The sequence below is a fragment of the Phyllostomus hastatus genome, unplaced genomic scaffold, assembly GCF_019186645.2.
Source record: "Phyllostomus hastatus isolate PE091 unplaced genomic scaffold, TTU_PhHast_1.1 phas_scaffold_501, whole genome shotgun sequence".
Classification (NCBI taxonomy): Eukaryota; Metazoa; Chordata; class Mammalia; order Chiroptera; family Phyllostomidae; genus Phyllostomus; species Phyllostomus hastatus.
This window is the reverse complement of record NW_025334033.1, coordinates 34,363,155-34,578,857: the sequence shown is the minus strand read 5'-3', so window position 1 is coordinate 34,578,857 and position 215,703 is coordinate 34,363,155. Positions and strand designations below refer to the sequence as shown.

At 35.9% G+C, this 215,703-nt stretch overlaps 3 protein-coding genes across 4 annotated transcripts; 2 read left to right on the top strand and 1 right to left on the bottom strand.

The window, feature by feature from the left end:
• Positions 1-9,141: 9,141 nt before the first annotated feature.
• Positions 9,142-51,496, top strand: ERO1A (endoplasmic reticulum oxidoreductase 1 alpha). The gene is made up of 16 exons (XM_045822883.1): positions 9,142-9,619; positions 19,482-19,601; positions 20,619-20,702; positions 24,224-24,262; positions 28,629-28,705; positions 28,796-28,869; positions 32,794-32,914; positions 35,010-35,056; positions 37,355-37,366; positions 40,824-40,850; positions 40,969-41,061; positions 42,095-42,341; positions 42,803-42,872; positions 47,065-47,151; positions 47,238-47,371; positions 48,528-51,496. The coding sequence occupies exons 1-16, from the start codon at positions 9,506-9,508 to the stop codon at positions 48,586-48,588; spliced, it is 1,407 nt and encodes a 468-aa protein (XP_045678839.1). The 5' UTR covers positions 9,142-9,505; the 3' UTR covers positions 48,589-51,496.
• Positions 51,497-52,082: 586 nt separating this feature from the next.
• Positions 52,083-98,024, bottom strand: GPR137C (G protein-coupled receptor 137C). Of its 2 annotated transcripts, XM_045823083.1 has the most exons (9): positions 97,587-98,024; positions 76,840-76,883; positions 74,524-74,752; positions 70,937-70,942; positions 68,682-68,792; positions 57,427-57,576; positions 56,190-56,315; positions 55,724-55,842; positions 52,083-54,831 (listed from the first exon to the last, which is right to left on the bottom strand). In XM_045823083.1, exons 1-9 carry the CDS (start codon positions 98,022-98,024, stop codon positions 54,654-54,656), a joined length of 1,401 nt encoding a protein of 466 aa, XP_045679039.1. In that variant the 3' UTR covers positions 52,083-54,653. The 2 variants fall into 2 exon arrangements, with proteins under 2 accessions (XP_045679039.1, XP_045679037.1); XM_045823081.1 differs by lacking the exons at positions 68,682-68,792; positions 70,937-70,942.
• Positions 98,025-98,672: 648 nt separating this feature from the next.
• Positions 98,673-174,025, top strand: TXNDC16 (thioredoxin domain containing 16). Its single transcript, XM_045823680.1, has 20 exons — positions 98,673-98,824; positions 104,487-104,722; positions 105,706-105,788; positions 110,929-111,002; positions 111,842-111,916; positions 124,073-124,194; positions 126,822-126,912; positions 132,046-132,196; positions 135,191-135,357; positions 135,824-135,881; positions 137,375-137,498; positions 140,852-140,995; positions 141,516-141,575; positions 145,633-145,801; positions 146,144-146,280; positions 153,817-153,901; positions 155,826-155,964; positions 164,665-164,825; positions 167,414-167,604; positions 172,227-174,025. Exons 2-20 carry the CDS (start codon positions 104,560-104,562, stop codon positions 172,487-172,489), a joined length of 2,457 nt encoding a protein of 818 aa, XP_045679636.1. The 5' UTR covers positions 98,673-98,824; positions 104,487-104,559; the 3' UTR covers positions 172,490-174,025.
• Positions 174,026-215,703: the final 41,678 nt, after the last annotated feature.

The window sequence follows — 215,703 nt, the reverse complement described above, 5'->3', positions numbered from 1 at the left end:
AGAGAGGCCTTGCTATTCTTGAGTCACCACTGTCCTGGAACCACAAAATACTTTGTATTAAGCTAAGATGAGAGTGAAGTAGGAAATGTGCAATCTGTCTATATATAGAGCTTTGATGGCATATCGGTATAACACAATACTACTATCCAGGACCTCCAGGTGCAGACAGATTAGGATATCTCATTCACTCACTCATTCAGTTATAGAGATACAATCTAGTGGGGAGATTAAAAAAATAATTTCAGAGTGTAGTAAGTACTATATTTTAATGGAAATAAAATATGGTAATGTTATAGAGCAAGGTTAGGAGAACTAATTTAGAACAGATATCTGAAATAAGGACCCAGTTGAGCAACAAACTGGAGAAGAATCTTCCAGAGGAAACAGCAAGTGCAAACAAACATCGTGAGGTGCAGAAGAGCTTGGCTCACTTCCAGGACCAGAAAGGAGGCCAATGACAGCAGAAAGCCAGGGGTTGTGGAGATGTGGGCACAAGATAAAGAAGCTGAAATAGGCTGAGTCAGGAATTTGAAGTCTGATAGAACTGTCTTTCAGATTTCTGTACTTGTGGACAAATTACCTAATCTCTCAATATTCTGTAAAATGAGCATACGAATTGCACCTATCTCATAGGGATGTTATGAGTATGAAATAAGATAGTGTGCCTCTAGCTATTAATATAACGTGTGACACATAGTAAGCATTCAATAGCGTTATTTTAAATTTTTATTTTGAAAATAGTCATGACCTCAGTTTTTGCAATACAGGTCCCTAATGCTGTACCATTTTCCAGGATTGTTCCTGGGGAGAATTTATGGTTGTTCTAATAGAATCAGACAAATTCCCTAAATAGAGTCCATTTGATTTCATCTTATCCACTGGGCCTGAATGTTTGAGTTCAAATAGGTAAATCCTATCTATACATATAAAATGTAAATTTACGTGAATTAAGTTATCAAACTCACATAAATGATGTCTTCAAATTTATTAGGAAAAAAATCTTACGTGTGTTTGTGTGAATGTTCTGTTCTGTTTTTCTAAATATAACTGAGAATTGTAGCTGACAATAAACAAGGAGAATGGGTTGAGCAGAAATAGTCCCTTTCCCACTCAGCTGCAACTAGTCTGGTCAAACGAGTCCATCTATACCAAAATATAGCACCTCTGACAACAAGAAATAACAAAGGGTGGATGAGGCAGAGAGAAAAAAGGACAGCTCAATTTGGCTCAATTCAATAAGTATGTATAAGCACATACTAATGTGTTATTTCAACATAACATACCAATATTTTAAACTCCCTTGACTCATGTGTTTTTTTTCCTCACTCATCTGGCAAAATTCCAACTACAGATGAACCTATCTATTTTTCCCAATGCTGCATCAGAACAACCCTATTTCTTCTTTATATGTACCTGTAAGACTGGATTCCTCATCAGAAAATGTAATTCAACCTTTAATTATATAGTCATAAATGTGATTAAATAGTTAGTGTCTTTTTCCTGGTGGACTATAAGTTCCAGGAAAACAAGGACTGTGATTATTTCTTGCTCACTATTGTATTCACCAGAAGATGGTTTATATATATATATGTATATATATATATATATACATATATATATATAATTGAATGAATAAATATGTATGTCAGACACCATGAGAGGTGAGCAGAGATTTTTTAAAAAAGACTAAGAAATGTCATTAGTACTTAAAAAAGTTACACTATCACAGAATAAAAGAGATGTGAGAAAGTAGGGCTAACTTATTTGGGGGGCCATTAAAAGGCATATTATAACAATGATGACACAGATTTAAATCTTCGAAAAATTATTTAAGGATAGTCTCCTAATCTACTTAACTGTAATGTAACATTGATGGATGCCGTGGTTTTAAAATATGTACACAATTTTTTTTAATATATGTCCAACTTCAAGAAGTGGAGCTTAATTCCCACCCCTTCTCCCCTCCACCCCACCCCGTCCCAGGTCTGGTGACTTGCTCTAGACAAATAGAATAAATCGGAAGTGATAGTATACAACTAGAGACTAGATAATAAAAGGGCATTGGGGTCCCCTCCTCACTCTCCTTTGGATCACTCCCTCTGGGGAAAGCCAGCTGTTATGTGATGAGGTCACACCAGTAGATCTATGGAGAAGCTCACATGGCAAGGGACAGCCAGCAAGAAACTGAGGCCTCCTGCCAGCAGCCATGTGAGTGAGCCTTCTTGGAAGCAGAGCCTTCAGCTTTAGGCAAGCCTTTAGGTGACTGAAGCCCTAGTCTTGATTGAAACATCATTAGAAACTGAGTCACATAACCCAGTTCAGCTGCTTCTGAATTCCTGGCCAACAAAAACTGTGAGACAATATGTTTGTTGTTTTCAGCCATTAAGTTCTGTGGTAATTTGCTGTACAGTGATAGAGAACTAATCAGACAGGAACTGATATTTTTCCAGATAGAAACTCGGAAATAGTAGCAGATAGACAAGTAGCAACTACTTTTGCTCACACATCAGGCACAACACTTAAGTCTTCAGAAATTTATCATCCCAAGTACATATCCCCAAGTATTTACCAGAATATACTTAATTAAATGTTTCTCTAGCTAAGCAGTAAGAAGATGCTGAGGTAGGAATAGAAGTTAGAATTTCTAGGCTTTTTGAATAACTCTTCTTTAATCAAAATAATGCACATAGATAGTTTCTTTAAAAAAAAAAAAGCAGTCCTACAAGGCCTAGGTTAAAAAAGGGGAGTCTGCTACCCCACCCTATCTACACAAATCCCATTCCCCAATTCTTGAACATGTTTTTTTGTATATTTATTTCCCTATTTCGACATAATATGCTTATACTGCTATTTCTTGATAGGTCAATTTTAGGATTTATCTTTTGACTTCCTCACAAGGTAGATAAAGATTTAACATCCCTGTATCACTCCAGGTACCCACTTTCCCCACCTTCACCCTCCATATATACAACATATACAAGTGTTGGTTAAATCACTATCCAATATTTGTTTTACTGTGGGGTGATATAAATCAAGTAATACACTATGTAGTTAGATCTGCTTTATTATAAAATTGTTTTGTACTTTCTGGAATGAAACCTGCCTCATTTTAAAAATGGGCTCATTTTTTTTTAAACTCACTTTTTCTTCCCAACTTTACAATACAACTGTCAATTCCCTCTGAATAATGTTTTTCAGAACGCCAGACCATCAGGTATCCCTCCAGTCCCATGCTTGACCCAGGGACACTCCTCTGGGAGGCCTCAGTCCTCTTGCTCTAGTCCAGACTCTCTAGGGCTGTTGCATAGCTTTCTTCTAGGTCTTTAATTCTTCTCTTGTGTGTTATCTTCACTTTTCTGATGCCCACATCTCCTCATTTTTGTTTACTCCTTTGTTTGGATCATATCCTCTCAGTAATTTTTTGAGAAAGGATTTAAAGATATACATTATTCTTCATAGCTAACAATATCCTAATTCTATTCTCATATTTTGCTAATAATTTGGCTGGCTATAGAATTCTCTCAGAGTTTTGAAGACCCTGCTCCATTGTCCTGTAGCTTTTGGTGCTTTTGTAGTTGGTTTTCTGAGATTGAATTCTTTGTAGGGACATTTTTTGTTTTTCTTCCTGAAAGTTTTTATGTCTGTTACGGGCATTTTCCCACCCTAGAATGGCACTCTGTGTGCCCTACCACCTAGATAGCCATCCTTCAATCTTGGCTATTTTCTTGAATTCTAAGATTCTCCTCTCTTTTGTTCTTTCTAAGTGGTACTCTTATTAGTCAGACCCTGTTCTCCTTGAATTAATCGTCTATTTGTTCCATCTCTTCTCATCTATTTCTATCTCTGTCTTTTTATTCTAGTATCTACAAGATTTCCTCAGGATTTCTTCTAAAGTTTCTGTTGAAACTTTTTTTTGTTTTGGCTATCATATATTTAGTTCTAAGAAATCTTTTTTGTTCTCTCATTGTTCCTTTTTATAAAATGTTTGTGTTTTGTTGATATGTTTTTGATGTTATGTTTTTGATGATATTGATTACAGCTTTTTGTTTGTCTTCTTTTCTTCCCTTTTTGTTTCTCAAAGTTCCTTTTTTCTTATTGCTTTTGGTCTCTCTGTTTCATATTGAAGGCTTTCTCTAAAATCTGGCCAGCCTTGGTTTTCTGGTCATAGAGGCACTACAATAAAAACACAGTAGAATTCTGAGTATGCGAGTAGGAAGAGTCAGCTGTTTTGTTGTTTTTGATGCCACTGTTTATTCCTAGAAGAATTCTTTACCCCTTTTCAAGTAGGAGAGAAGGGGTCAGGCCCAATGGGGTAAGAGGAAAGCAGATGTGTGCAGTACAAGATCTGCAGTTTTGGAGCTGAGCCTTACAGGTGGTCTGCTGGAGGGTGGGGAGGAGTTTTAACATTCAGCATGGAAGGACTTTGCTTAATCCACTTTTATTTTATTTATTTCAGAACTCTCTTTTGCCCTTCTCCTTGGGATTGCGCTAAACAGAGTCCCTGTATTTGTAACCACTCTTGTTTCTGGACTGAATAATCCTGATCTTAAAATGCTTTCTAAATGAATTTTAGATAACTTTTATTTGTTTTAGTGAATCATCTGGCAGTTGTGCCCCCAATTTGTCATAGTTTTTCCACATTCATACTTTTTGTGAATTTTCTCCTGTTGATTCCAATCCTATTGTGTTCTCTCCCCAATCCACAATTACTTCTGCCCAAAATGATGGCTTTGCCTCTAAGCTGACAGAATTTGTTTGAATCATAATCACACACTGCCTTGTGACATCTCATGCTGTTATTATCTTTTCAAGTTTGTCAGTTAGCTAATTTATTTGTACACTCATTAATTCATTCAGAAGTCATCCTGTCAAGCACATGCACAATGCTAAGTACTGGGGAACCTGAAACTACCAAGGCAAGTTCCCTACCCATCTGTTGAATGGGGAAAACCAATATATAAACATAATATTTCATTCCATGTGGTAAGCACAATTATGTGGCCTTATAGGAATCTAATCCAACTACAGAGGAGAGGTTAGGGAGGGAGCCAAGTGAAGTGAAGGTGATGGGTGTGGGACAGGGTCAAAAACATTTCAGGCAACAGGTTGAGCAAAGATGTGGAGGCTGGAAACAAGGTGCATACAGGAAATTGATAACGTTCACTGACTTGCAGTGAGAGGCGTTGGAGGTGAAGCTGGGAGTAGGTGGGGCCAGATCATGTGGACCTTGAATGTCACACTGAAAATCTTAAATTTTATTCCTCAAACAATCAGGAGCATTGAATTTCCAATAGAGGTGTGATATGGTCAGATTTACAGTTTTGATAAAACAGACTAGCATGGAGGCTGTTTTTTGAGGGGTACTAGCCCAGAGCCTGGGTGATCAGTTAAGGAAATGTGGCAGTAAATCAGGTGAGTGACAACAAAGGCTGAAACTAAGTCCTTGGTTGTAAAGATGGAAAGGAAAGGATAAATAGAAGACAGAACCAGTAGAACTTGGTGCACCGGTAGGTCATGGGAGGTGAGAGGGAGGAAACTGAAGATGGCTTCCTGCTTTCTAGGTGTCTAGATACGGATGGCGTCGTGACCGAACATTTCTGAGAAAACTAGATGGATGTGTCCAATAGGTTGTTGGAATTTGAAGCTCAAGGGAGCTATCGGAACTGGAAAAATGACTTGGGAGTCATCAGTATAGAAAAGTTTCTTCAGGGGCAAATATAAATGGAGGAGAGCACTAAACAAAGGATGGAATCTGGGGGAACACTCCCAGTCTCAGAGGTGGGCTGGGCAAAAGCTTGGGAAAGAGAGAATGAAATAATACTAGCGAGAAATACAAGGAGAATCTGGAGTGTTAGGTACATAGGAAATTTAATTGAAGGAGGAAGGAATCAGCATTGTCAAAATGCAGCAGACATTTCATGATGTCATGGAAAATGGTCATTAGACTTGGCAATGTGGTCAGTTTCAGGAGGGTGGAGTTGGAAACCAGATTGCCTAGTGGATTAAGGTGTGAATGGGAGTTATGACGTGAAGTCATTTACTGTACATAGCTTGCTCTTTCAGAAACATCCCCTAAATAATGAAGGTAAAGATAGAGCTTAGGTGGCATGTCTCCCCAAATCAGATGATCTCAAGCATCTTCAGAAAAAGTAGAGCAATGTACTATGTGTGTATTTATATTTAATAACTGATAATTAAATAAATAGATCTAATCAAATATCAGCACCAAACTTTCAGGTTTTTATTTAGCCTTTCTTCCTCTTTTGTGCCATAATATTCCTTTTCCTTCACCACCTTTTTTTCCTTTAAATTATTTCTGCCCAGTCCATTAAATGCCAGAAAATGATTAGGTACTAGAAAACTTCCCACAGAAATCTTTATGTCTCATTTCAAGCTATTTCCGGCTTTGGTCATTAAAAAAAAAAAGCTGTTATTTGCACAGTAATCAGAATTCCATCAAGAATGCTGTGTACATTGCATCTAAGTCATGCCATTGTTATAATGACTAGTATTAGAATAACAAAGTTGTAGCCTTGTTTGTCTCTGAAAGATTTAATGTTGTTTGGCAAAATTATAATGGAAGGGAGGCTGGACTTGAAGAAATAAAAGATTGAACTATGTACCCTGTGGGTGCTCCTTGAAGAGTTATTGAATGACTAATCATTTGTTTCATAGGCTCTAACATGAACAAGATGAGATGGTTGCCACAGGAGACACAGTTGAAGAAGTAAACTCATAAAAAGGTCTGACTTGAAGGATTCTCTGGGAAATGTCAGTGCTAGTTACAGAATTTGTATAAACTGTTTTATACATTCTAAAATTTTTTATAAATCTGGAAGGAAAAAATATAATTATCAAGAAAATAAAGTCAGATCCAGCAACCTCACTTCTGGGTATATATCCAAGGAAAACAAAACCATGTTCCTGAACAGATATCTGCACTCCCCTGTTCATTGCAACATTATTCACAATTGCCAAAGTACGTAAACAGCCTAAGTGTCTGGCAATAAATGGGTAAAGAAGCTGTGGTGTACACACATACAATGGACTATTATTCACACATGAGAAAGAAGAAAATTCTGCCATTTGCTACAACAATGGGTGGAACTTGAGGGCCACAGGTTAAGAGAAATAAGCCAAACAGAGAAAAACAAAAAAATATTACATGGTATCACTTATATGTGGAATAATCACTTTAAAAAGTAGAAGTCATAGAAACAGAGTAGAAAAGTGGTTTCTCAAAGCTAGAGGATGGGGGAAGTAGGGAGGGGTTGGTAAAGGGTACAAACTTTCCATTATAAGATGAGTAAGGTATGAAGATCTAATGTATACCATGTGACTATAGTTGATAGCACTGTATTGTACAACTGAAATTTGCTAACAGAGTTGAACTTAAATGTTCTCACCAAGGCGGAAACATGTTAAATATGTCAGATGATGGATGTGTTGATTAACTCTATAGGGGGAATTATTTCACTATATATATATATATATATAGTGAAATATATATATATTTATATATATATATATATACACACACACGTATATTAAAATCACCACCATGTACACTTTAAATAACTTATAAATTTATTTGTCAATCAGATCTCAATAAGGCTAAAAAGGATAATAAAGTAAAAATGTTCTCTTAAATGGTGATTGTTTCTGATTACAAGTTTGCTACAGATTTGTTTTGGGAAAGAGTTTGAGTCTTATGGAATAGAGCTTTCATTCTGGGGACACTGATACTGTAAAACTCTTCCAAATTACAGCCTATTGCATCAGGGTGAAATCCAGAGCTGATTCATGTTTGGACTGTTTCCTTCTGCAATTTTAGGCTTTATTCATTTAATTTCTTTTTTCATATTGTGTCTCATTTTGATGGCCTAATCTTCAGGCATTGATACTGTGGCTACATGAAGAACATTCATTCATTTTATAAGCATGTGCAGAGAATCTCCATGTGAAGATCTCTGGATGTCACCAGGCATGTTTGAGGCATAATCCCTGTTTAAGGAATTTAAAGAGATTACATTTAAGCGGTAGAAACATAAAGTAGAAAATTTCATGAATCATTACATATTAAGTTACAAACTGGTGGAGGAGAAAACCAGGGAGACCATGTAGAAGAGGGGGTTTGAGCTGGGTATAGCCCAAGAAAGGTAAGTAGGATCTGTACGCATTTATAATGAAAAAGAACTTTCTAGGTAAAGGAGATTGTACTTATATGTATCTACAGTGGCATGTAGATATTAGAATCACAGCTTCTCAAGCCCACCAGACTTACAGATGGTGACTTTTTAAATACATGTCAGTCTGCATGGCAGTGGTGGACAGAGTAAAGGCTAGGGGGTTTAAGAAAGGAATATGTAAGTTTCTATGCCTGTTTCTCTCAACTAGAAAAATAGAAGCAATGTCTACTTTGGGCCTACCATATCCTAAGCTACTCCATTAAATGATGGGTTTAAAAAAAAAAAGGCTTACCAAAAACAGATAATCTGAAATACTGAACTTTTCATGTGTAAGATGTTGGGAAGCCTTCCAGTTTCACCTTAAAATTTTCTCCTTAAAAACAACAACAAAAAGCTAATAGACTAGTCTCATGACCGGGAAACAGAGGACCTGGTTCTACCCACTACCCAGCTCTCAGTCCTGGCTCACAGAATCTCACCTCCCTGGGCCTGCTTCCTCCTCTAAAGTGAGAGGGAGCAGTCTCCACCTTTGCTGCCCCAAAAGAGCCACGTTTGACTATGAAATGTGACTGGTTCGTGTAAAATACACGCCAGATTTCACAGATAAAAAGAAAAAGAACCTATTTTATGGGTAATTTAATATTAAGTATATTTTGAAATGGTTTGTGCATATTGGGTAAATCATTAAGATTAACTTCATCCGTTTCGTTTTGCTCTTTTGATGTGACGAGAAAAATCTAAATTACACAGCTCTGGGTCTAGATGATCCCTAATATCCCTTTCAGCCTCATGACTCGGCCAGGGACACTAGGGACACGGTTCGATTTCCTTGCATTAAGATACCGAAGGACTGTCCCGGCGAGCGCCCGGTGGGGCGGGGCCCTGCGGGAAGACCCTGATCCCTCTGGGTCTCGCTCTCGCGCTAGGCGGGAAGGACCCGACCACTGCGAGGGGGTCTTGGGGCGGGCCAGTCGGGCCTTGTCTCCTGGATTAGAACAGAAGGCGCGCGGGGGCGCGCGCGGCGGCCGGGCGGGCGGATCCGGGAAGCGGGTTCATTCGTCAGCCTCACGCGCGAGAAAGGAAACTGGTCAGAGGCCTCGGCAGGCCGGCGCGGGTGCCTAGGCACGTCCGTAGTCTCGACGGCTAGGTGGCCGCCGCTGAGAGGCGGTAGAGCCGAGGGCGGGCCAGGGAGGTGGCCGGGAGGTGGGGCGCGGGCGGGGGCCGGCCCGCGCGGGCTTCATCTGAGGACGCCCGGCCTGCTCCGGAATCCTGGGTTCTCTTCTCCAAGGTGCGCGGCAACGACGGCTAGAGCGGCTATGGGCCGCCGCTGGGGCTTCCTGATCGGCCTCCTGGGCTCAGTGTGTCTGCTCCGCTCAGGCCACGGCGGGCAGCAGCCCCCGGAGACAGCGGCGCAAAGGTGCTTCTGCCAGGTGAGGGGTAAGCGTGTTGCTGTTCCTTGAGTTTCCCGGCCCGGTCCAGCGCTGTATCCCGCGCGCCCGGGCAGGTGAGTCGCTGGGGTGCATCTTTGCATCTCCATCTCCCCAGAATGAACCCCCTATGCTCCTGCTCCCTGGCTTGGTCTGGGTCGTCTGCAGTTCTCCTGGATAGGTGTGGACGGGTCCCCTCAAGCAGCCTGGACCTCTCTCTGTGTGGTCTCCCACTCTTCGGATCAGACTTGGGGCGAGGGGTGTGGGTGCACGCTGTTATGTTTTTACTGAGTTGATTTATGCACCTTTGTTGGTTTTCCCTACCCAGAGAGGGCATGCACAGTGTGCACGCACACTCAGTATTTTTTTTGTTTCCGCAGAACCTGGGTCTCACTTCTAATTTGACTTGAAACTATGTACCCTGTGCCTGTGCTGGGTGCTTTCGGCCAGGACAGGCTTTTGTAAGGGGAGGGGTGGGGGTCGGGATGCTACTGTCAAATCTCATTGTATGTCAGGCAGGGGAATAGCTTCCTGTGACTTTTCTGTGTCTAAGCCCAGTGGCTCGTGTCTTTGGAGTTGCCGCACTTCTGTGGCTCCTTGTCCTGTGTGTTTTTTTCATTTTCCTTAAAGTCATGAGCTTCTCTTACCGTGACACTAATGCAACTGGTCTAAATCGGGCGGATAACAAATTTGATATCAGGCATATTATGATCATTTCCTTATGTTAGTTAGAGATGAGCAAAAAATTCAAAGAAACTTCGAAGTTTCTGGATCTACAATTTCTCGTATTTTAATGTCATTATTCTTTAAAAATTTAATAAATATGTTTATCGATTTTAAAGAGAGAGGAGGGGGGAGAGAAAGAGAGACATCAACATGAGAGATGAAACATCAATGAGTTGCCTCCCATATATGCCCCAACCAGGAAATCAAACCTGCAGCCTAGGTATGTGCCCTGACCAGAATCAAATCCCCAATCTTTTGGTCTATGATGGGATGACCGCTCCAACCAAATGAGCCACACAGGGCTTAATATCATCACTTTTATTTTTTAAAAATATTTTATTTACTTATTTTTACGAGAGGGGGAAGAGAAGGAGGGAAACAGCGGTTGCCCTGGCAACCCAGGCATGTGTCCTGACTGGGAATGAAACTGGCCACCCTTTGGTTCTCAGGCCCCAGCTCAGTGCACCCAGGGCTAATGTCATTACTCTTAAAGTCAGCATTTGATTGGCTTCCACTGATAAAAATTATATTTTACACAAAATTGAGGGTAGGCTTTCGTTCTTTTAAAGTGGATTTTACTATTAATTTGTTGTCAGAAATAGCATTTTATGTGTGTAGAGGCAATGATAGTATTTCACAGAGGATACAAACACTTTAAGGATTATGAGAAGGAGAGATGCCTTTTTACTGGTTTATATTCTTAGATTCTTTGTTGTTTTACTGGGTGATTTGAATGTTGAGGTGTTATCTGGAACCGTGTAAGAGAAGTTGTGAAGAAGTTACTGCTTTATACACAGCACACAGTACTTAAAAGGAAAAAGGGTCATTTTCTTTCCGATTACAGACATACAATAATAGAAAGTTTAAACATTTAAAAAATAAGTAACATAGAAGTAAGTGTCTTTAAAATAAGGCATTTGGTGTTGAAAGAAGATACCCAATATAACATTTTCAGCTGCAGTCTAGAATTGGATAATGCAATGAAAGTACATGTTGAGCTTTTCACCTTTCACTTTTCCTCTGAATGACCTGTTCAGGTATCTGACTAAAGTTGAGGGGCTTTTACATTAAAAAAATTATTTTCTTTTTTCTGATTTGTGTTTATGCTTGTTCTCTCCTTTCATGATATTTTCAAGATTTAAATTCTGCCCCAACACAAAAATCTGTCAGGCCTGTTTCTTTTTCTTTTAGAACAGAGAGACTATCTGTTTTTCCTCCTAGAGTCAACTTTAAAAAATGATAAATTGAGAGTCACATACTAAAAGACAATTTTTAGAAAGATTTCAAATGGTCTACTTAAATGAACTTAAGAATAGAGACCATCAGTTCCAATCCAATTAATGCAACAAAAGTATACTTTAGTTATGTGACGGTTGGTACTAAAGGGATTCTGGTAAAGAGAGAACAAGGGGGAGAGGATGGCGATGAAGAGACATGAACAGAAAGATGGAAACTACCATATAAACATGCACACACACAAACAGAGCAAGAGAGAGAGAAAGAAAAATAGAGAAAGGAACGATAAGGTGAGATGAATGGTGAAAATATTCACCCAACAAACAGTTATAAACATTGGGCATTCATCTGAGTGTTTGGAATACAGAAATAACCACAACATGATCCCTGCCCTGAATAACTTAGAGTTTAGGGAGTAACGTTCTTTGGGGCTTAGGGAGAGGCAGGGATCCTAAGTGTTGGGAAAAAAAAACAAGTTAGTAAATATTGGTAGACACAAAATTAAAAACTAAATTTTCACCTAATGTTTGGAAATACCAGCTAAAATCTTTTCTGGCTCTATTTGCATTACCCAATTAGCTGCAAAGTCCTGCTGATTCTGTTTTGTTAATGCATAGTCACATCCCTTTTGTCCCTTCCTGTTTACAGTTCCTTTTACCACTTCTTTGAGTTACCACATCATCACCCCTTACATCACTGTTGCATGGGTACCTGGCTTGTAGTAGGGGGTCAGCTGACAGAATATCAGCTTTTATTTGAGCCACAGCAGCCTGTAATTAGTTATTTGACCTTAGAAAGTCATTGGTGTAAAACGTACAAAAATCTACAATCAGTTTAAATTCAACAGGCACTTATTGAGGCCTACTGTGAACAAGCTTTGAGAGTCAAACAATGAATTAAAAAATTAAAAATTTAGTACCAATTCTTGAATCTCCACAGTTCTGAGCCTGCTACATACTTGGTGCTGGGTAAGTATTAGGGAAATTTCAATTCAAGATGGGAACACCATGCTAGCAGAAGTACATTCTTCTGATTCTTCTGCCTAGCAAGCTATTTACATGTTATTCTGCAATTGATCTCTCAGATGGTTGATGGCTCCAAATGAATCTTTAAACGTAATTACTACAGCTCTGATCATTGTGGCTCAGTTGGTTGGGCATTTTTCTGCAAAGCAAAAGGCTATAGGTTCGATTCTTGGTCAGAAGACTTGACTGACTGGGTTGTGGGTTTGGTCCCTGGTTGGGCACAAAGGAGAGGCAACTCGTCCAAGTGTCCCCTATCTTTTTCTTTCTCTCTTACTTCCCCTATCTCTATCAATCAATCAATCAATCAATCAATCTTTAAACTTACTACCTGTTAGTTGATATACCTGTTAGTTGACATCAAATCCTACTAAAACCATTTTCACTGTAGGTTGGAAGTTCTTTTGATAACAGTACTTTACTGTTAGTTGCTGGAAATATGTGATCAATTTTCTGGGACGTGAATTTTCCTTATACACAAACTCTCACTTGTTTTTAATCATTCTAGGTAAAAAATTTTTTACACAGAAAATTGGCCTTTTTTCTCCTTTTGGTGTATAAATCTATGTATAGTTTGTGTAAACAACCCCGTAATTAAGACCTGCTTTTTAAAAAATTAATTTATTTTTTTAAATGTTTTATTTATTTTAGAGAGGGAAAGGGAGGAGGGGAAAGAGGGAGAGAAACATCAATGTGCAGTTCCCTTTCATGTGCCCCTTGTTGGGGACCTGGTCTGCAACCCAGGCATGTGCCCTGACTGGGAATCCAACTAGTAACACTTTGGTTTGCAGGCCTGTGCTCAGTCCACTGAGCCACACCAGCCAGGGCAGGGCCCACTCTTTTAAAACAAAATAATATTTGTGGTATTTGTTGTAATTAGGTGTGAGCTTGAAGTAAATGAAGACTCTTCAGAGTTTCTTATTTCTTTTTGGCAATTATTGCCCCATTATGTTTAATGAATGAAAGAGAATGAATGTAACAGAGCTTTAGTCCCAATTTATGGAATCCCAGTATGCATTTAATTTTTTTAAAGATTTTATTTATTTTTTTTTTTTTAAGAGAGGGGAAGGGAGGGAGAAAGAGAGAGAGAGTAACATCAATATGTGGTTGCTTCTCATGTGGCCCCCACTGGGGACCTGGCCTGCAACCCAGGAATGTGCCCTGACTGAGAATCGAACCTGCGATGCTTTGGTTCACAGCCCGCGCTCAATCCACTGAGCTATGCCAGCCAGGGCCCAGGATGCATTTTAAAGGAATAATCTCAGAAGAAATATTGAAGCTCAGATATGGAGGCAGTATGGACACCTTTATTTAAATTAATTACAAATGAGTTTGATAAAGCATTTTGACTACATAGGAGTTTGCAGTCTTAATATGACTAGTGATAATAACACTCAGATCCACTTATTTGAGTGCAGTAAATCTCTATCAGGCTAATGAATGGGAAGTAGCTCAAGTAATCCAAAATGGCTACTTTGAAAATGGACTGTTTTGCCCTGGCTGGTATGGCTCAGTGGATTGAGTGCTGGCCTGCAAACCAAAGGGTTGCTGGTTTGATTCCCAGTCAGGGCACATGCTGGGTTGCAGGCCAGGTCCCCAGTAGGGGGTGTGGGAAAGGCAACCACACATTAATGTTTCTCTCCCTCTCTTTCTCCCTCTCTTTCCCTCTGTCTAAAAATAAATAAATAAAATATTGTAAAAAAAAAAAGAAAATGGATTATTTTTTGTTTGGAGTACATTGTAGATATACCCTGCATACTTGAATTTCAGCAGATTTACTTGTCTAGTGTCTTGTTTATGTCAATTTTAAAAATAGTTTTTAATTTGTTAGAGTGGCTGGGCCTTGGAAGAGGCACCTGATAATATGTTGGGTGGTGGGTGGATATAAGCCCAGGATTAAAATTTTTAGGCGGAGGGATCTTTGAAACAGGTTATACTAGAGAGCTGTCCACTGACTCTCAGTACTTGCTGTATTCCAGGCTTTTCTGAACACGGTGTGTGAAACAAACCCCATTTCACATTGGTTGATACACTTTGGGTCATTTAACAATTTAAAGTTCTAGCAAGAGCAGGACTTTAATGTAGAAGTCGCTCTTAGCATTCATTCCATGTCTTTATAATGGTACCAACTACCAAGTATAGGATCTTTGGGATTTTCATGATTCCATTACCAAGAGTTGTTCCAATCTACTCTGTCAAAGAATGAATACTTACGTTCTTTTTTATGGTCACAAAACAATGAAATTAAATACAGCTAAAGTTCTTTGCCAAATAAAGTGCACTTTGAGAACTTTAAAAAGGTATTTCATATTTATATGAGTTCGAGGAGTATATTCTTACAGTGCTTTGGGGAAAAAAGTGATAATCTGTGATAGGGCTAGAAGTAGTTGGTACACAAGGAAACTGTTTAGAAAGTATGTTCTGTTTTGTCTTTTGTTGCGTACTAACGGACACCTCTCACCAGAGAACAGTGAGCGAGAAGGCCCGTGTTATTTTCTTTTCTCTTGCCTTTTATACAGTATTGTGGTATTTTGTCCAAACCAGTCAGAATCAGTGGAGAAAGCATCTGAATCTCCTTCTACAGCTGATATTTGTTTATCTTGTTTTGTGTTCCATTGGGGCTATAGAAGTAAGATTTTGGGGAAATTTTTAGCTACAAACTTGGCTTTCTTTTTTTCATTCAACACATATTGTAGGTTGCTTTGGGGAATAGTAAAACCCATTTTCCTAGAATCATTTAAGCATTGGCAAGGTAATAATAATTATTAATATTTACTGGACATTTTACTTGTCATTTTAATTTGATATCAACACTTTGAGATGGGAACTATTATTGTTTCTATTTTGTATTTAGGTAGGAAATAGAGGCCTGGAGGGGTTAAAAAATGTAGCCAAGGCCAACAGTGAAGAAGTAGTAGAGATGGGATTCAACGCTGACTGTGTGCTAACCATTGGTGCACACTGCCTCGTCCTGGAAGGTGTGTAGGAGGAAACTGCTATGTTGCTTGAGAGGGTGCAAAAGAGGCCTTCAAAGGCTTTCTAATTCTTAAGGGATTAGAACTTTGAACTGGGTGATGTTATGTCAGGCCTATACTGGTCCTCATATCTACCATTCCTCAACAAGGGCCTTTTAATCACTACCTATTAATTTGGGCCCCTACTCGTGGCTGAGTATCTCCTGAAGCCTAGAGCAGTAAGCTTTCAGGTTGTTTAAAAGATTCTTATTTATTCATTTTTAGAGAGAGGGAAGAGAAGAAGAAAGAGAGGGAGATAAATATCATTGTGTGCTTGCGTCTTGCACATCCCGTACTGGGGACCTGGCTCATAACCCAGACATGTGCCCTGACTGGGAATTGAACTGGTGACCTTTGGTTTATAGCCCTCGCTCAATCCACTGAGCTACACCAGTCAGGTCAGATTTTAACATGCATCAATCACTGTGTGTGTGTGTGTGTGTGTGTGTGTGTGTGTGTGTGTGGCGGGGGGCTGTACAGTGTTAAAAAATTCAGATTTCTATGGTATGACCAGATTTCTGTTTTCCTTTGGGAGACAGGAGTAGTAGTTATTTACGTAGCTTTAGTACATTCTGAAATACAGCCTCAAGTCATCCTTGTTATCTGTTGGCACCTGCATTTTGGTTTTAGTTTAGGTAATAGAACTTTACTTCCTTTCCAAGATTCCGCCCTGGGTGTATTAACTGGATTTCCACCTTAGTCTTTTCCTGAGACCCTATTCTGGTAACATGCCTGGTTCTCTAGTTGCCAGAACTAGGCCTGGTGTTATACCGCCAGATCTCCTGCCAGTTTCAGGTTCTGCTGCCTGTTGTCAGGCTTTCCCAAAGGGTCAGATGACTTGGATTTCCAGATACCTTCCTGTCTCTTCTTTGCTGGGCTCTCTCCATCTATTGAAATTCCTGCCACCCTCATTCTGCCTCCTTAGCTGTCCTACCTGTTTTTGTAGTGGGGGATACCTCCTGCTCAATTTCTAAGTTAAGGACAGAAGATTTTAAACTCTACCATTGTCTTGCCTCATTTCCTTTTGAGGTCTCTAGGCTATAAGCCACCTTCGCTCTGGATACATCTTACATTCTTTTCTGGTTTGGGGCTTCTTATAGCTTCTTGTAATTAGGATGTGTACCGATAGAATGTTATGTGCAAAGTGTTATTATCTTTGCTGGTTGCTTTCCTTGCTCTGTGAGTGCATTCCTGCCACTTGAGCTGGTGTGGTCTGGGGCACCACAAGTGACATAGAAGTATATAAGTATAGATAGTGCAGTACTGGTCTCCAATGAGAGTGAGAATGGACAGCATTCATTCATTTACCTACCCATTTCACAAACAGTTATTGGTCATCTACTGTGTGCTTTCTAGAAGCGCAGTTGTACTAAGTTCATACAAAGAACAAACATGATTTTTCCCTCAAGGATTTTAAACTGGGTAGGAGTGACATAGATGAATTCAATACAGTGAGGTGATTGCCATGTAGGAGTATGTGGACTGTCACAGGAGAATGTAGGAGAGGCAGTTAACCCAGCAGGGGGTGTGTGGTACCTTAGGGACAGCTTCTCAAAAGAGGCCATGCCTGAGCTTGAGTGTTGAAGATAGATGTTTGCTTTAAGACAGAATTCATCAGGAGGAAAAATGGATTGCTTCAAACCCTTTCTCTCAAGTCTGTGTGTATGTATATTTGTAACTTAGTATCTCTGTCTGGCATGTGGCCTTTGGGCTTTGCAGTCTTTGTACCACTTATTCTTGCATAATACAGGGTCCAGCAGAAGTGACATCTGCTTGAGTGTGGTTGGTAGGGTATGTGAATGTCTCGTGTGAGATGGACAGCAATTTGAACATTTAACCAAAAATGTCATACAGTGTGCTTGAGTGTGATATTGTTATGTTACAGAATTACATGCTTATGATTTTGTAATAAAAGATTTTGTAATAAAAAAGAGGCATTATTTGTACTGGACCCTGTATTTTGTATCCAGTGGGAGAAACAGTACCTATTTCATGTCTTTAGAAGTTCTGCTTTTAAGACTCAAAAATGGTGTAAAAAAATCAAGTCATCTAGGCTAGCAGCACTTCTGTTTTCTTGGTACCCAGAATTAGGACTCTGAGGTTACTGTGTACTCAGAGAACTTTTAACAGGAAACAAAGAGATATTTGCATATGAAATGAAAATAGTTAGTACAGTGGCAAATAGGTAGATCAGATTTCTAGAAACTGAATTAGTTACTCTAAAACAAATACAACTAGGCAAATTGTTAAAAAAATTAGTTCTTAAATATTGCTGTCATAATCCAAAGTATTCTTATCTGTTAGGTGAAAGATTTTCATTACTGTTTTGTCATGCTCTATAATTAAAAGGTAGTATAGGATTTTATATATTCCAAAAGGAAATCATCTAAATTTCAATTAAGTATTTCAATAAAGTGTTTATTTGCTTCCTTAACATTAGATTAAAATTTTTTTTTCTGTCGGCAATGTTTCCCTAAAATATAAACAAAAGTGGTTTATAATGCAAATATTCAGGCCAAAGTATAACAAGGATCTCTTTTCTGCAGCATACTTTATATTAAAAATATTTCTAGATACTTTTTAAAAATCATGGTGTATTTGTTACTTCCTTGTAGCAGTGTTTAATTAATTATTAGGTGTTTGTCTAGCCCCAAATAAACATCTAAGAATTTTATTATTTTAAAAATAATTTTTATTTATTGATTTGAGAGAGAGAGAGAGAGACAGGCAGACAGACAGACAGACAGACAGACAGACAGACAGACATTGATTTGTGGTTCCATTTATTTATGCATGCATTGGTTGATTCTTGTAAATGCCCTGACTGGGGTATTGAACCTGCAACCTTGGTGTGTCCTGACAATGCTCTAACCAACTGGCCAGGGCAACATCTAAGAATTTTAGTTTCATATCTAATAATGCTGTCTGACCACAACATGACCTCCCACTATATCCTATTATAGGTACATTTAGTAGTTTGATTTAGTAACTATAGTTAAGACATCATTTTTCAGTGTTTGAACATCAGGATTGGCTTTGTGGGCACTTTGCTATCTCAGTGTTGCTAATGATAACTAATCTCTAGGCACCATTTCAAACCTACAAAAATTATTATGTCCTAGTGTTTAAGGGTTGTTAGATCCTTATAATAAATTATTGTTTGTCTCACAAATTCATTATCACTTCACCCATCTTGTCTTGGACCTACATATCCTGTGGGAAACTAAAATAAAGGAAACAGAGCCAGTTGAATTATAAGGCTATAGAGTCTCAGGAAAGCCAAGAACAGGAATGCAAGTGGGCTTGGGGAAAGATGGGTGGAAGTCAGGAAAAACCCATGGAGTCCAGGTAGTGTATGCTTTCTATCTCCTATCTCTGCTTCTTTGCATATCTCTTAAAATCTTCCCTTTCTCTGTTAACTGGTGATGTGCTCCTCAGTTCACATGATGGAATATAGTCTGAGTTTATTTGTTTACTGGTCTAGCCACAGTCAGAGACATCTCTCCCTCTTAATCTCCATGCCAGATTCCCGGAGAAGGGAGTGTGACCTGGTTTAGGTCAGATGCCCACCCCTGGTCAGTCCTGGTGGGCAGGGTTAGAAAGTGGCTGCAGGGGACCAAATCTCTGAGTGTGTACATGTCTTTAATGAGCTCAGTACACCCTGCAAAACGTATCCACTGCATTTCTCTGGGTCTGTAGTAAGAGCAATAGCATTACTAGATTATTGTCCTAATTTATCTCAGAAAATTATGGGGAGGAGGGTAGATAAAATGTGGCTGAATAGAGTGCTTTCATTGTAACCATATAAGGGAAAAGAACTCTTGCGTCTAAGAATTTTGATTTAATATTTCATTTTCTTTGTAACAGGTTAGTGGTTACTTGGATGACTGTACCTGTGATGTTGAAACCATTGATAAATTTAATAACTACAGGCTTTTTCCAAGACTACAAAAACTTCTTGAAAGCGACTACTTTAGATATTACAAGGTATTTTTATTTTTAATTTTTTGTATAAGAATACTTAAAGTTTAAATGGACAATTACGTTTTATAAGGCATTGCTAAGCTTCAGAATTGTGGCTATTGCTTGAAATTGATCAAGGCTATTAGGAAAATTCTGTTCATAAAAGTGAACCATGTGATTTTGAGACTACCCATTGTATACTTTTAATTTTAATAACTGAGTTTTGCACTCAAGAGTAAGAAACTGGTTGGTTAAACTGAAGTCAGAACAGAAACTATTATGTGTATTGTTATCCAAATTGTGAGTTGATCATAATTTTCTGTCAGATTTTTTCCAGTTAATCAATATTAACTTAAATATTTTTAAGCAGCATAACTTTATTTTGACCTGTATTATTTTAACCAGTCACTTGTCATTTTTTTTATAATTTTAAGAAATATTTTATTATTTTTTGAGAGGAGAAGGGAGAGAGAGAGAAAGAGAGGGAAACATCAATGTGTGGTAGCCCCTTGCACTCCCCCTACTGCGAACCCAGCCTACAACTCAGGCATGTGCCCTAGACTGGGAATCGAACTGGTGACCCTTTGGTTTGTAGGCCAGCATTCAATCCACTGAGCCACACCAGCCAGGGCTCATATTTTATCTTGAGATATCTACTGAAAGAGTATAGAAAACCTGATCATTAGATTATGTAGTTACAGTCTGAGTTGACAATTGTCTAAGTATTCTACCATGCTAACTGTTACTTGCTTTAAAAGAATATGACTTGAGCAGTGGTGATCTGAGTTACTTTGGCTCCTAGTTGCTGTCTGTTCAGTGTTTAGTGGCATCTGTGTCTTTCTAGCCAAGTCCACCAATTTACTTACACCAGCCACACATTTATGTCATCACTGGAACTTGACAACTGGTAAGTGAAGGAAATAGAAAAATTGCAGCCAGTAACATGATCAGGTGATAGCATCACAATTCAACACCTGTCAGTTATAAACTTTTTTTATTTTTATAGATCATTTTGAAACTTTTTCTATTATTATTTTACAGGTAAACCTGAAGAGGCCGTGTCCTTTCTGGAATGATATCAGCCAGTGTGGAAGAAGAGACTGTGCTGTCAGGCCCTGTCAATCTGTAAGAGCCATGTATATATTTGAGAACTGTTACATTTTTAAAAATAGTTACAACTTTTTATAAGGGGCCGATATAACTAAAATGATATTTTAATCCTGAGGCTAAATATGATGAGTAATATTTACATATTAAAAACCTAAACTTACAATGAACAACAATAAAATTTAAAAGTATTTTTTAAAAAACCTAAACTTACAAATATAAAACATTTTGAATTGTACTGCCTTCATAATAATAGAATTAAAATTTTGTGGTTAATGTAATCATTTTACTTATTAGTGAGATTAATATAAATGGTCCCCAATTTAATGGATGGTTGAATTTATGGCTTTTTGATGTTATGATGGTATGAAAGCTCTGTGTGTGAGGTAGAAAGTGTAATTTGAATTTTGAATTTTGATTTTTTTTCTGGGCTAGTGATATGTGGCATGATACTCTCTCGTGATGCTGGGCAGTGGCAGTGAGATGATTTCACTCAACTGTAGGCAAATGTAAGTGATCTGAGCACACTCCAGGCAGACAGGCTAAGTTATGATGTTTGGTAGGTTAGGTATATTAAATTTTTATTTCATTTTGACCTACTATACTCTCATCTTATGATGGGTGTATTGGGATATAATCCCATCATAAATCAGGGAGCATCTGTAGTTCTTTTGGCTTGATATTTGTTTTTCTTCTTATATCTTACCTGAACAAAGTTATGTTTATAGTATAGTAAATGAAATTAATCAAGGTATAAACAAAACCCCTCTCCTTTTTTTGTGGGTGCATTATTTTCCTTGCATTTCCTTGGGTGGGGAGGGGTTGGACAAAATACCTGGTTTTATGTAGGATTTCTCAGAGCATTACAATTTGAAGTATTCTAATCAGAAAGCAGAGAATTTCACACTTTGCAATGAAGCCTTTTTTTCTTTAAAAGTATATATTTTAATTTTAATTTTTTTATTGTGGTAAAATATAAATAACATACATTTATAATTTTAATCATTTTTAAGTGTATAGTTCATTTGGCATTAAGAGCCATAATTAGACCCAAGATTTTGGAAAGATAATTGGCAATATTGTGGAGAGTGGGGAGGAGGATGAGGGGATGGAGAAGAAACTGGTAATGGAATATCAATTAGCAGTCAAATGTCATTTGGTTCTGTAGTGAGTACTTTTGGAGGGCCACTTACTGTGCTACAATCTGGCTATGTAAGGTGAGCTTTTATTTTGAGGAGCTATGGTTTAGTAGGGGAGATAAACACTGACAATTTAAGTACAGATGTGATAGCCTGATAATCGATGTACTAAATATGTACACACTGTGGGAGTGGAGGGGAAGGCAGAGCAGAGGAAGGAGACAGGAGAAACTCGTCTAAGTGACAGTGAGGGAATGAGCCATGTACCCTCCTCTTAGGACAAGCCTGGGCTCAGTTCCAAGTTCCCAAATAGGGCAGTCTGTCAGAACTAAAGAGTGATTAGACATCATTTCAAATACTTTGAAATACTTGCTTCAGCCTAAATAATCACCTTTTGTAGCTAGTATTTATATTGTACATTGCTAATATTTTGACATTCATTACACTTGTCTGCATCTTTAAAAAAAAGGACATTACATTATGACACACTGCAATTATCACACCTAAAACACTTAATAATTGTTCCTTAATCTAATGCACAAGGTTAAATACAGTTAACTCACAACTTTGCATGGTCTGTGCTGTTTTGTTAGGACCTTTTTGGGCTCAACAAGGAACCAGCACCAGTTGCCTTTTTGTCAACACTGATTTCCTTTTTTTGGTTCATTTTTAGACTTGGTTCAGGTTATACTCTGGGACTCAGAAGGAGATAGAAAAATAATAAAAATTGAAATTCTCTTCTTCAACCTTGGTCTTTAAAATCCATATCCTTTTGTTTGCACCCCTGATTCCAGAGAATACTTCAGTGTGGCTGGTGGTCTGCCCACAGAGGCTGGATTCTCTCTATAAGCTGAAACATCAGTTATTCCTTTTACAATGAATCAAAACAACGTTCTTTCACCTCCATTATTAATTGGCCAATGTGAAAAAGATTAACAATAGCCAGTGTTAGTCTGGCATTAAGAAATGAGCACTCTAGCTCTGGCCAGGTAGCTTAGTTGGTTAGAGCATCAACCCAAAACATCAAGGCTGCGGGTTCGATCCCAGTCAGGGCATACCAGAATCAACCAATGAATGCATAAATAAGTGGGACGACAAATTGTTGTTTCTCTCTCTCTCTTCCTCTTTCTCTCTCTCAAAAAATCAATAAAGTTCCAAAAAAAGAGCACTATGGTGGTGAAATCTTTTCCAAGATCAATTTGGCAAATGTATCAAAAAAATTAAAAAGGTACATATTCTTGGACCTAGCAATTCTACTAGGAGTTTTACTTACTAAAATAATTCAACAAATGTTTTATTTTTATTTTTTTTGAGATTGACTTTTTGCTCAGTAAACGGATTTTACCTCCAACAAATCAAAATGAAGAAAGATGATTTTTCTGGAACATTTAAAAGACTAAGTACCCACAGCGTAAAGTTAAAACCAGCAAAGTGGAGAATGGCTAATATGATTTATGACACATATCCTAAACCACAGAAGACTTGTGATATAAAAATAGAGTGAACACAAATCTAAGAATAAAAAGTCTCTAACCAATAGCTAACTTGCATCCACAAATGTTTAAAGATGACTGTAAAGCAGTCATCTGGACTTTGTAAATATGTCAGTGCTGCTGAAATTAGTTTATAAATTTGACATGGTTTGTTATATGAAAAAATTAGAAACTCTCTAACATATTGGGCCATAGAAAAAGAATATAAGAATATATGTTGACCTGGTTCAAAGCCTGGAAGGGTACACCATAAAGTGGATATCTCTGTGTGGCCCTTCCCTTTGAGCAGGCATAATCTAATTCACTAGCATTAGGCCCTGCAATTTACAGAGTTCCCCCACATCCACCAGTATCTGTACTCACAACATCACTTTGGCGATAGGCAGATAGGTCCTGTGGGTAGCAAGAGGCTCTGTTGAAAACTGGTACCATTTTCCTCTGAAAAGAACTAAGGCTTCTTAAAAAATGATTTATTCCAAGACTGGAACAAGAAATATACAAGATGAGCTTGGAGTATCTGGTCATAACAGAAAACAAAAAATGCTGTTGAAGATTGTTAGGGCCAAGGGACACAGGAGCAAAAATCAGGTAAGCATTAGTGGGTCCCCTAGTGGCCAAATGTGGACAATTTGAGCATCAAAAGGAATAATAGCTAAGTGAGTATTTTTACATTTCCATACCTTAGTATATATCAGCAATCCATGGAATAATTTGCTTTTGAATTTTTTTGTTTACTTGTAGGGAATAATATAAAAACTGCCTAACTATTCTCATAAAATAGTTCTATTCTGCCTAAGAAATGTTAACTTTAATAATTTGTTTCATGAATTTTTCTCATAAATCAGAAATTTAAAATACTTTTTCAGTAGAATACATGCCATGTAAAAGCATTCTTTTTTTTTTTCAGGATGAAGTTCCTGATGGGATTAAATCTGCAAGCTACAAGGTGTGTGTGTGTGTGCGCGTGCGTGTGTACACGTGTGTGTACAGATATATATATATATGTGTGTGTGTGTCCAGTATATTAACAAACTCAGAATACTCATTTTCCTGGCCAGCTACTACCCCACTTCTCTGTCTACTTTACAGTGAAATTCCTTGAGAGTTGTTTGTACTCAGTGGCTCCAGTTTTTTTGTTCAATCCTTTTATGCATAGCATGAAAGAAAAATTAGAGGGGGAACCCCCCACAACATGTACCTATTACATAGCTTCAGCAGTTATCAGTGTATGGTTGGTCTTGTTTCATGCCTGTGTGCCACTTTATTCTCTCAAGCACTTTAAAGCCAATCTCAGATAAATCGTTTTGTTTATAAATACTTTTATATGCATCTCTAAGATAAGATGATACTTTAAAAAATATAACCCCAGCCAGGCTTCAGATATCTCCTGTTGTTTCATAAGTGCCTTAATAGTCTGTTTGAAACAGGATTCAAATATATTCCATACATTGCATTTGGTTAATGTGTCTCTTAGGTCTCTTTTTCTCTTTTTAAATAAATTTTTAATTTTATAATACTTTTGGATTTACAGAAAAATCATGAAGATAGTACAGTTTCTATATACTCCACACCTTGTTTCCTCAATGATTAACATCTTACATTAGTGTGATACATTTATTACAATTAATGAACTGATATTGACGCATTATCACTAACTAAAGTTCATACTTCAGACTTCCTTGCTTTTCTATCTGATGTCCATTTGTGTTTCTGGATCCCATGCAGGATAGCAAGTTACATTTAGGAGTCATGTCTCTTTAGGTTCCTGTTGGCTGTGACAGTTTCTTAGAATTTCCTTGTTTTTGATAAGTTGTTTTTGAGGAGCACTAGGCAGACATTGTAGAATATCCCTCAGTCGGGATTTGTCTGTTTCTCTCATGCTCAGAGTAGGGTTATGTGTTTTGGGGAAGAAAACCACAGTCGTGCATGCCATTTTTGTCACATCACATCACATTATACACTATCAACATGATTTATCACTGTTAATGTTAACCTTGATCACCTGGTTAAAGTAGTTTTAAATAAATCCACCTTTCTCACCCCTTCAATACTATATTCTTTGGAAGGAAGTCACTATGCACAGCCCACACTTAAGGAGTGCTTCATCTCCTTGAGGATATTAATTGCTTGGAATCCTTCAGTACGGGAGATTTGTATCTTTTCCTTCTACTTACCTATTTACTATGGATTGTAATTTTGCTCATTTTTGATTCCATGTTTTCTTGTTTACCTACAAAGAGTGAAGTCATAGGCAATGTCTTGGCTCCAATGGCAGAACTTTGTACATAAATGATGCTATCGTTAGCTGTTTTATTTAGTGTGTTTTTGTTGTTGTTGTTGTTGTTGTTTTAGAGAGAGAGCAGGGAAGGGAGGGGGAAAGAGAGGAAGAGAAATATCATTGTGTTAGCTGCCTCTCATGTGCCCCTTAATGGGGACCTGGCCTGCAATCCAGGCATGTGCCCTGATTGGGAATCAAACCAGTGACCCTTTGGTTTGCAGGCCTGCATTCAATCCACTGAGCCACACCAGCCAGGGTTTATTAGCTGTTTTAAATAGAAAATCTTTAAATCCAGAATTGTTTGATTTTTTTTTTCATTTAATTGGTGGACTCAAAGTAAACTTTTAGAAGCTTATTTTGCTGAAGGAAAACATTTGTCACTACTGTGAATGCTAGTATAAAATCATTTGAAGTTCAGAATTGAAGACAAAATATTTATTTTGTGGTGATAATTCATATATGAATTTTGATAAAAAACAATGTTGTGGTAAAAACAGTGTCCTTGCAAATCAAGAAATCTGTGGAGCAGAAATGAATTTGCAAGTGGTTAAAATACACATATAATTCATAATTGTGTCCAAACACACTGTGATAGTTATTCAATTAAGATAGAAGTGGTAATTGTGAAAATATATAGGTTTTTGCATTTATATATACACACTAGTAATGACCATAAAATTTTTGAGATGAAGCTAATGCTGGGGAAAAAAAAGAAATGTTACTTTGGCATGGCAAGAGTACTTTATTTATTGTCCATCATCAGTTAGACTTTATCGGTGTTTGAGCCCATGAAGAACTACTTTGTAAAACACCCAAGTGTTCTGCTGTGGCACTGAAAAAGTTTTAATAAATGAGCCCTCTAAATGTTGATTGCAATTCATTTAAATTCAGTGGAAAATCGTTATTCACACTATCACTAATTAGAATCCTTAAAGGAAAAAACAAAAGAAATTTCAGCTTTTGAAAGTTTAGCAAATTGCAATTATTATAACAAAACTTGTAAACAAAGACCTTGAAATTTATTTTTACAAAAATGAGGGAGAAATTGAACAAATTTCAAATAATGTACTAGGTTTAATTCTGAAATTTTATAATTATCCTTACTTGTGGGAAGAGTCTCCTCCTGATGAAACTCTTGCTTTTAATTGGATAAATTTATATTTTGACCTGAAATGAAATGAAATGAATTTCAGAAGGGTTACAATTTTATAGTATCTATATTTGGCAAAACATTTAAAATAATACAAAAAATAAAGACAACTTTTTTGATGAGTTTTGTCTTAAAATGTTTATTGAATAAATGTCATCTGCAAAAGAATGGAACTTGTGAAAATAATTGGGCTAAAATATTTTATTTTCCCATCTTTACCTGTAGAGAGAATATTTTCTCAATTAAAACTTATATCTTCAGACAAGAGTCAACTGAAGGTATTAGTTTCAAACTGAATAACCAAAAAAATTAACTTTCAAGAAGGTCATGGGAAATTTCATGAAAATTTAATAATAACAACAAGCTGTAAAAAGATTTTTCTTCAGAAAAATGCTAGTAACATAGTACAAGACAGATGTGACTTAATGAAGCTGATTAAATTATTAAATAGGGACTAAGGGTAGTTATTTTAACATTTTTTTTAAGATTTTATTTATTTATTTTTTTAGAGAGGGGAGGGAGATAGAGATAGAGAGAGAGGGGGGGGGAGAGAGAGAGAGAAACATCAATGTGCGGTTGCTGGGGGTTCTGGCCTGCAACCCAGGAATGTATCCTGACTGGGAATCGAACCTGGGACACTTTGGTTCCCAGCCTGCGCTCAATCCACTGAGCTACGCCAGCCAGGGCTTAACTTATGTTTTAATGTTCAGATAATTACAATAAGAAAATTTTTTATATACATTGTCATTAATATTCACAGGTATATGTTATTTTCTTCAACAAATTTTGTCTTTTCATTATGTATTTTTAACTTATGTTGAATTAATTTCCAACTAATAGAAAAGTTACAAGATTAGTATAAATGTATTTTATATACTCTTCATATGGATTCAGTAATTTTTAATTTGCCTCATTTGCTTCAGCCTGCTTCTTCTACATACATATTATTATTTTTTGAGCCATTTAAGAGTTGGTTGAATATATCACATCCCTTTACTCTTTTATACTTAATTATGTATAAACATTTATTTTAAAAACAGGTTTTTAATTAAGCTATCTTTTAGATCAACCAATGTAAGAAAACAGAGTTGTTATTTAGTAACTAAGTATTTAGAAAAATTGTATCATTTCAGCAGTTAGTGTTTTCTGTTATCCGCAAAAGGGTCCTAGTCTGGACAGTCCTTTGTATAGCCATCCTAACAATAAGGCTAAATAGGCACTCAGTTTGTATTTGCTGAGTGATTGAATGGTGGCCTCCTGCTTTCGATGTTGTTTTTCAGCTGTATGGTGGTGAGGACTGTCGTGTTGTGAAATCTTAGCATCCATGCTCACTTCCTCTGTGCCACATACACACGGAGCAGAATATGTATATAAAGTGACTTAGACATTGAGAAGCACTACGTTTTATAAGACTTGACAGGCTTCAGGACATTTTTAGAAAGCCATGGCATTTAGAGTTGAGATACACCTTAAACACACATGATCTAGTATAACCACTTTTTTCTGGATGAAAAAACTGATGCTTACAATTAAATTAGGTCAGGAGAAAGCAGAACATTGCTTCATTGCTCCTTGCCTAGTGACTTCCTTATATGTCGAAGATTTTCTTAGTGAAAATGTTGGTGATGAGTTAGAACTATAACCTCTCTCTCTCTTTTTTTTGGTGAGCACAAGAGTAAATGTGTTCTCCAACAAAACTAAGGGGCAAAACCTTATACTTACTTTTTTAGCTTCAGTTGCAATGTGAGGGCTTAATTTTTTAAAAAATTTGTAGCCATGGTGATGATGCCAGGTATAAAAGAACTTCAGATAACTTTGAAATTCTTTTTAAAACTTTAAAAAGTGTGGCAAGGTATATTCTATTTATTCCTCTTTTCATTTCAGTATTCTGAAGAAGCCAATAATCTCATCGAAGAATGTGAGCAAGCTGAACGACTTGGAGCTGTGGATGAATCCCTGAGGTTTGATATTTTTTCCAGCAGTATTTTTATATTTTTTCATGTGAAATGTTAACTTGAAACAAAGAATAACACTATTATCTTTGTTTGAAGTGAGGAAACGCAGAAGGCTGTTCTTCAGTGGACCAAACATGATGATTCCTCAGACAACTTCTGTGAAGCTGATGGTATAACTCTTTATAGCATGCATTTTGTTTAGAATTGTACCTAAGAAAAAATAACTCTTTGAAAATGATTTTTAAAAACTCAATTTCTAGTAGTTTGGCAATTCCTCAAAAAGCGAAACATGAATTACCATATGATCCAACAAAACAACTCCTGAGCATATACCTAAAAAGACTGAATACAGGGAAACATATTTTTACATCAATGTTTATAGCAGCATTATTCACAATAGCCAAAAGGTAGAAAAACCCAAGTTTCCATGAATGGATGAATGTATAAACAATGTATAGTATTTATACATACAATGGAATACTGTTTAACTATAAAAAGAAATGAAGTTCTGATACATACTATCATGTGGATTAACCTTCAAACCATAATGCTAAGTGAAATAAACCAGACAGAAAAGGACAAGTATCATGTGATTCCATTTGTGTGAAATATCTAGAACAGCTAAATTGATAGAGACCAAAAGTAGGTTAGAGTGTACCAAGGGTTGGAGGGAGAATGGGGAATTACTGCTTAATGGTTATAGAGTTTCTATTTGGGGTCATAGAACAGTTTGGAAACAGACGGTTGCACAACACTGTGAATGCAATGGCACTGAGCTGTACACTTAAATGTATTTTAAATGGTAAATTTTATATTACATATATTTTACCATAATAAAAATGTTTAAATATTTTTATTGTGTTCTTGAGTTCTATAGAACTTGAGTTCTATAGTTCTATTACTATAAATATAATTTTTATAATATATACAGGCATTTTTGCATAAATAGCTAGAGATTGCAAAAACCTGCTTCTGTTTTACTGGCATTGGATTTTTAAATATTTTCCTTAATGATGATCCATGTTATTTTGGAAAAGAGAATAATGACCCCCGATTTGTATCTGCTACATCTAAAGTTAAGCCAGAGGGTTGGGGCTGTTAAAATATAGGAGCTACAGAAACCATTAGAACTCTTTGATCAAAATTTATGCATTCTCTTATTCTTCTTTTTTCTAGCATCTCCCAAGTTGAATTGTTTACCCTTTTAATTGGCTAAACAACATCAAATCAAACTGAATTTGAGTATTCTTCTGTGGCTCTTTTAGAGCAGATTAATAATCTTTAAAAAAACATAGTAAAAAGAATGACACAGATCATTTTAATTACAAGTAAAATATGAAGCCTGCAATCCTCCCCCAACCCCCAGAAAAAGAAAAAGAAAAAGAGGAAGTACTTATTTTTAATTTTATGGCCTTTTGGAGGGGCAAAAAAAGGAGAAATACATGCTTTCCTTAATATAAAACATGACCATGTTTTGGCAAATTAATGTCTATATTCTTATTTCCAAATTCTGAAAACTTTGAAAAGAGTATTTCCCCCCTAAGTTTAGCACAGATTCATTGTGTGACTGACTATTCAGTATTTCGTGGCAGAAATATTTATGTGTTTGATCAAAGGTTGCTGCCCCAGTACCTGTTGGACTAATATTCAGTATATGCTGCATGTGATATATTTTGGAAAATCTGAAAATTCCAAAACACATTGGGCTTCATGGGTGTTGTTGGAAAAGGAGTGTGGACATACTGTGATTCAGACTAGTAAAGAAAAGAGGTAAAAAGCTCTCCCAACCCCCTAGCTTTGCCATCTTCCCACAAGGATTCTTTTGCCTAAACATTGCTGTAAAATACAATTAAACCTATAATATGCAGCACTTTTAAAAAAATATTTTATTTATTTATTTTTAGAGAGGGGAATGGAGGGAGAAAGGAAGGGAGAGACACATCAATGTGTGGTTGCCTTACGAGCAACCTCTACTGGGGACCTGGCTTGCAACCCAAGCATGTGCCCTGACTGGGAATAGTACTGAAGACCATTTGGTTCCCAATCCAGCACTCAATCTGCTGGGCCACACCAGCCAGGGAAATATGCAGCACTTTTTTTAAAGGTCTAAAATGTTAGAAAGAATGGTAATACCTGAACTTCTATTTAAAAATTCTTTTTGAGACCACATGCTTACATTTGTGTGGCAAGAACTAAGAATCAATAATTCATTTGTGGTGTTCTGTTAGCTTGGGTGAATCACTTGATGATTTGTATATTCTGTTAAAGGAGTGTGAATATTATAAAAAAAGGAAAGCTTTATAACAAGTAAATAATATATGTAAATGGTAGGTAGACTATAGAAGGTATTTGATAAATCCAAATTAGAAATCTGAGCTTTTGTTATCTGGCAAAATATAGTTATAGTAACATTTAAAAAAATGGAATTGGGAGAAATTAAGTATTTATCTTAAGTAAAATTATGAGGCAACTAATATTCATCTCTAGGCAGAATATAAAAAATTTAATCATTTCTTGGGTGGTTAGTTTTCTGTCTTTAGTAGATGCTGAGCATTTTAAGAATCACAGTCAATTATGAATTCATTATAATTTGCTATATTGTGTATTACTTCTGCATTACACTTTAGTTATTTCTAGATGCTGTCATTGTGTTGCTTCTAGAAGCAAATTTCCCCCTAATTTATGCCTCCAACATACTGTGAATTGGGATAAAAATAATGAAGCTTAATTTTAGTTTTGTTTTTATCTTTTTTTTGATAAGCAGTATTATTGAAACCTTGATGGACTCTTGTAGCACCTTTCTGCTCATATTTTTGTCATCTATTTTGGTTATGTTGAGGTCATTTTTGCTCACTTCCTCATTCCTTGCTGGTTCATATTTTGTTAAGCTTTCTTGAGTAAGGTATTGCTGTACTATTAAATAATTTCTCAAAGCCACTGGGGGACTAGGGGCCTTTTTTATTTTTTGGCTTTGAAATTATAATATATATACAAATTTATAAAACATGAGAAAGCAATGTCCCACCAATTTTGGTATGTTATATATATATATATCTGTAATTAACTTTTCTATAATGTTTCATTGCATTTTATTAGCCTTTGTATTTAACAATTTTGACTGTAAAATACTCTATTAAGATACATCATAACTCTTAAACCACTAGCTAATATTTATTATTCTCTTACCATTGTGCTAAGCACTCTACACATATAGAAATAACTTTAAGTCTCACAAGAGCACTGTGAGTATTACCTCCATCACAGAATGATGACACAAGGCATAGAGTATTTACGTATTTGTCCTGGATCCTCACCCAGGCACTCTGGCTCCAGAACCCATTCTCTGCTCTGTTGGGTATTTAGGTTGCTTCCAATTTTCCCTTTTATAAATAATGCTGACACAAATGCCACCCTGAATATAACTTTTTGCATATTTAGGACTATACCTTTGGGACAGCTTTGTAGTGGATCCTGATGGTGCTCATGTAAGAAGGAAGTATTTGGTAACAGTGTCTGGTGCTAACACCTCATTTACCTCTAGTTACTGGTGGACTATTATGGTTAATGTGGAGGGAAAATGTATAGTATATTCTTTGTCAATTTATGAGAGTTGAATTACCACATTCCTTTGATTCTAAAATTCACCTGCTCCTATTTTGTACCATTTCTTTTCTTTTTTTAATTTTTATTTATTGATTTGGTGGGGGAAGAGGGAGAGTGAGAAAGAGAGAGAAAGAGACTGACTCTGATTTATTGTTCCACTTATTTATGTATTCTTGTACGTGCCCTGACCAGGGATCAAATCTGCATTCTTAATGTATTGGGATGATGCTCTAACCAACTGAGCTATCTGGCCAGGGCCATATTTTGTACCACTTCTAAAAGCAGGATGCGTTTGCAACCAGTGGGTACATTTAATGTGGTTGTATTGGTTCTTTCCTCTTTCCTTTCTTATCTTTCTCCTGAAAAGGTGTTTTTAAATCCCTGAGGGATTGATACATTTATGATGCCTTAGAATCGATGGAATACAGTCTTGTATACTAGCTTTTTAAAGGTAACTGAAGAAAGGTTTAATAAAACATTTTGTTTTATAGATATACAGTCTCCTGATGCTGAGTATGTAGATTTGCTCCTTAATCCTGAGCGCTACACGGGTTACAAGGGACCGGATGCTTGGAAGATATGGAATGTCATCTATGAAGAAAACTGTTTTAAGTATGTGTCATTTCCATTTAGAAGTTTTTAGAAGATTTAGTGACTTTTCTTTGTAAACAAATAAATGACTTAAAAGTACAAATCAAATTTACTTTGTTAAGGGATATATTGGCATGTAGGAACATATGTATTCATTAATCCAGTTCTCTCCTGGGGAAACAAGTAGATACATTTCAATAAATATATCTTTCCTCTTTTTTTCTTTATTTTTATTGTTGACACTGATGCACATGTCCCTATTTCCACCCCGCCTTTGTCCTCCTCCTCCAACCCCCAGCTCCCCCTTCCCTGTGGTTGTCATCACACTGTATCTTTCTTCTTTAAAAGACTTAGAATAGTATTAGACTTTTGTGGGAGTGTTGTGGGCACTTAAAACATGTTCCTTGAGTGGGTCATAGGATCTCATTTTATAGATGAGGCAACTTAGAACCAGAGAGATTTACTTCATTTTTCTAGATCATATAATTAGTGGCAGAAAATAGATTAGAATATGTAACTCCTAATTCTCTTTCTGGTGACTTAAACTCCTATTTTTGTAGCTATAGTTATAGTCCCACTTTAACATTAAATTAATTTCAGAAAATAATCGTAATAGCTAATACTTCCAAACATTGTGCTTCCAATCATGCTGTGTTGTAGTCTTCACTGTTTACAGATGGAGAAGCAGAACTTTGCAAAGCTGATTTTAAGTGATTTGTCTAGTATCAAAGATGTAGTGTGTGGGAGAACCCACCCTGTACTCTAAACCATTCAAGTGGAAGCAGTCAATTTGATCACTGGATGACTGGGATGTGCTTCAAGTTTACCAGCTTGTGAGCCTCTAGGCTCTCTGAACAATGCGCTCATTGGTTTTTGGAAGAAATTTCTGTGTGTGTGTGTTGTGTGTGTGTTTTATACTTTCTTAGAGATTGGGGGGAATTCTGGGAAAATCTTTGGAGTTTCCAGATAGGGTGATAATACATTTCACTTTTTATACGTCAAATGTAAACTTAAGAGATCACCAAGTATACTTATACCAATAAAATGTCAGACTGTTTCTTTTTTTGACTTGAAGAATTTCTCCAGTTTGGGAAGCGTAGAGTTTTCATTGTTTACTCATTTTGCCCTATGTTTCATTTAAATTCTCTTGTTATTCAGAATGTTTGATTTACTTACTTTAAAGGTTTTTATTTAATGTGGACTAAAATAGAGTCTAACTGAAGCATTTGTTAGATTTTTGTATTAGTTCTGTTCTAACTAATTTATATCATGATTTCAACAATCTTTCTAGAATAGAAACAATGTATGAGGTGCTAAATTGAGTACATTAAAATATAACTCATGTTTTGTTCTCAGAATGTCTTGACTTGTGCAAATTTATAAAATTTAAATAATGGACATTAAAACAATCCCTGTACTTCACATAATGATGCTAATGAACATTTATTTTGAGATTTAAAAGCACTTTAGTGACATAGTAACTCTGTTTTTTTCATATTAAAAAAATCTTTTATTGAAAGCATACCAAATCATAGGGCCAACTGATGTACCTAAGATTTCCTAAGTTTTCCTAAATTTTCCTAAATTTTGAGGGCCAACTTATTAAAAAAATCTTTTATTGAAAGCATACCAAATCATAGGGCCAACTGATGTACCTAAGATTTCCTAAGTAGAAAATAATCTACCCACCCTGTTTTCCTTTTTAATTTTAATGCTTGTGTTGAGTATTTATATGTTTTGCTTGTTTTTCTTTCAATTTGGAGTGCACTTTGTGGCGCACACACATACATATATGTAATGTATTTAAAAACATATTAATGACTCTAGGAGAAGAACTTGAGTGGTATTTCTAATTCCTTTGTTTGAAGAAGTGATTAGGAAATGATTTTCTGGCTGCTACCATGGGAAAAATTATAAACTATTATCATTAAAACAAATAACCACCACCTTCCCTTAAAGCAATTAGAGAAAACTAAATATTTTATAAGCTCAATAAAACAATTTAATTTGGGATATAGTCATTGAGAAACTTTCTGAGATATTTTCACTTTTAGTTAAATAATTATAACATGATACATACCATTTACATTTTATAATTTAATTCTTTTCATTCCAGGCCACAGACGATTAAAAGGCCTTTAAATCCTTTGGCTTCTAGTCAAGGTGAGTTATTTATTTGCACTGTTGTATTTCTCAGCCAGGTGAACTTTGATTAGAAGGAGGGGGAAAGCAGGTAAGGGTTGGCAAGAGCATTTGAGATCATATATTCCTTTTTCCATAGAAGTCGTGCTTTACCCTTGCAGAGAAATTGGTGTTTGAGATACACTTCCGGAAGGAGTATTTTTTTTGTAATGAAGTTCATGGTATTAGACTATTACAGGATGAAGATTAGGTTATACAGTACACTTATTCTATGCATTTTCACAGAAAATGCGTGCTCAGTTTTTCTACTATTTTTACTTATTTCCTAGTTAAATGAATATCACCCAAAAATCTGCCTCAGATCTTTCTCAACACTTGAAATTATTGTATACAGTGCGAATCTGATTTCAAACTCACATGACTTTATGTTATTAACATTTTTCATTTTCTTCTTACACTTAAGGTCTGGCCCAAATGCTTCCTTTTTCCACAAAACTTTCTCTGATCCTCCTAACTGGAAGCAATCTCGTCTCCCTGTGTAGTGTTCTTATGCCATGTTTTATTTCCCGTATAGCCCTTTTCCACTGTCTAGAATTATTTGACTATTATTTATGTATCTATTGATCTACCCTAGTACTTTGGACATGTGGGCAACATGTATTGGTTTAATCTTTTATCTAAAGCCTGGCACACGATGGATGAAAATTATCCTTATTTAATGGTCTTGTCTACAATAGTAAAAATCACTTGTTCCTTCAACAAATGATTATTCACCATTTACTATGTGCTAGTCAGTATGTAGGTACAGAGGGTATGTAAAATTGAAATTCACAAACCTTTATCCAGTCTATAATAAGCAGTTATAATATATATCCCTATTCTCTGAATATGTGCTTCCAGATGAAATCTTTGATGTGCTTTTAGAAAATTGTGTAAAGTTGTAATTTTTAAAATTTATTTGAAAAGCTGCTGAACTCATATAGTCCATAAACATAAATTTCCTCCTGGAAAGCAATGGGTTGCATCATTCCCTAAATGTTGGCAGACTACTCTTTCTTAGATTAGAAATGAAAGAACATTTTTAAACAAGGCTTTTGAGTTTATGCAGAGTCATATGGTAACTCAGTGGAAGGTATTGATTTAATATCAGACAAAATGCAAATTCTCAGATGAGAGGGGATCTTCACTATGAACTCACATTATGCTCTGATAAATTAATTAACCACTCTCACTTATCTTACAGACAAACGGCAACAATTTAAATGTTTGTCATTACAGAACTGGTTAAATGATTTATGGTAGATTCACTTAGTAGCATACAACCATTATAAATGTTGCTGGAAATTTGTATTCATTTGTATCAATAGTGATCAATAGGACCCAACTGACACTAAAGGATGAATCACAATCGTACAGAGAACCTTTCTTAGTTTTCAGATCTTGGAGTAGAATTTTAGATTCTTCCCTTTAAATGCCTGATGTGTTGCTTGGAAAAAATAAATGTTTTATTCTTATGAAAAAATAGTGATCAGTAGCACATTGGGGAAAAACAGGTATCAAAACATTACAGAAGTATGTATAATATACTTTTGTAAAAACAGTTATAACATGTAAATATTTATACAAAGAAAATGAATTATTTACCAAAATGTACATGGTATTTATCTTTGGGCAGAAGGAGTTATGGATGATATTTTTATTTCATTTGTGTTCTTTTTTAAAAACAAGTATTTTCAGTGAGCATATGTTAGTTTAGTAATCCAACAATGATGGCATTAAATAAAAGTGGGCAAATGAAGATAATTTTTCAATAGTAAATGAGCAGCTGCATACAAACTGTTGAATCGTGTGTAATTTGAATCTAACAAATAAGTCTCTAAAAATATTCCTGAATAGAGTAAAATTGTATAATGCCAGTGTAGAGCTTTGAAAGCAATAATACAAATTTGTAGCAGAAACTACATTATAACTTTAGGATAAATAAATGTGGAAGAAGGCTCTGCTAGCCAAATAACCCTTAGTCCTTACAATAATCCAGAGCACTCTCAGGTGATAGATTAGATTTTCATCTCCTGTTAGCCCATATTAAGTCTGTATGAGCTGAAACTACTCTGTGCTTGGGCTCTTGGAGATGATGCCATTTAGTTCTTTCCCTGGTAAAAGTTGCAGGCCGAAGCATATTACAGATTTTGCTTATGTGGATGAACTGATGGACTTAAACTAACCATTATTTAATAAGCCTTATTTTTATGGAAGTGTAGCATTTTAAAAGGGGCATCTGGAAGTTTATAATAATAAACATTTTATTTTGTTTTTCAGGGAAAAGTGAAGGTAAGTAGAATCTCTTTATCATACATTACATATATGAATTTGTTAAATATTCAGATACTTATTTGGCAAACGTTTTTCTTTTCATTTCCTAGACTCAAAAGAGGTTAATTCTTACTTCCTTATCTAAAATTTGGGAGGACAAATTTTAGATAAGCACAGGTTAAGGCAAAAATGACTATTTGTGCCTGGGACAGTAGGGGACAACCTGCCTCAGCCTCTAATAATTCACTCCTGAATTTCCCACTGCACATGGAAGCTAGACATTTCCCCCACCCTCTCTCAGGAAAAACACCCTTTTATTGGTGGAACCTGAGGATCTGCTTGGTCTCAAGTAGAAAGGTTCTAGGTATGATCAGAGTGTTGGTTTAGTGGCTTCCAAGGTTTATGCTGACTCTTGGATGTAGGCATCATTGCCAACTCTTTCAGTTAATTGTAATGCTAAATTTTTAACATACCATAGGTTTACTTCGTCTTTTTGAGAATCCTTTTGCTTTATGAGTGAAGCCAAAATGATTTTTGTCATTAAGGCCATGTGTTTAACAATCTGAAAAGACTTAGCTTTTGTCCAGCTAGATGAAATTGCTAAATGTGAAGTATCTCTTTCCTCTCCCTCAAAATCTTCTGAATGTAATTTTTATGAATTGCTTCTGCATTGTTTAAAAAATGATACTGAAGTCTGAGAACATCACTATTTTATTATTATGGTTTATATTAATGGCATAATGGTAGTAGCTAGATAAAATACTGCATCAGAACTGTACTATTTGGAAATTTTTTTAGCAGTAGCATTATTTTTCCAAAGATCCCTCACATATTATTACTGTTAGTGGTGATCCTAAAATTCTCAGTTTGGAGTAACCTTATTCTACCTTGGATGTCCCTACTTCTATGCTGTATTTCAGCTACATCAGAAGAGGCTTTGTTTTTTCAATACTATCTGAAGATCTCAACCTCTGTCTCATCAAAGAAAATACTGTTAACCTGTGGAGGCTATCCTTAGAGAAACTATCTTATTTATGACTGTATGTATAAGTATCCATTTGGGTTGATTATGAAAAGGTTATCTCTGACAGCTGTCATATTCAGTGATTATCTAACTGGATCACCACCAAGTCAAGCTGAGAATAGCTACTTCAGGATTATAAAACTGAAAATTTTATTGAAGGCTAGGTCCCAAACAGTATTACACTCCTGCTCCCCCACATTCCTGCTCAAAACTTGAAAATAAAACCTAAAGGTTTTTATACTGAAACACATCACTTGTAATCCCGTAACTCCAAAATAATTGATAATGATAATGGTGAAGACGGCATGCCAGTACTCTTCCAAGAAATTTATAAATATGATTTCATTTAATCCTTCCAACAATCCTGGAAAGTATTATTTTTATTTCCATTTTAGACACAAGAAAAATGAGTTTTAGAGTTGTTTAGCAACCAAGCTAAAATTGTATGACTTCTAAGTAGCAGAATTTGGATTCAGATCAGGCAGTTTGGCTCCAGGGGCCACGCTCTTAGTTACTATCTCATACTGCTTCTCTGTTAACATTTGATAATTATTAATATATGTATATTTTATAATAGATAATATTACTACAGTTTTATATATTATTATTCCCATGACTAATTGCTTCCTTAGCCTATGTCTTCATCAGTTCAGGCTGCTCTGACAAAATATCACAGACTGAGTGGCTTAAACAAGACATGTATTTTCTAACAGTTCTGGAGGCTGGGAATTCCTAGCTCAAGGTGTCAGCAGATTGGGTTTCTGGGGAGGGCCCTCTCCTGGTTTGCAGATAACCGCCTTCTTGCTATATTCTCACATGGCAGAGAGAGAAAGAGCTCGGGTCTCTTCCTCTTCTTTTTTTTATTGTTGTTCAAGTACAGTTGTCTCCATCCTCCCGCCACTCTCCTTCCTCTTCTTATAAAAACACGAATTCCTTCATGGGGACCCCACCCTCATGACCTCCACTAAACCTAATTACCTCCAAAAGATCCCACCTTCAAATACCATCATAGGGAACTTCAACATACAAATTTTAGGGAGTACACAAACCTTCACCTCTAACAGCCTGGATTTCTACAAATGGATTTACTGGATTAAAGGATATGGACATTTTAGGCTTTTGATAACATATGACCAGATTGCATTTTGTCACTGAAAGCATGTGCTAAGTTTTACCTAACCCTTGTTAGCATTAAATATGATATTTTTCTCTTAAAAGTGTTATCTCTATAGTTTTAATTTAGTTTTAATTTGTATTTTTCCTCTATATTAAAACTATCTCTATAGTTTTATGGAGAGTGCCATTTGTAATGGGCACTTGAGCATTTTTATTCAGCTTATGAACTTTTTATAGTTTTAGGATAGTATCCCTTTGTTGTATTTGCAGTGTCCATTTTTTACCCACATTCTTGTTTGTATATTGTTTTTATTTGTGAAGTTTTCTGACAGATGTTTTAAGTTTTCAAATAGTCTAATTTATTGCTTATTCTTTTTGTTCTTCCATTACTTTTATGCTTGCTTGGTTTTTAATGTTATGATAAGCCAATATTTTGACTATGATATTAGTCAAAAGATCTACATAGTACATTTGCCATCTCTAGCAAATGCATACTTAGAACCTTTACATGGCTATAATTATTTTATGTCTTTTAATATATTATTTCAAATAAATATTTTTATGTTATCATGTTACACATTCTTATCATTTTAATAGTTTTATATTAGTCTACCATGTTAACTAGTTATGTAGCATTCTGTCATGTTAACTTAGGCATCATTGTACCTTTTGATTATTTCAGGTTTTAAAACTTATATAACATAATCATCATAATCATCTACAAATTATAACCCTTCCCCAATTTGAGTTATTTCTTTAGAGCATAATTTTAAAAGCATAATTACCAAGTCTATGTATACTAACAGTGATCTTATTAGGTCATATAAGTGATGTTTGGTTTCTCTAACTTTTCTTTGATTTGCTCTTTTGAAATATTGAATAGTATATAATACCATGAGCTATATATAAATAGTATACTGCAGTTCTACTTTATAATTCTTATAAATTAAACATTTATAAAAATTAATTTCAAAAGCATATAATGAGTTCTTAGTTTTCATAGCATGATCTGTTACAAAGGCTAAGTATTTTCCCATGTATCGATTCAACATTTAAATTCTGTTTTGACCTCCTACAAAACACCTTATCCGGAGAGTGACGATGGGCTCCCTAAGTTGATGCTGAAGGTTTCTTAAAGACTGAGCAGGGGTTTGGTACTGAACTCGTATCAAGACCTCTCTCTTTCCTTTAGAGAAATTGCAAATAAAATTTGGACCTTTAGTTAAACAATCTTCAAATCACTGTTTGGCACAAATTTGCTATAGTTTTAAACTTTAGAAAAGCTTACCTTTGGCATTTTTATAACCTTGTGACTTATTTTTCTTTTAATTTCAGAGAACACTTTTTACAGTTGGCTAGAAGGTAATTGAAAATTGTTGAGCAAATTTAAATGATATTTTTTCTCATTTTTAAAGACATGAATTTCATAATCTTACAAGTTTAACATATGAAATTTCTATTTCCAAATTACTTTTTTTAGGTCTTTGTGTAGAAAAAAGAGCATTCTACAGACTTATATCCGGTCTACATGCAAGCATCAATGTGCACTTGAGTGCACGGTATCTTCTACAAGGTATGTGACATTCATTTTTTTGTTAAGATTTTATTTATTTATTTTTAGAGAGAGAAGGGAGGGAGATAGAGAGAGAGAGAAAGATCAATGTGCGGTTGCTGGGGGTTATGGCCTGCAACCCAGGCATGTACCCTGGCTGGGAATCGAACCTGCGACACTTTGGTTCGCAGCCCACGCTCAGTCCACTGAGCTACGCCAGCCAGGGCTGTGACATTCACTTTTATTCCCTTCACCACACTTATTTTCAGATATTCTTAACATTTTCTTGGTATTTACCTGAATGGAACAAAATTGACCTTACTAAATATTAGGCAGAAAAAATTTATTATTAAATGGTAGTAATTAGGAATATAGGAATATAGATACTCTAAGGAGAAGTTTGGCATTATCCTAGCTCTTCTTTTAAGAAGCTTCTCAAAACTTTACACAGATCTTTGGAAATGTTGTTTTGTAGTGGGAATCAAAATAGCCCCTAACGGTACAATTTGTTATTCAGGTACTACTGTATCAGAACTCGTTTATCTGTTTGCCAGCTTCAGGCCTGGAGTTTAATGGGGGAAAAGCATTGTTTGGTGTTCCTTATTCTTTAAGAATGCTGTTGAAAAATGAGACCATGGTTGATTTTCATCAGTAACATATTTCCTCTAGAATTAAAGTATTTTTTATGTTTTAGAAATAAAATATAGTCACCTTAAGTCTTTAAATTCATTAGTAATTTCAGATAATCATTTTTAATTGTGTATATTGGTTTTATGAATATGTTTATATTCAGAAATTTGATTTTTTTATTAGACTGCATTCTCAGTAAAACATTTAATTTATTGTTGTTTTGTGGTTGGTTTCTAGAAGATAAAATATTCCTGTAGAACTGTTAAAGGCTAAATTATGAAAACCAGTTTTCATGGTTGTATTATTATATACTTTAATATATAAAAGGAATTTAACTCCTATAGACATAAACAACCGAATGTAAGTAAAATGAAACTTAATTTTAAAATTCAGTTTTCAATATTTAATTCTTCTTTCTTCTTAGATACCTGGTTAGAAAAGATATGGGGACACAATATTACGGAATTTCAGCAGCGATTTGATGGAATTTTGACTGAAGGAGAAGGTCCAAGAAGGCTTAAGAACTTATATTTTCTCTACTTAATAGAATTAAGGGCTTTATCTAAAGTGGTACCATTCTTTGAGCGCCCGGATTTTCAGCTCTTCACTGGGAATAAAGTTCAGGATGAAGAAAACAAAATGTTACTTCTGGAAATACTTCATGAAATCAAGTAAATTATGTACTAACAACTTGTACATTAATAGAAGAATGACAAGTGGCATCTAAAATTAGGTTCTTAAATATGCAATATAGAGAAAGGAAAACTTTTAAAAATAATTAAAAGCTAATTTTGCCTGTAGGTGTTTAGAACCATTGATTTATGTTTTTGTTTTAACCTAGGTACTAAAAGATATATATTTTTAATTTTAAGAGCCAGTCTTTTGGTTCTTAGATCCCTGCATCATTTTCACATTTAGTTGGGTTTGGGGCCAAACTTCAATTATATTTAGCAGTTAGCCTTTGGATTTGAGGGTAAAAATTTATTTGGGGGCATCAGAGTGTTAGTTTTACTATATTTTCTACTCTTATGTTAATTATGGGATTCATCACTGATCAGCAAAATGTTATATTAGCAGAACTTTTAATATTTTATAGTATATGAAATTGAATATTCTCTGTTTTAAAATGCAGGTCATTTCCTTTGCATTTTGATGAAAATTCATTCTTTGCTGGGGATAAAAAAGAAGCAAACAAACTAAAGGTAATTATTTTATACTTTAATTTTTTTATTTTTTTTAAAGATTTATTTATTTATTTTTTAGAGAGGGGCAGGGAGGGAGAAAGAGAGAGAGAGAAACATTAATGTGTGGCTGCCTCTCACGTGGCCCGCAGCCAGGCATGTGCCCTGGCTGGGAATCGAATCTGTGATGCGTTGGTTCGCAGCCCGAGCTCAATCCACTGAGTTACGCCAGCCAGGGCTTATACTTTAATTTTAGATATAAACTCTTAGGCAAGTATGAATATAAGGCCATGTTTTCATACTTAACAGTATATCTTGGTATACATCCTGAAACTATAAGAAAAATCACAGTCATAATGCTTCTTTTCCTAAGATAACAGAAGTCCAAAGGCAGGTCCAACTTATGATCAAGTTTGTGTTATGTTCAAAATTACTACAGCTGAAACCTGTGTGTCCCTGCTCACTTTATAGATGGCTTCCATACTGATGGTCTCAGGTCATGAGGAGAAGTTATCAATTAAAAGAAAGGATCTGGAACATGAGTGAAAGTAATAGTCTGTCTTTGGTTGAAGAGAATTCTGAAAATGGTTTTGGTTGAATTAAAGGATCCTCTGTAAGGGGAGAGGGCACAGTGTTGTTTTGTTTTTAGATTGAATTTATTTTTATTTTTTAGAAAGAGGGGAAGGGAGGAAGAAAGACAAGGGAGAGAAACATCAATGTGCAAGAGAAACATAAGTTAGTTGGTTACCTTTCACTTGCTCCCAACTGGGCACCTGGCCCCCAACCCAGGCATGTTCCCTGACAGGAATTGAACTGGCGACCCTTCAGTTCATAGGCTGCGCTCAATCCACTGAGCCACACCAGCCAGGGTGCATTATTTTTTTTTTTCCCATTTACCTTATTCAACAGGAATTAAAGGTATTTAGGAATGCCAGCATGCAGTTGTGGAAAGAACAGACACCCACAAAATGGGGTTTGCCTTGCCTCTTTTTGTTTGTTTATTGGTTTGTTTATATATAATTAAAAATTTTCAACTGCAGATGACATACAGTATTGCATTAGTTTAGGTGTATAATTTGCCTTGCCTCTTAATAGAGGTATAGCTTCAGGCAACACCATCTTTGTCTCTTGCTTTAAATTACTACAAATATAAAATAGTACTAGGAAGAGTTTCTAGATGATTACTAATGTGGAGAGCATGAATTTTGTCATTAAAGGGAGAGAAAGCTCCTATCCTCAAGGGATTTCTAGCCTATTTGGGGACTCAAGAAAGTTTTTATTACTGTTCTCTGTTAAAAGCTATAGGTGAGTAAAGGCAGGTGGCTTCCAGGAACAAGGGGCTTGATCTGATTTCATCAAAATGTTTCATCTGATTTCAACCGTCTTCCTCTGTTTTATTCTTTGTTTCTTTCTGTAAGGAAAGAACCTGATTTTATGCAGCTTGCAAGCAAAATACTTTTTGCACTTAGTTTTTTGCTGTTAGATAATAGTTATTTCTGACCTCCTACCTAGCTCCTACTTAAAGCATTCTTGCTAGAAATACATAACTCATTGCTTATATAACCTCCCAAACAGCTTCCAGGAACTTAGAAATGAGGGGGAAGATGCTGTATAAGACTTTTTCCCCTACTATTTTCAATATCTTCCTTATTTTAGGACACTTGCTGTTTTATTGGAGAGTGTTTGGCTTTTACTCTTATTATATTATGCAGATTAGAAATATTTCTCACAATGTTTTAATTTTATCAGAACTAAAACACTCAAGTTTGATGTCCTACTATGGCATTTAACAGATAATTTTTCTGAATTCTTTTATAAGAAAAGAGTAAAAAAACAAGAAAACTTGTTAATATCAGGTTTTTTCTAAAAAAAAAAGGTAGTTTATGGTGAACACCATGGATCTGAACAGTCATTTATAAATTCATTTAAAAATCTCTCTTGTCTCCTTTATACTCTATCAGTGTTTGGTTAGAAATAGTAGACTTGCATGAAAGAGGATTGTTGAAATCAATTCAGATTAGACTATGATTTACTTAAAGGCTTACAAAACATTTGAAAATTGGAAGAGAATTATTTTTTTGGTCAATTGGTTTCACTGAATGTAAATCATAGTATATAACCACAACATGTTTGATTATTCTACCCATTGACTATAATTTTAAGTGTTGATCTAAACTGTACATAAGGAGAATTTGTAAGTGATTTAGATTCTGGTTATTTTAGGATCATAAATTTTCTAACTGGACATAACTTTGGCATATACTCAGGGTATTGGACATTGATTTTTATTTGTAGAAGTCACACAGCTATTTTCCTATTCTGAGCTAGTTAATTTGTAGCTTATTAATTTGGTTCTAGCATAGTAAGTCACTTGAGCACTTGTGCTTGGTTTTCATTTTGCACTGTTTTGGCTACTGTAAGAAACCATGCTTTCTCTATGTGCCATACAAATATTTACTCAAGAGCTGCCACATTCAAGTATTTGAGTTAACAAACACAGATTCAAATACTGAATTTAGACAGTGTCTACAATAAGCACAATCTTTTATAACAGAGGCTCCATCTTTTACAAGTGTGAGTCTCTCTCTCTCTTTTTTTTTGGTTGGTGAAAGGCTGGGGTGCAGAACTTAAAACAACAGAAATTTATTCTCTCAGTTCTGGAGGTCAGAAACCTGAAATCAAGGTGACAGCACAATATGAGTCTCTTCAAATCAAAAACTTCCAGGGCCTTTCCTCATGACAGTGTTATTTTAAATATTTATTGATTGTGAAAATATAATTGCCAAAAAGCCACTATACTTTTAGTAATATTTTTAAAGTAAAAATTGTGTTTTATTGATCATAACATTGATATCATTTGGAAATTTGTAGTGCATGCATGTGCGCTATTTTTTATTCTGTACATATACAATGCTTGTCTACAAATGGATTTCGTAGGCTCTGATAGCAACTATTAAGTCTTCTAGAGGTCAACACCTCATTGGAAAGAACATCTACTTTAGAGTAATTTTACTACTCTGTGGTAAGTGTTTAAGTATGATTTTTCTTTAATTCAAAGTGAAAGCAAAAGTTTAGAGGTAACCTCAAATCAAATCACCAAAATCATAAGAGTAGTATGAGTAATATTACTGGGTAAATATTTTTTAAAAAGTAGATTCAAAATTAGGATTACCTCTTACTGGGCTCAACCCAAAAGGTACAGAACCACAAGATATAGAATATTGATAATGTATGGTAATAACTAATAGTAACAGTTTGGGCTTCATATTAACAGGAAATTTGTATTAATAATGATAGAAAATCTGGGATCCTGTTAAAGATCTTTCACATGTTACTGCTGTTTCAGAGTCTCAAGCCAAATGAAACATCTGGGGAGAGACTGAATTGAGTTAATTAGAGTGAACTGAGGTCTGCTTTGAATAGTGGGTTCCAATCTTTGCTGACTGACTCCCATTTTTAGATCTTTGGTCCTGTTCTCTTCTGCTTGAGTCCAGTATGTGATTTATTACATTAAAGAGAGAGAGAGAGAACACTAAATACCATATGCTCCCCCAGTAATAGGTCAGTTGGTATACTGGATGTTCCATCTGAAATGTATGTCAGATTTCCTGCCTACAGTACTGTAAACTGAGTCCAGTATGAGTCCAAGACAGAGGGAGTCACTTGGAGAATCAATTAATAATTGGCTTGGAGTAAATGAAGGATGTATTCTTGGCTTCCCTTCTTTGCTCCTTATTAGTTAAGGACACAAACTGCTTTTAGTGAACTGGATGCCTGTTGCCCTGTTATAAACAATATAATAACCAAATGTTCAAAGGTATATACATATCTATTAAGAGTATCTATTAAGAGTATAAAAGCAAAGAATTCAGAATGTTCAATTTTTCTTATAGTAGTTTTTTTATAAGAGTTGGTGAAGAGTACATGGATGTTCACTATATTCTGTATATTTCTGAATAACAATAATAATAATATCTGATTGTTTCACCTAATTAATACCAGAAAGAGGGCTTTAATTTAACTATTATGTAGTCAGAGGTTTTTATTTTTTCTTTCCCTCCCTCCCTCCCTATTTTTCTGGGGCGGGGTTAATGAGGCCATCCAATCCCTGTCTCCTATCTCCCCATGTTGACATAATAGTTAGCAATCACTTCCAATACAACACCTCGTAGAAGGCACTCAGAAAATACAATTTTATCAAATTGTTTTTTAGGAGGAATTTCGACTGCATTTTAGAAATATTTCAAGAATCATGGATTGTGTTGGTTGTTTTAAATGTAGACTGTGGGGAAAGCTTCAGGTAAGCAAATCTATCTCAATTCTATTTTTCATTTATTCTTTGCACAAAGAATTTTCTGATTTTCCTTTTTTAAATTTCTGTTGTAGACTCAGGGTTTGGGTACTGCTCTGAAGATCTTGTTTTCTGAGAAGCTGATAGCGAATATGCCGGAAAGTGGGCCCAGTTATGAATTCCATCTAACCAGACAAGAAATAGTATCATTATTTAATGCATTTGGAAGGTTAGTCTAAATATATTGACATTGTTTCTGCTAGTCAAGTAAGTCTAATGCAACATGTATACTTTCAGATAAAACCGGGTAAAGAATATCCTTTATGGTAAAATTATCTCACTACAGAATTCTATGATCTTATGAACTACCGTAAGTATGTAGACACAGTCATTACATGATATTCTTTATTTTTACCTATTGACCTTTATAATCATGATTAATTTGCTGATTGGACTTCAATATTCATCTTCCTGAATTTGTATATTTTTTCTAATTATTTGCAAGTAGTTTTTTTGCATTGCCCAATTTTTTTTAGGATCTTGCAAAAAATCATGTTGTTTAAAATAGATGTACATGTAAAATTTCTTTTTGTGAATTCATTCTGTAAAAAGGTTAATAAATCTTTAAAAAATAATTTCATAAAAATGATTGGAAGATAAGCTTGAAAACAGGCCACTTACATTATAAAATTTGAGTATAGATGCGTTTCCTTCTGGCTTATCATATGTAAGAATGCAGAGATTTATAAAATCTAGTCATTTCCTAAGGAGGAACAATTACGATTTAATATTTTGGGTTTGACATAATATACCTTCAAAATTATTCTTTAGTACACAGAAGCTTGACAGTGGTATTCACTGAGTACCCTGCTACATTTTTATGGTGAAGAGCAGAGCTAAACTACACTTAACAATTTGATCCACATCTACTGTTCTCGTTCTTTAAAGTTGAAAAGCTTTGGTTCTTTGTATATTTACTAGATATGATATATCGATTAGTTTTCAGTACTCATGCATATTTAAAATATGTATTTTAATGCTTATGTACTTTATCTTTAAATACTAAGCATATGAATATACTTATAAATACTTTTAAAATACCTAAGCATTTTAACATTTTTATACTTGGTTGTTCTGTAATTTAAAACTTTAATACTAAGTTATGAATACTTAAAGGTAACAAATTTCTGGGGAATGTTATCTTAGTTTTATCACATCAAGTAAAAAACTAAAGTACATCAAAATAGATTAAATGATTTATGCAGCTTTAAATTTGTTGAAATAAATTACTGAAAATTGTTTTCTGTACTCTAAAAATGCAAAGTTGAATAACATAGGAAAGTTATCTAAGATAGTTTCTGAATGAAATTTTTTTTTGGTTACAGAATTTCTACAAGTGTGAAAGAATTAGAAAACTTCAGGAACTTGTTACAAAATATTCATTAAAGAAAATGAGTTGAAAAAAATAAAGAAAAGAAAAAAAGAAAATGAGTGGAAATATGCCTGTTTCTGGACAATGGAGGTCAAAGAGTAAAATTTTGTTCAAAGAGATAATAACAATAACAGTCTTAAGGCAAATATTTTACAAAGCTGCTTTTGTAAAAGGAGACATACTGTTTTAAGTAAATATTTTTAATTGTGTCAAGTCTATGTATAATATTGTGAGTAAAAGTTATACTTTGGTAATGTGGTACAAATTTTGAAGTTTAATATTGAATAAAATCAGGACTATTAAATTCATATATGGTAAAAGTAAGTACATGATGTTTTAAGTCTCTCAAAGTAGCATTTTATGTAAGATTAATATAAATAAAACTATGGCCATTGTGACAAGTGTTTAATAGAAAAATGCTAAGGAGGCTCATGAATAACCCATAATTAACAGCCTAAAATTTTTCAATGCATTTAGAGTAACTGATATAGTAAATAAAAATACAGAATGACCAGTTAAATTTGAATTTCAGATAAACAGCTTTTAATATAAGTATGTTGCATGCAATATTTGAAAAATACTTATACCAAAAAACTCTTTCTTATTACAACTCAAATTTAACTGGTAGTCCTGTGTCTTATCTGGCAACCCTAAAATACTTTGGTATGAAGAAAAATTACCTTTAGAGTTACTATTTTGATTGGCTTGTTTTGGATTGTAGAATACAGTGACAATTGAAAGGCACAGGGGATTTCTATACATTGTGAAAATTGAATAGATTTATATATTTATTCTCATAATATTTTACCTAATACTGAGTAAAATTTGGGAGAAATTTTTTATTTTTATATGATTTTAAATTTACAGAAAAGTTTTCAGGATAGTACAAAGAACTCTTTCACCCAGATTCAGTGATTGTTCATATTTGCTTAATCATGACCTTTGAACCTTCCATACTTTAGTGTGTAATACTGAATAATTTATTAAAAATATTTTTTTCAGAAAAAATCTGGAACTATAATAAGGAATTATTTTGAATTTTAATCTAATTTTTTTTTAGTTTTGTTGCCCTTTTAATGTTTGATCTGTAAACTCATAGTGTATATAATTTTTTGTTTTTTGTGTTCATTTCCTTTTTCTCCTTAAAACTAAACTGTAATTTTGGGAGGTTTCATTAGTGGAAGCTCTTCAATGATAAAAATATTTGAAGGGGTTTAGGAATTTATATCACATGATAATTGTAGGGGAAAAACTGTATACCTCAAAATTATGTGCCTCTTTATATGTCTTAGCAGGTTATGTTGAGATGTCACATTATTAATAAAACAGGGTTTATTTATATAATGGTTTAGAAATGCCATTTTACACTGCTGTATGCTTTTTCTTTTCTGAGTCCCTAAGGCCTGGGATAGTGCCAAGCACATAGTGGATATCCAATAAATAGTTGTTGGATGAATGTATGAATGTGCATTTAGTATATTTTAAATGAATAATCACAGAGCTAAGTATAACAATATGTGTTGTATTTTCCTTTCCCCCTCATTTGAATAGGGCAGGAAAAGAAAGACTTTAACTTACTAGTTAAGTCAATATTGGAGTTCTTGGAGACTGAAAGGACTATGAAATAAACACCATATATAAAAGTTTATGGATTTAAATGGTAGTTTGTCTGTATACCTCTCTCATGCCTCTACCCCTTTTTTTCAACAGCCAGCTTTTTTTGAAAGAATAATCTTATCTTCACTTTATCACCTCCCACTTACCTCTTACCTAAAATCTGGCTTTTGATTCTGTAGTAGTTGTTAACAATCTCTTCCTTTGAAGTCTAAAACCCCAGTTATAAATCTACAGTTCAGTTCATGAGGCAATTCTTATTTGACTTTTCTGCATTTGACACTGTTGACAGTTCTTTCTTTAAAAATCTTTTTTTTAAACCCTTGATTTCCTTGTATTTCTTCACTTAATCCTGGATGCCTCCTTTTTAGCTTTTCATTTATGCCTTAAGTGTTATTCCTCAGGCTTTCATTCTTGCTCCCTAATCACCACCACTTCTCACTTTTGGGTAATTCCAATTCAATAATTTCTAAGTCCTTATCTTTAGCCCATACTTCTCCATTCATCTGTCTACCACAAACCTTTACTTGGTTGTCCTCCAAGATACCAGTGTGTGTTTCTTAAAAGAACCATCCTCCCCCAAAATCTACTCTTATGCCTATGTTCCTTACTCTGGTTAAATTCAGAACCACTGTCATCCAAATTCTCTAGGCTCACTCCTCTCCTTCCTCTTCCTCTGATCCAATCAATGTCTAAGAGCTATGGATTTGATTCCATCTCTCTGCTACATCAGTGTCTTCCCATATTCATTGCTCTTAAGAACTACCCTAACCTGCCTGCTTATACCCAGCCTGTCTCCTCTGTTTTGCTCCACAACACTACCAGAGTGGGTTTTCTAGAAGTACTCTAACAAGGTTCTCTGATGTAGTCTCCCAATCCCACTTCCCCCAACCCCTGTGTTCTGAGAAAATGGACTTAGAGTTCTTCCAATGTACCTTGGTCAGTCCCCCACACCCTGGTGCATGCTGTACACTTTGCATCAAGTGCCCTAGCTATCCTTCCCCACCTGGAAAATTTCTATGTATCTTCGCAGGCTTAGCAAAAGCATCATCTCTGTGAAATCTCCCTTGTTGCAACCAAGGAGGGCCACAACTAACTTCCTTTTTTTGTGTTACCACTGTAATTACAACCTACCTCTATTGTGTCACTTATTGTACTGTATTGTTTTTGTTTTTTTAAGCCTCCTTTACTAGAATGTGAGCTCAAGGGCAGGAAAAGGAACTTTATCCATTTTTGCATTTCCACAGCATAGTTTTCTGCATATGAACACTTAATAAATGTTTGTTGAATAAATTGCTTTTAAAACTTTGTTTTATTAGAGGTCATAATTTCACTCCAAATATTATTTACAGCAAGAGTCAGTAGACTCCCAAAGATTTGTGGACTTTAGGACATCAGTAAAGGTCCTGAAACTGTACTCAAAATCAGTGGGGAAAAAATAGTAAGAACTCTTCTTTCAGAGGAAAAGGTAACATCAGTGAGGAATTTTTTGAATAACTAAAGAAAAGCTGCCCAAGATTATGAGCCAGATAAATTTATTACTATTTGAAATTCTAAGGGAATGGAGATGTTATAAATTATTTTATACGAGGGCTTTTCTTATCGTAATATTTGAATAAACATGTACTATCTAATATCATATTGTTATTTTAAAGTAAAGTGTATGGCAGTTCCTATCAAATTAGTGTATAATACTAAGGGACATGATAACTAGGTGTAATTATATACTCACAAACAGTAGACTATCATCTGTAATTCCTATTTTTTCTTTGGTAGCACTAGGGTTCTTATTCTTACACAGTAGAAATTCGTTTGGTATAATTTGTTAAGAGAGATTAAGAAAACCAGACCTCCAAATAAAAGCACAAACACTTTTATTTTAACAGGGGTGTTTTGTTACAATTTAGTGAGACGACAAATAAATACATTCATTGGCCACAGCTATACTTTTACAACCAGTTTGAAACTGATTATATAGCTGGGAAACACTGTTAAACAATAAAAAAGTCAGCTATGCATAAAAAAGCCACTAGCTATAAATTACATCTTTCATAAAATTACAACCAGTTATAATGAGTGGTAAGAGTTTCAAAATTAATGGCCACCCAAATGAAATTATAAAAACAAGTACTGCTAATCACTGTAGAATTAATTACACACTTAAGCAATGAAACACACTGTTCTAATTAATAAACCAAAAAGGAAGGTTTGAAATTGTCATCATGTGCTTCAGTGCAGGATGAACAGGGAATCGGTAGCCCTTTGATTTTATAAACAGTTCCTTTCAAGACCAAACTTAAAGTGCTCCTAGTGCTTTGGAATTTTCAAGCAAAAACTGGGCCAGAAGCTTATTTTTTGTTGTCTTTGGTGATGTAACATGGGAGACGTGTATAAAGAGACAAATGTAAGAATTCAGGTATCCTAGTCTGATAAGAATGAGTTTATAAATCTCAGATTTGGAAGAATCAACTAATGCAGCTGAAAGAACCAAGTTTCTTTATCTAAAATATTTTTTAAAAGTAGTCTTTGCTTATCTGGTCAAATAGGAACATTATTTAGGGAAACCTTATTAGAAAAAAAATTATTTGAACCCAGCGATTAACAAGAAAACACAGATCTTTTCAGATAGCTCTAGATAATTAGATAGCTAACATTAGAAAAATAAATAGTTGGCATTCTGAAAAGAAATCTATTAAATGAAGTTGTAATCATAATATTCTCAAGTGCATAATACACTGTCATGTAAATACCAGGATTAACTCTGTACTATCAATCTTTAATTTGGTTACAATAAGAGACCTTGTAAATAAACCTAAGAAACAACTACAGATGTATGCTTCTGATTGAATTCAGTCATTGTTTTATGATAAAGTTTCTTTGGCTGTGTACCAGCCTCCCAAAAGATGGAAAGCATTAAAATTTTCATTTATTCCTTGGGGTTTCATCTACCATTATACTTTTGTGAAGTTACTGCATCAATTATTAAAAAGTTGAGAGCTATTCTAAGCAAGAGTGGAAGTAAAACGTAACTTTCTAATTAAAGTAGGAGACAGAAAAAGACAGTTGTCTTAGTTCTAGTTCTGAAGGAAGAGATCAGACAATTGTATAAAGTTAGGTGTCTTTAAGTATGTTGTGACAACTTCCCAATGGTGCCTGTTCCCTTGGTATCTTGAGGTATTCAGCATCTCCTTCTTTCAATATAGACACTGGTAGAAAGTGCATTTTTAAATTCTCTATTACCTTAGCCTACCACATATGTTTTTAAAAATGAGATAGGACATTCAAGACATTTTCAATATAATTCAAAAAGTATTCCAATATTGTTAATCACTGGTTTTATACTTACCTACTTAGTACCTTTATATCAGTTTGCTTATTTATCTAGTGCTGGAATTAATTTAAATTAAATATAATTTGGCTTTGCCCATATACAAGATTAAAAATGTGAAAACTAAAGGAAGTCTTATGTCCTACTAAGTATTGCACTTGAGTTCACTGCAATTATGTATCATGATTTAATTTACCTGAGGACAATCGTGATTTTTAGGTAAAATCAGCTATATCTTGTTTCAGCTAAATCAAATGCTTTTGAACATGTAATCATGTTTTAACTTAGAATTATATATTTTGTGAATAATTCTTAAATGCATCTGTAAACCTGTTTAGTCCCAAGAAGTTTCTACCAAAATCTCCCTATGCAAAAACCACTATTGCTTTCTTGAAGAATCATGCTTAAGCTACTATATATATCTTAGTGATACAAAATAACCACTTGACCAGTTCTACTCAAAGTAACCACATAATTTTCACTGGTATACTTTCTTCTTGAAGACATAACTGTGGCTTTCCAAAGAACACTGCTCCTCATCACTGTTAAAATGATTGCATAATTTCAGTTGGTATTTTATGATCATGCTTAGAAGAAGTATCTTCAATGATTACATATTTTTAGTATAACTTTTAAAAGAATAATACATTTTTATGCCTTAATTTTGTGCACTTTTCACACTAAAATTTTTATTGGGTAAGAATGCCATATCGAGTACACCACTGAATATACAGACTTTGATTTTAATAGGAAAACCGCCTCCTAATTTGTTGAACAATGTATCCCAGGGAGAACACTGGAGTTATGACTTCGGGGACTGCAGTGTACTCTTCAGAACAAAGATAAAAGTGCAAATATGCAAATATGCATTTGATGTTCCAAAGTCAAGATGTATGGAGGCCTTCGAGTGCCGTAAGATCTAATCTCTTGTTTCTCCCACTTCAAACGTTCCAGTTAACTTCATTTTACTATGAAGAGGTCAAAGTAATAGCCGTGTCCTCTGCTGAACACAGCCACATTTCCAGGTGTTGTTTTCAGTTGCAAATGATAATGGAATGTTTATGTAGATGGCATTTAAGCATGTTGAATATATACACTCATGAAAAACAACCGAAGAATCACAACTTGGTAATGCTGTCAGTTTTGTGGTGTTACATATAAGCCACGGTGATTGTTCAAATCTAAACTACTACAAGTAAAGAGCAAAGGAGCAGTATCTGTCATAGGTCCATTCAGGTGGGGAGAGACTGTGTAACTGGTGCTGCCACACCCTGTCATGGTGCCATACCAGCCCAACCCTTGTGAATTTGATAAACTGCAACAACAAAAGAAAAAGCCATAGGACTGTGATCAGTATATAATAGGGCACATTGGCATTTTTAGTTTTTCAATGAATTTTATAATATAGTTAATATCAAATATTGAAATAACACAATGACTTTCTATAAAATTTAATGACTTTAACTAATACCTTTGATTCTATATCATATAAAAGAATGAATAAATATCACAACTAAAACCTGATTACCAGGTAATAATAGTGCATGTTATATACTAGGCTCTAAGACATTTGGTATACACATGTAGAATTATGTATACATACACATACTCGTTCAATCCTCACAACAGTCCTACAGGTTCTATTATTCCTACTGTAGAGATGAAAAACAGGCTAAAAAATTGGGTTAAATAACTTGTCCAGATGAAATGAGGATTATACAAAATGCTCTATCAAGATGAAAGCATTATGTAGGTGTGTATTAAGGCTTTCATTTTGTCCTGATACACAGCTAATAGTGTGGATTTGCAATGATTTTGGAATAAGGAAGTCACAGAAATATTTCCTATGGCATCTAATGTTCCCAAAAGTTTTATCTACGGTTTCTCTGAGGATTTTGCATAGCATTATAGATAAGGAAACACACAGTCACTACAACAGTATTTCTTCCTGCTTACTGATGATTGCCAGCTTCAAACCAATGAGGGATCCTGAAATGAATTTGTACCATTTTATCCCCGAGGCTTAGAGTCCAACAAGAGGTCATCATAGTACAGGTCCCATCGTGGGTTTAACATCTGCTCTAAGCTTCAATATTAAATGATTTAATTTATTGATTGATACATCACCAAATCACCTTTTTCACATTTGGGTTAAAGCTTAGATTTATTCTTTTTAATCTACTTCAGTATTAATTCAGTTCATATACCTTCCTTCTCTTGAACTTCCCAGTCTTGGCAGGTCATCATCACTATCGTATCGTCTTGGATTGTCAAAAAAGTAAGCTCTGGAACTATAACTGTGATTATTTATCATGCCAGCAGGTGCCTGTGAAAAAAGCATTAGCATAAGATTGAGTTTTTTAAAACATTTATTTATTGATTGATTCTAGAGAGGGGCAGGGGAGAAAGAGAAACATTACTTTGTCCACTTATTTATCTATTCATTGGTTGATTTTTGTGTGTGCCCTGATGGGGGATTGAACCTGCAACCTTGGTGTATCGGAATGACACTAAAACCAAATGAGCTCACCAGACAGGGCCTGAAGATTTACTTTTCAACCACAACAGGAGGTTGGGATCTATTTTATAATGCTTTGCCAAAATAGAAAATCAATATAAACATTCCATTATTTTTAAAAATGAGAAGAGGCATTAGGGAATATTATATCTTACCAAATTCTGGTTTAATCTCTGTGCCCGGAAAAACAGTACCACTGACCATGCTGGCACATGTTCCCACAGAAAGAGGACCATTCCAAATACTATATATTCTTCTCCAGTTACATCTTGTATATGAGCCTGTAAAATAGAGTATGGCAGAGCAATTTTTAAATCTGTTTTATGTATAATCAGTCACCCTCCACAATTAACTTGCTTCAGATAGGGTAAGTTAAAATATATCAAATACAAACATAAAACTCGGATTTTTCATATTTGTGGTATCTATGTAGTGATATTTACCTAGAGGATATAAAAATGCACTGAGGTTAAGTAGAAGAAAAAGCTATTAAGTTTCAATGCATTGATATATGAAAACATTTTTAGATATAGATAATATGAAGTGATCTTTTTTAGTCCCCATAGTTGGAAGGGGGTTATAAAATAGACTAGAATTCTTGGATAAAAGAGAATTAATTATATCCTAACAAATTAAAGACATACCCATATGTCTAGCTAATGACAGGCAATAAATTTATCTACAGATATTTAAATACAGTCCTTTTAAAAATTAGTAAAATACATTTATGACCAATAGATTTATGGCACTATTAGTATTATTTACAAAAAGAAAGACAAATGCTCCTTTGGAAGTTCTCGCTGAAGACTGTAGTAGACCATCATGTGTGGCATGGGCCCAGCCCCCAGTGGCAAACATTTACTGCAAAGAAACTTCCTAAAAACCATCCTAAACCTTCCAAGGACCAGAGTAACCGGTTCAACCACTTGTGTCTTTTCATTGGCAAATATCCTCCTTCTGTGATGTGATTATCAGCATCTTCTTTGTTTTCTGTATAAGGTAACCACCTAAAGTGAGCCTGTGCATAGTTAATGGTGACCTTCTTGTAATGTGCCCAGTAAGACAATAAAAGCTCATTGGAGCAAGGGGTGAGGCTTTTGCTCCCCTTGAGAGAGAAGCTGCTCGCCCTTTTCTTCCATAGGATTCAGTAGTTCGTGTGAATTCCTTTTGTTTCAGCTACAACGCTGTGGACCCCATGAGTGGGGGTCTACGACAGAAGAATAATTGCAAGTGCCACTCTGAATGAGGGTTTTTAAACAGAATTTTAAGTATGGTTATTGATAGTAGTTAGAGATTCCATAAAAGTATTTGTAAGTCACTTAAAATATTTTCCTACTTAAAGCTAACTGCATTATCCTATAGTTAGATTGGCAATACATGGTAGGTACTTACCTTATCTGAAAGATTATCCCAGCCATAATTAAATGGACTTTCTAATGTATCCTGAGATATGGTGATCACCACCAAATTATAACATGCTCTTGAAGAATAGAGAAGAATGACTACAGAGCCTACAACGACAGTCTGGCACAGAGACATACCCTAAAAGAAACAAAAAGTATCATCACGGTACTCTACACATTTGTCATGATGAGCTATTCATCCACCTACAATAGTATAGCCACCTGTTGCAACACACTCCTAGAAAACACTGAATGAGTACCTATTGAAATAAACTTTTATTATCTTGCTTTACAATTTCTACTATCAGAACTACTTGTGTTTAAACTACCCTGTTAATACAAGTAAATTCTTTGCCAGCTTGCCCAATGGCATGTGGAGGATTTTTTCTTGCCAGTTATCTCACTCCTTTAAGTAATATGTGAATAAACAAGTTGACAAAAGATCTGAACTATGATTTATATTAATCAGAGAGGTAGTTTAGTCATAATGAGTAAAGAATGGGAGATAGAAGAAGCATGAGCCCATTTGACACACTTAATTTCCAATAAAATATAAAAATGGAAATACAGTTCCTATGCTATTTTCTTCATTCTATTAGTTCATGTTAATCCCCTATTGATACAATTTATGCTGAAGACAAAATGATGTAGGTACCAAGTATACTTTCAAATCCATAATACTAAGCTTTTCACCAATTCCCTATATAGAGAGAGCCATTTTACTTAGTGGTTCTCAACTAGTGTGTGTATATCGGAGAGGAATGTGGTATCAACTTTTTCAGGGATCTTGCTTAAGCTGGGGTCTATATTTTAATACAATTGGTTTATTTCATAATCCTACTTATGCATTAAAAACATTATTCTGAGAAGTGACACAACTGCCAAAGAGATGTACTGCAAAAACACCCAATCTGGTGTTTTGGAAGGTTGTGTTTTGGTTGTTACAATGATTAAGGGACCATGATGGCATTTGGCACCCAAGGGCCAGAGAAGCTAGATGACTTTCATACTTTCCATTGTCCTCCTGGACATTCACACAGATGAAAAACCTGTTTTTAATGATTTGAGTCAAAACCTAATTCTGTTATAGTATACATACAAAGTTTATGTTTGCATAGTTTAAATAGATGCCAACATTTTCAGATACACATAAACTTGTAAATTGAGGGAAATTTGTCTTTTCTTCAGAACTTTGTCAAGAATGGTAAAATATTTCAGAAAATCATGAAACTGAAGCAATACTGCTTGTGGTACGTAAGGCACCAATGCAATACACATGTAACAGTCTGCACTTGTAGCAGTTCCATTCACAGTTTCTATGTATAGATACAATCATCTGAGTACTACATTATGCCCCAAAATTTACATGTTAAAATATGTATTAACCACTTTTTTTATTTCCCCTTTCTATTGCAATTAGGGTAATGACACTGAATTTTTGAGGTTATATATGTAGCTAGGTTAAACATTCTATTAATTTCAGGATAGAAACAGGTTATTAAAAATGTTTATGATTAGAAGGTTGCAATGGGTTTGGTAGGATTAAGAACCATTATTATAAATAACTTCCTTATAAGACCATTGCATTTTATAAGTATAAGAAGAAAGAGAAGCCCTGGCTGGCGTAGCTCAGTGGATTGAGCGTGGGCTGAGAACCAAAGTGTCACAGGTTCGATTCCCAGTCAGGGCACATGCCTGGGTTGCAGGCCATGGCCCCCAGCAACCGCACATTGATGTTTCTCTCTCTTTCTCCCTGCCTTCCCTCTCTAAAAATAAATAAATAAAATCTTTTTAAAAAGGAAGAAAGAGAATTAAAAGATGAAAGATATCTTAAAAGATGTTGGAATAGTAACAGAGTACCTTCTTTGAGCTAACCCACTACCATTAACAAAAAGTATATGTGAAAAGAACTAAAAGCCTAGCAATATTAAATTTTTTATAAATACAGGGTAAAATTTTTGTAATGTGCATTTTAATTTTTGTGAATCCAAAAAATGTTAATAAAACAGCTATTCTAAAACCAATCCAGACTTAATTTTAAAAGTACTACCTTATTAAAAAAAAGTTAACGAGTTAGAATGTTCTAAGCATTACTGTCCTTTAAAATAACCACAAATTTACATAGTCACTGCTTTAAGAAATAAAATGCTAAAAAGACATGATATGAGAGACTCTTTTTATACTTGTAAATACTGTAAAAACTTTAAAAACAAGTTGTGAGAAAAGAGCGAAGAATCAGTAATACCAAAGCAATTATTAAAACAAAGTTGCAGCCAAATTACATACATATAACAATAAAAGAAGCTCACTGATTTCGAAAACAAAGTAAAATTCTTCCTGCAAAACAGAGAATTACAAAACAGAAAATAGGGACCCAGCTACATGGAAAGTGTTGTCAGAAGTTAAAGAAAATCTTCCTAAATGAATAGTCATAACAGACAATTCTACTCAGGAGCAATCCTCAAGGAATAATTCTGCCTTCTTCCATCTTTGACATTAATATGCCATTTAAAAAAAATTCCATACTTGACAAGTAGAGGTATACTCACTCTAGTACACATATCATTAACACTTGTTTGCCTGTCATTAACTAGAGTTCAATATTTATTTACAGGTGTTTTTAGAATGCAGATAGACAGAAACCTCGACCATTTTAGTTCTGACAAATGTGTATACCTGTGTAACCCATATCTCTACCAAAATAGAGAACATTACCATTATTCCAGAAAGTCCCCTCATACCCCTTCCCCAAAGCCCCAGACACAAATAGTATCTTGCTTTTGTTTTTACCACAACATAGTGCTGCCTGCTTTAGAACTTCAAATAAATGAAACCATAAAATGTAAAATATTTAGTAGGTTTCACTCACTTAGCACAATGTTTTGAAATTCATCCATGTTGTTTGATGTATCAGTAGTTAGGTCTTTGTATTGCTGATGTGAATAATTAGGGTGACCAACTCTTGGGTCACTCAAGAGTTTTGTAGTTTTAGCACTGAAAGTCCCACATTCAGAAAACTTCTTAGTCCTGGGCAAACCAGGACAGTTAATTACACTAATTCCACTGTATAATTATGTGTTTGTTTATATGACAGTTTATCCATTTTCATGTTGATAAATAATTTCTATAAACATTTTTGTACAATTATTTTTGTGGACATGCTTTCACCATTTTTTTTTTTTCGGTAAATACCTAAGAGTGTAACTGCTGGGTCATATGGTATGTACTAATATAAGTTCAGCTGCATAAGAAACTACCAGATTTTTCCAAAAATGGATGTACAATTTAACACTTCCAACTAAGTATTAGAGTTCCAGTTGCTCCACATCTTAGACATTTGGTGTTGTCACTGCTTTTAATTTTAGCCATGCTGGTGGATTTGTAATAGTATCTCATTTTGGTTTTAATTTGCATTTCCTTGATGATTAATGATATTGTGCTTGTTGGCCATTTGTATACCTTCTTTGTGAAGAATCTATATCTTTCACCACTTCTAAATTGGGTTGTCTTTATCATTGATTTGTATTTGTATGTATTGAGATCCCAAATAAGCTGGAAATGAGTCCCTTGTCAGATATATTTATATTGCAAATGTTTTCTTGACATCTGTGGCTTGCCTTCAATTTTCTTAATCTTGACTTTTGATGAGAAATTAAAATTGTAATTAACTCTAATGTACTCTTTTGTGATTATTTGCTATGACCTGTGTAATAAGTCTTTATCTAAACCCAAGATGTAAAGATATTTTCATCATTGCAGGAAGTTCTATTGGAAAGAACTATTTTTAAAGCATTTAAGGTCCTTTGCATGTCCATATAAATTTTAGAATCAGCTTGTCAACTTCTATTTTAAAAACCTCTCTGCAGAATTATGATTGGGATTACATTGTATCTATAGATCATTTTAGGAAGACCTGATATCTTAATACCGCAACTTCCACTCCATGAACAATAGTCTTCATTGTCTTGGGTCTCTAATTTCTCTTAGCAATATTTTATAGTTTTCAGTATAGAGGTACTGTCTGTTCTTTTTGGAAAATTTATCCCTAAGTACTTTATTCTTGATACTATTGTAAATGGAGCTATTTATTGAATCTCATTTTTAATTGATTGTAACTGTTATAAATAAAAATACAATGTAACTTTATATTTTGATCTTGTATCCTGAGAACTTGCTTAATTCACTTATTAGTTCTTATAGTTGTTTAGTAGAGTCCTTAAGCTATTCTACATAAACTATCATGTTATTTGCAATCAGAGATAGTTTTACTTCTTAATTTTACACCTTTTACTTCGTTTTTCTTCACTGGAATATTGAATAAAATGGCAAGAGGGGGCATCTTTGCTTTGTTCCCAATCTTAGGAACACCACAATCAGTACTTTAACTAATAGAGTAATTGTAGGTTTTTTATAGATTTCTTTACTAGACTGAGGAATATTCCTTCTATACCCTACCAGTTGTTTCATTGTTTTTTTAATCATGAAAGGTATTGAATTTTGTTAAATGTGTATTCTACATCTATTCAAATGATTATTTTTTCTCCTTTGTTCTCCTAAGGAAGTGAATTAAGTTGACTGATTTTTAAAATGTTAAACCAATGTTGCATTCCTGGGAAGAATTCTTCTTGGTCATAATGCATTATCCTTTTTATATGCTGCTTAAATTCTGTGTCTCTAAGTATAAGGAGTACCATATTGTACTTTTTACTTGTTTTGTAATATCTCTGTCAAGTGTTTGTATCAGAGGATGCTATTCTCATAAATAAAACATGCTAGGAACTGTCCTTTGTCCTCTACTTTCAAAAGAGTTTTTATATATTGATGTTATTTCTTCATTAAATATCTGAGAGAATCAATGAAACCACCTGGGTCTGGGTTTTTTTTAGGAAAATTTCTGATAACAAATTCATTTTTTAAAAATAGAGGGCTATTCAGATTTGTGTTTTATCTTCTATCAACTTTGTTACTTTTAAAGCAATTTGTCTATTTTATCTAAATTGTCAAATTTACCCAAAGAGTTGTTTATAATATTCCCTCTTTTTCTTCTAATATCTCTAAGATCTATAGTGATAATCCCTCTTTCATTCATGGTATTGGCAATTTGTGTTTTCACTCTGCTTTGTCCTGCACATCAAATTTATTGATATATTCAAAGGGTTAACTTTTGACTTTAATTTCTCTATTGTTTATTTTCTTTTTCATTGATTTTAATTTTTTATTATTTCAATCCTTCTACTTATTTTGGGCTTGCTTCTTTTTAAAACTTTTTGTTATTTTTCTTGATTTTATCTTTTTTCTTTTATAATAGAGCAATTAAAGTTATACTGTTCTCTTTAAGCACTATTTTAGCTGCATCCTACAAATTTTGATGTTTTATTTCATTATCCTTCAGTTTGAAATATTTTCTCATTTCCCTTGTGATTTCTTCTTTTTCCCATGGGTTATTTGAAATTATGCTGTATAATTTCTAAATATTTGGATTGTTTTAGATGTCATAATATTATTGATATTTAATTCCAGAGATCACTGATTCCAATCTTTTAATTGTATTGATACTTGTCTTATGGTCCATTTATGGTTTACTTTGATGACCAATTCTATGCTCAGTTGAAGGGAATGTGTATTCTCCAGTTGAGAGTCAGTTATCTCAAAGGTTGTTGACAGTGTTGTTCAGATTTTCTATGTCTACTTATTTTTTTGTTTTATCGATTGCTGAAGATGGGCATTAAAATCTCTATGATAGTGGAGATTATTTTTTTCCTTTTCTAATTATTTGGTAAGGCCTTCCTACCCCTTCATTTCTTACTATTTTGGCCTCATGTACACATTTATGACTTTTATGTCTTCCTGATTAATATTTATATATTATAATACTTATATTTGATACATATTTATATTTGATATAAATATATAAAATATTTATATTTGATAATATTTTTTGGTTTCTGACAAAAGGTACCTTTTCATATCTGGAAATACTCTTTGTCTTGAAGTCTACTTTATCTGACATTGAAATGCCTTCTTCATAATCTCTGCTCTCACAGAATTTATAGTTAATAGTTAGCAGATAAAGTAAGATGGTTTCCAGTAGTGATAACAGACATGGAGAAAATAATGAGTAGTATGATAAAGAGCAAATAAGAAGAAAAGAAGAGTTGTTTTGATAGAGTAGTCAGAGAAGGCTTCTCTGAGGAGGTGGCTTTTGAGCTGATACCTGAAATACGAGAAGAGAGACACTCAAAATTCTAGATTCCATAGTCTATAAGATCTTTGTTGGCAGCTGGTGCAAAGTCCATGGGCAAAATGAATTCATCTTGTTTGAGGGACAGGAAAAAAAATGGTGTGATTGCGGCAGAGGGGAGAAAAGGAAGCTAGAGAAGAAAGATCCTAGGACAGGCAGATCCTATCAGCTATTGAAACTCAAGGTATGGAATTTATATTTCTTGCTTATTAAAATGAGCAATTACTGGAGGATTTAAGTAAAAAAGCAATGTGGTCTGATTCACTTATCACTAGTATGCAATCAACTTGATCTACATCCTAAAAAAAAGTATGTTCTTATGCTTACTGAATGCATAGTACATTAGCTTCTTCCTATTCATTACCAACTTACATTTGTCTTTATATTTAAAGTACATTCTGGAAGCCAGCATATAGATTAGTTTTGTTTCTTTAGAAACCCATTTTGACAGTCTCTACTTTTAAACAAAAGTATTTAGTCCGTTAACATTTAATATAATTAATGATACGTTTGCATTTAGATCTTACATTTTACTATTTGTTTTGTATTTCCCTTCTTGTGTTTTATTGTTGCTGTTTGTTTGGTGTTTCTCTATCCATCATTTCCTGTATTCTCTCAGGTTAATTGAATACTTTTTAAAATTCCATTTTAAGCTACCTATTGGACTTTTAACCACACTTTTTTGTTTTGTTTTGGTTTTTGCCTTAAGTGGTTGCTATAGTGCAGCAGTTCTTAAAGCATAGTCCAGGGACCATAAAAATCAAAATCAATATGATTTTAAAATACTAAGATATTATTTGCCTAGTACAGTCTCATTCTCTTTGGAATGTACAGCAGGGTTTTCCAGAGGCTACATGCTATATCATGATGTCCACACTCTGGGTGCATGTGTTCTTGTGTTTTCTATAATTCCTGATATAATAAAATTATAGTACAAATATGTACATTTTTAGAGATTAACCCTGCTTGTTCTCTGTACTCTTACTGGGTTCTTGCTAGTTTTCTTGGATTGTACCTATCAAAACCTCAATATCATGCAGTAAGTAGTTATTTTGAAAACCAAATATTTTCCTTGTAATCCACATGTAAATAACAAGAATGGGCATACTTTGTAGATTTGTCGTTTTAAAGAATTTTCTCAAAACACTTTTAAAAATCTTAATTTGATATTAAACTCATTTTATAAGTTAATCATATTTTACTCTGAGTTTTTTTCACATTTAAGAATAGATTATTGCTTAGGAGTAGGGAGTTATTGTTTAGTGGACACAGTGTCAGTATGAAATGATGAAAATAGTATGGAGATGGACAGTTGTGATGGCTGCACAACAATGTGAATGAACTTAATGTCACTGAACTACATACTCAAAAATAGTTAAAATGGTAACTTTTATGTTATATATATTTTAGCACAATAAGAATATCTTTCTCAACACACAGCTCCCCTGTTTACCTTGAAGATGATAGGGAAGATGAAAGTGTTAGAATTCTCTTACTCAACAAAGGAAAGAATCACCTCAAAAGACCAGATGAAACTGATTTTTTGTTTTATCAAATGAGATATAATAAAAACTATCTTTCAATGGGCTTTACAAATGTTAATAATTTACCTTTTGTGTCTTCTGCAACAGAACATTTGTAATAGCACTGTGGTCCAAGGATCATTTTGAGACCAATCATTCACAATTTAAAGCAAAGGAATTGAAGTTTTAAATGTAGGCGTGGTGTTTTTATAACTTTCCAAAGTGGAAATAAAAAAGCCATTCAAGCATTTCACAGGCTAAGTTATTATACTGCATTGGCTATTAAAGTACAAAGAATGACTGAGAGACCAGTAAAACCTTACATGGTTGACATTACTAAATACCTGGTGGGTGGAAGGCCCATAAAAGAAATCATGGCACTGACAATTTCCGATAATTCAAAAATATACTGATTTAAAAATTTAACTGAAAATATAAAAAGTGATTTAATATCTTGTCTACTGAATTATGTCTTTGCCTTATAGATAAATGAATCTGATGTAGTGGGACTAATTTTGTTTGTATTCACCTGGTGTCAGTACCGACTAATCATTCAAGAAGATACTCTTTTATGTCAATGCCTGGGAGACACAACTGGTACTTAAATAATCAAAGTTTTGAAAATTCCTGCTTGTTCATCCTGGGCTAACGGTGTTAAAATTTTCACTAATGGTACAAAAGCAATGGTAGGTAAAACTTCTGGACCTTAGCATAAATCAAGGCAGTGGTGCCAAAGTGCATTCATTGTATTCTTCACTACTACACACTCCCAGTTAAAAAAAAATCAGCTTCACTTAAGAAGATACTTGATGTAAAAGTATTTTTAAAATATCAACCCTAGAGAACGTGCTTATTTAATACACTGCATGATGAGATAAGACATGCACTTAAAGCAATTCTGAAGTATACTGAAGTATACTGGATACTGCATACTGAAGTATACTGGTTGTCTTGAAGAAATACACTAATGTGATAAACTCACCAGTGTGTTTCATGGAATGAAACTAATGTGATGAACTCACCAGTGTGTTTCATGGAATACCAGTTTTACTTAACAGCTAACTATGGCCGACAAAGAATGGTTATTCACACTTGGTTACTGGGTACATTTTAAAAAAATAAATGAAATTATCCTACCACTTTAAAGAAAACATCTGACAATATTTATTGCCAATGATGAAATATGAACTTGAAAGTAAAAAAAAATTTCTGAAAACTTGTAAGCACTTGAATCATTGTAAGACTGGCAGCATACCAAAACTTAAACACTTTTCTAATGAGATTGCTGGTGATATTAACAAATATCATTTTAGATATTGTCAATGGAATGAATCAACATTTTGAAGATCTGTGACCACTGTTTTCCAATTATCAATGCATAATGTTACAAAATCATTCAAAGTGCAAGACAGACCAATGAAGATTATAAAAAGTTCACTAATATTATTTTAGATTCCACATGGCAACTAACTTTTAATAAACCTCCACTTCAGAGGTTTGATGTAGTATTAAAGAAGAATACCCACAATTACCTAAAGGCCATTGAAATTCTTCATTTTCCAACTACATCTATGTGTCAGTATAGATTTTCTTCATATACTTCAACCTAAAGAACGTATCACAACAGACTGAACGCAGAAATGGACATGAAAACCCAGCTGTCTTCTACTGTCAGACATTAAAGAGGTTTTCAAAATGTAAAACAGTCTTCATCTTCTCACTACTTTATTTTTGCTTTGGAAAATATAATTATTTTTCATAAAAACATTTTATTCATGTTAGCATATAATGGATTTATTATTGTTACTTTAAATTAATGACTAGTTTTAGAATTTCTCAAATTTTAGTTCTAGAAATGCATATTAGGTAGATTCAATCTATATAGACAGAAGCTCTTTGGGTCCTTAATAATTCTTGGGAGTATAATGGGGCCTTGAGACCAAAAGTTTGAGAATCACTGTCTAGGGATTATAATATATATCCTTAACTTTTCAGTCTAAGTAATATTTAATATTATATCACTTGATGTAAAAGATACAATCATATAGGTCCACTTATCCTCATTCTTTATACTACAGTTGTTTATTATATACAGAATTATACATTTATCTATATATGTATGCCTTATAATTTTTGCTTTGCAGTTATATTTATTTTAAAGAAATCAAGAAATTATATTTACCCACATATTTACTATTGCTTGTGTTCCTCCTTTTTTCCTGAAGAGCTGAAATTCAAGCTGCTTTTATTTTCCTTCAATCTGTAGAATTTTCTGAGCATTTCTTACATACAGGTCTGCTGATAACCAGCCTTCTTTATTTTCTTGCATCAGAAGATACTTTTATTTCTTTACCAATCTTGAAGAGTATTTTCACTGGATATAGATTTCAGAGTTGACATTTTTCTTTCAGCATTTTAAAGATTTGTTTCCATATCTTACGGCCTCCATTATTTCTGATGAGAAGTGAGTAATCATTTGAGTCAATGTTCCCTTATGCATGGGTCATTTTTCTTTGTTCTCAAGGTTTTCTTTTCTTTTTGGTTTTAAGTACTTTGACTATAATGAACCTAGGTGAGATTTTCTTTTTATTTATCCTGATTGGGGTTGCTGAGCATCACAAAAACTTACATTTCTGTCTTTCATCAACATTGGAAAATTTGGGTCAGTATTCTTCAAATATTTTTTCCAACCATATTTTATCCTTCTTTTTCTTTGGGTATTACAATTATAGATGATTAGGCCTCGAGACTCTCTTCATTATATTATCATCTGCCCTTACTCTTCTCTGTTTTTTAGGCTGAATACTTTCTATTGATTTAAATTCATTGACTCTTCTTTCATCTCCTATCTGCTAAGCCTAACTAGTGACTTTTAAGTTTTAAATATTGAATTTTGAATTCTAGAATTTCTGTGTTTTTCATAGTTTTCATATCTCTTGAAATTTCCTATTTATTTATTCATCCAAGTATATTTTCCATTACATCCTTGAGTATATTACAAAATCTGTCTGATAAATCCAACATTTAGGTTATCTGGGGAGGAAGATTGCCTCCAATGATTACTTTTGAATTTTGCTTTCTGATCTTAAATCTGAATTAAATTTTTTCTATTTCTTCAGATATTTAATGGATTGTGTTCTGGACATTGTGAGTGATATGTTTTAGAAAATCTGGATTCAGTTATCTTCCTTATAAAAGTTTTGGTTTTCTTTTTCTTTCTCTGTTTTTTTTTTTAAGCATGAAAAAGACAGAGAATTTGTCTTTGGCTAGGCTCAAATCCCAAACTGTTACACATGCATGAATAGCAGCTGAAAGGAAATCTCAGTTCAATTCCTTTATCCATAACTGTGCTACTTAGAGTCTGTCTTGCACATGTGCAATTCAGGTATCAGATAAATGTGGGTAAATTTTGCATAGTTTATAATCAGAATTTGAGGTTTCTTCTATCTGGCTGTCTTCTTCCTAAGATTTCCCACTCACTTTCCATCTGTGGTAGTTACTTGAATTTTGTCTTCTGAATTCTTCAAGCAAGTAAAACAGCAGGTTGCTCTTCAGGTTTTGGCTGTCCCATGGATGGGAACTCACCTCAGGCTAGAAGCTGTAAAAAACAGGAAACTCACTCAGTGTCATTTCCTTCTTCTAAGTGGTTGCTCTCCAGTGCCTTCAGTGTTTTTTATATTTTGTCCAGAATTTATCATTGCTATGTGGAAGGTTGGTCCAATAGAAGCTACTCAGTCATTACCAGAAGCAGACACCTGCACATATTTTTTGAAACCATATCACAAATGCTATTTGTGTTTTTAAATTAAAATGGCAAACTAAGCATCAAAAATAAGAAAACTATATATTGATAATTATAGAGCCTAAATAATTTCAAAAATAGTTTGAACCTTTTTGTGCTGATAAATTATTTTTTTCCATTAAAAAATACATGTCATCCTGGCTGGTGTGGCTCAGTGCTCAGAGCACCAGACTATGAACTGAAAGGTCAATGGTTCGATTCCCAGGCAGGGCACATGCCTGGGTTGAGGGCCAGGTCCCCAGTTGGGGGTGTGTGAGAGGCAATCAATCGATGTATCTCTCACACATTAATGTTTCTCTCCCTCTCTTCCTCCCTCCCTTCCCTTCTCTCTAAAAGTAAATATATAAAATCTTTAAAAAGACAAAAAACAAATGTCCTCTATATTCTTATAAATATTTGTTTTCTGAAATGCATATGGATGTTTGAATAAAAATAATTTTATCAGTATTTTTAATGTTAAAAGTTATAATTCTGATAAAAGATAAATAAAGCATATGCTCAATGTCACTAATCATCAGTGAAATACAAATTAATACCATAATGAGGTATCATCTCACACCTGTCAGAATGGCTATCATTAATAAACCAACAAACAAGTGCTGGTGAGGATGTGGAGAAAGGGGAACCCTTTTGCACTATAGGTGGGAATGCATATTGGTGAAGCCATTGTGAAAAGCAGTATGGAGATACCTCAAAAAATTAAAAAAGGATCTGCATTTTGACCCAGCTATCCCACTTCTGGGAATATATCCAAAAGAAAGCTAAAACACGAATTCAAAAGAACATAAGCACCCCTCTGTTCACTGCAGCATTATTTGCAATCACCAAGATGTGAAAGCAGCCCAAGTGTCCATCAGTACATGAGTGAACAAAACTATGGGACATTTATACAATGGAATACTACTTAGCTGTAAAAAATAAGAAAATTTTACCCTTTGCAAAGGTATGGATGGACCTGGAGAACATTATGCTAAGTGAAATAAGCCAGTGAGAGAAAGACAAATGCCATATGATTTCACTCATATGTGGAATCTAATAAACATTGAACTCAGAAGGAAAATGGGGACAGACTCATAGATGAAGAGCAGAATGACAGCTGGTGGGGGTGGGAGGTTAGGGGGTGGAGGGACTGAGCAAAAAGGAAAAAGAACTCATGGACATGGACAACAGTATGGTGATTGCTGGGGGGAGGGGAGAATAAGGGGGAAAATGGTAACAGAAAAAAATACAGTGAAGACTAAATAAAAATATAAAACTAAAAAAAGTAAATAAAATGTACCAAGAAATCATAAATGAAGGAAAGTAAACAGCAATAAAAAACTAATGAAAGAAAAGACCAGCACTAACCCAATTTCAATAAATATATAAACTATTTCTTTACCTTATAGTTTATTTTAAAAAATCCCATGAAACTATCATATCTTGTTTCCATTAATGAGACACTTGAAATGTTAACAAAAAGTATTGTTTTATACCCATGCACATAAAACTGAGATTATAATAAATAATATACTAGATTTCAGAATGAAAATACTTATAATTAAAAAGGCCATTACATAATTTCAACAATATTTGTTCCAAAAATTTCTAAGGAAAAACTAGTTAAATAATAGATGAAATGTAATCTGTCAGAGATATCAACCTTTATCAAAGTCTATGTGGGATGGTATATAAATAAGGTAGAATAGTCAAAATTAAAATACAATATTTAAAAGGGAAATCTGGTCTTCGGTGGCTCTTCTTTTTTTTTTTTTTTTGATTATTGTTCCTTTTGAGATTTAAAAATATATATATGTATTTCCTCTCCAGATAAATTTTGCCAACAATTTCAGGTATTCAACAACTTTCTGAAGCTACATTACCATTCCCTAATACACATTAGGACCATAATAACTAACATTTATAAGCACTTCCCAAGTGCTAGGCATTATACTAATAACTTTATATGCATTTTCATTTTTTTTATAACAACCTTATAGGGTAGATACTACCCTTACTCTCAGAACAACCTATGAGATCAACACTATCATTATTTCCTCTTTGTGGATTGGTAGAGTATAGCTTAGACATGCTGTTATTTATCTAATGTCACACAGCCAATGAGAAGGAAAGATGGGATTTATATCTTATCCCTCTGATCCCAGGTTTCCAGCCTTAGTCACTATCATATACTGCCTTTCAATAGGGGCCTTCCAAATTAATTTTAAAAATCAATATATCTGAAAAAGAGATATAAACATATCCAAAAGTATATCTAATCCTATTCCTTATTTATATCACCCACATTGCAAAAGAGAATTTGGCTAGTGATACACACAAAAAGAAAACTGAACATAGGAATGAATTTGTGTGTGTGGCAGGGGGAAAGGGAAGTGGTGGTAAAAAAGGGAGAAGGAACTAGAGGTAGAGTCAGAACCAAAAAATGTGTATTGCAGGGTTATCTCTGATGAGCCACACAACTGTTCTGAACAACATAGTAACTAGAGGAAAGAAGGATTTATTTAATCAATAGTGTTTTACCTGGTACTTGGAGAAAAAGATCTTTTCTGGGGGACATGGTACGGACAATATCCTCAACAATATTATATAATAATGATTTTAAGATATTTTGTACAAAAATTTCTTACATATTTCTTGATGTAGATCAAAGCATGATATCAAAGTGTAGGTTGGAAAAGATAACTCTAGCTAGGGTGCAATGCAGTCTTAGCACAAAATTTTACAATGATTTGGATTGGGCTGAGGGTAAAATGTATAATAGGGAAGTGGACAGACTGTTCATTCTTTAGGTAATCTTTATGACAATTAAGTTTTTAAATTTAACAGTTGAGAGTTTATTTTCTCTAACATAACCTGGAGTTCAGAAATGCTAGATTCTATACAGTAGGCCTAATTCATATACATGGATAATGAATCAGAGAATGAAACTGATAACTTCTTAAGGAAGTTAGAGGGCCTGAACTGGACAGATGCCTGAATTTTAGACTTTCTGCCAAAGTGAGTTGAAGGAAGACCTTTAGAGAGAGATAATATATAATTCACACTGATCTGTAAATATGTAATGTTTGAGACATGGTTGAAATCTAAACAGCAAATGCTCTTTGTTTTTGTTAAATAAGAATGTTGCTATAATATAACAGGATTATAGAAAGGTACCAAAGCAGTACTTGAGAAAACATACTGCTGTAAATACCTGTATTAGTTTATGAAAGAAATATTAAATATTTATATAAGAACCTAAACATGGAACAAAGTAACCTTAAATATGTAAGAAAATTAAAATAATGAAAGCAGAAATAAATTATTTAAATTGATAATAACATATTTAAAAAACAAGTTAGAATCACTACTTTGGAAGTGTTCTAGTTGGCAAAAGAATAAATTTTAAGATAATGCAGATAAAGAGTTATTTCTAAATTTTATTTTGGAGATGAAGGAGAATTCCCAAAGAGGGGAAACATTAGAGTTATGCCTTTAAAATTAGGTATGATAAGGACAAACAGATATAGAGCACTGGGAGGGAAAAAGGCATTCCTGGCAGATGAAAACAGCCAAAGGATATAGAGGCAGGAAAGCATACTATGTGCTATTTACAAATAAGGTAGGTCGGTGTACTTGAGAAAAATATGGAGGATCTCATTATCACTAAATATGTGCAAGGAAGGAAGGAAGAATAAAAAGAGAAAAACAGAAGATCAAAGTCTGAGCTTTAAGGATATGCTCTTAGAGATAGCAAGAAACTCAGTGAGGAGGTAAATGGCTCAACAAACATTTGTTGATTGAATAAAAGAAATGGCCATTACTGTAACTGTTATACAATTTAAAAAAGAATGAGTCTAGTGATTTTACAAGGAGAACATAGAAGCAAGATGATGTATTCTTTGAATAAAAAAGTATATAACCTAGTTAGGAAAACCAAGAACTATATAACAATACAATATAATACAAATAATCTAGTATCTCATGTTATATCTATTTACCTTTATAGGTATGCATTTTAACATGCATCTGTAGTGTTCCTAGAGAATTCTGAATTCATACACCTTTTATATTTAAGAATTAAAAAAAAAATAAAGCGAATACCTGTTACATGATAGTTAGGGAAAGATGTTTGAAATAATTCTGGAGGAATTATCAAATGAACTTTTCTTCTCAGATTGGCAATTTTACTATATTCAGAGAATTATGTATTTCAAAGCAAGTAAAACCAAACTTAGAAAGTTGCTTCGTATCCAAAAAGGAAGCCTTTTAAAGTCAACCACATCTATTTATGCTTTATTACTAGACAAACAAGAGGCATGAAGTCTATGGTGATGTTATTATATTAAGCAAAGGTATTACTGTTATACCAAAAGATTATGTACCATAATAATGACAATATTAATTTTAACATGTAAACTAAAGGCAGAACTAGCTAAAATATTTAAATTTTAGGAACTAATGTTTTAGAACATAAGTTGAATGAAGTAATTCATTCAGGTATGATTAATAGGTTTGAAAGTCTAAATTAGTCTCTCTCCCTTCCCTTACCTCTCTCTCTATATAATATTATATATATTTCCATATTTACTCTGCACTCTACTGATATGGTTTAAAATGTAAAATTAAAATCTCCACCTAAATTTAAAGACAAGTTGATTGTCATACATTTAATAATAATATTTGACTTTACTAGGACTACATTAAGTATAACAACAATATGGAAGTCTGAAAATATTTTGGAGAACTAGAACTGTTCTGTTTAGGACACCATCTTGCTTATCTTCAGTGAACAGGCAAATGAAAGCAAACTTATACTTGTATACACCCACACTCCAATAACCACACATCTATACTCCCACACTCAATGCCACACCTACACTGTGATGACTGATTCATGGATCGACCAAATTGTTAATCAGCAACAGAAACTTCCAGGGTTCTTTGTTAATGGGTTAGCATTTGATTTCCTTTGCTGATCCAAAGTATAAAAAAAGGAAGAAGCAAGGCATTTATAAATTTAGTTACATGACTAGCTGTTTCAAGTATCATAGGAACTTCATCTTATGGGGTGAAATAACATTTTCTAAACTTTTATACAAATAAACACCACTTTACCAGTATGAAATTTTAACACTGCTAAACCAAATGTATGTATACATAATCTGGTATATATTTGTTTAATGGCAATACTGCCACCCTTACTGAGAAAGTATTAAGTTGTTACTATGGCTTTAAGTATTAGACTATTTGTAATATATTGATATAAATTCTGGATTTATTTCATTTAATTAGCCTCCAATGCAGAAGATATAAATCACAGAAAATACAATATACTCAGTATAAACTTTTTAAAAACCATTGTTTAGTTAAGTGCAAAGTTTTGAATATTTTTTAATTTCTCGTGACCATTCTTTCATGCTAAAAAGTGTACTTGACATTCAGAATATATTTAAAAATATATAAACTTCCCATTAAAATACACTTCATAAGATGATTTGAAGTTAGATTTTCAAGTGAAAATATAAGAAACATACTTACCTTTGATTCGAGGTAGACATTTGCTGATGACATTTTTGTAATTTTGCATATGTAACTAACTAAAGAGATGGCACAAAGAATAAACAGGCTATCATTAATTAATGCTCGAACAAACACAGTCCATTTCAACTGATTTTCTGGGACATCTCCATGGACTAGCATTGCACAAGTCAAGTTCACCACTAAAAAGATAAGGCTTGCCAATATAAAGCCCAAATGCAATAGAATTCTGAAAGAAAAAAGTAAGTTTATTAGATATTTATAAAACTAATAAGAAATTAAATTTATCAGTGTTACTTTAGATATAATAATTCCTTCAGTTTAAAATATTTGTAATTTCATTAAATAAAAATTTAACAATCACTCAGAGTTAATTTAGCTATCTATGCTGTTACAAAATACCTAAACCACTTTAAAATAGCATTAGAATTTAAAGCATTAATTTAAAAATAATCTCAGAGCACTTGAATTCAACTGCCTCTACCAGGAAGAATGTAGGATTATTTTAACACTAATTCAGGTAATCTTGAATTTTTCATTTCTGTAACTACTAAGCATATTTTCATTGATCTTTCCATGTCAATAAATCCTTGGCTTTTATAATTTTCCTGGAAAATTAATAAGCTACCTAAATTTAAATTGATCACTAACATTGATTTTAAGAGGAAAGGGAAATATGTTTTAAACAATGTTTAATTTTATGAACTTCTCATTATCTATAGCAAACATTACTTTCAAACATGACTAAAGAATATAGGGAAAGTAGACTTTCAAGCATTTATCAACACCTCATCTTCTTATGAAGTTGCACACTTACTAAACATACAGAGAAACTCTGAAAATGAAATGCTTAAAAATTTGCCCCTAAGAAAAATTAGACCACCTCATAAAACTCTTCAGGGTAAGGGCTGGCAATCTATATCAAGTAGTTGTAACAGCTATCTATATGAAAGTAGTCCCAGTTCAGATACATTTATACTCATAATTAGTAGGATCCAGAAATCTATTTGACATACTAATATCTTCTATTTGGGGTCACTTTCAATAGTGGAAGTCATAAAACATTGTCTGCCTTCAGCTACAGTTTACACATGGTAAATTGAAGGTAATGTGTAATCTGTAACAAGTGATCTTTGATAAATGTACATGCACACTACAAAGATTTTAATTTGAGACGTTTAGATCTTAATATTATCATAGATTAAATAATTAAATAATAATTATGTAGTTCAGCCCTGGCTGGCATAGCTCAGTGGACTGAGCGTGAACTGCGAACCAAAGTATCACAGGTCCGATTCCCAGCCAGGGCACATGCCAGGGTTGCAGGCTGTGGCCCCCAGCAACTATACATTCATGTTTCTTTCTTTAAAATTTTTTTAAATTGTTTTTGCCGTGCAATTTTCTATCTTTTACTCCCATCCCAACCCTTCCCTCCTCCCTCCCATTTCCACCCACCTCTAATTTTTATCCATGTGTCTTTATACTCGTTCCTGTAAACCCTTCCCCTTTTCCCCTGAAATTCCCTCTCCTTTCCCCTCTGAACTCTGTCAGTCTGTTCTTTATTTCAGTGTCTTTGGTTATATTTTGCTTGTTTCTTTGTTTTGTTGTTTAGGTTGCTGTCAAAGGTGAGATCATATGGTATTTGTCTTTCTCTGCCTGGCTTATTTCACTTAGCATAACACTTTCCAGTTCCATCCATGCTATTGCAAAGGGTAGGAGCTCCTTCTTTCTGTCTGCTGCATAGAATTCCATTGTGTAAATGTACCATAGTTTTTTGATCCATTCATGTTTCTCTCTCTCTTTCTCCCTCCCTTCCCTCTCTAAAAATAAATAAATAAATCTTTAAAAAAATAATTATGTAGTTCAAAATCCAAAACAGATCTTGAAATTATCCATATAGTGGGGATTATAGCAGTTTAGAAAATCAAAGCATAGGTTAGCAAGTTAGCAGGAGAACTGGTCTGAAATCCAAATTTACTGGCTCGAATTTTTGAGGTTAATCAGTACTGAAACATTACTTATTTCATGGAACTATACAATACAGTCTTTTCCCAAATAGCATAATCTAACTTTAATGTTTGTAGACTCTATGAAACTACATTTGATATCTGAAAGAGAGTAGAAGGGCAGCAAAAAAGAAGGGTATTAGGCAGCAATGTGGCTGTATGTCTATAGGTTACTCAATTCACTTCCTAGGAACTAATCTAATGATTTGATTTTCTATAGAACTGCTAAGGTGCCCTCAACCACCACGTCCTTTGACCTTGAGAAGTCTACTGCGAATAAAATTTAAATCTTGCTACTCATGAAACTTACTTGTGTTTGTCAAGTTCAGTGGCACATCTGACTTTACATATAACCTATAAAGAGAGTACAGAAGAAAGTTTGAAAACGTGTAATAGAATATTCTTAAATTTGTTTTGACTTTGTGTTTCAAACTGATACAACTACCAATAACAATAGATAACATGTAAAATTCAAATGTTAACAGCAGAAGTACCATGAGGCAAAAAAATAGGCAGGTTTCCTTAGGCTTAAAATAATAAATTAATAATTTTTTATAGTCCTAAATTTCTATCTTTAAAAACTTTTACAGAAATTAATTCAGTTTAAACATTTATTAAGCTTTTATTATGAGCCAGATATTGTGCTTAATGGCATGCCACTTATTCTAAATTTCATTTTGTCCTAAAATGGAACTACTTACTATATGAATGTGGCTGAGTGTTCTCCAAAGATTATTTTGGAGGTGAACTGAAGTAGTAAGAGGAAACAAGGGACCAAAAACTATACACAAAGCTAATGAGTATATACCATACATAGTAAACTTCTTCCTTCTCAAAGCCTTGCAAAGCAGATTCTCAAATACTTGTTAAACAAAGTTAAGGTAGGTAAGAAGAATTTGAAATAAAAATAGAAAATTCTGAGAGCATAGTGTGGAAGTTTTCAGTTCCTTACTAGTGAATTCGGGCTTTATTATTTAGATAATTGAAAGATATTGAAGGTTTTTATGTAGGTACTCTAAAATATTGAATTTCATTAATCTGGTATCAGTGAAGAGGCCACTATAAAGGAACTACAGACTAGAAGTAGGAAGACCAGTTATAAGACTATTGAAACAGGGTATGAACTTTGGGAGTCTGGAAAGAAAAAGGAAATTATAAAGTCTTATAAAGAAAAATACCATAATGTATTTGATAACTTACTGATTTCAATCATTTACGAGCGCACACTATGAAAGCTGCCATGGATTCATAAATATTGTACATAAATTGTTTCTTCTCTCAAGGAGCTCAGTGTATAAAAGAAGTACTATCTATTTTGACACATTGTGATATCAATTCAAAAGATGCTATCGCAACATCTGGGAAGGGAGGTCTATTTCAGTCTAGGAAATGATAAGAGGTAACAGGAAAGGAGAAAGACTGTGCAAAGAGTGAAGAAAAGAGAGATGGGCAAGGGAGACAGACCCAAGAATCAAATTAGTCATAGAAAACAGCTGAGTAGTTTATAGGTAAAAGAATATATAGCCCTTGTTAAGTTATGCAAATGTCAAGAACAACTAAAAAAACAACCATTGATCAATTTACTAGTATATCACTGGTACTTGAAGAGAATTGTTTTCAGTGGAGTGACAGAGCAAGAGTGCAGAGTTAACAGAAACAACAAAGGCAGTGATAATACTCTGGCAGATATCAATTCTGAGGTACATTTGAACATAATAAACCCGGGAAAATTTGTGTCAGGGGACAAGTCTCTATGAATATTGCATGTTTCTGCATGGTCCAGGTCTTTTGAGTGAAGGGGTTGGTATAACAAACATCCTTGAAAATTATAGCTAATATCTACCTTAAGGTCAGAAGGAAGATCTGTTTCCTATTATAATGAAGACACAGAACATCGCCCTCCCTGGAGACATTCCAGGGGAGTATTCTTTCTCCCTTCTTGGTGAAAAATTTGTTTACATTTAAGAGTTAAGATAAGGTGTGTTTGTGTTTCTTCCTTATTTTGGAGCTTGTCTCCTGTAACATGCCCTGCTGCATACACAGGTAACATGTGGCCCTAACAGTGTTGTTTTATAGCACTGAGGGCTTGGAACATGATGCAAGACATTGCTTTGATTGTTGTTTTTGCCATGAGTAATAAATGGTCTTTCTCTCTGACTCATGAAGTCTTGTGTTTTCTGTCAGTATATCTATCAATATATAAAACTGTGGCAGGCTAACAAGCTTTCAAGTAGAGTAAAATCTCAGACTCTTCAGTTTCTAACTTAATCATCTGCCAGTCAGAAATAAACTAAAGTACAGTACAGGGAATATTGTCAATAATATTGTGATAACTATGTATTGTGCCAGATGGGTCCTGGAAATGTCACAGGTAACACTTGTAAAGTATATGATTGTCTAACCACTGTGCTGTACACCTGACACCAATACAAAATAATATTGAAAGCAAACTGTAATTAAAAAAATGAACTAGAGAGGGTGAAATGGTAGATGGAGAGGGAGAGAAAGGACAGTTCAATTTTTAAAGAAGGCTTTAGATGAGGCAGGTTATCCCTGAAACGGAAGACACATACTTCTGAGTAAACAGCAAAGGAAAAGATAGTTACAGGGAAATATGGAGGTTTGCACAGAAAGTTTAAAATAATCTACAAACCCCTTTGTTAAAAACAAATTTGGACATAACATGGATACAGACATTTTGCTATAGAGAAGATAGATAAGAACTTGGCAGATAGATTCTATTTTTTTCTAGTAAGTAGGAGGCAAGGTCATATCCTTGGAATGGATGTAGATTTAAGCACTTGGAATACAAAAAACATTTTGAACACGTGACTAGAAGGGTTATATAAGAAAATACTGTAATGAGAAGCAGGGAGGTCCTATTAAAGTCAGGTAGTTGACAGTGGATTTTAAAATCAGTCAAGTTTCCTGATTTTAAATTTGAAACAATCTAATAGAAAAAAGTGGATGCCATTATAAAAAGTTCATATAATGAGGTTGCATTTTTACATAATTTAGGACTGTAACATGCAACTATTGTAGAGAAAGAAAAAGTAGGCAAGGAAACCACAGCAGAAAGTCCAAGGATGAAGAATACTAGACTGACCATTGGTTCTAAGTGCAAATAACACAATAAGGGAGCTAATAGAGTGGGGTAAGCAGAAGGAATAAAATAATTCAAATATAGGATGAGAGTGAAACTCAGATAAAAGAATCAATTCAAAATGCATAAGGAAAGAGGGAAAACACTAGTCAGGAAGAACTGCTTCATTCAAAAGCTGATCCAAGACGTGGGCATGCTGTTGGGTGGCTCAAACACAAATGGAGAAAACCTAGCTCCAAGAAGCCACTGAATTGAAAGACATTGAGTGGGTTATCAATATGAGCTTTGAAAAAGATCTATATAACAGAACCAGCCCAGAAGAAAGAAAAGTGCTGATTCATCTATAGAAGTGGAAGTTATTATTACGGCCAAAGATGACCTAATCAGATGGCATAGATTTCAGAGAGATGATGATGGTATAACATCAGTAGGCAGTACTGGGAAACATAAAATAGGCTGATTGTTCTTCCCACAAATTTAGACAGAGGGTTTATAAGGCACAAAGTGTTCTCTGGAAAAAGCTAGATTTCGGTGAAAGCATTTAGAAGGTTCAAATTAAAAGAATGGGGACATGGTAGGAAGTATAATCCGTAAGATTATAGGTCTTGGGATGGGATAAATAATGAGTGTGAAAGGGAGCTGAACCAAATAAGGAGATAAGTAAAGGTCAGCTATCATCCAAGATTTGCAGAATATGTTACAATGCAATACATAAACACAACTTGATGCTTTAATCAGTTTTAGATTACAATAAGGTTAAAAACAATGATCTGTCATTAGTGGATTCCAAGTATTTTATAGAATTTAGCTACTAGGATATGGTTCTAAGTAAAAAAATGTCATGCAATAATGTATCATTTAAGACAGTGAAGAATAGTTCAGGAAACATAACATGTTCTTTATGTAGATTTTTTTGAAGTCAATGGTAAACAACATACAACTAAATGACTTTTCTGATGTGAATTTCTATCACAGGGCCTTATCTTCCCAAGTCTTTCTTAATACCAGAAAAACTGAAGAAATGGGCCATTTATAGAAATGTTATTATTTATTATAAAAGTATGAAGAATTATGTGGGTTGATGGATATCAAATGTTTTTCATCATATATGAGGGGGCCCCCAAAACTCAGAATTTATTTATAAAAATGGTGTATTTATTCTTACATGTTTAAACTTCAGTCACCTTCAAAGAACTTTCTATTGGATGTAATACACCTATCAAAATATGTTTCCCACTGCTCAGAAGAGTTCTTCAACTCATCAATTTGGATACCTTTTAGTGCTTCTGCTGTTTTTGGTTTCACCTCTTACACATTAGCAAAACATTTCCCATTGAGAACTTTGTTCATCCAGGAAAACAAAAAAAAAAAGTTGCTCAGGGTGAGATTGGGTGAATTGGGGGGAGCACGGAGGTCATGCCATTGTTGGTCAAAAACTGAACACTCACAGTGGTGTGGGCAGGTGCACTTGTAAATCGCTCATCACGAATTGGGCAAATGTGTTGAGTCTTCAAAAACAATTCATTGAAGCTGAATGCAGCTTCTCACGACAATGCCGGCTGGCACAGATACAGATGGGTTCTTTAGAATATCCACCTAGTGGGGGAAACCTGTACTACAAAGGCCTGCTTTCCAGAAGATAATTCTGGTTGTTTTGGGGTCACCCCTAGTAATCTACCTTCATCTCATGTGCAAACTAGCATCCCTTAATTTAAAAAATACTTAAAAATTTTGAATTAATGAAGATTGAAAATACTGTTTATTACTAGAATATTTTACTTTAAAATTTGAACCTATTTATAAATAATCTGATTTTCCATTTAAAAATGCAGACTTCCATATTTTGTCTCCCTATTTAGCTCCTCAAAGAGAAGAATATGACAAATAAACTTTTTTGGTAAATGTTACCTAAAATAAGTTTAGTTAATACAAGTATCATAAGCTTTGAGGGAGAATTACCTCAAATCTTTGAAGAGCTGTGTAAAATTTGTTGTCCCCATGGCATGTAGATGAAGAAGATGTTGCTTGAAGATGGTAGATACTAGAATACTTATTAAAACTGGTACTTTTCTATAGAATTTCTGGTTGTCTAGTTGATTTCTCACTTTTTAAAAATTTTAAATATAAACTTAACTGGAAAACATATCTATATAAAATTCAAAATTGATACAAAAATAAATTGTGGTGAACATAATCTCTTCTCCATGAATAGATAGGTATACATACCCAGCTATGTGGATTGCTTTACAGAAGCAGTTATCCACAGTTTCCATCTCACTTGCTTAAGTTGCTATGGAGAGTAGTCCACCACTCCCAAGCTTGCCATTGCTACTACTTGCATAAAGCAATTAAGCTTTTAGCTATTTTAACTGTAAATTAAAGAGCCAGACTTTTCTCCGATGTTCTCTATCAATGCCTATCATACATGCATTTTTTAAGCTCCTTTTAAATCTTCTAAATACATGTATGTTTTTTTTACAGCAGCCATTTCTTCTTTCTAGGACACAATATTTTTTTTGTCTCTCCCTCTTAGAATACAAATACTCTTTAAAAAGTTTCTTCTCTCTGCTTAGTTGTTTTTTTTTTTAGTTGCTTAAAAGTAATTTTTATGTATCCAATTTTATTCTCAGCTGAAACTCCACTAAAGCAATATGAAAGGGATTTTCTTAAAAGGAATAAAACTGTATGTTTGAATAAGTGGGAAAAGATATAACAATAAAATGCTGGAAGCCAGAAACCAGACCGATGTGTGTGCAGAAAAGGCCTGCATCATAGCAGGCCTGAGACTGCTATCCTTAGAATAGCCTGCTGGTAAGGCTGGTCCTTGGCTGGCATTGGGGAACTTGGATTTTGGGAGGATTCCCACTTCTCCCTAAATGATAAGGGTGTTTCACTGTGCCTAAACTGTTTATGCAAACAATATGGTTTATACTCAACACCTGCTTTCCTCCTGGGAGTTTGGAATTTTGGTATGTATTAGGCAGAGAGTGCTTACATGACTAAACCCCAGTAAAAACTTCGGCACTGTTTCCAATGAGCTTCCCTGGTAAATAACATTTCACATATATTGCCACAACTCATTATAGAAGAAATTACGCATAGCCTGTGATTCCACTGGGAGAGGACTCTTGGAAGCTGATTCCTGTTTTCCTCTGGACCTAACTCTCTTTTTTTCCTCTTCTGATTTCACTCTATTCTTTCACTGTAATAAACTTCAACCACGAGTGTAACAATTGTGAGTCCTTCTAGCAAGTCATCAAGGCTGAGCGTAGTCCTGAGGATCCCAACACAATGTGTGATTATCCAAAAAAGATGAATCCCAAGGCAGTCATGAGAAGCGTTGAGAACCCACCTGGTATGTTTCAGAATATTTAAAAGGTATAGGAACCAATTATCATTCAAAGCAAGAGGAGGAGGTGGCTAAAACTGGAGTAGATAAAAACTGTTTAAGACCAGTTAAATCCCTAAATCTCTTGTTCTAGTCCATGTCTATACAAAAAATCTAAACAAGCAAAACCCTATCCTCATTAGAGTCAGAGAGATAATATGCTTCACTCATGAAACAAAATCAAGATGCTATTAATAAAAAAAAATTCAGAGAATAAGGAAGAGCTAACAGAAGTGAGACATACTAGTAGAAATAAAAAAGTGGAGAGAAAGGCTAGAAGTTGGGAAAATTTCAAAAAAGTTTAGCAAAAAGACAGATGCAAAATAGGAGAGAAGTGATAAGAAAAGGATATGCTCTGTAGGTCCAACATTCAAATGTTAGGAGTTCCAGAAAGGGAGGACAAAAACAAAGGAGAAAAAAATCAATGAAAATTTTAAGAATATTTCCCCAAACTAAAGGATACATGTAACTAAATTGAAAGGGCCCGTTCAATGCCCTGCAAAATGGATAGAAAACAGACCCATATGAAAACACATCATTCCAGAACACGAGGTCAAAGAAAAATCTAACAGCTTTCAGTACGGGAAGAAAACAAGTCACATATAAAGGATCAAGAATCAGAATGGCTTTCAAACTTAACACTGGAAAAGGAGCAACACCTTAAAAGTTGTCAGGAAAAATCTTCAACCTAGCATTGCTGCCTAAACTATCAATCAAGTATGACACAATTAAAATATTTCAGACAGAAAAAAAAAAACCCTCAAAAAATTGCTTACCAAACACCTTTCTCAAGAAGGTACTAAAGGATTACTTCATTGAAACAAGGTATGCAGTGAAGGATTAACTCAGCAGGCCTGAGCTGCCCAAACCCTGTACATTCCAAAGATCTGGCCCTTTCCTGGCTCTTGGAAGATAATTTGTAAGACCTTAAAAAACCCTACCTGAGAGTATTTTTGTTTGCCGAGGGCTTTGGGTCACACCAAAGTCTATGCTAACAATGTGATTTATGCTGCAGGCCCTGGACCATGTGGTTATCAGTTTGACCGTTGAAGAGGCTATAGACTTAATAACTAAAATGAGCCATGAAGGCACTTCATGCCCATATGACTGATCCCCATTAAAAACCCTGGACACCAAGTCTCAGGTAAGTGCTCCTTGTTGGCAATACTTCACAGGTATTGTCACATATTATTGCTAGGAGAATAAGTGCTGTGTGTAAGACTGCTGGGAGAGGACAAGCTTGCCTCTAATTTCTCCTGGACTAAGAAAAACCTTAGACATTTAATTCAATAACATAGTTTTACAAATAACAAAGCTGAACTTTAGAGAATAATTTAAGTGGATTGTCCAGGAACATACAGGAAATTGAAAGGATTAAAAGCTAGGTGTCTTGTCCTGACTCCTAATTTAAGTCTCATGGGGATTCTGGTTCTCTTTGAAATGTTTGTACATTTAAATCTTTGATGGTATACAGCTCAAGGTAATTCCCTAATTTTTAAGGTGACAAATACTGCTTTATTAATAGTGTCTGCTATATGTCACAGCAATTGTTATTTCAAAACTTGCGAAGTTAACATGCCCAATAAAAATATACTCAGAAACCCAACTATCTGTTTAGTAAAAGGTAATGACCTAGAAACAATAACACCTTCATTTTATGTTGTTTTGCAAACTATCAAGTATTTTTACTTAACTAGAAGCATATTTTAAAAAATGATAACTAAATTATTCTGGAATGAAGCATTAATTTTATGAATGAGAGAAAAATTTGTGAGCTTTCATTATTGAAAATCACCCTGAAATATAGCAGATTACTTTGGACTGCTCATTAGTTTACTATGGACATTCTTTGAAGATCAGCTAACATATTTTATGTTTAGAAATATACAGAATTTATTTCTGAACTGAGTCTCATACATTATAGATTTAGACTCCTTAAGAAACTGATTTCAATTGAATTTGTGCTGAAACTGTGTTATCCTTTAAAGTTTTTCCAACATTAAATCCCCCTTTGTATATTACTAATTTTTCAGAAAACCTTTCATGCTTTTGAACTAGGATGATAGCAGAGTTGCTTTTTGTAAAGATAGAAAGCCCGATACATTAGAAATACCTGACTAATGGTAGAGAAAAAAGGGGCAGAATGTTTCAGAAAAAACAACGGAACATCACAAGAGAGAAAGAAGCAGAAGAATGCTGCTTACTTTCTTTCATTTTGATTTCTTAAGGACAATAACAGTTTGAACATAATCAGTGATGATGGTCATTCACATTAGCTTAAAAGCTGCTAATTCCATGGTGTGACAGAAAAGTTCCCTAGAGTATACAGCATCACATTAAACCAGCCCAAGTCATTCGATCAGCAATTACACAAAGTTCTACACAATAGCTGAGGAAAGAGCCCAGAAGTTTAAGAAAATATTACTTAAGCATTTTTACAGTGAGAGATTGAAGGGGAAAAAATTAGTGTGATCAACATGCTAATGAAAAACTGCAGCTATAACTGAGGTTTTGTAAAAAGACAGAACATACAAGTGTTTAAAAAAACACCCAGCTTTGACAAACCCAGCTACATTGTATCTTAGAAGACAGATGATTCTAAATATTTAAGTATTCGTGTTTATGTCCTAAGTGAAACTTTGATTAGTTTTAACATGACGTGTAACTTTTAAAAACTGGCATTCATCTCTCAGAGATAGAATTCGCAGGCACTGTATTAGATTTCAGAACTAAGCCATAAAGAGCTTTTCTCTTTTTTAACTCTCAATTCTAATTTGCTTTATTACTGTCAGACTAATAGAATTAAAGGTGTCTTGAATGTCACTGAGACTAATTTTATTAAACAAATGGCCTAGAAAAGTAGTGATTTGACAGATTATCAATTAGCCAAGTAGAACTGAATTTCAACTACAACTCAGATCCCCAAATTTCTAGTTCAGAGCTATTGCTGAAATTATACTACTTTAAACACACACCTTAACAAAGTTAAAATAAAAAGATTCAAGGACACTTAATTTATGTAAGTTTATCTTTATTTAAACTAGAGTACATAAAAAGTTCTAACTGCTTTGCAAAGTTGGACATTCTGATTTTATTTGTGGAGGTGGAGGGAAAGAAATACGTCTTTTAAACCCTTTTACTTGACTGTGAGTTTGCTCAACCATCCAAATCATTAAGCCTTGACCACATAGATAAGTGCCAGATGCTAAAGATTATGCAAAATTTCCTTCAAAATAAATGTAACACATAGTGGTTGAGCTGAAGCAACACATAGGGTAGTAGAGGAAGGCAGAATCAGTGGTATGTGGTGATGTATGTGATATACGGTGCTTTCCCATTTTTGGTTAGACTTAGAACATCATAAATTTCCCGTAACTTAACCTGCTAATTACTCAGAATTCACTTAAAACTACCGTTGATGGGTATTAAATATAATTCAGCTTTGCTATATGGAAATTATAAAGACAGATTGTGTTGGTTTGTTTTACTCCTTTAGGGAACATAATACAGAAGTAGAAGGGAGAGGAGAAGTAATCCTTGGCTTGGGGTTGACCCCCAAATGTTTTTAGTATTAACAATTCTTCAATACCCTGTCATTAAGTTTCTAATTTAAAAAATCAAATCAGAATTTCTGATTTCTCTTAAAAAATCAGGTGATTTGGCAATGGTACCTTGCAACTGGACTGAATTAATGTGGCTGCCCTCTTTAGGTATGTGCTCTTTAGTTCATCACAGTATTCAAATGGTAGTATGCAGGGCCCTCCAGGCATCTGAGTTTGAGATCCCTGTTTTAAATCAAGCATTCTTTTTGACAGGGAGAGGGCAGGTAAGTGGGAAAAGAGAAAGAAAAGAAGGGTACAGACTAAGTTCCCCTGTGAAATTATACATGCAGGGATTTCCCTGCCCCATGGTATTTGGGATATGGTAAACAAGGGCCTTGTTCATTCAATAAATTACTAAACATCCGATACATGCCAGGTATTAACCTAGAGATACAGCAAGACAGACTTGGTCTCTTTTCCAATAATGCATACAAACTAGTAAGCTCCCACAAGGAAATCACACAAATAAATATAAAATCACAAATGTTGAAGTCACATGAAAGAAAGGAGCACGCTCTGAGTCTGTAATTTTGAAATCCAACCTAAATGTATAGTTGGATGAAAGCTTTCCTGAAGAAGTATCACCCTGAAGCTGAGTTAGCTAGGCAAAGAAGGAAAGAGCATTCTAGGCAGAGGGAAAAGAACATGGAAAAACTCTGTAGCAGAAGGGAAATTGCAAGTACAAAGGACTGAAAGAATGCTAAGTGTGGCTGGAGAGCAAAGAACAAGGAGGAGCACAGTAGATGAGATGGGAATCATGAAGTGCCTTGTAGTATGTATAGGAATTTGTCATTACCTTAAGAGTAACCAGAGCCAATGGAGGAATCTTGGAGTGGAAAACAGACTTGTGGGAGCCAGAGGATACAGACAATAGCCAAGTAGGAGGCTAACTGACATAGACTAGGCAATAGATGGAAGTAGCTTGGACCAGGCATTGTAGATGGGGAGATGTGAGTGGACTTAAGAGATGTTAGAAGGTAACATAGGCAGGACATGGTAATGAAGTAAATGTGAGGTATGAGGGAGAAGTCAGCATCGACACACAGGTTTTTGAATTAAATAAATAAATTAATAGTACATTACATAATTGTGCATTACAGAATTGTGTAACAAAAGATAAGGATCTGGTTTTGGGGTAGAAAGGTGTGTGATAGGGAGGGAGGAGGAAAGATCATGAGCTCAGTTTGGGATATGTTGAATATGAGGGCTTCAAATATCCTTGAGATGTCAAATAGATGTAAAATACAGAAAGCCAAAGCTAAGAGGAACAGTCTGTGTTAGGATCATAGATATGTGTATGAGTCATCTGCTTTTAAGTGGCATGAAGCCACAAATGTAGATACAATTATTGGGAAGAAAAGGTGGCCTAGGCTTAGGTGTTCAGCAACTTCAACCTCTGATGGCAAGGCAGAGGCAGAGGCAGATGGGTTCGAAGAGAAGCTAGATGGTTATAAAAAAAGTTAGGACAGTGTGCTAGCCAAAGTGCTAGCCAGTGTGTATTACAAAGACAAATATGGAGTCTGCCGCTGCTGGGAGATTAGTTTGGGTGAAGATTAAAAAATCTAATGAACTTGTTGACATGAAGGTTACTGCAAGCCTTAGGCAGCAGCTATTTTGGTAGAGTGGTGGGGCAAAGGCAGATTACAGTGGCTGGAGAAGTGAGATGTTGAGCACAAGTGTGATCATCCCCGAAATTTGATTATGAAGAAAGGTATGGGGTAGCTTTTGGCTTTGTCAAGTCTCTTTATTGTATGTTTTCTATTTCATTAATTTGTACATTCATGTCCTTGTATTTGTTTCCTTTGGTTTATCCCATTTTTCTTTTTCTAACATAGATTGGATCTTAGCTTTGAAATTACAGGCTCTTCTTCTGTAACTTAAACATTTAAAGTTCTAGATTTGCTTCTGCATGCCAACTTAGTTGCTTCTTTCAAGTTCTGATATGTAGTATTTTTATTACCAAATACTAAGTATTTTTCCAATTCCATTGTGATTTCTTCCTTTATGCACATTGATAAGTGTTTTAAAATTTTCCAGATAAACTCTCATGTTATTTTTGTTACTGAATTCAAATACTGCTTTCTCAATGAGAGAAGGTAGTCTATGAAATCTCAATTCTTTGAAAATTACTATTAATAGCTAACAACACTATATGCCACTACCTCTAAAGATTTTATTTAAATTATGTAATTCAGTCCTCATAATGATTCTGTGAGGTAGGTACTATTATTCTCATTTTTATAATTGGGAAATAGGCACAGAGAGGTTAAGTAATTTACTCAAGTAACCTTATCAAGTTACACATAGGTGATAACTGACGGAGTCACACTTTTTAGACCTCTTCCCCACTTAGATTTTATTCTTGGAATAATTGCAAACACAGCTCTGTGCTGTTTTTTTTTTTTGAAGGGTCATTTCATTGAGATATATGTACTACATACTGTGTGCATTTAGGGTGTAAAATTTGATGAGTTTTGTAATATGTATACAATCTGTGAAACCACCAGTAATCAAATACAGAATATTTCCACACCCACTGAATTTCACCCTGCCCCTTTGTTGTACATCCTCTCTTTTGCTTAGGCTCCAAGCAACTGGGGATTCACTTTTTGTGATTAATTTATATTTTCTAAAATTTAATATAAATGGAATACTGTGCAAGCTCATTTTTGTATGGCTTCTTTTATTCTACCTACTAATTTTTAGATTGATCCATGTTGTGTGTTCCATCAGTAGCCTTTTTTTTTTTTTTTACTGCCAAGTAGTACTCCTCTGTTTGGATATATCATATTTTGTTTCTCCCTTTGCTCTTGGACATTTGAGTTATTTTTGGGCTATTGTGAACAGTTACTAAGAATATTCATATTCAAGTTTATGCATGGACATATGTTTTTCTTTCTCTTTGATTTCTAAGGCTATAATGGCTGTGTTTTATGACAAGCTTATGCTTTACTTTTTAAAAACTATCAAACTGTTTTCCAATGTGGTTGTAAAGTTTTACATTCAGTATGTTCCAATTAATCTGCATCTTTGCTGACACTTGGCATAGCCTTCTTAATTTTAGTCTTTCTAGTCAATATTTAGTGGTATCTCATTGTGATTGTAATTTTCATTTTCCTGATAATGATCTTATCTTTACATGTCATGCATGTATCTTCTTTTGCAACATGTCTATGATGTGTGATGTAAGAATCAATAGTTTGAATGTTTCCAGGAATTTATCCATTTCTTATAGATTATCCAGTTTGTTGGTATATAATTGTTCATAGAGTTGTAATATCTCCTTTGATTTCTGATTTTCTTTTTTCCTTAGTCTAGCTAAGAGTTTGTCAATTTTGTATACTTTTTCAAAGAAAAAAACAACTCTTAATTTCATGGATTTCTATTGGTTTTCTATTCTCTAGTTCATTTATTTGGGCTCTGATCTTTACCTCCTTTCTTGTGCTAACTTAGGGTTTAGTTTGTTCTTTTTTCAGTTCCTTGAGATGAAAACTTAGGCTGTTTGTTTGAATCTATCTTACTTTTTTAATGTAGGCATTTATCACTATTCCCTTTTAATAATGCTTTTGCTGCATCCCATAATTTTTGTCATGTTGTGTTTTCCTTTCTCATGAGGTGTTTTCTAATTTCCCTTTTGATTTCTTCTTTGACCCAATGATTTTGCTACTTATTTTTCACAGTTGTGAATTTTCAGTTTTACTTCTGTTAGTGATTTCTAGTTTCATTCCATTGTGGTCAGACAAGATACTTGGTATGACTTCAATTTTCTTAAATTTGTTAAGGCTTATTTTTGTAACTTGACATGTGAGGTACCCTGGAGAAACACCCATGTGTGATTGAAAAAGTGTATTGTGCTGCTGTTGGATGGAATGTTCTGTGTAAGTCTGTCAGGTTCATTTGGTTTATAGCACTGATCAAGTATTGTTTCTGTACTGATTGTCTGGATGTTCTATCCATTATTGAAAGTGGGGTTTTAAAGTGTCTTACTATTATGGCATTACTGAGCATTTCTGCCTTCAATTCTGTCAGTATTTGCTTGACATATTTAGGTACCCTGATGTTGGCTGCATAGACATTTATAAATTGTATTCAGTGTTTGTCTATGTATTTATCTTTCCCAATGAGTTTCATATTTATGCTGTTGTTTTACTGTTTAGTATTCTTTGTTTCAACTTCAAAAACTCTCTTTAGCATTTCATGGAAGGCCGGGTTAGTGGTGATAAACTTCTTTAGCTTTTGTTTATCTGGGAAAGTCATTATCTCTCCACTTTCAAAAAATAGTTTTGAAGAATATATTATTCTTAGATAATAGTTTTTTATCTTCATCACTTTAACATGATTGAGGCTGTCCTGCAAAATTTTTGCTGAAGAATCTGCTTATGGTGGGGGGGGGTCCCTCATATGTGACAAGTTTCTTCCATTCTTCTTCTCTCTCTCCTCCTTCTTTCTCTCTCTATGCTTTTAAAATATTATTTGTTTTTGACTTTTGACAATTTGATAATAATGTGTCTTGGTATGAATTTCTTTGGATTCCTCTTTTTTGTATCCTTTGACTTCTTGGATTTGATGTCCATTTAATACTGCAGGAGTTTTTGGCCATTATTTCTCTAAATACACTTTGTGTTTATTTCTCTATCCATCTGGAACTCAATGTGGATATTGGTCTTCTCAATAGCGTACCATAAATCCCTTGTTTTGTTCATTCTTTTTTCTCTTTTGGTCTTCTGACTGAATTATTTCCAGTGACTTGACTTTGAGTTCATCAGTCCTTTTTTCTGTTTGATCTGCTGGTGAACCCCTCAAGTATATTTTTCACTTCAGTTTTTGTCTTCTTCAGGTCTACAATTTATGTTTTGTACTTCTGAGTATTTTCCATCTCTACTGAAATTCTCATGCCTTGTTGAAATTGTACATATTTTATTGAATACTTTAAAGTAAAACCTCAAAGTACCTTTGCCATCAATTTCTTATCTGTCTGGTTGTTTTAAAAATATTTGTGTTTGGTATTTTGAGGTTTTACTCTGAGGAGTTCATTTTCATTTAACCTGACTTGAATTTGTTGTGCTTTCTGAATCTGAAACTTGGTGTCACTTGTAAATTTGGGCAACCTTTGTCATTAATCTTTTGAATAATTTCTCTAAAAGTCCAATCAGATATACAGGGTACAACAAATAACACCCGTTTCTTTTATTATAAAATTGTAAGCATGTAATTCTGTAACATAACAATATCATGCTCAAGCACACCATGACATTTCATATGACATATGAAATGTTCAAATTAAAATGATACATTATTAACCCATGTTATTACCTTACCAACCACACTTAACCAGGCCTTACTTCTGCTGGACCCCGTATGTTGAATCTGCTCATATCTTAACACATTGCGAACTGCTCATGAGTTTTCTCATGTTTCAGTCGCCATCTGTTAATTCTCTTTTAACCCCTTATTCATATTTTTCATTTGTTATTTCTCTGGGCTATATTCTGGGTGCTTTTTCTCAGATCTTCTAGTTTACTAGTTTTTTAAACTGTTTATTCAGTTTGTTACTATCCATTTCAGTTTCTAACTTTAATTATATTTTTCATTTTTAAATGAGATTTATTTCCAAATGTGCCTAGTCAGTTTTGATTATTTCTTGATCATATATCAACACTGCTTAATTCACATGAACATCTCATACTATGTATTTGTTAATTCTGACATATTCAATCTTGGTAGATAAGACTCCTTAGTGTAATTTTCCACTTTGAGCTCATGTTCTTTCAAATTTTATCTGTCAGGATTCTGGTTTTAATGTATACTCCTCAAAAGACAATTTGCATTTGCTCTTCCCAGGTGTTTGAGGTTACTATCAAGCCAACATAACTACATTTTCAGGGTTTTTTTTCTCTAAAGTCATAGAAGTGGTGTCAATTTAGGCTTTAAACTTGTGTGAGAGCTTTAGGAATTCTCACGGAAGGCTTTTTTTCCCCTAATTTGTATCTTCTTCACTTAGAGCCAAGACAGAGATAGGCACAAATCCTATCATTAACCTCTGAGGATCTGCTTATTTTCCCCCAATACACTAAAGATGTACACTATGATTCTGGCATTAATCTGGAGGGAATGAGATTAGAACTCACTACAACATATTGCCTCAAAAGTCACCTCCCCATAACACCAACACATAAAATTAAAATCCAGGCTTTAGGCTAGCAGGAAGCCACTAAAAAGTACCCCCAATCCCAAGACAAAAATCTATGTGATACTTTATCACTCTGCATTCACATCTTCTTTTGTGGTTTCTTGCCTCTGAGGAATTTCCTTACTTATCAGCTCAATCATTCATTGAGAAAAATTAAATGCTCTCTGCAGCATTTTAAGGCATTTCTCTGATCTTTATTCAGTGATATGGCTCTGGTTTCTAGTTTTATAAACTAGGAGATGAGAGTCATATGCTGAGTATGAAGGGGGAAGAAGATTGCTGGAGAGTGAAAAAAGCTTGAAGTGGTAGAATATGGAAAGTTAAATAATGAAGTACTAAGTAATAATGTATTGATAGTATCCAGGAAAGCTCATTGGGAGAGATCACTTGGTAAGACTTGATTGCCCCTGCCTATACAGTAGTCTCATATTTGATATTTATTAGCCATATAACCTTGGACAAGTTATACCCCATTTATTTCTACCTATGTCATGGGGGTTGTGAAGACAAGTGTCATAAAGTGCTTTGAAAATATTAAATCACCCAAAATGTAAGACATTGTAACCATTTCTTCTACCACAGAATTGTATGTCAACAAACTCTTATATCACAGATGATCTCAGGAAAAACAGAACCAAATTAATGGATAAAACCGTTTAAGAGATTCCGACAAAATCACAATTACTGATAAAAATCCAACACTGTACTAAACCACTATTTCAGTAAATAGTAACTGACTTCATGATGTGAGATGTATTTGTTTTACTGGCTTCTCTATTTAATATTTGTTGAAACCAAATTAGCAAAGCTCTAAATACCATAGGCCATTTGCCATCATATAAAAATAATTTTGCTAAGCAAAATTCTGTAATATATGAAGTGATTTCATTAAGATTTACCTATAGTAATCAAAATTAAATTTATCTAATTAAACCAAGATAAGAGAATCTTAGCATTCATACCATAAGCAATCTTTTAGGCAAAAAATATAGAGATCTCAGAAAGTACACAAATAATTTCCCTCAAGTGTTCATCAAAATTAACTCCCAAATTTTTGATGGCTAAATACATTCCAGATTTTAGTCTTTTCAAGATTCTCCCTCAATAACATATTCCCCATTGTTCTTGTTGCTATGAGATAAAAATATGATAAAATAACTTATCCTTAAAGGAGTTTCCACCTTAGGTGGTGACCCCTTTGGCATAGAGATTTTTCAACCTTTTTCATCTCATGGCACACATAAACTAATTACTAAAATTCTGTAGTACACTACAAAATATATTTTTGCTGATAACAAAAAATAGATATAATTTTGATTCATTCAAAATTATACACCAGATAGCTATTGTTGTGTTGGCTGTCGTCATTTTTTCAAAAACTTGAGAATCTAAGGGAAAAGTGGTAAGTGCCCCTACCTAAATAGTCAGGTGTTGCATATTTTACAAATTCTTGCAGCATACCTGATGAAAATCTTTGGTCTAAGGTATCCATGCTGTAATACTGACCTGCTTATTAGTCACTTAGTAGCAGTCTTGGTTATCAGATTAACTGTGGTAGTATCACAGTGCCAGTGTTCAAATTACTCTTATTTTACTGAATAATGGCCCCCAAATGCAAGAGGAGTGATTCTGATAATTTGGATATGACAAAGAAAGGCCATAAAGTGACTCCTTTAAGTGAAAAGCTATATATGTACTGGAGAAAACATAGTATATAGAGAGTTTGGTATTATCCATGGTTTCAGGAATCCACTTGGGGGTCTTGGATTGAATCCCCGTGGAAAACATGGGGCCACTGTAATCTCGTTTAAAAACTAAAGTTTTCTATGCTAAAAGTACAAGAGTGTGAACTTTTTTTTTCTGCTAAAGTAAAAATTCTGTCAATAAAAGTCTAATTATTTCAGAAAGTGCTATGTTTATCTCAATTCTATTCAAGTGCAGTCAACAAAAGAAAGAGTGGTTCAGGTAGTCTTAACTTTTTTCAGGTCATTCTTAACATTTTAAAAACATAATGAGTTTTAGAGGAACCACCAAATATGTTCAAAGTAGCAATGGCTGTTTTACTAACTTTATTTTTACACTGCTCTATTGTTCTTTGTAACTAAGTCCATAAAGTTAGACTGTTTTTAATTAGTGAGAAGTGGATACAACAAATGCTTTAAAGAGATCAACAGTAAAATAAAATTGGTATTTAATAAGACAGATAGTGAAGAAGAGTGATTTGGTAATCAAGATGCACATCTATTCAAAACAGATATAGGGCCTCTTGGTTAAAAAAATCAGCTGGTTTATAAATATTTGTTACCACAGACTTTTCCTATCGCTCTGCTCACTGGGAATATGAATATCTCACTGAGAAAGTTTCATTAATTCAGAATGATCAATGGAAAGTGTATTTCCAGTACCTTGAAATTGATATAAAAATTTGAATTAAAATATTCTTTTAAATACAGTTCTTCTAGATTTTTTCTAATGGATAGGGAAATGATTTCTCTTAAGAAACCTCTTTTTAAACAGGTTAAAAATTTGTTCTTTTACATACAGTGATGTGTCATAAAATTATTGATTTGATTATAAAAAGACAAACATAGACAAACAACCTACACTCTTTTAAGAGACTACAAAAAGAGAAAGCTTTAGTTTCCTTCCAAATTATATTTTCTAGGTTAATAGAGTTCTATTGCTTTTTAAAAATCACAATACACAAACAAGACTGATTTAACAGGAAGACTTTTAGACATTTAAGTTCTTCCTCACTAGATAGGAATACCATCAACTGAAAATAAATCTGAAAACTCAATCTAGTTATTGTGTAGTTTGTGCTGGAGAAGCATACTGTTTAAATTTTGAGCTTAATTATAGAGGCTTTTTTTCCCCTATTGTGACAGTGTTTAGCCACTGTGCGTTTAACTCAGGGTGAAAGATAGGACTGGCAGAGAGCACAAGGGAACCATTTGTGGCACTGGAAATACTGTGTATCTTAAACTGGTGGTAGTAACATGAATGTATCCATATGTAAAATCTCACCTAGCTGTACATATTTGTGCACTCTGTTAGATATATATATATCTATATATATCTATCTGAAGAGTAGAGTGTTTAGCTACATATGAAATGCCCACCAACTATTTTACAGTGGATCATTAATATAATTTTTGTAAGAACAAATATATAGGGTAACTTATTTGTTGCTTATGGGAAAGGATTGCTAGTCATGTTCAGGTAAATTAACTATATCTGAAGCTAGAGTAAGGCTTCTGTGAAAGGAGGTCATTGGTATTATATTAGAAATGTCAGGAAGAATATATGTATCAGTTTAACTATAAGGGAGAGAAGTGCAATTAAACTTTAAACAACTAGAAGATCAGAACATCGTCAAATAAGTGACATGACTGTGGCATGATAATTTGATTTACGATTACCTATGCTTTTTATTTATGCTTGTTTGTTTTTTCGTCATTGAATTGCTTGGACTTCCAAAGGGATGGGAAAGGACAAGAATTAAAGTTTTGTTACTCATTTTAAACTGTTGTTTTTAGCATGCTAAAAAGCTGAAGTTATGACTGGATTTAAAAATTGTGCATTCTACCTCCTTTCTACTAAGCAAGAAAGCAGTTGGTTATGTATGCAGGAAATATAAACACCGATTCCGCACCAAATGTTTTTACTTTTCCTGATAGCTATGTTAATTCTCATCACCTCCAAAAGCCTGAGAGGATTAGCTGCAGAGACCAATATTGTTCTATATTAGTATTAAGTATATGATGTCACCTTGTTTCCTCCTCTCAAGAGATTTTTTTTTTTTTGTTGCAGGATTGGGGGGGATACTTTTTGGACAATTCTCAGAATTCTGTGGCTTATATACCACTAGCTGATACACTTGATTGTAAACCTTACACTCCCAAACCTGTTTGAAATGGGTCAAATATCTAAGCTCCACAGAACAATGCAATCCAACCAGTAATTCCTCATAAAAGAGAAAGGGGGGTGTGATTAGCTTCCAGCTATTAAGCAAGTTGTTGCAAAAACAGTTTGGTGGTTTGTTTCTGCAATAGGCACAGGTTAAGCTAATATTTTTCCCTTAATTAGCTCGAGAGAGAGAGACAGACAGACACACTAGGATGTAAGAGGTAGGAAAAACAGCCAAAGCACGAAGCAACTGAGGCAAACATTAAGGGCTTTATGGAGGTCTTTCTATTGACCCTCAGTATTGGTTATTGATTATTAACTCTGCTGGAGAACTATTGAACGGAATCTGTGTGAGGCTTATCGAGCCACAGGAAAGGGGATGCAGGAGGGAATATAAGCTTCTAATAAAAGAAACGCAGCAACAATAGCAGAGGAACAGCTCTGCCTGGTGACGTAATGGCTGGCAGCAGTCCAGCTTCAGCAGAGCTGCTGCTACCTCAGCATCCAACCTCTCTCAACACAGTCCAGCTTCGGCAGAGCTACCAGGGCTCACACTTCTTGCGATGCCAGCAACACCTTACCTTAGAGGGTTAGAATGCCGAACAAAGGGTCGTCTTGCTGTTTTAAGTTGTCAGAACACACACTCTCACTCACTCACCCCTCAAGTCCCTCAGTAACCGAGTCAATCGGCTTGTCAAGTTTAGGACGATCACCCTGGCGCGCCCTCCAGGTATGCCTCAGTTTCCCCAGGCTGGTCTCAGGTCCGCCCATCACCGCCCCCCCACCCCCACCCATCTTCAGCGGGAGTTGGTCGCAGCGGCCCCACTCGCCCTCCTGGCCCCGCAAGCCGGTCCTGCCGCCTTACCTCCGCCAGGTAGAGGTTGAGGAGACAGAGCGTGGAGAACTGGAGACAGGAAGGGAAGCAGTAGAGCAGCCAGTGGGGGAAGAAGTGCAGGTGAGCGGGCGGCCGGAGCAGGGGTAGGGAGCCGCTGAGCGAGAAGGCGGCGGAGAAGAGGGTGGTCCTGAGCGCTGCCCACAGGAGACAGAGGAAGAGGCAGAGGCTCTGGTAACTCAGCCGCCGCTCGCGGTACAAAAGCAGCCTCCACAGCTGCAGGTAGGCAAAGGCGAAGAGCGCGGCGTAAAGCAGGGCGTGCAGGACGCTCAGTGCCAACTGCACGGAGCCCGGCACCACCGCGCCTGAGGCTGCAGCGACGGCGCCTTCGCCGCCCTCGCCCGGCGTCGAGGGCTCACGGCCGGCCGCGGGGGCGGCGGCGGCCACGGGACCCGGCACGGACACCCCCATTACGGGGCCTGGGGGGCGGGCGAGGGAGCGCGGGAAGGAAGGGGCAGGGCTCGGAGCCGCCGTCGAGGAGGAGAAGGATTTGTGCCTTACCCCCCACCCACCCCAACCTTCAACCCCAGGAAGCGCCGTGACAGGACCCAGAGCCCCGCGCAGAGCAGCCTCGGCTCCCCAGATCCCTCCTCCTCTCCCCGCCCCCCGGGGGGTCTCGGCTCCTCCTGCTGCGGCTCCGCTCGGTAGCTGCAAAAAACAACTCTCGGCTGGAGACAATCAGCTGAGAAACCCGAGCATTTGAGGCGCTCGCTCCGCACGGTGGGCTCGCACGGATTGGGCCAGGCGGGCACGCCCCTGCGCGCCGCACTCGGTAGCCCACGGGCCACCAGACCCGTCGCTCCAGGGCTCCAAGATCTGATTGGGCGTCCCCTTTCTCTGCTTTTTCCCTCCCCTGAATTCCCCACCCACGCTGCTGATTGGCCCAGCTACCGCACGGCTCTTTCGCACCGGTGGGAGGACTGGCTCGTCGCTTGTCACTTGTGGCGGATTTCGCTCCGCCCACTGCGCTATCAATTGGTTGGAGAGGTCGCACGTAAGTACCACGAGGAGAGGGAGGAGCCTTGGGGATTTCTGCCCCCCCCCCCCCCACCGGAGCAGGCGGTTTCTGCAGAGCGGTGGCAGCCGGAGGCAGTTCTTTTTCGCGGGTGGGCTTAGGGGTTCGAGGCTGCTGGGCGAGTGGGTTGTGTGGAGCGAGGACCACCCTGAGTCTCTCCTTCACGTGGCGGGACCTGTCGGACGCGCTGAAGCAGGTGGGTGGCAGTGCGGATCCTCCAGGCTAGGGGCTGTGGTCTCTGCCTGCAGGGTTGGGGATTGAGACCGAGCCGCTCTCCCCCAGCGAGGGCCGCACCGCTGAGCTCTGGACATTGATTTAGAAGGGGCCTCACTTGGATTCTTCTGAGGGGCATTTTGCTTACTTCTTTCCCGGCGTGAGCGGCGAGAAAATCCTGAGCCCTTGGAGGGGAGAGGGAATGGAATGAGGTGAAGGGTGAACCGAAGTTCTAAGGAAGACTCTTCCCTTCCTTGGGAATTGTCCTTTGAAGAGGGGTGGTATTAGAAGGAGATGGAGATCCAAGCTATATGAATAGGGGGTGTGTGACCCTTTGAAACTAAGAATTCGTAAAGATGCTCTCGGCATAAGTTTAGAAGAAAGGCAGAACTAGAATTCTGTTATTGATGAAGGTCTACAGAGGAAGAAGTAGAATAGTCTGTGTCCCTAAAATCCCACATGTATTCTTCAAACCTTCCTCCTGTCTGTGGTAAATGGTGGCGCTAGAGGTTCCTGGGGCTCATAGACACAAAATAAAGGCTTTGTACCTGCTATAAATGAGTAGAAAATAAATTTCCCACCGTGTATTGGACTAATATAACATTTGTTGACTTTTTTTTTGGTGTTTGGTAATAAAATAAACAGAATAGTGCAAAATGATGAGAAAATAATTCGTGTTTTTCTTAGAATGAGCCACACACCACAAGTTCATTGTCTCTGAAAGACATTGGCGCATTTACTGGCACAGCCAAGACTCAGCCTTTCTTAACTCACCATCCTTCGCTCCAATGCTTTGCCCAAGAAGAGTGTTTGTACCTTTTTTCCTAGCTAGTGATCCATAGGGAACTTTAAAGTCTGTTTTGCTCCAGATTCTGGAACAGTAGTCCATGTAGGCACCAGGTGCTAGTGAGTCCTGGGTTCTTTTACAGGTGCGTGAACAAACTGTGATGGATGTTTAGGCCTAGCACTGTTAGGTGGGTATCAGATGAAACGTCACCTGAGCAGTTATGCAGTGCAGCCTATGTAGGGTACAATTTGCTCTAAAGAAGTTAACAGACCTAATCCAACAATGCTTTAGAGCAGGATCTCATGTTCATTCGAGTGTAAGAAATTCACCTAATGGATTCCTAGAACATGTGGTTAGGGCTGTACACAGTTTACTTGAAAGGGGACAGTGCTCATGGCAACAGTGAATTAACTAATTGCCATTATGTGCTTAAGCACACAAATTAAGCATGAACTCAGAGTTATGTGATTTGAGGCACTTGGCAAAATCAGTAAACTATCCTGTTCTCTGGCATGTTCACTGTTTTTTATCTTCCATAATCAACAAGGTGCAAATTTTAGGTCATGAATAGATTTTCTCCATGAAGACTTTTTTCTTTTTTGCCTATATTCTCTACTAAAGTGATAGCTAACACCTAGATATTACTCATACTAGTTTTAGGTTTTTGCTTTTAAGACTTTTTATTCCATTGTCATTGCAAGTCTTGATACCCTTCTGTTTCCTCCTTTTTGGGGGTGTTTGTTGGGGGGTGTGGGTGGAGAGAAAGGATTTTGCCCTAACTGTCTTGAAGGGGCTATAAAATAGATGCTGACACTGTTGACTCCTTTTATTGCCACCTTTGGGTCTTAAATGATAAGCTGTAATGAGATATAATCGTTTTATCTGAGGCTAGTTCAGTGAGCAGGTTTTGTTCCACAGTAGCAGCATTAAACTATTAGTAAGCTAGTTTTTGACAATACTCTTACAGAAACTTTGTAAGCATTAAGTGCCCCATTTGTTGCAAAGCTGAAACATGTCTTTCCGCAGGGAATGATGCCTACAGATTTGGTATAATTTATTTTATGTTTACAGTTGTTAATTTCCTCTTTTTCTTAAGAGAGAAAACCACTAGTTTTATAGTTAATCATAAGGCAAATTTAAGCCTATAAAGGGGAACTGAATCAAGGGTATTCTAGAAAAGCTTGTTGCTAGATTTTAAAATTAGAAATGTGTCCAAATGCAAAATGATTGGATATTATTGTTCTAGGAGAGCAGATTACTTTAGTACAATGTTTTTTCAAACATTTAAAGCTGAACTGTTTACCACGTATTATATGCTGGACCCAATCCCAAAATGGGATTGCTCTAGCTGAAGAGGGCCACCGGCTGCTCCATCTGTCTAGAGAATACATGAAGGAAAATCCTTGTCTCCTTCTCTCATGAGCAAGAATGTCTGTGTTTTCCCCTTGAAACACTTCTTCCTCATTTCCCTCTGGGAGCTCTTTTAGTATTCTGGTGCCAAGTAAAAACTTTTGTTGCCCTTAAGCATTTTATTTGCAAATGTGTGAAATTGCTATAAAAGCTTCTAAACATTTACACTAAATTTCTGTGTTTACCTTATTATCATAGACCAGTAGCAGATAGTTCATATTCTGGCACATGCTTTAGAGCATAGTTCTCCATGGTCCTTGGCTTTGCCCTGCAAGAGGTCCCTTTCATTTTTTTATCCTTGATCACATTTGAAGTTGGCTTTGGAGACTATAAACTCTTTCTATGTCAGAGCAGGTTTTTTAGCTTGCTTCCTGACCATACAAGAGTGGGGACTAACATTTGGAACAGCAAGTCTCTTGGATAGGGTTCTTCTTTGAGTACCTTTCTTATTACACTCAAACAACAGTAGCTATCACAGTATTCATCTTCCCTTTTCTAGCCTTTTCTCTTAGGGCTATAAATAAGTCCATTAGCTACCTAGGTACATGCTCATAAATTCATTAGGTACTTGCCACTTTCAAATTATTGTAGTGACAGTTTCATCAGATGTTTTGTCACTCCTTAATGTGGATCATTTGCTCAGCTCGTGTCTCTGATAAGTTTTCTCAAAAATGTTTTCTTGATTAGGCCCTTACTGCTTAATCCCTGATGTAGTATTTTAGAGTTCTTGTTAAGGCAGCATCTCACTTCTAGTTTGTATACCAGTGAAGATAAATTAAATTGTTCTGCAATTATAACTCCCTAAATCTCAGTGGCTTAAGACAACAAGGTTTATTTCTTCTATGTCACATGCTCATTGCATATCAGCTACAGGTTCTCTTTGTTGCGTTCATTCTGGGACCTACATTGATAAACAGTCACTATTTGAGCATTTTTAGTGCCTGTTACAGAGGAAAATAAAGCTTGGTATATTACACAGTAGCTGTTAAAACTATTGCTTAAAAGAGACGTACCACTTTCACTTAAATCACATGGTGGCCTCAGACTTCACTAGAAGTGGGTGTTTTCTTTCCCCACCACTCACCATCCACACTTACCTTTTCAAGATCTTTTTATGAGGAGACCATGTCCCTGTGAAAATGCATTTTATTCATATGAAATGAACACTCTTCTGTGGCCCCATGGGGTAGATTGGACTGATAAGAGTAGAAGCTGTAAAAGATTTCATTATACATAAGTAATTTCTTTAAAAATCAAAGTGAAAAGGTACAGTGTTTAAAGAGTCAGATCTTTCAATAGGGTTTCAATAGCCCCTTTGGTATCTTCCCCCCTTCAATTTATTATTCCTTAGAGGCAATTACTTTTAACTGCTCCCTGTTTCTTTTGGCATTGATATTCCTGTTTCCAATAAACTTGGTTTTTGGTCTTGTAAAAGATGAATATTTAGCTCTCTTTTATCCTCTTTTTCACCCTGACTGCATGATCCGCTATTTTCTGTCTCCCCATCTACTCAATTGTGGTTGTCATAGGTTTGGTTAAATCATCATTCAGTATTTATTTTGTTATGACCATGTAAACTCTATTTCTAGCTGACCTGTGCAATATTCTCTGCTTTAAGTCATTTCTTCAATAATCAAACTTATCAAAGATGGAGCAAACTGCAGAAGTTACTATTAAGTTCCTATTTCCAAAAAAAAATGTAAGAATAACTGCCAAAATCTCTAATTGACCAAATGCAAAGTACTTTGAAATGTATAATCTCATTTGATTAATGAGATAGATGTGGGAAAGTATTCAAGTCTTGAATGTACAGTTAGAACTTTTGGTGTTACAAAATACGTTCTAGGGGAAAAGAATCATATGTTAACCCTAATGTCCAACTTAGTGTTGAAATAATTGAATTGTAACCACAAAGACAGGAAAAGTGATACTTTATATTTGAATCTTAAATTATACTTTAAATATTTTACCTTTTAATTAGGTTGGAATTATTTCATTGGTAACAGATTTTATATAGTTATTCTCTTAGGCTCAAGATGTATGCATTTTTCCCACCCCCAGAATATAAATAAAATCTTGAATGACCTATTTTTAAACCATTCCTATTAATATAAAGTGGCTTTAAAATATGCTGGCTTAAAATGGCTAGAATGTATAATCAATTTTAATGTCAAGGATATCCCTTAATTATATCATTAAAATTACTTTTTTATATACCTCTCATAGTCCTCACTCATAATTCTACTTGAGTTTTTGAACTCTAAGGGGCTTATTATTAAAAATTGATGGTAAGTGAATTCACTGTTTGATAGTAATGAAAAGAATATCAGGAAGTAATCATGAGTGATTAGCTCCTTTTTTGATATACCTGTTCCTTAGGGAGAGGTGTTCTGTTCTTATTGATAATATTGAAAAAACAGAGTAAATAGCCAATTAATATCTTCTTTTTCTAATTTTTTAAATTATTTTATCATTTGATACCTTACTGAAAAATTCTACCCCTAATTTTATGGGTAATTTTTGCTTCCCCCATCCCCCACCACTGTCTCCTGTTTTAAGATAGTGATTGTTTGTTTGAAAAGAAATTAAAACAAAATTCTCACCTACATCTGTGGACATATGTTTACCTTCTAGAAGTATATTTTTATATTATACAAATTTTTCTAATTATATTCTTTTAAACATAATAATATAGATTGTTAGTAGAAAAGCTTCCTGAAAGAACAAATTGTTTAAGAGAAATATGAAAGTAGCAAAACAGAAGAGAATTGAAAGCAGATGCAGAGGACAATGTGGAAGTAAGGGCAGCATGAAAGATGAGAGGAGGATAATCCAGAACAAATCTGAGATCAGAAAATAGAACTGAATTGAGAAGATATTTGAATTTCTAAGTTGTATGAATAAATCAAAGTCTTGAGCATTAAAACTGTGTATTAATAAAATGTTCATAAGTAGTTTTAATAGCTATCTTCTAGGAACTTTAAAGTAGAAAAAATGTGAACATAGTAGATATATATGTGTCTTTCGAACGTGTCACTCCCATGTTAATAGTATTAAATAGCTGTTTGTATATTAATTGTAAATATACTCCCAGTAGAGAAGGATAAAATGCCCAATTTAAAAAATGAATTCAATGTTTGAGAATAAATTTTAGAGCTCTTAAAAATGACAGTGTAACATACTCCAGAAACTACCTATTAAACTTGAGATACTTAATATTGCATTTTCCTGACTGTCTTTTAGAAGTATCAAAAGTCAATAGCATTATCAAATCACTGTCATTATATATCATCCCTTCTCAAATTTTTACTAGGAAGAAATAATAAAGTGCTAGGAAGATCAAATGTATACGTAATGCCTTATATTATTCTTTTTTGCATATTTTACTTGAGTCATTTATTTAACAAATTCATTCTGCAAAACTTTGTTGAACCCCTACTCTTGCCAGGTATTGTGTGAGGCGACAGCACAGCAGTGAATAAACACAGACAAAATCTCCTGCTTATATACAACTACAGCTGATGATGTCTTTCAGTTTCAAAGTACTTAGAATTGGCATCTCTTTTGTTGTCATGTGCATTGTTTATAAGGCAGCAGTCAACTCTCTACCAGAACTGAGTCCTCAGCAATATTTCAGTACCTTGCAAGCAGGGAGAGCCTCCTTAGCTTATTTTTATCAAGCTGGTAAGTATTTTTTATATTCTGATTTTTATGACATTTCTATTGCTATTTAATCAGTATGCTCACTGAGAGCTTATTGTTGGGATTAATTATATGTGCTACAATGCTTCTACTACAATATGCTTGCCTCAATTTAAATCCTGATTCTGCCACTTGACCTGTTGTATTACCTTGGTCAAGTCACTTAACCTCTCTCTGTCTTTTTTGTTATCCATAATGAGGAAATAGTACTTGCTTTATAAATTTGTTGTGAGGATAAGGATAAGTGACTTTACTCATGTACTAATCCATACTAAATTCTAGATAAAAAGGAACTGTTAAGATAATAACATCTGAATTTTATATAGTCATTTCTGAAAGTATACTCTGTTATATTTTTAGCATGTAAATGTTTTAAAAGTGTTTTTAAACTTTAAATGTAGTATCACTAATGCTTTAGCTATACCATTAATTAAAATAAATTAACTAATATAACTCTTAAACATAACTGATAATTGTAATGGTCTCATTTAAGGCTTCATGCATAAAAAATTATATTTTTGCAATTAGTAAGTGAACTAAATCCACATTTCTATTGGTTCCCTTATAATTATTATTTTAGAATGGTATTTTAAAACCATTTTGAAAGTTTTATGCATGTATACATGTTTTTTTTTTGCATATGGTATTAAACTTGGTAAAATAATGCCAAATATTAGGTTTAAATTAAACATTTATTTACTCTATTGTTTTAGAAAGTTTTTAAGGTTGCTTACAAAATTAAAATATGTCATTATAAAGACATAAATAAGAATGAGACTTTGGAAGTAAGGGCATAAATATACTATAACTAGGTGTATTTAGTTACTGCTTATTTGTTGTTGCATACTGGTTGGGCAAACTAATATATTTCTTTTTACTTTTGCAGCTTTGGATTTTAATTTTAAGATTTTTATCTTTTCTAAGGTACAATTCATTAAACATGCATAAAACTTTTCTTATTTTAGATTCTTCAAGTAACTCTATATTTCTTGAAGAACTGAATAAGGCTGTTAAACCTCTCCAAGACTATGGAATTTCAGTTGCAAAGGTAGAAAGATATTCATGTTAATAAATTATCCGTGACAAACATTTTATATTTGAATGACTTATGGCTGAATAGCTAAAGATGCTTGTGTTGTTTCACCTCTTTTTCCAAACTTTAAAAAAAAAAATTGCTACCTTTTTTTATAAGTTCAGACAGAAACACAAAAAGATAGTTCCAAATCAGCTTAATTTTGTAAATTATTCTCTTGTGTCTGTGGTGTCATTTTTCAGTCCTATAGTTAGACTTTTATTTTGTTCTGCCTGACAAATATATCACAATTCAATTATTTATTAAATCTCTATTAGTACAAATGGAAGTACCAAAATTGAGGTAACTGAAGTACTTTTTCTTTACTATTCTAAGATTTTATAATTTCCTATGCTGTAGTTTCATTTATTTTTAGAATGAGGTTAAAACAGCCTAACTTAAAATTATATATTTAATTCTTTTCTCAAAAATTTTCAAACTTGCCATGGAAAAAATTGTGGAAAATTTCCACAGGCATCGTGGATTAGATAGCTACATGAGCCTTTTACTTAGTTTAAATTTAGAATTGGTACCTCAGAAAACTAAATGAGAAGTAACCCAGGGATTATTAAATTCTTTCAGATTAGTGTGTACCTGACTTTCTGTTGTCGACATAAGAAATGTCCAAACCTGTAGAGAATATTTATAAGAGTTTATTTAAGCCAAACTGACAACATACCCTGCGGCACAAGATTTCAAATGATCTGGAAGATAACAGTTTCCTTTGTGCATTTGAAATTAAGAAGGGAATTTTAAAACGATTACGTGGAGATGGGAGAAAGCAAGACCAGGACTGGATTACAGGGTAGTTAATATTAGGTGCTGTTAGCATTTTAAAAGGAAGGTTCTGAAACGGTGATCACATTAACATCAAAGTGTGCTATCCTAGCTGCACAGAAACAAAGATGAGGCTTGCTTAAGGCAAAGATACGCCTTTTACTAAGGTAATGTGCCTGGGGCATGACTACCCATCATGACTCCCCCAGTTAGGAATTTATGATCAGTTTACCCTGTGAGGTTACTTTCCATAGAATTCCTTTTACTTCTACACTGTGTGTACATCTATTCATTCTTGGTTCATTAGCCTTCCTTTTCCAAGAGATGGCTATTGTTCCTCTTGGTCTCTACAGCTAGTTCCCAGGGCAGGAAGCACAGAAAGTTTAACCTTGCCTATTAAAAGGATATTGTTCCCTCTACCTATAGAACACTTCTGACACCAAACATGTGAGTTTTCCATACCAAGCAATTCTGATGCTAACTGCCCAGAGTTAGCACAGATCCCACAGGTTAAGGGTTCAGTGTTATAAGACCACCTGTCACTTCATTTGCCAGATACAAGTAGTGTGTCTCCAGGTTACCTACAACTGATTTCTACAGGACTTGGCTATAAATTGGGTGTTCTTACCTTCCCCTCCTAAGATTTGATAATTTGCTGTAATGGCTCACAGAACTCAGGGAAACATGTTACTTGCTATTATTTGTTTATCATAAAGGCTACCTCAAGAACAGCCAAGTGGAAGAGATGCTTAGGGTGAGGTCAGAAGTCTCGAGCCTCCATCCTTCTGTAGTTTGGGGTGTGTCATTCTCCTGACATTTGGATGGAGTTCATCAGTCCTAAAGCTCTTTAAATTTGTTGTTTAGGGTTCTATGGAGGTTGCCTTTTGGAGGCATGACAGATTAAATCATTGGCCATTGGTGATTAACAATCTCCAGCGTGGAGGATGGGAGGTGGGGTTGAAAGTTCCAGCTCTCTTAATGATTGCTGTGTCTTTCTGACAACCAGACAATGTCCTGAAGCTATCTAAGAGCCCCCAGCCACCCACCAGTCATCTCTTCAGTGTAAACAAAGACAACTCAGAGGTTTTAGAAGCTCCTATATCAGGAACTGGAGTTAAAGGCCAAATATTAGAATAAAAATGCTTATAGTATTCCTATGACTCAGAAAATTATAAGGTTTTAGAAACCTTATAATTGTGTCAAGAACCAGGGGCAGAAACCAAATTCATACTTTTTATGTCATGGTTGTATACCTTACAAAAATAATTCAATTCTGTTTACATAGAGGTGTCAGCTAACTTTGAACAACTGATTACACTCTAGAATGATAATGGTACTCATCTCTGAGGAGATCTGAGTAACATTTTAAACTGAAATTTAGAAATTAAATAATATGTACATATGATAATCAAAAAGGATAATCGTGTTGTTTATCTAGTAACTAGTAACTGTATAGCTAATAACTGGTGTAGAATACTGAGGTTCATACCCAGGGGTATCTTTATGAACTAACCTAACTTGATTTTATAGTTGAGGATGCCAAACTACATGGAAGGTATACTGGTGAATAAGATAGACCTATATTGAGTATCTAGCTCAGTCCCTTGCATATAACAGATACTCTGTAAATGTATAAGAGATTAAAATTAGCTTACTAATATTTAGGCTATTGAACAGAAAGATGCCTAAGATCCATTCTATTTCTTTGGATACTTCATATCCTAAATAGGGAGGATGAAAGACATTCACAAATTATTTTAGTAATTAGCAGAACCCAATTTTAATGAGATGCAAATAAAATGCCATAGCGGTTAAAAGGAAAGAGAGCTCATATCTGATTATTGGGGTGGAAGGTCATGTGTGGTATTGGGAAAAGACTTCCCAAATAGTAGCATTTTGATATTATCTTCAAAAGTTAAGATTTCAGGAGGCAGAGATAGATGAAGAAAACACTAATGTAAATGGATTAAATGTTGCAATTAAGACAAAGATTGTCAAGCTGTGTATAATAACCAAACCCAACTGTATGCCATTTAGAAATGTATCTTTAAAGGGTTCAGAAATTTTCAAAACAAATGAAGGAAAAAGATATGCCATGCAAGTGATAATCTAAAGAAAGCTGGTAAGGCAGTATTACTGTATCAATGTAGATTTAAAAATAAAAGACTTTGAGTCATCCTTGACTTGTTCTATCATAACCAATCCATCAGTAAGTCCTTTAGGTTCTACTACCAAAACTTTCCAACTTGACCACTTCCTGTACCTTCACTTTTACTCCTTCCTTGTCCAAACTATCATTTCTCATCTAGAAAACCACAATAGCCTTCTAATAATTGGCCTTTCTCCTTTCACTTTTGTCTAACTAAACTCTTCTCCGCATGTAGGTGAGATGTGTCAGATTACATTGCTGCCCTTTCAGAAAGGCTTCCCATTACAGTTATGATACAATCTTGTAAACACTGGCTTCCTCCCTAATCTCATTTTCAGTTCCTCCACTCTCCTCAGTTTGTTCTTGACACATACGGGTCATCTTTCTGTTACTTGAACCTGATGTCTTATTTCCACAAGACCTTTGCAGGTATTTTCCCACTCTGCTTAGAACTCATATCTTCCACATATTTCTACATTCGTATGTTTCTCTCCATTACTTTAGTTTGTGCAAATGTCACCCCCTCAGAGAAGCCTTCCTTGATTCCTAAAATGTTCTTAATATTTTTAATAACACTTGACATTACATATTACTTAATTTTTTAAATTATCTGTCTCTATTTTTAGAATGTGAGTTCTAAAGATAAAGTTTTTTTTTTTTTTATCTGGAACTTAGTTGTGCCCCCAGGGACTAGAACAGTGACTAAAATATGGTAGGTGTTCAAATATATATTGAATGGATAAATGGACAAATCTGTTGTCATAATGCCAACCATTATGTCTCTGACTTTTAAAATTACATACACTAAAATTTAGGGGTTTTTGGTTATGGCTATACTATGACTTTTAATTCTAATTCTCTATTTCTGATATCCTTTCTGAATATCAGTTCTCCTTTTGTAGCTTTTTTTTAAACAAATGTAGCTTCCCTAATTATTATTCTGATTCCTCAAACTCTCTTAAAATTAAATTGCATATCAAAAACAACAAAAAACTCATCTAAAAATGAGTTGTTTTGTTGTTGTTAAACACCCCCCCTCCCCCAAATTTATAAAATCCAAAACAAAGTATTCTTTTAGCCTTTGTCTTGGTAAGTTATGTTGGTGGCTGCCTGTTTTCCCCATCTAGTAATCTCTTCATTCTTATCTCATTCCTTCCCCTCCTCTATTTCTTGCTGCATTTACATGCTCGATTTTCTCTCTAATTTTACTTAGTGTATTTATGAAAAGTCTCTTGAATCTTTTTGTTCTTTTCTGTTTTACTTCACATCTCAGCCATCCTTGACCTATACTGATCTGATATTTTTTTAACCTCCCTCCTTATCTTTGTGCTCTCATGCCTTTCATTTTATCTTCATGTTGCTGCCAGGATTGTCCTTATATTTTTAACATAGAGCCCTGATTGTAAGCTGTTTGTAAGCTGATCGAGGGCTGTTATGGTTGCTCTGACATCATCAGGGACTTAGGTTCATTCTTTCTGACGCACCATCCTTAGCAAGGGTTCTTCTTTAAAGAGACCTCAGGGTCCCTAGTTACTGCTGGTGTTGTAGCTATCTTGTCTGTTTTGTCAGGAAGAAGTGGGAAGAGGAAATGTATCAGTCAACCCCTTTTTAGGAGTCTTCTGAGAATTCCAACCCAGTGACTTCTCCTAACACTGTTTAGCCATCCTTGGCTGTTGGGAGTCTGGGAAAGTCATTTAATGGGGAACTTGCTTTTAGTGAGGTTCTGTCAGTAAAACCAAAGGGGAGGATGGATTTTGGGTGACAAACCACCACTGTTTGCTATACACCTGGGCCGGCTGTTGAGATGGTTTCATGGTTCCAGCTTACCACTCACTGCTGTGCTTCCTAGCTTTTGCTCATGATTTTTGTCCTGCTTTAATTGTTTCCTTCCTTTTCTACCTGATTACCTTCTACTTGCTTCTCACATAAAAATGAGTTAAATGGTATAATTAAATATTATATCTTAGGTATAATTAAATACTACTATTAAATGTAGAAACAGGTCCTTTTTCTGGGTTATGTCAAGCACTTGAGTAAATGAGCAATTATGGGATTCAAATCAGAAAGAAAATTAAAATAAGAAATATGATATAGAAAAAAAATTATAATGTTTAATTGTATTTCTTGTTTCCCAAAGCAAGAAAATTCACCTTTTGGTATACTCTAAACCTTAAATGTAATCTTTTAAAGGTTAATTGTGTCAAAGAAGAAATATCAAGATACTGTGGAAAAGAAAGGGATTTGATGAAAGCATATTTATTCAGGTAAACTATTATTTTGAGTGTGATGGACAAATATAAAACTATACTTCTAGAATATTCAAGTATATAAAATATCACTAATCCAGAATAAAGTTGTATGCAATGGGGGTCATGTGAAGCTTAGCGAAAAGTCCAAGTAATACATTTGTTACCTGCACTTTAGCTTCCTTATCTGTAAAGCAAAGATGATACCTACCTCACAGGGTAGGTATTTTTTTACCCTATTGTTTGTTTTAAGTATTACAGGGTTGTTTTAAGTATTACATGAAAATCCTATGTAAATTCCTATTACAAATGCCTGGTAAGTAAGCACTAAGAAAATTCAGTGTTTAAGTAGATATGTCAGGTCATATTCTGGTGTGAAACAAATGTACTTTATTTTCAAGGGATCTGCCAATATCCGGGTTACAGATTTCAGGGCACTTGGGTCTGCCAACCTATCTGGGGTTTCCCAGAATCTTTCCTCAAACTCTTGGGATTTGACCTAGGAAATGGGGAGAGATCCTGTCTCCTCAGAGACCTGCTGCTGAGGACATTTCTTTCTCTTACTTGTCTCCTTCTGATTTGGGGAATCTGTGTGTATGTGACAGGGAGGTTGGTAGGAAGCCCTGTTTGCACTTTTTTTTCTGGTCTTTTTGCTAGGTCCAGGGCCTAAGCTTTTCAAAGTTGACATAGTTTATATTCAATAAATATTTGAGTGTATATTCTGGCCAGCACTTTGGGATGTGCATGGGATAATGGATAGGATGTAGGCTCTAACATTACAGCCTAGAATACCAGAGGAACAAGTAAATTGGATGCTAAGGAAATATTTCTGTAACACTTTTTCAAACTTTTTACAGAGGCAACATACTACTCAGAGAATTCCCTACTGATACCTTGTTTGATGTGAATGCCATCATTGCTCATGTTCTCTTGTAAGTACAGGGGTTACCATTCACTTCTTTACTTATTATTTATCTAGTAATTTCACTTTAGACAATCACAATCAATTAAAACATTTTAGAGTTTTAATATTATATTTGTAGGCATCAATTTCACATAAATTCCTGGTCTATCTTCCCACATAGAGAATCTAAAATTTCTTAAATGGCAGATAATGCATAAACATATAGATACACTGTATTAAAATAGTAGATGGCACGGCATGACTACATGGGTCATACTATTGTGACTAGCATCCTTCTCACCCAGATGATTTTTGTCTGGCATCTGTAGCTCTGTTGTGCCTGCTCAGTAAGTACAGAAACAGTTCACATAATCTCAGAACATACCTGAATGTTTGTTGAGAGAGAGTAAGTGACTTTAATTTAATTTCCTTGGTATGGAATCTTTAAGCCTGGGAGTGAGGCCTGTTTGAGGTCCATTCATGCACTTTACCTCTGAATAAAGTCTGGTATTCTCTTTGATGAAAAATCTAGAAACTATGACTTGTTAAGGACATGAATTTAAATGGACTTTCCCGATTTAACATTATTGTAGGTTTGTTTCCAACTAAGACCTTTGCTGACATTGACTCTCTTTGTCTTCTGCTTGGCTCCCCGCTTCCTTCTCTTCTCTGATTGGATTCCCAGAAAAATTGGGTGAAAGTTAAATTACAGAAAACTTAAAATATATTGGTGAAAAGTTGTGTTTATCGCTTTGAAAATGGATACTTTTAAATGTTCCAGTACTAACAATATATTAATGAAAGGCCTTTAGAAAAGATCCTGACAATCAAGGATCCTGAGGCCTGTAGAGTAAGAAGCCAATTATAAGGAATGAAAGGTGGCCTTTTGAAGGAGGAATTCCAAAGAGCTGTTGGGCCGTCTTAGAAGCCCTTTCCTGGGTTAGAGAAGGGGTGGCTGTCCTAAGGTGGGGGTCGGTCATAAAAGGCTTAGCAAAAAGTCCAAGTAATAGATATGATACTTGTTGTGCAGTGGATACCTGATGCCTGTCTTTGACCCAGAAATGACAGTGAAGGAACAAAGAAGATTCTTTGAGGGATGGGGGAAGGGTGATTAAGATCATCTTTGACAAGTTTGACAGCAAATTCTGGAGAGGCTTGTCCACCTTCGACAACCTGAAGATAAGGTGGTTTTGAAACAGTCTAGCCTTAGATGTGGAGTGGCTCTCAGTGCTGGGGACCCTGTTCTCTGAACTGGCTAGTCTGTGGAGCCTGTGTTATGCAATCCTGCTGTGGTGATGTCCTGTTTTTTATGCTGTGCTAATGCTGGTTTGTAGAACACTAATTCCACAAAGATCATTCCCCTCATTCCTCCCATGTACCAGATACCTGTTAGGTACTGGGGATTAAAAACAGAATAGGATGTGGCTTCTGTTCTCTAGGAATATAGGGTTTTGTTGCAGAGACAGACATATGAACAGAAAATATTATGTAGCAAGTAAAACAGAAGTACGTATAAGGGCTTATGGACCCACAGGGTAGGGAATGGTTCCTATTGGGTCTAGAATGAGGGTACATATTTACTAAGAAGTCTTCCTGAAGGAGGTGGCATGGGGATGATACTTAAAGCATGAGTGGGCATTTGCTTGGTGAAGAAATGGGAAGTGGGTAACGCAGTGGGGACTGTGTGAGCAATGGCAGGAAGTTAGAATAGTTTGGAGAGGGTAGTTTTTTAAGTTCTTTTTAAAAATGATTTTATTTATTTATTTTTAGAGAGAGGGGAGGAGAGGGAGAAAGAGAGGGAGAGAAACATCCATGTGTGGTTACCTCTCACACCCCCTATCGGGGACCTGGTCTGCAACTCAGGCATGTGCCCTGACTGGGAATTGAACAGGTGACCCTTTGGTTCACAGGCCTGCACCCAGTCCATCGCGCTGCACTAGTCAGGGCATGGACAGGGCAGTTTTTTACCAAGAGTATCAAATGTGAAGCAGGAGATGAGGGCAGAGAGGTAGGCATGGGGTCAGATAAAGGGAATCTTTGTTTACCATGTGAAGAAGTTCAGGCTTTTGGGTAGCTACTGATGGGTGAGAAGTCCAGCTCCACATCAGAATTCTTGTGTCATCTTTTGGGCCCAACCATAGGCAATTATAAGGTTTTACCTGGCAGGCCTCATAGGGGGAAGGTACCTCCTCCACACTAGACTTGCTGTGCAGCCAGCACATTGCAGTTTTTTAGAGAAAATTGAGGTCAAGGACTCAGGTCCCTCCTTTCTCCCAATCCCTTAGGCCAAACATGCTCCTGTGTACACCTGCATTTTTAGCCCAGTTGTCTCCATTTTGAGGCCTCACTATCAGAAACCTTGGCTGGGCACCTCACAGGTACTTCTGATAAGACCCTCTTATCTCTACTTTGACTCAGTCCCTTTCCACTCCTAGCCCCTCTTTCCTTCACCCCAGCCCACCAGTCCATAAAGAGCCAGGAGCCTTTTGTTGGGTGCCCCTTGGAATGCAGTGATACCTTACATCTGTGCTTTGTGCACCTGACCCTCACCTGAAGCTGTTTCATGGCAGGGAAGGGAAAGAAGCATTCTGAAACTGATGCCTCTCTGCCTCTTGCTTGTACTGTCGCAATAAGTGAATGAAGGCTGGATTGTTACTTTCAGTTGGGCTTGCTGTACTAATTGACCAGCATAACACCTGATTGTTCAATAGAGGGTTGCTGGCAGGCAAGTGATGCGATTAAATTAGTACTGGAGAGCTCTTTCTGGTGGGTGTGACAGTTTTGTGGGGTCCAAGAACATGGAGGAACCAACTTCTGGCCAAGATGGAGGCATAGGTAGATACACTTTGCCCCTTGAACAACTGAAAGAAGGACAACAACAAATTTAAAAATAAAACCAGAACTTCCAGAAAATCAAATTTCATGGAAGTCGACAACCAAGGAGTTACAGAAGAAACATTCATTGAGACTGGTAGGAGGGGTGGAGATGGGTAGCTGGGGCAGAGAGGACATGTGGCAATGTGGCATATAGAGTACCAGGCAGATGAGGAGGTGGCTGGCAGTCCCACATTTATGTGCAGATAAACTGGAAGGAACAACTGGGGAGCAAGACTGTGCAACCCTGGGTTCCAGCACAGGAAAAGAAAGCTTCAAAACCTCTGGTTGTAAAAATCTGTGGGGGTTGTGGTGGCAGGAGAAACTCCCAGCCTCATAGGAGGGTTCATTGGAGAGACCCACAGGGTCCTAGAATGTACACAAGTCCACCCACCCAGGAATCAGCACCAGAAGGCCCCAATTTGCTTATGGGTAGCAGGGGAAGTGACTAAAAGCCAATCAAGAGTGGAGCAAACAACATTATTTCCTCTCTGACCCCTCCCCCACATACAGTGCCACAATACAGCAAAGTGTGTTGCCCCACCCTGGTGAATACCTAAGGTTCTGCCCCTTACAACATAATAGGTGCATTGAGACAAATGGCCCAAGTCAAAGAGCAGATCAAAACTTCAAAAAAAGAACTAAGTGATAAAGAGATAACCAATCTATCAGATCTAGAGTTCAAAACATTGGTAATCAGAATGCTCACAGAAATGGTTGAGTATGGTTGTACAATAGAGAAAAAAGTGAAGGCTATGCAAGGTGAAATAAAAATATACAGGGAACCAACAGTGAAGGGAAGGAAACCGGGTCTCAAATCAATGATTTGGAGGAAAAGGAAGAAATAAACATTTAACTGGACCAGAACAAAGAGACAAAAATTCAAAAAAAAAATGAGAGGCTTAGGAACCTCTGGGACAGCTTTAAATGTTCCAACATCCAAATCACAGGGGTGCCAGAAGGAGAAGATGAAGAGCAAGAAATTGAAAATTTATGTGAAAAAGTAATGAAGGAGAACTTCCCCAATCTGGCAAAGGAAATAGACTTCCAGAAAGTCCAGGAAGCTCAGAGAATCCCCAAGAAGTTGGACCTAAGGAAGCACACACCAAGGCACATCATCATTAAGTTACCCAAGATTAAAGACAAAGAGAGAATCTTAAAAGCAGCAAGAGAAAAGGAGACAGTTACCTGCAAAGGAGTGCTCATAAGACTAACAGCTGATTTCTCAAAAGAAATCTTACAGGCAAGAAGGGGCTGGAAAGAAGTATTCCAAGTCATGAAAGACAAGGACCTATATCCAAGATTATCTAGCAAAACTATCATTTAGAATGGAAGGGCAGATAAAGTGCATCCCAGATAAGGTCAAGTTAAAGGAGTTCATCATCACCCAGCTCTTATTATATGAAATGTTAAAGAGACTTATCTAAGAAAAAGATGATAAAAAATATGAACAGTAAAATGACGACAAACTCACAACTATCAACAACTGAACCTAAAACAAACTAAGCAAACAACTAGAACAGGAACAGACTCACAGAAATGAAGATCACATGGAGGGTTATCAGTGGGGAGAGGGAAGGGCGAGAATGAGGGAAAAGGTACAGGGGATAAGAAGCATAAATGGTAGGTACAAAATAGATGGAGAGATTAAAAATAGTATAGGAAATGAAGAAGCCAAAGAATATAGATGTATGGACCCATGGACGTGAACTAAGTAAGATGTGGGAAAGCTGGTGGGAGGGGGTGTGCAGGGTGGAGGGGAATAAAGGAGAGAAAAAAATGGGACAACTGTACCAGCACAATCAATAAAACATACTTTGAAAAAACAAAATATTAAAATATATCTATTCTCCTGAATATCCCTCCTGCCCCTCGGCCCCTACCCCAAATGGAGAAACCATTGTGTGGCTGTTGTACAATCTAGAGACGTAGAATAGAGATAGCAAAGAGGGAATTTTCTTTTTAATGCTTAGGAGGTAAAATTAACTGGACTTGGTAACCGTTTATTTTGTAATAATGAGCAAAACTACAAACTTGAGTTAGTTCCTGACTTCTTTTTTACCTCATTCTATTTCAAATCTAATTGATCACTGTCTGAGGTAGGCAAGGGAGAAGAGCAAATTTTCAGAAGATAATTTTCAGTGAGTCAAATGCCCATCACATCTAAATCTCAAGTAAACAGTTATAGGAACTTGAGCCCCCAAGGAGTGCAGATTTAAGTGTTGTTAACATAGAGGCCATGTGGGCAGTGTTCTAGGGAAGAACGCACTTCCCTTCACTTCCCATCACTTACGGGAAGAAGAAACTTAGGGGGAGGAAACTAAATGTCAAGTAGATTTCCAAAGAGGCAATGTCCTCATTTTTGTTTAAAATGTAAAAAAAATGACTTGTGACATATAGTATTTAAAAATTTTTTCAGTAATAGTTGGAATGTTGAAGAACTGTGCTAAATAGTGTATCATATCAGAGTTATACTTTGCAATTTACTATGGGGAAAAAATGCCTTTCACTCTATCATCCTACTTTTATGTGCTAAATCTACTAGGTTGAAATACCCCATGTCTGTTAAGCAGTTTCTGTCACGTACTCTGTGGCAGCTACATACTATTCCTAGAAATGGAACTGAACTGTTGCTTGATATCTTTTGCCCATTTTTCTATCATGTTTTAAACTTTATTATTATTAATTTCTAGGCACTCTCCTTATGTAAAGGAGACTAAACTGCACATTTTTCACTTTCCCCCACCAAGTTTGTCATTTGTCTTCATATTTCCCAACTTTGTTCTTTTAAAATTATCTGGTCAAATTTATCTTCTTTCTTTGGACTTGTGAATTTTAAGTTGTATTAAGATCTCTCTTATGCCATTGCTACAAAGGAATTCACCTATTTTTTAAAAAAAAATAATAGACTTTTTTAAAGCAGTTTTAGGCTGACCAAAAATTTAGCAGGTGGTACATAGAATTCCCATATACCTCCTTTCTTTTTTGTATTCCGTTTCCCTTTATTCTTAACATTTTGCATTAGTGTGGTATATTGTTACAGTTGATGAACCAATATTGACACATTATTGTTAACCAAGTACCTATTTGTTTTGGGGTTCACTCTGTTGTTCAGTTCTGTAAGTTTCGACATGGCTTGTGTCTACCAATATAGTATCAGACAGCATGGTTTCACTGACCCAAAAAATTCCTTGTGCTCCACCTATTTGTCCTGCCCTTCTGCTCCCCAACTGCTTATCCTTTTGTTGTCAACATAATTTTACTTTATCCAGAATGTCATATAATTGAATCATATAGCATATAGCCTTTTTAGATTGACTTTTTTTTTTTTACCTTAGCAATATGTATTTCAGGTTCTGCCTTGTATTTCATGGTTGGATATCTCATTTCTTTTTATCAGTGGTTGATATTCCATTGTATGGATGTACCATTTATCCATTCACCTATTGAAGTGTTTCTTCCATGTTTTGGCAAATATGAATAAAGCTGTTATAAACATTCCTGTGCAGGCTTTATGTGTGCATGTACCATTGTTTTAAACTCCTCTGGGTAAAATGAATGTGATTTCTGGATGATATGGTAAGGCTGTGTTTAGCTTTGTAAGAAACTGCCACCCTACCTGCCCAAGTGCCTGTACCACTTTGCATTCACATGTACAGTGAATGAGTTCCTGTTGCTCAACATCCTTGTCAGCATTTGGAATTGCCAATTTTTTTAGCCATTCTAATAGGTGTATAGTGGCTTCTCATTGTTTTAATTTGCAGTTTTGCAGTGACATGATGTTGAGCACATTTCCTATGCTTCTTATTAGTCCTTTGTATGTTTTCTTAGGTGGGATATCTGTTAAGAACTTTTGCACATATTTTAATTGTTTTTTATTGATGAATTTTAAGGGTCTTTTTTTGTATATGTTGGATGTAAGTCCTTTATCAGGTACATGTTTTGCAATTTTTCCCCCTATGCTGTGGCTTGTTTTTTTCATTCTCTTAGCAGTTTCTTCTGCAGAGCAAAAGTTTTAATAATAATGAAGTCTAACTTAACATTTTTCCCTATGGATTATGCTTTTGGTGGTGTATCTAAATCATTGCTATATCCAAGGCTACCAATTTTCTTTCATGTTATCATCTAGAAGATTTATAGTTGTACATTTTACATATAGGCCTGTGATCCATTTTGAGTTAATTTTTGTGGAAGTTGTGAAGTTAGTGTCTGGATTTATTTTTTTGCATGTGATATCCAGTTGTTTTAGCACTCTTTCTCCATTAAGTGACCTTTCTCCTTTGTCAAAGGTCAGACTCATTTCTGTGGATGTATTTCTTCTCAGTGTTTTCATGGTTTCAGTTTTATAGTTAAATCTTTGATCTGTTTAGAATTTAACTTGGTGAAGGGTATGAGGGATGGATTTAGCTCTGTAAGAGCCAAGTGGCTATATAGTTGTCCCAACACAACTGAGATTAATGAATCACTTCACTATTCGAGATGCCATTTTTTACACTAATCACTCATATATATTTGGGTCTATTTTTTTAACTTCATATTTCAATTATCTATTTGTATACTAGTACCATTGCTTTAGTTATTGAGGTTTTATACTACCTGAAAGATCCAGGGCCCTTCGTATTTCTCTTTTAAGAATTATAATGGGGAAGATAGGGGAAAGGTCACTGAGGACCATGTATAAAGGACACATGGACAAAGCCAAAGGGGGTAGAATCTAGGGTGGGGGGTGCAGACAGGTGGCAGGTGGAGTGGGGGAGGAGGGGGGAAATTGGAGACAACTGTACTTGAAAAACAATTTAAGAAAGGAAAAAAATAAAATAAATAAAATTTTGTAACTAAAAAAAGAGGTTTCATTTACAGATAACATTAAAAATTAACTTGTCCAATCTATTCCCCTCTTTGACTAAATCCTACTAACATTAAATGTATAAGTTATTTTAGGGACAGATGACATTTTTAGAGTAAATCTTACCATCCCAGAACCTGAAGTCTTTTTATTTGTCCCAATTTCTTTTGTGTTTTTTAGTAATATTTTAATGCTTTCTTCATATATGCCTGGACACTTAAACTTATTACAAGGTATTTAGTCTCTTTTGTTTCTATTGTAAATGGGTTTTTTCTTACATTGTCTTCTAGCACATCTATTTTCATATAAAATATAGATATATAGCATATCTATATGTATAATATATACATACATGTATATGAAAGATATTGATTTCTTTCTATTAAATTTGTGTCCTTGGACCTTACTGAATTTCTGTTATTTAGAACAACACTGGAAAAACAAGACGATAATTAGAATGTAGTAATAATATTCATATTGTAGAATGCATGAGAAATTTTACCACATCATTAGGACAAGAAAAGAAAGTCCCAAGACAGACTTCTTCTTTAACCCGTTTCTGTCAGTATTTCTCCTGTTTGAAACTGGAGTGAAGTAGCACAAGTTTGTGGAAAGGATCCTAGAGATCCTCAGGTATGCCCATATTCTGGAAGTTAACATTAAGAAATAAAGTTAGGAAGCCATTGGGAGAAATCATAGAGATCATTAGATAGAATATCATTAGTTTTGGTTTATATTACCTCATGGATAATGTCCACTTAATGAGCTTTGGGACATTAGGCAAGGTAACCTCTCTAAGCCCCATGGGCTTATCTGTAAAATGGAGTTCCAGATGGTACTACTCTCAGATGGTTGCCATGAAAATTAAAACACAGTCCATTGCCGACCATTCTTAGTTATAACCCTAAAATCTGGGTCTGACTAGCTTTAGCAGAAAAGGATTTGGAGCAGATAGAGTATATCTCAGATGCTCTAGAAGAGCTGGAGAACTGGACTCAGCTTATACGGCTCTGAAATATAGTTAAGATCATGACAGAACTAGTCTGGAGGGGACAGCTGCATTACCGAGGTGTTGGATGAGAGAGCTTGCATCTCCTGTTCTGGGGCTGTCATCAGTACTGTTCTCACTGCTGCCTTGGAGCTGACTGTTGCTGCTATTGCCTCTTGCAATAATTCTGCTCTGTCCCTGATTCTTTATATCACTGGCTCCTTGTCCAAAATGTCAGACAAGTGATTCTGGGTCATATAGCTGTGCCTTGCAGCAGAGAACTTGGGAAAGAAGTTTGCCATAATATTAGATTTTATGAAGGGATTCAGCCCTGTTATGAGGAGGCCTCTGCTCACCACAAAGACTTAGAAACTGGGGAGTTCTCAAAGCAAAAGAGAGGAGGAGTTCAGAGCTGGGCAGTCTGAAGTCTGACTAACTGCCAGTACTATAAAATGTTAGTACTATGCCTGACATGGGGCAAGTGCCCCAAAAATGGTGGCTTTTATTAATTTATATTTGCTAGTACTTATTTGAGAAAACGGTTTGGGAGATTTCTTCTCCCAGGTCTGATTTTCGAAGCACATAAGCACATTAGGGCTACAGCAATAAAAGTTAAAGGGTGAATATAATTTCTAAGGCTAGAATTTACGTGGAAGTCCAATTAAGTTTACTAGACGCTACCTCCCAACTGTTTTGAAGTAACTCAAAAGTAATTCTGGACTTGTTAGCCAAAATATATAGGCCACCAGTATCCCAGATTGCCACTGAGACTCCACTGCCATTCCTTCGTTGTCTGCCTTTCTGCCTGGTTTCCCATTTACAAGAGTGGTCGGTAATAATGTAGTTTACAGGTCCTGGCCTTAGTGTCAGAAGGCCAGCTTAGTGTCAGCTCTGCCAGTGGCTACCACTGCGATCTGGGGCAGATTATTTAATCCCTCAAACTGTTACCTGTATGTGTGCATTAAAAAAGAATGTTCCCTGGCATAGCTCAGTGGATTGAGTGCGGGCTGGGAACCAAAGTGTCCCAGGTTCGATTCCCAGCCAGGGTACATTCCTGGGTTGCAGGCCATAACCCCCAGCAACCGCACATTGATGTTTCTCTCTCTCTCTCCCTCCCTTCCCTCTCTAAAAATAAATAAATAAAATATTAAAAAAAAAAAGAATGTTCCAAGATTATTGTTGAGGATTTAAATGAAAACATGTGAAAATACCTCACATATAGTGAGTACTACTCTGTAAATATTTCTTTTAAAAACTGAAACAAGAGCCCTGGGAATTGTAGTAGATCAAATTTTACTTTTCTTTCAAAATGTTGAAGAAATCTGTAATAAGTCAATATTTAAGCCAGTGTAATTTAGAGCAGTAGTTTCAGGGTGTTCGTGAAATCACAATACTTTTCTAATAATGCTAACACATTATTTACCTTTTTCCACTTTTATTCTTTTAAGAGTGCAGTTTCCACAGGCTAGTGATGTGTTGTGTGATGTCAGAACAGATAGAATGCAAAAGCAGCTATGAGAATCCAGCTGTCTTTTATTTAGTTTAATATTAAGAAGAATTGCAGAAATGTAAAACAATGCCACTCTTTTCACTGTTTTTCTTTTGTTTTGAAAAATTGCTTTTCTTATGAGAAAGTATTATTTATATTAACATGCTATGGTGTTTATTATTTTAAAAAGAATTAATAAACATTTTAAAATTCCTGTTTTAATTTCTATTTTGGCAACTATTGGTAGATGTAACCTACATAAACAAAAGCTCTTTGAGGAGCTCAGTTTTTAAAGCTATTAAGGTATTTTGAAACCAAAGAGTTTAAGAACTGCAGTATTAGCAGAAAGTCCCATGTTTTCCATTATAGGAAAGCAATACTTGACTAATTTGTTGGAGACAGTTGAGTAAACCTTTGCTTAAGTATGTGGACTTGGAATGGTTTTCAAGAATCATTAAAGTTTGCCTAACAAAAATATACATGCACACAGAAAAATGAAGTGAGTTATTACAGAATTTATATAGAAGTAGAAAATTAATAAAGATTCTTTTGGATGAAGAAATATGATCAGTTAGCCTAACACACTGGAAGATGATTTGGAAGAATTGTGGTCAAGTGGAAAGATTACTGAACTAGGAATAAGTCCTGTTTTGTGTTCTGTTCCTGGCTCCTTGATTCAGTAACTGTTGTCAATTAAGTAAGCTTTTCAGTGTTCTGAACTTGTTTTCAGGTGAAGAATGGAAATAAATAATTTATACCCTACTCTTTCTTTTATTCATTCAACGAATATTTATCACTACATACTATGCTCTATTTTAAGTTATTACAGAAATAGTGGTAAAATATGCAATGTTCCTGCCTCAGAAAAGTAACAATTTAATGAGAGAAGAAGGGAGAAATAAGTATATAAGTATATAAACATTTGTAAATTGTGATAAGTACTAGGAAGGAATCAAATAATATAAAATGAAAGAGAAAAATGCTACAGACCTATTTACATAGGACCAATAGAGAAGGCTTCTCAAAGACCAGATGTTTGAGAAGGAGCAAGGGACTAGCTTTCAGCAAACAGAGTTGTGCATGCAAAGGCCTGATGTGTGCCTGAAGTGTGGTATGCATGAAGAATGGTAGAACAAAGTGAAGTTGGAGAAGTAGGCAATGGCTAGGTCATCTAGGGCCTTATAGGCCATGGAAAGAAGCCTGCATTTTAAATGTGTGCAGGGATCAAATGTATTCAAGCTGAGGAAACTAACTGTAAGGGATTGATTATTTGACCAGCCTAGGATGTTAGTGAATACAGCTTAAATTCATTGAGGTGGTTGTGATGGAGAATGAGCACTACTACTCACAACTGTCCCTGGTTGATGCTCCCAGGGACAGACTAATGATTTAGAGAGTGATTTTAGTTTAGTATTAAAGTGCTTAAGTTCTTGCCCTGGCTGGGTAACTCAGCTGGTTGGAGAGTCATCCCAGTAGGCCAAGGTTATGGGTTCAATCCCCAGTCAGGGCACATAAAAGAATCAACCAATGAATGTATAAATAAATGGAACAACAAGTTGATGTCTGTCTCTCTCCTGCACTACTACTCCTCTCCCTCTAAAATCACTAAATTAAAAATAAATAAATAAAATGTGTAGTTTCTTGCTAAATTTTCTTAGTAGGTTTTTTAATTTACAGTTATACCTCGATACTCATCTTCAGAACTCGTCAAACCCTGTACTCATAGCATTTTGATGAGAAAAAAAATGTTTTAGCACTCAGTGCTTACTTGCCACTCGGTGCCCCTCTCTCGTGATGAAACAGAGGTCTGAAGTGTCAGTCTCATGGTAGCTCGAAAACAGTCGGGTACTTGTTGGTTTTGACACTGGTCACGAGTTCTGGAATGAATTGGTGACGAGTACCGTGGTACTACTGTACTTAACAAATATGTATTAAATAACTAAGTTCATACAGATTTTTCTTCTAATTACATCTTTGTTCATTTTAGTGCCCTTCTTTTTAATGAAGTAAAATATATTACCACCCTGGAAGACCTTCAGAATATAGAAAATGCTCTGAAAGGAAAAGCAAACATTGCATTTTCATATGTAAGAGCCATTGGCACACCAGGTATTTATTAACTTTTACTTTAATCTTTGCTGTGTCTGTACTCGTGTGAATATATTGAAGACTTAAAATAGTGTATTTTGACCACAATCTTAATATTTTAAAATAAATTTAAAGCATCTTTACTGTTATGTTTTCTGTTTTTAATTGGCAGCATAGCATAGCGGTTGAATTGAACTCTGGAGCCAGACTGCCTAGATTAGACCCCTTGCTCCATCAGTTACTTATAGTATGACCTTGGACAGCTTACTTAGCCTGTTTCTTATTCACTAAGATGATAGAAAAAAAATGTGCCTACCTCTTAGTGTTATTGTAAGGACCAGATGAGCTTGAATAATTAAAATAGTTTCTGGCATGTAATAGGTACTCTGTGTTAGCTGTTACTATTTTTTATTTCTTTATAGCCCTCATGGTACCTGTGATAGTAGTTTATGGCATTTTGGTAAATGTCGTTGACTGACTAGCTTTCTTTTTAGGTATTTTGGTATTTGCTGTTTATGAGATATTTTTCAAAATCTAAATTTGACAGAATCAATTTGTAAGTACAGAATAGGCATTGTGTTTGATTTAACCTGGATTGTGTTTAGGCCAAATGGGCAGGGGAGCGATTATAAAGATTGACTGGAATTTAAGCTGAGTTAAGAGAAAAGAGAGGATTCGAGGGGATGACTGACAGTGAAAAGTGGGTAACATTATAGGTCCTGGAGGGTTAGAGTTATGTACTAGACTGAGTGACCTAGTCAGGTGGAGAGATGGGGGTGGGGAGGACGATGCTACACATTGAAATTATGGAGGAGTTTGCAGTAATTGTTAATTAAAGGCCTGCAGTGGGACTGGAGCAGTGAATGGTCAAGGTAGGATTAAAGAAATATCATTAGAGTCTATAGATAAGGCCAGGGATTTTGAAAGGATCATCTATGGGGATAATAAAATCGCCAAGGATTGTGATAGTATTGGGGAAAGTGACAGTGTGACAGAAGCTAAAATCTTTTTGTAATGAGAGGGAGTGACCCTGGCTGGGGAGGTACATGACTCCAGCAAGGCAGCGTGGTGAGTGGAATAATCTGATGATATGTGATATAAGTGGTAGAAGATTAGGTAGTGGAGGGGAAGGTAACTGCCCGGAAAGGATAGTGAGGAAAAAAGAAAATGAAATATGAAAAGGAAGAAATCTTCATAGAAGCACTTCAAGAAAATTTCCCAGAACAGAAGGATTCAAGCTTCCAAATAGAAAGAACCCATTGAGTGCCAGCATAGTGGATGAATGTAGATCCACACCAAAGCATCTCATTTTGAAATTGCAGAATATTGGGAACAAAAATTATTCTCAAATATTCCAGAAAGAAAAAGGTTGCAGTTAAAGGATCAAGAATCAGAATGGCATTGGACTTCTCAATTGCAGCCCTAAAAACTGAAATTCTCAGGAAAATGACCCAAACCTCGAATTCTATAAGCAGACAACTATAGTTAGTTATATGAAAGTAGAATAAAGATACTTCCAGAAGTGCAAACTTGCAAAAAATGTGTATTCCATATTCCTCTCATAGGAAGTGCTAGAGAATGGGAATAAGGGGGAAATTTAGTCAAGAAGATATGGGTAACAGGCCAGTGGAGCTAATACATGAGAGAGAGTAAGAGATCCCTGGGATGATGATGAAGTGAATTCTTAGGATGAAAGTTGCATAGCAGGTCAGATAGCAATAGTCTATACAGGACATTTTTGCAGAAGAGGGAATAGATGGTATACTCGACATATTTGAAGTTTTAAGAAGGTTAGACAGTTGTGCAAGAATTTAGGAATAAATTAGTAAGAAATGCATACAAAAATAAAGAAAACGATAGGTATAACTATAGGAAAACAAGTTCAGTAAAGGAAGAGTATTCATTTTGTACTGTATGGCTCATTTGTAAATAGTATTTACTGACTCATAACAATATAAATACTGCCTATTGATTTAACAAAAGTTAGAACTCTTGAGAAAATTGAGGGGATAGAAATGTGAACATTTGTGGAGTTTTAGAAAAAAGAGCTAATTTATCATCTTGCCCTGTGGGAAGTCAGTAGATAAGACTAACAAAAAAAATTAGAAAATAAGAATATAACAATGTAAGTTAGAGACTTAGAGGTAAATACCTAAAGAAACAATAAAAGAGTTGAAAGTAGTTGTTTGTCCCTTGGAAATTGGAAATAGGGTGGAAGGTAGAGAAACTCTTTTTCTTAACGTGCCTGAGGAATGATAGTTGTCTCTTTAAACTATATTCAAGAATAAGTTTGATTACAAAAAACAACTAAGCAAGAAACAATACACAAATATGTAACATGTAAAAGTTGTATGGTGGATTCATATTCTCTTCCCGTCTACTAGGAAGAAGCTATCACAGATTTTTCATGTTACATTGTCAAGTATAACTCTTTTTATGCTTCGTAATTCTCCTCTTACTTTGAATAGAGTAAGCTTTTCATAATTTCTTTAATTGCTTGCATTTTTCCAACTGGGATCCCTACAAAGGATTTTTCTTTAAGTGGAATAGAGCATAAAAGGATGTAGGGCAATCTAGAGAATAGAAATTTATGTAGAGTCACACAAACTAACTCCTCCTCTCTCCCAACTCTCTTACCTCTTCTTCAGAGCACAGGGCAGTCATGGAAGCTGCTTTTGTGTATGGGAACACATACCAATTTGTCTTAACCACAGAAATTGCCCTTTTGGAAAGTATTGGGTATGTATAAGTGGCATATGTCAACAATTTTAAGTTTATTTATTTCACAGTAGTTATTTATCATTTCCATTATACTCTCACAGTGTGGACTTGTCTAAGAGAAATTGTAAGCAGATGTGAACATATAAATGAAACCTGAAATCACCTTCATTACTATTATCCACTGTACTACTGTCTGAAAATGAATTTAAATATGCAGAAGTGATGTTAGATTTAGGTGAATGAAGACAATATGGATAAGACACAAGATGTGATCCTATGAGTGTCCAAGTGTATTCAGGAATAGATTGCCCTCAGTGATGAGATAGGTGATAACAGCTTTCATAATTAAGCTCCACAAATTCTTTCTGAGAATTCTATAAGGTACTTTCACATAATCTTAAGTATATTTAAGTACAGTTTTTGAATGGAATGTTTTAGATGTTTACTTTTTTGTCTACTTCCTAGCTTACAATTTTAAGTAGAGGCCTTCTTTTGACTGTTGTCTGGGTAACATAGGGTTAAGTTTTTCCTTTTAGTATTTAGGGACACAAGGAATAGCCAATGCATTTTAAAGACTTTAAAATATTCTGTTTGGCTTTAAAATGTTCTTGAGGAAAATTAATCCAAAGCAGGGCCAAACGGTGATCATGTGACCTTTTTATACCATGCTAGTTTTTGAGTCTCTTGCCGATGGTTTTCTTAGAAAATAGTAATTATTTCATATACCACACACAAGTAATTAAGTCCCAGACATTTTACAACTCTCTAAACTCAGAGATTAGTGCATAAAAAACTGATAAAGTTAAATGGTGTAAGGGGGTGGGGACTGGGTTGGCAGAAAATAAAGTTCCTGCACAGAGAAGTGGTGTGTTTATTGCTGTCTGTATGACAGCCAGCATTCCTTTTCCACTCGTCTCTTCTTATTGAACTGTCGTTCTGTGGGTTCCCTTGTCAATGAGTTAAATAATACCTTGACGCATGTCTACTATTCATAAGAATCAAGGTTTTTAACAATTTGAGATTTATGCTGATAATATCATAAACCTTTACTGTGAGTAGTCATTGAGTCTCAAGCTACAGTAAGCAGTCATTTATCCAGCTGCTTGGCTACTCCCAGCTGCCAGTTTCCCATCCTGGAATAGGGAAAGCCTTGTTATTCTCCACCCCATGGTGATTCTTTGGTGGCCCCACAGTTTCTGTTAGGGTTAGTTGTTTGTACTTTCTCTTGTGTTACCAGCTTGTTTTTCAGATAATGAATAATTGCAAATAATGGTGACATGCTTAAAACACAGGGGTGGTTATTTATTGGCAGGGTATATATAAGTCCTATTATTTACTTTAAAAATCCTCTTCAGCAAGATATGCTACATATATTTTTTATTCTGACCTATGACTAAACACAGTAATATTCTAAAAGAATATTTGCTTTTCTCCACTTAAAAATGGGAATTAAAAACATAGAGTTATCCCTTTCTGATATACTTTTGAGTATATGAAATATTAGAGATACTTGAATTCTCATTTATTTATGAATAATAAGATGGTGAGGAGTCATACCTGGACCTGATGTGAAGGACTGTGGATTCAGAATACAGTAGCCCAATTACACCACTTCTGTGGTGAAGTAGTTGGCTATAACTTTAGACTGTCTCCTAATGAGGGAGAAGAGAATGCCTTTTTTCGTTCATGTGTTCATTCTTTCATTTAACAAATATTTATTGAATACCTTCTATGTGCTAAGCACTATTCCAGTTGCTGGGGCTGTGACAGTCAATGAGACTAGTGTACCAATTGTTATATAATGTTGGACCTTATTATACTTGAAATTGTATGTTGGTTAAGAAGGGTGTATTTTGACAGGTAGTAAAAGAGGTGACATGCCCTAGAAACACCAGTACTTTCTGCTACCTCCCTATATTCCTTGCTTAAAGAATCTGTGTATAGGCCAAGAAAGGTGTTACTCTCACCCCATACATATCACATTCAATTAAATCAGAGGCAGCCAGCTGACCTAGGGCCAACCAGTCCATCAGTTTATTTGAGCAAATGTGATCGGTCCCCTCTCCAAGAAACTTAGAATTGGGCATAGAAAAATGATCATACAGTGTAGTGGCTCTCTTGCTCACAGGAATGTTTTGCCCATATTGAAGTAAGTGAGAGTTGTCTTTACAAAAGTTGGGAGCTAAAGGGTATTAATGGCAAAATGAAGGTCTCAGAACTCTTGCTGTTCAGATCTCTACATTTATTCTTGGATCCAATTATTTTAGATTTCCCTGTATTGAGTGAGATACTCTTCTAAACTTCCAATAGGTGTTTTTCCTCGTCCCTCTTTTTGGTTTCTGTTATCTATAGCCAAATGATCCCTGATTAAATAACTTTCCAACATTATTTCAGGAGTTGTGATACAACTTCTAGCCTCGGGGAGGTCCTCCTACTCTCAACACTTATCTTTCAATATGTGACTATTTAGGGTCCCCCTCAAAAACTGAAGTACTCTATGCCTTGGCTATACTGTTTCTTTTGTCTGAAATGCCCATTTGTTTTATCTTCTTAGAGAAGTCTTTCTCTCCCTTGCTGCTTTTAATCTCTGTGATCTTCCTGAGTCCTTTCTTTCTCTTCCCCAACTTGAGGCAAAATTAAGTATTTCTTTATTTTTCATAGCACTTTGTTTATTGTAGCACTTATAAACTACATTTTAATTGTTTTACTGAATATATCTCCTTTAGTTTAAGCCCTTCATGGATTTGAATTGTCTTATTCATCTTAATCTTTTGTATTTTAGCACAGGGCCTAGTATACAGTAGGCATTCAGTAAATCTTTGCATGATCATTTATTTGTTTTATTGTTGTTATGTATTTATTTTTGTTTTTTAATTGTTGTTTAAGCACAGTTGTTTCCATTTCTCCCCCAAACTCTCCCCCACCTCCCACACTCAGTCCTACCCTTCTTTGGCTTTGTCCACGTTTCCTTTATATATGTTCTTTCCCCTCTTTTCCTGTTGTCCCTCTCCCCCCTCCTCTGTTTACTGTCAGTTTGTTCTTTATTTCAATGTATTTGGCTGTATTTTTGCTTGCTTGTTTGTTTTGTTGATTAGGTTCCACTTATACGTGAGATCATATGGTATTTGTCTTTTGCTGCCTGGCTTAGTACACTTAGCATAATGCTTTCCAGTTCCATCTATGCTGTCGCAAAGGGTAGGAGCTGCTTCTTTCTTTCTGCTGCGTAGTATTCCATTGTGTAAATGTACCATAGTTTTTTGAGCCACTCATTTACTAATAGGCACTTAGATAGCCTCCAGCACTTGGCTGTTGTAAATTGTGCTGCTATGAACTTTGGGGTGCACACATTCTTTTGAATTGGTGTTTCAGGATTCTTAGGGAATAATCCCAACAGTGGAATTGCAAAGTCAAAAAGCAGTTCCATTTTTAGTTTTTTGAGGAAATTCCATAATGTTTTCCACAGTGTCTGCACCAGTCTGCAATCCTACCAACAGTTCACTAGGGTTCCCTTTTCTCCACAATCTTGTCAGCACTTGTTTGTTGATTTAATGATGGCCATTCTGACCTGTGTGAAGTAGTATCTCATTGTAATTTTAATTTGCATTTCTCTGATGGCTAGTGATGCTGAGTATCTTTTCATATGTCTCTGAACCCTTTTTATGTCCTCCTTGGAGAAGTGTCTGTTCAGGTCCTTTGCCCATTTTTTAACTGGATTGTCTTCCTGGAGTGGAGTCGTGTGAATTCTTTATCTATTTTGGAGATCAAACCTTTGTCCAAGGCAAATATGGGCAAATAAATGTTCCCATACGGTTGGTTCCTTTTTCATTTTGCTGATGTTTTCTTTACCCATGCAGAAGCTTTTTATTTGATAAGACCCTGTTTATTTATCCTTTCCTTTATGTCCCTTGCTGTAGGGGACATATGGGTAAAAATATTGCTACACGGAATATCTGAGATTTTCTTGCCTATATTCTCATCTAGGACTTTTATGGAGTTGCAACTTATATTAAAAGTCTTTTAGCCATCTTGAGTTTATTTTTGTGTATGGTGGAGGTCAAGTTTCATTATTTTGCATGTAGCTGTCCAGATCTCCCAACACCATTTGTTGAAGAGGCTATTTTTGTTTCATTTTATGCTTCTGTCCCCTTTGTCAAATATTAATTGACCATGTAGACATGGGTTTATTTCTGGGCCCTCTATTCTGTTCCATCGATCTATGTGTCTGTGTGTGTTCTTATACCAGTACCAGGCAGTTTTGATTACAGTGGCCTTGTAATATAGTTTGCTACTAGATATTGTGATCCCTCCTACTTTGTTCTTCTTTTTCAAAATTGCTGTGGCTATTTTGGGTCATTTATGGTGATCATTTCTTTAATCATTGAATCTATTAGAAATTGCTTTATAATTAAATTTGAAATCAGTGAACCTTGGAGCTCAGTTTAAGCATGTATCAAGAATTAAAATAACATTTTAAAAATAAAAATTTGAAGTATTTTGCCAAATCCTTCTAATGCCACATAGAGATTTTTAAAAATGCTATTTTAATTTTGGCAAGTCTTACCTACTATAAGTTTATCTTTGAATTCTCATATTGAAGGGAATGCCAAAACTCAAATTATGTACCATATTTGCTGAGTTTTGTAATGTTTCAGATACAAATTCACAAACTCCCACAAAGTGTCACATGGTTTCTATCTTAAGGCATGTGTTGGCTGAAGTTTATTCAAAACAGATTTGGGTTTAAATTAAGCCTAGAAAATTTGTGTTACAGAGCTTTATTTAGCAAATTTCTAGAAAAGAAACTATATTTAAGGATAATCTTATTGTCCTCAAGGTGACAACCTTTTCAAAAAAAATTATGTAGACCTGCCTATATACCTAATTTAGAAGCTACAGTATGAAAGAATTCAGGGAAAAAATTGCTTATGCAACTCATGTGGTTTGTTAAAAATATTACGGTTAAAGGTTTTCTTTAATATTGTTTATCTTTAGCTTAGGTCCATTTTATTTTAATGTTATACTCTTTTAGGCTTTTACTAAAACATTTATTCAAAAACATGAGACTTAAAGAAATTTGTTATGCCTTTCTAGATGGTAGAATGATCACACATTGAACTTCAAGTGGGTCTTCCCCTGATTTTTAATTTGCAGATTGGAGGATATAGAATATGCACATCTCTACTTTTTTCATTGTAAATCAGTCTTGGACTTGACCCACCAATGTAGAAGAACACTAATGGGGCAGCCATTGACTACTCTGAACATTCATCGATTTATTAAGTCAATGGAAGCACCACTGCTGGTATGTGCCTTATTTTAATATATTAGATAATTATATATTAAATTTATTGTTTTAATTTACATATATGCATTTCACTTAGATAGGCTATATATTTTACTTTTTTCTTGGACATATGTCTTGAATTTAGGAGTATTTCCTTATTAAAGGTAGAAGAGATGATAGACTTGTCATAAAATGATCATTTAATGTCTTAAAGTATCATTGTATTAAAACTCAAATATAGCCTTGTGTATTGGAAATATTCTGTGGTGGTTATAATGAACTGTGACTTCTCTGAGCTCACAAAGACTACATCATGGTCAATAAAAGACCTGTTGTGAATATTTTGACTACTGTTTTAAAAGTTGGTAAGTATTGGAAGAATAGCATTTCTGGTGTTCCTTTTTAATTAGTATTAGCCTGGAAGAATTTTGCAGAGACTCAGTGGGTGTTGTTGACCAGCATACTTTTCCCTCTGAAAGTTTGAAGGGTTGTGCTGAGCATGTTTAAAACTTTCAGTAGGCCTTTTCATTCAGTATGTCCTTTTTAAAATAAAAATGGTGCATGTATATTATAAATAATTCAGTGGAGCAAAGTATAAAGAAGAAAATTTAAAGCTATGTAATTCCATCACTCAGAAATGAACTTCAAGGGGACCATCATGGGAAGTCTAAATGCACCATAGAAGGAATGAATAGATTAGTGGCTATATTGTATTGCATATGCTACTTTCTAGTAAGAAGTGTTATATTTAATCTTATTTGAATTTAATAGAAGAAAAAGAAATTTAAAAAATTTATGTGAAACTAGAGGGATTATGGGACTTTTGATAAATCATGTCTTCATTAGAGGACTCAGGAAATATTGTCGTAAGTGTTGTAAATGATTATGAAAAACATTAGGAAATTAAATCATTATTTTTTAAAAACTACATTTTCATTTAAAGTAGAATTGACTCACTCCTTGCTGTAAAGATGAGAAAATTAACTTCATTCATTTATTTCCATCCCAGATCCTCTCACCCTGTTGATGATTATTGTTAGTTTTTTTATTTTTATATTACAAAGGTTTATAATATTTATATTGTGTTTTATAATCATAATTCTCACATTTTAAAAATTGTTGCTTCTGCCCTGACTGGTGTAGCTCAGTGGATTGAGTGGGGGCTGTGAACCAAAGGGCCACCAGTTCGATTCCCAGTCAGGGCACATGCCTAGGTTGCAGACCAGGTCCCCAGTGGGGGCCAGGTGAGAGGCAACCACACATTGATGTTTCTTTCCCTCTCTTTCTCCCTCCCTTCCCCTCTCTCCAAAATAAATAAAATCTTTAAAAGAAATTATTGCTTCTATATTTAAACAGATTCAGGACTCTCCACCCCCAATTTTACTGGCCTCATTCCTGAGTTCTTTGAGTCAGTTGTTGGTTTGGTTTGACTTTCGCTTCAAACAATTTTTTTTTGAACCAGTATATGTCTTTTTCCTTTCTTTCACATAGAGGAGGAACATTTATCTTATTTCAATGGGGAGAATGCCCTATGAATTTGTTTTACTCTCCCATCTCAGCATAGAGCCCTGAAAGAGAGCTATCAGTTCACAGTACAATTAGTTCTTCACTGTTTCTCTCCAGCCTCATTTCCTTTTCTTCCAATATTGAGATATTAAGTATTCTCAGGATTTTTGTCTACTTGCCAGTACTGTTTTTGCTTTTGGGGCAGGATTAGGACTCAGCCCAAGCTTTACTAAAAATCTGTTTTCTTCTTTGGCTACAACATTATGACTTAAAGTTGTGCCCCTTTCTTAAAATTTCTGTTCATGAATTTTTCTCTTGCTGTTTTAAAAAACAATTTCTTTTAGGTAGGTAATGAAGAGTGAGATTCTCTGATCTTATTTCACTTTGTTATACTTACTAGGAATTATGTAATTGTAGTTTTAAAATCAGTGCCCATTTGGGGAGCCAAGCTGAAAATGTACACCTTGGTGTCAGACTAGAAAGGTTTGGCAGTCCAAGAAACACAGAATAGTGGACTCAGGGTTCCTCAAGAGCCTCAGAAAAAGATCTTCCAGTCTTCTGCTGGGAGATAGAAGTCTGGCTGCTAGCATTCTGAGAACTGAGTGGGAAGGGGATTGGGGAGCAACTCAGCATTTGATTACTTAATTCCCCTGCTTTTGGCATGCTGTTCACACTGTCAGCTGTTTCTGAAGTCCCCCCAGATTTCTCCTGGTATGAGGGAGGGACAGTTGGCTATGCTTATGGAGTTGGGGAGGGGAAACTAGGGATGTAACTGCTCCTCCAAAGCTTTTACTTATTCCTCCTTTTAAAAAAGACTTTCTGCCATTCCTCCTCCATTATTTCTTTTCCAGTTCCAGAGATACCAGGCACTGACAGTTCCTGAACAATTTTAGGATTTATTCTGCAGTTAAAATCAAATTGTTTCTTAGCTTTCTTTCATGGCTTAGAGTTTTGTTTTGTAGTCAGTTATCCTGTTTTCCAGCATCGAAAATTTAACTGCCTTTTCTGTTTTCATTTATTTACATATGTAGGTATATGTCTTCTAAAAAATCCTACTGCTGTAGTTTTCCTGGGATTTCTGGAGGCAGTGAAATTAGATGTGTGTGTTCAAGCCGCTGTCTTAACTCAGATGTTCCTCATTGTTCTGTAATGTATCATTATATGTTAAATTCTAATATGAAAGAATGTTTCTTAGTTATCTGTTCTATTTGAAAACTATCTCTTTATCAGTATCCCACTTTTATTTATTGATTTTTTTCTTTATAATATGTTTATTCCTTATGGTTGCAATTTTATGATTAATGCCTAATAAAATTTGTTAGTTTTATAGTTCTTAAACTGTATAGGTATACTGGAAGCATTAAGCTTAGAAATCATGAGGCCGTTTCTGGTAATGTTGGATTTATTTCACAGACTTATACTTATATTCATGACTACAAAATTATCAGGGTTTAAATCCAAATGTTGGAATAGTATTATCACATTTTGTTCTTTTTAAAAATGAAGACTGAAGTTGCTGAAGATCCTCAACAAGTTTCAACTGTTCATCTACAACTAGGACTACCGCTGGTTTTTATTGTCAGTCAACAAGGTACATATGAAGCTGACAGAAGAACGGCAGAATGGGTTGCTTGGCGTCTTCTGGGAAAAGCAGGAGTTCTACTCTTGTTAAGGTATCTTAAATGGGAGGGAAGTGGGGATGGATGGGTGGGTGGGCTGGAATGGGAGTAAAAGGCAGAAAACTGTACTTGAACAATGATTAAAATTAAAAAAAAGGTATCTTAAACATGAAATATTTACTATATTTAGTAAAACATTAATATTTCTCATATTTAAATGTAGTAATATGTTCACTTGTAAATAAACTGAAATCTAACAGAACAAGTTGCTGAGCTAAAGTCTGTATTTTCAGCTTGTTTAAAATTTAGACCTTAAAATTTTTTTAAATGAAGGTAGAGACCAGAAAATTGGTCTGTATTTATGTGTAACATTTCTGACTCACAAAATTTTAACCTTTTTTTCATAAACTTTTTTGTTTTTTAGTATGAGAACTTAACAGTTGTTTTTTAGATTGACATCCTGGATAACTATTATCCTTCAGATTAGCAACATAAAACTTTTATTTCCATTTTGAAAAAGGGACTCTTTGGAAGTGGACATTCCTCAGCAAGCTAATGTGGTCCTCAAAAGAGAAGAGGTTAGTCATTTCATGTATTGGTCTACAATGTCTGCTTACTTAAAGAAAGTTAATACATGGGATCATACAGTAATATATACTTATTATAGAAAAATTCTGTAAATTCTCACTAGTCAAACATAATTGCTGTTAACATTTTGGTTGTATTTTCATTTGTCTTTTTTCCCATATTCATATGATTATTCATATGTAGTATATGAATATATATACACACATACACACTCACTGATTATTGTGCTAATGCCTGCCTTTGTATACTGCTTGAACATCACTGATTTCTTCCTTTTGGCTAAATATTTAGAAGTGAAATTTTTAAGGCTTTTAAAATACATTGTCAAATTGCCCTCCAGAAGGGTCGTACTTTCACTGATAGGGTTTGGAATTCCTTGTTTCTCATACATTTTTACCAACACTGAGCATAAATCTAAAAAAAAAAAAATCACACAAAACCTTTTTTAATAGGCAAAGAAAGTTCTTGTTTTTAATTTGCATGTGTTTGATTATTAGTGAGGCTGAACTTTTGAAGATTTATTGGCCATTTATTTTTAATTTGTACATTTCTATTAATGTGTCTTTTCTCTTAAATCTTTAAAATTTTTTTCATAGTTATTAAGAACTCTTTAACTCTGAAAATCTAAATATTATATACTTATGCTAAAAAATTGATTGATATGTTTACAAACTGCCAGACAATTTAAACTTAAGTTCTCTTGCCTATGTGTATGGCAGAAATGCTAGGAAAAAGACTTGGATTTTATTTCTTTTAGTTCTGGGACCAGATAGATGAATCAACTTTTTCAAGCTCAGTTTTCTCATTTTGGAATAGTCATAATAGTCATTGCATCTATGCAGTATTCAAATAATTTTAATTGGCTCTGTTTGCAATTAAAGTGTATATATTACTATTTTATATTGAAGTAGAATTTACTGTTATGTGTGAAATGTTTCAGATCCAGTATAATTGTGAAAAGAAGCAAGTGAGACAGTCTTTTTTATTTTATTTTTAAATTACAGTTTACATTCAATATTATTTTGTATTAGTTTCAGGTGTACAGAGTAGTGGTTAGACAATCATGTCCTTTATAAAGTGTTCCCTCAGTATTTCAAGTACCCACCTGGCACTGTACATAGTTATTACAATATGATTGACTGTATTCCCTAAGCTGTACTTTACATCCATATGACTGTTTTGTAACTACCAATTTGTAGTTCAACCTTTTACAACCAGCCCTTAATCCCTCTCCTGTCTGGCAAGCAAGACTTTCAGTTTCTCTTTTTTTGCTATCTTTTTCAGCAATGTACACTGTCTTTATGTAAAGTATGCTTTGGATATTTTTCATAGTGACCACGGTGATAATTTTCTTTTTTTGTTTTATTTAGTTTAAAACTGTAACTCAATGATTTAATTTTATTTTAGTATCAACAAGTAAAATATTTTTATATTAAAATGCTTCATTCTAGTTTAGTTATGTTTTTTTAAAAATTATTTGTAGGGAATGCCAGTGGAATTTTTGGTGTTACATGATGTTGATTTAGTAATATCTCATGTAGAAAATAATATGGACATTGAGGAAACAGGAGAAGATGAAGATGATGACGTGGAAGGTCCAGATATGGGTAATATGTTTTGTGATGCTCACCTCACCCATTCCTGCCCAGCACCCACTAAGTCAGTGAAATTTCAATGAATTAACTTGCTTATTTAATGAATCCATATTCAAGATTATGAAGAAACTTGAAGAAATTTATTTTGAATTACATTTTATCACGTTGATTAGGTGAAAAGATGTAAGGATGCCTTGCCCTCAAGATATCCCTCCTGAATTTTTATCCACCACATGTGGATGTGGGACGTTTCCTCCCCTCCTACCAGTCTGGACAGATGTGGCTTCTTTAATTCCGTAGTTGTTACACTTCCACTCAGAACTCAATTTCTGATGGTTCTGAGTGATGGTTGTTCTATATTTTAGTTGTAATTTTGATGTGGTTGTGCGAGATGAGCTGTGTTTACCTATGCTGCCATCTTGACCAGAAGTCCTCAAATTTTTCTCACTTAGTTTTATTTTCTTTTAGTATTCACCTAGTGTCAATTCTTCTAGGAAGATTTAATTGTCTCTCTAATCAAGCTAGGTGCTCCTTCATTGTTACCATGCAATCTCTACAAACTTCCAACACAATATTTATGAATTCAAAATATGTTTTTTTACCATATACATGGATGGATGGATGGATGGATGGATGGATGGATGGATGGATGGGTAAATAGATGGATGGATCAGTTGGTGGGTCAGTCTTTCTGTCTATTTAAATTAACAATACGTCTTTACATATTCAGAATTCACCATAACTTGATACACACAGAATAAAATTCAAAATCCTTGGCTCATATGGTCTCTTATGATCCAGCCACTGCTAGCCTAGAATTTTCTCAAACATTTATTCCTTCAGCTTACCTTGTTTCAATTTTGCTTGCCTTTTATACATAGTATATGCTGTTATTTTATGTCTCTGAGCCTTTGCATATGTGTATGTTACTCTTTTTGCCTCAGACATTCTATTCTTGATTCTCTACCTAGAAGACTTTGGATCTCCTAATCTAACTCCCCCTGTTATAATCTTTTATTGTATTTTTTTCCCTTCTGAAACTGATCACAACTTATAATTATATATATTTATTCAGTAATATCATTTAAGCAGGTTATTTATTGTCTGACTTTTCTGTAGATAAGAGCTCCATATTGTCATAGACTATATCCATCTTGTTTACTATTTCCTCTAGTGTCTATCACAGTGCTTGTCCTATAGTGAAAGCTAAATAAACACAACCTTTTGAGTCAGGAAGCATCTCAGAGTCATTTAGGATAAGAAGCCAGGGAACTATAAAGTTGTCTAAACATCATGCATTTTTTAAAATATCTTTTATTGATTATGCTATTACAGTTGTCCCATTACCCCCCTTCATTCCCCTCCACCCTGCATACCCTCTCCCACCCCTATTCTCCCCCTTTAGTTCATGTCCATGTGTCATAAGCTCTTTAGATTCTACATTTCCCATGCTATTCTTACCCTCCCCCTGTCTATTTTCTACCTACCATCTATGCTACTTATTCTCCGTACCTTTTCCCCCTCTCTCTTCCTCCCACTCCCCTGTAGCTAACCCTCCATGTGTTCTCCATTTCTGTTGGTCTGTTCCTGTTCTAGTTGTTTGCTTAGCTTCTTTTTGGTTTTGTTTTAGGCGTAGTTGTTAATTATGAGTTTGCTGTCATTTTACTATACATGTTTTTTTATCTCCTTTTTCTTGGATAAGTTCTCTTTAACATTTCATATAATAAGGGCTTGGTGACGATGAACTCCTTTAACTTGACCTTATCTGAGAAGCACTTTATCTCCCCTTCCATTCTAAATGAAAGCTTTGCTGGGTAGAGCAACCTGGGATGTAGGTCCTTGCCTTTCATGATTTGGAATATTTCTTTCCAGCCCCTTCTTGCCTGCAAGATCTCTTTTGAGAAATCAGCTGACAGTCTGATGGGAACTCCTTTGTAGGTTACTATCTCCTTATCTCTTGCTGCTTCTAGGATTCTCTCCTTCATTTTTACCTTGGGTAATGTAATTATGATGTGCCTTGGTGTGTTCCTCCTTGGGTCCAACTTCTTTGGGACTCTCTGAGCTTCCTGGACTTCCTGGAAGTCTGTTTCCTTTGCCAGATTGGGGAAGTTCTCCTTTATTATTTGTTCAGATAACTTTTCCACTTGTTTCTCTTCCTCTTCTCCTTCTGGTACCCCTATAATTCAAATGTTGGAACATTTAAAGATATCCTGGAGGTTCCTGAGCTTCTCCTCGTTTTTTTTAATTCTTATTTCTCCATTCTTTTCTGTTTGGTTGTTTCTTTCTTCCTTCTGATCCACTCTATTGTTTTGAGTCCCAGTTTCCCTCCCATCACTATTGGTCCCGTGTGCATTTTCCTTCATTTCCCTTGTCATAGCCTGCATTTGTTCATTTAATTTGTGACCAAAATCAACCAATTCTGCCAACATCTTGATCACCAGTGCTTTGAACTGTGCATCTGATAGGTTGGCTATCTTTGTCACTTAAAAGTATTGAATGTGGGGCTTTCGATTCTGTTTGAGCCATCTCCCTCTTCCCCCCTTTGGTCTGGTCGCATCTTTTACATATGAGGGGCGGAGGCTTAGGTGTTCACCAGGGTGGGGCACCCCAGTTGCTGGGTTGTAACATTGTATGTGGGGGCGGGGTTCAAGAGGGAACAGTGGCGCTTCCTCCGCTGTCTGTTGGACCTCAATCCCTTCCACCGCTTCCCCCGAACCAACTGGGCTCCTCTGGTGCCAGTTCCTGTGTGGGTGGGCTTGTGCACCCTGTGGGACTTTCCAATAACCTCTTCTGTGAGGCTGGGAGTCTCTCCCTGTGCCTCAACCCCCACAGGTGTCCTCAATCAATGCCCCAAAGCTCTATTTCCCAGCACTGGGATCCTGGGTTGCATGCAGCGCCTTGCTTCACAATTCCTGCCTCACTAGGTCTGCCAGCTGCCACTTGTGCGCTCAGGGTCCACCCACTGTGGTCTTGCACGCCCCAGATGCCTTATGCGCCCGGTCCCAATGGTCTCTGCTCTCTGAGCCTCGACCCTTGCCCAGCTGCTGGACTCTGCCCCTCCTACCAGCCTGGATGAATGGGTCTATTTTAACTTCTTGGTTGTCTGATTTCCATACAGTTCAATTTTCTGTCAGTTCTGCTTGTTATTCTGTTTCTAAATTGTTGTTGTCCCTATATTGGTTGTGCACAGTGTGTCTACCTATGCCTCCATCTTGGCTGGAAGTCACATCATGCATTTTTAACTAATAAAATAGTGTGAATTCAGAGGTTTTTAATAAAGTATCAAATTTCCATACCTGCAAAAAGAGCTTAAATATTTTAATTGTACATTTGTATATACATTAATTTCTTTTCAAACAATTTAGGAATTCAAGATGATGAAGTGGCAGAAAGTGTTTCCAGAGATAGGAAGAGGCAGTTACCTTTGGAACTCATATTGGAACTAACAGAAGAGACATTTAATGCAACAGTAATGGCTTCTGACAGCATAGTGCTTTTCTATGCTGGTTGTGAGTATGGATCTTTAGGGGAGACTGTACTACATATTAAGAAATTTAAAGTAGGCAAATTTTATTTTTGCATTCTGTATGTTGCACATTGTAAGATGTCATAGCTTTCTTATGTCCCAGGTAGACTGCACATAATGGAACATTTACTTCTAGCTGATTCTGGGGTTGTAAAACTGATTATATATCTGATTTACAAATTGAAGGCTGATGATTAAGTTAGATTTTCAGTTTATTAATTTAGAAAAATTATTGTAATTCAAGCTAATGATTTTAATATATTAACAGTTCTTATAGGTTTATAGGAAATGTATTGCTTTTATTATCAAATAATAGCCATTCAACTATATTCCTTGCAGTATATAAATGCAGAAAATGAGTTGCATTCGGAATCTTCTTAAATGTTTGGAATGATAAATAGCAATTTTGGGAACCCACATAAATCTGTATGTTTCTTATGTATAACTATGGGTGCTTTGGAGATGTGCATGTTGTAATATCTGTTGAATTTTTTTTAATGCAGGGCAAGCAGTATCTATGGCATTTCTGCATTCCTACACTGATTTGGCAGTTAAATTGAAAGGTATTGCGCTGTGATATGCATGCTCATTTTCCTGATTCTAATCTGTTTGTAAAACTGTCATGCTAAAGATGAAGGAAACTGCAAAAATTTCAGGTTATTATGTTTTTGTCTGCAAGGTTAGGTTAATTAGCCATGATCTTTAAAATTGCTTAAAAGCATTCATTTTGATTGTCTTCATGGAACTTTCTTTAGTAGAAAGTACAGAGCCCATGTATTGAGTACTTGCTTCCACATGGTTAATCCATAACCTTTGTAGCTGAATTCAGTCATTCAGTAAGCATTTATTGAGTGCCTACTCTGTGCCAATTACTATTAAACATTATTAAATAAGTACTAAATGTTATTAAATATACATTTTACAGATAAGACCCAGTCTTACAGTCTAATCAAAGACACAGGATCTCAGTGTTCTTGAAGCTATATAGTTGGCTCCTCATGGATCTTTTTATTTTAACTATTCTGTGAAACCTGACCCAGTGGTAGGAAAATAAGAATCCAAGGAATGGGCTTGAACTCAAAATGCCTATGCCACCATCCCAAGAAAGATACAAAAAGCCCTGTTAGTGAGAGAGAGACAGAGAGAGAGAGACAGAGAGAGAGAGAGAGACAGAGACAGAGAGAGACAGAGAGGGAGAGTGGGTTAGGATAATGTTTTGCCATCATTTTAATGTATCATGCTTCATATCTGTAATATGATTTTTTCTTGTTGCTTTTCTGTAAATAGAAGCTATTGTAGTTAAATAGGCTTATTCTTGGCTACTATAGGAATGTATCCACTATTTAGTTTTGGGGGGCACTAGTTTACAGGCAATTTCATTATTTAGTAAGTTCATTATGGGTAGGTAATCCACCTTATACTGAGCTTACTGTACTTAGTATGCTATCTGACATTGCAGAATATCTGATTTTTAATAATTGTTGAATAAACAAATAACCAAATATAGTAGAGCTTCATACATTTTGTTTTATTTAGTGGAAAATGTGTACTGGTGCACAACTTATTTATATATTGGGAACTTTTGTGAACTCAAGAAATTGATTCCAGAAAGTCAACCCTAAATATAACATGTTCTATAGTAATAAAAAAATCAAGGATTTTCAAAATCTTTTTTGAAGCATTTCTCTAACATTTTCCTAATCACATTTGATTCTACTTTTGATTATTTCATTACCCAAGTGAAGAGGTGATTAAGTCTTTAGATACTGTGATTCCTAATTTTTTGTCAAGCAAATCCCATTATTCTCTTTCAGTTTATCCTTGATTTAAGTTTCTTTTTTTAGGTTCTTCAGCCTTATTGGAAAATTATTAGAAGAAAGGAAAGGAAGGGTGATGAAATACAAACCATAGTAAAATAAGTAATTGGATAATGTCCTGAATAATAGAATTATCTCCCCAGCCTATTTGATTAGTTGCAAAAAGACAATGGAAAAATATCCTCTTACCTTCTTCTCTATTAATGATAAAGAGATTATCTGACCTTTCAATGCAGGGACTCTGAGTTGTATGTTTGCAGAATAAAAAAGCATATTACCAACCCAGAACTGATTTCCTTTTTCATTTAGTTCATTCTTAATGAGTAACAATTACTTTAGTAATTAGGTATCAGATAAATAGACTTTTGGAAGTTTAGGGGGCTAATGTAGAAATGTATTAGTATAGGTAGCTATAGTGCTTTGTGTCTGTGTTGAAGCCGAAACTATAACTTTGTAAATTAGGAGAATATTGCACCACTTTGGGCATTTAGTCCTGTATCCTTTCACATTGACTTGGGGAAAAGTCACTTCATTTCTTAATCCAAAACAATGAAAATTGTTTTATACTCAGTCACAAGGTGGCAGCAAATGTCAAGTTTTTATACTATCATAGCATCTGTAGCTAAGAGAATCTTTTTTCCCCCCTTTAAATTAGGATCCCTATTTGAAATTACTGCATTGATAAAATATATGAGATATAATACTTCAGGCATATTAGAGTATTAGAATGTTCCAATTGGAACATGGTTAAATATTGAAACCATTTTATAGGAAAGAAAAATTTTTAATTGCTTAATATAGGTAGCCTTACAGTGTTTAATGACATGTATCAGTATTTTTTCTTCATTTTTAAAGATAACATCAAAGTTTTCCATTTGGACTGCAGGGACAATAACATTTTTAGCCATGGTAGACCTGTTGAGGATGCATATTGAAGGAAAAGAACTGCATTTGTAGCAGCACTATATTCGGTACTTGAGTGACAATATAGAATATGGTACTCTATGTTAACAACTATCACTAGATATTTATTGACTAGATAATTAAATAAAGGGTAAGAGAACTTTGTAGAGAAGTCACTTAGCAGATATAATTTTATAAGGAATAAGGGTTTATCTTTGTATGCTCATACAATATTCAGGTATTAACATATTTTAGTGTAAAATTTAAAATATGTTCATGAAGAAGTATTAGGGTACATTCCAGAAATTTTTATTGTTTACATACTATGTAACCAACATTGTACTAGGCAAAGGAATATAGTGGTGAATATGACAGATTACACCATGCCGTATTATCAAACAGATCGCTAACATTAAATCTAGTGATAAGTTATCACATCTATGTGTATAATTTAGAATCATTTAAAATATAAAAGGAGAGTTTTAGTATTAAAAACTTTTGGTGATAAAAATATCAAAATATTGCATTCACAGTTTTCATCACATGATTAAGTTTTATCCTGAATTGATATATTGTGCAAAGAGTTCTTCTTTGATCTAATATAATATTAAAGTTTCCTTTTATTAGAATTTATTCCTTCCTTTCACAGCTGAATCGTGTGGTGCTTGTTTTATTTGGTTTTTGATCTCTTACCTAATGATACGCATATTTTGGAGAACTTTACATATATTATTATAGAACAAGTGGGAATTTCTCTTTGGGTTTCTACTATGTGTTTTCTTAGGCTGAAAAGAAATTATAGTGTTTAGACAGGATGGATTCCTGAAGCCCTGGATGAGTTTCATGTGTGTCAGTTATTCACACCCATATTTAAGGTGTTTCATGTGCAAGGACTGCTCTAGACACTGGAAAATCAGTGATGAGTGAAATAGACACAGTCCTTATTCTCAGGAAGCTTTCTTGGTGGAAACAGACTTTAATCAGATAGCCACACAAATGAGTATATAATTACATAATGAGGTAAAGAAAGAAGCATGTTTCTGTAGGAGCATAAGAACTTGATGTAGATCAGTGTGTCCAGGAAGGCTTTCTTGAAGTAGTCACACATGCAGAGACATGAAGGGAGGAGAAAGACTGATCTCTATAAAGGTTGCTGGGGTGGGCTGTTAACAAAACAGATTTGACTTTTGAATAGATACTTTTAGTTTCAGTGTAGACATACTGAATTCAGAGAGATTAATTATAAGCCTATTGTTATCCAGGAGAAATAATGACTAGAGTAGTGGTAGTAAAGAGGAATGGACAGAAAAAAAATAGATATTTAAAATGTAGTTGGTAAAATTGACAGGATAGCAGATTGATTTGATTAGACATGGGGAAGTTAGGAAGGGGAGGCATGGAAGATGATACTGTGTTTTCTGAGTTGTGCAAGAATGGCAGTGTTCACCAATATATTCAGCAAGGAAACCATGTTTAGTTTTAGACATACTGAGTTTGAGGATGTTTCCTTTCAAATGGAAATAAATGTGTCAATAAGAATACATGGGTCTGGAGCTTTCAGGAGAAGCATGGGCCAAAGATAAAAATTTAAGATTCATTAGATAGGCGATGATTTTTGAGATTGTCTAAGACGAGAGTGTAAAGTAAGTAGAGAAAGCAGCATAAACTGATCCTTGTGGAATCCCACCTCAACTGCCAAAGGAACAAAAAGGAGCAGCAGGAGAGGTGAGGGGAAAGCCAGTAGGGGAAGGTGTTGCAAAAGTCAAGCAAAGAGAGTTCCACAGCACTGTTTCCTGCTGCTGAGAGGTTAAAAAAAGAATGAGATATAAAAATATTGAGAATTTTCAACTGAGTTTTCTACATTAATATTTATAAAATGTGTGTTTTTCCTTCTACTTAGGTGCATCCACTATGCTGCTTACTAGAATAAACTGTGCAGATTGGCCTGATACATGTAATAAACAAAATGTGACTGAATTTCCTGTTGTAAAGATGTACAAGGAAGGTGAAAACCCAGTATCTTATGGTGGTATGTTAGGAACTGAAGAGCTCCTAAAATTTATCCAGCTGTAAGTATTCAGCTTCACCCTAAGATTTTACATGTTTAGGTCTGTAAGACTTCTAATTACCATATGTTGTTGACACACTTTGAATGGGTTAGGAAGGATACTAGAATTGGAATCTCAGGATGAGCTGTGGTAGAGCTCATCCATATTCCATCACTTTGGAGAGATAGAAATTTTGTTTAATGAGGGTGACATTTTTGCTTGTTTAGAATAGTATTTTTTTTATTTGGTTGGAAGTTTATCTTGGGCATATGGTCTTTTTTCTAAGGTCAGTATTTTTATCATTTTACAAGCTGAAAAGTATTTTAAAAAATTAATTTTCAATATAACTATGTATTAATCTAGCAACAGGATTTCATGTCCAGTGAACATAACATCTATACAAGAAGCAGAAGAATATTTAAGTGGGGAGTTGTATAAAGACCTGATCATCTATTCTAGTGTGTCAGCACTGGGACTATTTAGTCCAACCACGACAACAGGTAAGTAGAATTGAAATTTTAAATTATATAATACATAGTTAAAAACTCATTTGCTAGTTTTTAAAAAAGAGTTACTGTCTTTTTAAATGACAGAGAACTCAAATTATAGAAGGTTTTGAAAATGCAGAAATTTGAATAAATAAAAATCTATAATCTAATTAGAGTTGTTGAATTTTAATGTAATTTGTTCCCTCTTTCTCTATATGCCTATGTATTGCATATTTACATATGTTTTAATGAAATTGGGCTAGTATATGTATCCAAGTTAGATTCTTGCTGTTTTTATTTAGAATTACATGGGTACATTTTTTCATGTAAGTAATATTCTTCAGAAACATCATGGCTGAATATACTATAATGTATTTAACTATCTACTAACAATAATATTTGTTGTTTTCTTTTTTATTTTTGCTGTATGTAAACAATATTCTTATTTATGCGTTTTTGTGAGGATTTTAGACTGTTTAATGGATATAGATTCCCAGTAGGGGAATCACTTTGTCTTCTATAAACTGTATGTATTATTCATTTTTTAAAATGGGGTTTTACTGCTTCTCTATTACTGTGAATTACTATGAGATTTTTACGTATTAAGGATATTAAGCTTTTGTCATTTTTTTCAGTTATTTTGCTCTAGTTTGCTTTTTGGCTTTGCTTAATAATAATTTTACATGTAGCAGTTTAAAATTGTTTTCAAATGTATTGATTTTGAGATTTCTTCCGTTGCTTTTAGCTCTATAGAAATCCTCTATTATCATTATCAATTAATATTCACCTGTATTTTCTTCTTGCTTAATTTATATTTTCCTACTGTAATTTATATAGTGTTTTTGCTTTGAACATTTTTTTAAAAACCATGATAAAATACACATAAAATTTATCATCTTAACCACTTTTAAGTGTATAGGTAGCTAGTGTTAAATATATTTACATTGTTGTGCAACTAATCTCTAGAACTTTTTCATCTTGCAAAACTGAAACTATACCTGTTGAACGACTGAACATTTTTGCTAGCCTCTGACAACTGCTATTCTACTTTCTGTCTCTATGAATTCGACTACTCTAGGAGCCTCATATAAGTGGAATCATACAGTATAAGGGAGGACCCCAAAAAACTGGAATTATCTTCTGGAGGGTGAGCCCTTATAGTATATAGGGTTCTCCTGCTAAGTGGGTGTTTTAGAAATCCATCTGTATCAGTGTACCAATTGGCATTGTTGTGAGAAGTTGAATTCAGCTTCAGGGAATTTTTTGTAGCCTCTTTCTATGTGTTTGCCCATTTCATGATGGGTGATTTACAAGCATACCTGCCCACACCGCACTGAGTGTTCAACAGTTTTTGACCAAAAATGGCATGACCCCCATGCCCCACCCTCCCTATTCACTCAATTGCCCCAAGCAAGTTTTGATGAAAAAAAAATCCTCAAAGGGAAATGTTTTTGCCAATGTGGAAGGGGTGAAACTAAAAATGAAAGAAGCATGAAAAGACATCAGAATCAGTGAATTCAAAAACTGTTTTGAGCAGTTGAAAAAAATGTGTTGATAGGTGTATTGCATCAAATGGAGAGTACTTTGAAGGTGACTGAAGTTTAAACATGTAAGAATAAATACACAATTTTTTATAAGTAAATTCTAGATTTTCATGGGTCCCCCCTCATATTTATCTTTTCTGATTGGTGTATTTTACCAAGTATAATGTCTTTAAAGTTTATCTGTGTTGCAGCATGTTGTCAGCATATCTGTTGTCAGCATTTCCTTCCTTTCAAGGCTGAAAAATATTCTGCTGTATGGATATAACACATTTTATTTATCCATTCATCTGTCGATAGACATTTGGTTGTTTCCACCTCTTGGTATTATGGATAATGCTGCTCTGAACATGGATGTATAAATATCTCTTCAGGAGCCTGCTTTCAGTTCTTTTGTATATATATCCATAAGTAGAATTTCTGGAACATATTATAATTCTATTTTTAATTTTTTGAGGAACTACCATGCTGTTTTCCATAGTGGCTATACCATTTTATATTCCTACCAACAGTATAGAAAGGTTCTAGTTTCTCCACATGCTCACCTGCACTTGTTATTTTCTGTTTTTGTTTTTAATAGTAGCCATCCTAATGGGTTTGAGGTGATGACTCATTGTGGTTTTGATACGCATTTCCCTAACTGTGTGATGATTAGTGATGTTAAGCATCTTTTCACGTGCATGTTGGCCATTTGTATATCTTCTTTAGAGAAATGTCTATTCAAGTCCTATGCCTAGCTTTAACTGGGTGGTGGTTGTTGAGTTGCAGGAGTTCTTTATATATTGTTTATTATTTTCTTATCATATGACTTGCAGATATTTTTCTCCTATTTCATAGGCTGCCTTTTCACTATGTTGATTGTGTCTTTTGATTTCTTTTTCCTTTCCAAAAGTATTTAACTATTTAGATCTTTTCATGCATGGTATGAGGTTAGGGTCCAACTTAATTTTTGTCTAAATAGTTAACAATTGTTCTTTTTTTCTGCTTTTTTTGATTCCACCATCACTTTTTGTGATCCCACTGTTACCATATTAAATCCACATCTGTATGTATGTGTATATCTCTGTTCAAATGTTTTCTATTTTGTTCACTTTACCTATTGATACTCAATATCAGTTTTATAATACATGTTGAACTTAGTTTTAAAATATATGATTGGGTAAAGTCTTTTATTTATCTTTTTATATGTATTTTTTGCCTATAAACTCTTTCAGGTGAACTTTAGCCATTTATATGTATTGTCTACACTTATTTGGATACCTGTTTTATGCTTTAGTGATATTTCTTTAGTTAGTTTTTATTTATTTATTTTTCTATATTCTGTATGCCTCTTTGGTTTTATATTCCCCAAGGCTAAAGATAAAGATGTTTTTTGAAAAAACAAACAAAACCTATTGGAATCTATACAATTAAAGACCATTTCAATGATTTTGAGTCCCTCTAACGGAAGATGAGGATGCTTTTAATTTCTTCTGTGGTCTTTTTCTCTATATCAGCCTCTATGCTCATATTATAGGCTCAGATTATCATTATTGATGAATTTTTGTTTCTTTATATATTACTCTTTTTAGAACTATTTTCCCCCAACATACTATTATGAAATTTTGCCAACATATACGAAGTTGAAAGAATTTTACAGTAAACTCCAATATACCTTGGTCATCTAGACTTTACCATTAGTATTTAACTATACTTGCTTTAACATATACCTTTTATCTATCCATCCTTCCATCCATCAATTAATTTATCTTATTTTGGATGCATCTTAAATTAACATTTTTGCATTCAGCTTTGATACAGTGCTTATATCAACTAATTAGAGTTTTATTTATAGCCTCATACTATAGTGTTCTTTTAATATCCCAAATTCTCTGTTCTTAGACTCTTACTCTTTATTCCATTCTTGCTTCATAGGAATGTGCCTTTCAGTAATTTTATTTATTAAAAAATATTTTTTATTCTCACCCAAGGACTTTTATTTTTTCATTGCTTTTGGTTGGGGGCAGTACTTGGAAGGGGAGGAAGAGAGAGAAAGAGGCAGAGAGGAGAGAGATCGATGTGAGAGAGAAACATTGATTGGTTGCCTTCTTGTACATACCCTAATGGGGGATCAAACCTGCAACCTGGATATGTGCCCTGACCAGGAATCAAGCCCATAACCTTTTAGTCTATGGGATGAAGCTTCAACTGAGCCACACCAGTTAGGGTTATTTGTTTGTTTGTTTGTTTGTTTAGAGGGACAGGGAGAGAGGGAAAGAGAAATAGAAACAGAAACATCAGTCTGTTGTTCTACTTATTTCTGCACTCGTTGGTTGATTCTTGTACATGTCCTCACTGGGGATCAAACTTGCAACCTTGGCGCATGGGGATGACTCTCTAACCAACTGAGCTATTTGGCCAGGGCTTTTCAGTAACTTTAAAAGAAAGAGTGGTACCTACATACACATAGAGAGTTTTTTCTGACCCATAGTACTGCTTAGAATGTTATTCTCTTGTCTTTGCATATGGATGGCCTCCTGACTGGGTCATGAAATCCTTAGCCTTAGTGTTTTCCTCACATACATCTACCATTTATTTAGTGAATCTTCCCCCTTCTTATTTCTCCTTCACTTAAAATGTATTCCAAATTCTGAAGGAAATCTTTTAAGGATATTTGTATGGGAAGAGGATTCCCATGTTTAGCATTATATCTGTATATGATACTATTACTTACTTACTACATTTTGCCTTGTGTACGTCTGTCTAGTACTTACTTACTCCCCTCCAGTTTGTCTTCAAATTCTTTTAAATTAAAAGCCAAAAGAGCTTACTACAAAGAAATGACAAGAATGTTAATGTGTGCATTGTGGCTTACCATGTTGAAAGCAAAATCCTAGAGGGCATAGTTTGTAGTTTGTGTTTTCTTTATGAAAAATTGTGAAATGAATGAGTCTGTGTTTTACTCCTTTGTTTTTCCCTTTCTAATGTTTTTGCCCCCACTGTTGACTTAGTCTCCTGTCTACCTCAGGTGCCTGGTGCTTGGAAGTTCTCATTTATTACTTCCATTGGGCCTCTTTCCAAAAAGAGTTAGTCTTCAGATAGTAAAAAGCACAAATACAATAAAATAATTAAAAGCATAAGAGTTAAGCAATAAAAGTGCAGGGGATAATTGTGTAGAACATCTAAGAAAACACTGCAGTTGATCATAAAACTTAGTCTTCAACAATCTGGTAGCAACCAGAAACAATAAAGTGAAAGTTTTGCCATTTTCTCAAGTTAAGATGTTGACTCATCCATAGAGAAAACTTTTTCTTGATTGTAAATGCTGAGAGGAATTTTTCGTTTACACACACACACACATACACACACATAAAATCACTATAAGGAACAGTGTACTTGATTGCATTTCTATAAAATGATGATGATAATTTATATGTAATTATATTTCAAAAAAGTCAAAAGTATATTATTAAATTATATACAAGTAGTTCTGGTGTGCCAGAATGATGTGATCTGGATGTGATGCTTTGTTATTATTTCACTGGATTGATTATTTCCAGTCTTTTCTGTCAGGTATTCATTCCTTTTCTTCTTCTTCTTTTTAACATATAAAAGTTAACTACTGACATTTTCTGAGCCCTAATTTTGTATCAGATATTAATTTGTTGTTTATGTAGATTCTAATGATTTGAAGACTAAAATAATGTGAATTCCATGAGGGCGAAATTTTTCTCTTGCCGGGTCCCTCTACTGGAAAGTTGCTATTTTTTTCTTTGTAAATAATAAGTATCTTATTATGGGGATATAATTTAAAACTCTGTAAATGTCCTATTTCTCATTATAATTTTGCACTTCAGTTTCAGGATTGAAAGAGCTATTACTATGATGGTTCCCAAGTGGAAAATTTCTAACTCCATTATTCTTTTTATATTTATTAGCTGTAAGACCTTTCCTGTCTCATTTATCAGTGTGGGCACCTGAGTTATTTTATTCAATGGTTTATAACCATTTACTATCATTAGTTTGCTCAAATTTGGTCAGTGGGAGCTTCAATCTGACTCATGCCTTTCTGGCATGTTTCCATCGTGTTTTGAATATGTCCTTTTGGCACAAGATGTTCCCAGCCCCATTTCTGGAATCAGCCATTTCTCCAAGGAGTCCAGGTTCCTGTTAGAGGAATACTGAATTTAGAAATCAAAATCTAGCAGTTAGAAGTGCTTTTACTTACTGGAGTGTTCTTCTCAACTCTTGCTGACAGAGTTAAAATATATGTGTGTGTGTGTGTGTGTGTGTGTGTGTGTGTATAAATATAACTGTTCAGTAAGTATAACAGTGGAAAAAAGCCATATTGCTAAATTATTTATTTTATGCAGTTAAAATGTGTTTACAGTTAAACAAGTAAATATTGTAGTTCACCACAATATTACATCTCAAATATATTTATAGTAGTTAAAATGTTTTATTTATTTAAACATTTATTCCTTATATTTGGAGTTGCCATGTACTCTGACATATATGCAGTTTTCACCAGGGAGGAGAATATGCCTGATTTTAAACATTCAGAGGAAAATTTACACTCTGACTTGTGGAAATGGATATATAGCTGAGGTCTATATTCTTAATTGCTCCAATCAAACAAGAAACTTAAGATTTATGAAGAAATGAATTCATGAGGAACCTTTCAAGAAACATATTCATGAGCAGAGAGGCTTCTGTATGTAGAAATTACTGGGAACATTAGTATAATTTCCCAGTGTTACTTTTCAAAAAAGAAAAGAAAAAACTGAAACAGTTCTATTATATCATTGCTTTAGGTAATGATCAATTAATGACCAGAATTCATTCTTGTTTTCTCTTAGAATGAAAGTATAGTCCTTTCTAGTTGCTTAATTTTCTTATGAAGCTTTTCTACTTGGTGTAGTACAGGTTGGAGAAAATATTTTAATGGATTATTAGTTCCTTGTTAAAATTGTGATTATAAGTGGGCTCTCAGTGCTGCCTATTGGCTGACTGTGCTGCTCTAGTAACTTTGCTTTCCTATAAGACAATGTTTCTAAATCTTGTGGAAAGTATGCATCCTTTTTTAAAGAAAATAATCTTGTGGTTACCTGATGTTAACAGTTTTGATGCTTACATCCTGATTATACTATTGTATGCTAAGGTAAAGATCTTTTGAGTTCAGCATACCCAACTTGCTAGGTGCTTTATGACTCAAATATTTCATCGTTGTTTTGTATTTGAACTACTCTGAACCAAATGATAGCAGCAAGCTGAGCTGTCATTTGGCCTCCTTTTGGAAAGAATATGTCACTTATATAAGTCTACCTCTGCTCTTTTCTCATTAGTTTACAACTTTTTAATTCATATTTGCTTCTTAGTTATCAGATACTCATTAACATGATCCAGAATATGCTATTATTTATGAAAATGTATTCAGAAATCTATAGACATAATAGCATTAATTTTGAATGTAGCCTAACAAATAAGAAAAAACAAATCAATCAAGATTTTAAAATAACAAAGATTACAGAAAATACAGGAAATTTAAAAAAGATACAAATCTCTCCTAACTGTAGAAACCTGACTACAATTTCCAGTCTTCTATTGTTGTTTATGCAAATAGGTTCTTTTAAATTGTATAGTTATAATGTGTCTATTTCCTTCTCTTTCCAGGCTACGTGTAGGGTAGTTGTCTTCATTTACTCTGCCTTAGGAATATATTGAAAAAAGCAAAAAAAATTTACCCAGTAAATCTGTATGATTAGAATGCTATAAATCTTATAAATTTAGAGTACATTTGTTTAGAGAACCATAGTTGCATTGCATCAATTTACATTTCTGTAATCAAATGTCATAAAAACAGTACAGATTTATTTTAGAACTACTAAGTTATATAAGGTCTGCACTCAAATATTTGTCTTCATAATTAATGAATAACAAATTACTGTCATTTATAAACCTGCTCATCAGTTGAATAGCACACATAATTTTAAAGGTTTCATTTTTTGTCTTGTCTGTGTATTTTTAGCAAAAGAACGTTTCACTGAAGCAGGAAAATTGCTTAAAGGATATGTTATCACTGGAATTTATTCTGGAGAAGATGTTTCGATACTGTAAGTTTATTGTTGTTCTAATTTTAGGGAGGAAGAAGCTTGCAAAATTATACATTGCTTGTTTTTACACAGTTGAAGAAGATAGTGCAGCAGCACAGCAGTTTTTAATTTTCTTCTAGGGAGATATGGGAAGTACTACCTGGCTATTTAGAATTTTTAGATATTCTTTTACTTCAGGCTAGCTCCCCCAAAGGGGCATACTTGGATTCATATTATTTCATCTTCCTATAAAAAACTTTTCTCTTTGGGTTCAATTACCTGCAATTTTGATTCTTTGGAGTTGTCATATTTTTTTTTAGGGGGGAGGATTTTACTTCTTGGGTGCCTGGGTTTTGATTTGCCACCAAGAAATTTATAAAAATCAAAGTTTTTCCAGATTTCTCTCAGAGTTTTAATTTATGCAACTATACCTGATAGTTCTACCTAATTTTAAATTACTGTTAACATACTTTAATAGTGGCTTTTTAAAGCCACTTAAGTTGCTCTATTTGTAGAATTTGGGGCTCCTGTGAACTACCAAATATATCAGCTGCTGCAGAATGAAGGACTGAACTGAAAATTTGGGGTTGATCACATTCTGCATAATGGCTCATTTGCAGGTGCACGTAAAGTTGTTAAGCCCAGTGGTTTATCTTTCTTAACTTCTTTTTTTTTAAGCTAATATTGATTTGTCTTTTAGGCCTTATTTTTAAAAAATTTTTTAAAAGATTTTATTTATTTATTTTTGGAGAGGGAAGGGAGGGAGATAGAGAGAGAGACATCAATGTGCGGTTGCTGGGGGTTATGGCCTGCAATCCAGGAATGTACCCTGGCTGGGAATTGAACCTGTGACACTTTGGTTCCCAGCCCGCGCTCAATCCACTGAGCTACGCCAGCCAGGGCCTTTCTTAACTTCTGACTGTGATATTTCTAATTGTGATTTCTGAACTTAAGTTTTTTATGCTGAACACTGGTGACATATGCTCTTGATGATCAAGCTCCTGTTCTATCCATGAAATCAGTACTTTTTTAAAAGTACTGAACACCAGATCTTTAGGGAATATGAGACCTGTTCACCTGACACATATACAGTCACCCACTGTCTCCTCTGCTTTCTTTGTGCATTTATGGTCCAAAAAGCAAGATGAGTCATTTTCAGGGTATGTTTTGTTTATAACCCACTGATCAAACAACAGGGATTTGCAGGTGATCTGAAGACGGTCCTCTCTGCCAGTACTTATATTGTGATATTGTCTGTACTTTGTTCTAACATGAATTAAGTTTAAGTTTTTACACGATATGAAAGTGACTATATCATTGGTAATTTCACACGAAGCATTTTTTCCTGTTTAATTTAGTGATTTTTCTTTTAGGTTTAATTAGCAAAAGTAGTGGCTGGAGGGAGCAGGTTTGAGTTCTGTTTCAGTGGAGAAAGCACAGACTGCATCTGGAGTACCTCAGTTTGAATTCTCTCTCAGCTATTTATCACTCTCTGAGTCCTGGTTTCCTCTTCTGTAAGATGAAGGTGGTAGTGGCTACTTTATAGGGCTGTTCTGAGGGTTAAATGAAAATGTAAACTAAAAGCACTTGGCATAGCGCCTGCAAATAGTAGATTTCTAATAAATGCCCATCTCCTTGCTCAGCACATGGTGAATAGTTCAGAAAGCTGAGAACTATTCACTGTGTTCCTAATCCTATTTAGACATTATCTTGGTGGGTAAATTGTCTAGAAAAAAATCTGGGTAGATTGTTATCTGTTTCTTTCTTTTAATCTAGGTCGTCAAGGCTACAGAAGATAGATTTGTATGTAAATTGAGTTCATTTTTTCCTTGATAATATAGGGCTTCCCATTTGCTGCCTTTCATGTGGCCCCTTGGCCTCATTGTTTGTTTTTGTTGACTTACTATAGTTCAGTTGAAATTTTTAAATATATATTTCTCCATAGGTCAAATAAATATACTGCAACTCTTCCAGCCCTGCTGCTTGCCAGACACAAAGAAGGCAAAGTCGAGAACATTCCATTAGCTAACACCCATGCGCAAGAAATGGTTCAAATAATAACAAATGCATTACTGGAAACATTTGTGAGTATATTTTATAATAAGGATGTTATTTGAAATAAGGATATCTAGATCAGTTGAAGGTAGTTTATTTTAATCTGTGGTTTTCCAGCTTTTGTCGGCATAGGGCATGGTGTTTGTGAGCTGAAGATTCATTGGGTTGCTCTGTTTTATTATTTAGTCATTATGCATAAAGCTTCTCTAGTCTGCTGCCAAAAATTTACATGTCTTTGGATTATTTTTATTGCTGAGACCAGTGCGGCTGGTGGCCAGCTGAAGTACTTAATCTAGGTTAAAACTTGATATAAAGCACATGGAGTCAGTCTGCTCAGCTTCAGATCCTTGCTTGATTCCTTACCAGCAGTGTGTTAACTTCTTGCCGTCTCACTTTTCGCATGTGTAAAATGTAGGTGATAGTAGCACTGCAGAGTGTTATTGTAAGGAATGAGATTTCTGTTCAGTGTTTGGCCCCTGGTAAACATTCAACTAATGTTTTTATTATTTATTCAGTTTTAGATCGAAATACTGAGTTATGAAAAAAGGCCTTTTTCAATGCTTTGCATAATAGTGGATTCAGGGGTGCAAGATGTAATCTGCATTTCTTGATTTCACTTGTTTTAAATTTATATTAAATGTAACTAAATTATTATAAGTTTATGCTTTTCTCCAATTATAAATTAACATAAGGTACACTTTTATCAGGTATACATACTGAATAGATATCTTGTTTTTAGTTGTCTTGATGATCTAAATAACATTACATTTTAGGCTCAAATAAATGACTGTAGTTTTAATTATTAAATCTTTTTGTCACCTTAGTTCTGTTCCTCACTGCTCTCCTCCAATTAAAGTTAAACATTATAGTAGTTAAATTATTAATATTTTCAGGATGTAGTTTTCTAAATTATTTACTAATGTTACAGTTTTGTGTTTAATAACATGTTATTAAATATTTCTTTAGCAAATACATCATATAATATTTTGGGGATTATTATAAGCCTTTAACTATTTTTTTCCAGATAATATAGAAAGCTATAAAGAAGAAAATCAGAATCAATCTCTTTAACCAAATTTAAATTTGGGGATATATTATCCCAAACTTAAAAAAATTCCATGTATATATATATATGTGTGTGTGTGTGTTTGCCTTTTTATATATTAAGGGATATTTTAATCAAGAAGTAAAGATAGGCACATTGTTTTTTAATTTTTATATTTTTAAAGATTTTATTTATTTATTTATTTATTTTTAGAGAGCGGGTAAGGGAAGGAGAAAGAGAAGGAGAGAAAGATCAATGTGTGAGTGATATATTAGTTGGTTGCCTCTCACATGCCCCCAACTGGGGACCTGGCCTGCCACCCAGGCATGTGCCCTGACTGGGAATTGAACTGGTGACCTTTCACTTCGCGGGCTGACACTCAATCCACTGAGCCACACCAGCCAAGGCAGGCATATTGTTTTTTTAATATTCTGTCATATTAAAAAACATAATTTATTTAATAGTTTTCTATTGAGGAATATTTACATTGTCTTTAATTTATTGTTTTACTCAGGGATTGTCCTTATAGATAATGTTTAGGTGTTTCCATGATTACATACTTATGGTGAATTCGTAGAATTTGAATTGCTATTCCAAAGGATAGGCACATTTTTTAAGGCTTCTGATACTTATTACTGTTTTGCCCAACAGAAGATTCATATCATTTTGCTCTTTTTGCCTAACTGATAGATAAAAATGAGTATCTTTTTTTTTCTTTTTTTTTAAGATTTTATTTATTTGTAGTGAGGGAAGGGAGGGAGAAAGGGAGAGAGAGAGAAACATCAGTGTGTGGTTGCTGGGGGCCATGGCCTGCAACCCAGGCACGTGCCCTGACTGGGAATCGAACCTGCGATGCTTTGGTTCGCAGCCTGCACTCAATCCACTGAGCTACGCTAGCCAGGGCTTTTTTTATTTAAGATTATCATCGTTAAGGCTGAGAAACTTGGGGCAAACTTAACTCTCAAAATCTGTTTATAGTTTAGGCAAACATGATAAGCATTGTGACAGTGTTTCAGTACAATGTTTTGGTTTGCAGTGTACTACTAAACACTTAAAAAGCTATAATAAAAATTATTTTGTTTTTAGTTTATGACCTTTCCCTAAATTGAAAAACCCTCAAGTGGTTGTTAAATTTCCTAAAGTTTCTCTGTGTTGGAGGTTTAAGTCTGAAGCATGTAGTGACTGCAACAACTAGCAAGAAGTAAGCTCATCTTTTGGGCTGCACTGAGGTACTAGAAAGACTCTGGTTCCTTTATCTGAATAGGAAAGAGTGGATAACCGAAGGGTAAATATTTTTTATATGGCAGCAAATTCTTATTTTAGTGAACCTGATGAAAATTAACCCAAGTAAATAATGCCCCCAAATAAAATACATGATAACTATATAAGCAGTGATATATCCCAGGTGGTCACACTTAGAACTAGTTATTAGGAAATATGTTTGGTACATTTCTCCAATACATTGAGTTCCTTTGATATGCTTTTACTACGAATAAGAATACCACAGACTTCCAGTCAAGATGGAGGCATAGTTAAACACAACTCATGTCCTCACACAACCACAGCAAAAATTACAACTTACCTATAAAACAGCTATCACCCAGAATCATAAAAAAATCAAGCTGTACGGAAGCCCGACAACCAAGGAATTAAAGAAGTCACATTCATCCAGATGGGTAGGAGGGGCGGAGATGCAGAATGTGAGGTCCCACACCCACATGTGGTAGATAAAACTCAGGAGGGATACCTCAGGAATGAAGGATTCTAGCCCCATACAAAACCACCTAGCCCAGGGTTACAATACCAGGAAGATAAGTCCCCATAACTTCTGGCAGTAAAAACCAATAGGGGTTGGGATGGTGGGAGAAACTGCGGGATTCTCAGGCTTCTGCTCTTAAAGGGCCTACAAAGGACTTGGGACTTATGCAGACTCACTCCCTCTGGACTCCAGCACTGGGGTAGCAGTGGGAAGGGTGCCAGTGGCATATGGGGAGAATCTAAAGTGTCCAGGATTGGGCTGAGTGCTGGGGAATAGATTCCTCACAGACAAAACTCCAGAGACCACGCAGTGACCATTGTCCATTTTCTGAGCCCTCCCACAAAGTCACAGAGTAGCAATGCCATATCAGAGACTTTAGCAACCTGGTTCACACAGGTGGCCCCACTTAGGCAATTACCCAAGGCTCCATCCTATCCAATTTAACAGTGCACTTTTTGCAATAGGCCAAGCTACTGAGACAGGGAGTCAAAGCAGCCTTACCTAATATGTAGAAACAGACAAGCGGGCCTATCAAAATGAGGAGATAAAGACATATGGCCCAAATGAAAGAACAGAACAAAACTCCAGAAAAAGAACTAAACAAAAAGGAGATAAGTAATCTATCAGATGCAGAGTTCAAAACACTGGTCATTAGGATGCTTAAGGAACTCAGTGTGTACTTAAACAGCATAAAAAAGACCTAGGCAGAAGTGAAGTTTACACTAAGTGAAATAAAAATTTACAGTACTAACAGTGGAATGCATAAAGTCGAGAATCAAACCAATGATTTGGAATGTAAGGAAGAAACAAAAAACATTTAATCAGAACAGCAAGAAGAAAAAAGAATCCAAAAAATGAGAATAGGCTAAGGAGCCTCTGGGACAACTTCAGATATACCAACATTTGAATCATAGGGGTGACAGAAGTAGAAGAGAAAGAGCAATAATTTGAAAACTTATTGGAAAAAGTAAAGAAAACTACCCTAATTTGGTGAAGGAAAAAAGACATACAAGTGCTGGAAGCACAGAGAGACCCAAACAAGATGGATGCAAAGAGACACTACTCTAAGACACATCATAATTAAAATGCCAACGGTTAAAGATGAAGAGAGAATCTTAAAAGCAGCAAGAGAAAAGCAGTTAGTTACCTACAGGGGAGTTCCCATGAGACTGTCAGCTGATTTCTCAGAAGAAATTTTGCTGGCAAGAAGGGATTAGCAAGAAATATTCAAAGTCATGAAAGGCAGGGATCTACAGCCAAGATTGCTCTACCCAGCAAAGTTATCATTTAGAGTTTAAGAGCAGATAAAGTGCTTCCCAGACAAGGTAAAGCTAAAGGGGTTCATCATCACCAACCCATTTTTATATGAAATGTTAAAGGGACTTATTTAAGAAAAAGAAGATCAAAACTACGAACATTATAATGGCATTAAATTCACAACTATCAACAATTGAATCTAAAACAACTAAGTGAACAACCAGAACAGGAACAGAATCATAGATATGGAGGCCATTTGGGGGGTTATTAGTTTGGAGGGGGAAAGAGGAGAATGGGGGAAAGGTGCAGGGATTAAGAAGTACAAATTGGTAGGTATAGAATAGGCAGGGGTGTGTTGAGAACAGCATAGGAAATGGAATAGCCAAAGAACTTGTATGTAAGACCCATGGACATGAACTAAGGAGGTGATTGCCAGAGGGAGTGAAGAGTGCTGGGTAGAGAGGGGCAAAGGGGGAAAAATTGGGACAATTGTAATAGCATAATCAATAAAACATATTTAAAAAAAGAATACTAGACTTCCGGCAAGATGGAGGCATAGGTGGACGCACCGTCTCTCCATGCACAACCAAGATTAGAACAACAACAATTTGGAGCCAGAATAACACCCAGAACTGATAGAGAATTTATCTGAATGGAAGTCGGACAGCCAAGAAGTTGAAGTAGACCCGTTCCTCCAGACCGGTAGGAGGGGCTGAGAGGAGGAGCGGGTGCAGGTCGTGGCTCTCAGAGATCGGGGAGAACTGGGCGCATAAGTCACCGGGAGCTTGTAAGCCTTCCGGGACACGCAAGATTGCTGCGCAGCGGTGGACCCTGAGTACGCAAGCAGCAGCTGGCAGACCCAGTGAGGCGGCGATTGTGGACCAGGGCAGAGCGCACAACCCAGGATCCCAGAGAAGGGACTGAGATCCCAGGAGAATGGAACTACCGCCATTGTTTGCCCCCGCCCCTGCCCCCACATACAACGTCACAATCTAGCGACTGGGGTGCCCCACCCAGGTGAACACCTAAGGCTCCGCCCCTCACTGTAACAAGAGCGACCAGACCGAAAAAAAAAAGAGAGAGACATGTCTCCAACAGAAGAACAGATCAGTCCCCCAGGACTCATCCTTTTGAGCAACCACGAAATAGCCAATCTATCAGATGCACAATTCAAAACACTGGTGATCAGGAAGCTCATGGAATTGGTTGATTTTGGGTGCAAATTAGATGAAAAAATGCAGGTTACCATAAAAGAGATGAAGGAAGATGCTCAGAGAACCAATAGTGAAGGGAAGGAAACTGGGACTCAAAACAATAGAGTGAACCAGAAGAAAGCAAGAAACAACCAAGCAGGAAAGCATGAAGAAATAAAACTTCAAAAAAACGAGGAGAAGCTTAGGAACCTCCAGGACATCTTTAAACATTCCAACATCTGAATTATAGGGGTACCAGAAGGGGAAGAGGAAGAGAAACAAGTGGAAAAGTTATCTGAACAAATAATAAAGGAGAACTCCCCCATTCTGGCAAAGGAAATAGACTTCCAGGAAATCCAGGAAGCTCAGAGAGTCCCAAAGAAGTTGGACCCAAGGAGGAACATACCAAGGCACATCATAATTACATTACCCAAGGTAAAAATGAAGGAGAGAATCCTAGAAGCAGCAAGAGATAAGGGGACAGTAACCTACAAAGGAGTTCCCATCAGACTGTCAGCTGATTTCTCAAAAGAGACCTTACAGGCAAGAAGGGGCAGGAAAGAAATATTCCAAGTCATGAAAGACAAGGACCTACATCCGAGATTGCTCTATCCAGCAAAGCTCTCATTTAGAATGGAAGGGCAGATAAAGTGCTTCTCAGATAAGGTCAAGTTAAAGCAGTTCATCATCACCAAGCCCTTATTTTATGAAATGTTAAAGGGACTTATCTAAGAAAAGAAGATAAAAAACATGTATCATAAAAGGACAGCAAACTCACAATTATTAACAGCCACACCTAAAGCAAAACGAAAAGAAACTAAGCAAACAACTAGAACAGGAACAGAACCACAGAAATGGAGATCACATGGAGAGTTAGCAACAGGAGAGTGGGAGGAGGAGAGACGGGGGAAAGGTACAGAGAATAAGTAGCATAGAATGTAGGTTGAAAATAGATAGGGGGAGGGTAAGAATAGTATGGGAAATGCAGAAGCTAAAGAACTTATAATTATGACACATGGACATGACTAAAGGGGGGTATGGGTGGGAGAGGGTGTACAGGGTGGAGGGGAGTGAAGGGGGGAAAATGGGACAACTGTAATAGCATAATCAATAAAATATATTAAAAAAAATACTAGAACCCATACAATTATAGCCTCTTGTATACTCAAAGAGCTAAGTGTCACCTTCCAATTACCACATTTAACGATGTTTTCTGTTTCTCCTTAGCTTCTCAGTAGCAAGCAAAACTATTAACTGTGGGGAAAAAAAGCAACGGGATGGGTAGAGAGGGATAGGAAAAAATAGAAAACTGTTAACTATGCTATTTTTAAAATTCTCTTTTCCTCTGCCTTCTGTAATTCAGTCTTCCCCAGATATTCCTTCAATCCCCTGGCCTCTCTAGAAATACCTCCTCAACCTTTTCTTCTTTGTTGTGTTCATTCTTTGGGAAATGTTATTTATACAGTTAAATTCTACCATCATTATGCCAGCTGATGATTCCTAAATCTGAATTTCTAATCTTCCAAACTCACAGAACTCTGTTTTTCTTTCCTGACAGACATAGGAAAGAGCAGAGCCTGTCACTGGTCTCTCATAAATTCATATTCGAGTCACTCATCCTTCCAAAACAGGCCTAGGCCTAACTATTTTACTCATTTGATTGAAAATCTCAGTATTCCCAGAAGCTAGCATACCTATACAGTCATTCTCCCATCTGGTCTGACAGCTACATTTGTCTCTGCATACCTAAGTCTGACATACTTGATTCTCACTATTCCCCAGATATATATGCCTGAGCACCACTCTGGCTGTCCTCATGATGCTCCTTATCTCTGCTCTTGCACACGCCTCATTCTGTCAAGATCTTATTTCTTATCCAAGGTCCATATCAAATATCACTTCCTAAAAGCATCCACAAGCCTTCCTGTCTTGTTTTTTAGCTTAATTTTGAGCCACTAGGTTTCCTTGTTGTCATACATTAAATTTTTTATTGCATTACAGTGGTTTTGTGTACCTTCTCTAAAGTATGAACTCTTGGAGTGCAGGGAAAATGCCTTATTTCTTTTTTATTCAGACCCAGCATAATATCTTGAACTTTGTAGTTCTCAATAAATGTTTGAACAGTTGTGGCTTCATATCACCTGATGTTTGAATCTGTTCATTGTGAGGCCTGTTAGCTTAATAAAATCTGGCAGTTTTAGGAAGGTCATATAACTCATGTAGAAGATTAAAGATGATAACACACAGACAGCATGGGGGAATTTGGAGAAGAAGGGATCTAAGACTAGGGTCATGGAAGGGGAAGGTGTGCAAAAGGATTTTGAGTGTGAAAGGGAAAGAATTTGAAGAAAAAAAAGAATTGGCAGAGGAAAGTGCCTTTGAAAACATAATAGGGAAAAAGCATATACCAGATTTTGATGTTTGAGGATGATGAATTATTACTGTATTCAGAAGTGGTTGGCACCACAAAAAAATAAAATTGTTTATTTGGATTTCTAGTGTGATCAAATGAAATGTGCGGGTGATGAGCAGGGTGCCTGGGTACTAATTTCAGTTCTTCCTATTAGCTGTTTCAGTTCTTCCTGTTAGCTGTTTGACTTTAGCAAGTCAGTTTCTCTTCATTGGTTGCCTCATTTGTCAGCAGGTCATTATTTATCTGATAGAGGATGATTTAATCTAGCTCAGGTGAATCCAGATGATGAAATAATAGATGTGGAATTAAATATAAAAAATGGTAACAGCATTAATATTTTAAGTCATTGCTATTCTTAATCCTAAATATGTTAACATTGTTTGATGTTCTTATTAATGATAAGAGCATCTTATTGATTATTATTAATGATAATTCTTATTAATGATACATTGTCCTTTAAAAGTATATAAAAATGGTTATTCTCTTTTAATTAATAAAGAATAAGAGGGTATATTTCATCCTACAAGTTTTTTGTTATTTTAAACCTAAAATAAATGAGACTGCTTTTTATTATGGTATGTTTTTTGATTATTTTAATTATGCTATAAAGCCATAATATTGAAACAAAATAAGATCTTATTTTTAAGTAATCATAAATGTTAAAAGATTATACCTTTAAAGCTCAGTTCATATTTTTTTCAAAAATTTTATGTTAGAGAAAAATGTAACAAAAGTTTTATTGTCATGTGTATATTGCCTGCTCCAGTCCAGATTTTAGCATAAGAAATCATTTGACATGTTACATCCTTGTAAAATAGGATGCTCCTTTAAGTTAATTTATTTTCAAATTGTGTTAGTAGTTTTGTTTTGAAAACAACTTTGTTAAGATAAAGTGGGATTAAATAAAAAATGCTCTTGAAATTTATAGGTATTAGTCATAATAGCAAATCACTTAAATGGTGAATGTTTGAATTGTATTTTAAAAACTAAAATTGTAAGAGTGGTTTGAAAATTATTTTCTATTTTATGCATCATCCTTCCCCTTGTTCTTTTTTTTAACAGCCAGAAATCACTGTGGAAAACCTTCCCACTTACTTAAGGTTTCAGAAACCATTACTTATTTTATTCAGTGATGACAGCATAAACCCTCTGTACCAGAAAGCAGTATTGGCAGTGGTGAAAGAGAAACACCTGGATTCAGTTATCCCTTGCTGGTTAAATCTGTAAGTGTATTTTTATCCTTTAATATTTAAAAGGTAAAAAAAAAGTATAATTATTATATTTTTTAGGAAATGAAACTCTCTGGTTCTACCTTTGGAGTTAATATTTTGAGACCAATGTATATATCTTAATATTTTAGTAACTAAACTCTTAGATACTTTAAAATGACTTTGTTTCAAATTTAATTCTGTTCTACAATAATTTTTGTGCATTTTTCAGCTTTATTGAGGTATGATTGACAAATAAAATTGTAACATTTAAATTTACATTGTGATGATTTGATATATGTATACATTGTGGAAGGATTCCTCCATCTAGTTAATTAACACGTCCATTACCTCTCCTATTTATACACACACACACACACAAATGGAGGAGAGGGAAAGAACATTTAAGTTCCATTCTAGCAAATTTCAATTATACAATATAATGTTATCAACTATAGTCATTGTGTTATGCATTAGATCTTCAGACCTTATTACAGCTGAATATTTTACCCTTTTACCACCAACCTCTCCCTATTTTCCCGAACCCTAGTCCCTGGCAACCACTTCACAGTTTCAATGAGTTTGACTTTTTTTTTTTTTTTCTCACAGTTCCACATATAAGTGATACTGTGTGGTATTTGTCTTTGTCTGACTTATTTCATTTAGCACAATGCCCTCAAGTTCCACCTATGTTGTAGCAAATGGCAGGATTTCCTTCTTTCTCATGTTTGAATAGTATTACGTTGTGTGTGTATGTATATGTGTAAGTACTTGAATACATATATGCACGTTTTATTAATTCATTCATAATGCTGCAATGAATATGGAGTGAGATACCTCTTTGATACCATGTTTTTATTTATATTTTTGGATACCTACCCGAAACTGGATTGCTTGCTGGATCATAAGATAGTTCTAGTTTTTAAATCAATCTATTTTTAATTATTTGAGGAACCTTCATACTATTTGCCATTACACCTACTTACGTTCCTACCAACAGTGCACAAGGGTTCCCTTTTCTCTGTATCCTCACCAAGACTTGTTATTTCTTGTCTTTTTGATAATAGCCATTCTAACGGGTGGAAGGCGGTAGATCATCATGGCTTTGATTTGCATTTCCCTGATAATTGGTGATATTGAGCATCTTTTCATGTACCCTTGACCTTTGTGTGTCTTCTTTGCAAAAGTGTTTAATCAATTCTGCCCATTATTAAATTGGATTGTTTGGGGTTTTTTTGGTTGTGTTGTATGAGTTCTTCAGTTATTTTGGATCTTAATCTCTTACCAGATGTGTTTTGCAAATATTTTCTCTCCTATCTTGAAGGTTCCCTGTTCATTTTGTTGGTTTCCTTTGCTGTGCAGAAGCTTTTTAGTTTAATGTAGTCCTACTTGTTTATTTTTGTTTATGTTGCCGTTGCTTTTGTTGTTATATAGTAAATTTTTAAAAGTAATAATTTTTCTGATTTTAAAAATGACTGATGTCCATTGAGAAAATTTTGGCAAATACAGAAATATAAACACTGTGGTATTTTGGCATTTTTCTTCAGTTTCTTTTTTTGTACTGCTGTATTTTTGAAATGTAGCCCAAATGTTCAGAAGTTTTTGGTGCATTCACAAACAGTATTTCCTGGTGTGTGTCCTAGATGGCATGTGTGACATTAAATGTCTGTGAACATAGTTCACATATATACACACTATCCGTTCTTCAAATTCATTTGATAAAAGACATTTTATTTTTGTCTCATTTGAAAAATTACAAAAATGGGGCAGTGTACATTTTTGCTGTTGAAGAGTTCTCTACACTACAGCCTACTGCTTGAGACAGATTTTTTCAGGTAATTATTCCTATAGGTATCTTAGAGTACAATAGTATTTTTATAATGTGGAATGTGCTGTATTAGGAAAACTATCTTAAATGTATGATTTCCTTGTATAAACATAATTTTTAAAATCTTTTTAGTTTGAAGTTAATCTTTTCTTCTTTTTTTCCTGAGGAAGGACACTTTTATCTGGAAAAAGAAGTATTTATTATAAGTATCCTGTTATTTTATAGTTTGTAACCATTTAATTTTTAAACTGACTTGATGAGTTACTTGGCTAAACTTTAGAAGAAACTATTGATTATGTTAAATTGAACTTGTCAGATCTTTGGACTATGCCTGTTTTTTATTAAAACTCATTGAGTCCTGACTGGCGTGGCTAAGCTGACTGGGCATCGTCGCACAAAGTGCAAGGTCGCTGGTTTGATTCCGGTCAGGGCATGTGCCTGGCCTGTGGGTTTGGTCAGGGGGTCAGGGGGTGTATGAGAGGCAACAGATGAATGTTTCTTTATCTCTTTCTCCCTCACTTCCCCTCTCTCTAAAAAAAATGAAAAAGATAAAGAAAAAAAGAAGAAAACAATGCCTCATGTTAAAAGAAAGTTTTTAAGATTCTGATCACTAATAACATAGTTATAGACCTCATGGTTTTTAGGACATCTTTTCATAAAGTAAATTTACAGATTGATACTATATTTAAAAGTTAATATTCTACAAATTATTATTTTCATTAGAGTGTTAAGGAAAGAAATTTTAATTAGCGTGTTCAATTGCTGTCTTTTGTAGAAAGAACACTCCTGTGGGGAGAAGAATCTTGCAGGCATATTTTGATGTTCTACCTCCCCTTCCTCTTCTTGTTGTGGTGAATCTGCATTCAGGTGGCCAAGTATTTGCATTTCCTTCAGACCAGGCTATAACTGAACAAAACCTTTTATTGTGGCTTAAGAAATTAGAAGCAGGACTAGAACATCCTATCAGTAAGTTTTCCCTTTTGTTTAATGTACACCACTATGTATTTTGTTTTATAGACTTTCAAACCTGGATGATAGCTAATGAACACTAGAATTAGTTGAATTGTAATGTTTATAAATATCCTCAATAATATTAATATGCTGATAGCATGGGACAGTGTCCTAAGTGGTAGGTATTATTACCCACAAAAATAAGTATGACTGTATTAAATTTAATAGTAGTAGCTAACATTTATTGAGTGCTTACTAGGTGTCTAGCACAATTCTGTTATTTAAATGTATTATCTCATTTAATTCTCATGAGTCATATGAAGTATTATTACCTGTGAAGAGTTAAGTAACTAATTAAAAGTCAATATAATTATCTAGTAAATGAGTAAGTTTGGATTCCAACCTGTATCTCTTACATTCCAGAGCCAGAATTTTGGACCACAAGAAAATATATGTTGGTTTAGGATTTATGATGGTTTATGACATGAGATAGTTTCTACTTTTCTAAAATGTGAATTTATACTTGTGGTATAGATATATATGTTAATTTATATACAATTATGTCAACAACAGGACTGCTGCTATAATTTAAATAAGTTAACTTGTAATAACTTAGATCATTAGTATATTGGGAAAATAGTGTGAAATTTGATTTAATGAAAGGTTTCCTAAGGTACTATCCAAGGATTTTGTTACTATATACCAGATAAACTATATTATAATAATATTTTGGCACTGTTCCATGATAGGATCCTAAAATAAGGGGTGTGTCTGTATATATGGTGTCTCTGACAGCAGAGGGCTTGGGCAGAAGGCAGCATATGTTTTTCTTTAAAAAAATTTTTTTACACACACAATTGAATGGAGTTTGATATACAAGCTCCAGTGTTGTATAGTCTCTCAGCCAGCATGCCTAGGGTAAATAAAATATACCATTATGCATATTTGTATATATTTAACCAGATACTTGAATTTATTTTAAGTGTCAGCCATTGTAGCACACCTGTTCTTCCCAAGTGGTCTGCTTCATTTCTGTTAAATTAGGTAGTTTAACTAAATTACTATGTCTAAATATCCTATAGGTGGTTTTTTATATTGAAATATAATTCACATACCATAAAATTCCTCCTTTTAAAGCCTACAATTCACTGGTCTTTAGTATATTTGCAAAGCCGTGCAACCATTACTAGTATTGAATCCTATAGTATTTTTATTACCCCAAAAGAAGTCCCATACCCATTAGCAGTCACTCCCCATTCTTCTTTCCTACCACTCCCTGACAACCGCTGATTTGTCTTTATGGATTTGCCTGATCTGGACATTTCATGTAAATGAAATCACTTACCATAGGTTTTCAAGGTTCATCCATGTTATACATGAATCAAGAGTTCATTCCTTTTTATGGGTAAAATATTCCATTGTATGGATATACCACATTTTGTTTCTCCATTCATCAGTTGATGGACATTTGGGTTGTATCCAGTTTTTGGCTATTATGAATGATGCTGCTCTGAACATAGATGTACATGTTTTATATCTGTCTGATACTCAGGTGCTTTCCAACAGTACCACACTGTCTTCAATACTGCAGCTTTGTAGTAGGTTTTAAATTGGGAGATTTGATTCCTCCAACTTTGTTCTTCATTTCCACAATTATTTGGCTATTCTGGGTAGTTTTAGATGATATTTTAAAGTCAATTTTCTGAGATAATTTTAGTTTTAATATTTTCCTATGAAATGTGAAAAATTAATTAAATTGTCTTGTGTAAGTCATAATCTGGAAAGAGGCCTTCATGTGGTTATTACTCATTTCTGACTTATTCATTGTACCCACACAGTATAGGGGTCCTTTCTGTTGTAGCTCTTGAACTCTTCAGGTAGTCTGTGTTCACTTCTCAGCCTGCATTACTGTGGCAGAGGATCAGAGGAGTGTTGTCATATGGCTGCCAGGACACTGAGGCCCCACGGACTCTGACTAAGTCATACAGGATTATATGTAGCTGGGGCCAGGGTACCTCACAAATGGAATTGCTTTTAAAAAATGGTGATGTTTCTTGTTTTTTCTTTTTAAGATTTTATTTATTTATTTTTAGACACAGGGGAAGAAAGGGAGAAAGAGAGGGAGAGAAATATCAATATGTGGTTGCCTCTGGCGCACCCCACACTGGGGACTTGGCCCACAACCCAGGCATGTGCCCTGACTGGGAATCAAACCGGCAATGCTTCGGCACACAGGCCTGCACTCAGTCCACTGAGCCACACTAGCCAGGGCAAATGGTGATGTTTAAAAACACACAGACCTGAGCTTATGATGCAGCCTCCTTAATTACTGTGTGTCTGTAGGCTAGTCCTCTTTGTTTTTTCCTCTAAAACTGTAAAAATGAGATTAATAATTTCTACTCTATGTCAAAAATTTATTTTAAAAATCAGATAAAATTATGTATGCTAATGCACTTTGTAAAGTATAAAATTTAAAGTATTATCACAATTCAGGTAAAGATCCTTTCCTACAAAGAGCATCCCTGAGGGGCTTTGATTCCTCAATTCAAGCCATTACCAAGAAGAAAGATTGAGATTTAATCTTCTGAGTTTCCTAAGAGACTGATATATCTCCCATTGCAATTTTGTTCATGAGTGCCTTTGCCAACTAACTCTTTGAGGGGTTTCCATTATTTCTTTGTATCAGTGCTGCTAATCTTAAGTTACTCCTGCAGCCTCCCTAGCAGGAAGAAGCAAACTGAGCCATATTGTCTGTACTGGATCCTGTCTTCTGTACTGGCAGGGACTGCCCTCACCACTCTCTGGGAGTGGGGGTCTGGGCGGGGTCTTGCATCTACTCTTGGAACAACCTGAATCTGTAAAGGTGCCACTGGTATCTGCCTCACTTTGCTTGCTGCATGTCTTAATTTCTGTGAAATTGAGACCACTAGCTACTTTTATTTGAAATTTACACTTAACTTTGGTCAAGTTCTCTAACCTTTTAGGCCTTGGTTTCCTCATCTATAAAATTGGGATATTAATTGTCCTTACCTCATGGAGTTTGTAAGGATTAAATGGATAATGTCTGGTATATAGTAAATGCTCAATAAATATCAGCTATTACTATCACTTCTAATTTGATAATAAAGTATCTACTACCCATACATAATGAGAGTACAGTTTTATTTACAAGTGAAAACATTAAGAACTTTGTAGTGTCTCCTCAGCAAATAATTAGCAAAATCGTGATACCCACTTTTAGGCATTTTGTTCTCATCTCAGATCACTAAGCTACAGTGTTTACTTTTTAAAATACTGCTAAATATGTGCTATGCTTTAAGTTGAACTTTTCTTAAAGATACTTTAATATCTTTAATAAAGATACTTTATTTGCATATTGCAAACTACAAAGTTATTCTTACTTCCTAATATTATATTCAAGAAAATATTACACCTGTTCATCACTTTTATATCTGCTAACCTGGCAACAGTAATTTGAAACATCTGTTACAGGGGTAGCCTAAACTTAATATCCTGCTGATGTTCCAGGTTCTGGGATTTCATGTAATTGAGTAAAGAAAGAAATTATATATCAATGAGTATAGACACATTTAATGTGCATTTGTGCAGCTTTAATCTACTCTAGAAAATTAGAATTTAAATGAATTTCCTAAGTTTTTAAAGATATTTAGTTGATTTATGAGAGATGCTTAAGTTTGTATTTTATGAACATTTATTTTTTTTCAGGTAACACTTCTTTTTTCATGTAACATTATTAACTGAAATTTATTTTTAAAAGGTTTCCTTGGCATAATTCCTTATATCATTTATTTCTCAAAATAATATTTAAATGGGCAACTAAACTCTAAAATTATTTTGTAAGATCTGTCTACTAAATGAAGAAAAGTTAGCTGATTTATCTCATACAAATGTTAAAATATATATTGTCATCATATTAAGCCTAAATCAGTTTTCTTTTTCTGATGACCAATGTTTTAAAATAGTGTTAAAGCTCCTTGCTATGAAGCCCACCTAAGAAATTATTCCACCTGTATCTGTTATACTACAGTTGATTCCATAGCAATTTTTAATTATCCTTGTCTGTAATTATTTTTATAACATGAACTTGTTTTCATTAAGTGTGTGCAAAAGATCTTAAAAGCTTCAAAAACAGAAAATGCTTTAAAATGTTAGAAAATGCCTGTCTAGATAGTAAGTAAATATGTATGGGCCAAAACCTTTTTTTTGGCGTGATTCATAAGAAACAGTTCCAGTTCTTTGGGATAAAGACAGTGGTAGGGAAGGAAGCAGGACACTTTTTCGTTTTAATTTATACCTGTTTGTGTGGTAACCTCATAAATATATTGCTGTTTTCTGAAACCTCAACAGGATTAATTGGCAGGAGACCTTTTGTTTTCTTTCTATTTATACAACTTTTATTTAGAGTATAATAGCTTACAAATATAAAAAATAAAAGTGGCTAGTAATGAGAAATCAAGTTTCTTAAATAACGTAGTAAAAAATAGTTTTGCTTAATAAAACTGATAAAGTCTCCCTTTCTACTAATATATTTTTCAAAATAAAACATTTTCTAGTATATTTATGGGATGATTTTTTTATCTGTTCATCTTTAACCCTTGATTTTATCTCTTTTCTAGCAATTTTACCTGCTCAGGAATGGAAGCCTCCTCTTCCCGCTTACAATTTTCTACGCATGATGGATGCTGCGGCATCTCAGCATCCCACTAGGAAAGATCCTGAGTGTATGAAAGAAACTGATATTCAGGAGAATAATGAAGAGCAACATGAAGATAAATCAGCAGTAAGAAAAGAACCGGTTAAAATGAGAATAAAGGACTGGGAGAGAAGTAATGTGTTTAAAGCAGAAAAGTCATTTAGGCATGATAATAAAGAGTTATGATGCTCAGAAGTGAGCTAACTTAATAAGGCTGTGGAAAGTTTTCCAAAGTCTTCTTGGCTTGATAGACTTAAGAATTTTTTTCATTAAAAAATAATACTAAATTATTTCAAGCTTCTAAACAAGTACTTTTCAACAGAAATATAATGTGAGCCATATATATAATTTAGAATTTTCTAGTAGCCACAGATGAAATTAATTTTAATAATATATTTCACAAAGTATACCCAAAATAGTTCAGTTTACATAAAAATGAGATATTTTATATATTTTTTTTCATATCAAGTGCATATTTTGTACTTACTGCACATCTCACTTTGGAGTAGCCACATTTCAAGTGCTCAGTAGCAGCATGTGGCTCGTAACTACTGTATTGGGCAGCTCAACTCTGGACAAAAACTGGTATGATTAATTTACTTTAGTTCTAGCCTGTTACATTTTGAACTAAAATATAAATGTAGCTCTAGTGTAATCACAGATGACTCCACAATGGAATTGTATAGCTGGCAGTTGTATTTGTTTGCTGTCATGATGTTAAAATTAGTGTTTCTTAACCGGGGAGCAGTTTTGCCCCCTGGGGACTTTTGGCAACGTCAAGAGACAGTTTTGATTAGGGGTGTTACCAACTTCTAGTGAGTAGCGGCCAGGGATGCTGCTAATACATTGGACAGCCTCCCACAACAAGGGATTATCCTGTTCATGTGTCAGTCATGCCAGGGTTGAGTAACCCTGTGTTAAACTAACTCATGGCAGAGTGGGCTGCTTGAATTTTCTGGTTCTACTCAGTGTTTGAAAAAATCTTGGATATTAAATATTGGGTGGTCTCATCTTGATTATTATCTGGACTCAACCTTATCTTTCCTTATAAATTCTTTCTATAACATTTTTTAAAAGTAATGGGATAACTGAAAAAGACACAGAGTGAGCTATATTATGTATATCACAATATAATATATATTGTGTTAGTATATTATATATTTTATATGGAGAGAGTTGTATTATATAATAGAGTATATGACAATTCTTATATATAATTCTCATGTATAAAATATGTATGTAAAGATAATCTTAAAACTTTTTATTTCTACAAGTTATATTGCTGAATTTCAGATTGATAAGAATTAATGTTCTGTCATTCTCCTCAAAAAGAGAGAGAGAGAGAGAGGTTCCCTCTTCTGAATCATGTGTGAAATCTACCCTTGTACGCTCTGGACAAATCAGTTGATCTCCCTGGGCAATTGGGCCTCTTTTATATAACAACAGGGTGAGATTAACCAAAAAGTTTTTTCATTCATACAGCACTTGTCAGGCTTATCTGTTTGTAGCAGTTGTTTCACTTTAGCTCTGTGCGTTTTTTGAGATTTGTTGAGACCATCCTATGTGGTGCTTCACTGTATTTCTCATTATAATATCTACTTAATGTATCTTGTACTTGAAATTTTCTCCTTATACGGTTTGCCTAGTACAGATGGCTTTCATAACTGGAATTAAAAAATCATAAAGAGCTAAATTTCAATAAATGCATATATTTCATTGTAACATAGGTCATTTGTTACTCTAGTACCCCCTCCCTTGATTTTTCTCATCCCATGTAATGTATATTATTTTAGTTCATTCTCATTTGTTTTTATTTCTTTTTTAATTATTACTGTTTATTTTATTATCGTTATCCCAGTTTTTACCTCTTTGCCTTCCTCTGCCCAGCCCAGCCCAGCCCCACTCCCACAGTCAGACCCCACACTGTTGTCTGTGTCCGGGGGTTATTCATACATATCCCTTGACTAATCCCTCCCCCTTCTTTCCACTATTACCCTTCACCCCTCTGTGTTTATTTCTAACATGGGAGATATGAGAGTGAACTCTAGATATAGTTTGTGGTAATAAAACATCGTCAGCCTAACCATTAGAAAATGCTAATTAACTATAAGCACAAAGAAACATGAAATGAATTAGTCATTGTACAGTTTTGACAGTTATTAATACATGTTCTTTTAGCAATTTTTTTAAAAGTATCTGGATTTCAGGTTACCTTTAAAAGTTTCTTTGGCCACGGTCATGCCCTCTACTGGGCTACATTCTCTGTATCAGTCGGGTTTCTTTGGTTGCAAGCAACACAGATTCAACCCTGGTTGACTTAAGCAAATTGGAATACATTCATCCCTTGGTATCTGAGAGGGACTGGTTCCAGGATCCCCTCTCCTTGGATACCAAAATCCGAGGATGCTGAAGTCCCATGTATACAATGACATAGTTAATTGTACATAATTTATATTTGCATATACCCTACAGCAGGGTATGCCTACACATCACTTCATTCATGTGTATTCAGCATAGTGCTTGGCATATGGCAAATACAAGTTTTGGTTTCTGGAACTTTCTGGGTTTTTAAGAAAATATTTTTGACCCATGGTTGGTTGATTCCATGAATGCAAAATCCATGGATATGGAGGTCTGACTGTCTTGGGTAATTCACAGAGTTAGAAGAAAAGTTAAACAAAGATAGGAATTAAGAAAAGGTAGGAACCAAGGATTAGTGTGTCAAGAATTAACAGATCAGTGTTGAATTGGTTCCAAATATTTCTGTAATCTTTCATGACTTGGGGAGTCCTGAATCATGGTTAGGGAATAGTAAGCAGACTTCCACAATGCAGAAGAGGTACATTTCACAAAAAAAATCTAGATTCTGTTCACTCAGAAAAGTGAGAGTGGATGTGGAGGGGAGGAAAGGTGACTCTGGAGAGGTTTTCCTCACAACACTGCTTGCTGTTCTTCCGTCTGTCCCTTGTACCCTTTTCAGGTCTTTCTGTTACACCCTCCTGCCCATTTTTGAGCGTTTCGAGAGCCCTCTCTACCCCCAAGTGGTTGTAGTTTTGCTGTCCATCCCCGGACCCCCTGTAAGACTCACTTGCTGCGCATACGTACATTTTACATAACATCTCATCTCTTATGAGTCAGATTCTTTCACTCTCTCCTGCCTCAGCCGCTGGAAGGTAAACATCCTGGGTCCATTGCTTCCAACCATTGTGTTGAAATTTTCCATCAGCTGTTTCCCTGAAATTCCTGGAGTTCATTCCCCAAGCTAGGCTTCTTTTAAAAACTAATTAAACATGTTTATATGCTGAACAATAGGAGTTGCAGTAAGTGCTTGTCTTTGGTAATAGAGAGTAGTCAAAACTCTCATCCTTACAACAAGAAAAAAGTCATAATTTTTCTTATACCCATCAGAGAAGGCATCCAAAGGAACTGAATTCCCGAGTGACAAGCCCTTTGGAGGAAAGACAGGACAAATAACTTTCACCTTTGTCAGAGAATCGGAGGCTGTGAGTAAAGCAAGTAAGAAAAAATTATGAAGAATTTGAAAGAGTTTAAAATTTTACCCTACCTGCAAATTATTTCAGCTTGCCAGTTCCCTTAATCCGAGACACAGGACTTAGTGACATCCTGAAGAAGGCTGTTACAGCGATGAAAAACTTGTGCTGGTTCCCTGACTCCTGTCCTACTGTGGATTGCATTATAGGGGAGGAACCCTGAGCTCAGGGAACCTAAGTATCTGATAATGGGTATTAAACATGCCTACCCTTTGATCTGAAGGCAGACACATTTATTATTGTGGAGAATAATCAAACCTGTCTGTCTTCTCGAGAGAGATGGCATTTTCCCAGGCAGAAAAGATAGTCCAGAACAAAGGCAGTCAGTGCCTCTATTCACAAATCATGCCAAGAACATGAGAGACCCAGGAAGAATTGTCTCACAACAGTAATCAGCTAAAATTTTAAGTGATTCTTTAACACATGGACTAAAATATTAGCTGAGAATAAGTGGGAGCCCTGACATAACTGTAGTTCATCTTCACTGAGGAGTGCCTTTCCACCAGTATCCACTGGGTGCTAATGAGGGCGACTGGGACAGGACCCTGGCAAGAAGAGGTCCCTCAGTGACACAGACATGCAGGGAGTGGTTGATAGAATGATACTGGGTGGCACATGTAAAACATGGTCTATTTCTCAGGCCTTTTTCTTTTATGAATAAAAGCCATTAGCTACTATAGAAGAGAGGGGAAACGTGCCTCTACTGCCCAGGCGAAGAGCCACTGCCTTGCGAGGAGACAGTAAATGTAAAAACCTTTCACCCCTGGGGAGAGACAGAAAACCTTGGGCCCAGGATCCTGCACCAATCCCAAGCAGAGATCTGCTATTACTGGAAGATGTGCAGGAACATTTCCCTTGTGAGAAATGGCCATGCTTTGCTGCCATAGGGAGGACATAGAAATTCTGAAAGGCCCCACCTTAGGGCCCAGGTGCACAGGCCCTACCTACGTCTGAGAATGCAAGAGGAGAACCAAGAACTTCTACCTCCACCCATCATCAGCTCCATATCAAATGATAAGCAACAGCAGTGTACTGCTTTGGGAGGCAGAAGATTCTGAATGACACAGGTAAGAAGGACTTGCTCAAGTTGAGGATAGAGCAGGAAAACAAACCCTCTGGCACCCAGGCCCAACTCTAAGTAAAAGGTAACAGCCAGTCCCTGGAGGAACACGCAGGCTGTGATGCACCAAAGGTAAAAATAACAACAAAATCTAAGCCTGTTTTGACTGACTAGATTTTACTCAGTCCCCTACCTGGCCAGGCATAAATATTGTTTATCTGTCTCTACTATTCTCCATAAGGTATGTGGCATTAAGATTAAAATTCTGAGACTAAAAAAAAAATCCATTGTCAAGAGAAACAAGTGACAGGATGAAACTCAGAGATGACCCAAATATTGGAACTGTGAGATAGTGGCTTTAAATAACTATGATTAATGTGGTAAAAGAGTTAGTGGAAAAGGTGGGTAACCTATATGAACACTTGGGCAATTTCTGCTGTGATGGAAATGCTAGAAATGAAAAAAACAAAACAAAACAACAAAACATGCCAATAGCAATGAAGAAGCCTTTGGAGGGCTCATCAATAGACTTGGCACAGCTGAGGAAAGACTCTGAACTTGAAGAAAGTCAATAGAAATTATCCAAAGAAAAAAATGAATAAATAAAACAAGACTGATGATTCAAAAGCTGTGGGGTAGTATCAGACTGTCATACACTGAAATTCCAGGAGGAGAAAGAAAACAGAAGTACTTGGAGAATAATGGCTGAGGAGTTTCAAAAATGAGCGAAAGAAAATAAATCACAGTTCTAAGATGCTCAGAGAAGCCTAAGTATAATTTAAAAATAAAAATACCCAGACATGTCACAGTCAAATTACTAAAAAACAAAGATAAAGACTATTGTGAAGATAGCCAGAGCAAAGAAACAGATTCTCATTCTCCTCTCTTGCCTACTTTCTGACTCTCCCTCCATTTTTTAGCTCCATTCTTAGCTCAAGGGTCATACAAAAAAACAGGTTGTGGGCTGGATTTGGCCTGCTGGCCGTAATTTTCCAAACCCTCATCTAAAGCCAAACTGGATTAATATATTATGAGATTAATATAAATTTAAAGGTAAAAGTCCATGACACTAACAAACAACAATAAGAGAGGACATGGAAGTATACTGTAGTAAGGGTCCCAATTTATGTGAAGTGGTATATCACTATTTAGAAATAGGTAAATTGTGATAAGTTGAAGATGTATTCAGGCCCTTCCTTAGTCTACACTAAACATAGAAATACAGCTAGTTAGTTAATAGTGGATATAAAATGGAACCATAAATAATATAAAAGAAGGCAAGACCATGACATGACAAACATGGCACAAAGAGGAAACACCCAGCAAAATGGTGGGCTCAACCCGCCCCCGTACCACTGCACATATGGGTGTAACTGGTCTACACACCCCCATTAAAAGGCAGAGATTGTAGATTAGATTTTAAAAGTAAAAATTATACTCACATACTGTACCAACCCTCCCATAACTTTAAAAATAAAAATGTAAATAGATTTGAAATAAAAGGATGAGAAGAGAGAGAACTCACAAGCATGAATCAAAAGCTAGCTGGAGCCCCAGCTGGGTAGCTTCTGTCACCTCACAAGTAGCCTCAGATGTAATAGCGTAATAAATAAAATATACTTGAAAAAAAGATTTAAACATCATTAATAACCCAACTTCTTCACCAAACTGCCAAATACACATTCTTTTTCATTACACATGGAACATTTATAATTGACCACATCCTGAGCCACAACGCAAGTCTCAATAATTAAAGGACTAAAATAATACAGAACATGTTCTCTGACCACAGTGCAATTAATCTAGAAATCAATAACAAAGTGATAACTAGACACGTAGCATTAAGGATCTGGGCACAGGTTGAGATAAAAATCTGGGAGTCATTCAGCTTATTAATGACAAAACTTGGATTTAAACATGTCTCCTACATGTCCTTTTTAGTGAGATGGTACCATAGAAAGTTGTTTCTGCTCATAACATTTCTTTTTGCAGTAAAATTTAAATATATGCAATATGTAAAAATAACACTAAAACAACCTATTACTAGATTTTTGAATAAGCAGAGAATTCAAACATTTCTCCCACTTAGAGCTGATATTCATGTTCTAGCACTATGGTTTGCATGTTGTAATTTCATAGTCTCTTAAAATAAACCTTATTTTTTTCTTTTAATAAGATATGTTAATAGAAGCTTATCCAAGATTTCACTTGGATAACCTAGAATCAAGTCCTTATATAGACCTCAAGAGCTATTAAAAAACAGATGTAGAATCTGGGTCTTGTAAAATATTCCAGACAGCCCTCCTGACATCTAGTAGGCGAAATTTTACATCAGTCTTTTAATCAAATAAAGCACTCATTTCCTCTGACATTAGATGCAGTCTGGATTTTCCGTTTCTCATGGGGATATTCTATATAGTTATGAAGCCTGTTTTTGAAGAATTAATTTTCCTCACATTTAAACCTATTTCCTTATTTGAGGTGCAACATAACCAGCTACCCAGTTCTTTGCGCCATGAACCTCCTGAATGTCTGGTTTATTGTACTAAGAGCTACTAATGTGTTTAAATCTTTTCCCCGAAGTTACCAGGATTGGACTCGAAGGACATGCCAGCCAGCCCTAAATGATCTTAACAAATGTGAACAGAAAGTAAATCACTAATGAAACACTAAGGATTATTTTTGTTTCTAAAGAGACTTAAACCTGGGGAGGGGAGAAAGCCATAGGAAGATAGTTTTCCTAAAAATAGTCTAATGACAGTGTCAAAGAAACTCTCACATTTGGTAAAGAGAGTTAAGAATAGTTATAGATCCTGCAATACCTGGGACAGGCAGTGTTTCACAGTGGTTAGAGAATGGGCGTTGGATTTGGACTGAAGAATCTTCTAGTCTTTATTCTTCCTATTATTAGCTGTCTGATGTCATAAAGTTACTTAAAATCTTTACACCTTAGCTTCTTTAGTTTCTTAGTTTCTTTTTAAAAATACTGCTTACCTCACAGTGTTGAGGATTAAATGGGAGAATAAACCTTTGATAAATGTCATCTTAGAGATGGGTTGATTTATTAGAAATTTTTTCGTATTAGCAAAGTAATCCTTTCTCACAACAAGAATTTGAAGAATACAGAAATACACAAAAAATGCAACAGCTGCCTTACTTCCCTCCAACTCTAATTATAGAGTCAAGGGGTAACCACGATTAACAGTTTGGTTTGTATTTGACCTTGTAAATATTTCACTTGTTCTTAGGGTTCGAGATGTCTATGTCAGTAGATGTTTTTTTATTCAATTTACTTTTTCTTTCCACATAGAGCATTAAAATGTTCCCTTCACCTTCTGGCATTAAATCAATATCTAGTATTCGCACTGAGGTCAGTAAACAGAGGTTGTGGAAGAATCTGTCCCATTTGATCATTAATGTAGTTCATAGTTGCTTTTTTTTTTTATACTGGGGTTTGCTCTTCAAACCTGAACTTTAAAAATTAACATATTTATACCTACAGCGTCCTTTGTTTGGCTGAAAAGAACATCCCCCTGGTGTCCCAGAGGACAGTGCTTGAGAACACTCTTCAGTACTGAGTGGCACCCACCAGATTCCTGCCAAAGGCTGCCTGCCTCATGTGTCTGCACATCACTTGTGGTTACAGTGCGGGGGTGTCAAACTCATGTTCACCAGGGGCCACATCAGCCTCGCAGTTGCCTTCAAATGAGCGAAATAATTTTAGGACTGTGTGAATGTAACTACTCCTTAACTGTTAAGGAGTTGAAATTACATTCAGCCCTTTGAAGGCAACCATGAGGCTGATGTGTGCCCCCCGCCCCCCCTCCCCGTGCCCCGTGAAAATGAGTTTGACACCCCTGTTATAGTATCTGAAGAATATGATTGCAGGTGTGAATTTTGTATCAATAAGAATGCTTTAACTGCATGTATCAGATAATCTAACAGTAGCTTAAACATACAGAGTTTTTATTTTTAGTGACAAGAAGTCTGCAAATGTAGCAGCTCCATGATAGTCTTAATGTTCTAGGTTCTGTATTTCTGCTTTGCCATCCATGATGTAATGGCTTGTTTACTCTTGATTACAAAGTGCTTGCTGAAGCTCAGGCAACTAGCATGTGTTCAAGGCAGGAAGAAATGAGGCTAGATATGCCTTTCTTCATTTTACAAGGAAAACAGAGGCTTAATCAGAAGCCCCCTGGGAAACTTCTGCTTGCATATCATGCTTGGGCTAAAGCTGGACGGGATAGCCACTCCTACCTGCAAAGGAGCTGGGAAACAAGTTCTGTATTTGTTTTTCCAACCCTTGGGGTGGGAAACGAGTGGAAAAGGGTATAAGTGGTTCATAGCTTCTGGCACAGGAGGGGCAGTGGGAGATGAAGAGCTGGGCTATAACTATTCTGTTTAGTTTATCTTTTCGATACTGGTATGAAGACATGCCCCAGTCACAGCCGTGATGTTGACTTACAAGCCCACCATTGAGAAGCTCCGCGCCAAGAGAAGGCCTGAGGTTCCCTAATTGTTACAGCTCTTTTTTTGTGTGTGTGTGGTTATAACTTCTTTTTTAAAAATATATTTTATTGATTATGCTATTACAGTTGTCCCATTTCCCCCCCTTTATTCCCCTCCACACTGTATACCCTCTCCCACCCACATTCCCCTCCTTTAGTTCATGTCCATGTGTCATAAGTTCTTTAGCTTCTACATTTCCCATACTATTCTTGCCTTCCCCCTGTCTATTTTCTACCTACCATCTATGCTACTTATTCTCCATACCTTCTCCCCCTCCCTCCTCCTCCCACTCCCCTGTTGCTAACCCTCCATGTGATCTCTATTTCTGTGGTTCTGCTCCTGGTCTAGTTGTTTGCTTAGTTTGTTTTTGTTTTTGTTTTTGTTTTTGGTGTGATTGTTAATAATTGTGAGTTTGCTGTCCTTTTACTATACATGTTTTTTATCTTCTTTTTCTTAGATAAGTCTCTTTAACATTTCATATAATAAAGGCTTAGTGATGATGAACTCCTTTAACTTGACTTTATCTGAGAAGCACTTGATCTGCCCTTCCATTCTAAATGAAAGCTTTGCTGGATAGAGCAACCTGGGTTGTAGGTCCTTGCCTTTCATGACTTGGAATACTTCTTTCCATCCCCTTCTTGCCTGTAAGGTCTCTTTTGAGAAATCAGCTGACAGTCTGATGGGAACTCCTTTGTAGGTGACTGTCTCCTTATCTCTTGCTGCTTCTAGGGTTCTCTCCTTCATTTTTACCTTGGCTAATGTAATTATGATGTGCCTTGGTATGTTCCTCCTTGGGTCCAACTTCTTTGGGACTCTCTGAGCTTCCTGGATTTCCTGGAAGTCTATTTCCTTTGCCAGAATGGGGGAGTTCTCCTTTATTATTTGTTTAAATAACTTTTCCACTTGTTTCTCTTCCTCTTCCCCTTCTGGTACCCCTATAATTCAGATGTTGGAACGTTTAAAGATGTCCTGGAGGTTCCTAAGCTTCTCCTCGTTTTTTTTGAAGTTTTATTTCTTCATGCTTTCCTGCTTGGTTGTTTCTTGCTTTCTTCTGGTTTACTCTATTGTTTTGAGTCCCAGTTTCCTTCCCTTCCCTATTGGTTCCCTGTGTATTTTCCTTCATTTCACTTAGCGTAGCCTTCATTTTTTCATCTAATTTGTGACCAAATTCACCAATTCTGTGAGCATCCTGATCCACCAGTGTTTTGAACTGTGCATTTGATAGGTTGGCTATCTCTTTGTCGCTTAGTTGTATTTGCTCTGGAGCTTTGATCGGTTCTTCTGTTTGGGCCATTTTTTTTTCTATCTTGACACGCTTGTTATGTAGTGAGGGGTGGAGCCTTAGGTGTTCACCAGGGTGGGGCAACCCAGTTGCTGGGTTGTGATGCTGTATGTGGGGGTGGGGTCTGAGAGGGGACAATGGCACTTGCTCCACTCTTAGTGACCAACTCCTTTTGTTTATATACAGCTACTTGCCGGGGTTGCCAGTTTCCCCTGAGGCTGGGTTGAGGCAGTTCTGGCATTTGCCATCTCATGACTCAGGATCCCTGTTGTTCTTCTCTTGTCATCTTAGTCCTGAGTTCAACCAACAATTTTAGTACCTTTTTATCCTCAAGGTTTATTTTGGGGACTCTTTTGTCATTCCCTGAGCATGGTTCAGGGACACTCACCCAGTGGGAAGTTCTTCCAAAGTCCAGGGATCCCATGCAAGTAGGTTCACTCCTTTTGGATTTTGCATACCAAAGCAGAGTGGTTTCAATATGGTATTTTCTATAGGCAGTGGATCTTGGTTTACATTTGTGTAACATATGAGAGTGATTCAAGTGACTTTTTAAAAAATATTTTATTTAGAGAGGGAAGGGAGGGAGAAAGGGAGAGAGAGAGAAACATCAATGTGCGGTTGCTGGGGGTCATGGCCTGCAACCCAGGCATGTACCCTGACTGGGAATCAAAACTGCAACACTTTGGTTTGCAGCCTGCGCTCAATCCACTGAGCTACTCCAGCCAGGGCAATCAAGTGACTTTTTAATGAACAATGAAAATCATCCATGGCAACTCCTTGTATTGCCTGCTTGCTTACCAAAGAGGTAGAGTTCACCTTCTTCCACTTAAAAAAAATCTGGCTACAGAATAAATTAGAAAATATGTAGTAATTATAATACTGGCAAATGGCGTAATTGATTCTCTGAGGTTTCATGTATCTTTAGATCACATCATTTAGTCACTTACAATATATTCATTTCTTTGACCCACAAACATCTGTGGCACCTGTGAAATGCTAGACCCTGAACTAAGTGTTGTGGATACAAAGTCAAATCAGACATGGTCCATTACTTGAAGGACCTTAGCATCTAGTGTGTGGGAAAAAATGCAGAAATCATTTTTGTCTGTTATGTTATAAGGGCTAGGGCAGAGGGGTGCCTAGGATGGAAAGGAATCCCAGAAGAGTGGCAGCTAAATTTCACTGAGGGCCAGACAACTTTCTAGGGGAGAAGAACCTTGAGCTGAATTTTGAAGTGTGACTAGAAGTTGCTAAAGGAATTTCTAGGGAAAGAAAGGGCATGTGTGATGGTAGGGTGCTCATGGCATTGTTTCTGCATGCAACAGGTCAAGAGCAAGAGTTCCATATGGAATGAAAAGTATTTGGAGAAATAAAGTCTAAGGGGCCACAGAGGAATGGGAACCAGATGCTGCAAAGTATTGATGAACTAATGAGCTTGAATCATAGTTATGATTCATAGTTATGAACCTATGGATCATAGGTTATGAATTTAAATTATAAACTTATTAGGTGATTACCACCCCCACCAAGAGTGTAAAAAACTTCAAATATTTCTGTTTTGATGAAAGAGGAAAATTGAACATTTACAATGGATTGAGTGTAGAGCCAATGGTCTTTCCAACATGATAATTACAATCATTTTAGAATAATAGGCCCTTTCTACCAGCCTCCGTGCTTGTATTAGCTTAAGTAGATTAAACCCTCTGGAGACCTCAAAGTTGTAGGTGAATACTTTATCCTGGAAATTATAACAAATTAGAAACTGTCTAGGGCTAAATCATTTCCTGTCATATTTTCCCAGGCTATTAGAGCACCATTTATTTCCCTGCAATATAAAATGCACAAAATGGGGACTGAGTTAGTAAACCTCTCCTAGCATCTTATTTGTTATAGCTCCAGGAAACAACTTGGGTATAGGAAAGACAGAGTCAAATATTTGCACATCAATTTTCTTTCTTTAGTTTGGCTTCAAAGAATTTCAGTGTTTCTCTATTTTTCTAGAAGATGGGTCTTTGAGAAGCCACAATGGGTCTGTGATTCTCACAATGAAATCTTAATGTAATTCAAGAAGTCAGAAAGGGTGAAATTTATTTTCAGATGTTTCTTCAATATTAAAATGCAGTAAAAACATTATGTCTGTTGTTTTTAAAAACCTTTTTATGTGTTTTAGTTGTATTCTGGTATACCCTGAGATTTTAGACTCAGACATTTCAGAAGATCATCAGAATTGATATGCTTTCTTATCTCTAATTCTCTGTGTGTGGCAGCTGTTGCAGAAATGATTGACAATGAACTGATTCTCTTCTAAACCCCACAAAAATATTGACTCATAATACTGTGTATTATACTGTTTTTTTTTTGTTTATAATGCCCTTTTCCATACATTGCCTTATTTAATCTTCATGATGTTATTATAGAATTGACTTGGCACTTTACAAGCTAGGAAAGTTATTCAGAGGTTCTTTTTTTTTTTAAGATTTTATTTATTTATTTTTAGGGAGGGAAGGAAGGGAGAGAGAGAGAGAGAGAGAGAGAGAGAGAGAGAGAGAGACATCAATGTGCAGTTGCTGGGGGTTATGGCCTGCAACCCAGGCATGTACCCTGGCTGGGAATTGAACCTGGGACACTTTGGTTCCCAGCCCGCGCTCAATCCACTGAGCTACACCAGCCAGGGCTTATTCAGAGGTTCTTAAGCCTTCATTCCCATCACCTAGGAGAACTCCCATGGAATAGATTCATGAGCTTCACTCCTTTACTCAACCTCCAGGACTCTGCATAAAAAGTAAAAGGCTGCCCAGATGATGCTGAGTGAACCCAGTTGGGAACCCCTGTTTAAGGAAATTTTTCTGGAGCTCTTAGGAGACAGAGCCTGAACTCAAACCAGAGACGCTGACTGCAAGTCAAAGGTGTTTCCATAGTTCATAAGTCAGGTAGAAGCTGTGGAGGAGAGACAGGGGTGAAGGATGGATGTAGATGGATGTGGATTGATAATAAAAAGATAAATCTTAGAGCAAGTTTCCTTCAAGAAAGCACTTTTAAAAAGTGAAGATGATTGTTCTTTGACAAGGCTAAAGAAATCACCTCAAATGCAACTATCACAAACATACAAGATATCATGTCTAACATTGAGAACATGAAATTTTCGAAGTGAAACCCACCAAAAAGGAAAGTCCAGTACCTATTGTACAGTAATCTCTTTGTTTTTCTTGTTCTATTCTTCCTTCTCATAATGATTGACAGGCATGCATTATAAAAAGAATTTAAGTATTGGTGGGAAAGAATTTGAGAGTTATTTCTAGTAATTCCCTTGCTCCCTTAATGGTCTGGTATCAGAATTTTTTAAAATGTGTATGTGACTTTATTTTGTTAACACTTGCTCAGTCTTAACTTCATAAGTTGGAGCTTTTCCATCCCCACAAATACAAGAGGAAATCTGAGAGTTCAGGCTCTGTGCATTGCTGTTGGGCCCCTGAGAATTTTCTTTAGCTTTTTGTCTACTAAAGAAAATAATGATATTTATGGCTCTCAAGTGTCTTCTTAAAATAAGGATTTCTTTTCTTCGATGATATATTTCAAGTCATATTTTATATTTCCTGAATGAGTAATCCTGTGGGTAAATGCCCTCACACATATATATGTATATAGGTACATAATTCCAGAAGTCAGAAAGGGTGACATTTATTTTCAGATTTTTTTTTATTTTAAAATGCAGTAAAAACATGTCTTTTGTTAATGTCTATATATGTGTATATTTGTATGAAATGCCGTTTTCATACATCAATAGATGAAACTTCTAGTTAAGCCATTTTGCACCTTTAAAAAAAAATTAAAGATTGCTTTGTAAATGAAAGAAACCTCACCTAAAAATTCTTATATTATGTTTTTGGATTTTCACATCTTGCTGTCTTTTGAAGCAAAGCACAGTCTTACATTCAAAATATATATATTAACAGAAATTCTATGTGTGTCAGGTAATTTCAGAGCCTAGCTATACATGCCTGCGCATGTGCATGTGTATGTATGTGGAACTGTGTGTGTATGTGTATTCTTGGTACCAGCTTATTTAAGAAACTATTTTAAAAGAAAAATACCCTTAATTAGCTTGCCTATATTTCACTTGTATTGTGTGGAGTTTAACACAATGAGTGGTTTGTTCTGTTTCTGTGTTTTAACTTGTTTTGCTGGTCATTGCTGCTCTCTCATGGTTACCAAAAGGAATATTTGTAAATATTTGTAACATCAGGAATCTTGTTTCATCTTTGGTTTAATGGTCTAAAATTCTTCAGCATACAAAAAAAATCCCAGAACATTTAACAGTGTTGAAGGAAGGGCAATTAAAACAGTAGTTTGAGCCTAGGACCTGTTCTACCTGCACATGTACACCGCAGGCTACAGATTGCCTGCTGACCTGCCTGTGATCAGGGTCGTGGTGGAGTGCATGGACTTGCTTACGTGGACCTCCATTCCATAATATTGTGTGTCTACTGAGGGCTTCTTTAGTGGTAGACAAAACGGAGTGTCTGTGTGCATATATGCATTTTTTCTGGGGGTCAGATTCTTAGCGTTCTTTAAATTGTGTAAGGATTTCATAACAGCAAAAGGCAGAAAACTAGTAGATAAAAGAATTACAAGATGACTGTGTCCAATGCACTCCATAGTTCAAATTTTCTAAATATCACTTATGTATCAGGGTTCAGACCAATAGGATATTATAATATGTGGACATTTGTTATAGAAATTATATGTGTATATAATTTTGAGCATTCTAATAATTAGAGAGGATGAATTTTCAATTTACCACATACCATGTAACATACCTAATGCAAATTAGAATTGTACTAACTTGAAAAGGCTGGCCTTAACAATTCAATAAAGTTTATATTTCAGTATAAAGTTTCAGTATAAAGTTTCTATATATGCTATATATGTAGAACTGTGTATATAGGAGGAGATTTATTAGAGAAATTGACTCACATGGCTACAGAGGTCGAGAAGTCCCTTGATCTGTAGTCTGCAGGCTGAAGAACCAGGATAGTGGGTAGCATAATTCAATCTGAGCCCCAAGGTCTGAGAATCGAGGTTGGAGGGCTGATGGTGTACGTCCCAATCTGAGTCTGAAAGCCCAAGAGCCAGGAGCGCCTATGTCTGAGAGCAGGAGAAGCTGATGTCTCAGTTCAAGTGGAGAGAGTACCCTTCATCTGCCTTTATGTTTCACTCAGGTCCTCGATGGATTCCGTGATGCCCATTAAATCAAATTAATCTCTTCCCTCACAGACACACTCAGCAATAATGCTATACCAGCTATCTGGGCATCCCTTAGGCCAGTCAAGTTGACACATAAAATTAAACATCACAACTTAATTGCCTGAAACAAATTTATCTGACTTTCTCTTCTGCCTCTTAAGACCTAGGTATGGTACAGGCTTATGACTAAAAGGAAGTAAAACACAGCTTCATCCTATGAGAGCAATGTGTTCCTGAAGACTTGGCAAAATTCAAAACTCGCATATTTCATGTCTAAATGCTCCCACAGGACTGACAAAAATGTTTACCAGCGAGAGTAGCCAAGACATATGCCAATAGCATAGACACAGTGGGTAATTTGTTCACTTGTCCTCCAGCTTAAAATTATAATTCTTTAAGATTAAAAAATATTTCAGAAAATTATACAAATACATGCAGAAAAATGAAAACTAGACCACCTTCTTATGCCACACACAAGAATAAATTCAAAATAGATTAAAGATTTAAATGTTAGATCTGAAACCATAAAAATCCTAGAAGAAAACACACAGTAAAACCTTGGGCATTGCTCACAGCAATATTTTTTCTGATATATCTCCTCAGGCAAGGGAGACAAAAGAAAAAACAAAACAGGTACTACATCAAACTAAAAAGCTTTTGCACAGCAAAGGAAACTATCAGCAAAATAAAAAGACAACCCACTGAATGGGATAACATATTTGCCGATACATCTGATGAGGGGTTAATATCCAACATTTATAAAGAACTTATAAAATTCAACTTAACACCAACACCCCACCCCAAACAATCCAATTAACAAATGGGCAAAAAACCTAAATAGATACTTCTCCAAAGAGGACATACACATGGCCAATAGACATATGAAAAGATGCTCAACATCACTGATCATCAGAGAGATGCAAATTAAAACCACAATCAGATATCATTTCACACCTGTCAGAATGGCCATCAATAAATCAACAAGCAACAAGTACTGGGGAGGGTGTGGAAAAAGGGGAACACTTTTGCACTGATGGTGGGAATGCAGACTGGTGCAGCTACTGTGGAAAGCAGTATGGAGACACCTCAAAAAATTAAAAATGAATATGCCTTATGATCCAACTATTCCATTTCTGGGAATTTATCCAAAGAAACCCAAAACACTAATTCAAAAGAATATAAGCACCTCCACTGCATTGTTATTTACAATCGCCAATATGTGGAAGCACCCCAAATGTCCATCAGTAGATGAGTGCATAAAACAACCATGGGATATTTATACAGTGGAATACTACTTGGCTGTAAAAGGAAGAAAATGTTACCCTTTGTGACAGCATGGATGGACCTGATGCTAAGTGGAATAAGTCAGTCGGAGAAAGACAAATACCATAGGATTTCACTCATACATGGAATCTAATGAATAAGCTGAACTAACAAGCAAGATAGAGACAGACTCACAGGGAGCAAGCTGACAGCTCTTGAATGGGGCTGGAGGGAGGTTAAAGATAGAGGCATCAAACAAAAGGAAAAAGAATGCTTGGACATGGACAACAATCTGGCGACTGCAGGGGAAAGGGGTGTGTAAGGGGGATACATGGTAATGGAAAAAATACAATAATATTTTAAAAGAAAATAATTTCTAACTTTGTTCTGAAATTGAAACTTTATTGATATTTTAAGGTCAGGCTTTTCAAGTTAATATAATCCTAATTTACATTAGTATGTTACATTGTGTGTGATAAATTAAAAATTCATCATTTTTAATTGTTAGATGCTCAAAATTTTAACTCAGTTCTAGTGCTTGTAAGATACCATTCATAAATAATTTTGCACAATTATTGATAGTGATACTAATGCCACTGTTGGTACAATTACTGTAATCGATGGCTCACCCAGTCTATAAATGGAAATAAAATGATCTCGTTGTGTTGCTTTTATATCCTGTAGAAGTATGACAACTGAGGAAACTCAACTGGAAGGAGAGATAGAACCAAATAAAGTACCAGTTAAGAGCAGGTTTGAAAACATGTAGATCCAATTATGGTTTTCGTAAAGTGAGAGTACGTGTATATGTATGTGTTTAATTTTCATTTTGATTCAGTCGTCTGTGGAAAATTTAAATTAGCATTTGAAGGTGGTTTGCGGTACAGCGAATTGGGGTCATTCATTTTGATTCTTGACTCATGGTTTCCTGTCTCTACTGACAGCGAGGAGGACGTAAGTGCTCCTTGGTTTGTCTGTTGCACATCACTCATGACATGTGTAAGTTAAATCTTTCAGCACTTGAAATAAAAATTAGATGAAATCAGTCTTTTCTTGCATTTGAGAAATATAAATTTTAAGGATACTATGAATTCTCATAAGCCAACATTTTGGCTTTTAGGTTGCTTTGGCCTTAATGTGTGAAACCTCTTTACTTAACAAGTAGCTAACCAAAAGTGGCGTGTTTGGTTTTCAGATTACAAGTGACATTGACCGTCTTGACTTCCTTAAGAAAAGAGGTTTCTAGGGCCTCGTGGGAACCATGGAATAGCCACGGGACCAGAGGTTGTGTAAAGACAGCCACAGACAGACATATCTGGGCTATAGGGCAATCACAAGTAGTTTGAGAACTAGAAGGTTTATATTCCCCAAGATCCAATTCTCACTTTAGGGATCCATCATGTCACTCCCTCAATAGCGGAAGTTCGTGGAGCATTACTGCAGTGCTCTGCTGTTACTACTCCTCAGCTATGGGTATGGTCTCCTGTAGAAAGCCAACCTTAGTCACTGTCTTAAGTACCTCTTCTTTGTGTTCTCATAGCGTTCATTGTGTCTTGCTATTGCGATATTTATCACACTGTACTATAATTCTTTCTTGTCAGGCAGCTTTATTAGATTGCAAAATCATGTTTGGTCATCTCTGTATTCCTATCTCCTGGCTTGTCTCTGTGTTTTTAGTCTTTTTTCCTATTATCAATGCCTTTTAACTGACTTTCTTTTTAGGATTCAAAGGGAGAATTAGATTTGTTGCTGCAGTGACCATCTTTTCTGTGAGGTGGAGCTTTTGTGCCAAGTTACTTTGTAGGCTATTGACACACAATGGCTGGCCCGATCCAACAGCAACAGCACACTGATGAGGTGGTAGCAGCAGAGTGATTTATGTCGTCAAGTTTGGCAGTGGGGGTAAAAAGGGCCCATTCTGAGACTTGGGCTGTGTAGTGCAAGAGATCCCAGCTTACACTCTCAAAACTTGTGCATGATTAAATGCATGTACAACCTATGTCAGTTATCATTCTGCCACTTCTTAGGGAACTCCTTTTATTTATTTATTTGTTTGTTTGTTTGTTTTAAAGATTTTATTTATTTATCTTTAGAGGGAAAGAGAAGGAGAGAGGGAGAGAAATATCATGTACGGTTCCCTCTCATGAACCCCCTCCTGGGAACTGGCCTGCAACCCAGGCATGTGCCCTGACTGGGAATTGAACCGTGATTCTTTGGTTTGCAGACCCACGCTCAATCCACTGAGCTACACCAGCCAAGGCAGAACTACTTTCTTTTAGATTAAAGAGCTAATAGACCTTTTGGGAAGAAGCATGAGCTCAGCTTTCAATAGGCAAAAATTTCATTTCCTTTACTAAAATTCCTGGTAACAGGAACCAGTTGGGCCCAGTTATGCATGAAACTCCAATCTACTGGTGTGTTAACCTCCAAAGTTAATCCATTTTAAATAAAATGTTTTTCGTTTTTTGGCAGACTTTTGGTGACTATTTATCATTTGTTTTTGAGATGAGCCAAATGCTCCAAAATTAGACCTGCTTGGCCCTACTTTTGCTTGTATGGTACTTGCTAGGCCTCAAGTTACATTCGTTTCAGATAAGCATCTTTTAGCCACACTGGCACTTCAGGATGTTTGTTTGTTTTTTGATCTCTGATCACCCAGCCCTTTAGAACCTGTCTTATTTCTATAGGAGCTAGGAAACAGCACAAGGCATTTTAGCTACTGTAATGTTTCGTTTATTTGTCAAGTTGGGTAGTCCATGGTACCCGGTTGTTTGGTCAAACACCAGTCTTGATGTCACTGCAAAAGCTATTTTTCAGATGTGATTAATATTTAAATCAGCAAACATTGAGTAAAGCAGATTATCCTCCAAAATGTGAGTGGATCTTACATAATCATTTGAAAGCTTTAAGAGAAAAGACTGGGGTCCTTGGAGGAAGGAGGAAGTTCTGCCTCCAGATTGCCTTCAGACTAGGGACTGCAACATCAACTCCTGCTGGCCTGCCCTGCAAATTTCAGACTTGTCAGCCCCCCACAATCATATGAGCCAATTCCTTCAAATAGAAGCTCACTCTGGGCTGATGTAGCTCAGTGGATTGATCGTGCGCCTGTGAACGAAAGGGTCGCCAGTTTGATTCCCAGTCGGGGCACATGCCTAGGTTTTGGACCAGGTCCCCTATGGGGGACGCACAAGAGGCAACCGCACATTGATGTTTCTCTCCCTCTGTTCCTTCCTCCCTTCCTCTCTCTCCAAAAATTAAATAAATAAAATCTTTAAAAAAAAATCTCTCCCTCTATGTATAGGTATATATTACACACACACACACACACACACACTATTGATTCTGTTTCTCTGGAGAATTCTAATACATCTACTATCAGCTTTATTAATGAAGTGGGATTATTCACACCTTATTCACACCTACTGGGAATAAATTAGATCAATCATTCTAAAACAATGGGTCCCTGGAGGTGTCTTACTGACTGCCAAAGGGGACAGCTAAAGTGCTGAGTGATATCTGTCTATTCTTCCTTCCTGAGCTTCAGCCAAAGAGACTTGACTTTTATTTATTTTATATGTTAGAAAATGGTGTAATTAGTATTTTAAAAATTCCACTGCTAAAAATACACCTTGAAAATTAGAGAGTTATGGTTAGGATGGACCAATTTCTCAACATTTATATATGTATGGTGTCTACATGAGATTCTTAATAGAATTTTTAGTGTCATTTTTGACTGATGAAGAGGTAATATCCCAAAATGTATCCAATATATTTTTATAAACTATAATGATGTTTTCACTCTAATAAGGATTTGTCAGGACATATCTCTTTCCAGTAGCTTGATTCTGCAGCTCCATAGTTCTCAAAATAGGTTAGAGAATAAATGTAATTGATGTTGCTTCCTAGATGAAAGTCCATCTTCTTGAGTGGCCTTTCATTAGAGCAATCATCTCTAAAACTATGAAAGGCAGGGAAATGTGTATTTGATATCATATTCCCAATTTGTTTTTATAGGATTAGTGAAAATACTAAACCAAAATGTGAGCACAGGATCAGGGATTGGGTGAACTCTTCTGGCTGCTGGGAAGGAAGCTGGGGAAGAAGGCAGTGCTGGACTGATGTTCATGAAGTTCTAAGGCATTCGTGGCAGGTGTGAGGTGAAGTAAAAGCCTCTGCTGCTGTGGGTTGAAGTATTGAGAACATTGTGATAGCAGAACACAGTGGTGGGCTTAAAGGAATTTGATCTTTCAGCTAGAATTTTCAGCAGATAATATGTCAGAGTCCTCCTCATCACGTAGAAGCACTGTTTGTTTGGGATTAATATAGATACATCCTGTCACAGAACTGGTCTTCCAGAAATAGCTGATAAACTGGGCCCCTACTAACTATTGTAATATTGCTTGGCCCAGGAAACCATGAAGTGTTAAGATTTCTCTGAGCTACAAGGTCATGGTGACTTTGCTATAGATGGGGAAGGGGATTTGATGAGTAAGTAGGATCCTGACCACAGATAAGTTGGGAGGAGGAGAGGGAAGGAAGAGAGAAGGAGGAGAGTGAAACGTGTACCCTTGATTACTGGGGCCATCTGTCTGATTCACAGAGAGTACGTGGCTCTGGCTTAGAGTAAAAAGCTCCAGGTGGCCATCTGGTAGGAAAAAGATTCTTTCAGTGGCATCTGTTCTTCATCCTATAATCAACCACGGAATTCCAGTGCAAGTCAAATAAACAGCACAGGGTTTTATAGCAGGCTGCCTTCTACTCTGTTCACCATAGCCACTTTCCGTAGCATGCAGGCCTACAGTAAGGGACTTTATATGATTAGTGTGGCAATGTCTGGCAGGTGTCACGTTTAGCCTTCCCTCAGTTGAATAAGGTATACCCTTATGGCTATTATTGCCTTGTTTTATTTTATATGGCTTATAAGGACAATTAATTTCACAGTGAAAATTATAAAGGAGGTGCTTTGATTTGTAAACCACTTTAAATAGTATGAAGGCTTTTCAGTTTTCTCATTTCCTCTGTCTAGCCTCAAGATTTATTATTCTTTTCCAACCATGGCCCCATTTAGGTTAAAATGTATTAGCCAGGAGAGAGCAGACAGACTATTAAGTCTAATCCTCTCATTGTACTGATGTGGAGCAAAAATGATCGTCCCGTCGCAGAGCTGGTCTGAATGGATACTGGCACCAGACCCCTGCTCTTACCACTGCACCATCCTGCCCTTTATCCATTTAAGAAGCCCCATTCCCCATTTTCAAATTCTACTATTCCTGAAGCAAAATAAAGTCAGTTACTCAGCCCCTAAAGTAGGGTAGAGTAAATTTGAAGGTAAAAATCCAGGAGTTACCTTGCAAAGGAGGGTACAATTTATTTCTACCAATGACATAACCACAGGTAACATTCACTGAGGGTTTGCCATGTTGCAGGCACCCCACTAAGTGGTTTACATGCACTATCTCATTTGATCCTTGCAACCACCCTATGAGCAGGCCTATTTTTATTCCCAACTCCCAGATTGAAAATTTAGGCTTGAAGAGTAAGTAACGTGCCCCAAACCTACACTGGTAGAACCAACATTTAAGAACAGGCCCTCCAATTCCAGAGTTCATGCTCTTCACTGCTACATGAATGGAGTAAAACCAGACAGAAATTCCAGTCCAGCTGCAATAGTGACTAAAGCAAAACAATTGCTATAAAAGGTAAATAATGAGACAGCAAGACACCCCTGGGCACCTCCTCCTGCCTTACCTTGTGCCTGTGAAAATACAGATGTTGTAAGGGGTTGGTGTCTATATGATTTAACTTCATATCTTACTTTGTAAATAAATTGCATAAACTTAGGATTGGAAGGAACCACTGAGTTTACCTATTCAGCTTTACCAGAGAAACAAAACTGCCCTTCTTCAAGATCCCTGCTGACAAGCATGCAGTCTTTGTTGAAGACCAGCCTGTGACACTGGGTTTGCCCTTTGAGAGTTCCCTTGGTGGTTGCTTGTTCTCTTTTCCTGAGCCAGATGGAGCCCACGTCACCTGTCCCTCTTCCCCCCAGTCCTGGCCCTCCCTGTTCTGTGAAGTAGAGGGAACAAGCCTGCAGCCTCTGCCCTATGAGGCCCTGGAAGGACTGGAGACCACATTTCTCCCCAGTCTTTGTCCTCCTCAAGTTACACATCCCCAGAACCCCTTTGACCTCAGTGTTTTCCATTTATTCAGTCACTTCTTCCAGGACATAGTCTAGTTTTCTCCCTGACATCTCTCTCTGTAGTATTACATAAGATGATGTCTCATCAGTGCTGAATGGTGGGGAATATATTACTTCCTGAGTTCTTGGAATTATGCTCCTGATAATACTTAAAGCTAAGTTAGCCGAAAAGCAATCATGCTTTTTTTCCCCCAACTAATCTTGTACTTGTAATTAACTATATACTCATATCTATTGATTTGTAGCCCAAAATTTTCTGTCCTCAGAATAAATGTAGAATTTAACAGTTAATGTTTATTTAAAGTGATTATTATTTAAAAAACACTTATACAGTATTCTAGCCTGCCAGGGTCATTTGAACCTATAGGTGTGTGTGTGTGTGTGTGTGTGTGTGTGTGTGTTAATCAATTATATGTAATTTTCTTTCATATTACTTATGGAAATATTGCCCTCAGCAGAGCCAAGGACAAGCACTGGGTAGGTGGCATGCCATTAAGTAAACTTTTTTTCAGAGTCAGTAAATCAATATTCTTTCAATGTATTATTCAGTTGGCTGTGCCTCTACCTAAGCAGTACCATAATGTTAGCTTTCATCATTCTATCCACAAAAACACCATGAGAACCTTTGTCAAATGTTTTGTAAAAATTAAGACAGTATCTTTAAGATATCCCATTAATTTCCAAATTGTTTTAAAATATGGTTACAAAATTTTAAAAGCAAACCAGGCTTCCAGTTTTCAGAACTATGGTGAGTTCTTAGTCCATGGTGACTCCCAGGGACCACTGATTTATAAATCCTCAGGAAGAATGAGCAGTATCTCACCCAGGTCCTTGCCATAGCCAGGGACAGCAGGAAGGCTTTGGAAAGGGAGAAAATGAAAGCCTACAAGTGTTAGAGGGAAAAAACCTGCAGACCCACTTTTCAGATGTGAAAACCGAAACTTTCTTAAAGTCGCCTGCCCACCCCACATATACACATATGTACATAGCCTTACAAATACAAATATATACACATATGTGTGCCTTTTTAAAGGGTGGTAACTATATGTGGTAGTTTGTATTCTTCAATAAAAGTTTTCATGGAATAATTGCATTTTTATATTAGGCTATGTGACCATAAGTAGGATCCGTTTACCTCTTGCCCTGTGGCAGCATTTAATTAAAAGAAGAGCATCTCAAAGGAAGAAAGGAGCCTCCTAATTCCAAGAAGTGCCACCTCAAAATCACAAACTTCTGGCACAATCGAGTGGGATTTGTTTCAATGATGTTAGTAAGTTTATGATAAATTCCTTACAACAAATAACAGTTTGCCAATAATAGTTCCCGACACAGACTTTTCTCTGCATCCATTTGTATAAACAATTATTCATATACCTTACAATGTCTAATGTTATTGAATGCTTGCTTTGTACCATGCTCAATGCCAAGCATAGAGCCAACTCCACATAGATGGTCTTCTTGTATCTTCTTGTGACCCTGCAAGGTGTAGGTATGCTTCTATCATCCTCTTCTAACAGAGGAGGGACTGAGGTCCCGTGGTTGTATTGCTTGACAAAAGTTGTCCAGCTGGTGGAGATTCAGAGCCAAAACTTGACACCATGTCTGCCTCGTGAGGGCACATATGTGGTCAGTAATTTCATGCTGCCTCATGGAATCTTTGGCCCTGATGTGTTGCTGGACTGCTTGCATATTTTGCTTTGTTTTTCTTTTTCAACCAGATTGTAACCTTTCTAAAATTAGATACTGTGATTCATTCATCTTACTGTTTTCAAAAACACCTAGCATGCCATCATCTCAAAGTAAAAATGAAAGTAAAAATAAAAGTGTACTGATTGAATTGAACATTATCCCTCAAACTTAACGGTCTCACATCACCACTTTTCCTCTTTGGGGACTGGGTGTACATTGCCTGCATGAAGGCTGGAGGGAGAACAGAGGTGTTTTTCATTCTACAGATATTTTTCAAAGGGATAGGATCCTTCCTGAATATAATAATTCAACCATAGCCTTATTTGAGGTAAAATATATCAACATTATTATTGTATTCACTTGCTACTATCTTTTATCACTTTGTTCCTCATCTCCAAACACCTAGTTGAGAAGCATTAGTCATTTGCTATATATAATTTGAATTATTTATGTCCTATTTTTATTTCTCATGGGGGATTTCCTATCAACCATGTCTGGCCATAAATTTCTCTTTAGCACCTCCAACTTCCTAAATATATATTTCCTTTCTTTGAATTTGTACCATGTGGTTTACCACAAGTATAAAGGTCAAAATAAGTACAAAATGTCTTTAGGTTAAAAAAAGTCACATTTTTCATAACATGAAATTTTACTTTGAATGCACAGTGGATTTAATGTATAGATAAGTACAGTCAATGGAATAACAGAATATTATAAAATGTAAACTCTGGTGGCTATTTATCATTTATTGACTTAAATTCAAATTCACTATTCAGGTAGTTGTAGCATTCTTAGATAATGATGTAGAGTATCAGTATCATTTTAAACATTACTGAATTTGTACATATGATATTTTTTCAATAGTTAACAAATATTTATTGAGCACCTACTATGCGTCAAGCATAGTGCTCTGAGATTACACTGGTAACCAAGATATAGACACAGACTCTGCCCTTATGGAACTAGCATTCTAGAAAAAAAATAAACCAAAATGACAAAGAACCGTAAGTTGTAATAAGTGCTAGAAACAAACAAAAAACAAAGGGGGCTGGAATAAAGAATCATGTTGGGAGGGGTTGGTGGCAGGGTAAAAATGCTTTAGATAGCGTTGTGTGGTTTGTGCCTTTCTAAGGAGGAAATATTTAACCTGAAAATTGCAGAGTGAGTAGCAGATAGGTGAAAGGTGTGCGTGTGGCTTTCAGGGACTGTGAAGCTGGGGACATCCTGGCCAGACCGAGGATATTGGATATCAACCTCCCAGCCCTTTGACCCTCCCCTGTAGATCCTCAATATAATGGTTTGATCCCTCTCCCCAAAACAAAGGTGTGTGTATGTGTGTATACACACCCCATGGAAAGGAAGTGATATGTACAAAGACATCGAGGCACTGAGAGAAGCCTGGTGTAGTTCAAAAAAGGTAAAGTGAGGAGCCATGGCCACAGGTGAGGTTGGTGAGGTGGGCAGGAACTGAGTTGTGAGGGGACTTATGAGTCACTGAGAAGAAGTTTGCATCTTATTCTAAGTACAACGGAAAGCCATTGAAAGGAGCTAACAGGGACCTGACAAGATCTAATCTGCTGGCTCAGAAGGACACTCTCACTGGGAGAGGCAAACGGATCCATAGAGGAACCAGGAAGACACAGAAAGACATTGGGAAGCCACTCTGGGTTTTGAGGTGGGAAATGGTGGAGACTCGGACCAGGCTGGTAGTGATGAAGGCAGACAAAAATGGATGGATCGGTGGTGGTATGAAGGTGGAGGATGAGGAACAGAGGAATGAAATTTGACTCAACTTTTTGACTTGAGACAAATGTAATTGAATGTGGGAATGGGGAAGAGGTTTTATAGAAATGGATTCTGTTTTGAACATGTTAGGTTGGAAATGTTTGTAAGCTATCCAAGCAAAGGTGTCAAGTCGGCAGGTGACGAGCTTACTAGTTTGAGATCAGAGGAGGGGTGCCAATTAGAACTATAGCCTGGGGAGTAATGAGCTTCTAAACAGTATTTAAAACTCTGGGACTGGATGAGATCACCTAGGGAAAAGAATTCAAAGAGAAAGAAAGAATATCTAGGATAAATTCCTAGATACACTAAGTAGGAGTAAAGGAACTTGCAAGGAGCTCGAGGAAAAAGTGGGGAGACAGGCAGAAGAAAAACCAGGAAGCCCCCAAGAAAGAACAATGTTAAGTAATCAAGATTTGGAGAAGCAATTTAATCTTTCTGTGCCTCTGTTTCTTCCTGTCTAAAATACAAATCTATAAAATAAATGTATAATTTTTATTAAATAAATTATAATAGTGTATTAGCTTTCTATTGCTTTTGCAACAAAGTACCACAAACTTGGTGTCTTAAAGCAACAAAAACATATCATTTACATATTTGTGGGGCCATTCCAAAATAAACTTTTTCACCAGGCTACTGTCCATGTGTCGGCAGGCCCATGTTCCTTCTGGGGAAACTGTTTCATTGTCCTTTCTAGCTTCTGGGGACTGCCCCTATTCCTTGACTCACGGTCTCCTTACAACCCCAAAGCTGGCAATGGTGGGTTGAGACGTGATGTTCCTCCAACCTTATTTCCATGATCACCTCTCCTTTTGACTCTGCTTCCCTCACCCCCTTCCAAGGTCCGAACTTGCTTCCTCTCTCTAGAACATCTTCACGTTCTCTGTCAGGTAGAGAATCCTGTGCACACACTTTTTCAGCCCCATTCCCAACACCACTCTTCTCAGAAGCCTTTTTGACCCTGGCAACAGTATCTTCTCTCTCCCTTAATATTGCTGTCCTGTTGACGTCCCATAGATGCCCCTGTCATGTCAGCATGCCTGTATGTGCTCTATTTCTCCCCAATAGGCTCTGAGCTTGTTCAGGGCAGTGACTGCATTTTCTCGCACTCACCAAGACTCTAGATCCTGTATTTGAATCCTGGATCTGCCACTTTCAAGCCTGTAGCTTTGACCAAGTTACTTACCCTCTCCAGGCTTCAATATCCTTATCTATTAAGTGGGGTTAATGATATTATGTAGTCAGCAGGGTTATGGCAAGGATTTACAGAATAAAACACAGAAGCTAGCACATGTAAGCACTAATTAGCATTTGTTGAACTTTGGCGCATCTGGATGATTGCAAATTTGCTATTACCATTTTATTTGGGAGAAGAGAGATTTAAGTGTTACATGACTCTCTCCAAATTGGAGAACAACCAGGTTCAGAAGTTATATCACTTCAACTCCACTTCCCCAATACCCCCTGCTCCTGAGTTGGAAGGAATATGCTTATTTTATTTGAGTGTTTTGTCTTTTTCCTAAGTAGAAGCCCAGAGCTAGGCTACTTAATTTTACATACTCTGGCTTTAACAAATGGGAGAGTATTTGGGCAAAATTCTCAACCTGTAAAACTTTTCACATTCTGTATCACATCGGGCCAACCCCCAAAGTCTCAGCTGTAAACTCCTTGATTCTAAACCCACAAGCTACTTGAGAGCAAGCTACCAATTTCTCAGTTTCATGAAATCCCTATAGTATCTGGGAGCCTCAGCTACTCCTGAAAGAACCTTGACATTATTCCCAGTTGCCTTGCTCTTTTATTTGGATTTGTACTTGCTAGAAGCCTGGAATGTAAATCTCCACAGTGCCTGAGATGATACAAATATCTGTTTTAAGATTTAAGGAAAAAATTAAATTCCTCCAGGGCTGTAGCTGGCTGAGCGTTGTCAGAATGTACATTGGGGTTTCAAAGTTTGCTTCAACTGTTATCCTCTTGGGGCAGAAATGGAAACCTCGGTGGCTTGAGAATCCTCCTTTGCTTCAGGAAACCACAAATTGCAATGCAAATCCTGTGACAGTATCACTTGGAGAAGTAGGGCAGAGAAATTCTGGCAGCCTGAGGAGAGGCGAGACACTTGCACACCCCACTTGAACTCTGCCCTGCTTGGTTTTGAAAGATAAAAATGTTCACATCATTCTCTGGCTCAAAAATTTCAAATGCCTCTCTATTGCCAAAAAAGATGGAGCTAGACTTTTTTGGCCTAGCCTGTAAGGTCTGCCACAAACCAGGGTCAGTGCACCTCTCCGGCTTTCTGACCGCCTCAGCCCTGCCAGCAGCCACGTGACTCATTTCATCGTTCTCGGTGTCCAACCCTCAGCCCACGGGCCGCATGGCCCAGGATGACTATGAATGTGCCCCAACACAAAGTCATTCATTTACTTAAAACATTATGAATTTCTTTGTTTTCATTAGTGTTTATGTATTTAATGTGTGGCCCAAGACAACTCTTCTTTTTCCAGTGTGGCCCAGAGACACCAATATGTTGGACACCCCAATACACATATGCTGTAGTTTCAATGAGATAGTGCTAAAATGTGATTTTTAAGGGGAGGAATAGTAATATTCCACTTCTATAGACCAAGCATTGTACAAAAAAACACTTTACACACATTAACTTATTTTGATCTTCATGACCTAATCACCATTACATTTTCAAATAAGGAAACTCAGGTGTCAAGAAAATTGCCTGAGTTTCTATAGTTAGAAAGTGGTGCAGCCAGGGTTCCAACCACAGCCTGGCTTCTCAACCACATTCTGGAAAGACTTGTTCCCAGGGAGGGATTGTTCTCTTGACATTTGAATGTCCAGGAACTATTACTGTGTCTGCTGGCTTCTGCTGACTTTATAAAAGATCTTGCTGACTTGAAGTTGAGCCTCACAAAGGAGAAAATGGACAAAACCTCCCTTAAAGCCAGTGCGTTCCCCAGAGCCCCAGTGTGCATTATGATCTGATAATTTTCTTTATTTTTTCTGCAAAGGATCAAACAAAGCTAGGGGTTTCTCTGTATCATCTCCCTTGCTGAGAACCCTTATTGAATTTCAAGTTCATAAGAGAAATGTTTATATGAGCTGTATAATTTAACTAAACTTTCCCAAGAATGCACTGAGTTAATGGGTAACAGCTGTGGGTACTGTGAAAAACAACTTGTCCGTACCTGGAGTGCCATCAGAGGGGTTTGCCACACTGGCTGCACACTAGAATCACAAATGAAGCTTTTAGAAATACCAGGTGACTGGGCCCCTCCCAGACCTCGAATTGTATTCCCGACAGTGTGGGTGAGTGGGCAGGCATCAGTAGGTTTTGAAATCATGCCAGATGATACAAATGTGCAGCCAGGGTTAGAACTCATCAGCTAGAAGAAAAGGTGTGTGTTTATATACTTGTTTGGAGTGATCTGCAATCCTTCATAGTGATGCCAGTCTCTTATTTACTTAAACCTTGAACAATATGGGTCCTTTCTAACTATCCAAAATGTATTTTTAAGAATGTGAACAATAGCAGTAACTCTGAATACATAAATGAGTTAATAAAACACAAAAAATTTCCAGATATGGGCTGTACCTTGGAGCCTTTTTAAAAAATTTCTTTGAATCTTTATTTATTTATTTATTTTTTAGGGAGAGGGAAAGGGAGGGAGAAAGAGGACAGAAACACTGATGTGTGAGAGATACATTGCATGGTTGCTTCTCACACACCCTCAACTGGGGACTTGGCCCACAACCGGGAATCAAACTGGTGACCTTCCAGTTTGCAGGCTGGCACACAAACCACTGAACCACACCAGCCAGAGCCCTTGGCACCTTATTACTCCAAGTATATTAGAGCATGGTTTGAGGGTGTGCATCATCAGCCTCCCCTGGGGGCTGATTAGAATGCAGGACGTCAGGCTCTCCCCTAGATCTACACACTTTGACTAGATTCCCTACATAGTGTGTGAGATCACCTGTTTCAACCCCTCTTTTACATATGGGGAAGAGGAAAGGGTATGAACAAGCTGATGGAATTCGCACCCAGAAACTGAGCTCCCACAGTGAGAGCCAAGAAACCCTGTCTACTTATTCCTGGGCTTGTGACTTTTTCACTACATTATGCTGATGTGACATAAAAATAAATTATTGTAGCTTTCTTTCCCTGAGTGGATCAAGATTATCTTCCCTCTGTCTAGAGAATGCTCATAGGAAGATGGGGCTTTTAATAATTAACTCATGTTTGATAATGGGGGAAAGACTTCTATGACAAAATGTCTAGATTGAAAGTAGACTTGTTCTATAAAATCTATTTTACTTGGAATCTATTTTACTTGAAATCTATTTTATTTCAAAAGAAAACTGGTTGGACTACTATAAATTCATCTTTTTAAACAAAAGGAAAAAATGGTTTATGTATAAAGCCATAAAATGGAATTATTTTCTTTGAAGTCTAGTGGGTAAAAACAAATCTTAAATAACAAAGGCTGGGTTTCACTCCAATAAAAATTTCCTTCTCCACTCTGCTTTAAGTGCTTTATTGGTTAAATAAGAGCAAGGGCAGAAACCTGGACAATACATGTTTAAAATTAAAAAACGATCCTGATCCTGCCCAAATCCTGCAGATTAAACCATATTTTAAGTCCAGTATGCTGTCTTTCAATTTCTTAGGCTTCTACATATGAGAGGCAGAGAATTGTAGAAACATTTTTTGAGTACTCTGTGCAAGACATTTGATAAGGTCCTACATGGGGTAGATAGTCACTGCCCTCAGTGACCTATTGCTTACCTATTGCTGCTGTAACAAATTACTACAGCCCTGGCTAGTGTGGCTTAGTGGATTGGGTGCCAAGCTATGAACTGAAAGGTTGCTGGTTCAATTTCCAGTCAGGGCACATGCCTGGGTTGCTGGCCAGATCCCCTGTTGGGGGTGTGAGAGAGGCAATGAATAGATGTTTGTCTCCCTCTCCTTTTCTTTATTTTCCCATCTCTCTAAAAATAAATAAATAAAATCTTAAAAAAAAACCAACAAATTACCACAATTGAGTATCTTAGCCTGTAATGTCTGTATTATGTTAACAGTTCTGAAGATCAAAAGTTCAAACCATTTCTCACCAGGCGAAAATCAAGGTGTTGGCAGCCTGTGTTCTTTTTGGAGGCTTTAGAGGAGCCCATTTTCTTGCCTTTTCCAGATTCTACAGGCTGCTCCTATTCTTTGGCTCATGGCTTCTTCCCCATTTAAAGCCAGCAGCGTAGTGTTCTCTCATCTCTGACTCCTCCCTTCCTTGTGTCTCCTCTCCCTGACTCTGACTCACCTGCTTCGCTCTTAATAGGACTTGTGATTACATTGGGCTCCCTCCCCCTGAAAATCTGGAGTGATCTCCTTATCTTGAGATTCTTAATTTAGTCACATCTGCAAAGTCCCTTTTAGGATATAAGGTAGCGTACACACAGGTCCAGGGATTAGGATGTGGACCCCTTTGGTGGTGGTGGGTGGGGGCATTATTCACTGTAGAGGTGCCAAGAGGAGGGGACAAGGATGAGGTACAAATGGCTGGGAAATTTTCTGAGATACAAATGTATGTTTTCTTCCTGTATTTTATTCTTTATCCTCCTTCACTTAAGTAGGAAGTCAGGTTTTGACCTTGCCTCAGAGGGGACAGAAAGGAGAAGTTACTGGCAAGACACTTCCCTTTATTTTGATTTTTAAAGGCCTAAGTGCATTGAGGAAGTTGTGCTGAGTGTCCTGGAAAGAGAGGTGAGAACTCTGGGGGTGGGTGGAGGGTGGAATTAGGAGTAGTGTGGGAACTTTTGCTCCCTGGAAGCGGAGAGACCTCACAGAAAGGATTACGTGGCTGTTGGTCTGGCCTGGATTCCAGTGCCTGCAGGCATAGCACAGAATCAGCATAGCTGGTAACCAAGAGACCATGGGGGTGTCCTGGTGACTGAGGTCCAGAGGAACTTCCCTGGGGTCCTGGTCCTGCAGGAGGACCAAGAATAACTGAGATGGAAATAACACCCCAGCACACTGTGATGGGTACTTGCAATCAAATAAATGGGTTTAAAGAAAATAAGGAAATACAGTATTTCTTGCCCAAGTGTCCAAACTGTAAATATAAAATGAAATAAAATCACTGCATAAAAGGCATATAAAGATGGCTAAGTCTAGAGTGAGATGCAGGCCAGTAGCAGGGATCACACCACACAGAGCACCCCGCGTAGTCAGGAGGGCGGTGCAGGGTGCACAGGGCACTGAATTCTCGCTCAGGGGATCAGGAGAGACTTTCCGGAAGAACTGACATCTACGCTGCTTGGGAGATGACAGTATTTTCTTTTTGTAATTTTTATTAAATTTACTGAGGTGACATTGACTAATAAAATTATGCAGGTTTTAATTGTACAATCCTATAACACATCATTTGTATATTGGATTGTGTGTTCACCACCCAAAGTCAAGTCTCCTTCCATCACAATTTATCCCCCCTTTACTCTCTTTTACCTCTTTCCACCTCCCTTCCCTCTGGTAATCACCATACTGTTGCTTGTGTCTGAGTTTTCTGCTTGTTTAATCCCCTCACCTATTTCACCCAGCTCTCCAACCCCCATCCCCTCTGACAGCTGTCATCAGTCTGTTCTCTGTATCTATGAGTGTGTTCCTATTTTGTTTGTTTATTTTGTTCATTAGAATCCACATGTAAGTGAAACTATATGGTATTCATCTTTCTCTTATTGGCTTATTTCACTCAGCATAATGCTCTGGGTTCATCCATGCTGTCGAGAAAGGTAAGATTTCCTTATTTTTGTGGCCACGCAGTATTCTGTTGTATAAATGTACCACAACTTTTTTATCCATTCATCTATTGATGGGTACTTGGGCTGCTTCCAAATATTGGCTATTGTAAATAGCTCTCAATGAACATAAGGGTGCATATATTCTTTTGAATTAGTTGGTGTTTTGAGTTTCTTTGGATAAATTCCCAGGAGTAGAATCACTGGAATGTTTTGATGACTAGAAAAACAATGACAGAAAAAATAAAAAGGGAAGATGAGAGGAAGAATTCCCACCCCTAAGGTTAAAATTCAGCCTGCTCTGACCTGGGGATACACACCCCTGCTCCCCTGGAGCAAGAGGAGGGCATTTTTCATGTTTCACCCACCTGCCCTTATACCCTTCTGCAACTCTGGAGAGCTTCTTATGAAAATTCCCATAGGTGTGTGGGAAACCTTCTGGACAGCCCTGGCTGAGGTGTGCCCCAGGCAGTGGAAAGGGTGTGGCCTGTGCTCAGAGACATTGCACTTAAAGTCTAGGATTTGACTCATCTGTGAAGCTACAAGAATCAATGGGCTAAGTAAGGGAGAAAAGTTGAAATGGAAGAGAGGAAAGTGGTGAAGAGAACCATGGTTTTGATGGTAGGTTGGTGGGGCTTAAAATGCCTCTCCCTATTGTTTTTTAAAAATCAGGAATTAGTTTAGTTTTCCACACCAATCTTCACATCACGATTTAGTATGACCAAACTATGATTATACACAGCAGTAGAGAAAGGCCCCTCCTCCTTATGTTGTCTCTATTTGTTCCAGGTTCCATTTGGGGATTCCTGGCACTCATTTTTCTCACAATCCCTGAAATACAAGTGCCTCCTCCCAGCCTCTCACTCCCAAACCCTGACTTACAGGGATGTGACTTTCACATGTGCCCTGGTGAGAGTGGTGGAAGATGGGGCCTGGGGGCTAGGTCCTGGCATGGATTGGGCAGGAAGGGAAGGAAGCATCTGTGGAATTGGCAGGAAGGAAGAGATAGTAGGAGCAGTGAGTCAAAGGCCCCTGCCTGCCCAGGGCAGCACATGGGAGGAGCGCATGGGGCTGTGGTTCTTAGGAAGCCTAAGGTTCCCTAAGGGGCAGGAGAGGGATGAGAAGGGGGTGGTAGAGCACCTCTGCTTTTCTTATAAGGATTATGAAAAATAATCTATAGTATTAATGATTCTTTTTCACTCAATTTCATTTCTGACTGTCTATTCACCCGTACTAGCAGCTAAAAAGCATAGTATCAGGTCCTCTGGGATGTCTTGTCCTCTCACCTCTCTTCTCTAATCTAGCATCTTTGGCTCTTGGTCTGAAGAAGGACCTTGGAGGTAGGAAGGACCTTGGAGGAAGAAGGACCTTGGAGGTAGGAAGGAGGTAGGAAGGAGGTAGGTAGGAAGGGCCTGGTCTACACTGTGGACCACATCTCCTGCTACTTTGCTCCATGCTTGGAGCACAGGAACTGTTTTGTGAGGCTGCCTTTTCTTCCTTGATCAGTTTCTACATGCCTGGCCTGTAGGGTGGGTTTAACCCATAGGTATTACCTTGGACTGAATGTCTCTGCCACCTCCCCAATTCATATGTTGAAATCCTAATCCCCAGCGTGATGGTATTTGCAGATGAGGCCTTTGGAAAGTGCTGAGGTGAGGAGGGCAGAGCCATCAAAAATGGGATAAGTACCCTTATAAAAGAAGCTCCCAAAGCTCCCTCACCCCTTCCATCATGTGAGGACACAGCTAGAAGATGGCTGTGAACTGGGAAGCAGGACCTCACCAGATACTCAATCTCCTTGTGCCTTGGATCATCTTGGACTTCCCAGAACTGTGAGAAGTAAGTTTTTGCCGTTTGTAAGTCTATGGTATTTTTGTTCTAGCATCTCGAATGGACTAAGGTATATTTAGTTTGATATGGACAATTGAGTCAATTAAAAATTAAGAGTTTGTAACCTAAATTTTAGATTTGAAAAATCAGGAGATCTGGCAACACTGGACCCCTACTCTTGCTGGGCAGCAATCAGCAGACTTTGAGTAATGGCAACCCCTCTAGGTGGGCCATTTCACTCCTCATAGTCTTCTACGACCATCTGTGCTTCCCTCATTTGTCACCTATTAGACCCTGTAAGTATCTGAGTTGTAACTCCTGGCCTAGATACAGACATTTGCTTTCTGGAATCAACTATTACTACACTTGTCCATTGCCCACCATTCATTCTCAGCTACTGAGAATGGTGTGTGCAGGTTATTTCTGATCTAGGAACTCAAAAGATGGCTTTCTCCCTCTGCCTGCCTCTCATACTCTCTCTGCCTCATCATCTCAGTCAGACACATCTTTTCCTAGTACAAAGGAGACTCTACCTTCCCCTTGCCATCAAATAAAACATTTTTTTTGTACACATAAATTCCTTTCCCCAAGGGCTTAAGCTTTTGGAACACAAAAGCCAGAGAGACTGGGAAGGCAGCTGGCAGATGGGGAGATTGCTCTCTCAGAAATAAAACAGAAAAAAGACAAAAGGAGAATGAGTTAGTGAATTCAACCTCTCTCTCAGATCTGAATTTAAAACTAAATGAGTTCTCAACACTCCAGATGAGGCCAGATTTCTGGAACCTGTAATCATGTGTTTCTGTTCTTTATCTTCATAGAACTCATCACAGTTTGTGATCATTTCATTAATATTTACTTTTCTATTTAACTGTGAACTCTAACATAGTGTCATTAAAGCCCAACAAAGGGCTACCACATATAGTGGATGTTATTAAATATTTGATGAAAGAAATAAAGAAGGTAGAGAAAGAGAGGAGGGACTAGGAAGGGAAGGGAAGGGGAGGGGAGAGAAGGCAAGAGGAGGAGAGAGAAAAGAGAAAAAGACAGGAGAGAAGACACAAGAAGAAAAAGATCAAAAGAAAAAAGAGAGGTGGGGAGCTGGAGCAAGCAAACTGGCTGGTGAGCACAGTGTGGAATGGAATTCCACTGGTTATCAGCACCCTGGGGTGATGGAGGAACCTGGGATACATTAGAGATCTAGGCAGTATAGATATGGGCAGTAGAGGTCCTAACATCTTGATGTGAATAGTGTTGAGGTCATTATGTGTGTTGCTAAGCATTAGGGACTTAGCTATCAGACATGGGATACAAGTACTGCCATGTTTATAAACCCTATAAATTATTGGTGAGGATGCTTTTTATAAAATATCCAGCTGGCCTGGCATTGATTTAAGGAGAAAAGCTGTCTGAGGTGGGACTAGGCTTGGGACAAAAGTTAAAGAGTTCAATAATCTTAAAAATATATTTGAAAAATTAAACATACACAATAGAAAGTATCTTCTAGCTATTATTATTTTTTTTTACTTTAGGTGACCCTTTGACTAAATATAGGATAAATATTTACAAATGAAATTTATAAATAAAGATAACATTCTCTGAATATCAAATACCAACACAAACAAACAAAAAAACAGCTACAATCTCTGATGGAAAAAGCCACTTAAGCTTTTCTTTTAATATATTTTATTGATTTTGTTATTACAGTTTTCCCATTATCCCCCCATTATTCCCCTCTGCCCTGCACCACTCCCTCCCAGCCACATTCCTCACACTTAGTTCATGTTCATGGGTCGTGCATATAACTTCTTTGGCTTCTACTTTTCCTATACTATTCTTAACCTCCCCCTGTCTATTTTGTACCTACCATTTATGCTTCTTATTCCCAGTACCTTTTCCCCCATTCTCCCCCCTCCACCTTCCTGCTGATAACCCTCCGTGTGATCTTTATTTCTGTGAGTTTGTTCCTGTTCTAGTTGTTTGCTTAGCTTCTTTCTTTCTTTCTTTCTTTCTTTCTTTCTTTCTTTCTTTCTTTCTTTCTTTCTTTCTTTCTTTCTTTCTTTCTTTCTGGTTTGGTTGTTAATAGTGGTGAGTTTGTTGTCATTCGTTTTACTGTTCATATTTTTGATCATCTTTTTCTTAGATAAGTCCCTTTAACATTTCATATAATAAGGGCTGGGTGGAGATGAACTCCTTTAACTTGACCTTATCTGGGAAGCACTTTATCTGCCCTTCATTCTAAATGATAGCTTTCCTAGATAGAGTAATCTTGGATGTAGGTCCTTGTCTTTCATGACTTAGAATACTTCTTTCTAGCCCCTTCTTGCCTGCAAGGTTTCTTTTGAGAATTCAGTCTTATGGGAGCTGATAGTCTTACGGGCACTTCTTTGTAGGTAACTGTCTCCTTTTCTCTTGCTGCTTTTAAGGTTCTCTCCTTATCTTTAATCTTGGATAATGTAATTATGATTTGCCTTGGTGTGTGATTCCTTGGGTCTAACTTCTTTGGAACTCTGAGTTTCCTGGACTTCCTGAAAGTCTATTTCCTTCACCAGACTGGGGAAGTTCTTCATTATTTTTTCAAATAAGTTTTCAATTTCTTGCTCTTCCTCTTCTCCCTCTGGCACCCCTATGATTTGGATGATTGAATGTTTAAAGTTGTCCCAGTGGTTCCTAAGCCTCTCATTTTCCTGAATTCTTGTTTCTTCATTCAGTTCTGGTTGAATGTTTATTTCTTCCTTCTGGTCTGAACGGTTGATTTGAATCCCAGTTTTCTTCCCATCACTGTTGGTTTCCTGTGCATTTTCCTTTATTTCACTTTTCATAGCATTCACTTTTTTCTTTATTTTGTGGCCACACTCAACCAATTCTGTGAGCATCCCAATTACCAGTGTTTTGAACTGTGCATCTGATAGGTTGGCTATCTCTTCATTGCTTAGCTGTATTTTTTTCTGGAGCTTTGATCTGTTCTTTCATTTGGGCCATTTTTTTTTGTCTCAGTGCACCTGTTGTGTAGTAAGGGGTGGAGTCTTAGGTATTCACAAGGGCAGGACAACCCACATCGCTGCATTATGGAGCTGTATGTAAGGGAGGGGACTGAGAGGGAACAGTGCCATTTGCTCAGCTCTTGACCAAATTTTAGTCACTTCCTCCACTACCCACAAGCAAACTGGGCCCTTCTGGTGTTCGTTCCCAGGTGGGCGGGTTTGTGTATGTTCTAGGACCCAGTGGTTCTCTCCAATAAATTCTCCTGTGAGGCTGGGAGTTTCTCCTGCTGCCACTACCCCCACAGATTTTTTCAGTCAGAGGTTTTGAGGCTTTATTTCCCCACCCTGGAACCCTGGGTTGCACAGTGTGTCTTGCTCCCCAGTTGTTCCTCCCAGTTTATCTGCATGCAAATATGGGATCACTCCCTTCACCAGCCACTGCCCACCCTGGTCCTCCAGCTGCCACTTTGCTGTGAGTCCTGTCCACCTCAGCTACCTGTCTCTGCTCCTCCTACTTGTCTGGATGAGTATTTCTTCTTTAACTTCTTGGTTGTTGGACTTCCATACAGTTCAATTTTCTGGCAGTTCTAGTTGTTTTATTTTGTTTTGTTTTTTTTCTTAAATTTGTTGTTGTCCTTCTTTTGGTTGTGTGAGAAGGCAAAGTTTATCTACCTATGCCTCCATCTTGTTGGGAAGTCCTCCAGCTTTTGTTGGCTTACCAGTGAGGCAGTTGAATTTATTGAGTTATTATTTTTAAAACATTGAAATTGGGTGTTGTAAGAGATACCAAGAATAAAGAGATGGTTTTATTTACTTGCATTTCAAAATCTAATTGGAAGACAATTTAAATACAATAAAGTTGAATAACTTTACACAGTTAGAGTATTGGAATGTATTCTCATTAAGAAAAAATCTCTCTCATGGCTGTTTCAAAGACAATGGGAAGTTGGGGCAATTATTGCCATGTGCAAAATTCTGGATATTGTGTGCTGTGAATTCTGAAATAATACTGGCCTGAAGTATGAGAAATGAGAAATGGTATTTGTCTACTGCTGCTCACATTGCAAGCCCAAATAGTCAGACAGAAAGTAGTCCACATTACTATCTAATTACCATTGGAAACTGTTTGATCTGCTTGGGCTTATGCATATGGTGACCACTTGGAAATTCTAGACTTGCTGCTTGCAGAACATTTTAACTAAAAGCAATAAAATGAATAGACTTTGAACTTTTAGCTAGATCATTTTTTGCATACATGGCCATATTTGTTTCATATTGAGAGTTTTGGCTGGCAATCTTAGGAAGTTAGCATGAGAGAAAAGTTGACACCAAAAGAAACTTGGAGAACATGAATCTGTGTTCAAAGTTCAGCTAAAATGAAGAAGTAGGTCTATGTTAGCATGAGTTGCCAATAATAATATTATAAAAAATGCTTTCCGGAGGACGACAGTCTTTTATTTTTGCATGAAATAACTCAAACCATACTTAGTAAACAGAAGTTCTAGATGTAGTTGAAAACAATGGATCATCGCATCATACCACGTACAAATAGAAAGTTAAAAGTTGAGAACTTACTCAGTCATTAGGTCACTTGGAAGGTTTCCCACAATAGTGGGATTTAAGTAAACAAGTCTTCATTGAATGCCTCTTATGTGGTCAGCTTTATGAGGGGGGAAAAAAGAGGATGGGAAGGGGAACTAATGAAGGACCGTACTTAAGACATGGTCCTTCACTTTGAAAACACTCACTGATTTGGAGGAATAAGCAGGAAACACATGAAACTGCTAAGAAACAATATAAAGCAGTGTACAGTTACCTATTTAAATGATTAGTGAAATACCTGTAAGTGCGAAGGGTGGTTGCAGAAAGTGAGTATAGTGAAGCCTAGAGGGGGTTTCCCTGGGCTAGACACAGTGTGTATCCAGAGAGCATTTGGACAGAAAGGGCTTTCCAGAAGGGGGCAGCAAGAAGCAAGAAGGATGGGTGGGCAGGACAATCCGGTCAAAGTGACCAGGTCACTTTCTAGCAGATGGAGTCTTTCCTTCCCTGTCCATATCTTCCTTATTGTATCCCTCACTTTGGATTTACACCCAACTCCATCTCTTGCTGCTGCCTGAACCATCTATGTGTTCTGAACACTGTGTTCCTCTCTCTCTATGGCCAGTTTGTTGTTGTTGTTGTTTTTTATACCATCTCAGGAATTAGACTGCTTGGGTTGAACCCTGATTCCTCCACTTACCAGCTGGGCAAATTATTTAACTTTTTAGTGCCTTAGTTTCCCCATATTTAAAGAGGAGTTAATAATGGATTAAATCCATTAATGAATATAAACTTTTTACAAAAGTGACTAACATATAGTAAGCAATCAATGAATGTTAACTATAATGTCAGCTACTCCTTGATTGGTGTTGAAGACCCACTTCAAAAATTAAACTGGTGTCAAAGAGCTTTGGAGGCACTGATAATAATCCAGGGTCTGGGCAAGAGAGGCTGAGTGAGGCTGATAAGTTGGACGTGGCGGCTTAGCAGAGGTACATGCCACATTGCCTCTGCCAGTACCAGGGTCATCCCTAGACACTGGCTCTGTCTGAGATCCCACACCCTAAGGAAATGCTTCCACAGATGGTGATAGCTGGGAATAGAGGATGTTGGTTTTGATTGTTGGCAAAGAAGAAACACTGAACAGAGACAACATGAAAACATCTTCTGGAAATAATTTAAGTAACTGATTCTACAGACAGAAGAGGTGATACTTGGACTTAGAAAACCAGGTCTGTGAACATGGAATTTAAGGAATGGGAAGAGAGAAAGAGAAGTCAAAGGATAAGCAACCGAAGAGAAAGGAAATGAACCAGAGAAGATGCCCTTATGGAAGCCATGAAACAGTTTCAAGTGGAAGTGTGTTTTATTTGTGACCCAAATGAATATTCAACTCCCACACCAGAATCTGTGCTTCCTCTGTGTATGGTTTCTCAAACATTTCTCACAAACCCTACCATTCTGTGACTGTCAACTCTTTAAGGAGGTTCTTGGGGTTTTACTCATTATTGGTCAAGTCTCCTGCCCACTCACCACCCTTCAACCCTAGAGTTGACTACTAACCTCAGTCCCAGTTCACAGAGTACCCACCACCACCCATTCTCTCAGCCACTAGTCTGTTTACTTCTTTCCTAAAGCAGACAGGCCAATTTCATTTGGAGTCATGACAATTTTGAAATTACAGCCAGGTATTTTAAATTCTTTGCATTTTTAAATGATGTAGTTCCTGTACATATTTATAGAATTTTGATTTTCTTTTCTTCCTCAGCTTCTGCATTTCACTTGTATGTCATATGTGGTGGACTGATTTATAGCTGCTGATTCACAGTGGTTCCCTGAGCCAGCCACTTGACCCTCTGTTCCAAGCTTCTCATCCAGGAAATTATCAATTAATTTTTTAAAAATTATCTCAGAATGATCCTGTGAAACAAACCAATTCCAAGGACTTCTAAATTTATTCAGGACTCTCCTTCTTCCTCTCTGAGGCCATCATCTTCTTCCTTCCCCTAGCTCTTCTTGCTGCTCCCTAAATGTAGCCACACCCCGGGGCTCACATTGTGGCTCTCTGCTCTTCTCTCTCATAGCATGAACCTACCCCAAGAGCTTTATATATCTTTTCTATGCTGATGTCTTCCAAATCTATACCTCTGCTCTTCTCACCTAAACTTGAGTTCTACATCTTTCATTGCCCTCAGTTGGGTGTGCCACTGTTAGCTCAAGCTGAGCACATCCAGACCCAACGTGGCACCATCTGCCAGTCCGGTCACTGGGACTTTTTTTTTTTATCTTTATGTATTCCATTACAGTTGTCCCAATTTTCCCCCTTTGCCCTCCTCTCTTCTGCCCCACCCTCTGCTCCCACAGTCTATCCCCACACCATTGTCCATGTCCATGGGTCATTCATACATATTCTTTGACTACTCTCTTCCCCTTCTTTCCACAATTCCCCCACCCCTTTCCTCTGGCAGCTGTCAGTCTGTTCCCTGTTTCGATGTCTCTAGTTCTGTTTGGCTTGTTAGTTTATTTTGTTCATTAGATTCCTTTCACAAGTGATATCATATGGTATTTGTCTTTTACCCACTGGCTTATTTCACTTAGCATAATGCTCTCCAGTTCCACCCATGCTGTTGCAAAGGGTAGAAATTCCTTCTTCTTTCTCCTGCATAGTATTCCATTGTGTAGAAGAACCACAGTTTTTTTTAATCCATTTATCTACTGATGGGCACTTAGGCTGTTTGGCCTTTCCCTTTCCTCCATCCTTCTACACATTAAGTTGGTGAGCCCTAAAGAGTTCACCCACTTCCAACAGTGACTATTATTCCCTTTTGGTTTTAAGATGTTGAAGGATAAGAATTATATCTTGCTCATCTTAAGTCCTTGTAATTCTATATGTTTGAAAATATCAGACATGTAATAAATTTTTGTTTGAATTTAGTAGTTGAGTTGCAAAGAAATTGTCCCACACTCAAATACATTTGTAAAGCCTCAAGTTGAAATTAATCAGGATTCCTTAGTAGATTGCTAATGGTTATTATTAATTCCTAAAAGAGGCATTATACTATGGTACTCAGTCCTATCTTAATTGATTTTAGGATCCATTTTTCACCAATTTTGTATCTTTCTGAACTAATGTCCTAAGAACAAAGTTTGTTATATACTGTGCTAATGCTAGCTAATTTATTATTCATATACAAAAATACAAAATACAAAAATTAAATCCACATGGATCAAAGTGTTTTTATAAAACACATGCACATATGCATTTATACATATGTATCTTGACAACTAAAAGACTATAAGAAATATAGGTGAATTTTTTCAATCTTGTGGTAGGGAAGACTTTTTAAGTATAAGATACATAGTAGAAACCATAGCTATTTACATATTTAACTATATATAAATTTAAAAATTTTAAATGTTTCTGTACATTAAAAAAACTAAATTCAAACACTAAAGATAAAAATTATGAATAAAATATTTGCAATGTATGTGACAGATTTAAAAAATGAACATTTTTACTATATAAAAAACTTAAAAAATAAGAAAAAGCCCTGGCTGGGTGGCTCAGTTGGTTGGAGCATCATCCCATACACCAGAATGTTGCAGGTTTGATTCCCAGTCAGGGCACATACCTAGGTTGTGGGTTCAGTCCCTGGTTGGGGATTGTATGGAG

Coding starts and splice junctions, on each gene's coding strand:
- ERO1A (XM_045822883.1), top strand. CDS start 9,506: ATGGGCCGCCGCTGGGGCTTCCTGATCGGCCTCCTGGGCTCAGTGTGT. Junction 24,263..28,628: donor TTAAATCTGCAAGCTACAAG/GTGTGTGTGTGT, acceptor TTTTCATTTCAG/TATTCTGAAGAAGCCAATAA. Junction 42,342..42,802: donor GAAATACTTCATGAAATCAA/GTAAATTATGTA, acceptor TTTAAAATGCAG/GTCATTTCCTTTGCATTTTG.
- GPR137C (XM_045823083.1), bottom strand. CDS start 98,024: ATGGGGGTGTCCGTGCCGGGTCCCGTGGCCGCCGCCGCCCCCGCGGCC. Junction 57,577..68,681: donor GTAACTACCACAGATGGAAA/GTGAGTGGGAAA, acceptor TGTTTCTTTTAG/GGTATGTCTCTGTGCCAGAC. Junction 56,316..57,426: donor GGGATAATCTTTCAGATAAG/GTAAGTACCTAC, acceptor TCTATTTTACAG/GCTCATATACAAGATGTAAC.
- TXNDC16 (XM_045823680.1), top strand. CDS start 104,560: ATGATGTCTTTCAGTTTCAAAGTACTTAGAATTGGCATCTCTTTTGTT. Junction 155,965..164,664: donor ATGCATTACTGGAAACATTT/GTGAGTATATTT, acceptor TTTTTTTAACAG/CCAGAAATCACTGTGGAAAA. Junction 167,605..172,226: donor AGGACTAGAACATCCTATCA/GTAAGTTTTCCC, acceptor TCTCTTTTCTAG/CAATTTTACCTGCTCAGGAA.